The sequence below is a fragment of the Pempheris klunzingeri genome, chromosome 20 (assembly GCF_042242105.1).
Source record: "Pempheris klunzingeri isolate RE-2024b chromosome 20, fPemKlu1.hap1, whole genome shotgun sequence".
NCBI lineage: Eukaryota > Metazoa > Chordata > Actinopteri > Acropomatiformes > Pempheridae > Pempheris > Pempheris klunzingeri.
Window position 1 is genome coordinate 12,112,447 of NC_092031.1, and position 259,582 is coordinate 12,372,028.

Genomic DNA, 259,582 nt, shown 5'->3' on the forward strand with positions numbered 1-259,582 from the left:
TTTGATCTGTAAAATCAGAGTTCCTCCTTAAGATGATGCTTACAGGCTTGGATTTGTCAGAAGGGTTTATGAATCTAGTTTATGTAATTTTTCTGCAGAAGGATACAGCACATGGACTTGATTTTGAAAAAAAACAAAAAAAAAAACAAAAAAAAAAAACCTCATCAATACAGATACAATGTTAGATAAATATCACACATATACTGACTGCAGGATATAAAAACTATAGAGGTAATCGACTTTCTATAATAATTCTGTGCCAAATGCATCAGAAAGCACTTTCCAAAGGGCAACATTTGCATTATGTGAATAAATAGCCACAAATCACACACGATCAATCAATGTTTAAAAAAAGCATTAAACTAATTAATTTACCATTAGCTGCTGTGAAATTTTAGAGATGACAAAAACTGACTTGGTTAAAAATGGCTTCACTCACAGCAGAATCACTGAAATTTAAGGATGAACTTGACCTCATTTCCACCCTCATGATCCACATCATGGCTTTCTTTTCTGTGGATAAACGAACAGAAATAAAACATTACATTGAGTTTATGTTCAATATGTTTTATTGAAAAGGTCAATCAAGAACCAACATAAAGATTTAAAATTCATCTCTGCTAACGGGGAGTTCATTCCAAAACAAACCTACAGGCAGATATATGATCATCATCACAGCAGTAGAAGGGACATGAGACAGTACAATCTCTGTCAAACCACTTCTCTGAAGAAGGACAATACAATACACAGTCTCCATCATTACTTGGCTCACTGCCCTCTCAGAGTCTGAAGGAACCGTTACTCTGGTCCGACCATCTCCGGACAAGCTGATCCAAACCAAGGACGTGATGGCCCTCTCCATTATTCAGCTGACAGAGATTTCTCTTCAAGAGCAACATTCATCCCACTGGACCACTTATCTGTGAATATTGCAAAACTCACTATAAACATTAAAATGTCTGGAGAAATCAATAAAAATGCACATACTATGTTGCTACTAGTTTTCAAGCTGCTGCTACACTTTCATAATGCTGAGGGACTTAAAATCAAATCAAATCAATCAAATCAAAATGTCAATCAAATCAATCAATCAATCAAATCAAAAGAAAAGAAACTGATTTTAAAAAGTAAGGTTTAATTAAAGCAGCAGAGGCTGAGATGTCCTTAACCTCAGTCCCTACTGTGGGTCAAACTCCAAAAATTCCTACAATTCCCGTATTGCTCCTCGATATCACCTTTATTAGAACTTCCCTGCCTGGTAAACGCCAACATATTCCAATCTCCATGCTTCCAGTTTGTAGTATGCAGACTTTCTGATAACTTCAGGGTTGGTGCTCTTGTGCGACATCTAGTGGTTCTGGATCTGGTGTGTAGAACCATTTCAAGAACAGCTTTTCTATGGAACCATCTGGAACGGCCTCCCACGCAGTGGATGGGATGGCCCCAAACATGGCCGAGCTACAGCTAGTAGTTATCTTAGCTCAGCTGGAGCAGTGATCCTGGGGTGTCTCTGCTGGCTGCTTAGCAACCTCATGGTGACGAGTCTCTAGGAAGTCACTGCTCTCACATAATCCCCTGTAAAGTGAACTTTAAAGGTGCTGAAAGGCAAATTTTGTGACCTTTGGACAGAGACAGGTTTGCTGTTTACTCCTTTTTCCTTTCTTTCTGCAAAGCTAATCCTCTAACTCTCATCAAGAGGACTGAGGGCATCACTCATGCTTGTTCCTGACTGGAGGTAATTGAGGAGCCGTCTTAATTACCCTCCAGACAGACAAAGGGAAGTGTCGTTTCACAGGGTGTCCCGAGACATTTCCCAACATCCCTCATACCTTCCACAAAGATGAGAGGAATTGGGTAAACTGTCCCAATAAGAGAATTCAGCTAATCCATGGCTGGTGTGAGTTTCTCCCACAGACCATAGCTGGGACAGCACCCCGATCTCTCTCTGACTAATCCAGACCTCTGCTGCCATCATGGTCATCACGGTCAGTGGAGCTCCTCTGCAGCAACGCTGGGCCTCGTCCCATGTCTTCGCCACGTTTACCAGGTAATACTCTGAATAAATGTGTGAACACGAAGTGGCCCAAGCTGCAGAGGGACACCTCCCGAGACATCAAACAAGGCAGGTACCAGCATTATTATAACTGTGTGTTTTGCATTTGTCATGATTATTTCATCATTTTATATATCATCTATATATGTTCATTCTATATTAATATCCACATTATTCCTCTTACCTGAGATAAAATGTCCTTCAAGTCTTCTCTCTCCCTCAATATACACATTGTGTTCTGGGGACAGTTCTGTCAAAGTCACATTTACGGAGTCATATTTATAAGTGGTGGATTTCGTAATCGGCTTTTAGATATCTGTCTTCATGTTTTAACAGTTTTGTAGTTCATTCAAAAGAAAATAAATTTTCCTGGGAAATACCACACGGTCAGCTGTTATTTACTGCCCGCTTGAAAAAGAAGAACAACAGTTAAGTCGGTTTTCTCCCTTGAATTGCAGTTCAAGGTTCAGTTTTGGTGCCAACACCAAGTGCACCAGTGGTGTGACAGGACGTCTCTGCGTCACCTTTGTGTCCTGGCAGAAATTCTCCTGTTTTTCCTTTTCCTTCGTTCTCTTTTGTCTCTATTTATCTTCTGCCACCTGTCTTTGTGTCTCTGGTTTGTGCTGTGAGATCAGCAACAAACCCTTCGCTCATTACTCGGCCTGTCAGACTTCAGCTTATGCTCCCAAAAGCCGCCAATAATCCACATACAGCCCCCCCCCCCCAAACACACACACACACACACACACACACATTTTAGACCAAGTCACCTTTCTGTCACCCCACTGGACTCCTTTATATAAAGCTCTGTCTCCCTTCTACTTGTTACTCTCCTGGTTGTCATCATCAGTTTACATCCTTCTCTGTTGCTGTTCAGGTATGTGCTCTCACTTTTCCTCTACACCTAAAACAAGGCGTTTCTTCTTGCTGTCATATTGTGACATCTACATCCACGTTGAAGCAGTAGTTTCTGCCATCAAAGCAGTTTGGGCTTTCCTTTCTTCTGGCAAAGTCCTCTATCATTCTTTATTTGATTCCTCGTGAATGTGGACTGTGTCTTTAAATTGCATTATTGTTAGATGAACTTCAAGGCTGTGAAACACAAATTTGTTTAAAATGGCTACAATCAAAATGTCGAATGAAAACAATGGATCATATGACTGCGTGCACAGTGAGGAACCCGTGGAGATTTATGACCAAATCTACAGTTCTCTGACAAATCTTTTCAGCATCTCTCAGCACACTGTTGTGATTTTTTTTTTTTTTTTTTTTTTTTTTCTAGCAAGAAACACCTTCTAAAAACACACCAGCAACACAACTCCAAATGTATTATGTTGTCTGCTGGATGTGTAAATGGCAGCTGCTTGGTAACAAGTTCACCATATTAACTCAAAATGTGCCAATAAGTCAGTGCTGTGTTCTTTCTTTATTAATAGGTGTCAGTCACAGTATTTCCACTAAATTACAATCAAACTGGTGATCCAAACCTAACAGCGTTTGACACTGGTGGGTCAGTCGGAGTTAATAAAGGTGTGTTATATCTCTGTAATCGATGCTCCCTCATGACAAGCTATTCTCGGTGCCCTTGGTCTCTCTGTCTGTCAGTGACTCCGTTGGTCACTTTGGCCAGAAACATTCAACAGTGAAGCGATGTGATGAATTCCTCTCCCAATCCCTCATCTGCCTTTTGACTGTGTGCCCATGTTTACTCAGATTCAAATGCTCATGCTCTGAGATCTTGGCTAAAACCGTGAAGGGATCTGAGAGACTTGGGGCCGGAAGGGTGGGAGGGTGGGGGGGGGATCAGTGCTTGATCTGCCACATTAATACACTCAAAGACAGGCCGTCTGGGAGGGCTTCCAGTTATTTGAGATTTGGTCTATTGCTGGTGTGTTTACCCGGAAACTCATTTTTCTGTTTGGTCAGTTTTGGCTTTGTATTTTCGTACTCTGTAGAATTACAACATTTTATCTCCTGTAACAAGTGATGCTGAAATATGCATTTAAACTGCTGAAGTATTAGGGAGGAGTGCTACAATATTTATGGGGCTTCATGCATATGTACAAATCCCATCAGTTCAGTGAGACTGTGACTAGATCAAATGATAACAGAGGACTTGGCTGGTGTTAATAGCAGCCAGCCGAACAGCCTAATCTCTCCGTCCCACATTCTCTCTAGTAAATCAAATTAAAGAAGAAGGATTGGCCAGCTGATACCTCTGTCTTATCATGGGTAACAGGACACTGCTCTAGCCGATGGCCCCTCTGGCCTCTTCTATTCCTAGATCATTAGCTACAAATGACCCTCCCCTTAACCTTTTTTCTTTTAACATAAGCCCTGACCTGCGTTCAGCGTTCAATGCATCTGTATTGGCCATCTCACAAGTCATGAAATTTGTTCACCATTTTATTTTTTGACATCAGGAGAGAGGAGCTTTCATGACAGTTGAGGATCAGCCACATAGACAAATAATGGAATGAGACTCAAGTCTGAGAATTCAAAGTTATATATGAGGATGGTCATATCTAATTTAGTCACTGCTGATTTTATTAGTGTGCAGTTATGTTTAGACTATAGACTGTATATAAAGATGGACTCCGCTTCCTCCCACTTTACAAAAAGGAAGCCAAAATATCCCGGATATTTGCTGCCATCTTGTGCCGGTGCAACATTTAGTCTTCGCAGTAGTGACGGGGTGTTGGAGCCGTGGTATCGATGTCCCGCTGATACACCCACCTGCATCAGTCACAAAACAACTCCTTTGTCGTTTTAAAACAATCACGATTGGTGAACGACCCGAAATGACAGAAATCATCTTTGGAAAACATTTGACATGTAGTTTTCCTTTTCCTTTTTTTTTTGGGCCCTGTCCCATCTGCTAACACGGACAGGACGGCCTTTATGATCTATGCTATAAATAGAGATGAGCCATTAAGTCCTGCAAACTCCTCAGTGTATTCAGTGGAGTGAAGTTTTGTGTCATTTCTTATGAATGAAGCTTTTCATTTTTAAGTGAAAAACTAGATTATTCATTCTTTCAAAAGTTACATGGTGTCACTTTAAATTTAATCAAAAAAAGAAACAAATCTGGCATCAGGACTGCACTCGCTGCTGTTAAAATCTTGCTAATTATATAAATTTGCAGAATCTATTATTGGACAAACCCATGTCGTTGGCGAACGACCATTGGGACCATTTAAGAAGTTTTCTGTTTGATGTAAGACATTTGTTTTGTGTTTCTTTCCTTCAGTGCCACCATGTCTGATTTAGAGGATCATGGGTGAGTCAATTCACTCTTTAAACTTTCCTACATTCATAAAACACGAGCTTCTGTTTTACGGCATGTCTGATGGATTATGTATTTTCTGATGAATTTTCATTTTGTTTTATTTAGAGGCCATCACGAGGGTGAGGACTGACATTTACTAATTAGTAGGATTAGATTTAATAATTCAGTAAAGCAGGAGTTTTCTCATCCTTTATCTCAACTGCTCTGTCACTCTTTCCCCAGAAGAAGATGAGGAGCAGTGTGAGGGAGGTGAGACTGAACTATGTTGATGAATTGAACTTTTCTTAGAAATAACACATTCAGATAGAAGCTATACCGGCAATCAGTGGAAGAGTCTCCACACGAGAACTAATGTAATCCAAGTCCATCATCATTAGCATGTTCACACAGGGGGAAGTTAAAGTTAACTTGTAGCTGAGCCCATTAACAGCTCTTTATCTTTTGTAGGGCAGTACACACATCAGTTATGAACAGTGGCCATGAACTAAGGGTGTTGTGATGTATTAAAACTTCAGATTTGCTTCATGATTCTTTGCCTATTACACTTAAACTTGGATTAATTGTCACTGGTGTGTTAAAAAAAATGAGCTGTTCCACTTTTTCATTGCTGCTCTGGCTGCCATGTTGAAGAAGAACGCCCCAAATACAAGTAAGACTACATAGTAATACTCAACATCAAAAAATATTGGCAGATCTGACCTCTAAATGCACTGCAAAGATGTAAAAATATTCTGACCAGTGAAAAAAAAACGTGTTGATTTTCCTTCGCTGTATTTTACAGGCCACTGGTCACACAGCTCGCTGCTCCTAAAATCCCTGAGGGGGAAAGGGTCGACTTTGATGTGCGTTCCCGCAAAATTGTTTTTAATTAGACGATAACAGCAGCAAAACAGAATAAAATAATCTTGATGTGTGTGTGTCCACTGGCCCCCGTTAGGATATCCATAGGAAAAGGATGGAGAAGGACCTTCTGGAGCTGCAGACTCTGATTGATGTCCACTTTGAGCAGAGGAAGAAAGAGGAAGAGGAGCTGATTGGGCTCAAAGACAGGATTGTAATGTCTTTCCTGTGCTGTTTTCATTACTGTTTGTCCATTTTATTTTGGACTGAGGGAGAGATTTGCCAGGATACTCTGACTATCCAGGATAACGGTGATTAAAGGGCCACGTGCAAACGTATAGCTGACGTGGCTTTTCTGTTGTAGGAGAGTCGCCGGGCAGAAAGAGCTGAGCAGCAGCGTGTGAGGGCTGAAAAAGAGCGGGACCGACAGACACGGATTGCGGTAGTTAATGTGTAACATTGTATTACATGCTGTTTCATCCATGCATGTCAATAGTTATCAGTAATAATCTGGATTCATATTTAGACCCTACAAACTATAAAAGAGTAATTTAAGTACTGCAGTAATCAGCTGAAGATGGCTTCCTCAGGAGGAGAGACAGAGGAAAGAGGAAGAAGAGGCAAAGAAGAGGGCAGAAGATGAGGCCAAGAAGAAGAAAGTTCTCTCCAACATGGGGGCTCACTTTGGAGGGTTCCTAGCCAAGGTCAGAATAACACATTTGCAGGCAGGTGTGTCACTGTACACGGCTAGTGAGTGTGGGGGGCATATAATTTTTCGTGACCTCTGAAAGAACTGCTCTACACGCTAGTCAGAGATCACATGCGTCTGGTCCTCCTGGAAAGTGAGTCGTGTTTGTTTCCTGCAGGTAGAGCAGAGGCGAGGTAAAAGGCAAACTGCAAGGGAAATCAAGAAGAAGACTCTTTCAGAGAGACGCAAACCACTGGCTATTGAGAACCTGAGAGAGGACAGCCTGAGGTGAGTTTAAGGTCTGATGCATTTTGATTTTAGATCAGCATGATTACATTTTAAACCAGCTCCATTATAGGAAGGCCAGCTGGGTAAGCCTGGGGCATGCCATCTAAAGCTCCTGTAAAAAAGTTTTTTTAAAAAGTAGCTGGTGACCTTTTATTAAGATTGTAGAGGGTAAATACTTCTTTCCTCTCAAGATGTTCATCTGTTGTGTTTTAGAGAGAGAGCCAAGGAGATGTGGGAATGGATCTACCAGCTGGAGTCAGAGAAATTTGACCTGACTGAGAAGATGAGGAGGCAGAAGTATGAGGTGAGTCATTTCACTGAGAACATACAAAACTTGTATTTTAAAAAAAACACGTGACGTCAGAATCTGTGAATTGTTTGTTTGTTTGTTTTTCAGATCAATGTCCTCCTGAACAGAATCCAACATGCACAGAAATTGTGAGTCAATCTGCTCATTTGAATCTCCAATGACACAACTCCCACATGCCAAAAAAGAAAAAGTAGAATATTGTATAAAAAGCTGCTTTGCATCCTCTATGCAAACATACCACTGACAGGTGGAAACAGTCACATGTACACAGGAAATGCCAGCACGGCTTTTTAAACACTCCCCCCCCCGCACAGGATGCACTCTATATCTAAGATATGTTCCTATCAACAATTGGTCACACTTTCTGTGAACTACGCCTGTCCATGATCCACTTTACATTGTTTCTTTTCTTGTCTCAATGCAGCAAAAAGGTACATGGTAAGGGGAAGGTTGGAGGACGCTGGAAGTGAACTCCCCCCAGGAAGCGCTAAGGAACAAGATTGCGGCAATTTTGCAGTGTTCATCACTTCAGCTAAGAGAGACATAATATATTTTTGTGTGTCATTTATTGAAATACAGCCACTTGCAATTTCATCTGTATTATTAAAATGAACGTACACATAAAATGGGCATTTTCTATAAGTGTTGATCAAATTGGAAATTAAATCTGATTGTTATTCTTGAAAATTACTTAATGGACAAACTGTTACTACAAACAAAAACTAATTGCTGCCTGAGGCCACTCACAGTTGCTGCTCACCTCCTTATGGTGAACTTCCTTATGAAGGAAAAATAAACTGCATAAGATGCACAGAAGAAAATGTCTGTGCTGTGAAGCTACATCACCTTGACTACCAATCTGTCGTCTATTGTGAGGGTGAAGCTGCTGACGATGGGAGCTCTGCTGAAAGGAACCATCTTTACTTCCTCTGTGATATGAAAACAGCATGGACGTCATCACTCTTCCGCACAAACCACGGCTCGAACTCAGCCTCGAGAGCCATGCTCGCCACTTTCTTTGCGAAGCCTGTTTCCTGCTCTTTGTTCAGATCCAAAATGTACCTGACATGAACGATGACAAGCAACTTCAATGCAAAGACCACAGTTACAGTTATTAGCTGTGTATCAGTGAGCTTAAATATGGCACGTACACAAAAGCAAATACTCTGCACTTGTGAATTACATGGCATAGTGACTGTACTCTTGGTGACTGTACTGTCACCATGGTAACAAGCCCTGCAAGCCCTGTTACTATAAAAACCCTCACTTGGCCAACTCCACGACAAGCACAGCGTCTGGTGCAGCAATCTGTCTCATCGCCGGGCCCAAATGGTGCGCGCAGCTTTACAGTATTGACAGAGAGGGAAACAACAACACAGAAATGAATCATGGTCTGCAGACGAGGTGAAGGGATCCTATTTAAGGTTCATACTGTATTTATGAGAATATCAGTAATTTATTCAGTATAATTAGAGAAAAATAGCTCCTACCTAGCAGAGAGGTAGATGCTGTTGAAGAAGTGGGAGTACTTCTGTTTTTCTGGCAGTTTTTTAAGTGAGTCCATTGGCAGGAAGGTCACAGAGATCCCATTCAGATGCATCAAATCTGAAGAGGATTTCAGAAAATTCACAGCCTAAAACATCACATTTCAGTAACTGTTTTCTGCGTGCTGAACATCACAACAGGCCACAGAGGATCCAGTTAACCAGCTCTTGTCATTGCGGGAGCTGCTAATTTTGCTCTCACCTGCGCAGCACTGACAATCGGTTGAAGCCTCTGGCTGGCTAGAGTTAACAGGTATTTACCATAAATGGTGACAGATTTTTGGTCAGACTGTGGGGGTGGCTCCTCTGCGTCTGTGTGTGACAGAGAAGTAGTGGGGCAGCCCCGTCTGCTGGACAGGGACTGGAACAATGCCTGTACAGTTGCATAGGAGATATCCTGGGCTGTCTGGCGGTGTGAGGAAAGGAAGGGAGGACAAAAAAAACAGACAATTAAACTTAATCGTTTAATTATTATTTAACATATGCTCTTACTATTTCATTCTACCTTGATGTGTTGCCCATTCTGTGTCTTCAGCAGGCTCTTGTCATCTGTTTCAATGCCAAAGGAGAGGTAAGGGCTAGAAACAATGTCTCCCCAGTAGCCTCTGACAGCCACTTTGTTCTCTCTCTGTCCAGACACACACTAAGTTAGGTTCCTTCATGTTGTTTTATTGCAGCACTGTCTAGAAATACAGACACATACCTGACTGAACACTCTTGAGGAGAGCAAACTTGGATTGGTTATTTGGTAGATGCCTTCCCTCATTTCAAACGCCAAACCCCGCTCCCTCCATCGCACATATTGCTGTTTGTTGATGACATGACACTGCAGATACAGTACAGACAGAGCGTCCATCCTTCAGTGCAACATACAAGCCCCCAAATTTCTGTCCTTCTGTCCTGAAAAATAATTTCATAGGCAAATTTGGGAAGCATGTATTAATTGACAAATATTCAAATACCCCTTTCTCGTGCAGTTTCATTGTAAGGTCCCAATCAAAGCAGCCCCCCTTAGAGTTGTAGCGCGTTCCAAGGTGCTGCCTGACCCGATAATCCCAGGTTTTGGACATTAAGATCGGAGCAGAACACCCTGATGAAGGAGATGAAGACTGAGGCTGCATCCACAGCTTGAATATCCTGGCCAGCTCATCTCGCTCCTTGAACTGCAGAAATATAAAAATATGAGTATGAAACCTTTAGACTTTAAACTGAATTTGTGGAACACTCGCATCTTTGTCCACTATGTACAGTATCCTGAGTGTGGTCCCATTTGGTGTTAAAGGAACACACATGGTTTTACCTTGAGAAGAGTTGTGTTCAGACAGGGGTGTGCGGCCGTCTCCAGTGTTTCAGTAACAGCCAGAGAGAGCTGTGACGCTGCACGTTTCAGTGTCTCCTCAGTCTGACTACGGATTTCACTGTTCCCAAACACCTCCAGGAAAACCTCTGTCTTCTCTGAAAATGAAAGAAATACATGGCAAAATAACTTAAACATTTAGGACACATCTTGCTTTGTTAATAATTATAAAGTAATCAACTTCACAAAATCCCACCCACCATTATTTCCCATGCTTTCCTGGGGTGTCAGTGCCAGGTAGAGGAGCAGCAGCTGTCTAGCCACCTCCTCCATGCTGTTTTCTATCACCCACACCTACAGTAGAGCAGAGAAAAGACGTTTGCAGCTCACAGTATAACAAACCACTTTGTTCTCAGGGGTAACATGACCGTTTAAGAGACCCAGGCTCACGTGGAGGCTTCCTACGTCCTGCAAACCAGCAATGGTCTTCAAGATATGCCGTGGATCTCCACTGCCAACCAGTAAAACATTGGCCTCCCCTTCAGGTCTCACAGGGCCTAGGCACAGAGACAGAAAGTAGTTCCAACACACCATACTTCTAGAGCAGGGTACCAAAACTCTGTGCCATAGCACTGAGCAGTAGTAACCCATTCTTAATTCATTTTAGACTGTAGTGTACAACTGTTTCTGAGGATGTTAATAGGTCCCAAAATAAGGCATTGAAAAAAAGCTAGTGCTTAGTTAGTTAGTAGCTACTGTTTCAGCATTAGTTTCAAAAACATTTCAAAGGATATCATCTGTGCTATTTAAATGGGATGGACAAAATTAAAATAAACAGTAAAGTACAAATACCTCAAACTTGCACCACAGTAGAGCACCTGAGCAAAATGTACTTAGTTACTTTCCATCACTGCATTAAAGCATGCACGTGGATCCCCCCCCCCCCGCTCGTGCACCTGAGGCTCTCACCCATACTGAGCAGGTCGCGCGCAGGACTGAAGCCCCACCAAGTGATGCAGCCCGCGCCCTCCGACACCCGTCCGGCACTCATCCTGTAAAGGGACCGGAGGAGAGAAAAGAGAGGCCTCTCTGTGACTGAGAGCGGGTCACATCATGACTCAGCCTGAGGAGGTGATCCGCTCACCTGAGCTAGCTTTGCTTTGCTTAGCTTAGCATAGCACGACCGCTAGCTAACGGCTAGCTAACTAATGGTGCTTTGTCAAAAGTACATCTAGCTAATTACAGTTAGCTCATCAATGAAGCTGTCACAAACCAAAATAAGGTGATGAAACCTGTCACAAGCTGCGACCGGATACTATCAACTGAAGCAAAATAGATGTGAAAAGCTCACCTGACAGACTGAATTAAGTTTGCAGGTCGCCGTCTGAACAGAAAGTTTGGGTTCGGTTGCTATGCGACCGTTTCTGTGTGGCGTAGACAGGCGCCGTCTAGCGGTGATGTATCTGATACCATCATCCTCTCTCTTTAGATTATCATGGTGAAGTGTGGGAGGGCGACTGTGATGTCCATAATTATCTTATCTCTAATGGCATTATATAGTCATTTCTACCACTGCTACTGTATTTATTGTTTCTATTTAATGGCTTCTCACAGTTAGAACAACAACTAATACTAACTTAAATAACCCACTGAAGTTAATTTGAAAAAGAAAGAGAGGCTTTGATGGGAAATGGTCTGTTGTGGTTTTAATTGCATTTGAAAAGATCCAAAGCATTACATCAGAGATACTTTGGGACTCTGTTGCACCACAGCACTAGAAAAAGAGCAAAAAGGCCCAGTAGACGTACCATGAGCTGTAGAAGCTGAAATCCTTCCTTTATGCTTTTACATTTCACTAGGCCCATGCTTGTACACAGAAGATGCACATTGACAGAGAAGTGTTTTCCATGTATACAAGTACAGAGTCATGTTGGTCACAGTATAAGGTAACTTGGGGAAGTTTTTAAGGTTTTAATAACAACAAAATATCAAAAATTGTCCGTAAATCACACATACTTATGCACACATGCACACACGAATTAAAATATATTAAAAGACACAAGATGGAATACAGAACATGCACATTGAGACAACATCAGGATCAACAGTATGTTGCACATCAGCTGTATTTGATGCTCAATCAGGGTGCGGCACTAACGAGGTTTTGCTTTGACGGCTGCATCGACTTCTTCCTCTGGCAGGAGAGTGTGCCACTGGGCTACCGGACGTCTGGGATTGGCAAGCATATCTGACCAGTGGCGCAGGCCCACTCCTGTAGCTCCATAACCCACAAAGGTCTTTCCAATGGGGTCATTGCTTCCAAGTTTATCATAGTCAAATACTGTGATGACGACCTGCACTTTCTGAAAGAAAAAAGAGAGATGTGTTAGGGAATCATTCCCCACATCGACACTTAGTAATATGTTCCATTTCAAATTGATAATTGATATGAAGACACAGCCTACCTGTATCTGCTCAAAGGGAACATCGAAGCTGAAACTCTCGTTAAAGTAAGGATTGAGCGTGTTCTTCTTTACTGTCGTCTTTTTCTTCTTAATCCGTTTCCCATTTTGCTGCAGAACAATCTTCACATACGGGTCTAGTGGAAGAGAAAGAAATGGTGAGAGTGTTCTTGTTGAAGTAGCCAATTATTAAAGGGAGTTACGCAAACATCTGACGGAATGATAGTTAGAGGCAGCAGGCTAAGTTACCTGATAAGCCACCAACATCCATTTTCTTCAGATTCTTTGCCTCCATGATGTTCACTGTCAGTTTTCCAGCAGTGGGAACATACCGTAAAGAAATGCAAATATCGCCCAGTTTTTCTTGCTGAAAACAAAATATTTTTGATTAGTCTCACATCCCATCAACTTCAAATGAAGTCATCTTTTATAAAACTGCAGAGTATCATTATTTGTTATTATTATATATTTTGAATATTGTTTTCCAGCACAGTTATTTTTTCCCCAAATTTACATTGAGTGACAGAAGGTTGAATGAAAACACAACATAACATACCTCCTCCTTCTCACCACTCTCCACGTCTCTCCATTGTTGCATTGGCTGGCCCAAATCAACACTGTTCATGGGAATCTTTATCTCCCCAATCATATCATGCTTGGAAAATCGATCAAAGTCAAAAACTTGCAGCACCAAAGTTTTTCCGCCCAACTCTGCATATGGTATCTAGACACAGAGGTGGTTACACAATTGAGATGTCAAATAGCTGGAGGCAGACAGTTTAGTTTACGTGTAACAAAATGTACGAATCAAGACAGTAACAAAGAACATATAATGACAGGAGACACTTAAAACATACTGCATTGTTGTTTTTTGGGGAGGGATACCTTGACAGACGCCATTCAGGGAATGAAAGACTAAAGACGAGGGGAAGTAGAGACACAGGCCAAACGTCTGCCTCTTAAACAGTGACATGTCATCAACAAGCTGGAGCACCAACACAAGCTGCGACAGAGACATAAAGACAAGAGAAAGAACAAACAGACAAAACACAGACAACATCAACCAACCACGAAGGTACAATGTCAGGCACGCGGTACCTTGAAGATGAAGGTCTCGTTGAAAACGGGGCATAAATTCTTGCGCTGAACTTTGGTCTCATACTTCTTCTTTTTGTCTGGCAATAAAAACACTTTGACATAGGGGTCCGAGGTTCCCCCCATGTCCATAGCAGCAAGGTCCTGAGCCTGAAGGATACCCACTATGAGCTTCAGAGGGAGGAGAACAAGCATCAGCGTGACCAGCGGTAGGAAAAAGTTTAAATCCATTTCCCTATGTTCTAATCATTAATGGGAATGTCTTTGACGAAAGTCATTATGATTTTGTTCTCACAGAGGACCTACCTGAGAATCTGTGAAGTTGTAGTCCAACGAGTACTCCAGCTTACCCAACTTTTCCTGTTCTTTCTCCTCTTCCTCCCCTTCCTTCTTCACCTCCCCCTCCTACAAGATAAAAACGTCACTGCTTTGGATATTCATTGGGAGGCTCTAAATCAGGTAAGATTAGGACATTATCCAATAATAATAGATTCATAGTAAAATTATTGGAAATCACACACCTTCTCTCCAGCCTCTCCTTCGCCCTCCTTTTCCTTTCTGCGCCGACCTGCCTTCCTCTCCCTCACTTTCTTCGGCTTTTTCTTTTTCCCAAAGCATTTTTTGAAAACACAGAAGATGCAGCATGCCACCAAAACCAGGACCACCACAACAATGGCTCCCACTGCCCACGTGGGAACTGCAAAATAAAAAGAGGTGAATTCACTCATCAGTATTCACCCCATGTCCTTCATATTGACTATGATAATATATGTGTGGAAAAATCTCACCCTCCAAACAACAACAATAACCCCAAAAAACAAAGACAAAACATGTGAGTCTCAATACTTTAACTATTTCCTCTAAATTATACCCTCTCTATGGAAGGATTTGTAAAAACTTGTCAGTCTTTTTTACTTTCATATGTCAGCTTGGAAACAGAACCAAGAGCATAATATCACATGAATTAAATAGTATACCATTGAAATAACCTGTGGTGCTTCTTACAACAATGGATTGGAGGGTTCTTCTGAGCGAATCTAGTTTTAACTACATTTTTAAGTTCTCCTTTATCTGTGGGCGGTTTGCTGACCACACGTCTTCTCAACAACACCCTCCTCCACAATCTGATAATAACACACTCCCGGCTGGGAGTGGCCCTGTATAACCACAGTCCCCAGCAGTGCAGATCATCATTAAGTGCTTTACTCAGAAGACTTTAGAGGTAGTTGTTGACCCAGAAAACAGGCTCAGAAAACATGTCCAATATATCAGAAACTCTCAGTCAGTGGCTTTGTGGAGGAACTTTCCCTTCATAACTATAATAAGTTGAATTTTTAAGATTTTCTGTTCATTAAAGGCTGCTTACTTCAGGGCAGAGGTTGATTTTCTCTTTCAAATAATAACCAAATGTATACAGTTTATTGCAACAAGTAAATTAAGTTATGTGTTTCTTTTGGACATCTTCTTGCAAGTTCTAAAAGTGACTTACTTGGCAGATGACCAAGTTCATTCATGAACTTCTCCTTCATGTGGTTGTAGTCGTGGCTGGGGTGATGCTCGGTATGGGAGTGCTCATGGTGTTCAGTATGGGAGTGCTCGTGATGAACTGGCTCCGTTGCTTCCTCAGGCTCTGGTTCAGACTGCTCCGCAGCCCTCCGGGCCCGGACCTCGGCACTGGTCAGCCTCATGTCAGCTGTCAAAGCAGCAGAATCAGAGCAGTTATTCACGTGTTGTCGCCTTGTTATGTTATCTGTCACGCTGGCCCCAACATTGACAGATAACACTACTTCATATGTACGCTGTGTAATCCCCAAGTCCAATGCGTCGCAGTTCAGTTCAGGAGCACAGGACATCTCTATGCCAGATGCTCAACATGGCTGACCCTAATCCCTCTGTTACTCTTGTTCTCTGTCATCTCCCCCGCCCTGTAACCCACGATTTCACTCCCTTGTTTTTCCCCATCGCCATTTTTCTCTCGTCATCGTCTCTACATGTAACTGGATTAAATTCTGGCACTACAATATTAATCCAAAATCCCAGATCCTAAAAGCTTAGATAAATAGGGGTTGGTCTCCTCTCCCTATTTTCCCCCCTTGGAGAGTTTTCTACAATGATGATTGTTCATTAAAGCAATTCAAAGGAAGTTCAGTGGACTATGGCCATGATTGAGGGGAAATCCTCCTCCTTTACCTTGTAGTTTTCATGAATATTTATCCCCGTACTACTTACAATGAGAACAAAAAATATTTGAATTTTTTAGAACATAACGTACATGAAAAGTATTTCTTTTTTCTAGCTGCAGCTCCTTTTTTTAGAAGATGATGCTGAATGAAATGAAAACATTATTGGCATGTGTTCACATTTATTCTGTTCAGGTAACTTATCAGCTGTTAAATAGGATGTGATGATTTTGTTCGGACTCACAGCAAACCAAAATCATTCACATCAAAAGAACCAGTCAAGAGGTTAACTAGTCCTTTAAGTGGGTATGTCCAAAACCAAATGGGATATTATCATTAGCGTAGCGCTCTTGCACTTATTCATAACAAAAATGTTTGAAATCTTATGCATATTTATCTTACCTGTTGATATGTTCCTTTAAATTCCTCTATATTGAAAGAGCTTTTGGAGCAACTTTTAGTCCAAATTGTGTTTCTCGTTGCTTCCCCTTTGGCCTGTTGGAGCCCTCACACACCCATCGTCTCTCCTGTGTGCTGCTGACTCTGTCTGGCATGGTCCCTGAAACCCTTTCCCTCAAAGCTAAAGCCAAATCACTAGAGCATTGTGGTTTAATCCCCCCCTACCCCTCCTCCCCTCCCGATATTATAGAAGACTGTCAACACATCTGTTGCTCTACATCTCTGAGTGAAGATGCATAAAGAGCAACAGCAACATCTTCTCATATTACTTCTCCACTGTGGAAATATTCGCATGTTCAACAATTTAAGGCTTCTCCTTGTTGAGTTGGAAAAGTGTTCATTAGACTGATGAGACATGGCAGAGGTGGCTGTGTTCATCCATTAGACTGAAGAGATTGTAGCGCATCCTGCTCTTCAATAATCCCCTTTGGCGTAGCTGTCCTCGCAGTCAATCATCAATCTACCAGCAACTTTATCTCAGAGTGGATATTCCATCCTCCCCATCCCCTGGCTTACCATTTTACTGTACAAAACTCATATCCGTATTTAGAGCTCTGATGAACCATAATCCCCAGCCGTGCTCCCACGTGTTTGCGCTGCTACATCTGGAGATCTCTGAGGCTCCGATCCAACGTGCAATAACCTCCTTTAATAGTTAACTTACTAAAGTACAGAGGAAACAAAACTTACACAACAACAAAAACTGAATATTGTGAGCTTCATAGCATTTATTACAGGACTGTTGTACTTGGTTGCATTATATTCCCCCTGTGGTGTTTGGTGTCTTGTCAGCACATGGCTTTTGCATTCGGCACCATAAGCTAATTAACAGGATTTCTTTTTACCCTATGATGACACTTCTTTAGATTTTAAGTACACAAAGCAACACTAGGGATCAGTTTAATTATACCCTTACAGTGTTTTGTTCACACTCTTGCATCATCCTATTCAGTCATGATATTTTCCTCTTGGTCAGAGAACTGAGAACAGGACATATGCCTGGCTGCTCCGTTGACACACTTATGCAATTGAATCTCATCATTGCTGAAACATGTAATCCACTAAGAAGCACCACAGATTGTCTGGTAGCCTAATGTTAAACATTAAGCTCCCACCCAACAGTGAGTAAGCAAAGTCCCCCTGTTATCTTTACACTGTTGTATAGGTGCAGACATGTCATTAGGAAGAACACAGAAAGTCTGTTTATGACAGGTCAGATGACTTTGTGTCTGAATGGCTTACATGGTTGTAAGAAAAGACTAACAGAAACAATATGGAAGTGTAATCTGACTTTATTCAATTAAGTGGCAATGATATTCCAAATCTTAAACTCTTTAAATAATTTTGACTCAAAATAGTATGCGTTTTACAAAATATTTGACTCAATGGAATGCATGAAACATGATACGACTGACTCGAAATGAACAATTGCATAATTTTAACGGCTTAGGAAAATGGTAGCTTTAAGCACCATGAGGACATTATTTTTCCACTGTGGTTCACAAGAAAAATTGAGGTATTTTCTGTTTTTTGCCTAGAACTTCTCTTGTGCCATTGGTATAAGAATGAAGTAATAAACTGTGTAAACTGTGTTTTATAGTTTTCTTAACGGAGAAGGATGCATAGTGTGAGGGATTGTTGCCCTCTTGACTTTTTGCATCATTTGAAATGTGGAGCTTATGTCACTGTACTGCTATGACCTTTTACAGAGTGTGTTTATCAAAGAGGTATTCTCCCATGGGTCCGTGTGTCTCAGTCGCGGTGATGCGGGTCAGGCTGCCGACATAGTCGCCCAGCTTCTTGATGGTGTCGTGGCTGTCGATGAGGAAGTGCTGCTCGAGGAAGTCGCACAGCTACAAAATAAGGATGACAGAAGATAGCGAGTAAGGTAACTTTGGACACAGTTAAACTTTACTAGAATAAACGATGTGCAGCATTGTAGCTGTATTTTTCATACTCACTAAACATTAGCCTTTAACAAACATTTTCATTCAACAATTGACTTAGATCAAGTGACAGTCATGTGTAACAGTGCCAGACTTACGTGAGGGTCAATGTGGAGGCCAGCTCTGCGGTGCACATCAAGGACACATGTGTTCAGGGACTTCTGGTAGTCCAGGGAAAAGGACATTGCATCCAGACCACCTCTCCAATCCTCTCTGCTGGGTTTCTGAAACAGAAAATTGATATTTGGATAAAGATGTGTACCAAGAAAGAATGAAAGAAAGAAATGCACCAATCTTAAAAAAAACAACAACCACACATTGACTCTTACAGCAATAGTCTGAAGCAAAATCCGGCCCCCTCTCATGTTCTGATATTCCAGCAGCTTCTCAGCCTGTTCCCTCTCTTTCACCGAGCGCTCCAGGAAAAAACTGGAGAATTTTGGCAAGGCAATATCATCCCTGTCAAAATACATCCCCTAGAGAGATGAGAGAAACACGGTATTATAGGGATTACAGTGCAGACACATGCTAAGAAAGCAGAATCCCAACAAAGAGGGCAATAAGTGAATGCAAAAACAGGATTTATGTACTTTGCATAACAAATAATGTACAAATACAGGGAATATACTGCTGTGGATTCACTTTACTAGTACAGAAGTCATACCAGAGAAAGGTAAGTGTAGGAAGCATTGAGCTTGAGGTTGATCAGCTTGTTGACGTCTGCTTCGGTCTCCGCATGGAGGTTTTGCTTTACCACAGACTGCATTTCTACAAGACAGAAAAATACCATTAGTGTAAAACCAACAACAGCTTAGATAAAGCGAATACTTAACTTCAGACAGATAGGTCTCCCGTTCCTAACCTTTCCTTTCTCAGTCAGACAGCTAAGTTGGCTAACAAACGCTTTGCTCGCTCGCCCTCTGAGTTCAGCACCTCAGCTTTTATGCAACCGATGATTATCAGCTTCAGTAAAACATCAGCCAGACTGCGGTCATGTGTTGGGGAGTGAGTCGAGTTCAAGTGGGTTGTAACCTTTCTGCTCAGGTGTGTAGGAGCTTATGCTAGCGTTAGCATGTTTGTTTGCTGTTATGATACTAGTTAGTCTTAACAAGCTATCGCTAGCCGAACCTGCATGCTGTTTAGCTAACGCTAGCATCAAGTAAACATTGATTAACTTCATAGACAGATATGTAAACTACGTCTGACTGTGACTAAAGCTTAGTCAATATTAGCCTGACATCGCCAGCATTGCTCTTGTCGCTCACCTTGTCTGTGAAAGTCACACTACTCCACTTCGCCAGTGCTCTAGCTGGCTTTATCTTCTTGTTTACACACGACGTAACGGCGACTTCCTCTCGGCTAACGTTAGCTAGTTAGCATTAGCCCCCTTATGTGTTCATAGTCTCTGTGCACCTCTGCTGCCACCGCTTGTGTCGGAGACGCGCAACATATTCCAGACAATGCGACAGCGTGCAGCCAATATACACTACTCACAAAAGGTTAGGGATATTCGGCTTTCAGGTGAAATTTCAGGATGAACCACCACCAATACATTTCCTGGTTCAGTTAGAACTGGTATTTAACAGTCCTCCTCATCATGCTGTTCACATTCTGACATCATGAGACCAAGACGACACCTAACAGTTGATCAGCAGCACCTCAACACTGGAGGCTTCAAACAGGTCCTCAGACAGAAGTCACAGAGTGTCATCAGGAGGTTGTAACAGTGATACAGAGACTGGAAGAGTCACAGAAAGGAGAGGAGTGGACGTCCTTTGGCCACATCCCAATTTTACGTTTACCCTCGTTTACCCTCCACTGTTGTTAGATTTTCTTTCAATAAATTGTTTAAGATGAAGAAATCACCATTGCATGCTTCTACTCAAATGCCCTACTTTCATGATATAATATCACTGTAGCATTAACTTTTTACATTTTCCATAAATTTCACCTGAAAGTCGAATATCCCTAACTTTTTGTGAACCCTGTATTAGATTTTCAACCAAATCTAAAAAAAAATGCGTACTGTAAAAAGCCCAGGACTGATTATTGTTTTAATCGTTTCAAAATGACCATAGTACTCAGCCATAATACTGTGGCTGACTGACACTTTTCTGAAACCATCACATGAACAAAGGGGTGCACAGTGATGAGTCAGAACTGAAATGAAAAGTGTGAGGAGATGGTAAGCACACCAACATACATGGGGATGTGAGTCATTACAACAGCATCTGTCCAAGAGCAGAATAATTGTACATGAATGTGTCTAGTGGTATACAGATACACTTAGCGCGCCTTATTAAGTCATAGTTTTAATAAACTGGAGAACAAGTTGTACTTCAACTAACCACTGAATTGTATGAGTTTGGCCTTATACCCTTCAAAATCAAAAAAATCACCAGAATTGTATATTTCTATGACATTTGTTCAGTATTTGCACACATTTATACTGTATTTGGAAGACATAGTTTTTTGTAACAAAGGTTATTACAACAAAGTAATTAGAATGATTAAGTTTGTTCTATGCAGCTGTAAAATTTCAATCCATGAATAGTTGATTCTATGGGGTGTATTTATGATACTAGCAAAGTCGGGTCGGACCTGCAGGTTTTGAATATTAATTGCTGTTCAAAATTGTTTTGCCAACCAACACTGTAACAGGCGTTAATGCAAACTTGATGAATTTTAAGGTTTGTATGTGGTATGACTCAAAAACACAAACACCTTGTTAAATATAAGTTTCATTTGTTAATCATTTTAGAGTTCAGGTCAAATTATCATGCAGACAGGGGCCAAGAATCATAAAATACAGTAAATTTGCATGAATGATGAATGAATTTGTTTTTGGAAATGAGCTCTTGTAATGCTCAATATCCAATACAAAAACTGATTATAGTTTTTATGGTTAAGGCTGATGTCCTGCAATATTTACTGATGAGCAAAACTGTCATAACTCATAATGGTTAACTTCCTCTTCTCCCCAGTGGAAAACTTTGGACAATGTTTTCTTTGACATAACAGCATTATATTGAGCTCTGCACCAAGATATGTGTCCCATAAACACTGTAATGACTTCATGTTCTGTTAAAAATGTGCGGGTGGTGTTTTCTTCTCGCAGTTCCTTATAGATCTCAACCACAAAGAAGCTATAAATATTACTGCCACCTGGGACAGTGCAAAGAAACCAAAAGCAAATCTACTGTTCTGTGAAATCAGCCAAACTGAACAGACCAGACAGTGATTTTAGCAAAGAAATCATTGAAATAATCATATTAGAATAGCAAAAAACATACACATCATCAAGATGCCTAGGTAGGCACAATCATTCAGCTGTTAGTGACAAACATGCCAAAGATACAAAGCAATTGCTACTAATAAATATGTAAAGCTGGCACACTTTGACCGTTAATAAGGAAGTAGCAGGCGGGCCAAAGGTCCCCGGTTATACAAGACCAAAAAGGAGAAGCAGCTTCTTACTTAGTCACTTGCCAATATGAGTGGGGGCCAGAAGTTACTGAAGGAGGACGTGGTTAAGAATTAAAAGTCAACACCGCTGGAATCAAGTTAACATTGGACTGCGTCATTCCAGGCACGAAGAAATTTTTTTGCTGACCTTAAGTGTTGTTGTTTTTGTCAACACACCAGAAGCAGTACTCAAAATAGAAACTTAGTTTGTCCTGAGACATCAAAAGAATTTGACAACTTCACAGTATGTGTGTAGCCTCATAAACCGTTACAATGATGAAGCCTTTATCTTTCAAAATTACCTCAGACCACTTGCTACTATGTGTCTGCCTGAGTCTTCTTTGGGTAAGTGTTTTTTTTTTGTACTTTTCCACTTTGACAATGATCAGATAGTGTACCTTTATTCAAAAGGTTACCCTTAACAAAAGGAAACGGTAGTGTCAAAACCACAGTGAAAGGTACAAAGGTTAGACGGTTGAATACATTGTCTGAAGTAACCGTATGTACAATATGACAAATATGAATATTCTTTCTCGGCAGCAGCAATGTATTCTCACTCACTTCCTCAGAAGAACAGAAGGCATGAATGAGGAAATAACTAATATAAAGCATAAAGGGACCTGTACGACCAACATTTCTAATTGTTTATTTTACTTTTGCAGATTTTTTAGAAGCACATTTTAGGTGTGGCGCTGGTTGTAGATTAAGAGGAAAAAAATGCAAAAATGTTTGCAGGCCACATTTTGCATTTCAAGATGTTTCCATAAGGTTCTTGCACAACATTATCATATTTTAATCTCAAAAATGCTGGATATGTCTTGTACCTGTAAGATAAAATAATATATATATATAAAAAACTAGAGTGGAACATCTCTGCACTAGTCTTTTTTTTCCAAGTCCCTGTTATGATGCTGTTCACAGTATGTAAGATACAATATTAGATTAAATTAGATTAAACTTTATTGTCATTGCACAGACTACGTGTACTGACACAATGAAATGCAATCTAGCATCCAGCCAGAAGTGCACAGAAAACAGTCAAGTGCAGAGTATGTACATAAGTGTAGTGGTAGTATATAAATAAAGGTATTGCAGTATGAACAGTTATAACAGTAAAACAGTGTGTAATGCAGTAGATGAATATGAACATGTGCAGCAGCAGCATCTCAGTAAATATAAGATATATAGTGCAGGTGCAAGTACAAGTGATGCTAATGGAAAGAAGTTATATACAGAGAGAATACAGCTGGAGGTATATATGGATAAGGTAAATACACTATGACCAAGAAGTGAACACAATAGACAGTGGTAAAGATATGAATAAACTATATGTTAGGTGAAGTACAGTATGACCAGTAGTGTTAAATATATGGGTATGTCAGCATATGTAGTGCAAATGTCATATAAATGAATACATATATAAATATAGATGCAAGATAATAGCAGCTCGGGACACTCAGAATAGAACAGAGTAGTTCCTTAAATTACTTTGTCACAGCAGCAGTACAGACAGACACCCCACAGACAACAAACAGCCACCACAAGACAACCAACACTTAAGGCACAAGGACAATAGTAAAAAAGGAAACAATATATGAAAATATAAAATATGCAAAATATGTACAATCTAAAATAGAATAATATAACATATTCTAGTATACAATATAAAAATAAAAAGAAATAGAAATATCTTGTGCAAATAAAATAAAAAGAAATATCTTGTGCAATGAACAATGTACTCCGAGATGGCATTGGACCTCTCTCAACCATGTAGATAGTCAGGTCAACCCTTTTTTTGTACAGGATGAAATTAGATTTTGATAATTGTTGGGATGAGGTTGTTCTCTCTATGCCCCAGTGTTTTCTGTTCCGTTTTTAGGGTGCCACTGACTCCAGCACATCAACACCATACACAACGCTGACAGCAACAGTGACAAATACAACAGAAGCAACCACTTCGCTGATGACCTCACTTCCAACAAAACGACGTAAGTATGAGTTGCTGTTCTTTGTCTGTGGTTGATGACATGTCTGCATTTCCTATTGTGGTTAAAGTCTCGCACTCAACTCTTCATTTCTTTTAAGAAACTATAAAGAGCACAACATTTTATCAGGGATATTCTATAATTCTTTTAAATAAAATTTTATGACAGTTCCTTGTATCTTTTTGCATCCTAGCTCCTCCTAATGCAGAAGAGTTCAAATCAGTTGGACGAATTGAGACCAGTATAACTCTGCAGTGGAAAAAAGTGGATGACATCCTCAACTATACACTTGTGTTCAATGAAAATGAGATAAACATCACTGCATCAGAAGACGATGAACAAGTGAAACACACAATCTCAGAGCTCACAAGTGGGACCAGATACCATTTAACTCTCTTCACTGTGTCTGAAGATGTCAGAAGTAGTGGAGTAAAGTACACTGCAGTCACTGGTAAGAGAATTTCCCTCTCATATAGCCATATGAAAAAGCCACACAGAGCTGTAGATGATTGAAAGAGATGTGAAAATATCTGATTTAAAGTGTCTGACATCGTACAATTTTAAAATCAAATTTTGTTAGAGTTTCTTCACCATGTACTTTTACTTCCTAGCTCCTCCTAATGCAGAAGGGTTCAAATCAGTTGCACAAAATGAGACCAGTATAACTCTGCAGTGGAAAAAAGTGGATGGTTTCCTCAACTATACACTTGTGTTCAATGAAACTGAGATGAACATCACTGCATCAGAAGACAATGAACAAGTGAAACACACAATCTCAGAGCTCACAAGTGGGACCAGATACCATTTAACTCTCTTCACTCTGTTTGAAAATATCAGAAGTAGTGGAGTAAAGTACACTGCAGTCACTGGTAAGAGAATTTCCCTCTCATATAGCCATATGAAAAAGCCACACAGAGCTGTAGATGATTGAAAGAGATGTAAAAGTATCTGATTTAAAGTGTCTGACATTGTGCAATTTTAAAATCAAATTTTGTTAGAGTTTCTTCACCATGTACTTTTACTTCCTAGCTCCTCCTAATGCAGAAGGGTTCAAATCAGTTGGACGAAATGAGACCAGTATAACTCTGCAGTGGAAAAAAGTGGATGGTTTCCTCAACTATACACTTGTGTTCAATGAAACTGAGATAAACATCACTGCATCAGAAGACGATGAACAAGTGAAACACACAATCTCAGAGCTCACAAGTGGGACCAGATACCATTTAACTCTCTTCACTGTGTCTGAAGATGTCAGAAGTAGTGGAGTAAAGTACACTGCAGTCACTGGTAAGAGAATTTCCCTCTCATATAGCCATATGAAAAAGCCACACAGAGCTGTAGATGATTGAAAGAGATGTAAAAGTATCAGATTTAAAGTGTCTGACATTGTGCAATTTTAAAATCAAATTTTGTTAGAGTTTCTTCACCATGTACTTTTACTTCCTAGCTCCTCGTAACGCAGAGGAGATAGAAACAGTTGCACAAAATGAGACCAGTATAACTCTGCAGTGGAAAAAAGTGGATGACATCCTCAACTATACACTTGTGGTCAGTGGAAATGAGATAAACATCACTGCATCAGAAGACAATGAACAAGTGAAACACACAATCTCAGAGCTCACAAGTGGGACCAGATACCATTTAACTCTCTTCACTCTGTTTGAAAATATCAGAAGTAGTGGAGTAAAGTACACTGCAGTCACTGGTAAGAGAATTTCCCTCTCATATAGCCATATGAAAAAGCCACACAGAGCTGTAGATGATTGAAAGAGATGTGAAAGTATCCGATTTAAAGTGTCTGACATCGTGCCATTTTAAATCAAATTTTGTTAGAGTTTCTTCACCATGTACTTTTACTTCCTAGCTCCTCCTAATGCAGAAGGGTTCAAATCAGTTGGACGAAATGAGACCAGTATAACTCTGCAGTGGAAAAAAGTGGATGGTTTCCTCAACTATACACTTGTGTTCAATGAAACTGAGATAAACATCACTGCATCAGAAGACGATGAACAAGTGAAACACACAATCTCAGAGCTCACAAGTGGGACCAGATACCATTTAACTCTCTTCACTGTGTCTGAAGATGTCAGAAGTAGTGGAGTAAAGTACACTGCAGTCACTGGTAAGAGAATTTCCCTCTCATATAGCCATATGAAAAAGCCACACAGAGCTGTAGATGATTGAAAGAGATGTAAAAGTATCTGATTTAAAGTGTCTGACATTGTGCAATTTAAAAAATTAAAATCAAATTTTGTTAGAGTTTCTTCACCATGTACTTTTACTTCCTAGCTCCTCGTAACACAGAGGAGATAGAAACAGTTGCACAAAATGAGACCAGTATAACTCTGCAGTGGAAAAAAGTGGATGACATCCTCAACTATACACTTGTGGTCAGTGGAAATGAGATAAACATCACTGCATCAGAAGACAATGAACAAGTGAAACACACAATCTCAGAGCTCACAAGTGGGACCAGATACCATTTAACTCTTTTCACTCTGTTTGAAAAAGTCAGAAGTAGTGGAGTAAAATACACTGCAGTCACTGGTAAGAGAATTTCCCTCTCATATAGCCATATGAAAAAGCCACACAGAGCTGTAGATGATTGAAAGAGATGTAAAAGTATCTGATTTAAAGTGTCTGACATCGTGCCATTTTAAATCACATTTTGTTAGAGTTTCTTCACCATGTACTTTTACTTCCTAGCTCCTCCTAATGCAGAAGGGTTCAAATCAGTTGCACAAAATGAGACCAGTATAACTCTGCAGTGGAAAAAAGTGGATGGTTTCCTCAACTATACACTTGTGTTCAATGAAACTGAGATAAACATCACTGCATCAGAAGACAATGAACAAGTGAAACACACAATCTCAGAGCTCACAAGTGGGACCAGATACCATTTAACTCTTTTCACTCTGTTTGAAAAAGTCAGAAGTAGTGGAGTAAAGTACACTGCAGTCACTGGTAAGAGAATTTCCCTCTCATATAGCCATATGAAAAAGCCACACAGAGCTGTAGATGATTGAAAGAGATGTAAAAATATCTGATTTAAAGTGTCTGACATTGTGCAATTTTAAAATCAAATTTTGTTAGAGTTTCTTCACCATGTACTTTTACTTCCTAGCTCCTCGTAACGCAGAGGAGATAGAAACAGTTGCACAAAATGAGACCAGTATAACTCTGCAGTGGAAAAAAGTGGATGACATTCTCAAGTATACACTTGTGGTCAGTGGAAATGAGATAAACATCACTGCATCAGAGGTGCTAGAAAACGTGACTGACACAATCTTGGGACTCACAAGTGGGACTAAATATGATTTCCGTCTCTTCACTCTGTTTGAAAATGTCAGAAGTAGTGGAGTAAAGTACACTGCAGTCACTGGTAAGAGAATTTCCCTCTCATATAGCCATATGAAAAAGCCACACAGAGCTGTAGATGATTGAAAGAGATGTAAAAGTATCCGATTTAAAGTGTCTGACATCGTACAATTTAAAAAATTAAAATCAAATTTTGTTAGAGTTTCTTCACCATGTACTTTTACTTCCTAGCTCCTCGTAACACAGAGGAGATAGAAACAGTTGCACAAAATGAGACCAGTATAACTCTGCAGTGGAAAAAAGTGGATGACATCCTCAACTATACACTTGTGGTCAGTGGAAATGAGATAAACATCACTGCATCAGAAGACAATGAACAAGTGAAACACACAATCTCAGAGCTCACAAGTGGGACCAGATACCATTTAACTCTTTTCACTCTGTTTGAAAAAGTCAGAAGTAGTGGAGTAAAGTACACTGCAGTCACTGGTAAGAGAATTTCCCTCTCATATAGCCATATGAAAAAGCCACACAGAGCTGTAGATGATTGAAAGAGATGTAAAAGTATCCGATTTAAAGTGTCTGACATTGTGCAATTTTAAAATCAAATTTTGTTAGAGTTTCTTCACCATGTACTTTTACTTCCTAGCTCCTCGTAACGCAGAGGAGATAGAAACAGTTGCACAAAATGAGACCAGTATAACTCTGCAGTGGAAAAAAGTGGATGACATTCTCAAGTATACACTTGTGGTCAGTGGAAATGAGATAAACATCACTGCATCAGAGGTGCTAGAAAACGTGACTGACACAATCTTGGGACTCACAAGTGGGACTAAATATGATTTCCGTCTCTTCACTCTGTTTGAAAATGTCAGAAGTAGTGGAGTAAAGTACACTGCAGTCACTGGTAAGAGAATTTCCCTCTCATATAGCCATATGAAAAAGCCACACAGAGCTGTAGATGATTGAAAGAGATGTAAAAGTATCCGATTTAAAGTGTCTGACATCGTACAATTTAAAAAATTAAAATCAAATTTTGTTAGAGTTTCTTCACCATGTACTTTTACTTCCTAGCTCCTCGTAACACAGAGGAGATAGAAACAGTTGCACAAAATGAGACCAGTATAACTCTGCAGTGGAAAAAAGTGGATGACATCCTCAACTATACACTTGTGGTCAGTGGAAATGAGATAAACATCACTGCATCAGAAGACAATGAACAAGTGAAACACACAATCTCAGAGCTCACAAGTGGGACCAGATACCATTTAACTCTTTTCACTCTGTTTGAAAAAGTCAGAAGTAGTGGAGTAAAGTACACTGCAGTCACTGGTAAGAGAATTTCCCTCTCATATAGCCATATGAAAAAGCCACACAGAGCTGTAGATGATTGAAAGAGATGTAAAAGTATCCGATTTAAAGTGTCTGACATTGTGCAATTTTAAAATCAAATTTTGTTAGAGTTTCTTCACCATGTACTTTTACTTCCTAGCTCCTCGTAACGCAGAGGAGATAGAAACAGTTGCACAAAATGAGACCAGTATAACTCTGCAGTGGAAAAAAGTGGATGACATTCTCAAGTATACACTTGTGGTCAGTGGAAATGAGATAAACATCACTGCATCAGAGGTGCTAGAAAACGTGACTGACACAATCTTGGGACTCACAAGTGGGACTAAATATGATTTCCGTCTCTTCACTCTGTTTGAAAATGTCAGAAGTAGTGGAGTAAAGTACACTGCAGTCACTGGTAAGAGAATTTCCCTCTCATATAGCCATATGAAAAAGCCACACAGAGCTGTAGATGATTGAAAGAGATGTAAAAGTATCCGATTTAAAGTGTCTGACATCGTACAATTTAAAAAATTAAAATCAAATTTTGTTAGAGTTTCTTCACCATGTACTTTTACTTCCTAGCTCCTCGTAACACAGAGGAGATAGAAACAGTTGCACAAAATGAGACCAGTATAACTCTGCAGTGGAAAAAAGTGGATGACATCCTCAACTATACACTTGTGGTCAGTGGAAATGAGATAAACATCACTGCATCAGAAGACAATGAACAAGTGAAACACACAATCTCAGAGCTCACAAGTGGGACCAGATACCATTTAACTCTTTTCACTCTGTTTGAAAAAGTCAGAAGTAGTGGAGTAAAGTACACTGCAGTCACTGGTAAGAGAATTTCCCTCTCATATAGCCATATGAAAAAGCCACACAGAGCTGTAGATGATTGAAAGAGATGTAAAAGTATCCGATTTAAAGTGTCTGACATTGTGCAATTTTAAAATCAAATTTTGTTAGAGTTTCTTCACCATGTACTTTTACTTCCTAGCTCCTCGTAACGCAGAGGAGATAGAAACAGTTGCACAAAATGAGACCAGTATAACTCTGCAGTGGAAAAAAGTGGATGACATTCTCAAGTATACACTTGTGGTCAGTGGAAATGAGATAAACATCACTGCATCAGAGGTGCTAGAAAACGTGACTGACACAATCTTGGGACTCACAAGTGGGACTAAATATGATTTCCGTCTCTTCACTCTGTTTGAAAATGTCAGAAGTAGTGGAGTAAAGTACACTGCAGTCACTGGTAAGAGAATTTCCCTCTCATATAGCCATATGAAAAAGCCACACAGAGCTGTAGATGATTGAAAGAGATGTAAAAGTATCCGATTTAAAGTGTCTGACATCGTACAATTTAAAAAATTAAAATCAAATTTTGTTAGAGTTTCTTCACCATGTACTTTTACTTCCTAGCTCCTCGTAACACAGAGGAGATAGAAACAGTTGCACAAAATGAGACCAGTATAACTCTGCAGTGGAAAAAAGTGGATGACATCCTCAACTATACACTTGTGGTCAGTGGAAATGAGATAAACATCACTGCATCAGAAGACAATGAACAAGTGAAACACACAATCTCAGAGCTCACAAGTGGGACCAGATACCATTTAACTCTTTTCACTCTGTTTGAAAATGTCAGAAGTAGTGGAGTAAAGTACACTGCAGTCACTGGTAAGAGAATTTCCCTCTCATATAGCCATATGAAAAAGCCACACAGAGCTGTAGATGATTGAAAGAGATGTAAAAGTATCCGATTTAAAGTGTCTGACATCGTGCAATTTAAAAAATTAAAATCAAATTTTGTTAGAGTTTCTTCACCATGTACTTTTACTTCCTAGCTCCTCCTAATGCAGAGGAGATAGAAACAGTTGCACAAAATGAGACCAGTATAACTCTGCAGTGGAAAAAAGTGGATGACATCCTCAAGTATACACTTGTGGTCAGTGGAAATGAGATAAACATCACTGCATCCAAGGCGCCAGAAAATGTGACTTACACAATCTTGGGACTCACAAGTGGGACTAAATATGATTTCCATCTCTTCACTCTGTTTGAAAATGTCAGAAGCAGTGGAGTAAAATACACTGCAGTCACTGGTAAGATGTTTTCCTCTTGATATAGGCCTACAACAGGAGCCAGACCAGAGCTCTGTAACAATATCTAGTTTAAAGTTTCTGAGTAACAGAGGGGTGTTACTCTCTTAGTATTTTTGACTGCGACTGGAAACATAATGGAATTGAATGCAACATGATTATTGGAAAAACATCTCAAAACACAAGATTTACTCAGACAAATCCTGCCATTTTTTGAAAAACAAAATTTGTGACAGACCCATCTTTGTGTTTCTTTTATTTCCTAGCTCCTCGTAACACAGAGGAAATGGAAACAGTTGCACAAAATGAGACCAGTATAACTCTGCAGTGGAAAAAAGTGGATGACATCCTCAAGTATACACTTGTGGTCAGTGGAAATGAGATAAACATCACTGCATCCAAGGCGCCAGAAAATGTGACTTACACAATCTTGGGACTCACAAGTGGGACTAAATATGATTTCCATCTCTTCACTCTGTTTGAAAATGTCAGAAGCAGTGGAGTAAAATACACTGCAGTCACTGGTAAGATGTTTTCCTCTTGATATAGGCCTACAACAGGAGCCAGACCAGAGCTCTGTAACAATATCTAGTTTAAAGTTTCTGAGTAACAGAGGGGTGTTACTCTCTTAGTATTTTTGACTGTGACTGGAAACATAATGGAATTGAATGCAACATGATTATTGGAAAAATATCTCAAAACACAAGATTTACTCAGACAAATCCTGCCATTTTTTGAAAAACAAAATTTGTGACAGACCCATCTTTGTGTTTCTTTTATTTCCTAGCTCCTCGTAACACAGAGGAAATGGAAACAGTTGCACAAAATGAGACCAGTATAACTCTGCAGTGGAAAAAAGTGAATGACATCCTCAAGTATACACTTGTGGTCAGTGGAAATGAGATAAACATCACTGCATCCAAGGCGCCAGAAAATGTGACTTACACAATCTTGGGACTCACAAGTGGGACTAAATATGATTTCCGTCTCTTCACTCTGTTTGAAAATGTCAGAAGCAGTGGAGTAAAATACACTGCAGTCACTGGTAAGATGTTTTCCTCTTGATATAGGCCATATTTTGAAAATCAAATTTTGTGACAGTTCCTTCATTGTATTTCTGTACATCCTAGCTCCTTGTGACTCAGAAGAGATAGAACGTTTTGGACAAAATAAGACCAGTAACATGAAAAATGTTAAGACTATGACTGTGTTGACAAACTGGAAACAGTATCATTTTAATGTGGAACAAGGTTGCATGTAGTTCAGTAGCTCAACCTATACCCTACGAATTTTAATGGCAATCCCAATAAGGAATGCATTGTATAAAGAAACAATAATTACTCCAAGGTCCCTTTGAGGTTGCTCTCAAAATCATTCAACCCTCATTGCAAATTAGGTGTATTGACAAAATTTACAAAGTTTCAGCTGTGTTCAATGAACAACTCAAACAAGAACAATTGGAAGAGCTCAACGCAATTAATATTACAGGTGGTCCATGAGGAATGGGCTATGGTTCCTCAGGAATACTGTCAGAACCTAGTGTCTGGCTATGCATCATGTTTGCAGAAGGTCATAACCGCAAAAGAGTGCTCTACTGAGTATTAAGATGCTTGTCAAGAAGAGGTTGAATAATTTTGAAACTGCAGTCGTCATTAAAAGTGGTATTTTATGTTGAACGCGGAGAAACCATCTGTAATATTAGTTGTGTATTACTATTCAAATTGTAATTGTATGACTTGTTCATTGAACACAACTGAAACTTTGTAAATGTTACCAATACACTTAATTTGTAATTGCACTTGGAGTGCAACTGCAGCTTTCTGCATGGGCAAAATATAATGTCACTCTCATCACTCTGTTTGAAAAAGTCAATCTGGATTAAAATTTAACACTATAACTGGTACATGATATTGTAGTATACACTTGAAGCCAGTATTTTGCTTTTGATATTCAAATCATACACAAATTGATGTATTTAATAGTCCCACCCATGGAACTTCCAACAAACATAGAGTTTAGGGGACTAATTTCTATTTACATACCTTTTCATAATTGACCTTTTCATCTGTTGCACAAGAGTTTGCAACAGATAAATCAGACCTTAGTAATACTGAGGCAATAAAACAATGGTAAATCAATGCTAAAAACTAGAAGGCCTAATTAGACTGTCTCTACAATATGTCATAATATATGGAATATTACTCACACATCATCTTCAAGTCAGATTAAATGTTTTGAAATACATACAGTATTTTTAAATCTCGAAAAGGGTTTATTGTAAGTTTCTTATCAGATTTGAAATTCATTCTCATATTTCTTCACTTTGATAAAAAAAAAGGTATGTGTGTGTGATTTAAGGTGCAAATCCTTCATTTGGTGATGAGTTTGGGTTTTTTTTGTTCATCAGTTCCCCCAATGGTGACTTTGGTCAATGTGACTGAACGCTTTGTGACCAGCATAACCCTGGCGTGGAATGTGGATGTGTCTAAAAACTGGAAGTACCTTCTGCGAATGAATGGGGAAAGTGTTATTCACCCAGACATTTCCACAAATGTTGTGTCATATTCATTCACATCTCTCAAGCCTGGAACAGAGTATCGATTCAGCGTTATCACCATTTTTTCTGGACTCAACAGCACCGTTTATGAAGACTTCACAGTAACAGGTATGTCCAGGCCTTCTCTCTGACAAACTCCTGTTTCTGTAAAACTTGAGTTAGATTTTCTGATTGAATTATGTGCTAATCTTAACAAATAAACGGTTCTTGTAATTATTTTCTCTTTCATTTCAGCCATAGACTGTGCCAGTGCAAGCTGGCATGTAACTAACTCATCAATCCAAGGAATGATTGAAGGCTTGTTCACGTATGCAACAGCCAATAATACATCACAATCTCTTGTCACCCCTGGAGGTAGCAATGTGTCATTTACTGGCCTTTGCCCTGGCGAAACCTATGAGGTGTCTCTTGTTTATGAAAAAGATCTCAAACGCTTCAACCAGTGTAGCCACAACCTGACAATCGGTAAGTACACATCTGATCTTCATAAACTGAATATTTGGCTTTATTTCCAACGGAATTATGGACGGAAGGTGTCCTGTGGATTCATGTAGGCCTTTTTTGATGTTCTTAAAGCCAAACAATTAATCCGAAGGTGAAACTCAAGACCATGCTGCAGCAAGATGTTTTATTCACATATGTATGACAGTGCTACTTGAAATGGTTCTATATGATTGTATGGGCTGAGTGGCGTCTATGAAGTGCAATTTTTTTCCGACCAACCATCAAAATTACAAAATATTAAATGTACTCAAAATATAAAACCAAAATAAGCAACAATTTCTCACTTTGGTAAAGCTGGAGTCATTTTAGCATTTTTGTTACTGAGCCGCAATTATCATTACAGTTTTTTACATTTTTTTCAATCTTTTGTATGAATGATTGTTTTAACACAGCACATCATCTTTTATTAGTGTGTTATGTTGGTCTTTTTCTATTTGATGGAAAAAGACATAATTTTTTGCAGTGGACTGTAGATTTTAAAATTATAGGTAATTTTATATTATTTAGCTCCCAAATTATAAATAAATATTCACAAATGATATAGTTACACTGTGGAATGTGTTGTTGTTTGTGATTGTTCTTTAAAGGCATCTTTCCACTTGTTTTACTCAGTTCCTCCAAATTTAAAAGCTGACTGTGAGTACTGGGCAGCTGGCTATTCGATCTTTATTGTCTGGAATAAACCGCATGGTGTGTGGACTGCAGTGGAAGTGAACGTGACTGGGAAAACTTACAAAGTGGATGGATTTGGGGAACAGAATATCAAAATAGCTGGATTCCTACCTGCCAAAACATATAAGGTGTCTATAGCTTCACTGTCCGGGGATGTAAGGAGTCATGAACCATATGTTTTTCCATGTCGTACCGATCCAAGGGGTGAGTACAATTGCTTTATAGAAATACCACTTTGAGTGTGTTTCTTGATGTAAATGTTTTTCAATATATTATCACTTTTTAATGTTTGCATCAGTTATGTGACTAGTCAGTTGTTTGGTTTTGGCTCTTTGAATGTCACATGTTTCCTTATATACAAAATTCATCCTAATGGGAAAATAAAGACTTGTGAGTGTGATTGTATTGCAAATGGGAACTACTACAAATCCTTTAATCCAGATTTGACTCCCTGTAGGAGTCATTGCAGGGTCAGTACTTGCTGTGCTGCTTTTTGGAGTCCTGGTCTTGGTGGCTGTCTTCATTTTGTTGAAAAGACCAGATATTATAAGGTTGGTGCTCAGTTAGATTATCTCCCTTAAATGTACTCAATCAGACTCGGCCAGTGAACCTCTTTGCTTCTTTTCCACTGCAGAAAAAAGCCATTCATTGGTGGTTCCAAATTATCTAATAAAAAGTGCAAGTAAGTACTGTATGTTTCATCATCGCTTCATAACGTGAACACCACCGTCAGTCCCTTACACTGTTGAGGTAATTAGTAGGGCAACCACATATAATGTGGTGAGATATTAAAGATCTAATGTAATACTTATGTACATCAATTATCATACATATACAATGTGACATGACATGTTGTTTTCCCAGAGCTATTTCTGTGGCAAAGTTTCCAGACCATTTCTACCAATTAAGTGTGGACGAGAACAGAGGTTTCAGCCAGGAATATGAGGTGGATATAAAAGCAAACTGCATTTTGTCCTTCCTATTTTGTGTCTCCCTATTTTTGTACTCGACTGTAAAAATGTACCTTTGTTTTCCGTTGACCCTTGTCTGAGTCTCGTGCAATGTCATCTGCCAACTGTCATGCAGGGCCTCATTCCTGTTGGCACGGAGCAGACACGAAAGGAGGCTCTTCTACCTGAGAACAAACCCAGAAATCGTTTCAACAACGTCCTGCCATGTAAGCCTGCTCTCTGACTGCTGGACCTCGCTCTCGTGGGCAATACGGGCTTGTGAAATAGTCCCGATTTAGATACTCTTGTTGTGTATTAAAGTTAAACCAGCTTGTGTTCTCTCATCCTAGATGACTGGTGTCGGGTGAAGCTAACTACACCAGATCCCAACGTGACCCCCGATTACATTAATGCCAGTTACATGCCGGTGGGTATTACTTTATAACTGATTACTAATTATCTAGTAAAGCTCTTTCTGTAATTATTGCTCATCATACAGTGACCTTGCAAAAATCTTGTCTCAAACTGGCAAAAAAATCATTTAGTAAGAAAGGACAGAAGTAAATGGCTCCTAAAACACTTCAAGCTATTCATGCTGACTAATTTCACGAGCATAAAACTGTATTTTATTTCATACTGCACAATGCAGGACATCTTAATAAAAGGAAATAATTTCCTTCGGGATTAATAAAGTTGATCTTATCTTGACAACTGCTTCTCAGGGCTACAACAGCAACAGGGAGTATATTGCCACTCAGGGTCCGCTGCCCGTCACAGTAAATGATTTCTGGAGGATGATCTGGGAACAAAGAGTGAGAGGCATCGTCATGGTAACCAACTGCACTGAGGGAGGACGGGTGAGTCCTCAGGAAGATTTGACAATCTTTTATTGACGAATTTTAAAGGAAGTGCAAACTTGAAATTTTGTGAGCTGCTGTAAATCATTTACTTTCATAGTTGATGTGTTTTCTTTGGTCCATTGCTCAGGAATTTAAACTAGATTTATGTGTGTTTCCTTCTTCTAGACTAAGTGTGAACGATACTGGCCTGCAGACAGAAAACCTTGCTTTTATGGAGAGCTGTGTGTCACCATCAGATCTGAACAGCATGAGCCAAACTGGACACTAAGGGAATTTAGGATGAAAAATGTACGAATCGTCTCTAAATTTCATGATGTGGTGAAATAAGTTGCATATTAATACATCTTCAATTTTTTTTAAATTTTGACACATTTGCTTTTAACGATAGTGACGCTCAACTTCTCCAAGTATCGTTGCCAACAACTGAACTGGTTCAAGACATAGACCTGCAGTATTTGATTGTCTCTATGTGAATCTTCTTCACAGAGGAACACCTCAGAGGAGCGCAGAGTGAAACATTTTCATTTCACGGCTTGGCCTGACCATGGAGTCCCACAGGGCACAGAGGTCCTGATCCAGTTCAGAAGACTGGTGAGACAGCACATAAACAGCGAAGGGGCTGGAGCATCAACTGTGGTTCACTGCAGGTACGGAATGACCTGGAGCCTGGAGTGTAGGCTTTACCATTTGTCAGGCACTTCTATATGAAAACCACTTTATGGTAACATAAAATTGGATTAAAGCCCACTTATTTAAGTATCCTATAATATATATGGACATACATTTAACATGAAACACCAGATTTTAAACCTTTGAAACCATCAGGGCTAACTGACGACGGCCATCATACCTGGACTCAGACTGCTCACCTTTTGCTCTGTATCTCTCTCACAGTGCTGGAGTGGGGAGGACAGGCACGATCATTGCTCTGGATGTGCTGCTTCAGCAGCTGGAGAGAGAAGGGGCAGTGGACATCAACGGATTTGTGCACAAGATGAGACTGAGTCGACCGTACATGGTGCAGACAGAGGTAAAGCTGATCAAATTATTTAGCTACGGGCTGAGCTGCTATTTCCTCAGTTAGGCACCAAATGAAGTTTGGGATTCTTTTGATTTTTAGACCCAGCCGGTGATACAATACAAGCACTGGTTCTATAGCATATGTACGCTATGCTTAGATTTCCACTGTCTCATTTAAATTTCTCTGGTCTGCCTGAATTTTTACCAAACAAAGACGCATTTAAACAGATCCTGTCATTACTATTATTTATGGCACATATATTTGCCTCAGGGTTCCAGGAATCTTTCAAAATGATTTCACTCACATTCTGACATACAGTATGCTCAGTGCACCTTTGTGTTCTTTGTGGCAATGATTGATAACAAATCCAAGCGGGCTGGCCAACATTATTAGGAAACTCTGAGGCTCGTAAACATCTCCAGTATGCAGGGTTAATCCCTTTCTGTATTAGTACTGTGTACAAGGAAATATCAGCCAGAATGCAGTGTGTACATAAGAACCCTGAACCTAATTCTGCTTTTCAAATGACCACCAACTTTGCTTTTTTTCCAGTCCCAGTATGTGTTTCTGCACCAATGCATCATGGACTCTCTGCAGTCAAACGGGACTGAAGAGAACATTTATGAGAATGCAGATATGATTTATGTCAACGCCACTGCACTCAGAGAGCTCAGTTAAACTAAACATGATTGTCTTTTACACACTTATTGAAAAACAAATTCAAACGCCTACATGCTACATTTTCTTATAAACTGTAAATAAAAAGAACAAAACATTTAACTCATATATTTACTATATATCCATAGCACACTTCAGATTTTATTTAAATGTAAAGTTTTTGTTTCTCATCTGTAAAATGTTAATTATTATTATTAGTACTAATTATTACTATTGTTATTAGTATCATTAACATGTGAGAGAATACCACGTTAGATGACCAAAGAATGTTTAATGCTTCAAAACAATAAACATGAGTAGAAAAAAATTATTTTGTACAAGAAATAAAATATTTTTTTATTAAGAAAAAAATACCTGAATGTGTTTTTATAAAAGAGATGACCCCCTACGCCCCCACCCAATGCCGTCATATTTACATGCTGGTGTCACACTGACACAGAGCAGCAACTTGCATATAAATCAGTGCATTATAAGCTGGGTTTTGCTTCCACTGTTAATGTGCCAGTTTGTCAATGATCCTCTTTGCTTCCCAGAGCAACACACAACACACCCACTCTGCTCACACATCCTCCTCTGTGACGCCTTCACTCGGTGGGTCCTGGCTACTGGAGACAACAGAGAAGCAACCGTCAATGAGTTCCTGTCTGGCTTTTAGGGCCTCAGAGTTGATCTCTGCTGGCATTGACTGCTGCTTGCCTGGATGCAGGGGCTCAATTTTACCAGCTACAGGTGGCGGAGGGACGGAGAACTTCTTAGCAATGTTGTGCAGGACGCTGCACGCCTTGATGATGTTCGACTTTTTGTCCAAAGAGCCCTCTTGTGCAAAGCCAAGCTGCATGAGACACCTGAAACGCCTCTTTAAGGAGCCGAGCGTTGTCCGCATGACGTTGTGGATCTTTGTGTGGGCCTCGTTGAAGTGAGTCTCTTTGTCATTTGCAGGTTTGGACACAGGAGTCAAGACGTGTTTGCTTAAGTGGTAGCCTTTCCCACCTTTGACAAAAACACAAGGGAAAAAAACACAGGGAAATGGAATCAATACAGCAGGGAAACAAGACCATTTAAATCCTCAAGATTGTAATGCAATTCGCTTTGATAATGCAGATGCAAATATGAAAAACAAAATGCTGGTGAGAGTATTAGTGTTGTATGACGCAGTGTGACTCCCAGAATGACTGACTTGGAAGCAGCAGTTTGACTAAACAATTTTAACTTAAGATTTTGACCACATTTCTGGGTCTTCCTCAGCAAATGGAGTTTGCTCAGATGTCATGGTGATTCCATGGCAACAGAGCTGGAGACAACTGTCAAGGTGATTCCATGGTAACTGAGCAGACTCAGTGTGCGGAGGAGGACTTTTACATACGACTGAAAGTCCTGGAAAAGCTAGAAAGTGAACCTTGAGTAATATGATTATGAATTATTAGAAATATTATCATTTTAGACAAATACACTCTTCATAAAGCCGTATGGTACCAACCAAAATTCTTTTGTGATGAGATGCTTTTTTTCTACCGTGTTTATAACATTTAGAAACAGGTAAAGTATTAGGTCGTTTGTGTGTGTCTGTGTGTGTCACTTCACACAATATGAATTAAGTTTTGACATCCAAACAGGAGGTGACCATTCTTCTTTATGCATATGATTAAATAGGTCTCACCTGATATACACTACTGTCTTAGTGTACATCACTATATCTTACCAATGATCCAATACGGTCCGTGCAGGTCCTCCTCCATTTCCCTCCCTTTGAATGAGGATTCCCACATCTCCTGCTCAAACGTGCTGCCCACGCAGCATTTCTCAACACTCAGTATGTTGCCGTCGCAGTCGCATATGATCTGGATCACCACCGACGTGTAACCCAGGGTGTTGACAAAGGACCTGAAGGCGTCCCTCTCGTAGGGAGAAGCTCTGATCTTGAAGTGAGCCGGAGCCAGGACGCCCAGCACGTTGGGGATCCCGCAGAATTTCTCTATCTTGTGGGCGACACTGACTTTGGCTTCCCGGAATAGTGGGAAGGAGATGAACTGATCTGACATCCCCGCGATGACCCCGGAGACCATGCTGATGATGGCGGGGTAGTCCAGGTAGTAGGTCAGGCTCAGCCCGGCTCTCTGCAGGATGGCGGCGGAGGACACCCCGTGTGCGTAATAGTTGAGGGCCAGCATGACCATGGCGTCCACGGACAGCTCGGGATTCTTCGGGGCGGCTTTCTTCATCCGGATGCGGACGGCGTCTACGATGAAAGCGATGCAGGGTCTGCTGAGGTGGAAAACCTGGAACAAAGTCTCATCGTCGAACTCGTCAAAACAGCTGGGAGCCTCGCTGTCCGCTCCGCCATGTCCGAGCAGCTCCTCCTGCACCGCCAGCCACACCGGCAGGGCGAAGGCCATCTGTTCCCTGCACTTAGATTAAACACAACAAAGACTGCTGGGTGAATGAGGGAACAATAACAGCAACTTAGACTGCAGTCTGTGGTCAACAATCATGGAGCCACAGGCTTTTTCTCTTGTACCCAGTTGGTAAAGTTGTTCTCTATCGCCACCCAGTGGGCAGGAATACCAACCACGAGATAATAAATAAGCACATAGAAAATAATTCCTTTAACAACGTGTTTATGAATTAAACAAAGTAATTTCAGTAGAAGCTACTTTGGGAGACTATAATTCATAATGCAAATAAGCCAAAATCCCACTGCTGGAGACAGGTTTAATATAATTTAATTTAATAATTCAAACATGTTTTTTGGCATGAATGCCTCAACAGATTGTGATGCCACATGTTGATTTTCATCAATGCCTTTTCTTCTTCTTCTTCTTCCACCTCCCGTGTATTGTTAAGGCTTTATCCTATTGTCCCACTGATCTTTCCCACTTAATTCAAAAAAATATTATAACAGCAGCTCCCTCCTGACTAGTGGTTTGTTAATCAAAAGCTATGAAGAAGTGCTGAATTCCCCTCTCTGTAAAAACTACATGATATTCTTAAAATGTGATAACCAAACGTTATTTAGAAATAGAGGAAACAGAATCAACACTATAATAATAACAAATATAACATACATTAATCTTTATACTTCATAGCCTGAATTGTAGCTCTGTGTTGCAGGTCTAGTTGTGATTTACACCAATCAGACAGATGTATTTTACTATAAATCTTCAAACAGGAACTAAACTGCTCAAGAATCTGTGATTTGTTGCAACTTCACCTCTAAATTTCTAGCAATGGACCCCGAGGTTAGTGCATAAATATATCATGGCTTCTTTGTTTCATATGACAATAATGTTATCAAAAATGTAATTAAAACACAAAAACACAAATATATATATAAAAGTATGTAATTTATTCAACATAATCATATGCTGCCTTTTTCATCCAGTGTACAAGTTGCTATGACAATAGATGTATTTGTTCATATTATGTTACATCACAATCAGTATATTAGTGTTATCAACACACACACACACACACACACACACACACACACACACACACACACACACACACACACACACACACACACACACACACACACACACACACACACACACACACACACACACACACACAGCTCATCATTTTGTCCAATTTAGATCCCTGAAGCATCACAAAAAGTCAGTTCATTCAGCGCATCCTCGCCCCAAGTTGCATTGTTTCTGGATAAATAAATAAAGCACAATCCTTCTTTTATAAATAAGCGGTAAGCAGGGACATGGAAATAAACCCCCAGCAGCTTCTCTTCCACTCTGCCTACTCTACTCAACTGTTTGCTACTGCCTGGGCGACAGATAGAACATTTTGTTGACTTCACTAATGGAAACATCTTTCAGTCTGGGTATTCCCCCCTTGCGGCAGCCTTTTATCCTCTGGCCCTGAGCGTACACATCTGTGACAGAAAGGAAACATTCAGTAAGTCATAAGTCCTCTTCTGGTGCGAGTTGCTGCATAGCGGGGTGGGATGTGGTGGTAGTATTAATATCAATGGTCATTGCAGTATAAAAGTAACAGAATATCGAAAAATAATGTTGTCATACAGGTGCATTGTTACCTCACTAGCAGGTCAGAGTTGGTACATTGAAACGTCCTCACCTGTGATGTTGTCCACAGAGTCCAGTGGAGCTGTGTTGTTCATGTTTACTCCGAACAGGAACACCACAAAGATCGTTAACACAACCAGCAGGTAGATTGGCACAGCGAGTGCCCAGTATCTACACAAGGTAAAATGTTAACAGGTCATTCACTTCTACTGTGGCACATGTATTTCCCACGGCACATGATTTCATTTTACAGTCCAGTGAGGGAACTTGTTATCGCATAACTACTATCTGATCATAATTGTCTACCTACTTTTGAGGCCAGTAAGTGAGCCCTATTGAGTGAAGCCACTCCTCTGGTATAAATGCCCACAGGCAGTACAGAACTGTGGAGAGAAGAACGGAGAGTAGATGTCACGTTAGATAACAGGGTTTTCTTTTGTTTGAACACCTATTCACACCATTAAGGCTTGAACTTTACTTGCAGACAGACTCTTACGTACACACTCTGCCAGTGTTTCTGCATGTATTTACAGTCACCATAACCTGACAGTGAGTGCGACTCATCTGCTTTGTCCTTTTTGAAAACTTAAAGACAGAGAAAACACACAAATATAAATGGGTTGGTTGTGGAACTGAATTGTCCTTCTGGGACTAATAAAGTATTCTGAATCTAAAACCAATTTCATAGACACACAATGGTAACAAAAATGTATTTGTTGACGTCATTTTTTTCCCCCCCAGTATTTTTGTACACCTAAACATTTTTCACCACATTAACTACATGATTGTTTTGCAGCTTTTAACCATTTTTACCTATATAAAAAAAAAAAAGACATTATCTTGTTTGCATGATATCTCCTGCTCTACGTGTTCGACAAATGATTATGGGTTTAGTATGTAGCTGTGTAGGGACATATATTGTAAATCTGATGGAACATTTTACTCCAGAAAAGAGGTAAGTGTTGTTGAACAACCTTCTGACTTACTTATATATTACAGAAAAACTGATGCTTAGCTCTGTGACTTGAGGCACAAAGTGGGGCTCTGATCAGGTGTTGCCTTGTCTCATATTTAAGATTATATAATTAGCCTGGTTGTAATTAGATCTGGTGCTACTCATTTCGCTTATTGTCTCTACTAAATGATCAATTTTGAAAATACATGTATAATATTCTAATATTGGCAGAGTGAAATGACCATATTGGACTTACAGAAGCCAAACTGTGAGCCGAGGAACAGAACAAACCCATAAATGGCTCTCTCAGGCAGAGGGGAGGGAGAGTTTTCCACCATCATCTGAAACCACAACAAAAAAGGTATAATTATTCTTTGAACACAATTCAAAGAATAAATAAAGCAGAATGTTACAGAAGTTAGCTCGAGCTAAATACGTAGAAGTCTGGTTTATCTATCCTACTGAGGACATCTAGCTTTATTTATCCGGTATTTTCCTCTCACCGTATTTAACCTGAGCTTTCTTTGTCTACCAAGATGCGTCGCGACGTATTTTTATCCAAAGAGTTAGAAAAGAAAACGCGTTGATCAAAATTTCGATTAAAACCTTGGCTGTTTCTTTCCTCCGACACATAAAAGCTGTCAAACATCGTTCGTCCGTTGACTTGCCTGTATTTTATCCCATATTAAATCGATCCGATGTGAAACATTTACCAAGCAAAAGGATTCCGCATTTGGAGTAGGACGCAAAACACACACCAGAACATATTTTAACGTATCAATACATTATCTAAACTGAAGCTAATATGAGTTGAAAAAAAGATACAGTTGTTGTTGATTTATTTTTCCAAGATAACTAGCTAATTGGACGCGCTAATATTGTGTTTTCTGAAGCGGCTCACGTTTTCGCCGGACACATTTGGTTGCTGCACATCTCGGAAATACACATTTCAGCATGGCTTTGGAGCACCTGAAGTGTAAGAACGAGCAGTTTTGTTCCCGTTAAAGAAAATATCCGCACAGTCGCTGTCCGTCGGTGTGGCCTCACGGTAAACGTACTTGGGGGAAACACTTCCTGGTGAGACGCTACTGACCGGGACGTTTTTAATTGTTACCTGGTAACCAAGAGACGGAGCAGCGTGGCTGAGGAGGGTCAACAGACTGCAAGGACCGAGAAATATGTCACAGAAAGTGGCCATAATGTCAAAGGAGAAGGCAAAGAAGACACAGCGACCCACACCGACAGGGACAAACAACACAAAGAAAAAGAGGCATTGGGTAAAAGAGAAGTTTAGAAAGAAAAGGCCTCCACCAAAGGAAAAAGCCAAACCTCAGCAAACGTTAACATCACCTCCACAGGATGCCCAGCAGTTCTCTGCTAACTGGAAGACATTACAAGAGGTTTGTCTTTAAAAGAGAGTTTACATGTCACATCCATAGATTGTATCTGTGACACGTCAGCACACTCCTGAAGATTATTCACCACTTTGTTAAACTTTTCACAGATGATGAAGGTCAGCCAACCGGAGAAGAAGCAGCCGGTGACACCAAAACATCAGAATGGGCCTCTGCACAAAAAGGAGGCTAAAGAAAGTTTTAGTAAAAATATTTCCAAGATCAATGCCCGTCCCGGGCAGATGGATTCTGGGAAACAAGTGAAGCACAAACCAGATCCTAAAATTGTCGTCCCAGAAGATTCGCAGGTCAACTTAGAGGCTCCAGAGACAAAACAGTCTGCTGCTCCAAAAAGGAAAAAGGATGGTGGAAAGTCACACAGCCAGCAACCAGCCAAGAAACAGAAGCCAGCGGTTGAAGAGACGAAACCTACAGAGTAAGCGTACAGCACTAACTCTCACTAATATTTAGGTGAGCTGCGTCTTCTAACGTCTTTTTGTTCTTTGCTGCTGCAGAGACGACCTCTGGTTTGATGACGTAGACCCTGACGACATCGAGGCGACCGTGGGAGCGGAGGCAGCAGAGATCATGAGGAAGAAGCAGGGCATTCATAAGAGCGTGGACGTAGAGAGCGCCCTGGTCAAGGAGAAAGCCTTTGAGGGGTGAGTGACGGCACAGTCCGTGTCCTTTTTACAGCCCCACAAATGTGCTTCAAGAGAGCTCATGTCATACTGGTCAAAGTGCAGTGACAGGTTAGAAACACTCACAAGTTAAATCGATTAGAATGCAATCATCCAAACATCTTAATTAATTAAATTGTTCGTCACCATAAATGTTCGTCTATCAGATGTGAACAGTTTAGTCGTGAACTGATAAATCTGATCTAACCTGAATGCATCATGCAACATAAAGAACCGCACTGCTTTTTTCCTCATATTTTTTTTAGTGTTTTACAAACAATGCACATTGTGACAAATAGTTTCACTTTTGGGAAATTAGCTTACTTGCTGTCTTGCAGATTGGTACCGCTCATATCTACAATTTCCCTGGTGTATCATACTGGCTTAGATTTTTGATTATCGCGTCTCTACGCTTCAGACGGCCATCGGTTTCCATTCCTTTTGTAACGGTAGATGAAAATGACCTCGCAGTGACAGAACACTTTGCATTCGAGAGCGAGGACTGTTTCAAAAAGCCCTTTTGGAGTTGTGTTCAAGTGCTGATTCTCCTACATCTGAGACTTGCATACCAGTTTACTAAAAACCTTTTTTTTGCCACAATAAAGCTACGAAATGGCAATTGTCTTTTTCATAATAAATCTATTTGCTTTAGTTTGTGTTTCTCTTTCTGAACGGAGTTTTTGGATCCAGATTTGAATGAATGAATCAATGCGAAACCATAAAGTCTAAAACACCACAGCGTGCTGTGGGAAACAACGTCAGTAAAGATAAATGGGCCATGTGTTTAGTGTGAGATGATGATGATATTACAGCTTCTCTTTAAAGATGATACAACTAATCCAGTTAAAGTGACAGACATGAAGAAAAAAATGCAACAACATGCATTGTTGTTGCATGTTGACATAGCAGTGACGCCTGTCCCGTCTTATCACCCTGTTTGCCGCTCGCCAACTGTTAGCCTCACCAGAGCTGTGGCCATCGATTGCGAGATGGTGGGAGTCGGGGCCGATGGAGAGGACAGCATCTTGGCTCGTGTGTCCCTCGTGAACCAGTTTGGGAAATGCATCTATGACAAATATGTGAAACCCACAGAGAAGGTGACGGACTACAGAACAGCTGTCAGTGGTATCCGACCAGAGGATATCAAAAATGGTGAGTCATCAAAGTAGCTGTAATGAACAATAAACTATACTGATATGCTGTTTCAAAATAATCTCATACCATAATTAATCCTCCATGTTTGGCTCACTGCAGGAGAGAATGTATGGACTGTGCAGAGGGAGGTTGCTGAGATCCTGAAAGGCAGAATAGTGGTTGGACATGCCATACACAATGACTTAAAGGTAGCTGTGTTGTAATATCTGAGAGAGAACTAAAATTATTTTCTGAGAAATTGTAAGCAACTAATCCTAAACTCCTGTTTCAGATTTTACTTTTGGATCATCCAAAAAAGAAAATCCGGGACACTCAGAAGTACAAACCTTTTAGGAAAATTGCCAAGGTACATATACTATTTTAAAAATGACAAACAATGTGCTTGTGGATCCTAGAGAGCCACAGACCCACTTCTCAGAGTCACTGTTTTATTGAATGTGATTATTTTCACTTTTTTATTTTATTATTTTTTAAGAGTGGTCGACCTGCGCTGAGAGTCCTCTGCAGAGAAATACTCAACGTAAAGGTCCAACAGGGTGAACATTCATCCGTAAGTCATCAACACAACCCTCACTTACTGTTTTCCCCCGTGGTGCTGTAATGCCATTTTTAGCTGTATTATCAAAAAAATTCAACTTTTTCTAGTGTAAAATGTCAATTTTAGCAATTAGGACCTGCTGCTTGCAACCTATTTCAATAAGTATGTTTTATATTTACCTTTATTGGTTTGTTCTATCACTTTTTGGGAGTCTGTAGTGATATCTGGTCTGGAACTACAGATGGAAACTACCCTTTTAGCTAAATTTGGCTGTGTTCATTAATATGCGCTGTCCCCATTAAATAAGACATTTTAGACTGATGTCCCCATTTCACCTCTGCTGTTTGTCAGGTCCAAGATGCACAGGCCACCATGAGGCTCTACACACTGGTGAAAAAACAGTGGGAGGCAGAGATTAAAGCCAGTCGCGAGAACAAAGACTCAGACAAGAAGAGTGAGAGGAAGCCCAGGCTTCCCAAGAACAAGAAACTCAAGGGAAAATGATTTCAAAACTGTGAGAGGACAAACTGTTTCTTGATCAGAGCAGATCTGACGGAAATGATCAGTTTGGGGTTGTTTTTGGAGACCAAAACCACAGGAAGGCTTTTGAAAAACAACAGATGTTGAGTTTATGTAAGACCCACTACAACCACCCCTCAAACTGTGGGAAATCAAACTATCAATAACAATGAGGAATGAAATGTCCATAAAAAAACGTTTTTAACAGATGGTGATTTTGGCAGCCTCACTGGACACTCTGGGAAAGTCAAAGACTTGGATTGTTCTTACTAACTTGCCCCGACACAAAGAGTGCCTGAGCGTCTCTGGCCGTGACACACAGTGATTAAAACATCTGGCAGAGTGGGAGTCTGACACTGATCTTGATCCTTTCAGCCATTTTCAGCCAATATTTCTGAACATCATTTCCCAATATTTTGTTCCCAGCAGTCGGAGGCAGGTGCTCAGGCCATGGCCCATGGCCCAACCAATTTCCTGGACTTAGTGCTCTTGAGAACTTAAAATCACTTCACTTGCAGGAAAGGCACATTGTTTTTGTATTATGGTTACAGAAGTTGTTGGTTTCAATGTCTGGGCCGTCACGGTTTGTCATGAGATTCCTGGTTGCCTTAAAAACTGTATTTTTTGAAATGTATGAATAAAACCTGAGAGAAACTCTTTCTATGTATCTATATTGCAGTTATAGTTTATAGAACCACACTGGTGATCTTTTGGGCGTGGAATATCCAAAATCTGCTTTTTGGATTCTTATGATCACGTTTTCTGTAATCTGCTGCTCTCTTATGACCTAACAGCCACACACAAGATGCTTGGAAACATGGTGACAGTCTTATCTTGTATCTTCTCTGTCACAGTGACGCTGGTTTACGACGGCGTAGTTTGATGGACTATTTACTGCCTCATTGACAGCCAAGGTTTGTCCATAGTTGGAGCACTCAAGTGTTCTGTACTGCCACCTCTCCGGTCGCACCTTAAAAATCACCCCAGTGATGGAGTGAGGGGTTTAGGCTCCTCGCATGCTGTACCCACAGCGTGTCAGTGTGATTTGCTGCCTATGTTTGATGGAGAATGTGCCCTTCTCATAGAAATGAAACCTTGCTCGGAGGAGTCTCCGGCCTCCAAATTATCTTCTTAAGTTATGGAGGTCGATCAGCTGCTGACAAACACACAAGGACAGGTGCCAGTAGTCTTGGAGAGGTTATATGGTTGGTCTCCAAAACAAGCACGCCATGCTCCGCTTCTTTGAATACACTTCTCATATCACTGTAAAGCATCTTAACAAAGAATCCAACAGCCGGGTTTTAATTATTATTTTAATCAAATTGAGCATTATCTTATATAATCTCTTTCATGCCCGAATGCCTGAATAATGTGGTTTTAATTTGTTTTTTTTTTTTTTGTTTCAGTCATGGTGATGAAGTAAGAGATTTAGGCTCCTTGTGTGCCAGCAGAGTGTCTATGTGATTTGCTGGCCAGATGCTGATGCACAGTGTGCCCTGCTTTGCTGAAATGAAGCCAGGCTCTGAATTATGCTCTATGTGGAGCTCGATCAGACGCTGTGAAAGCCTCCGGTAAGTGTAAAACACAACAGCTTACCCCCGTGTAAATTTGAATTCTGGAATTGACCTGTTCGCTCATGCAAGACTTGTAGAGCAAGAAAATAGCAGAAATGATCTTCTTTATGTAAGGCTAATAACTGTTAAACTTTGTAATGTCTCCCCCTAGTGGCTTAATATTTAAAGACCATATAGAACATATGTAGGTATATGAGATAAGATGATGAACATCTCAGCTTCGGCACTGACAAGCAGCTTGGTTCTTCATATATCAGATCATTATTTCCTGACTGGGATTATCTGGAAATTAGAGTCCATTAGATTAATAAGAATCCCGGGCTGATTATGAGGACGTTGGGCTTCACCTGTCTTTGTATCTAGGCCACTTTGTCTGGATCTTAACATGGACGAACAAGTTAGAGAGACTGGGGGCCTGTTACGATAATAAATAATGAAAGCTAATAGCAGCAATTTCAGGGGGGAGGCTTAAGAAGAGACTCGCTCATCATACATTTCAGGCAGGGTTTATGAGAAGTAGCTACAGATTAGATGTCCGTGTGATGGATTGCATTGCTGCAGATTTGCTAAAGATCTGTTGAGTTGGAATGGTCGAATAGTCTTTGTAAAATTAGCTATCTGAAGTTCACGCCGCACTGGAAACAGCTCAGATTTAACCTCACGGAAAATTACAGCGAACTCAGTTTGGCCGAGGCATTTGCCAGAGACGCCCTGTGAGGACACATCTTTTCATTGGTTTAGTCTAAACAACATCTTTCTTCCAATAGATTGTTTATATGTATTGTTCAGTGGTCTGATGTAGCTGAGTACCTTTAGCGAAGCTTAAAGTTGAGGTGCTTTGCTCGAGTCTTTTCTTTTCATGCCACTTTACATTTCTTCTTCTTCTTCCACCACATTTCAGAGGGAAATATTGTACTTTCTACTTGAGCTTTAGTTATGAAGAGCTTACAAACTTAACCTCAGTCAGCTACAATGGTAAAATCCTGTTTTAACATTAATGCAGGAGTAATGTAATGAACATGGTATCTCATGTTCCATGTAACCATCATATCCTGAATATAATAGTACAGCAGGCACAGGGGAACTTTTTGCTTCACTTAACTGAAGTAACATTTTCAGTCAAGGACTTGTTCTTGTAACAAAGTATTTTAGTGGTGTTAGTACTCTTAACACCATAAAAAAACGCTACCTGTATTTGTACCTGAATGATACGTCCACTGTTATTGTTGTGCTCAACAAAACATGGACAGCAAAACAGAAATAACTTCCCACAATTTGTGAAATTGTACAATTCAAATGCAAGTGCCTCACATTCAAAGTTCCCAGCTGTCAAAGGCCAAAGGCTGATATGTTTGTTTGTCCACACTCTGTTTATACGAGTTGGATTGTTGAAGTGTCCCGGATATGTGTGACGGTGTGGCGTGTAAACACCATATCCATGTTTGTGAACATTCTCTGTTGGTCCAGGACAATAAGCCCAATTGTTGGTGGTGAAGAATCAATTCACAACTACATACAGACGATCATATATGCAGCATGTAATGACCAGGTTTCTCATCATCATCATATCCTGAATAAGAGCAAAACCTGGATAAGACTTAAAACCTAGATGCTATTATGCACTGAAACGTACTAGGATCGACTAAATCACACATGTATATCAAATTCAATACAGTTCAAAAGCTCCACAGACTGCAGCCTCCCAAAATAACCTTTAAGTTCAACCAAAGCCTTTTTTAAAACAGTTTCAACAAAAACTAAATATTCTCACTTTTTTCACAACTTTAGGATACATCAAGGGCTTCTGTATTAGATTGCAGCAGTTTCAGCTCAGTAAACTGACAAATGAATGAATCATTAGAGTTTTTTCTCTATAAACAAAATATCTAAAAGCTAGAAAGAATGCACTCTTAATGCTCTCAAAATTAAGTTACAAACCAAAATTAGAGACTAAGCATTATTTATCTACAACTCATACAGTATTTATGAGTATTTGGTTCAACATTTGCTATAGTAACTAATTTTGAGAGGATGTCTGGGTCAGTGTTAAGAATGACTCAAAATGAGTCCTTACTGTGAAAGCATAGACTATGTAAACTATATGGAAGGTTCCAAAGTTTATCAGTACTAAACTTTTGAATCAGTAAAGTTTCTTTAATTTACTATAGCCTTTATAAAAGAGAGTAACATTGTGCAACATCAGAAACTACTTATTTACAGTTCAAAAGGCAAAACAGTTTGAGATGAGACACCTGTTGCCAAAATGGGGTCATTTCAACATTTTACTCCCACTATTTCCAGGAAATCTGGATAAAATACACAATAATAACACACACAAAGCCGTGACCTTTTAGAAAAACCTTTGAGAAAACTTTAATCAAAAACATGTTAAGACACGATTTCCAACAACTTATACAGAGAGAGCCAGACAGGGTAACGATCCTCATCCATCCTCTTGCTGCCTGTTTGGCTCCACGTTGTGACGGCTCACAGGCGAGCTGAACACAACAGAACACACCTACTCAGTTAAATATTGATGGCAAATCTCTTTTTTTTTGCTTAAATGAGCCCAAAACATTATCCCCTCGATATATATCAAAACTGAAGACCACCCCAAAATCCTACACTAAGGCTGTTGCTAACATGGCACTTAAACCACAATTCAAGTGTAGCTTGAATTGTGATTAGTGGCTGTGTAGCTGTTTTTGGTTTGTTTCTTCATTTACACATATTGGAAAGAACATTTAAAAGATAGAAATCATACATTATGTATGATCTCCAAGTGAATGTGAAGGAGAATTGCCTAAAACCCCCCAGGGGCTTTCAAGTGGCATATTACAGGAAATAATTACAGCAACAAAGAACACACAGTTTGAATGTATCTATAAATAGGTTTGGACCAAAAACAAAATAAGACTTTTTAAAGACTTTTTAGAGACATATTTTAGGATGGTACTTGACAAGAATGCTCATGTGATATGGCTTAGAGTTTATTTCCATCTCCAAAGCGATCAGAGTCAATATTGATATTATTTATTTTCTGTGTGTTCCTGTGTGTTTTAAACATGCAGCATATGAGCAGCAGCTTTGCAAAGTTTGATTTGTGTGTCCTGTATAGTTCTCATACCAAAACCAATTTTATCTCCCCCCCGCAACTGCCTTACACTGAACATGAAATATGTTACAGACCTGATGATCACCCTGGGTTTCCTCTCTGAAGTGACATTTTTCATTTCTGCACTGGAGAAGGACCAAATCACTGGACAGTGTTTTTTCGATTAGTGATGGACAGCATCAATATAGATTATTGAACCGGCAGTTTCTCATTGTCAATCAGCCTTTGCATCTTCAAGGCCAGCAATCCTTTCTGTTCACCCTACGGTACAGTCCCCGTCTGGACAAATATCTGTGTACATGTTAGATGCACTGCACATACAGTATATATAGGCTGTTTGCTCTTCCTGGCAACCCTTTGTTGTTTGTGTGGTACATACATTCTGCTTTCCGCTTACATTCACTGCAAGTAATGGTGAAGACTGAGGACGTGATCACAGATCTGCCTTTTTTCCCCTCTGTCCGTGCTCGAGAATCTTCTCGTGACCACACAATGACTCCTCAGGTCTGCTGCTCTCTACTTCCTTATGCATGAGCTGCACTATGCTGCCGCCAAGAGACCGACTGTGGATGTGTCTGTGCCGACTAGTGCTCTAACGCTCTAAAGCTGGTCACTCTTAGGCATTCAGTATTTATGCAGGTTGATGAAGAAACACTGTCAGCTACTTTCCGTGTGTGACTGCCTGCTTATCTTTTCTGGTCTGCTGACGCGGAGGGCGAGCACACTTTTAGGGGCGCCACAGAGAAGGCTGCCTTGTAGAGAGGTGATGCACAGTCTTGTTGTCGTTTGACATTGTTGGTCTTAACTAAACAAGCAAATGCAATGTGTTCATTTAATTCTTGGCTGATACTAATAGCTAACTCTAAGTCAGAGTGGTTTTTAGTCACGCTAGTCTTGATCTGTTGGTTAGTTGTTCCTCCACTTTCCCCCAGACTGAAATATTTCCATGGAATTGAAAGCCAGCAAACTGTGTGTTGACATTGAGGTTCCCCAGAGGATGAAACCACAATAACTTGGATGATTTCCTGACTTTTCCTCTAGCGCCACCAGCAGGTTGACTTTTTTTTTTTTGGTTCAGATTGAAATGTCTTGAAAGCTATTGGATGGATTGCCTTGAAGTTGCCCCCTGAATTCAAGACCCTGAGATAGTAACATTGTCTTCACATCTAGTGGCGTTATTAAATTGACATTTTAATTTGCCCAATAGTTTGTTTGTTGTAGTTAGTTATGACCAAATACCCCATCAGCCTTTGCAGAAACTTGTGTTTAGTGCTAAATAGGAAACGTTAGCATGCTAAACTGAGATGATGACCCTGGTAAATATTAGCTGCTAAACAGAGCACTGTCAGTGAAGGCACATTAGCATACTGATGCAGGACTAGCTGCAGGCTGCTCTTGTTGTTTTATTACCTTTAACAGGCTGTATGCGAAATGCTATGAATGCTGTGAAAACACTTTGCTGGAAGGGCTCTGGCTGCTGATTTCGCAGCTTGAATTCTTGAGTTCAACACCTCCATAAATCTTGTGTTTGACCGATCCCAGGCGGTGCTACAGGGGTTTTGGGGGGGGGCGTAATAAATGAATGAGGAGTTATACATCGTCTCCTGAGGGTGCAGCAAACAGCTCTAAACCTCACACTTAGGTCTTAGTTAGTAGAGTATTAGTTTGGAGCCACAGGTGTGACTTGTTTCTTAAATACTAGACACCAGGTAAATGTAGTTCATGTTCAGAGTGACTTACAATGAACAGGCACTGACTGAGCGCCTACCAGCTGATACAACCTCTAAATGTTAGATAATATGTTCATATGTTTTTCTCCATTTTGACCACATTAATGTCCGATTGTTGCTTGTATCTGCAACATCATTTTCTTACTAATGCTAATTCTGAATGCACTTAACAAAAACATCTCACTGTCACTCATCCCTTTTATGTTTGCACTTTGCTCTCACAAGAACATTTTGTGGTCTAAAGAAAGCGCCACAGCCACCAACACCTACCTAAGAGCCTTTTGCCCTTTTACTACTGTTGTAATTTTCATGAGACGATTTTCAATGAGTTTCCTGTCGATAAGTGCATCAGCAACATTGCTGGTCATTGTACTTCCACTAGAACTTGGCTCAGACCGATAGGCGTCCTGCAGAAACAGTGCCTGCGGTGCTCAAAGTCAAAGAGGTTTCGTGGTCAAGAAAATGCAGCCGAATAATCTCGTTATGCCATTTTGTCTGTTTTGGCCTTCCACACTTGGATCTCTGAAATAACCTTGTAATACTGTCCCTGCATCTGACATGTTTCAAAAAGCAAGACAGACAAATCACTTAACGTTTGCTGAGAACAGAGTGAGCGCCCTCACAGCTCCGACAACTTCATCAGGCTACCTCACAGTGTCCTCTCCTCTTATTAACACTATTCTTGTTATCATTGACCATAATACTCCTGACTGTCGTGTAACCCACCTGCTCCTCTGCTACCACATGACTTGCTGATGTCAGCCAAGCCAGAGTCAAGGCTGGGAACCTGTAGACAAAATGGTGTTTGTGCGTCCATCCAGCAGAGTGAGCATGTGTGGGCAATGTAGGCTAAGTGGGGAGGGGGGGTGGGGGGAGAAAGGGGATAAAGAACCAATTAAACAGATGGCAATATATCAACACAATCTTCCCCTCTTCTAGCCAAGGCGCGTGTATTTTCACAGCAGATGTATTTATGAAGTTCAGCAGCCATATGAGAAATTAGCCTCAGTGCTCACCGGGGTCCTCCCACCCCTCTGTCTTCTTCTCTCATCCGCCCACATGTATCGTCTGAGGAAAAAAAAATAGTGCAGAAGGTGACGCTCCTCCAAAGGAACAGAGAGAGGCACAGAGAGGGAAAGGCAAAGAGAGAGTGTCTACAGGCTGCATCTCCATTGAAACATTTGGAAAGGGGAGACAGAGGAGGAGCTGAATGGTAGCTACACCCTGCGCCTGGAAGCGTAGAGACACTGTAACAAAGGCTGGCTATTATTTTTGGCAATAACAAAGAGGTGGGAGAGGGGATCTGAAATCGAGGGGAATATAGATAAAAGCCAGTTTTCAGTGGGACTTCTGCTTCATTTCATCCGAAAGACTCATCCCTTGCCATCATCAGCATGACCATAAGCTATAAGTAACATTCGGCAATAACGGTGTCAAAGCGAGATTTCCAGCAACAGACGCGCGCAATCCTATTTTTATTTATTATAATCGGGGGGCAAAAAAAAAGATCAACTGAATGCCTGCGAGAAACTGGATACTCTCTGAAATCATAAGAAAGAGCGATCTAACAAAGAAAACTACATTGTGATTGATCTTTAAGCTTGATGTGCGTGTTTCTGCACGCACTCGAAACGAACCTGAACCAAAAGCAAGTGAGTATTAACCGTGTCTGTGTTTATGTCTGTATTTTGGTGGCTTTATTCTGCGTTTATCCGTCTAATAACAGAACATTTATTGGCAAGCTCTTAACAGCACAACAAAAAAAAACAAAAACGAGAAATACAGCGTCTGGTCTACATTCAACAAGTATCGTTTTATCCACAATTAACTGCGATTTTCTCCTGTAGCCTGTTTGATCGATATCTGGAGAAATCAGAATGTGTCAGGATTGTTCAAATTGGAACCATAAACCTCCTCGCTGTGTTTTTATTATTATTATTCCCAGCTGCTACAATGAAAAAGGAACTGTACTTTTACACAGTCCGATTTTATTTATCCACTGATATGACGCCTATTAAAAAAAAAAAATTAAATAATCATTTTATAAATCCTAACATTCCTCATTGCACAAATGGTGGGTGTTTCCCCATCTACACCACTAGATCAGAGCAGTTTCATGCCTCTGAGGGGATGTGTGTGTGTGTGTGTGTGTGTGTGTGTGTGTGTGTGTGTGTGTGTGTGTGCATTCCTCTCTGCATCATTTTGTCTCTGTCTGCCTGAGCAACTGTTTCCATGTGTGTACTGCTTTGTGCATTTGTGTGCATGCATTTGTTTTACCTGCATGTGCCTTCAATGTGTGTGTGTGTGTGTATGTGTGTGTGTTTGTGTTTGTGCGGTGGTGTGGCAGCACTGGGTTAGTGTCAAGGCCTGAAATGGAGGTTTGATAAAGGAACCATAGGAGGAGGGTGAGAGGGCTGGCACACAAACACACACATACACACACACACACACACACACACACACACACACATACACACACGAGAGAGGGAGAGGAGAAGAAGGTGTGAGGAAGAGATGGAGGTAGAGGTGGAGGAGGGGGGCGCTGGAGCAGAACCAGAGGAAGGACATAGCGTCACTGAGATCTCATCCAGGAAGTCTATGGGGGCAGTTAATGTCTAGACGTGGTCTTCTTCCCATACGGCCCCCGTCACCACATCACCTATGCTCTGTCAACTTGCTCCATCCGCATTCCGCTGCATTACACACAAAGTCTCCAGTTTCATAACGCCTGTTCTTCCTTCACTTTCCAGTGCATGCTTCGCTTTTTCTGCCAACTGGCTCCAGCGTGCTCTTCCTCTCTAATGGGAACTCTGACTCTCTTCCTCCATTTGCTCTCTCCCTGCCCCCCCCCCCACCCTCCACCCCCATCCTCAATCCTGCATTATAAATCTACAAGCCGATGCTATTTTTAGATTGAGGGTAACCCAGAAAACACCCCTTCGATTTTAGCAAAAAAAGAAAAAAAAAAAAAAAAAAGAACACCTCCCCACTAGAGACAGTGGCATGCTGTCAGTGGATGTAATTGGTGGAGTAGTGATGGGGCTCAAAAAGGAGGACACTGCTGTTTAAGTAACAGGGGGAATAAATCTATTTTGAGGTCGTGATTGAATTACGCATCTGTCGTGTCCTAGGTTTGCGTGTGTTCTTGCCCTGACCCTTCCGCTCTCCTTGGCCGTGATGGTTTCTCTCTCATCTCACGTCTTTGCACCGGCTTCACAGAACTTTCCCTCCATCCTTTCACTAATTTATGACCTGATGAAGCTGATTCGCCCCCTTAAAACCTGTGTGTTTCAAATCCTCGACCTTGAGCCTCACCTTTCGTCATCTCCGGCCTCCTTAGTCTTCCTATCCCCTCACTTTATTTCTCCACATTAAAACCCAACTTCTCTATGCGCTCCCTGCCTGTTCAGAGGCTAATCTGTGACTTCCCTACCCCTCCTCTGTGTCTAATCGCTGGCTAGTTCACAGATCAGGAGTCCGCGCAGTAATACTTCTTCCCTCGTCCCATTTGTCTGTCTGGCCTCGTGCACCACATCATTGCACCACTGGATCATAATGGTCCTAATCATGCAGGAAGGGCAGCGTCATTAATTAGGAGCAGACAGGTTTAAATGACCTAAGAGAGAGTCAGGTGGTGTAGGGGTTAAAGCTATTTGTTCCTGATGCAAATTCTCTAAGAACCAGATTTTAAAGCTGGATACTGAGGGATATTAGCTCAGATTTATCCAGGTCCAAAAATAGAGCTCCTTCCCGACATGACACCCTATCCCATGCCTTTTTTTTCCTGCTGTTTCAGGATTTTTCTGACCTCTCCCACACCAATCATTGCTCCTCGAAGGGAGCTTCAGTACCTCTTCTTCCATCACTCCCTTCACTCCACATCCTTCTGTCACAAGTGAAGTCTCACCCAGTGGGCACATCTATCCAAAAAATCTCAACATTTATCCTCCTGTGGGCAGGAAGGATTTTAGTCATGGACACTGGCTGAGCTTTCAGAGCTCTATTACAGGCTTCATTTCTGCTAGTCTATTCCTGAAAATGGCCTTATGTATTAATCATCCAGCCAGCTAAAAGGAGAGAACCAGGAGCGCATGATTCTCTCTATCTCTCATGGAAAAAAAAAAAAAAGGAGGCTGGACGGGATGTTGGCAAGTGAGCAGCAGCTTCTGGGGGGGGTGGGGGGGGTGTGACTGACCAATATGCACAAGGCTCAAGACCCCTGAGGGGGTGTTGGTGCTGCAATATGTGATGTGTGGATTGGTCAGCCCCTGGAGATCTCCACGCTAGTGTTGCTGAGTAGAGGAGCTGCCTCTGGTAGATCGGCCATTTCCTCTCCGCTTGCTTAATTGATTGGCTATTTAATTCATGTTATGGGAACTGGCCGCTGGTAAGCTTTATTATGATGAGAAATGCCTTGTGTTTTTTCTCCTCTGTATACATTAGCTGCCTCAGAGCTGCTGGGCCATTGTGTGGCCTCGTTCTATGTTTTTCTCTTCACGCACCCTGTTTATTCTTTCCCTCCATCCATTCATGAGATTCGTGTAATTTCCTCTCCCACCTCTCACCGCCATCCTAACCCATGCATACACTTTACCTGGCTTCCTCTTTCCTGGCAGAGTCAGAGTTACACCAGGAGGTGCGATGACAATTCGAAGGGGGGAGAGGACACTGTGTGGTGTGACACCGCACTAAAAGGGGAGGTGACCGCAGTGCTTTCACCGCGCTGCAGTGTCTCGCTTTCTCCTGTTGGGGTCTCCTCAGCACTGGGGAGTGTGTTACAGAGGAGAGGAGGGGGGAGAGAAGGAAGAGAAGAGGGGGAGAGGAATGAGGAAAGGAGGGAGGGAGGGAGGTGATATGGGTGGAACAGCGTGAAGCCTTGTGGTTACATCCTTTGATGAGGTAGCGGGTGGGAAAAAAATGGCTGCGCACCAGAAACACATACGTAATTCGTGCTCTCTCTCTCTCTCACACACACACACACACACACACACACACACACACACACACACACACACACACTCACAAACATACATTACACACTTGCCTGCAAAGCCCTCCTTTTCCCCACTGGTACATTTGCCACTTAGCTCAACTGTATGTCTGTTTTACATCCCTACACTTGTTTTCCTTCCTCTCCTCCTCTTTCTGAATCACTACACTGTTTCCATCCCTCTGATTAGTATTGCAGACCATTTCTGATCCCCCCTCCTACACCTTTGCTGCCATTCAGGTGCTATCCTGAGCCACTGCAAAGGCTTTTTCTGTCCTCTCTCTCTCTCTCTCTCTCTCTCTCTCTCTGTCTCTCTCTCTCCTCCCCCACCTTTTTTTTTTCTCCCCACTTTCATTTTCCCCAAGATTGCTCATTCTCTTCGCCCTCCTCTGCCTCACCCCCCCATCCCCTTACTCTTTTTGTCCTTTTCTCTCCATCTCCGGCTCATCTCACTCCCTCTGTCCCCCCCCCTCTCCCCCTCTGTGATTGGTAAAGGTTTTTGCTTTTTCCTGCCAACTGCTATGTCTGTTCCGCATAGTCAGCACTCCTCCAAATTTCTCCCCTGCCTTCTCTCCCTCTTTCTCTCTGGTGTGCGCTCTCCTCCCCTCCCCCCGGTTACTGCTGCTGGTACCTCACAGTCAATGCATCCCATAATCCTGTGCTCCCTCCCCCTCTTGCTGCAGTGTTTCTGCTAATATATATTAGCGTCAGCGCAGGCTTCGTGCGTGAGCTGTGTGCACGCTCTTCCTCTCTCTCAGCCCCATTCTCTATATCTATCAGTCCACTGCAGAAATGATCTCTCCCCAAACGTTCATGACGATTAAGCCTCATTTCGCCCTCAGAGTGGTTTCCTTAGCCTGTTTGTTGCAGCCAGGTGAGCGTGTGTATGCGTCTTCCTCCTCCCTCCTTCCCCTATTCCCTCCCTCTCGCTTTCGTTCCCCTTGTGTGTGTGCAGTGGTGAGGCTGTAGTAGCAGGGTGGCGCAGGACATGGTGGCCAAGGCAGGAAATGCTGCAGGAGAGAGAGAGAGAGAGAGAAAGAGACAGAGAGAGAGGTGGTGGTGGAGATTGTTTCTCCTCTCTGCTCCTCTGCCTTCCCTCCTCCTCCGACTTCCCACTCAGTTTTTAGCCCCTTCCTCATGCAGCCCCCCTTTCTGCCCCCCTTCCCACCTTTGTGCTTTTTTAAAAGATCTCCACTGGATCTCAACTTCTTCCTCCATTTTACACCCGACGCTCACCTTCTGTAGCCTCACCCCCCCCTCCTCCATACCTCTCTTCCTCATGCATCCCCCCTCTTCTCTCTGCTGTTTTTTTGGTTAAGCACTACTGTCAGTGATTAAAGTGCTGAGGCTGGCTCTTGAAGAGATGCGCTTACCTCCCTCGTTTTAAGCTGAAACGCTCAAACTGCGGACATTCTCCTGAACTGCAACTAGAAATCATTAAACTCACACACTCTGAAGTCATTAAGATCACTAAGCTGCTCTTGTTTTCTGACTACCCTCACTCCACCCTCAAATTTTTAAAAATTTCATCAGCTCTGAGGAAAGGTGACAAGAACCTAACAGCACCATATCCCAATTAACATCCCAATTTGTTTTAATGCATAAAAGAACACTTGAGTAATTTTTTCAAATCAATAAGCTCACTGCACATGACTCAGGGGGAACAAAAAGGCATTTAACCACAGTTACAGACTTGTGGCTGTCTGTGTATAAAATATTCAGCAGCTCACCAATAAGCTACAGCTGCCTACGAAGTAGAAGTAAAGGGCACGAAGACAAAGTGAAGCTGAAAAAAAAAAAAGTCATCTAAGGGATAAAAGTTTCACAGTGAGATCACAGAAGCTGCCTCTGGAAAGTTTGGCATCCAGTTGGAGGGAGTTTGTCCCAGAGAGAGGAAGAGTGAGAGAGAGCGTCGCTGTCCATGGTGTTGAAATGTAATCCATCCCGCAACACAAGTGGTCCCTGCTGGAGAGCACCACAGGACAAAGCTGACTATGGACAGAGATCTTTTTACATTCTCCCTACCTAACCTCACCTCCAAACTGAGTCTTTTAGAGTTATTACTTCCTAACTAGATTAAATTAGTCATGATTTCAGGTATTTAACTCTGTGATTTCACTTAGTTTTTAGTAGACTAAACAACTTTAACATGATGCAGTGCAACTGATTTGATGCTGCTGCAGCGAACACTGCAAAGACTAGTGGAGAAAAAAAGTATAAATGTGCAGCATTTAACACATACAGTTTCTTGATTTTTCTGATCTGTGCACATAATACGCATCTATTTTCAACTGTGCACGCTACTGAATATCTGTGCCTTAATGTTTCCAAACTCTGACTGCACACCCATGCAAAGCCTTGGTCCTCTTACCTGAGTGCTGTTAAGTCTTTTTCCACGATCCTCAAAAATGACCAAAAAAGAGATCATTTCATACCAAAAAAGTCAACATAAAATCTGGAAAAAAAAACCCAAAGAAACCTAAGAGTCAATTTAGGATCTGAGGAGAAAGGAGAGACAGCAAACTTTTCCATGAACAAAAAGTTGTTTCTTCAGATAGAAAGTGCAGTGAAATAATCAAAACAACACAGTGAACGCTAGGAACAAGTAGGAAAGAGAAACTGCAGTGTCCTGCATGCCAGAAAGCAAGAATGTGAGGGGAAAGAGGAGGAGTGAGTTGACCCAAAGTGAAGGAAGCTTACTTTGGGAGGAGGGGGGGAGGCGTTGAGAAGAATGGGATGGGAGGATGGGTGAAGCAAAAGAGGGGAGAAATGGAAGGAAAGAGTAAAATGCAGTGAGGTGGAGGGGCAGAAAGAGCAGAAGTGAAGGGAAAGAATGAGAGAGAGAGAGAGAAGGGGGGCACTGGATAGGAATAAGACCGTGCTGTGAGAGGAGGAAGAGGAGGATGAAGAAATGAAGCCTTGATTCTCCTCCTTCAATGAAATGTGACTCCTTTATGCGGAATACGAGAGCGAGCGAGAAGGAGAAAGTGAGGGCGAGAGAAAGAGAGAGAGAGAGAGAGAGAGTGTAGTAGGAGGGAGAGGGGGAGGGCCAGTGAGAGCTCACAGGCGAGGAGGAGGGGGGGAGGACGAGAGTGGTGCATTTCTTTGAATAGAGAAAAAGGTTAACAACATAGATGCGGTGCATGTATGGGCTTTTTGCTGTGAACGCGTGTCTTTTCTGAAGCACCGTGAGCCCCCCCCCTGGATGGAGAGGCAGCTCCCGGCGAGCAATCTGACCTCTCTGGGAGAACGAGAGAGACAAAGAGAGAGAGAGGGAGAGGGAGAGAGAGAGAGAGAGAGCAAGTAACTGGCTTTTTACTGCAGCAGAATTCATTCACTTTTATAGTGCACTCTCCTTTTCGATGCTCGTCCTCCTCCCCCCCTTCTGTACACTCTCTTTTCAGCCCCCTTCTCCCATTAATAGGAGGATGGGGGGCGATATTACATAGCTGTTCACTGTAACTGCCTCCAGTGAGTGTGCTGCATTCACTTCTCTCTCTTTTCTCCCCCCCCCCCCCCCCCCCCCTCACATCTCCCTGTTTTCCTCCCCATCTCCTGGTCTTTGTTTTCCTGATTCTGCTCTCCTTTTTTCAACCCTTCCTTTAAAAGTCAGATTTATGGACTCCCCCAATCTACACCCCCTCCCCTCCCCTCCCCTCCTCCTCTCTCACCCTCTACCTCCCCCTCCCCCCCCCCCCCCCCCCCGTCTCTACATGCCTTCACACAGACACACAGTGCATGGGAGAAGTGGCAGGAAGCATTGGCATAATTGTGCATCGCATGAAGCTCGGTGCGGTCGGAGGGGGCTGCAGCAGTGTGTGTAACACGCACGCAGGCTGATTGAGGAGATCTAACATTAGTACGGACACCGCACTCTCGGGAGGCAATTAACACACACGCACACACGATGCTGCGCCACCTTACGTCAAAGAGGCAGTGTGGAGGAAGGGGAAAACAGAGGCAGGGAGATGGATCCCCAGTTTTTCCTCCCTTTCTGCCACTCTTTCCCTCCTCACACACTCTTTGCAAGGCAAAGAGCTGGGTCGTTGCAGGTGGGGAGGGATGGGTTTGCAGCATGCTGCAAGTCTAGTGCCCTAATTAGGGTGAGGATTTTAATGAACACCGACTCGAGTGTCAGCCAGATCAATTTAGAGATTGTTAGCTTGAGGAGGGCATACAGTGATGGTGGGAATAATGGTTCAGCGGAGGGAATAAGGGATGGGATCACATCAGCGGAGCTTCAGGCTGGAGCATCGCCTCATCGCTGTGGTGTCACCAATCAGCCTGCGAGGATGCTGACTCATGAATGTGCTCAAATCCACCTGTTTTCCAATGTTGCACTCATAAGTTGAGCATCCTTTAGTTTTTGCGCCAGGATGCTGTGTTAAAAACAACTTTGCCACCCCCTCCCTCCCCCCCTCCCGTCACCCACTGCACCTGCACAAGGTCATTTTGTGTCCTTCCATCAGCTGATTATCAAGTGGATAATTGCACATACAGCTGGCACTGGCGTGTGGTTCTTAAATTGTATTGCAATGTTGATAATCCACATCTATGTCTCCCTTCTGCTAAAATTTCTGCCCTTTTTCTCTCCCCGCAGACTCCTCAGACTCCTCCCTCCTCCTCCCTTCGGTTTCTCTCATCCTCTCCCTCCCCCCCGGTCCTCTATGCTCAGTTCGGTGTGTGTATCCTCTTTCAAAGGGCGCAAGGGTGGGAACAAGTCGTCCAACAAAGCATGTTACAGCGCAGACATGACTTGTCCGTCGGAAAGCGAGAAAATCGTGATAAACTGCGGGGGGGTGCGGCATGAGACCTACCGGAGCACCCTAAAAACGTTGCCCGGTACCCGCTTGTCGTGGCTCACCGAGCCGGACGCGTTCAGCAACTTCGACTACGACCCCAAATTAGACGAGTTCTTCTTCGACCGCCACCCGTCAGTGTTTTCCTTCATCCTCAACTATTACCGCACTGGGAAGTTGCACTGTCCCAACGATGTGTGCGGTCCCCTGTTCGAGGAGGAGCTGGCCTTCTGGGGCATCGATGAGACGGACGTGGAGGCGTGTTGCTGGATGAATTACCGGCAGCACCGGGATGCGGAGGAGGCGCTGGACAGCTTCGAGACTCCAGAACCGGACGCGCCGGACGACGACCCGGCGCTGGGCGGTGCGGATGGGGACTTGAAAAGACTGTGCATGCAGGAGGACGCGAGGAAAGCTGGCTGGTGGAAAACCTGGCAGCCCAAAATATGGGCACTGTTTGAAGACCCGTACTCCTCCAAATATGCCCGGGTGAGTTCCCCATGTCTCTCCTGGAGGGACCAACTTGTTCCTGTGCTGTTGCATATTAAGCCCCATGATGTATTAGAGCACTGCTTAAGTCATGACAAGTTTGTAAAACTTTGTTTTTAAATGTTCTGTCCACATTATCATTGCTGATAAACCAGCCCCTCATAATTAACTGCAGGCCACTGACTGATGCTATGTGTGCCATCCCGGACAGTACAGCTTGTATTAAGTAGCAGGATATGGATTTACTGATAGTGAATAATTAATGCTGATAGCATAGGGAAATGGAAAATGGTATGGCAGCGATATCTATTGGTAGATGGGCACTAGTTGATATAACAACCAAGGTTTTTGTCGAGCACATCACCTCCATGTCTTGTACTTGATATATTACACATTTCAAACGAGCTGGATTCACACTGAATGCCGCTTTTATTGCCATCATAATTCCTATCGTCGTATTCTGCTACTTTAACAGGTTTAATACACATCTGCCTCCAAACGCAGCATCCGCTGCGCTTCCTGCATCCAAACGCCTTCATTAGGTCGTATTTGACCGTTTACGATGCACATCAATGCGCCGTATTTCATGTTAGTCTTATTTATTGTTGCACCGCACTGAGGAGCTCACACGACGCAGAATCGTCAGTGTTGAGGTGCATGTCTTCTCCCACATTTGCCCTTGGTAATTCTACAGCCAGCTGGCATGTTTTTTTAACCAGTCCCTTCAGTCCCAGTTGATTGCTACATGGCTTTTACGCACGGGCTTTATTGCTGTTACGCATACCCTGCTCTATGTTGGAATACCCATTATTGTTCTCAAATGTAAATAGTTGGCGATTTAGCCCTTAAAAGCAAACGTTTGATGGCATTTGATCATACAGGTGCACGAGTAACAAGTACTCCTGACTGTGTTTTTGATCCGTGGCACATGAAAACAGTTATAGTGGGCTTGTGGTTCTTTTTTCTCAGACCCTCCAGTTACAGAGGCATCCAGCTGCTTGATCACAGCTGCTTTGATTTGTGCAGTTTTTTTTTATATCCAGTGACACAGTTTGATCATCTTTGTCTTGCACCTTGTGTGTGCTTTTGTTAGAACAATTTTTCTGTGATGAGGGTGTGTGAGGACCCGCACACACTGTGAATGCATGCATCCTGTAGGTGCACATGCAAACCCAGACAGTCAGCAGACACCTGCAGTGGCCAATTCATGCCATCACACCGAAAATATCTGAATGTCTGTGAAAAAAGACCAAAAAAATGTAATCATAAATCACTGCACACTCAGCAATATATACTGTATCTTCAATCACAGATAAAGACAATAGCTGCACACACATGCGCTTATCCGCTTTTCCCAAACACACACACACACACACACACACACACACCTCTTCTGGCTGCCGGTATAGATCTACAGCTTCAGTTCCCTCCAAAGGAAGAGCAAAGTGTCGGCTGTGACGGACAGATAGTCTGGTTTAGGCCACCTGATCCGCCTCTCTGGACTTGGGATCAGGCAGGAAGTGCTTCTCTAAGTGTCACTCTCACCCCAATCAAATTGATTTCTTACTCTCCCACTCCTCTCTACCCCTCTACTCCATGCACCAAATCAGCTCATGCTAGGGTAGCTCTGTGCAGAATGTCCAAAATGTTGCACGAGAGAGAGAGAGAGAGAGAGAGAGAGAGAGAGAGAGAGAGAGAGAGAGAGAGAGAGAGAGAGACATCTTCAGGATTTGGATTTTCCTATCACATCGTAGATTTGAGAAGAGCAAGGCAACAAACAAGGTGCTTCAAATGTATGTAAACAGAACAGATTTGGTGCTGAATTATCACACAGCAAGAAGAGACGGCATTTGCAGCATTTCCGAACCCTGAATTTGAGCTACTGTACCTGCTGCCGAGCTGCTAGAATGCTGTATATTATGTAATGTACAGTTTTACACCACATCCACTGTGCTGTGTTACAGTGACCAAGATCTCATGAATCATACAAAAACTAACGTTGACTGAGCGTAATGGTTGCAGATGGTGGTGCTTGTGATGCCACATTGGGGTTATGCAGAGTACAGGGCAGGTAGTTGGTGGGATTCGTTTCAGTGGCTGCACAACACCAGCTCTATTTGTGGGTGAACGCAGCCCCATTTCTCCCTGTAGGTCTAATATGCCAGCGCTATACGTCAAACAGCGTTGTGACCCAGATCACTCGTTATTTCCATCCTCGCTTTTTCTAAAAGTATCCTGTCCGACATGGCAGAACCTTTTGGTCCTGAGAGATGCAAATTATATGTGGGGAGAAAAGACAGAGAGATGGAGAGAGGATAGGGCAGGACAAAAAAATGAGGTGCTGATGTGGAAATACAATGAGACAGATGAGAGAGAGACAGAGGGGAGGAAGAGGGAGACGAGAGGAAATAAAGGGAGACAGGAGGAGAGGCATTACTCTAATGATTTAAGGGGGTTTTGTTTGCAAGGCTGTGATGTAACGCATCAGCAATCAATGTTTTGATCAGAGCGTTCGACACACACGCAGGGCTTTTTTTTTTTTTCCTTCTTTTTTTTTAAATTCCCCTCATTTGCCCATGATCGTGTGAGGCTCGCTCGTGGATCTACCGTAGTGGCACACACATGTACAAACACACACATGCTGGTGTCTGTGCTGGATTTTCTGCTGCAGTAGACACGGGAGAGAGGAGGGGGGAGCACTGGAGGAAGAGAAAAGAGGTGGAGGGGGGTGAGAGGGATAGACGGAGTGAGGGAAATGGAGAAGGGGTGAGATAGTGGAGAGAAATAGAGGGAAAAGGGACTGAAGGGGAGCCTGAGAGGGAGACGGAGAGGAGGAAGAGGGGTTTTTAGATAAACAGGGAGGAGGTGACAAGCACAGAGAGAAAGACATTGCATGATGGGGGTGGGGACTCTTCTCTTTGCATCTTCGATTATCTGTGAAGGTTTGAGCCATCCAATCTTTCTACCCTGGCCCTCCTGCCTGCCTATTGATTGATAATCAATTGATTATCTTCTCTTTTAGTTTTTAAAGCCATTCTCTCCGTCTCTATCACCTCTTAAATTCTGAGAATGCATACAGACACTCTGGCTTATTCTCCTTATTATGTCCTCCTTATGGACGCCTATGTTTCTGTTTGATGAGGTGTTATACAATACGATTTGCATCTGATTTCTTTATTGATCTGTGCCCGGCTGACATAGCTCTTGCAGCACAGCTAAGGCGACATGGAGCTGTTGTATCGTGTTTGACAGATTTCGATCCTGGCCTTTTTTATCCCCTTTGTCAAAGTTTTTTCCTAATTTACTGTTTTAAACTCTAATCAGCCTCATCATCATCATCATCATCATTAAATCATTGTGATTAAATAGCGAGTATTGATGAACTGCAGTTATTGTCTTCATACTGAACGTGAGGTAATCTTATTTGATGTAATCGTTTGTCACGCGTGTACGGTTAAACTAAGATGAACAATATATTGTTTGAGGGTCATAGTTGCTGAATGGATCTTTCGGAAATATGACATGGTACAATTACTGAAAGAGATATTGGTGTTTCCAATGTAGTTGAATTTGTCAGGATTAAGTTACACACACACACACACACATAAAAAAAAGCTTTATTGTAGATGAAAAGTACAGATAAAGGAGATTAAGCTGAATAAATGTGACATGCTGTACATTAATGCTGTGTAGACTCTCACATAATTAAATATAGAAGTACAATTTTCTAGAAACTGCTTTTTTCTTTTAAAAGAAGTACTTTGCATACTGGAAAATGACTATCTGGATGCTGTCCTATGATATGGTCCCACTGTCCCACAGATTTAGCTGTGTTTTGGTCACTTCCAGTTTCGTACCAGAAGGGCACAGTTGTCTTTGTCAGCAATCTCCTGACAAAGCGCCATTTGTAGCTCAGCATGTACAAGATGCCCCTTTGCCCCCTCCAAATCGGACTTTGTGTGCCGGTATTTGATTCGTTTCTGGGGAGCAGCACTGTATCCGGAGCCCCCCTCTCCCTGAAGGTCATGTTTTGTGCTTCATTGTTTGCCGTTCTTTTCCACAGTGTTTGGTGCTGGAGCGCACAGTGCTGTCATAAACACAAATATGACCCGTCACTGCGCCGGATGGCCTCAGAACAGGTTGTCTCCAAGTAGAAAATAGAAAAAAGATGTATTGATAGGTGTTAGTGTATATATAGATATAGTGTTGGGTGGCAAATAAGATCGCCTAGGGCAGGGTTTGGGTGACATTACCATTTTTTTGGGGACATTGCACCGTATTTTTAGAGGAGAAGACCTTGTGACCGGGAAGATTAGTTTTTTGTGGGTTTGGAGACACAAAAATAGGTTTTTACTTAAAACTTTTGTGTCAGTAAGGTCTTTATTACATTTTTAACAAAGCATGTTGTCCTCTTTTGATTTCAACCAACATCAGACACTCATTTTTATTATATACTAGGTCATGTCTAATTTTAAAAAGTCTTGTGAGATTTTTTGCACTAGTTTTGTTTGCCCCAGAGCTGCGTAGTTCTACGTACAGTGCCTCCCAGCTTAATGTGTGCAGCTTAATGGGAACTGTGGTGAAAGTGACCATGAATTGATTGTGAAGGTTTGAGCCAACCACAGCAAACCCTGGAGTCTACCATGCCTTATTCCTACATTATTTGGCCTGTATACCCAGCATGCTCCAGGGAGAGTTAACATCACAGCTACCACTATTACCTGCATCTTAAATAAGGTGCATCTCACTCCAAAACTGCAACAAAGACATTCTTCTCCATTGTGTGCGAACCAAGGTCATTATAGTTAACAACTATACAACTAAACTAAAAGATAAAACTTGGTTAATTAATTAACTGTCAGGTATTTGTTATATATGCATATTTGTAAAAAAAACAAAAAAAACTTTATTGTACGTGAAAAGTTCAGATAAAGAAGGCTAAGCTGAATAAATGAGACATACTGTACATTAACGCAGTGTAGATTCCCACATAAATAGTAATATGGATGTAGAATTTACAAAAAAAACTTACAAAAAGAAATGTTGGAAAAACTGAAACAATATTGTATACTTACAAAAAAAACAAAAATAAAAAAAAAATATACAGGAAAATTTTTTGTCAATTTGGTCAAATTTGTCAATAAAACAAGCATGAGGAGGCGTCGGTGCAAATGTCTATTGAGACTGGGAGTCATCTGCCTTCACAAAGTGTTCAGTTTGTTATGTAAATGTACCATTTCTGATCTTATTAAATCTTGCCCCTGACAAATACCCCCCATGTTATAATAATAATCTGAAAATAGTACCGACAATAATAAAAGTTTAAGTCAAACTAAACATTTTTAAACAATAAAAGCTAAACTGAAACAAGCAAACCCACTCTGGAAATTGAACTGAAAACAAAAATTAAAAATGAAATAGAAATATAAACTTATGAAAAATACAAACTCCGGTATGAACATCTTGTTTTTTGAGTCCCGGTGTCAGCGATGATGTGACATGGAGATCAGTTCTCACTACTTTCATGATGCTCTTTTGTGAACTGAAAGGTCTTAAGTGCGTTGAATTAAACTTTTACTTTCAAGAGTGGTGTTTGGTATTCGTTCGTGCCAAGTTGTTTCCATTCAAACCCAACCCCGCTGTAAGGCCTATTTCCCACTTCCATTCTTGTTCCTCTCCCCGTGGGCTGCATCCGAAAATAGCAAAGAGAGGGAAAGGAGGCCTGAATTTCATTCGCTGGTGGCAAATCTTTTCCTCCATTACTGGTGAGGGGATGAGACTATGTACTCGTCTGACCATTCAGCACATAAGCAACACTTTGAAAAGTCTGAAAATAGCTGAAGCACCAAACCTGTCTTGACAGAGAAAAGAAAGATGGAGGGAAATATTCTTACTTGCTTACCAAGTTTATTAAGGTAAACCATTTTCCTCAAGCAGTAGCTGCTGGCAGGGGCGTGATAATTAGTCAACCTGCCTTTACTGTGACTGCAATTGGCAAATGTATCGCGTTCTGTTTCAATTTTCCCTGACAGGGTTTTTTACCGCAGGCCTTCTCATGCTGTGTTTGCATCCTCGGAAGTCACAGTCTGTCTGTTTGCTGCCTTGTAACCTGAGCGCTGTCTGTTGGCAATACTTTGCTCAATAGATGCTTGATGTCCCATAACAAGGGCAGAGACATGATCTCTGTGTTAAATATGTACGAAGCACTTTAACAGGGAAAACAGCAGAGTTTGATTTGCACTTTTCAGTAGCATTACTCCTAAACTATATTTATTTATTGTCTTTCTAGGTGAAAGGGGAACTATGCATATTTCCTTCCATGCTGAGAAATAAATGACAGAAATAATAGAACTTTTATGTCTGCACAGTAAAGATGTAGCTACATCCGGCAGCCATTAGCCAGTCAGCTTAGAACGAGGAGTGGAAACAGGGGGATGGCTAGCTTGACTCTGTAAAATAGACATATGTGTAAAAATGAGAATTCACCATTTTACTGTTTTCACTGTTAAGTTTTCTGTCTTTGCCGGGACTAGTAACTTCCTGGAGTTTCGTGGTTGCCTAGCAACTGCTTGGAGACGAGGAATATTTAGGCACATAACCCACCGTAAAACAGCGAATTCTCATTTTTTTCATTGCAAATTAAACAAAAGAGATATAAGGTGTTAATTAGTGAGTTAGAGGAGCCTTTTTTACCTTTAGGCAGAGCTAAACTAGCTGTTTCCATTCAAACTAAGTTAACTGGCTGCCGGCTCCAGCTACATATTTACTGCACAGACATGAGAGTGGTATCGATCTTCTCATCTAACTCTTGGCAAGAAAGCAAATAAGCGTATTTTTTTTAAAATGTCAGCCCATTGCTTTAACCACATTACATTCCAGACAGAAGCATTTAACATGTTTTGTGATTATGTTGCAAAAAGTGCTTCCCCCTCACTTCAAATACCTTTCTTCTCCTCTTTATGTCCTCCTTAGCCATCTTCCTCCTCCTCCTCTGCCTTGGTCCATTTAACCATGCTGGTTAAGTGCTGAATCGATGCTCCGCACCACTGTACAGAGAGTCACTTAGATGGAGCTTGTGGTAAACCCTGGACGTTTTGCTCTTATGCTCCGGGATCGAAATGATTCAGGACACTGGCATGGTTGAGAGCTGACACAGTGCCAGAGCCGATTACAATGGTGGGAGTCTGAATTCTCTAAATGGGGCAAATCTTGTCAAATCACATGAGAGAGCAGTGTATTGTGTACTATAGTCACACAGCCAGCGACACGCATAAGCACATGTATATGTAAACAAACAAGTACACAGTGTGCAAATACCGACAGAGTAAAAAAGTGTTGTAATTGCGTGCAGAATCAAATGTCTTTTCATCAAGATAGTCAATTATTCATAAGCAATATCCTGCACATACTGTAACTAAAGAAAGACTTAACATGGTATAGAAACACATTTACCCACTTACACTGCAACATGCGTCTTACATTTGACCCCCTCAAACACCTGGCTGGGCATAAATCATTCTCAGCGCTCTCACCTTTACACATTGGCCCGTACGCTGTAAGTGTAGCTGCCCATAAACCATTCTGCTGAGCATTCATACTTACAGCACACAGATAAATCACCTCATTTGACACGCCTCCGCATGTAGCCGTGCTGGTCACTCTCCCACATGTGAATGTCCCTAATACATGTGTGTAACCGAGGCATGGACCGACAAACTGAATGTTAATTAGCTGACAGATGATGCCGCAAACAAGCTTTTGGATCATCAGTCACGAGTTACTGAATATTTTCATTATTTGTTACATTTATATGTGTTTATCATGCCAAAGTTGACTCTGTCAGACAGCTTGTTTTATCTGACCAATAGTCGAAAAACTCCATATGAAATAATATCAAACAGTGAAAAATAGAAAATCAACACATTTGAGATGTAAGACCAAGAACATTATCGGTGTTGTTGCTTGATAAATTGCTTAGATTATTAATTAACTATCAAAGTTCTTGCTTGTTTACTAATCATTTAATTGACTAATTGTTGGTACTGATAATGTTACAATCACACAGTTAAATGATGGTGTTATGACAGCTAAAGCAAAGCTAAAATCTTAATTTGTGAGGACACTCACAATTAAGATCTCAGTCTCGGGGATGTTGGGCATTTATGTTTGAAAAATTAATCAAAAATGATAGAAAACTGACAATAATGTCCATCACAATTCCCCAGAACTCAAGGTAATGTCTTATTTGGCCTGACCAACAGGCTAAAACCCAAAGAGATTCACTTTAGGGGACTAAGAAAACCAGCAAATACTTGCAATTGAGCTGAAAACAGTTACATTTTGGTACATCTGCTGAAGGACTGAGTTAAAGGAGTAATTGATTATCAAGTACTGTATGTTGCTGGTTTATACGTTTACTGGGCAAATCACACTGCAAAACTAGCCTGCTGATACTCACTGTGTTGGTGTTAACACGTCCGTGTAACAATTTCCTGATTGCCTATGTGTGGTTAGCCACGTGTCAATACCCTACGGCACTTAAACAGTCAAACTGTATCCCTGCTCATTCCCTTGGAAAGTGACATTGGAGAGCGTCACTGGGACAAGTCCTGTGTGACCATCTGTTTCCTTGTGATTGTCCCTCCTGTCCAAGTGGCAGCGGAGTGGAGGCAGAGCAAGTGACTACGTTAAATGGAAACGTGATCTAGAGAGCTGAGTAGCTGTCCGATTGGGGAGTGGATTTGGAGAGAAATGTCCTGTGGAGGTTTGCTGAGATAAGGACATTCTCCAACTCCATGAGCAGCTTGACATGGAGAGGTTGACAGTTTGATACATGTAGTGCTCTTGTTTACCAAAATGTCCTTTGTGCATGCTCCATGACGATTCATTTTCTCTTTTATGATGGAGCCATGAGGTAGATTACGGACGGTTACTGAAGCACAGAGGGACAAAAAGAGAGGAAGAAAGGACGAAGGGGGTTTGGAAAAGAAGAAGAGGAGGAGGAGGCACAAAGGCAATTGGTCATCAGAGCTATTAGAACAGGGAAAGCTTTGCCAAACTGTCTCCCAACAATGCAAGCAGGACAGGAGGGGATGGATGGAGTAAAGGGTGAGGATTGTTTGAGAAAGAAGGGGTCTGCATTGGGAAGGACAAACACACATAACATGCTTCAGTAATCTGAACTGAATACAGAGCAGCTGAGAGGGAACTGACACATGTAGAGTTCACTCACCTCCACACAGTATTTGTTTGTCTTCAGAACAGTCACAGGACTGCAGTGGGAATCAAATGGAGGGGACCTGAACACTGCAGAGCAGGTACGACACTGTGACGTGTCTACTGGAGAGCAGCCTGTGTGTGTGTGTGTGTGTGTGTGTGTGTGTGTGTGTGTGTGTGTGTGTGTGTGCACACAGGAGAGCTTACAGATTCAAATGAGGCGTGTCAAGGAGTTGAGTCATTCAGGGAATGTCTGAAACAGAAGTCTTTGTTGTGATTGAAATTTTACCAGGATCTCTTCCAAGAGCACTAACCTCAGAGAGTCATTGTTTCTCGCACTCAGAAAATAAAATATACGCAAGAATTACCCAGAGCAGAAGCTAATTATATCTCTAAGTTCAGCACCACCTCTCTGCAACCTCAATCGCTCCTCCTCCTTCACCTCCTGTTTGATGAGCCTGATGCATGCGTGTGTGACTCGCACAGCATGCAGCCTATTTTTGCACATATGCAGTCATACAACGCATCCGACTAGCCCATTACATCCCTCCTCCCTCCTCCCTCCCCGTCCCAGCTTCTACTTCTATCAGTCCCACCCTTTTCCACGCCTCACCTCTCCTGCCCTTCATTATCCCGCAGTGTCCTGCATTGGGTGCTGGTTGACCCCTAGCAGGGGCTCACAATCTTCTGCTTTAAATTCCTGTATGGGCTCCGACAACAATGTCCTCCATCCATGTCCTCCATCCATGTCAATTGCATTTCCCTTGAGGCAAGACAAGGCTTCAGTTCCTCAGGGACAGAAAGAGGGGAAGAAAGGGTCACAAGGATTTGATATCTCCTGTGATATTTCCGCCTATTGTCAGTCTGTTATTATCAGCTGTCACAGATCCCCTCTTTGAATTAAGCTGAGGGGCCACGAGATCAGTGCACCTTTAAATCTAGACTATTTTGCAACGATAGAACCACAACAATTAAAATCTCTGTCATGTTATTGTAGCACAAAGGGGTGGTTGCCAAGGTTTCTGTTGCATTAAAATGGCCACTCAATCAATATCCATTGTTTAGGTTATTTATCAAGTCAATTCTAAACATTAGTTAAAAACAACTCAAATTTGAACTTTTAGCAGCTTTTCATTATTTTACAGAATTGTAAATTGAATATCCTTCAACCTACAACAACAGATTTTATTGGCAACGTGTGTGGCAGAAACAAGCAGTAAACAGAAGACTAATTTGCCCATTTACACACAGAGCGACATTAGCTTTTATTTGTAGTTTGCACTCCTTGTAACTATGTTTTTGGTCTCCACCAGCTCCTGAGGGAAATATCTATCTCTTTACTCTTAAATGTTCCACTATGTTCACTAGCCAGTGACAAACCTTCATTTGGTGCTCAGCAGGTAACATGCAGCTGGTTTATCAGCGCGCTTTTTGCTGAAAACAACTGAGAATGATACTGATGAGAGCAGCAACAGTGAACGAAAACAGTAAAACTGCGGGACGTAAAACCAAAACGATGAAACGAGAGCCACTAAAATGCTGCTTTGAGCTGAAGAGAACAAAGCTGAAGAAAACAAAGGAGCCAGGTAATAATTCTCTGTGGGTTCATCACTAAAGCGAACCTCTTTCACATATAAGTGGTCATGTGATCCACTGTTGGTTATAGCAGCTTTAAATTCAATAACTTATGGTCATTGGTCATCATTACTTTTTTTTTTAAAGTAAAGTTAATGGAAGTCATAGATAGATAATTGCAGCCCTAAATCGCCGTTCAGTCAGTTGTTTTCTTTGTTGTATTAACTGCATTTAGAGCATTTAATCCATTGAACACTGTATATTAACATTCTTAGACACGTTTCATGGACCATACCTGCTTAAGTTAAACTCCCAAGGAAGTCTTGAGTTTAAGGGTCATAAACGGCTAAAAGCCACTAAAGTAATTCATAATTTAACATGTAGAAAAAAATGTAACACTGCAAGATTACATAAAATACATCTTTTCTGTATTGCTCTCTCTCTCTCTCTCTCTCTGCCTTTCCACTCAGTTTTTCTGCTTGTCCATTTCACATGCAACGTCCCTAAAGGGAACTCTCTCTCTTTTGACATTTTAGTTGTTCCCTTTGTCTTGTTCAAGAGTGTTTGACTATTTCTTGTTTTTTTTTTTGGTTTTTTTTTTGCAATCTCAGCCTAAAGTAGCAAAACCTTCAATTACTCTTCAGTGTTTCTCAGAATCTAACGGCAATGATGACAACAGTGATAATGATGGTATAAGTGAAGGCTATTCCTGTAACCCACCCAAGGTTATACTCACACTGCACGCTAAGTGGCTACTTTGGAAGTCTTTGAATGATGGCCACAGTCATTCACCTAAGATAATAGATTAATCACCCGATGCCAGACTGAGCCATTGCTCGGGTTGCCCTTCAGGAGAACGTTATGTATTTCACATCATTTAACTGTCCATTCTTTATGCCTCATTCATGCTCAGATTTCAGATCATCCTTCAATGTCTTCTTATCAATGCTGACTCTGCAGCAGTGGTCGCCCATTTGCTTTGCCCTCTGGGAAAGACTCCACACCCTCAGTCTTACCGGGCGCTGTTCATCATACTAATGCTGATCAAACATCCCCATCAGTCTACCTGGAACAAAAGCACTGCCAATAAAATTCCTTTATTTGTCTTTGTACCTCTGTCAAGGTCACTCACCCTTGACCTTAGGAATGTTAATGTTTCATTGAGCGATCAGCAGCCAGACTGAATGATCACGATCTTGCTCCTCTACATTCAGTCCTTTACGCCAGCTATAGGAGCAGTATTTGGCTTAGTCCTGTCCTTGGTGCCTGAAAGCAGAGGCTAACGCAGTGGTTGTCATGGTGACAGAGAGCCAGGCAGGGCTGTGGTAATACTGTAATGATAAAGCTCTTCTGGATGGTGCCGCAGTAAACACAGCGCCACTAGGGTCCCGTTAAGGAAGAGCACAGCGCACCGCTGTGCATGCAAAAATGCCTGCAGGGCTAATATCAGCTCCGACAATCTCTCCTTGGTTATATCACTTACATTCATGCTCTCCCAACACCTCCTCCTTTCTCCTCCTCTACCTCTTTGTTGCACTCTCACTCTCCGATGCCCCGTTCTCCCCCCTTGATTGGTGAGATTCACGTCATTGTCTTCTCTCCTCCGCTCATCTTTTCATCTCCCATCCCTCATTCCTTCACACTCTCTTCTTCATTCATCCATCGAAACACAATCGATGCTCTCTATCATCAACCTCCTTTCACAGTTTCTCTCTCTCTCTCTAAAAAAGCTCTTTTTCATTTTCTCCTCTCTATCTTTGACTCCCGCTCTTTTAAATTTATGTTGATGATCTTTCCAAACCTAATTTCAGAGTCTAGAGAGTGAGGGAGACTATTGGTCCTTGAAGGTCATTTGGCTGCAGGTGTCACACACGGTAGTTTTACTGTAGGGAATTCAATGCATTAAGCTTCACACCAATATTACAGTGTGCCTCTGAATCGTATATTCAGAGCGTTAACATGGCTGTTCACACCAGAACACACACTCACTCACTCACACACATACCTTCATGTTGCAGTGAGGAGAGGAGATGGAGGGAGAGAACAGAGACAAAGTGCCTGAGGAGATAAATAAGTTTGAAATGACAGATTGCTCCTCCTCCTTTTATCATCTTCCTCCACCTCTTTCTTTCTCTCCGTCTGTCCGCTCATCCCTCTCCATCACCTCAATGCAGTGCTCATGTAGCTACCACTATCTGCGACCAGTGAGGGCACACACACACACACACACACACACACACACACACACCTCTCGTGCCCATAGGCTGTTTGTCTCTCACACATTGTGAGTCATGTCCACACATGCACATACACACTTTTGCCAGGCACTTACCCTGACATATGTATACATGAACACACACAGTCTCATCCACCCCTGCGTGCTACATGCAGGCTTGATGAACATCTTTAAGCACACTTTATAATGTTCAAGCAGCTTCTCTATCACTCGTCACACACAACAGATCTCTGCTTGACATGCTGCTGCATATTTAAACAGGGGTGGCCGCTGTGATGGATTGATCAGTATTGATTTGATGTTCAGATCTACAGTGTAATCCACTGTGCTCTGCCATCCTGAAATACTGTATCGTTTAATTACTGAGACCATGAATGAACCATTGTTTCATCAGCAGCAATACTGTATTGTGGCTTTTAACTATAGCACGGTCAAATTAATTACAGTGCAATAAGTTAAAGCTGCACTTAGCATGTTAATGTTAAGTGCAACCCAGTGTTCATTTGAGCGCTTCACAGACCTGCGTGTATTTCCTTTGCTGAACAGCTGTCACTGATGAGTTTCTCTGTGCGGAGTGTTTCCTCGCTGTCGTTTAGGAACAAGTTTTGTCTTTTAGTCTCAGGTGTTGAGATTGAAATACAGATGTGTCATTTCCTGTGTGTATAAGATTTCCCACCCGACACCAAAGTTTAATTAACATAAGTCTCCGGTGCCTTTGCAATATTCATACTGTAACGGCAAGACAAGAAGTGGTTTGGGTGTGGGAGTATGTCAGGAATGTCTTGATAGTCCTAGGCTGATTGTTTGGAAATTAGTCTGTGTTTATTTTATGTAATTTTCAAAAATGATATAATGATCTGGATAAAATCTCAACACTTTATCCCTGTTGAACCCTTGTATTAGCTGATTTGTGTTTTATCAATTTTCCCATGGTTCTATTACCATGAGCCTGTCTTGGTTGCAAGATCACCTCTTATCTTACAGAATGAAAAAAAACAACGATACCTTTGTGGAAGAGTTTGAACTGTTCAGAAAGCATTTGTCAGTACTACGCTACATTTGGATAAACATGAACATGAGCTGACATGCATTTAAAGTGTCAGCTCAGTCTAAACAAAACCGTTTTTTGGCAGGTTTTTTTCAGTGCACTAACTATTCAGCAGACAAATTTAACAAAACTTTATTTTTTAAAGTCAGATTAACATGAAGACCTTCACTTTCAAGCTCATTACATCACCTCCAACCTCCTCTGTGTTGAAACCTCACATCAGCATTCAGTTTTATTAGGTGCATTTTGCCTAATGATGCTTTGAGTCAAATTCATTCATTCTGATGTTCTGATGTGAGAGGATTCAAAAATGTTCTCACATGTAGAAAAAATAAACACAGAACTGCCACTGTCCCTTTGGTTTGCATGAAGTCGCTTTCATGGCTCAGGCCTGTCATTAGCTATTAGCCTTCAATCTCCTGATAGTGTTCCCTCTTTTTCTTTTCTTCTCGCTCACTTACGCTCATCATTTCTTTTGTGCTTTCTGTCCTCTTCCTTGTCTTTTTGCATGACACAGTCACATCCCCTTGAGATCATCAGAGTGATGAGGTAACTCGGCGAATCTTAACAAAACGTAGCTCAGGATTCTTTTCTCAGTCACTATTTTTCTCACTATTTTGGCATTCGGCCCTCATCTTTCCTCACTTTTATCATGCTCTGTCCTTTCCTCTGGATTGCTTCAACTTTTCCCTTTGTGCTCCTCTACGCATGGATCCACATCGTCTGGTCTCCCTCCCACCTGTCCACCCCCTCCTATGTCTCCACCTGTGTAGCCTACATAGAAGATATGATGTTACTGCAGTTGTGTATGTCTGTGTGTGTGTGTGTCTAAAAGCACAACAGTATGGAAAAACTAACTTTGAGGACAGATCTTATGCTTGTAATCATCCTCAACATTTGAGCCTCCTTACTTTCTACCAGTGCCAGTGCCACTTATCTCCTCAGTCTAACCATTATTACTTTACTTACATCATTTATGTCATCGTAAGAACAGTAACATAAAAAATAAGTGCATAACACTTCAGGGCAAAACTCTCCTCATTGCCCCAATTTGTCCATGTGAAGGCTTTCTGGTGCTCAGCCAATGAGGGAGCATCCTGGGCTGGTCCCGCAGGTGCTATCCTGCTTCCCTGGGACAGGGGCTGGTGTAGGGGTAGAGGTAGGAGAGTGACTGAGAACCTCAGTTTGTGTGCGTGTGTGTGTGTGTTTTCACGATACAGAGAGGGAGAGCACTGCAGCAATCTGAGAAAGTAGGTCAGACACCGACTAGCGAGAAACATAGCAGAGGAGAACAGAGGTAGGAAAAGAGATTGAGAGGGAGAGGGAGAAGAAAAAAGGTAGGAGAGAGTGGGGAGTTGCTTTGGTGGTGGGGGGGTGAGGAAGGCAGGAGATAAAAAAACAGAAAACCTTCAAACAAGTCTGATCATCTAAATTGTCAAACTATTTGGGATACCAAGTGATAATCCTTAAAAATATCTGATGCAAAATATGTCTTTTCCACTGCAAAACAGCAAAACCTTCTAACATAATCATCAATGTTTATTTAACAACCTGAAACTACAGATTGGATATCGACTTATACCACATTCCTGACTTTCCTGGAAGGTCACTTCTTTGGCTAAATGCTTGTCAGCTAATCTCTTCAATAAATACAGTGGCTCAGAGTCTTGAGTCCTCTGCTTAGTCTGTTTGTGTCATGAAGGCACTTAGAGAAAATGTGTGTAAACTCTCATCCAATTTCCTATTCAAAAAAAAAAAAAAAGTGGCGAGAGAGCAGTGAGACCTTTCAGAAAAAATAACCAAAACTGGTTCCCTCCATTTGCTTAGTTATAAGGATGCCTCTTATAAGTATGTTGCTCTTGATATTACATAAGTGCATAATGTCGAAAAATACACGTTGACACACACAATACACTGAGGGCACTCAGGCTTCTTATATATATGGGCTCCACTCAAGTATGAATTACCTTCCTCTTTTGCTCTTCAGGCCATGTCAGTGTTTTATTATTTATTTGATAAAGCACAAAGTATACTGCATCTATAAATACACTGCAGGGCTTGTAGGAATGGGCTGCAACAGGGAAAGACTGTGCAGCAGCCAGGCACACACTGGTGTTATCACGCCACTGTAATTGATTCAGTGACAACTGAATGGGCTACAGTAGAATAATAAGCTTGGGTACATATAGACAGTAAGATCACACAGATGCCCAGTACTAAGAAAATTGCCTTTGAGTGATGAAAAAGCAAGTAAACCCAAAAAATAAATTCTCTGAGAAAACAACAGAGATGCCTGTGGTGGAGCACTGTTATAACTTAGCTTATTTTTCGCTCTAGGTCCAGGAAATTTCTCCTCGCGGACAGAGTTTTACACGCAAACATGGCGCTATAAGACATAATGTAATGTAGAGACAGGGCCACTCGTATTAAGGGTGGTAATATAACACTACCACAATGTGGCCAGGGTTAAAGGCAAATATCAATAGAAACATTTTAATTTGAAACGGGAACTTTGATATTATACAATTACAAATATTTTTCATGCAAACCTCAAGTTCACTTCAAGGACAAAACACGTTTTTGACATAGAATTGTTGATGTCGTCTTGTAACAGCAGGGAAACTTACATTTGTGAAATTAAAAGATTGGGTAACTGAAAACTAGGAGACAAATAGACATTTTGTGTTTGTGCAGTTAATCCAAATACAGCTGAAATTGTATCCATAAAAGACAAAAAAATTCCAGGCAGCAGGTATGATTATGTCTAATCTGAACAGACAACTCAAGCAGGCTAAATTAGGTGATAATGAGGTGATAGGTGATGCTACCTGAAGCTTTCTTGGACCATCAATCAAGTGAAGCAGCAGGAGGTTTTTCTGTGGGCTGCTGTCGTAGAGTCTGCCAGTAAAAGGATGTTGTGAACACGGTAGCGTTCTAAATATTAAAAACAAAACAAAATACCTTACATAAGTCAGCTGTTTGTTTGCAGGACCTGACATCACACTCTGCATCTGTAAAGACATGCATGTTTGCTGGAAAACTGCCTTTCACTTTTACAGCTACACCAAACTCATGCGTTGACTCTTAGAACACAGTGCTCTCTTACAGAGCACCACAAATAAGTCAGTATTTTTCTTTTTCTGTCTAAGATATAGGATTGCATTAAAACATTATAATTTTCTTACTCGCTTTCCTCCGTATGTTGTGGAGATCAGTGTTTTAAAGGGGTCCTCCCAGACTCAAAAATCTATGCCAGAACTCTAAGGTTTTGGCTCAGACCATTTTCTTTGGGTCACATCTCTGGCAGTTACGACTTAAAGTGCTTTACATATCTGAACCCACTACTGTTTGTGACCTGATAATTCATATTTGTTATAAATTAATACGTTTCAAATCCAGTCTTAGAATATTGTAAATGTAAAGCAAAATGTAGTTTCAAACAAAATATAATAATATAATAAATAGTCTTCCAAAATCAAAATAAATTGAACTGTTAATTATTTGATCAATTCATAATCACTGTAAGATTTCCTGATTGCATGATATGACATGAGACTGACAGCAGATCTATTTTTATGGCTTCATTGTTCATCACAGTCATTTATGACTGTCACATATAATTTCATCAGGCCTAATGAGTCTGATTATCCCTCGACTTTGGTCACAACGAGTCAAAGTGTGCCAAGGTCCTTTTCAGGATTTGATTAACTTAAACATTTCAGATATGGGTAAAAAAAAATCCATGGGTTCATTTCTGAATTAGTCCAACATTTTGGACGTGAAGAGCTGTTATTGTAGTTCATTGCTGATGACCGTTGACCAGTGAAAAGTAGTGAGAAGTAGTTTTCTGTACATAACAGTGTTTAGCACTTGTGCATGTGCTTTTTTGCACATACACCAGTTGTTTTTCTCTGCTGTTGGCTTGAGGTTTCAAACTCCACCAATGCTATTGTTTTTTTTTCATGCTTTTCTATGTTCTTGTTGCCTTGCTGAATTTTATTGATTTGCAACTGACACTCTCTCCTTCCCTTTCTGTCTTTTTCTCTGTTTGCTGGTTTCTTTCTCTCTTCTAGTATGTGGCATTTGGCTCCCTATTCTTCATCCTCATCTCCATCTCCACTTTCTGTATGGAGACGCATGAGGCCTTCAACACCATCAAAAACAGGACAGAGATCGTCGCGGTGGGCAACTTGACCCATGAGGAGATTGTGTACGAGGTGGTGACTGACAGCTGGTTGACATACGTGGAGGGCGTGTGCGTCATTTGGTTCACCATTGAGGTCCTGTTACGAGTCACCTTCTGCCCAGACAAGTTGGAATTCTTCAAAAGCACCCTCAACATCATCGACTTTGTCGCCATCCTGCCCTTCTATCTGGAGGTGGGCCTGAGTGGTCTGTCCTCCAAAGCTGCCAAGGATGTCCTGGGGTTCCTCCGTGTTGTCCGATTCGTCCGTATCCTCCGAATCTTCAAGCTGACCCGCCACTTTGTGGGTCTCCGTGTCCTCGGCCACACCCTTCGTGCCAGCACCAATGAATTCCTCCTGCTCATCATCTTCTTAGCCCTTGGTGTCCTCATCTTTGCCACTATGATCTACTATGCTGAGCGAATCGGTGCCGACCCAGACGACCCAACAGCCAGCGCCCACACCAACTTCAAGAACATTCCCATTGGATTTTGGTGGGCTGTTGTGACCATGACCACGCTGGGCTATGGAGATATGTACCCGGAGACGTGGTCAGGGATGCTGGTGGGTGCGCTGTGTGCCTTGGCTGGTGTGCTGACCATTGCTATGCCTGTACCTGTAATTGTCAACAACTTCGGCATGTACTACTCTCTGGCCATGGCCAAGCAAAAGCTGCCCAAAAAGAAGAACAAACATATTCCACGAGCACCACAACCAGGTTCCCCCAACTACTGCAAGCCAGATGCCCTGGCTATGGCTACTGCATCACCGCAAAGGCTCTTGGGAAATGTCCTAGGTGGAGTGATGGGGTCTGGGGGCATAGGGGGTGACTGTCCTCTCGCCCAAGAAGAAATTATAGAGATAAACAGAGGTGAGAGATTTGTTTTTTTCCTGTACTTTGAGAATAAATGTTCTACATCTGGAGAGTATGGAGAAGATATATAATTAACAGTTTTACAATCAAAGTAAATTAACCAAGTAAATGTGACCAGCATGCTAACAGTTTACTAATGGCAGTTTTAGGAAGGTACAGTAATCTTTTCAGAGGTCTGTGAGAGGATTAATGTGCCAAAGTGTTAAGAGAAAGAAGTGGGTGTACTATCAAGAAGTGATGCATAGTTGATTCTGGATCCACCCTGGAGAAATCACTGGCCCATCAGAACTCATGTGTAATTTATGATCAACTGGTAGGTCCACAGTTGCCTTAAGGCACCCATCTGTCAGTGAAAAACAAACACCATGGAAGGAAAATGAACTCAATTATCTATTAAAACAGCTTAATGCATTTCAATTTTGGCTGACTTCACATATTTTCCCTCTGGCATTAACGGTAAAATCAGGAGTAGAGGTAATTTGGCTCATTGTCTGCTCTTTACATGCTGCAGCACCAGGCACCAGTCACATGCAACAATAATGCACCTTTAATGCATTACTTTACTGCCTTAGTCATCAGTGAGCCAGAAAATATTGGTTTCATCAGTGCTTTTACTACATCCCGTCTGCTTGGCTCTCTTCCAGTCTAAAGAGGTTTCTCGTAGGTTGTGTGAGGAGATCTTTTAGCAGGAAGTTGTATTAGTCAAAGTTTTGACAACTGGCTCCGAGACTGCCGTGCAGTATCATCACCACATGCTGCAACACAACACAGAACAACGCACTCACTTATTAGCACATTTTAACATAATGCCTCAGTGAGCGTGTGGGTGACCACTACAACAGTCACTCTCAATCATTAATGAATATTAGTTGCAGCTCGACATGTTAGACAGTTTTACATGGTAGTCCTGGGTACCTTTTCTAATGAATTACACTGTGATTGATGACAGTTTGCAGATCATTTAATCCACATATTGACAACTTATTTCAGCACCAGCCTGTGGCATTTATCATTAAGTATATAGTGATCTCATGGTATTGTGTTTAATTATTTTGCAGCATCATCATTCATTAATCAATCAAACAATAATCCTATGTGTTGTTGAGCTCTGGTGGCTGTTAACTGATCTCAAAATGCCAATCTACAATAGAAAATCTATTGCCTCATTTACTCATATTGAAAATGCTTTCAGACCTAGTGCATATTACTTGTTTTTATTGATCAGGAAGACACACAAGATGCTCTTCTCTGTGGTTTTCACATAATCCTTCTGCATGTGGCTTTGCCCTCCCCCTTTCCCTCCAGATTCCAAGCAGAACGGTGATGCAGCCTCAGCCGCCCTGGCTAACGAGGACTGCCCCACCATCGACCAGGTGCTCAGCCCAGACGAGAGGAGCCCTATTGGGCGAGGGCCTACCCGGGAACGCTACCAGCAGGACCGCGCCTGCTTCCTGCTCAACACTAGGGAATTTCGTGCCACAGATGGGAATGTGCGGAAAGGTACGTTTCACACCAGGAGACGGATACATGCACATCTTACGTAAACAGATCCACACAGCAAAATGCCAGGCATAACACACTGTAAACATATTTTTTTACATACAGTATGTCCAGTGTGCAGCCAATGCAGATAAGCACACATATTTTACTCCATGTTTATAATATCAGATCCAAACACTTAGGAAAGGTGGGTTGGATGAGAGAGCACACATGAACCTGACTTTGGGGGCCTCAGCTAGAGATTGAAGGCTCCAATCACAGCTAGCAAAACACACACACATAAACAGCTTAAACAGTTACGACACATGCACATACACTTAGCTCTTCTGCTCTGCTCTGTTTGTTTCCACCTCTTCACATTCATGTTCTCTGTGTTTCCATCACCGCTTGGTATCATATTTTATTTCTTCTGTCAGACAAGATTTTCTGTCCCTCTACTGCTCTCCTTTTTTCTTTCTCTTTGTCTTCGTCTTCCATCTTTCCATGGTATCTGTGAATTTTGTCCCATAACGTCACATTCATTCATGCTCATAAACGATTTCTGTCTTTCTCTGTCTTCTGGGCTCAGACAGTGGACCATGCATTAATTTACTTCTCGTCACTTCTGTTTCTCCCTCTCTGTTTCTCTCTCTCTTGCCTTGCATCGTCCTTTTTATTTTGCCCTTCCCCCCACCTCCCCCTTCCCTCCTTCCTTCTCCATTATGATTTTCCCTCCCTAACCTGCTGCATTTTCCCTTCTGGTCCCCTCCCTTCTCTGCCCCATCTTAAAACCCATGCACTAATTTTTCCCTTTCTTTTCCTTTGTGCAACACCATAACCCCCCTTTTATTTTTACCCCATGTGCATTATATTCATGCTCATGAAAACCTGACACCTTGATTCATTTACTGCTGCAATCCAACCACCACCACTGCCGCCAACCTGCACCAAAACACTCCCTTACACTCCCTCCAAACTTTCAACACCCCTTGTTGACAACAAACTAGAGGCAGCAGCCCTGGCACCCAGCCCAGACTCCCCTCTGACTGAGGATTGGTATAAGATGGAAGGGTCTCTGTTACAGCAGGACCTCAATGCAAACTCCACCTCCTCCTGGATCAAACCATAGACCAGAGGTAACACTGACTAAGGTTTAAAATAAATGAGCCCACAACTCAACCTACTTTTGACTTAAAACATACAGAAATTTTGATCTGGCTCTCCATGGCGTAGCATGTTTTGCAGTTGCACAAACTAAGCTTCACATATACAGCACTGACTTTAACACAGCTGCACACACACTATGCATGACTTCAGATCACAGATACACCACCATTTCCACAGCGCTGTGTCTACATGTTCAATGGAGTTGGTAATGTCACCCATGAAGAGTCTTCTCTGTGCCTTAAAGTGTGAAAAGTGTGCTGTCAAGTTTTAGGGATTACATGAAGAGATGCAAACAGTTGAGCCAAGGTTAGGTAGTGCTTAAATCTGAATATTAAGGTTTGGGTAGCAGATGTCATTTTTTCGGCTCATCGTCTGATTTGTGAGGTATTTTATCTGATTAACCTAACATCAGCCCAATATCTTACCTGCAAACAAATTTGCTTCATTGTAAGTTTGTGAACTCAGCGATAATCTAAATAAACAATGTACAAAATGTAAAGAAATTAGGAAAGAGAATGGGATTGGTCTGTGGCATAGACCCATGATAAGTATTGTGCACAAATATGTGCATACTTTTGTGTATGTGTCTGTGTGAGAGCTTAAAACTTGCATAAACTCACCAGTGCAAGAGCGCGTCCTTGTGGGCGCGCACATGTGCAAATACATCCGGCAGTTCAACTGAAAATAATACAGTTGTCGTGTCCTGTGTCAATAACTAATAAAAGATACACTGAAGAAGATTGAACGGGAACAGCGGCTCACGTTGTTGTCTGATGTGCCTCTGTGTTGTTGTTGTCTCTCTCTTCAGGTTGTGTCATATCACGCGTGTGTATGTGGGCTTTTTCATTCTTACATGTTATACACTGTGTCTCTGTCCTCTCAATGCCGTCTGAGTGTTGTGTTCGTGGTGTCGTGTGTGGCTTAATTTTGTTTTTCCCTTCTACTGTGTTTATTTGTGTTACTCCCTACCCCACGGACCTCCGCCTTGGCAAACAAAAGCACACACTGCAATTTAGAAAGGTTTTGCCTTACACTATTTTTACAGTTGTATATATATATATATATATATGTGTGTGTAGATAGATAGATATAGATTTAGCAATAGATGTAGATATATGTACATGTATATCATATTTTTGTAAAATCAATTGGGCAGACTCTCCAGCTTCACACATTTGTGACACTGCGTGCAGTGTTGTGCAATGATCAACTTTCCAAGGCCCAAGGTCACTGGGGTCAGCGGAACCATCCAGGTCAAGGGATAGTACCTCTCGAAACATGCCACGCTGAAAACAAGCAAACATTATAAACTCTTGTCGTGCAATGTCTTAACCAAAGCCAGTTATCACGATACTCATTTACAAAATACTGTGTTGTGAGCGTGTAATGGATCTGAAATACTAATCCCTAGACCATGTATCTGTGCTTTCAGTGCCTAGTGTAGTCCAAAGTTCAGGACCTTTTGTATTTGCACTGTGGAGACCTGGATAGAAGCCAAAAGGATCATAGGCTGCACTGGGTGACTGAAACACTGAAACACTTACTGACCAGACAGACAGACAGACAGACAGACAGACAGACAGACAGACAGACAGACAGACAGACAGACAGAAAAATGCTATGACAGATTTGATTGAAAAGTGGCTACATGCTGTCAAAGGTAAGCAAGCCTTGAGCTGTCCAAGCCCTTCACTTAGAGGTCCCTGATATTGCTTCAGTTTTAGTAGTTCTCATGTATAAACTGCAATTTAAGTGCAACAAAAATCCCTCTTTAAAGCAAATCTGGAGTCCATTGAAGAAAACAAGTGCTGGAGTTACTAGAATGACGTTTTAGGGTTTGGACTTCTTACAGGAAATCTGTACAGTGTAATTTATACATTTAGGTCTATATTAATATGTTTAGCCCTCTGGAAAATAGATTGTACTTACAGTACAGCACCACAGAAATTTGATCTGTTTCTTGCCATCTCTGGAACCTGATTCTCTAGCATTTAATAACAAGGTCGTGTGTATACAGCCCTGTTATACACATGCGACCTGTCCAGGGTGTAGCACACCAGTAAATAGATGGCTGCCTAGAAAGTTGTATATGCAGCTGTTCAACATCATTGATCTGTGATTTAGAGCAAGACAAATCAAGACAATGGGAAAAATAGTCCAGTGAGTTCATGGTTTCTGCTGATAACAAACGTTCTCCTTCTTGTTTTTAAAGAGGGATTCTCATGCTGTCTAAAACTCATTCTTGTGTGCTTCACTTGTGATTTATTTCGTCGATAAACGCATAAGATGTCTTTGCCAACTTATTTTATTAGCTTTTCAGTTTCCTCTCTTTGATTGTTGGTCATTTAACCTCCTACGCACCCAATGCGATATGCATGTCTCACTAAGGTCAAACGGTCAATCACCCCTTTGATTGCCCACTCCCAATCACCCCTCTAGACCTTCCTCAAGGATCTCGTTTGTTTCTGTCTCTCTTTCTCTCTCTCTCTCTCTCTCCCTCTCCACTCTCTCTCTCTCCTTTCAGTTCCTCACTGTATGTGTCCGAGTTGTTTTTTTATTTTTTTGTTTTGTGGGTTTTTGTGCTTATTCATGCCGTGTTTCTAACATGGTGTGTACATCTTCTATTAAGTATTTTTGTGTCGTGTTATGTCGTGATTTCGTAGAGATTTGTGTCCACGTGTTGTTGTTTGAATGCTTTATCTTTTCAATGTGCATAGGGTTAAGTTATATTTATTTTGATGTTGTCTGTGGTTATGATCTTGTTTTTTTTTCTTGATGTCTTTGAGTTTTGTACAACTGTGTTGTGTTGTTTGATGTTTTGACCACCCCTATGTTCTTCCTGTGTTCTCCTTTGAGTTTCACCATCACCTATCTGTCTTCTGTGAATTGGAATGGTAACGAAAATTGCCAACAAAACGGTGGAATTAAGTAACATAAAAATGGCACAAATCTCACTGGTTCAGGACATTATCAAGGATTTATTTGGCAAAAAAGCTCATTATTCATTACCAAAGTCAACCAAATCAATACTATATATTTCTAATGCATTCCTCACCCAAGAATAGGGATTATATTTTTGGTTGAATCGCTCGTAAACCGACAGAAGTTCTGTATTGCAGTTTAATAAAATTTGGAGTTTTAGAAAATCTTTTTATAAACAAGTTGTTCTTCATCCACATTTCACCCCACCCATATTCACCCTGTTGTTTACTATTCATACTTATGATATTAATAGGGAATGATTGCTGGTGGAATTTACAGAAAAGTTTACAGGCCACCACAACACATCTGCTGTTTCTACCAATTAGCCATGGTCAATTTTCATGTGACTCAGTATAACAGGTTACAACCAAATAAAACATACTTACTCTAAATTTAACCTCTAAAAGCGTTTGTGTATAAAATAATTTCTGTGAAAACGTGTTTTTTTCGTGGTAACACTTGTCAGTGTCCTCCTGCTTGTCATTGTACTTCTGTAGTCATACACAGTATTTAAAACTTGTTCTACGTTGTCCTGCATGTTCTAATGTGTGAAACAATACCACTGTGTTTCTTAATATGTCACCTCATCCCAACACTCTGCAAATATTCGTTTGTCTGAGCCAGATTTTTACCTTACAAAAGAAATAATAAGTTACATGTATATATATATATATATATGTATGTACATATTATAAATATTTATGTAGATGTATGAGAAGTGTATATATGAAATATTAAACAGATTTGAGCTTTAATGATAACAGCTGATGCATTTAGGTCTGTATGACCTACATACAGCCTACAAGAGGATGCAGGATACAGTTGCGTGTCATCTAGTCTCCCCAAAAGACATCCCAGGTACTGTATGTACTGTATGGACACATTGTGGCTTCAGTGATGGTCATGAAAAGATCAATACATCTAATTATGGGTAACAGGAAATCATGCCATCTTAAACAGGCGATTGATCCATGTAAGAATGATCCAGTATGTGGCCACACCAAGAATAGCATCCAAACAGTCAGCAAATCCTGTGTATCCACAGCAAGCACACACTGATTATTTCTGTGAGGTCGTCAAGTAGTTCCCTGCCTTTTACACTCATGCACACGTGCAAGAATGATCAGTTCAACCTGTATGATTTTATGCGATCATTTCCCTGGTAAAAACAGTCTGGTTAGAATATTTGCAGCTTTTCCTCTCTCTGTTCCTTTGTGTCCTCCCTCTCCATCACCTTCTCCCTCTGTGATTAACATTCATTCTCCATCCCATCCCCAGGCCGCCACTGCAGTGCAAGTGTAACTAAAGACTGACTGTAGGTAGGTACAGACTCCCTCCATAGTGTAAATTAAGTGTGACTTTGGGCAGGAATTATGTCATCAATGGATACGATGACAGCCAGACTCACCATTTCCCCTGACAGACAATCCCTGAGCACAAAATCCCAGTTGATGTTGTTGTAAATACACTACTTAGCACAGTGAGGAGGAGGCCAGCAGACCGTGACAGACTGCAGTGGCTGAGACATGATTAACTTTATAATCATTTCTACTGTAATTTATGAAACCTTTCCTTGTCTTGAGTTTTACCAAGCGATACTTTCATACATCAGCAAAAGAAGACCGATGTACCCATGAGCTTTTGGTTGCAAACCAGCCAGCCAAACTGGTCATTTACATATATCTGAAAATCATCAGAGTCACGTTACCGCCCTGTCTACATGTTTTCTCATCAGTTTCACCTTCATCCAATCAACAGATGAGAACTATTTTTTTCTCTTATCCATATTTAAATCATATCACACTTGACAAGTGTTTTAAATCCTCTCATTTCAGACTAAAAAGAGTCAAATAAAGGACATTTATTTAAAGCAGCAGAGCCGATTTTAAAGTTCGAATTAAATACTGCAAATGTGACCACCCGTACTTTTAGTTGAGTCTTAATTTGGTTGAAGATCGTAACGTATGTGGGATATAGTTTTCGTAGCCTTTTTATCACATGAGTGGTGTGTATTCTATATCCTCTCATTCAGTTTCTCTCCCCTCTGCATGCTGATTTTTGCTCAGCACCAAGAGTAGATATAAAAGCAACTTCTCAGTAGAATCAAAACCTTTTGTTGTAACTTCATATACGGGCTATGCATATACTTCATACACTGTTATTTTTATGAACTCCCATACTTCCCATACTATGCATACTTCAAATCTGTAGGGCATTTGTACTTGTTTATCAAAGGTTTATATATTTATATTAACCTAATACAACTTGTAGCATAGTATTAGAAAAAAAGTCTAAAAACTCTCAGATGGGCTGTTGGGGCATTAATGAACTCTTGAATGGAAGTGTTATATTAATCATTATCATTTTGATTTGCACAATTAATAAAAATGAATTTAGATAAAGTTATCCTTAAGATTTCAGTCCTGGTTGATTTGGTGACACCCGTGGTTGATGAGAAGTTGAGGGTGTCACAGCTTGTTGCTGTAATGCTGAATATGACCGTTGTTTTGTTTCGTAGACGCGTTTTTGATGAATGATCGCAGTTAATGCTAATGTTTCTAGCATGAACCTGCAGCAGTAGGGTGCTCAGTTTGCATTAGAGCAGATTAGCACTGGCACAGTGTCTGAGAGCGAACAGTAAGAGAGGTTGATAGAAATGAGGTAAAATTTAGCTGGATTACAGGCATATATAATTTCCTGAGAATCCCTTGTGCATGTAAAGGCAGCACGAATGGCAGAGTCCGTCACTAACAATGAACCCTACAATACAGAAAGGAAATTACTGAATGTAAATACATTCAATGACCGCTGAAAAGAAATACAGACCATTAATAGTATCAAAACAGTGTCTGATTTCATGAAAATCTTAAGGATTTTAACTTTAACTAGCAATTCAGCTTGGTCAGGTGAAGGTCTGATTCAGCAAACATCACAAATATGGCTGCCATTTGATGCAATCTGACAGTTTGTCATTTGGGTGGTATGAACAAAATACCTTTGGAACTGACCTTGACAAGGAAGCAGCAACACAGATTGGCCAGACAGCCTCTCAGAAATCTCTGTGACATGCAGCAGAAGAAAGCCAGTGAAGATGCATCATCAATATTTTACTGAGTTGCCATCCGACTAATGTGCCTGAGCGAGTCAGAATAAAAAAAGGACTTTTATTTATGGTTGGCTTAAATGGTGCGTAATCCTGAGTGGTGGAGTTTCACCGTATTTTTCCATTTCAGCAGGAAGGCACAAAGGGCGTCATACTGTAGCAATGGGTGTTCTTTATTGTCTGACTGTGGCTTTGTGATGGCTGGAGTTTGACAAAAATAAACACTATAATTTGGTAATTTTGTCACAAACTCTGTTAGCGTTACACTTTCGCTTCATTACCTTAAAATTAATTCCAGCAGATGTAAATTAGTATATAAATTCCTAATAAAACTGTAAAACTCCACCCATTATTGGTCAGTTAGCCATTGTTAGGGCAGATTAAATGCCTCCTACCAATGGTGTGTTTCACTTCACCTGATGCAACAACACTCCGTCAGCACAGCACTACCTTCTCTGTGGCTGCTTCCTACAGGGGGAATTCAACGTCTGCATGCTGTGTTACACACTAAAAATACAGCGGGAAAGGACACAGAGGCTAATGTGTTATTTCTTAGATAAATCAGTTCCTGTAAACACACATTCAAAGGTGCATGTGCGACACATTATACCTCAAAATCACTTGCACAAGTGGACTTTGTCAGTAAATCCTGCTTTCTTACCGTGTGTCATTTCCCACTGTAAACAAATTGTGAACTGATCTCCATTACAGGATGCGATTATCGGGGAATAGGAAGTGTTTTTAAAATGTTGATTGAGGACATTTTTGAGTTGGCCATATGAAGTTCACAGGAACCAAAAGCAAATATTAAATGGGCTGCTTATGAACGGTAATGGGAGGCAATTTATTTATTCTACATAGCGTCATTAGTAGTATATTTCCAAGATTTTTCACCTAAAACTTCATGTGGTCAACTCCTACACTGTATCAGTGATATCTGAGTTTTTGCTCCTGTGTTAAATTGTGTTAGTTATTTTGGCCATATGTTGTCTAAAACACCTGACATTGCACATTTCGCATCGCAAGATAAAATGTTGGGTGCTTTATTCAAGGGGCCTACTATAGGTGTTAAATTTCTTAACATTTAAGAATCTTTTGCTTTTCTGCTTTGAAAAAAAAAGACATATCATAACTCGCATTTTCTTGTTTTGTCTTGTCTGTCTTGTCTGTGTCTGTCCTCGTCTGTCCTTTCTGTCTTTATGATTTGATAACATTTTCAATTTCTTATCCGTATTGTATTCTCTTCATTTTCTTGTTTTGTTTTTCTTCTTATAACATCTTAAACCTCATGTTCATGTTTCAATACTATGCAACTTTCATAACAAACCACCTGAATATGGAAAAAAAAAATTGTCATAACATGTCCAAACATTTCAATTATGATTTTTTTTTTGTTTTCTTTAATTTGCATATGATATGAAAAAAATTACACGTATAATCAAATTAATCGTTGATTAAAATTATTTTCTTAAAGCAACGGGCTATGAGAAATCTCGCAGTCTAAATAACATATCGGGAATGGCTGGGTCATCACTGCGGCTTGCTCCTATCACTAGCCCACCTTTTGAAACCTATGAGGCCCCAGGACCACTGCGCCGCTGTCGTTCCCCCATCCCCTCCATTTTGTAGCAGAAAGGATGTTCGTGATAAGAGATGCAGTGGATTAGCCGTGGACTGAAAGCACTGAAGCCTCCATTTGGATTGTACAGCGTGCAAAAACAATAGCAATAACATAAAATGAACTTGAATGTAGAAAGAATGACCTCTTGTCTTGTGAATCTAATGGTTGACGACGCATGCATCAGGCTAGCTGATGAGGTCAAATACAAATTTTAGCTTTAAAGTCACACTCTTATTTTAAATAATTATAATAAGTGTAAAAAGATTTGGATTGGTTAGTGAATAAAAAAAGTATCAGAGATTAAAAAACGTAATCAAACATGTGCACAGTTACATTTTAAAAGTTAGAATTAAGTAGATGGACATCCATTTTTAAGTGTTCTGGACCAAACAAACCTGAGCTCACATCACTGTCCTGAGAAATGACCATGAAACTAGATATTTCAGTTCATTTAGCCAAAGACAAAAATACATTTATAGATTATATTGATGTTGAATAGGTTTCTACTCTCTGTCTTTTGTGAATATTGATGTATGTACAGTGTTGACATCATTTTGGTAATTCTCTCTTTAAAAAACAAGTGTGGCTTCCAAGAGCCTCAGTGTTAACACTTGATTTTGTAACTTACCATTAAGACATCATGCAACACTTTATGTTGATAGTTTACACTGCAAAGCAAAGAGATGTCAAAAGTAAAAAAAAAACAAAAACCTTAGCTTAAATGAAAATAATACGAGTATTACACCGTAACAGCTATCTCAAATGCTCCTCCGAACATGAAAATTGCAGTTTTTTTTAATTACATTGCTATTAGGATCCCATATATGATATTGTTACCTTACAGTGTACAGTTAAAGGTCTATTCAGTCACTGTCTTTGGCAGGCATGTTATAAAACACATTTCTATGTATTTATCATTATCGTCTTACATGCAATTATAACAATCATATTCCATTACAATATGTAGGACGAGGGCAATATGAGTGACTGGAGGGAGCCAGGCTAGCGCTAGCTTGTTACTTGCTATTGGCCTTAACTAATAGATCTCACCGTTGGCTGTGGGTTTGATGAAAAGTAATTTAATGCTGAGGAACTTCAGCATCCAGAGTCTTTACAGCCAGCTGATGACACTACTACTTGCTTTTTGTTTGTTTCTGACAAGATAGCTTGCTAATATGCAATGCTGGTTGCTAGCAGCACCAGATGACCTAATGTAATAATACATAGACCTTATTAACAGGTGCAGTAGAGATATAGCATGTTTTCAGCGCTTGAAACAGGGAAATTATATCCTTGGTTGTTAACATTTTGAAGGCAGCTGAAGACCTTGCAAGCTACATGATAACTGTGTTTTGTTTCTCCCGCAGCCTAAGCAGCATAATTTAGCAGTCAAATCCTCAGTTAACAATTTCAATTTGAAAAGTTAATCAGTACAATTATGTAAAATAAATATGTACTTGTAGGCCTACATTTTTTCAAAAAAATCTAAATGCAATGTATTTAAAAAACTATTTAAAAGTAATTAATGATACAATAAACTAAGTACAACAAATGTACCTATGAAGTCAGATATGAACACATAACTAATTATATAGTTACAAGCACTTTACTAACAGTTAATTTACTAACCTTTAAATCTCGCATGTTAGCAGAAGACACAGAACGTATTACAATGAATGAATAGATTGAACATTTGAGACCACCCCATCAAACACGTCTCTAACAAAGGATGTCTTCTAGATTTCCGCTTTGCTTCTTCTTCACTTTTGATGTGTTTTCCATTACTGTCTTGTTTTTGGTTTAAATGTTTGTCTAAAACAGTTAAAAAAAAAAAGAGGTACAAATTAAAACTACCGAATGCAATCAGTTTATCTTAATAAGTGAAATTAAACATAATCTAAATTTGTAGCTTTTATTTTTGAGGTCTTTCCTCAGATTGTCATCCTCACATGAAAATAGATTTTAAAAGTAGAGGAGAAAAAAGAAAAGATTTATTCACATATGCAATAAACATGCAATATTATTTTAATGCTGGAAAACATGCTGTGCACATACATATGTAAATATGCAGATCTATTTTTAATCTTTAAAATGCACAGACTTGGTAGGTGGTCTACTTATTATGTTTGATTTAACTGTTCCAGAAATGTACAAACGTATCATGATGACATGAGCCATTTGTCTTGTTTTATTTCAAAACAATATGGTCTTACTGGTCCTTTAGACTTCTGTGATGTTGTGGCTGCCATTTTTAATTGTTTTTGTAATAGTTTTATATTTTCTTTACTTGTACTGGTGACGTGTATTTCATTGTAAGGAATGCCTTTTCTGTACCACTGATTGTTTAAAAGACCATTTGTCAAAAAGAGATACAATGTTGTATTTAACTGTACTTAAGTTCATTAACAAACAGAAATGTAGTAAGGCTTAAATCACCAGGACAAAAAAAACTGAAAGTGCTTTAGAACCAACACTTTTTTGCAGGTGTAAAGCGAGAATATCTCCATACTTGTTTAAAAAATGTCAGGTCCTGATATTCTTACTGTCATAATCTATGGTCCTGATTGCCATTTTCACAAAAAATCGATGTGCTTCCAGACCCCTAACCTTTGAGAACTTAGATATGCAGTATTATGATTGAAGATGAAAGCTATGACATCACTTGAATGTTTGCTTGAATCTGTTGTCGACTGAAGTTTGAGAGGTTTGTAAAAGTTGAAATGTCTCATTTAGAATAGATCTTACTATACAATCACTGCTAGAAGTAATGCTCGACTGACTTTGTCTGATACGGGTTTTTGAAGGGCATCTCACACATTTTCAGACTGAAGTTGCTAATAGTTGTGCTTATACTCAGTATTGTCACATTTCACCATTATGATGTCAAAAAAGTACAATGATTTCGTGTTGTCTGAAAATGTTTGAAACAGCATGCAGAGCTTTGTTTCTCCAGTGAATCCAAGCGTTTTTTGACAGCAGCTCCACAATGTATAATGTCAACCTGAACTTAGGGAAGGTAGGAAACTCTGGGATAGAACCTTTTTAAATTGATTTAACTCGCAGAAAAATGTCTTGTGAACATGCAATGAGGAAAGTGTACAACAACATATACTGATTGGCGTGGGCTCAACCCTCAAAGCTAATCCGAATTCACATCAGCAAATCTGAATATTTCTCTGTAATCTTTGAGAGCATCACTTCTCAGCGCACAAAAACCTCATTAAACCTTTTAAGCGCACATGCATACTGTATAATCCTAAAGTGACGCCACAATGTGGGTGTCACAAATTGCGCAGATACTTTGAATTATACTGGTATGCCACTTTATTTGGAATGTACATTTTCTGGTGCAGTCAAGGAAAATGTCCATCCATCCTATATATCTGCGGTGGAATGTTTTCTTTAATGCTACAATTGACTGACGGGGGATGAGAGAAATAGCATAATCTCACCTTTCCACCACTTTAATTTTAACATTTATGATTACAAAAGTACTGTATTTTTTCATATTTGCTTTGTATTGTACCAACATTGAGCTGAAGAATGTCGTATGTGTGGTTCTGTTGAGTTTATCACATAGTTGTGGCCAATGCAAAATCACTTAGGAAATTCTAATGTAAACATTGTTTAAGTAAACAAAACAGGCAGATGTTGTAAGTGCCTCTATGAGGCCCCTGTAGGCTCTGATGTCAATTTAGGAGTTCATGCAAGCTAGCTAGATTTAACTAGCTAAACCTTCGAAGCAGTGCTTAATAGGACAGTGGTTATTATGAATATGTACATATCTGTATCTACACATGTGAATACATTAAAGTCATATGAAATTAATATATATCTATGTATACTTTTTGAGTGTGGGGCAGGAAGTTTCTGGTTCTAAGAGAGCTGAATTATTTAATATGAATGTCTTCAGACTGGTTAAACACAACCTGACTTTCTGCTTATATATGCATGCATATTAAGTCTGCATCTCAACAACATAGTTTGTTGTTCATTGTTGGGCTGTACCATTTTCATTAAATGGTACAGCCCAACGATCTCTGAGTGCATTCTCGGTTTTGTGCCGGTTGCTTGGACAAGAACTGTTCCTACATGCGACTGAATATAAATGACTTGCAGAGACAGTTTGAATATAATAGCCTATATTTCGGTTTAGTAAGAATTACTGAATGCTGTTGTTTAGTAAGTACAGTATTTGAAATTGTGCGAGGAAGGATAGAAAAATGCCTGATCATCTTTGAATTTTGCAGTGAGAAGATCGACTTCTGGACCACTGCTTTATTTGGCACCAGGAACCAGATGTATAAATAATGTTCACACTAAGCGAATACATCGGCCACCTTCCCCACAAAAACAGATACTTAGATCCATCTTGTCAAAGTGCTGAAAAAATAGTTGTACCTCACTTATCGAGCTGAGCCAAGAGTGATCTAGCAATATGACAGAGAGCAATAATGTCAAAGAGACAATCTCAAAGAGATTCACTTGAAGAGGCATAATTTTGCCTCTGCATATAATGGTACTTTAAATGTACACTATTTTAATACAATTACAAAGTCTTAATGTGCTTCCATAGTGGGCTAGATTAACAGGTGCTGACTAGACCCTAACATTTACCATACAACTGGTCTTTAGACAATATGAACTGTGTCTTGCTAACTGCAGCTATAAAGAGGAAATTGACAGAGGAAGAGGGTGAAAGAAGAGCAGACACGAAGAGCTAATGCGGCTGCAATAAAGGATAATGTTTGTATTGGGTTGATGTTTGCTGGTTAGACCATAACAGGAGTGTTTAATCTCCCCGTTAATAATGCATGATGCCAGCACATGACAGGACTTGTTTGCCATAACTGTAGACACAGAATAAGAGATGCTTCAACCTACTGTTGTTGACAAACATTTTCTTGAATCTGCACCTGTGTTTGCATGATGCATAGCTTAAGTTTGGGGGTTAAGCCTCCTGACGTAGTGTGTAATACCACTAACTGCTTCACCAAGTGCAATAACCGTTCTTTTAAATGTGAAACGTCCATGAATAGCATTGAGTATGTTTGTATGTGTCCATCTGTCAAAAATGTGTTTTTTCCATGAAGTGTACATATCATTCAAATAGAAATGTTTGCACACATCTACACATGCACTCACACACACTCTCTCACACACACACACACACACACATATGAGTGAATAACTGGTCATCATCTCCCTATGACCTAATCTTGTTCCCTTTGAAATGCTCTGAATTCACTGCTGTAAAGATGTTGGCCATATTTGTTGAGATTTGGTGGAGTGGAGAGCCTGGTGCTGGTCATTTGGCTGGCAGCTTGTTTCATTCAATCTATCGTTTGTTTTTCTAATATTCTGTCAGTCACCAGTTATATTGTCACCATTTCTTGATTTTGTTATCCAAGAATAACTTGTGCCAGCTCTCTGTCTGTAGGTTGGCGATAGACTGTTTTTGTAGCTGTACTAGAGTTGTCATTGCGGCTTAAATTTGTGCACTTTATTCTGACATGCACAGTTAACCAGCAGTTTACAGGTAATGGTAATCCCTGATTACTTCCCTATTGTATGTAATCTTAGTAATACTATGAAAATGTGTAATGGAAATTAATGCAATTGGCAAATTCTAAATATGAGAAAAAGGTTGGTTTGTATTAGTGGAGCACTTCTATAAACCAATCGAAATACAAGTGTTTACTTGTAATGTTATAAGTTAAGTTTCTCTGAACATGATTTCTTACAAAATATGTTTATTCTCTGTGAACTTAATGGCTTTCTGTTCTTGTCTTCACAGTGTTAAGTTTCTAGCATTCGCCTTCTCTCTAATGAGGAGTCAGTAAGCGGTAAACACAAATTTGCGACGGGAGCCACGTAAGCGACAGGTGTGACACGGATGGACAGTTTAAAGGAGATCTTTGGGGTGACAAGAGAGAGGCCAGAGGTTAATCATGAATTAAAAAATCATACGGTCTGCTCCTCACGTTGTTACCAAAGCAGCCTCTTGGAACTCCGACCACATTTTTGACTACCGTCTGACCGACTTTTTTTCCCCTTTTTTTCGGCAAACTGACTGAGCATTGCACTGACACACTTTGGGAGAGAAAAGGACTCCTGATTACACATTCCAAATGACATATCTCTGACAACACTATACTTGCCATCTTGTATGATGACCAACTCAGTACCATCTACAGTGCTGAACAACTGAGCAACTTAACGAGTTTCCGAAAAAAAACAAAAAACACTTGTCTTCACAAAGGACTGAATGAACAATGTAGCATCTCTGCTAACATATTGTAGCATTTGTTGGCTGGGAAATAACTTGACTTGATCCATCAACAGTTCGAAGAGAGAGAATTTTATGCATTCAAGGGATCTTTTAGATGTCATTTTCCTCTTGTGTGAAGTGAAGAAAAAAAAGTCTAAAGAGAGAGAGAGTACATGAGAGACAAAGGATTGGTCTTTCTCATTAAAAAAAACTTGAAATTCCACAATAAGATGCACTAAATACAACCAGTGCATATGAAACCAGTCACAAATGCTCAGCACTAACTCCCATACTATAGTCCCTCATTCAAGTTTGGCACTTGTATAGCATGTTTGCCACTGAACCTATGTCTTCCATTCACTTCACAAGTACTGAGATCATCAAAAACAGCACTAACTATGAAGAAATGAACAAATGAAGCACATGTAGCATCAGCTCAAACAGGCCATGTATAGCATTTACCGTACATTTAGACTCACATGAAACATACCCCGTAAGAAAATGGTGGAAAAAGACTTATCTTTATCTCTCATGTACTGATATGGACGTGCCCGGAAATCGATGTGGGATAACAAAGGTCCTGTAGCATGCACTTGCTGAATGACCTTCTGTAATGTACAGTAGATTAGGAGAACTGTTCCATTTAAGATGCGGTTTGTACTCACCATCATACTGCCCATTGCCTCCGGTTGGTACATTCCTCTAAAAGAACTTAGTCCTTTAACTGCCTCTAGCATCCCATTCCTATACGAATAGTACAAGTATTTTTCCCATGTCTGAGTGGCACACTGCTCAGTCCTGCGGAGCAAAATGACTGACTAAAAGGATACAAAACAAAAAGTCCTAGAGACAATTGTCAGTCTTTCTTCACTATCGAAGGGTATTGGCTTTGCTAAATTACAATGAAAAGGACATTCCTACCCTAAGGACACTTTTTACGTCACATAAAACTATCCATTAGCTGGAAATTTTATGTTATGATTTTGAAAGGGACCAATCAGATAAACATTCCCCCTTACACAAAGGCCGACACTGCCAGTAAGGCACAAGAATTCCCAGTTGAATACTGCCCCATCTCTCTCTTGTCCCTCTTGCTGCCAACGGCTGCTTCACAGGCAAGTCGATGTCAAGATAAGGATGGCCCAACAGGGGAGCCCTTAGGCAAAGGGGAAAATGAGAAGAAATGGACCAAGAGTAGAGCAAATGTGGAAGTGTACAAAGAGAACAAATCTATATTTTGATAAACAAACCAATTATCCACGGCTTCGGAGGAGGTTTCTGTGCAGAAAAGGTCCAGAATGGAGAAAGAAAAAAAAAAAAAAAATCAGATGCAAATGTTAATAGAAAATTCGGCATCATGAAATGGAGTCAAAGTCCTGGAAAAAGATGGGAAGTGAATATTTCGTCACGGGGGACGGGCAAAGTTGTTTTCCCCACAAACACTGGGAATGCGTTTTTCTGGAAGACAATGAGCGATGACAGACTCTTGCCTATAAAGACACGGGGATGACAAAGGATGGACGCTGAGATAAACAAACGAAAAAAAAGATAATGCATTTTTGTAACTTTGTTTACCAGCATGACTTCTTTGCATGACTGTCTTTTCTGCAAGCCCTTAGTTGAAGACAAGGGTGCTAGAGATACAAAAAAGTATATATAAAATGAATTAAAAAAATGTTATATGCAATTAATGTTTTAAAAAAAAGATTATAATGAAAGAGAAGAGCTATATTTTGTTTTGAAACGTAAAAAAAAAAATGTGAATATTGAAACATGTATGTTTGCAAAATACACCCTGAACTATGTTTTGTTTGATGAAATCTCTCTGCTACTACTGCCCTACATTTCTCATTCCAGTGTTTTTGATCGCTGCCATAGTTTTACTTTGTTATGCATCGAGCAGTATATTTTCTACACTTTCAATCAACAGCAATCATTCAAGACTTTGCCAAACCATAGCATTTGCGCAAAGGATGTTTGTCTCAAATCACAAAGTCTATGTTTCCCTCCTTGAATCATTTGCACAACTACCGTAGCAGCAGCAGCAGCAGTTCTAAAACAACAGCTCTTCATACCACAACTGCTTGATTAGTACTCATAGTTTGCTTTTTTTCTTTGGCAATAATACAAGAGTTGTCACATGATTGTAGCAGGGCCAACGGAGAACCTCGAGAGCATCTTCAACGCCTCAGTGTTAAAGAGATTTGTAAAGGCCTTGGGTGTCCCATGGCAGGATTTTGCTGGGATAGGCAGTTCTGTTCCACTAGTCCTAGGTAGAGAAGTGAGAGTACAAGTGCAGGTTATCCAATAAAGACCAATAACAGTCTATGAAATACACTATGTTGGTGAACAATCAAGAGAGATTTCAGGTTTGCATGGAACCAACTGCCATTCCAAAGTTTGTGTGTGGTTTAAAGGACTCAGGTGTGTCGATGGTGTGTGTGGGTGTAGGTGTTTTGCTATTTTCTTTCTAGCATAATAAATTCTAGTATATAGACAACGATAATGTGAACACCTCACAGTGATGTGTAAAAAACGCATGCATTATGACTTGATAATCTCTCAAGGGGGAACGGAGTCTTGACATATCCCCTTAGCCTCCTATCATTGTTTGTCATGAATCCAGTCTTGATAACTATGAACACTGTGCCGTGTCGTAGAGCAGAAACGTCTTCCTCCGAGAGGCAACTGAAAACTACTCACACTCGCAGTGTCAGCATGAGTGTGTAGAGGTAGCTCGTCTTCGTTTTTTTTTTTTTTTTTTCGTTTTTGTAGATGGTCAGGTCTTTGCATCCGTCATTGCCCATGGAGTTACAGTATCCAGCTGGCTAGTTGGCAGCTCATTACAGCACACAAACACAGTCATGTGAGCACCAATCAAAGAGACCCAGAGCTTCCAAAATGATGTCAGTGGAGTATTTTAAGTGTTGCGCGAGAGAAAGGATGATGGATACCAGTGTCCACCGAGGGGGGGGGGATGATGATTGAAAAAAAAAGAAAAAAAAGAAATACAAACCCATCTCATTGTTGAGTGCCCTCCAAGCACCTCAACCTTGGTTTGGTATAACAAGTGAGTTTCAGGCCCTGCTGGTCCAGGGCTCAGCTCAGGCAGCTGAATGGTCCCCTGTCCATTCCTAGTTCATTGCAGTTGGAGGTTCTCAGAATATATGAGATTCAATGGTGTGATTTTAGACTACATAGACTAATCACGGTTTTACAGGTTATAGAACTTCTATTTGCAAAAATGGTCCGTGGGATTTTGTTTTGGTCCCTTATCTTTTTAAAGCTCCCGATTTCAGTGCCCGTTTTAGAAAGGCATTAAGCAACTATGGCTTTGGTCACAAAGATGTTTATGAATATTTCAGAGGTAAAGTTCTAGCAATGGTGTGCACACTTGCAAAAACTTTGTGCTTCACCCAGCTGTCTGTGTTTTCATGGCCAAGTTCTGTCTGTTCCTTTCCTTGTTTTTTTTCGCTGTTAAGTTTGCCATTTCTCCATTCTCTACATTGTGACTGCTTTGCCAAAACCAGGCTGAAAAAAGATGTCTTTCCTTTTCTATTGCATAATACTGCCATTTGATTTAGTCATGTTGACCAGAATGAGTTACAATGTTGAGAGTGCTAAGTCTGTTTTATTTTCTAAAGTTTGCAATCATTGCAAGATGTTAAAGACTTCCTGTGTAACACTCACATAACCAAAAGAACAAAAATGCTTTACATGGTAAGTAGGTGCCACTGTTAAACTAACGGCTACTATGTGTTGTGACAATATAATGACACGTCCTCTCCACGAGTTTGGAAGCTGTTATGTGGTCCGTGGATGACGCATCCTCTATGATATCCTATTATTTTCCTTTATGTGCCTGTTTCTGTTGAATATGTTTTTTGTTTTTTTCTTTAATTGAGGACACTGTATGCAATCTGCACCACGAATGCCACTGATCGACACTTACTGTATGCTCCCAGAGACACAGATGTTCTGTCATCAGTTCAGATGATTGCAACCACATGTGTAGTGGCTTTATGGCTTTCCATAGAGTGACTTAGCAATCACACTAACCTAAATATATTTTATTTTACAAAGCGATAAGACCAGAGTTGTTTTAGAGGAAATGTTATCATACTGAATAGATTTTTCTAATATCTTTAATATCTTATTTTAATCAGAAATAACGCGACTAACACCACAAAAGTCATACCGATATACACACATCTAATATTACAGACTGACATCATATATTCACTTAAGCATTCCAAAGATAAGAGATGTTTGTTCATTTGACATGCCATCAAACTGTATAAAACAGACTTAGGTACTAGTCCATTGTACTGCGGTCTTAGTAGGAGAGTGAATGGGTGGAGGAGGTGGTCACTGGAGTATCTGGTTGTGACTTATGCCGGATTTTATTTTTGAAATGTTGGAACACAAAGAACAACTCATCAAGAACTGTATAAAGTATATTTCAATGGAATGTTCATGATCTATCTTTTTATATTTTGAAGAAAAAATAGAAACATATCAATAAAGTGTCATAATTGAACATATTTCTACTATTGAGACTTAAAATGTATGAATGTCAATGCGACCTAATGTGAACCAATCTCCATAGCAGCTTGAATGAATAACTGACTTAACAGTCATGAGATGCTTTTTCAGAGACATTAAAATTGCTTAACATCATTGAAATGAACTTAAAATAAATGAAAAAGTGACATCAACGGTGTGGCGGTTTGTTTAAGACTTCTTGCGGATGAAACGTGCATACTGACTTGTACGATAACATGCTGTACTGACTGTCACAGCTAACACTGTTCATCGGCCTGTCAGGAACAGGATTCCACAATACGGTGATTGATATAATCTGGCTTGAAGTGAGGACACAATGAAAACCCAAAGTCTTCTAAGAAACTGAAGGATGACACATTCAATTTATGGCTGGAAGTTTAAGGACATGGTGTATTTTGACGCCAGCATTTCCAAGAAGGTCCAACTGTCGAGTCCGCTTTTTATCCAGAGACTGTCGCATGAGGCCATTTTGAGCCTCTAAAACACAGACTTGTCCTGTAATGATAATCTATAATTTTGAGGTCAGCTGTGACAGTGTCATGATATTTGAGAACGATGTGCTAATGGAAGAGCTGTTTCCCTTGCTCAATATCAGATAACAGTAACTTTAACTTCTAATATCCGTGAAACCGGACACAAACATGTCTTGAGTCTTGAGCATCTGTAATATTTCTTAACTGATACAGAATAATTCTGTCCTTGGACCCAATAACAGAGATTGATCGACTAGAATTACAGCCAATCTGACAATTTTATCGACATAAGCTCTGTCATTTATGGCCAGGGGAAAAGTTTTTTTTTAAATGAGGGCAATTTATGTAGTTAAACCCTACATAATACCTTCTTAATGGCACAACATTACAAAAACCCTCAGCACTGTAATTAAAAATGCTTATATTCACAATGAGGAACCATAAACTGGTGTAAAGACCATATGGCAAGAAATAGTAATGGGGTCTGATGAGTCATCTGTTTTGGATACCCACGGTCTGTTTCAAACTGTTCAACATGTAATGAATCTGTGGTGGTGTGTGCGGCACCGTCATGGGAGCCACAAGATCTCACGATTGCTCTGCATAGCTGCGTGTGCAAGCTAAAAAATTTAAAGCCATTTGACAGAGCCAGAAGCACCTGCGTCTCTCTGGCAGCAATCCCTTATCCAAGATGTACAAACACAAATATTTCTGCATGTTCATGGGCCACATTTTCTGGTTGATTTCCACATCCTTTAAACTAAAGAAAATACATAAATGGTCATCAGACTTATAGTAAGCAGTCAGAGTTTTAATGTTTGAAGACATGATATATGATCAAATAGGATCCTAATGTAGCAGACCAGTGAGCAGTGTATTTTTTCTGTTACTGAGAGGAGCTAGGAGGAAATGTCGGCAGGGGCCTCTCAGGTTTTCCTGCTTTGTGCCAAAACATCACCTCCCTCTGGTGGTAACACACAGTAGTGCCTGCTTTGGTCAGTATGGACTTGACATTGACATCTATTTCCTGTTCATTGTTTTAATCATGAACTCAAAACTTTTTTAAAAATTTGATGAGCCAGCCTTTAATTAAAACAAAAAAAAAACATCAACATGTTAAATTTCTATTATTTTTGCTATTTTCATCAGTATTTGAGGAAAGTATTATGCAATGTGACAAAATCCCAGAGACATTACTCAAAAACAATGAAAAACCAAACATTTTGATTTCTTTGGCCAAGTGCAAATTTTAGCGTTTTTGCACCAGTTATAGTATCGTTAGCTATTATTTTCATAGTATCTTACTAGACTATTTTTAATAAACTGAGGTAAATTTATTTTCATATATCGTCGTTTTGCAGCAGATAACTTTGTCACTGTACATGGTAACACGCTCTTAGCGTACAAGATCAGCACCCGCCAGTCCCATGATTTGGATGTGATGGTTGAAGGTAGGCAGACAAGGGTCCAGTTTTCTTTAAACTTGAATCATCATCATATGAAGTGAAAATGTGGCAAAGCCAAATTAAATAATGAATTATAATAATAAAAAGAGCCCATTTACCCAGTAATAAGTTCATATAATTTCAGCCGGTGGTTTCCTACAAAACTACCCTGGAGGCAGAAATAAGCCCTTATTTTGTACTTCTTAACAACAGCTTCTACTACATGAACAGAGCTTGTCCTTCTATTTCCTGCCTCATCTTCTGTTACTCTGGGTAATTGTGACCCCATTTCTTACTGTTTTCAGATTTTTTTTTACAAACCAAACAACTAATCGAATAATGGGAGAATACCTATACCAAATTAAAAATGTTCTCCACCATAACTATCTACACAGTGAGATCCTGCTTATGCATTGCTTACAATGCTTTTAATTCACTCATGTAAGTTTTCCTGATCATACAAGCTTGGAGTGCAGGACTTTCACATATAAATGTACGACTGTTGCATTCAAGCTGTGACCAAACACGTTCACACAGTGCTGATAAAGCCTCTGTCCATCAAGTCAATCTCTATACACCAGGAAATGGATGGCTATGCTGAATGTTGATAATAATTTAGCCTCCTGCTAACCGTAGCCAAAGGCTCACGGCTGTGTCCAATTCCAGTTCATGTTTATGTAGCTAGCCAACATTTGAGCCTTGAATCACAATAAATCATCTCAAAGGGCTAAACAGGTGCACAAGTTTGCAAAGAATAGGGGATGGTTATTCTCATATTACCACTATATGATGACATTGAGATTAAAGCATGTCTGTGCTTCTCTACTAGGAGGGACTTAGGCTTTTTTCTTGTCTTTTCCAGACAAATGCCTGCACCAGCATTAAATGGAATTATTGTCGTATATGTAATTACATATTTGCTGCTTATCAGGAAAAGTTATATGGTTTTTTTTGACTATCGCAAGAATTCCACTATTTTTGTTTTTTCTAAATAATACACCTTTAACTCTAATATTTCTGAGTTTATGAAAAACAGTGAGGGACCTCTGTCAGTCAGAGTGCCACGCTTGTTAGAAAGGGTAACACCGTGCAGTGCCAGGCAGAGGTGACATTTGATAGGGAGGTTGAAGGTTGTCTTGCCCCATCGCTAAAATGGAGGGAAAGGACAGGGAGGGGTTAGAAGGGCCAAGCAGAGATTGAATTTCAACAGGACAGCATTCCCAAAAAATTTCAAGACCGACAACGTGAGGCAGCAAGGGACAGGACAAGATCGTGGATGTTCCCTGAGCAACTGGAAGCAGAGTTTGTGTACAACCCAGTCGGAGAGTTAAACTGGACTGCTAGTGGACTGAAGGTAGACAGCCAAACAAGGACGTTGTGTATGTGACAGACAAGCATGATGACAGAGAGAAAGACAAACAACCTGATGAGCCACAGGAGACAAACAATGTGATTTTTCATCCTGTCAGCAGCTGTTTTACACTTAGTGAGTAAATGCTTTCATCTCACTTACCGGGTACCAAGACACTGCTTGTTGTTTGTCCCTTTTTTTTTATCATCTTTTTTAAAAACGCTTTGGATGAATGTGTACTGCATGTTTAACTGTAATCAAATCAGAGATGGAAATTGTTTGCTCTAGTATCTCCCCTTCAGCTAGTGGCTTCTAGCGCCACCTCTAATGCTTATCAACTGAAAACCAAAAACTATCACTCAGGGGTTTGCTTTTAAGTCCAGTTGTTCTGCAAATCCTCAGGAGATTGGTTTGTTGCGTTCCCTGGCCTGGCACACACACACGGATGGACAGCAGTGACCCACAGGACGACGAAAGAGGAGGCAGGAGGAAAGAGAGCGATGGAGAGAATGACAAGCAGCTGAAGAACCAGCTCAACTGTGAGGAGAAGGGAGAGAAGGAGATCAAAGGGAACGAAAAAGAGAAGAAGAGAGAGAGTCGGCGTTCTGGGTCTCTGTGGAGGAGTGGATGGGCGCTGAGTGAAAGACTGGCCATAAATGTCTCAGGGATGCGTTATGAAACTCAGCTACGCACCTTAGCTCAATTCCCTGACTCCTTGCTTGGTGACCCCAGGCGGAGGTCACGGTACTTTGACCCACTCCGAAATGAGCTCTTCCTGGACCGCAATCGGGCCTGCTTCGACGCCATTCTGTATTTTTATCAGTCAGGCGGGAGGCTTCGGAGGCCTGCGAACATACCCCTGGACATCTTTATGGATGAGCTGATGTTCTATCAGCTGGGAGAGGACATCATGAACCGCTTCAAGGAGGACGAAGGTTTCCCAAAAGAGGAGGAGAGGCCGCTGCCAGCCAACGACATCCAGAGAAGACTCTGGATGCTGTTTGAGCACCCTGAGTCCTCATCAGGTGCGCGAATCATAGCCATCATCAGTGTTATGGTCATTGTGGTGTCCATCCTCATCTTCTGCCTGGAGACACTGCCCGACTTCAGGAATGAGAAAGAGTCACGTGAGGTAGGAAATGTGTAGAGTTGCATTGTATATGTCCAGACTTCCTGAGAGGTAGGTGGACGACATTATGAGGACGAAAGGTGTTATCCACCTTTAAAGCATTTACTCTTTAGGGCATTTGTGTGGGTATCAGCAGGTAGTAGGTGAAACGTAAAGGGATTAACATGAGAGTATATATTGTTGGTAGTCATTTTTACATTTACTTTTTTATATCATGGTTTTGTGTTCAATAACACATCAAATAAATCCACAAGGGTCTGAGGTCTTGAATAGGATGTGTGAGGCTGTCTGGCTCAAAAAGACACCTGATATCAGGGGAAGCAGGTGTTTACGTAAATACACACTTGGTAAGTACTACAGTGTGTTAAGAGGAAAAATACTGACACGGGAACAGCTATTTGCCAATATGTCTGGAAGCAGACCAGACAGAGAGAGAGAGAGAGAAAGAGACTCCACCAAGCTTATGGTGTGATTATTTTAGTCGGCTGTTAAATTTGATACACTTGGATTCAGGAAGTGCTAAAGGGTAAAGGGAGTAACGGGTGGGGCTTGGAAGACAAATAAAAGGACAGAGAGGAAAGACAGGGTCAGGAGGCAGTAAGGTGTGCTAACAAAAGGTCACACAGGTGACAGGACACATCGGCTACGGTGAGCCAAAGTCTTCTGGTGGCCGAGAGCAGGACACTAAAAGGTCTCGCAGGATGAGAGGCATACGTTGGGTCATGTTAACACATTCCTCCAAGACTGCTGTGCTAGGCCAGGCTGCCTTTGCACGAGGTAGCTGCCAGGAAACTACTGTAACTTACTCCAGTCCAAGTCAGCGGCAGACCCACTGAACTGCATTGCCAATGTTGCATGGTTAAAGAGGCCAGGGTGATGTGATAGCGACGAAGGTGGAGATGGATGAGCAGCATTTCAGCAAGACGCTCTCATGTTTCTCTGCGGAGATCTCACGGGGTTAAATATAGTCTTAGGAGAGCCCTTGGAGCAGATCAACACATAGATCTCCACCTTTAGTAATAAACACTGTCACTGACCTGCTACTGAAAGTCAAAAGGAATACTATAGGTTTATTTAAACTACCCTGAAACTAAATATATTACTCATAGCCTATTACAGCATACTGAACTGATCCCTTCATATCCGTGTCATCCGTTTTCACACTTTTAACTTGATGTTAAGTGTAAGATGCTTTAAACGGCCACCATCAAATGCTTGAATGTAATGCTAACTGACACGAAAGATGGAAAGACAGGTGGACTGAAAAGGAGATAGGTGCAGCTATGACTGAAATGTAAAGCCGCAGATGTCAAACGCTTTTATGATGCTGTCACAAGTGAGAACCAATGAGATGGTGGATTTATTGAAACACCATGAAAGCAGTATCCCAGTGGCAGTTTGTAAAATAGCGTAAAATAATATACAGTTATAGCCCCACATTTAAAGGAACAGTTAGACATTTGGGGAAATAAGTTTATTCACTTTGTTGCATAGACTTAAACAAGAAGATAGATATCACTCTCATGCCTGTACAGTTAATATGTTGCTGGATCCATTAGCTGGTTAGCTTAGCTTAGCATTAAGACTGGTAAGAGGGGGAACAGCTCTGTGCTAAGCTCACTAGCTAAAACGTTATATCTGTTTTTATTGGTTTTTTTATAAATCTGTACAAAAACTTAAGTCTGTTCACTGTTGCATGGAGGACTATTTTTAGGCAAGAGATATTGTTTTTAGACCTCAGTTCTTGTTAATGTGGTTTTTACCCTTTTGGTATTTACTCAGATTAAAGAAAGAATATAATGTGTTGGTGAGTTTTAGAGGTGTGGATTTTGTTACTTTTGGACAGAGCCAGACATGCTGTTTCCCTCTGCCTCCTGTCTTTGTGCTAAGCTAAGCTAACCGGCTGCTAGTTTTAACTTCATATTTATCGCGCAGACTTGAAAATGGTATCAATCTTCTCATCCAACTCTTGGCAAGAAAACGTTCCCAAGATGTTAAACAAATGTCCCAAACTGAAGAACTATCTGCAATATTATAGTTACAATTGTGAATTTCATCCTTTAAATGTTCCAATCATTCTCTGTGACACTAAGGCTATACTTGACAAGTTTTACATCTGTCCTGTCTGTTCTGTGTCCTTTGCTTCAGGAATATTTTTACAAGTACCACTCCCAGGCCAAGAACGTATCTGAGAACATGCCTCCTCCATCGAATGTTTTCCATGACCCCTTCTTCATGGTGGAGACCATCTGTATATGCTGGTTCTCCTTCGAGCTCTTAATGCGCTTCACTTGCTCTCCCAGCAAGATGCACTTCTTCAAGGATGTCATGAACATCATCGATTTCAGTGCCATTCTGCCCTATTTTGTCACTCTGGGAACAGAACTAGCCAAGGACAATGATGCCTCTCCAGCCACATCCTTGGCCATCATCAGAGTCATCAGGTTAGTGAGGGTGTTCAGGATCTTCAAGTTGTCCCGTCACTCTAAGGGCCTCCAGATCCTTGGCCAGACACTGAGGGCCAGCATGCGCGAGCTGGGCCTGCTTATCTTCTTCCTGTTTATTGGCGTCATCCTCTTCTCCAGCGCCATCTACTTCGCTGAGGCTGACCATACCAACACAGCCTTTATCAGCATACCACACGCCTTCTGGTGGGCGGTTGTCACCATGACCACAGTGGGCTATGGTGATATGTACCCAGAGACAGTGTGGGGTAAGCTGGTGGGCTCAATGTGCGCCATCGCCGGCGTGCTCACTATCTCTCTGCCAGTGCCCGTCATAGTGTCCAACTTTAGCTACTTCTACCATCGGGAGAATGAATGTGAGGATCGAACAGAGTACACCCATGTCCAGACAAGTCTGTGGGGGGACGAGGAGCCAGAGGAGGAGGAAATAGAAGAGGGGGATAGGGATCCAGAGGGAGATTATTATGCTATTGAAGGCATCTGCAACCCTCTGAATGGGACCCTGCTGGGTGGACTGTGTACAGAGCAGAGCACCGAGTTCAGAGGAGGAAACATGTATCTGAGCGAGCCACTGGTTACTCAAGTGTAGCGACGATGAACGCTATTTTGTACCATTTGACAAAGACACAAATGGAAAAAATTATGAAGTGGATGAAACAGCAGAATGAAACACAGTGAGTTTGTAAGTCTACAGGACCTGAAGACATAAATTAGAAAAAAGAAATTGGCCAAGATAAACTCCCTATCATGTTAAGCTAAACCATATACCAACAAATATAGCACTTATGTGCTAGCTACATACTTTATATTGCCTTTCCTTTGTCATGCAAAGGTATTTGTTACAGCACTAGCCAGCCAAATGTCACTGAAAGGCAACTTTTGTATAATATAGCTTTAAAAAAGCAAGAAAACGACAGTGTTTTATATTCTCAGGGTCATGATTTAAGTATAATATGAGCTATTATTTATTAATGCTATCAGCTCATGTTTGAGATGAAAATGACTTTCTGAATGTCTGTTCTGTGCCTTAAAAAACTAAAATGTCTTAGAACTGTCACTTTGTGGCTTAACGTTTGAAGTGGAAGCAGATAGATTATTGGCAATATAGATGTCAAGTCTCATCAAAACTCAACCAAACACCAGCAGAGCCGTCACTGCGGACAGACTGAGGTCTGTTGTAAACCAACCCCACATTCTCAACATTCTTCTGTTTGTAATGTGCAAAGTTCACATTTGTGTAGTTTTGGCTTATGTGACCTGGCGCGACCGACATGACCTTTATCATGCTGTAACACAACACTGTGGCATTACTTGATGACGCAGTGTCACCCATTTGTGTTAAACTGGAAGGTTTTGATTGCTATGGCAAAAATTCTTTATTTACCTGCTTACTTATGCATTCGGTGTTTTTAATAAAGATTATATTTTATTAATTTTCTTAAAAGAGGCAGTGTTGTTTATGCTTGCCTGTTGTATTGTGTTATTACTTTGAGAAAAGATTTCAACTTACACTGGTGCCACTTGAAAAAAATAACATTTGCCTGTTAAATATAGCAGTGTTATTTTAGATTATGAATTAGAACAAACTAGAGAAACACAGATATACTTAATCCTTCACTGCTTAGGCTACTGCATCTCAAAGCACAACAGAAGTTTGCCAGATCATATCTGTGTTTCACTTTTGTGTGGCTGTGACTGACCTTTTCCACAGCTACTAAGCTGTTACAATAGCGTCCAATAACATTGCTCTCAATTTCACTGGAACATTTTCCAAGAAAGCCCAGTGATGACCCATGGAAGGTATGTGTCCTAATGTAACATAGCCATGTGTAAAGTCATGTGATTATTATTGTTTGAGTTTGTTTGAATGTGAAAGCTGGTCCCTCTAAGCCCATTGTCGAATAGTCACAATGCAGGAAAGCGAAACCAAAACTAACAATTTGTATACTTGTGTGCATATGGAGTTATCTATGAAGAGGCAAGTATCAGTGGATACAGTAACTACACGTACTGGTTATTTTATGTCAAAAAGTTCATACAAGAACAATGTTCAAGACAGAAATATCTACAGCTCTCTTCAACCCTCCTTTTTCATTGCCAGTAGGAGAGACCCCAGTCAACTCCAGTTTAAAGACTTAAAGACCAAGCTTTCAAGTCAATTTTCTGTATATCAAATCAAAAATCGCAAATTTGCGAGTACTGTAGCCCCACGTGGCTATAATAACTTATATACTTGTTATATACTTGTTATATACTAAAAACTTGTTATGGCAGCTGTTCAGAGCTGTAGAATTGGTAGAATGTTCTATGAATAGTTTTGGAAAATGCCTTTGGTTGAATACATATATATTATACTGTGTATATCCTGTATAACAGCTGAGAAACTTAATTTTATCTTGGCTCAACCAAAGGCTTAAATGTTATATAATCACCAGAGCCCAAAAACAAAGTGGTGTAATATAAAGCATGCCCTACTTTTCATTATTACTCATTTGTCCACTAGAGAGCGCTCTTGCTCTCAACACTCAGCCCATTTCCTCACTCCTCCTCCATTAAAGCTGTTCTCTGCAGTCAGAGTGAGTTCTTCTTGTTTGGTAAATGGATTCTTCCCAGTTTGCTTAATTGTTGCGTGACATAGCTTTATCATTGCATCACTTAGACAAACAAAACTGAAGTTTATATCACGTTTATTTTCATTTGGAACTCCCGTCTAGTCTGATAAACACACACGTGTTACAAACAAAAGCTTATTGGACTTTACAATCACTTTTAGAGAAACTCCCAAAGTTTCACATATAAAAATCAACCTGATGTTGCAACATGGGACATTTCTTGCTCTTACAAAAAACATACCATAAAATCTCAGAAACTAGTCAAGATTATTCAGTCTTTAAATAACCATCAGACGCACACCAAACACACAATAAATGAATAAGTTAACAATATTACCCACATAGCAACATGTTGAAAGCTAAAATAACCAGATACTCATCTCATGACTTAATCAAGTCTGCAGGTTGTCCTCAGTCAATACAAAAATATATTTTTGGAAGGACAGACACAGGACATACACAGTTATAGATCTCTTTACGTGTCCATTGAGAACTGAGGACTGACCATGGCATTTAAACCCATTCCAAGAGGATCATCAGAGTCTACATTGAAATACCTCTGATTGTTTGGTGGTTGTTCAGACACACTCTCCACCACCAGAGTATTCCTAAGTGGCAGGAATCGAGTAAAGGGGACTGTGTGTCGGTCTGGGGAATGTTTTGATGCCAGAGACACAGGAAATCCATGGTGCGAGGAAAGGAAACGGGTGTATCCATCTGCCAGCAGCAGTTCTCTGAAGGTGCAGTCAGCCTCTGTGTAGTGTCTCTGGAAGAGACAACAGATGTAGGCTGTCAGTGAAGGACAGGAAGGACTTTACATTAAAGTTGTATTTGTTTACTGCTTACCTGCCCACTCAAATGGCCTCCACTGTCCATACAAAGAAACATAGATGATGACTGTCCTCTGATGACTGTATAGCCTGATTTAACAGATTTCAGCTCCAACACACCTGGAAGCACAGAAACATAAATATACATGTCTTCTTCATAGGTGTTACATTAATGTTTAGGAAATATCCTAAATGGGACCCACATATGTTGTTATACTCACTGTAAAGGGTCTGAACATCACTTCCCGACACTCTCCCATCCTGGGTCATCTGCAGATACATCCCTCTTCTGTGATTATCTGCAAAATTAGAAAAGAAGAATTCAAAGTGTTTCAGATCAGCATATCTCACCAGTATTCCCATATTTGCATTAAATGTATTACTAAATTACAATAATGAAAAGTATCATGAAATACCTGTGTAGAGATGCCGCTCTCTGACTTGACTATTAAAGGATAAAAGTGGGTTGGAGTCAGCGAGATAAAACGACAGAGAGAAAGGAAGTGGGATGAAAAAGAGAAAACAAGACAGGTAAGAGAAAGAGTTGTGTGGAAACAAAAACATTTGGGAAAAAAAGATAAAGGGATGCCTGGAAAGAAAATAGATAAGGAATAAATAAAAAATAAATAGCCTAATAATATAACAAAATAAATAGGAAATATATCGCTCTGTACAAGCAACTTCTTTTCAATGAAATTCTAAACAAGAGCAAGTTTTGTGCCCTTATAAAGGACCTGGGAGAAGGAGGTCCTACTTCATGAGAAAAATGTATGAGTCAGACATTTCTAAATAATTAAACTGTGATTTAATGCTGAGAGGAGGATCTGTGTTCAAATACTATGTATGGGCTTCTTCCGTGTCAGTTACAGGAAGCGTTTCTCATGAAATGCCATGAGTTCAGGTGGGATGAAAGTCTTCTGAGCCTTTTAGCACATAAAAAACATGTATACATTGATTTTATATTGTCTGCTGTTTCTATTATTTACCCTCTTTTAGCAAGTTATTCAACATTATTAAAGGACCTCTGAATAATAGTTATATCAACAGCATATTGTGTAGTAGACGTGACTTCGTTCTCATCCTATATAACAATACTTTCAAATCAAATACACCTTTTGTTTGCTTGGAATAATCAAGATAATGTCAATACTCCTCCTATTACTGAATTTAAATGCTTTAGTACAATGAGATCCCTCATTTTGACCTGTGAATTGTTCACACTGACAAACATCTGTGGTTATGCTTTGTCACGCTTGGACAACGCAGCTTACAGTAACTCAGAGTGATTTTCCGGGCTTCCTCTTCGAAAATATACACATTTCCCTACTGCAAGAAGATGTAACACACACATGTCTCTCTACGTCATCTGCTGTATTGTAACAAACAATTACAAGTGGGTTTTACGGTGTTTATCTTAGTCTGACATGTGTGTGTTTGAGAGAAAGAGGGAAACAGTGGGTGAAACTGATTTACAAGCAGAAGACAAGTGTTTATGTGACTGCAGCTGTGCAGTCACCGGAGAGGGCCGCACGTCAGCTCATAAACTCACAAGTTAAGAAACTTGGTGCATTACCACGAAACTTTACTTACATTTTCGTTTCCCCACTCACTTGTCAATCATAACAGTCTGAAAGCTGCATTAAGATGTGATAAAGTCTGCTTTTCTGAAGATCAATCAAATTATTCACGGCACTGTGAGGAGCATTTAAATATTTGGGGGAAAAACATTTAATCTTCATTAAGCCCCCCAAAGCTGTTATCAAGCTCACATCAGGTATTATGGTGCCATTTTTATGTTTGGATCATCTGTGACACTTTAATTGTGTGTTTGATAATGAGGCTTGCTCAGGCATGTTCCTGGTGTAGGAAGTGAAGTATAAACAGAAAGGCAATAAAAATCATCAATTCAATTCTAGCTGATGAATAAAAATGGGACAGTTTTAAAGCTCAGCCAGGAGATGGCGCTATCCTGTTTAAGCTTCTGGCCTCCATGAGCACGTTTTCACAGGAAGTCCCAGCGCTGCCACCATCACGTGTACGTGTGTGTATAATGTACAAGCTACTTGGGAGAAGACTTCATTTTACACTTCATTAAAGACTGATTATTAAGGGGACTGTTGGGCCTCTTTAGTGCATCTCATCTATTCACTGTGACTCTATACATTGATGGTGTGTATGTGAATGTGTGTGATTAAGTCTGATTATATTAAAAATCGCTGTTAAAAAAGAATCTTGACTGCAAAATAACAACCGGAGAAGAAATAAAACAATGGATTTTGAAAATCCTTTAATTCCCCACCTGTTCAGGATACAAACACTTATACTCTTTGCTATGTCTAAACAGCACTAGGGCTTCCTCTTCCAGTTTTGGCTCGCCTCCAGTTCAATGCTGTCCAATTCACCCTTGACTGAGCAAAAACACACAGTATGTATTTATCTATTGTAGGAGAAGTCAGATTCATTGCCATTTGTCTATATACAAAAGGGCTATAATGTCCTTTTAATGTCTGTTTCTGATGTTAACATAAAGATGTGATTACTTTATGAGAGTAAAATGTAGAATTATACTTTAACTGTGATGTCAAAGGTAAAAACAAATATTTACACCCTCCCTGCAGGTTAACCCTTATTTCACCTCACCTTTCCATGCTATGTGGATATTTTGCAGGCCACAATTAAGCCCCAGACTGCAGAATTGAACTGTAATGTTGAATTGGACGGTTCAAGGATAAGTTAATCACACTCTGAGAGCTCCATCACAGCCACTTACCTGTGACCTTCTTCTCGACAGAGCGAGGGGAAACTGCAAATAACTCCTTCAGTAGCATTTTACAGGTATGTTTTTTAATTACAGCTTTTACAATCATTATCATTATTGTTATCATATTATATTCAATTATCATCACTACTCTCAAATAAATCATAACACAATTTGTTTTTTTTTCTTCAAAATGTACACATACAAGTAGCATATCTTAAATGTCCATAATTTAAAACATATTTCCTTTTTCAACCTAAAATGAAATTACAGTCAGTCTTAAAACTAAGTATGAAATGAACGTACAGTTTAATACACACACATACATACTGTACATACATACATACATACATACAATAGCAGTTATCATAAAAAAATGAGAAAAATAAAATACACACATTTTACAAAGTCCTGACCCAAGCTTTCACATCATTAGATGATTGATATCATGACGTTCACTCTAAAATGGTTGATTTTGGCATGCATATTAACACAAATGCTTAAATCTTTTTTTTCCCAGTTTGAACAGGATTTTGTCATAAAGCACTGTCCTATTCACATTTGTGCATCTCATGTCTGTTATGGCTTAAGAACATACATTTCATTTCCCCTGTGTACACTGACATAATCCCTTTGAACCTCCCTGTCCCCAAACTCTACTGTGTTGTGGTGTCACTAGGCAGAGTATGTTCTATTATCGGTCTAAATCATAGTAAGATCACCCGCAAAGGTGCGTGTTGGGTTATTGTTTTCTCCATCTGAACAGGAACGCAGTCTCCAATTTAAAAACTAGAAATTTGTTATGTCAATATTGCCATCTCACACTCAAAAACAGAAGATGTGTTCACAATAGGCGATGGTCACTTTCTACAGGCCACTTTCTACAGAATCAAACAGCATCATGCCACAACTATGGATGAGGATGGAGAGAGAGAGCGAGGGAGAGAGAGAGAGAGAGAGAGAGGGAGAGAGAGGGAGAGAAACATGGATAAACAGACATCACTCATTCACTATTTTATCATCTTTTCAGAAATCATTCACTCAGTGTCTTTGATTCTTCGAGACATCTGGCTCGAATGTTGTTGGTCATCTTCTTAGTGTCCATTTTGGATTTTGATCCTCAGTTTTTTTTTTTCTTCAAAAATGTGTTTTTTCCTTGGGTAAGGATGGAAGTGGGGCTCTACAAAATGGAATAAAACACACTTAAGGCACCGTAACACATCCTGCTGAGATTAGACGTTTGATTTGGTGTTCACACGAGCTATTTTTAGCCGCTGATCGGCAGAGAGGGTGCTTTTCTCACCTGGTGTGCTTATCTTTTAGCAGGAATATGTTCTCACGGACCCCGACTCTCCTCTTGGACCAGAGTTTACTGACAGAGAAAAGAAGGTAATTAGTAAGTATAACAAAATATGGAACTGTGAGATGAACACACCTAAATCTTTATAGTTGTTCAAATTAAAAAAAATGTGTTTTCTGTTGTCATTCTAATGAAGCAAATACTGGATTCGAAAAGGCACTAAAACATTTCAAAGTTGAATCAAAACCACTGAACTGTGGTTTTATATATTTAAGCATTTTACCATTAATGTTAAAGGAATAGTTTGACTTTATGGGAAATATGCTTTTTTGTCATTGACAAGATCAATTGTTGTAAATACAGTACGATGCTAGAGCCAGAGAACAGTTAGCTTAGCTTAGCACAAAGACTGGAATTAGGGGTAGACAGCAAGCCTGGCTCTGTCCAAACATGACAAAATCCCCCTGCTGTCAACTCCTCTGAGCATGTGAAATGAGCTATTGAGCTAAAAATTGACTGGTCGTTTATATCTGACTGACATGTTGAGACTGCCTGTAAAGCTAAACTGTGTACCTGAAAGCACCACTTAACATGTTTTTCACTTGAATTTCATCAGTTTGTTGTAAGAGGAAAAAAAAGCTGTGGGTGTGAGAATTCACGGCACTTCCTGTTTTCCTCTCCTATCTAAAAGAGCACTCAGGCCTCTCAGTGGGGTTAAAGTGACACATAAACATAACATAGCTGAAAAACATAAGAGAAAGTCTCTGTCACAGACACAATTTTTAAATCTCTAACTGCTGGATTTACAACCACGTCTTAAATCAAACCATTATGGCAGCCTTGAAGGAAGGATGGGAAGGACGTAATCTGAAAAATGGTTATTGGTGGAATAAACGCACAATTTGTAGCTGATAAGCCCTTATGGTCTGTTAACAAGCACTAGAATGACCACTGATCTGCACACAAGACAGCAATGAGTGACTATCTGGTCTGGTGTTGCCTTGAGGAAAATTGTTTCCCATTCAATTTTTGTCCTTTTTTATAGTAGATCTCCATCCTACATCTCAACAACAACAACACTATTGACCTCGGAGACCCTTCAAAGCCAATCAAATGGCTGCTAAATGTACAATGACCACCTTTGTCACTTTTTATGTTGTAATTCTTTTGCCGATCTTCCATCACACTATTTTCACTTGTGAGAAGTGCTAATTCAAGCATGTTAGTCTTAGTTTGTTAGTGAACAGGAAAGAACCGCTATGTCTTTCTCTTCCTGTGCCTGATCCAGGCTTTTGTTCTGCCGCTGTGAGCTGCATCTTCTCACCTTCACTCTGGACTTTTCTCAGGGTGACAGAGGGGGTCGAGATGGCGGAGGCACGAAAGTTGGCAGGTAATGTTTCTGAGGAGTCGGCGGTCATACCGCGGAGGTCCTTCTCCCGGAACATTTTCCTCCATGATGGTGACCGTGTAAATGTTTTAGTGCCGTCCTGCAGAGACAATGTAGTAACAATAGTAATTTAAAAAAACAGCGTTCACAGTCGAGGCTATTTCAGAGTCGTATTCATTATACATTAGTGTGGTAAGAGTGGTATTTGACAAAGCTGGGTTTGTTTTGACAATATACCACAGTTGCACAGTTTGTAGTCCAAGAAGCTGTAACTAAGCAATTAGCAGTGGTGTAAACACAGCTGAACTGCTTTGGCGTGCCAATAATTTGCCAGCAGTGGTACATGTGCTCATGCCATGAGGGCTGTCTTTACAAGAAGGAAATTTCAGTCTATTATTTTACCACTGAAAAGAAATTATTATGTCACATATTTAAGAAAGGGCAAAAACTGAAAAGTTTGGATCAAAGGCCCTATTGTCAAGTAAAATAGTCTTGGTCACAATGGTTACAATCAACACACTCTCCCGCCTCCTGGCAGGAGTGATTATCTTGATTGATTTTCTACAGACAGTTTGTCGTACCTCATCCGGCCTCCTCTCTGTTCCCATGGAGATGAGAGCATTGTACTCCTTGTCTAGGAGCTGCCTCGCCTGCAAACGATACACAAACCGAGTTTTAAGATCATAATTAAGATAATGTAAGAGTTAAAGATTAGGATTATCTTGGCATTAGGCAGACAGAAGGCGAGGCGGTGAGAATTTCTCACCACACTTGAGAGATAAGCGCTGTAAAGAGGTGTTTTTCTACATTCAGTGACAATAAAGGTGGTGCACTGTGCGATACCTGTGTGTTCTGATTGGGTATCTGAAGGAGGAGGGCCAGGTCTGTGTAGTCAAAGGTGTCATCTAGCGCCAGGAGGGCCCCGTGCACCCCGCTCTCTAATAGGTTGTCAGCAAACTCTTTTAGACCGATAGACTGCACCCAACACATGACTCGTTCATTGGACCACACCATTACATCTGTGGATGAGGACGCAGAAAGGCAGGTCAATAATAAGCGTATGCTCTGATATCAGAGAAAATCTGGCTGTTAACCAGATGCCTCACCTTGGTTCTGGTGTTGACTCTCATCCCTCCTCCTCTCCAGCTCCTTCCTGTCATAGTTCAAGCGCTTCAAGCACATGATACCGTAGTGAAGGCTTACTCTGTAAGTGAGAGGGACAGATTGCTCTAATTCATCAAAGATGACAAATATTTACATCCAAGAAGATGGCGCAAAGAAGAATGTGGATAAATGTCACATATAACACATAAATTTTTCTTTCTGACCTGTGGAAACTGTCCACCATCTTCAGCTGGCCCCTCAGTTCTTTCTTGGTGAGGTGATCGAGCATACGGGCGTCCACCAGTGACTCCATGAAGTAGGAGCGGTACTGAGGCAGACCCAGGCTGGGTAGCCATTCGTTTCCCACCCACTCATGGTTCATGTCCCCATAGGCCAGGATCTGAAGGACAGTGGGAGCGATGGAGGTAAACAGAGTGAAAGAACACAAATCAGGTATGAATGTGCATCAAAAACAACACATAGTATAAAACAAATCTTCTAACATCTAGGATTATGATTCTGAATTTGAAACACAATATATGCATACCTACATAGCAAACTGCATGTTAACTTCAACTGAATAGTAGCATTCAAATGTTAATTGTTAATTAATTAATCATCTGCACCTTTCTTATAAATAAAAATCGAATAGTTTTGTATGTACTTTGGTGCCCTGTGATATGGCAGACAAGGATATAGAGAGAGGAAGAGCATGTAGAGGGTGTGATGTCTAATACTGTGGCACAGCAGGACAGATAAGATGCTCAAAAGATAGATATGATAATTATATAATATATATATATATATATATAATTATATAAGACTATTTATCAACTATTTATCATTCATAATGCTTTGCAGATTAGTTATGAGCCGTTAAGAGAAAAACTAACTTTTGGGTTGGCAGGTGGGTCCTCCTTTAATTCATCAGGAAGACCTCAGCCTCAAATGGGCCGTGACCGCTTACCCACTTTAAAAAGGCTACAGGGCATCTTATTAAGTTTCTACCCTCAACTACTTATGTTACAGTCAATTTCATGGATTCTTGATGAATTACAATGCTGGCTATAATGACAAAGTAAGTGATATACTGTAGGATGATTTTCTACAACCTGGCAACTTAAAAGATGCTATAAAGCATTAGCAAATGATTTAGTGACCACTAATACACATGAAAAAAAGGCACAATTTATATGAGGAACAATGTACTTCAAGCTGTCAGTTAGTGTTAGTGAGTGTAAGGAAATAATACATTATGTAACCATGCTAGCTGGCACATCACATATGAGGATGTGTTTGCATATTGATGCATGATGCAATAAGTTTGGTTGGTGATCTAAGTGAGCTTGTGTGTACTGAATGTCACATTACACCGCAATATGTGCCAATCACCTGTGTGCTGCCAGAAACTCACCTGGTCCCAGCTGAACTCCTTCTGCTCCTTGTGGTCCAGGCAGAGCAGAAGAGATCAAAGAGAAAAGGGACAGAGAGTTGCAAAGAGAGGGAAAGATCACCAGGGGGAGTGTGTTTGTGCATGTGTGCGTGTGTTATAGTGAATCAGTGTCAGGACAGAATGGAGAAGAAGAGAGGGAAGGCAAGAGGAGGAAAAGTTTTGTTAGTGAGTGAGAAATTAGTTGGAAAAACACCACATCAAAACAGATTTTGGGGGAATAGTAAGGGAAAGGTGTAGCCAAACATGCCTAATCAGAGACAAAGAAAAGGAAAAAAGCTTATCAGTGTGAGGCCTTTGGTCATACTGCTAAGAATGAAGAGGCCAAAACATTAAAACATTACATTACATAACATTAAAATTCTCCTCAGATTTGATATGAAATGTGATGTTCTTACTGGCTTGGTGGCAGCAGTGAGAGACTCCATCTCTGCATGTGTCATCCAAATATTACTGGTCGACTGTAATGACAGTAAACAAATGTGACATCAGTGAGTGTATGACGTGTGTATGTCCCAGCTGTCTGCGCGCATGATTTGTTTGCTGACATTACATCACACTTTTTACTGAGCCTTACAGAGCGAGTGCTGGCAGGTGCAGATGGACTGGTGAGGGAGACCATTTCCTGGATGGCCAGGCGGAGTTTGAGCCTGTGTAGAGGGTTGCTGATGCCAATCTCCCTCTGGATCTCCGTGTCTGACAGATTAGCCATTATGGCGCCGCTCTTCACGTTGGCACGACACGCTGCCACGTACCATGCCGGCATCCCTACCCACAGCTGGATAAACAGAAAGCTGATGTGAACGGATGTGAACGCGAAACACTTGCAATGATGATAGGTGGTGAGTGCCACTTTTGTATTTGCAGTATATAGTCTTAGCCCTAACTTTAACCTGACTCCATTCACTAAAATTAACCCCAGCTCCTTACATTTACCCAGGCGAAGACGCTGAATATCTATATAAACCCATTAAGGAAACATTATATTAGACTATCAGCTGAACTCTCCTGATCTTGCCATTTAACAGGACAGAGTGTTTTGACGTACCTCAAGCCAAGTAACAACAGTCGGGCCATCCCAGGAGGCGAAAGGCAGACCCTGACGACAGGCCTCCTCTAAAAGATCGTGCCTGGCAAGTAGAGTTGAAAACGGAGAGTTTGACAGAGATTAATTTCTACACATCTCACCTCACCACTGTCTCTTTTTATAAATAGAAAATCACGTTGATCTTAATACGTTAAACACACAACATGACATTTGTGCCTTGCCACACTACAAGGCCATATATATTTTGTAAATGAATGGCACCACAGGAATCAAGGCCCCAGGCCAGGCCTGGTTAGTGCCATGCTCTGCCAATGACACCTGACTGTGCCATTTTCTAACTAACACCGTAGCCTCTGTGAATAACATCAGAAGTGGGTGGAAAGATGATTGATCTCACTTCTTTTTACTGCGGCGGTCTTTTTCTACTGTTCCAGTCCCCAATTTAGTCAGGCCTAGCGGATCAGCTGACCCCAGGTCATCAGAAGGTGTGGAGGCTGGAAAGGTCAAAGGTTAAAAATAATAATTACGTTATGAATCCACCTCACTGTTGATAATTATCTTACTTTAAGCAGATACATTTGACAACATAACGGCATTGTGAATGAGAAGTTTCCAATCTGCTCACGCACCCAGTGACGCAGATTCTCGCCCAGGTGCACCGATCCTCCCTTTTTCCTTCTTGCCAAAGAGACGACCAATGGACGACTTAATGCTTTTCTTTTTGCTGGCTTTGTGGAGGGAATCCTGGCTAGCAGTGGTGACACCATCAGCAGAGAGACTAGAAGGACAGAGAAAGGAAAAACAGGAAGAACACTGAAATCAATATAGACACTGAGATACTGACACCTGTGGGCTAGTTTGTTAGTCAAACTATTTATGAATAAACCTTCGTGAGAGTACCTGCGAAATTCCCGGTGGTCATCGAGGCCTGCCCCGGGGTGAGTGTGTGTCATTCTGTCCAATCGTAGGGCTCGAGGAACAGGAGGCGGGGTGGAGTCAATCAGGGCAAGTGCTCTGCATTCTTCACCATCTTTGCTATTCTGCACGTGGAGAGAGTGGGGTGAATTTAAACAGGATCCTCCTCGTCTGAAGCACATTTGTGGCTTGTATCACAGCTTTGCTACTGCACCTGTCTGTCAGTCTCCCTTGCAGGGGAATGTGGCAGGCGGGGGGTGGAATGCCCAGAACTGGGTGGTGAGGGAGACGCCAACGTGGAGGAGGTGATGGAGGGTGTCATGTATCCCCTCCCGATACTGTCCCGTCCTCCCAGCGAAGAGGGCGGAAGAGGCGAGGCATCCAGGGCCACGCTGCTGACCCGGCTCTCAATCTCCTCTGCCCTCAGCTCTGTGCTCTCCTTTTCCTCCTGAATCAGCCTGAGAGGAGAGGAAAGAGGGAAAGAGGAGGAAATAATGTTTTTAAATATTGGGCTTTACTATCTTTATAGCAGAAAGCCTTTTGAAAGTAGGCTCAAATATTGGTTGGTAGTGTCATAAAATGTCTAACACTATAATAGACATAAGCTCACTTAATCTCCTTGTTGATGGCCTCCAGTTGCTCCTGCAGCATGATGGCCAAAGTCTGTACGTCTGTCTGTCCGCTGGGAGAGAGCAGTTCCGATCCAAACAGAGTCTCCCTGTCATCCTCGTCGTCGGAGCAGCCTCCTTCCACACCACCCTCAAACCCCACACCCAGCATGTTGCCGCTCTCCCACTCTGCATACTGCCAAGAGAGAAAAATGGTGCGAAAGATGCAGGAGAATATTATCCTACAAACAAATGACATCAACATTATCACCATCATTATCTCAGTGTAAGATAACCACCTTGTTACTGTCGTCTCTAGGGCCGCCCCACCGGCCACGGTGCGCCCGCCTGACCACCACCCCGCTAGAGGAGCTGCTGTAGCCGGATGGGAGCGAGCCTCCACCCTGGGGGTACCGCAGCTCTGAGGCGCTCCCTGGAAGAGATCTTCGGAAAAGGGTGGAGGGAAGTGAGCTCACGCTGCCCGCCCTATGGTGAGATTCAGAATCGATTAGTTATGCCACAGTACTTGAAAATTCCAAAGTCCCCATTTTCTGGGTGTAAAATTACAACAGACAGGTTTCTCTGGTAAAACAAACACTTTTAAAAGATTTGTATACATTATTTGCATATTCGTCAGCTAGAACAACACCCTCTGGGTACAGAATAAATAATTACTTTTTAAAATAGATTTTAGTGGAGTACATAATGACTAAACAGGAGAGTAAACAAAGATTTGTGCTCAGGAGGGGCAGTGTATATATAGTATCCCTTGGGAGACTTTGTTTTTATTTGGGCATTCATAAAATGCAGAATCTATTGTATAAATAAATACCCTCAAAGATTCATTGTATCTAACCTGGAATAAGAAGACCCAGGCCTGCCTCTCAGCTGATCCAGCTCAAGTTGGATTCGCTCCAGCTCAGCAAGGAGCTGCTCCTAAAGCACAGAAGAGAAAAGACAGTCATTTGGTTTTATTCAAGGGAAAATTAGCACTGTTAGTTAAACATGTCGCCTCTTTTTTGTTGGGAAAGGTGGAAGCCTTGACAACCAGTAAAATGTCGACATCATTAGCAAAAAGTACAGATGAGAAGGTTCACAAAAACTTTTTCTCTTTAAAAAAAAAAAAAGTTTGATTGCCTCTCTCTTCTTCACCACACAGAACATGAGAATAAAATGCTAACAAAACCGAAATGGTAAATACCTTATTAGCTATAAGATCATCTTGGATTTTCTTCATATTGGACAGTTCCTCTGAAAGAGCGTTCTAGCAGAGCAGAAGAATGAAGACAATTTTTTTTTACCCATTCTTATTTTTCATTATATCACAAAATATTCTACGCCACTATATAGTCTCTTTGTTACCTTCTCCTCCAGTGCAGCCATCCTCTCTTTGAGATGGAGCTGCAGTCTCTCATTGGACTCAGACAGAAGTTTGTCCACTGTATCTGAGAGGCGTTTATTGTGTTCGTCATTCATCTTCTCCCTCTGCCTTGCCTGAAATAAACCAGAAGAGTGGTACTCTTTTGATTGTCCTTAAAATAGGAGATGTTGGCAAGTAGAGAAAAAAAATGATGTTACCCTCTGGAGCTCTTGGTTCTTCTCCTCGAGTTGAGCTTCCATTTGTCGTAGTCGCTCCTCAAAGTTTCCATGGCGCTCCTCCGCCTAAATTAGAGAAAACAAGAATATTTCAAGTTGCTCCAACAAGCCTTTTATCTGTTGGTGAATAGACTGAAAATAGATCCGAATAAAAGCTTGAAGATTTTTATTCAAAAAAGGCATGAGTATGTTTATCTAATCGATGAATGAAGACTGTGACAGTATATATACAGTGTTACAGTATCTATAAAATAAGCCCAACCTTTAAATGGAACAGCACTGAAATCTGAGTGGCGCAGTGATCAGTCAGGTACAGTATGTGACTGTCCCTGACTCAAAGTACCTTGTTGAGAGCAGCAACCCTTTGGGCAAGCTGGGCCTCGATCTCAGGCAGCGTCTCTGCCCTCTGTAGGGTCTGCTGGAGCTTCTGCTTGGCTTCATCCAGACGTTCCTGTAGCTGTCTGTTCTTCTCTTCACTCTGAAAACATAAAGCATAAGGACTGAGACTGCAGATGAGTTCAAAAACGAGTCTTGCATCTAATAGGATTGTTGAATATAATAGCACTCACATACCAGATTCATCAAACATAGCGTGCGCTGACAGTTTAGTTATGACAGTGGATAGTGGATTATTTGAGTTTACCTGTCTGTGCAGTGATTCCTTGCTGGCCAATTCGTTTTCCAGCTTGTCTTTGATATCGTGGAGAGAAGTCGCCTCCCTCTGGGCGCTGAGGTACCTGCATTCAACACCAAGCCAACATCGAATTAATGGAGCTGCAGTTCTCTTCTAACATGACATGATATACCTGGTTATATGCAAGGACATACTTTCCACTGGGGATGGAGGGGGACATGTCCCTCTCACTTTTCAAAATCCTATTTTTGCCCCCCTGACTTTTACAGTCTCAGTTTGATTCATTCACTGAACATACCACTAAAACAAATGGGACAAACTCATTAAAATGTTAAAATGCTCATCTGAGCTGGCTTCAGTTATGACTGTGTGCTCACAGTGTTTAAGCCTCACAAGCACCATTGTGTGATTTGTGGACTGTTGTACCAGACTGGAAGTTGCCCTGTCCTCTTGTTAGAGTTCAGGGCTGAAAACTAATTCAGCTGTTTTTACTTACAGATAACCCTCCTAAAAATACACTAGAGCGGATCAGCAATCAAAGAGACAGAAGTGATACAGTATTCGTTGATTTCAAAGGTTCATTGTTGACATAAGGAGAAAATTGCATAATTTAAATGTTTTTTTTACATTTAAAAAGGACAAGGCTGTAATATTTTTAATCTGTTAACAAAAAATAAACATGTGACCTCAGTTAAAGGTTTAGTTGTTAGCAGTAAAGTATACTGACTCTTAAACACCTTAAAGGGTACAATTTTCTCTACTGTACATTTGAATAGAGGTGTAGGGCATCCAGTTACATTCAAGCTTTCAAACAAACTGTGCCCAGAAAGCATTTTACTTTTTGCATACATCCTTAATTAGAATCTAATGCAAAGGTTATTATGTAAAACGACTTTGGACTGTATAAATAGGTGTGGGGACACCTTTTTAACACATTGCCAGCCAACAGGTGAAACATATGGTCCTTCTGCTATGTGCTATGTTCATTATGGCTGATGTATGAAATTCTGGCTCCAAAAAAAGTGTGAGTCCTCACTGAAACTAACAATAGATTCTTCAAACACAGCAAAGGTTACCTGCGTTCTAGTGTTGTAATCCTTTCCTCCATATCCTCCCTTTGGCAGAGGGCCTATAGGAGGAAAAATGTATGATGAAACAAGATGATATGCAGTTTGGACATTCATGGTATAATAAGATGACTGTTCTTATTACACATTTAATGGCCAGGTAAGAGATGCATTAAACATTGTAGTGTGTGGCTGACCTATATAAGTAGTACATTTTAATACTGTAGATGTCTACAAACAATTTCTTCTACATTTATTTTAGACTCCTATATCTGCCTATCCTCATAACTATAATATATTTCTTAATTTTCTTTGCATATTAGTACTTCTCCAACATATGTCCATTGTGTTCAAATATACAGTTGGAGCCCTGGGAACTGGGGGAGCTCAGGGTCTTGGCCAGGAAGAGACAGATTGGCCCTACAGACCTCTTTCACTTCCCTTTGGAGCTTCTGATTGGCCTCCTCTGACTTCGTCACCTCCCTCCTGGCGGCCGCAAGCTGTTCCTCTATTTCCCCAACCTAACGTGACACCATAAAGGGACACCAAACACAGAATGACACAGACTGAACCTACATGAGTCAATGTTAACTGCCACAGCACCAGGTCAAAATAGACACAACAGTGATCCATTACAAAAGTCTGCCTGGTCAGTCTAAGACTCTTAAAGTCCAACACAATAAACTAGAGACAGAATATGTCTCTTTTTACTGTCCAGTCTTCTCTTTTATCCCTTCATCTTCTCATTGCGTAGTCGGGATGTTGTAGAGTAAAACATTTTGTCAGTTACTTATCTTCACCTAAATACTGACTCATCATACAAGATGGATGGTGCTACACATAGTACATCTGTGATTCAATCCAAATTGTGTCTTATTATGTACTACAGGTTATAATCATGGCTTTTTCGTAGCAGCTGCAATAGTCAAACTGGCCACAAGAGGGAAGAGGAAGACCAGTAGATGTACTGTACATAAATCCCCTCCTTCCTGGGATATACTGTTTGAAATACTTGAGGATTTTTTCTTAGCTCTGCTTAATGGAGTATAATAAAAGTTTGCTTTCATTATATAAACCAAATTACAACATAAAACAGAAACACCAATACCTAAGTGCACCTTTATTTCTATACTTGTGGGGACCCTTATTGACTATATTCCAGTCCCCGGTGCTAACAAACCCCAGCCTTAAAGAAATAGCTTGACATTTTGGTAGATGTGTTTATTTGTTTTTTTGCCAAGACTTGTATGAGAAGATCAATACCATTGTCACGTCTGTACAGTAAATATGAAGCTACAGCCAGCAGCCAGTTAGTGTGGCTTAGCATGAGGCCTGGAGTCAGGGAGAAACAGCTTGCCAGACTCTGTGCAAAAGTCAACAACTGTATGTTGTGGAAGTATATTTACCAAAATGTCAAACTATTCCCTTAACAATCAGCACCTACCTCAGGACTGACTTAAGCCGTGTGCTCAACCTCAACCACACAGTTATTTTAACCTTAAAAAGGCACTTTGTCATTTTCTGCAATTTTCTCCCGCAAAAATTATGGCAAATCTAGAGAGGGTTTGTGAAGTTGTGAAAATGGTCTCAGGATAAAATGATTTCAAACACAGCATTTATGGAAGTGATGATGTTAAAGACCACTAGTTCTGTCAACAGGTTGACAGGTACGACACACATGCACACCGTTTTTTAAAGAAAGCCTCCAACCAGAGAAAATGCATTGTTGTTAGTGTTTCATTGCACTCCATCCCACAGATGGATATAATAATTATATATCAACTGCAACATTTCAGCTTCGATTCACATTTAACCACAATGCCACATGCTAACACTGAAATATCCCCTTGGAGAAATGAAGATGTCCTCACTTTGCAAAAGTGTCCTCCCTCTGAGGTCATTGGTCCTCATCATGACAGATATATAAAAACACACACTCACCTGCCGGCACATGAGGGCAAGCCTCTCCCTCAGCTGGGACAGTTCAGCTCTCTGTCGCTCTATCTCCCCTTCTCGTTGTCTTTCAAGCTCGCTATCCTCCAAGCCAGAGGAGGGACCATTGGGTAGCCGCTGGAATGATGACAATAAAGAAAGAAATGAGGGTGACAAAGACAAATGACCAGTTAGAATCAGTTGAGGTTGTAGCTGAAATTAGTGACATGTGGATGAGGTATGACTTGGGGTTAAAATCACACTGACACACCATGATACCCAGACATCTACTTTTCTACTTCTCACATACACAAATACAACTGGAACCAACATGCATAAAACCCTCCCTTACATCTTTCCCGCCGTCCACCCCTTGTTGACGTCTTTTAATTTGGTCTCTTAAAGAGATTACCTAGAAAAAGGGAGACAAAATAATAATGGGCAAACAGATGATACAAATGAATGTTCTTTCTTCACACCAAGCACCTAAGCATCCTGACGACAGACACATTGGACTTTACCTCTTGAGAAGACGCTGCCAGTTGATCTTCTAACATGGACACCCTCTCTAGGGCCACACGGAGCCTCTCTCGAACCTGGGGGGTAGAAGTGATATCAGTTGGCTGACCATTATGATGTTTATGAATTACGATTAAACCCGCATTTGTATTGCTAAGCCTTTTTTACCCTCCTAACGTCACTACATCTTCTTGACCTTCCTGATAAGGCGTAGGAGGCTGCTTTGCCATTCAGTTGATCCTATGCCAGCATTTTGGGTCTGATCATCTTGATAAGACAATCATTGAGGCCAACAGGATTTATTGACCAGGGCAGGTGTTCATCAGACTTTTAGGAACGCTCTGAAATGCTGACCTAACAATTCTTCAGGCACAATGAAAGCATATTTTTTACTCCTACTTGGAGCAAAGTGTAGGAGGAACATTTTAGAGTAGCACATGATCACTTGCATGCTCAGAGCAGCAATAGCAAATGAGATGCAGGGATTTACCCTTCATCTGCATCTTTCTTAATCTTTGAAAATATTTCTTGTATACAATTTTAAGCGGTTTAACATCTATTGAATGTGCATTTTCTTGTTGGAGCAAATATATCACTTCACCATAACCAATAATTCATATATTCAAGACAAAACATGTGCTAAGAGGTGCATGTCCACGTCTGCACTGTAGCCATTTAGGATTCTATAAGGCTACTTATACTGTTTTTAAAGCAATAGAAATTTAATTAATAGCTTTAATTAGTAGTCTACAATAACTGACCCCACTTAGGGGCAGTTGAAACCAGCTTAAACACAATGCAGACATACCGAGTCACCTTTTAAGGTAATGTCGATGTTAGCAAACAGCCTATTTACACATTCAGCAGACACAGACCACAATTTTTGCTATCTATTTCTGAACACCTGATGAATTTGATGAAAGACCAGTATTCTTTCACTTCCTCCTGAGGGAAAAACCTGTCTCTTTAGCTGCTGAATGCTCCATTATGTGCACCAGCTAGCCACTAACTTTGTCTACTATGCCCTTTGGTGATGATAGGTTTGCTAGGTAGCTGCTGGGTTTGCGTTCTGCGACCAAATAATCCTGATGAGAGCAGTGAGAGTGAACCGAAACAAGTTGAGGGCCTGAAAACCAGAACAATGGGCTGAGAGATGCTATAACACTCTGTAGAGTTGAGGGAATTGCAGATTTGGGTGATAATTGTCTGTGGATTTATCACCACGTGTGACCCCTTTCACATACAAGCACTCATAGGATCTGTAATGTAAATATATTGATCATAGCCATTCATGTGTGAGTAGGAAGTGACAGTGAAGGATTTTTACTTTGATCTTGGAAATTTCACTTTCAACTGAAAGTTTCAACCTGATCTACAATGCAGTTTGACCCACCTTCTCATCCAGGGCCTTGTGGTGCTCAAACAGAGACTTGAGGGCCTTGAGGACTTCCACCTCACTGGAGACCCCTGCCGGGGATTGGGCTTGTCTTTTTACCACCGTCATCCTCAGACTGCGCTCATGGCGAGACACTAGACACTCCAGGTGTTCCAGCAACAACTACAGGGGTGAGTTGGATGAAGAGGGCGGAGATGCAGAGGTGGCAGGAGAATGCAAAGAGGTGAACGGACAGAGATAAAAAATAAAAGGTAGTTTGAGGGACGCAGACACGGGGGACAAGGGAGTAAGAGACAATAAACAAGAAAACAACAAGAGAGAGTAAGGTAGCAGAAGGGACAGAGAAAGGAAAGAGAAAGCTCAGAGAGGATGCAGAGGAGTGAAGGATTTTAAGAGTGACAATGTGATGAAATTCAGTGGTGAGAGGAACATTGCGGAGCAGAAAGAGACCAGGAACGAATGGGAGAGAGATAAGGAGATAAGGAGGAAAAAAAAAACCAGTCACGAAGTGAATGTGGAGGAGAAAGAGGAAGAGAAGGAGAAAAACTGAAACAGTGTCACACACCCACACAACCACAATGGGTGAGGAAGATAACACAGAGGCTGTTACAGCGCTAATAAGCAAAATGGCCGCTAAACATCTTACACGTGTGTTGTTTCTCTCCGCCTTGAGCTCAGCAATCTCCTCCTCCCTCTCCAGAAGCTGCTCCCGGCAAACGTTCAGCTCTTTAGTCAACACAGCAAACTCCTGTGGAACACACAAGCTGCGTTGAGGGGCACAGAAAACAAACTGTTTAAATATATGGCTTTAATAGCCTAAGTGGTCTCTGCTTAGCCGCTTGAGCTGCGATGAAAGCTTAAAGGAGCAAATAATAATTCAGGCCAGACATAGCCACATATAGTGGCGCTGAAAATTAAACTGGCTGCTCTCAGCATATACACATATGGGCTAAATGGACACATTGCACTACAAATATACACGACAAAAGCCCTCTATGTGAAACACCTGAGACCAGGGATGCAGGAAGATGTGCATGACGTAAACCTACATAATAATCATGTAAATCACTGACACAGTTTCCACCACCACTCTCTCTTGCTCATCCTCCTCTGTGAACTCGAATTCATGGATGGATTACATCACACTGTTACACAATAGCTCTGCACTGGAATGCACAAGAGAGACCCCAAAAACACAGCATCGATATGTCATTTACGCCGCTGGGAATACATTTGCAACTCCTGCGTAACGGAGATTGCGTCTTCCATTTTCATAAGCAAAAGAATCATCACTGCTAGATGGTCAGTGATTTCTTAATGCCTCCATAAAACACCAGCAAAGCCTTCAGCCTAGAGGCTGTTTATAAGGACGATAATGATGTTTAGATGTTTAGAGTCAGGATTACCTGCTTTATGATTCAAAAACTGTTGAAAGTAGACACATAAAACTGGTCTGTGTTTGCATGGATGAGGGAAAGCGAGAGAGACACCCAGATCTATACAGATGGTGACACAGTGGGTCCATTGGCTCTTGGCCTTATAGGATTCTTTCTTGTTTGGATAGGGGTCAGCTTCTCAGTTGGCTCCTCTTGTCCGCATATAGTTTCTTTTCTATTTCATCTCCCTCTAGCGCTACAGACACTGGCCTCCATTCATTTTAAAACATTTGCAGTCCAGAACTATGATGCACAAGGAAACTGAGAATATAAGCAGGAAATACAAATTTGAAAATGCTTTTGACCGCCGTGGTAGCTGCAAATTGGTAATGATTTACAGGTTCTGCACACGGTATCATAAACACCTATACATTCATATTCAGTTCGCTAATGAAGCCCTTAAACAAAATCATAGTTTATAGTGTTCAATTGTTGCAATAGCAGCAGAGAATATTTAGGGCTGCAGCTAATGATTATTTTCACTATTGATTAATGACTCTTAAATAACGATGAACTATTTTGGCTATAAAATGTCAGAAATTAGTCAGATGCCCATGTCAGTTTCTTAAATCCTGAGGGGACATCTTCAAATCACTTGTTTTATTGGACCAAAAGCCCCAAAACACAAAGATGTTGAGTTCACACAGGACAAAGAAATGCAGCAAATCCTTATAATCTAGCAGCTAGAACAAACGGATATGTGGCAATGTTCCTTAAAAAAATACTTATCAATTATCAACTAATTATCAAAATAGTTGATTTTTTCTTTTGTCAATCTATTCAACCAACTGTTTCATCTCTAGAGGGTTGTTGAGGGCTATGATGTTGTATTCACTTCATGTAAATTTGAATGACAATAAGAAAAACAACCAAACAACATGTGGAAATATTATGTGTTGTCAGAGGAACAATGAGAGTAGCTCTGGTGACTCAGTGTGCTCCATGTTCACTGCAAGTCTGAAGTGCTCTAGTTACTTTTCTGTCTCTTTTCACATTTAAACATCAAAATTAGATCTGAACACTTGTTAAAAATATCTTTCTGACTGTCCTTCAAAAAACTTGAAATAAGGACAATGACTTCATGTCTTGATATTGAATAATAATACAGAATTGTCTAGCCAGAGCTGGTATTTGTCTAAGAGCACAACATCACAGAACACAACATGCAGTATACATACTCTAATCACAATAGACACATTCAGATCTTGGAACTTGTCCCAGTAAAAAAAAAGAGACAGCTGTTATAGAAGTGTTGTAAATGTATGATAAAATCTTCAAATTCCAATGATTATCAATCCACCATTTCAGCCAGTAAACTAAAGAGAATTACTAAAAAATCAAGTTCTCAATTAAGTTAAGCTGAAGTCATAAAAAACATTAGCTTCCAGCGTCATTAATCATCCACTAACAACATGGTCAACAAACATAATGAAACCTGATTACACAATAAGAGGAAAATTGCGGATGCAACTTCGACTGAAGAGCCAGAAGATGAGGGGAACATAAACCCTCTGCATTAGTATGAACAACATTAGTGAGGAAAACTCTGAAGACGCAGTGGGGGAAGTATTTAACATCTACTTTCTAGCTGCGTCTCTCTCTGCATGAACTGTCACTGCAAAGGCTTACTGTCTCATGAGCTCCCTTCACAATGACAGACACTCAGAGAAACACACTCATACAGAACTAGTCACTGATAGCACAGAGGAGGATAAACAATGTTACCTCACATGCAGGAGTGTTCAACTTAACACACATGCTCAGTCACAAACACATACTTTACTTCCAAACTGACTCTCCTCCAGAAGTGTATGCAGTGATTGTAAACACACACATACACACAGTTGTACCTGTGGCAGAGCAATAGATAGCTGTCTCTGAAGTGACTCCTTTTCGTGGCCGAGCTCGCGGAGGCGGAGCTGAGCCGTGCCCAGGCTGTCCTGCGTCTCCCTCAGGTTCTCCAGCAGCCTCTCCCTCTCCGTCAGCATGTTGACCATTAATGACTCCAGGTTCCCTGTGCTGCCTCCTTCGTCTCCTCCGCCTCTGGGCTCCCTCCCACTGAAGCCTCCTCCCCCCATCGCACCCCCGGGGCCTCCGACTCCTGCCCCGGCAGGTGAGGAGGGGCCCCCTCCAGTGCCGCTTCGCCCATCCTCAGAAATGGTGGGCATCACCTCGCACATCATCATGAGACCGTGGTGTGTGTGTGTGACAAGTTAATAAGAAAACTGAACAGCAGATTGTGCGTGCAAATTGTCTTCGTGCCTATGTGTTTTTTATTAGCTTATAGCCTACTAAAAGTTTGATGTACAAAATATAAATCTTTACATCTTCATTTTTTCAAAAATATCATTCCTTTGGTCTGCATATCTTTCTCTGTTTATTGCCTTTTTTCTCCAGCACTCACTTCTGTGAGTCTTTTCTCACTTGTCTTCCTTCACAACCTGCATGGTAAATGATCCGAATGCTTATATGTTTCCTGTCTTATGCAAGAGAAAGAAGTACCTACGGGAAAGCCGATCTGTGGGTGGCTAGGATTGGCGGAGGGGGAAGAAGGGAAGGGGTTATGGGGAAGGAAGGGATAAAGCAGGGCTCCTAAATTGAGTCCACGGAGCAGAGCTCCTCACAGCACCGGGGGTAAGAGCTGAAAAAGAGAGCAAGCAGTGCATTAGATCCCCCTCAATAAACGTCACTGTGCTTATAACAAACGAGTATGGACACTGCAAGAGTGAGCTGGTTTGAAACAACAACACAGGCTAATGTGAATCAATGGAAATGTGACAGTTATGTCTGATGGTTTGCAAACAGCAGTTTTGACAAAATAAAGAATATGTCAACTTAGTATATGATAATATGATGATAATAACATTGCATCGATAAAATTATCAAATATTGGATCTCTGTTTATAGATCCACTGTGAAGCTAACATATAAGGTTACTGTGTATGAAATAAAAGATGCATATGAATCATGCGACTTGAAAATGTCTTAAGAAGAAAAATTAAGCTATTACTGTTAGATCGGTGATAAATCAAATAATACAGCATGCTGCTTGAAATGATCTGTTTTAAAAGAATAATTTGACATTTAAGGGAATTCTGTTCTGTTCACTTTCTTGCTGAGAGTTAGACAAGAAGATCGATAACTGACTCTCTCGTTACTTACCAGCACCTCTAACCACTCACAAATTAATCTTATCTTATTTATTCAATCCGTAATAAAATGTAAAGGCTATGTGGTCTGGACTATTTCCTGTCTGGAAGCAGTAACCCTCTGATGTCTCTCCACGGATTAATTTTACAGATTAAACAAACAGTTTTAAAATGTTGCCCCCCCGTTGCCAGTCTTTGTGCTAGGCTAAGCTAATTTACTACTAACTGTAGTCATATATTTAATTGACAGACATGAGAGTGTTACCAATCTTCTCCAAGCAAGAAAGTGAATAAGCTTGTTTCCCAAAATGACAAACTATAAGTTTGCGGTATCGGTCTCTATGATCTTGATGAGATTAGTATGATTGCAGTACTGATGAAAGTGCTCTAATGCTAATCTTAATAATCTAAGCAAGTTCAATTTGTTCTCATTCTCAGTTTAAAAAAAAAAAAAAAAAAGTATGTGATTGTGATTCAAATATGTAATCTCAATCTGAAAAGTTTCCGTAAATAGGTTTTGTTGTACATTGTCTGTATATCTTATAAACCTTTCTAACCACATAAGGCCTTTGGCTCACGTTGCAAACTGTGGGCCAAAATGGTATGGATTCAGGCAATCAGCATTATTAAGGCGCCCTGTGTCCCTCTCTTCTTTTCTCCCATATTCTTCACTGTCTAGTCTATAATACTCAGGGGCTCGCACTGGCCTTTATACTTTTAAGTGGTTTGGACTGATTTAGTGCCCCATGCGGGTGAGACTGGGCAGTGCAATAAAGAATTGCTTTGTCCAACCAAAATTATCCATTTTGTGAATCAAACATATTTAGCACACAGGCCTCAGCACCAGTGACAACAAGCCTTGCCAGTTTTCTCATTATTATTATATGGACGTCCAGGACAAAAGATGGGGACTGCTAGCTGGTAATTGGAGGCCTGATACAGCTCAGAATTAGCTCCTCATGCTGGGGAGCTGGCCACAGTACTTGGCAACTTTACTCTATGTCCCACTAAAAAACAACTTCCTTCCTTCCTCGCTCTGCTGATGGATAATCACTGATGCAAAGCTGAATTGGCATTGACTGCATTCCCTTAAAATACAGTTTAAGGGTTCAAAATGTAATCAGGCAAGAAATGTTTCCCTTTCTGCCACTCTGATGGCGGCACATACGTTAACAGGCTGCGTACTTAAACAAAGCAGTAAACCTGCCATCATCAAATATCAGAGGTGTGCTTTTAACCCATGTGGCATGAAATGAGTGATAACCTGCTTCAGAGTGGCAAACCACCTTTAGGTGTGAAAAGCTCACATGGAAGACGGCTGACTAAATAAGATTTGGAGGTGTTAGACTATTTAAAAAAAAGAGGCAAAATGTATAGTGGAGGTTAAAAATCTATCTAGGTGTCAAATGTTTGGAAATATACCATGAAACTTGTCGGGGTTTTAGATTATCACAAGTCACAATGGTGCTAATTATGATGGCTTTCGAAAGCATTTACCTCCAAAAAGACATTCATCAAGATTTATTGCTTTTAAAAGGAAAAAATACATTCATGCAGGGACACACTTGACAATGACACCACTGGTCCACTCATGTGTGAAGGTATCAATTATATTCCTCTTAGAAAAATACCTCTTGTGGACAAAAAGCTACAGCTTCTGATTCCAACTTCGTGATCCAAACTACCCAAAATATCCTCCTGAAATTCATTTGAGTTGGTACAGGACCTTGAAACACCTAAAAAAAAACCCTCAGCTCTTCATTAGCTCAGCATGGGCAGCAGAAAGCAGGGTAATGTAATTACTGCAGACTATTGTATTATTCTAACAATCACTGCACAGCTCACAGGAACAGTTCAGTGTGCTCCCACTGTTTCATATGGTGAGTCTGAGGTGGAAAAAACAAAGGAATTTATAGCTGGAATCCTGATTCAGTACAGGCAAAACATCACTGTGCAGCCTGCAGTTTTGACTGAAGATTCAGCTGTGAGGTCACTGGGCTTCAGGACCTGTGTTTATGAGAGAGGAAGACAACTAGAAAACGAGAGCACTACATGTCGTCTGGTGCATTAAAGTGACACTGTGGACTACACTTCATGAGACCGTCTCTTTGAATAGTTGCCATTCTTGCTGCCGTAGAAATGAGAGCGTGGGGACTGGCAGAGAGGCAGCTTGAAAACAATGAGCTGGTGACAACATTTTTCTGTAATGTGGAGCTACAGTGCAGCCACATTATCAAATAGCTGCATTAGATTCATTGGTGTAATAGGGGAGCTCACGTCACAGTGTCACCAATCGATCAGTGTGTGTGTTTGTGTGTGTGTGTGCACATGTGGGTGTTTTCATATTATGATTGCCCAAATCATCATCATCACCATTACCATCATCATCACACACAGTCTAACTGGATCCTGCTTGTAGCTCTGGAGTGGACAGACTGGCTTTACAGTATCTGGTTGCTACATGAACAATTAGGACAACCCCCCCCCAACAATTAGGTTGTGTATCATGTTACTAAATATTCCCTGTCTTCGAAAAATGGGCAAAGGGAAATGCCATAGCCTTGAGTGTGTGCTTGTGTGTGTCTGTGGGAGAGAGAGAGAGAGGGGGGTGGGGGAGCAGCAAAAACAGCTCCCCTCCACCAGACACTGGGGCGGGGAGGGGGGTTTGCAGGCTCCCACAGCCGCCGACAATTAGAGCTAAAGAAGGAGGCGATCGCTTTTTACATCCAGTCAAATCGCCTTCCCGGAGCAAAGGATGCATGCATGTCAGATGCATCCTTGACATTTCAATGAGAAAACATATACGTAGCGACTAATAATGAACCACCCCCCATCCCCATCCCCACCCCCAAACACCATGAAACAGTACCCCCTCCCTGGCCGAGAAACGCATCATTGGAATCGATAAGTGATAGTCGGCAGCGGATGAGAGCACCGGGATCCGAACTAACACGCTTTTATTTGCGCTGGCATCCACACTGCGCATCGGGCTACCGGGGAAATGACGAGGCTCTCCAGATGACAGCTCGACTAGTCTGTGGCTGCTGCCTCCATTTCTTGAATGTATGGAGAAAAGACCGTTGGATGGCACGGGCGCGCACCAGCACGCACGGATCTACATTCTTATAGTAAAAAAGCTTAGGAGCTGTGCAGTGGAGTGGTCTCTAAATTGGCCATCCGTGTGTTAAAACGGCCATTAAAGCGAGCAGGAGGAGGGTAAATCTCCTCTTTGGAGATCCTGCTCGACTGAGACTGTGGAAAGCATCACGTCAGGAGGATGGCCCAAAAATGCACATCGTACATTTTCAGTAAAGGGCCTGCTGCTCCAGACATTATAGAATTATAGTCAACCCCATAGGCCCAGTGACAGCAGTGAGGCGAACTGGGAGGTTTGACTACAAAGCTCCCAACAGCGAGGGGCTTAGTTACAGTCATGATTAATTACAAGCAACACATTGTAGGCCAATATACAGTGGCATCTTATGATCTTATGAGGACTCTCTCTCTCTCTCTCTCTCTCTCTCTCTCTCTCTCTCTTTCTTCAAGTAGCTATCACCTCACCTAACTGTATGCACACGGGAGCGAGCAAGCGCGCCCTAAATAAATCGTGCTGTGCGCTGCCAACACACCTGTCAATGCCTGACACTGACATAGGCACCGACCGTTGCATAGTCTATCTAATATAAGCCTATTTGCCTCTATTCAAATAGTAATCCCCCTCCCTCCCCTTCCACACACACACACACACACACACACAAACCACACAGAGACACATGCACAGATATACCCCCCCCCCCCCAATCCTTGACAACACAATGTTGGGTTCTCGTTATCACACACATGCACAAACACACACGCCTTAATCGTTAAATGAGCGCATGCATATGTCTCCTCTGCGTCTTCCGATGGATGTAATTTTCCCTCTCAGTGGAAATTGGGTTGCGATGGGGCGGCGTGAAGTTGCATCCTTACCACAGTCATCGCGGGGAGCCTGTAGTGTCCATGTTTGATGTTAAATATTCCTTAGGTCCATGTCCGCGGATGGTGCTTCGGCGTCTGCGCCCCTCATCCGAAACCAGAGCGAAGCTTCCTTTATGTGAAAGATTATTTTCTGCCTCTCTTTTCCACATGTAAACGGCGAGGAGGGGGACGCGGAGAGAGACGATACGCCACCTTACCACAGACTCCCCCTCTGTCGGATTGGAAGGTAATGGGTCTTAAAGAAACATTCTCTCAACATTCTCCGCATCTCTGTGATTTACGTGCGCGCCACGCATCTCGCGCGCACTCGCAGGCCAATCAAACACCTGATTAATTATAGAGCGTGTATGTATATCAGAGACCGGTGCAAACTAACTGATGGGCATTTTACTCGCAACCAGCCCGCATTATCATTTTATTTTTTATCTGCAGCTTGAGCCAAAATTCACTCATTTGATAGAAGTGCAGAATATAAGATGAACAACATGCATATACATTATTTTGTACATTATGAAGCAGTGCTATAACTGTGTGTGTGTGTGTGAGGGGATGCTCTGCAGGATCAACTTCAGACCAAGAGAATAAGCTCATGAGGGTATTGCTAATAATATCCAATATTCTGATCCAACCACCTAAAAATAAAACTTTCTTTGCCACAATATTATGGAAGTAGTTCCCATAATTTGCAGTCATTCGCCTATTTAAAGAATCACATTCCCACAGTTCTGCTGCAGGCATTCAGTGTATTTCAGATGTAAACACTGTATGTTAAAAAACAAACAAACAAGAAGTGTTCAGTCTGGTATATTAAGCTGAATGTGGTAGGAAAAGCAAGCTTATGATATTCAATTATGGCAGGAATATATTTAAATGTAGTGTTGTTACGTCTAATTGCCAACTTGTAGCTTTTCAGTACATTTGTGGAGTCGGCCATATGGATCTGTTGTGATTCTAACTACATCCACACAATGTGAATTCACCACCCCAGACATAAAATGTAGTCCCATAAGGACTGTTATTAATATGCATGTTGATATTCATATCACATTTGTAAACAGATAAGCTGCTCTCTGTCTCTCTCTCTGTTTGTGTATGTGCATATATGTGTGTGTGTTTGTGTGTGTGTAGCCCAGTAAACATAAGGTGGTGCTGTCTTTAAGAGAGAGAGCCTGGGAAGGGGTGATGTAATGTGTTCTCAGACAATGATGTCATCGACTGAGACACGGCAAGGATTTAAAGTGACAAAGGCATTTTCAGTAGCTCCATGTAATTCTGCATCAGGGCTTGTCAGAGAGCAGCACCCAAGCACCTGGGGGACCTTCATTGAGGAAGAAAAGAAAAAGGATGCATGAAATGAGAACAAAACATAAACGTGATATCTTGTGCATGTAAATCAGGTGCAGGAGTCTGGGTGTTTATATCAGACGCACAGCATGTTTATTAATCAGGATGTTTAGGATACAAAACACATTTTGTTACAGTGGCAGAAACAGGGTTATGTTGCCATCCACAAGCAGCCATCATGTATAATTTCTGTCTTATGTTAGATGCATATTTAGAGAGGAATGAACGTGTTAACCTCAAACACTGGGTTGTACAGTATTTAACTGCATCTATACAGGTATTTGGTGTTTACTATCAACTGCAAGAACAACACTTTATTTGCACACATTGTTTTTGTTTTTGTCATGAAGTATTCTTAAGACTTTCTGTTTTATCTGCATCCACATCAAGTCACGTATTATTAATAATGGAAATTCAAGTTTACAAAAAATTAGGATTATTTCTCATATTGTATGTTCCCATTTTACCATTTCTTATCCAAAGTTAGGTCCAGATTCCTTCAGTCAGTTTAAGTTCTCCTCCTCAGGCATTTTCCTTTACCATAGATCACTCGACTGTGTTCTTGTCCTTCATAAGAACTTCACTGCTCATTTAAGCTCCTTAAGCCATCACTGTTCTCGCCTCTACAAACTTGTCCTTAATACTGTAACTCGTGCCTTCCCAAAAGAAGCACTCCGAATCACACGTCCGTCCTCAAACAAAGAGCTGGATGGAGGGATGGAGTGGCTGTCACCTCGTCCTCGGACTGTCTCTTTGCTCTCCTCACTTGAACCACTAAATTTCTTCGGCTCTTCAGATCTCTCTTGGTCCACCTTCATGTCCTCTGATTCTTTCGCCCCACTGTGTTCTCCTCTCGTCTTTGCGTCCTCACCCAGGGCCTGATCAGAAGCAGTCTCCTGAACAGGCGCTCCGTGGGTAGTTTCTCTTACTTTCAACTGGCTTTCTTGCCTTGAGGTGTCTTCTCGTTCTTTCTGAGGGATCTCTGCATGAACACATGGCTGTTCTGCTGGACTGGCTGAGGTATTTGATGCTGTTTTGTCCTGGGGTTCCAGTGTTGGATCCTGGACTTTGTTATCAATTGAGAGACTATTTTCATTGACATCTGATGGCAAATGAAGACTGGAGTTCTTGCTTTCCTCATCAGATGTTCTCCCAGCATTGTGGGTCGCTTCATCCAACCCAGATTCACTGATCAGCAGTTCTTCCTCCTCTGACCTGGATGTCGTTTGGGCATAATTTTTAGTTATATCTGTGTCTGAAATACTGATATCACATGCAATCTTATAGAAGAGTGAATGGTTCTCTTTCATTTTCTCTAAGCTTTCAGTGACTGTGGATGACATCTCATTGGAATTGGTCACATCATCAGAGCATAGTGGTTGGTTCTCCGTGTCTGATATCTCTTCACTGCACAATGAGTCTATGCCAGGGATCTGCAGAGGTATGAAGCCCTGCCACTGGTTGGTGGAGAGGAACCACTTGGCTCTCAGATCGGAAGATGGAAAATCACTTTCATCATCATCAGCATCAGCAGCAGGTTCTTCAAGCTTTTGCTCCTCTCCATCCTTGCAACTTGTAAATCCCTGGCCTCCATCTTTCTGGTAGACTGTCATAGATGAGATATGATAGGGTGAAGCTGGACGTTTGATTTTAGTTTTGGCAACCCTGGCTCTTCCACTGTGATCTTGTGTTCTGTTCCCAAATTTGCCTTGACTTTTGGATTTTTTCCCGTGTCTGTCTCGTTCATCTTCATCCTGAGATGTTCCACTGGAAAGGTGAAGTTCTGCAGGACTTCTGATGTTGTTATCGCCACGGCTTCCGTGGCCATCATAAGATTCATGGTCTGAAAACGGGAACAGAGCAGAAAAAAAATGTGCATGAGTAGAGTGTCAGCAGCAGATACTTCTATTCATAAAGCTGAATTTAATAGTTAATGGCCAATACTTAATTTATTGACTTTGTGTTGGGAATATGTACCTGATTTCATCCTTTGTTTTCTCACTGTGTCAAGGGGCACTGGATGAACTTCTTGCGTGTGTGTAGCCCTCTCTCTGACTGTGCTGATAGATAGATAGATAGATAGATAGATAGATAGATAGATAGATAGATAGGTAGGTAGATAGATAGAGCAAATTAGTGGAGACCTTCATATACATACTACATATGTACATAAATTTATATATGAACTTGACAAAAAATATCCCACCTTCTTATGACTCTCTCCCGTATTCGTTCCACGCGTCGAAGTTTGGCCTCTCGCTGCTCAGGGGTCAGACAGAGGTCAGGGTCCGTGACGGGAGTCAGGGGGGCAGAGGGCCGTTCCTCCGCCTGTTCAAGCAGTTTCACGTTAGGATGCACACCACAATGGCCTTATCTTACACAATGATATGTGGCAAATGATGTGAAGAAAATAACATTACTGAGACCCCAGGTCCTTTTTAACAGCTTAAAACCTTGTTTTATTAACTACATACTTAATGGCTTTTTCCTAAATTTACAAGAATATGCTTACAGACTTTCAACTGATGACATGTGTCAGACGTCTGCTACGGAAAATGTCACATTGCATCTGTTTGGGTTCTTTGAGGCCACAGCAGTAAAACATGGATAAACACGCAGACTGTCACCTGCTCTACTGTAAGTTGTGAATGGTGCTGACAATACTTTTCACACAGTATCACTGTCTCAAAACCCAAATAAGTCAAATTTCTGTCGTTGGTTCAATTGAAGCCTAAGAAGGAATCAAAGGCCAAACATATTGTAAGTAATCACTGTGTTGAGTAACACACTGTACATTTGCTCATCTACAATTGGCAAAAAATAAACATAAAATTTCATGTTATGGCATCATCTTTCTGAATATGCTGCATGTACTTTAATCATATGAGTCTTCATTTCTTTTCATTTTATTTCATTCTTCCTTACCCCGACGTCCAAGCTCACACTTCCATTTCCTAAGCCTGCTTGGTCCCGACCTTGGCCCCTTGAGGTCTCTGTGGGCTCAGGTCTGCTCCCCTCTGACTGTGACCCCTTCTTGGTGGACCTCAGTAGTCCCTGGTGCTGCTGCCTGTTTGTCTTTTTAACGGGCTGATCCTGGTGCGTCTGTGTTGAGGACTGGTTTAGTTCAGGACTCTCTGGCAACATACGCCTGGGTGGCTTGTTTAAAAATTTTTTCTGCTCAGCCAATCGTTGCTGCATCTCAGGTGGGATCTGCTCAGGCAGTGGAGTGTCAAGCTCAGGTGGGGGATCCTCAACAGAAACCCTTCTGGCCACGAGAGAGGACGGCAGCACAGCTGTAACAACTCGTGTCACCCTCAAAGGAAAGGGGGCCTGAGGAAAAGATAGAGTGATAAATCTAAATTGGTAAATAATATAACAAAGTGATTCAGTTAGTTAGAACCAATTAATGTGGTGTCAGACCTCCTCTCTTGTCTCTGAACTTTGACTCTGGGTTTGGGCACCAGGAGCAGATATTGGGGGTTTCTTCCTATTTATCAACCTCTCCTGATTCCTCTTCATCCGCTCAATCTGCTCCTCTTCACTCATCTTCATCTTCTAGAAAAGATATAGGCTGCTTAGGATATGAGGCATTTGTGAACCCTGCACCTCAGCAATATGCACGTAGAAAAAATAAAGCAAGAACTAGAATCCACGACATGCATATCGGATACACTACGAACATCAAGATGATCATTACGGCAGTGTGTCTGCATCTGTTTGTGCAGAGGTGCATTCGTGCATGAGTGTATGTATGGCTGCTTGCATGTGCACGTTTGCATATACAGTATGCATGAATGTGTGTGAGCCTGAGAGAAAGGGAGGGGGGTTGAGTGGCACAAGTGACAAGACAGTGCTGCTGCACTGAGACACGAGCCTCTGCCTCCCCCTCTCGCCCACCACAGGCACTGCAACATGCCCTAATTGCAAAGGAAGATGAGAGAATCAAAGAATTGGAATTTGGCTGTGATTGCAATGAGGAAAAATCAGCTTTGACTGCTTCTATATTTGGAGCGTTTTTGGATGACATTGTGTGCATCCAGATATAGTTAACCAGCAAATAGGAGATCATGAAGAATCAAACCTTGGTTGATTGGTTCGTTGTATCTGGTGGGATCCACTTTGAACCAGACTGAGATTCTAAAGGTGAAATGAAAATAGAGGAAAGAGGAGGAGAAGGGTGGGAGGAGATAGTGACAGGGAGAAAGAGATACAGGAAATATGAGGGTGGTGGAAAACAAAGCCGGTGGGTACTGAAAAAATGATTGAGCCTTTTGCATAAAACACCTATTGAAGCTGTTTAATATTAGCTGTGTCAGAAAATATTATCTGCAGGCCATTGTATTAATATCACTCTTCCCATGGATTCTATTTGTATCAAGTATATCTGTGCCAACCGAATGCGTCTTTCTGTGCTTTCACATTAAGGAGGTCAGGCTGGCTGTTTCCTCTCCTCTGTACAGGATCAACAGTGTGGCTGTAGATTCCCTGAAACAAAGCAGAGGCAACATGTTTTTAAAAAATGTCAAACTTGATAATGTTTTTCTTTGATGATGTCAATACTTCACACCTCATACGGTGACTCTGTCCAGCCATGACCCTGATCTCTGCTCTGGTGGCTTTCCTGTAGATTGTGGGGTAATGGTGGGCGAATTGGAGGCTCCTGTTCCACGTCCTGCAGGGGTTCATTGTCACAAAGGATGTGATTAAAACTGTGAAGTCACGATTTTTCATACCAGATTGAATAAGACACTGCACGTCTCAAGGTATTTTAAAGACGTCGTGTCAATCCTGGTCACGACGCAACGCAACTGGTCATCCCAGCAGTCAAAAACAGTTTTATCTACAGTATTAGAGTCAGTGTTAATTGGATGAAGGCAACTCGTTTGTAAATCTTGCTGTTCAGTTGACATCATGACAAACTCCAAAGAGTTTTCATCACAAATTCATTAGCAGTAATTAGATCTCTATGTTGTAGAAATTAAAGTACCGCACAGCTTGTCCAGAATCTATCACATTTTGTGAATAAAAAGCCTAATGCTATGGCCACGCTCTAAGAAAACACCTGTAGAACTCAAAGATCGTGATAGCAGATGCCAGCAGATGGTTTTAACCTTTGCCTCGAGTGGACAATAATTGTTTGTTCATAAGCAGAGAGCAAACGCCAGGGGTGACTGGAACAATGGACAGGAGACGTACCATTGGCAGTCCACTCTGGAGCCTCTCTGTGGGAGAGCCAGGAGATCCAGGATGTGGAGCTGCCGGCTGGAACACTGAGGGGGAGACAGAAAAGGTCACGGTGCTGACACTGTTCATCTATTGTCGGGTTTCATGTGCATAATGGAGATGAACCTGGCAACTTCATGCATTGGCGGCCTCAAATGGAAGCGAGAAGCAATTTCTCATGAGTTTAAAATGTGTACGATGGGACATCAGTACACATTTCTTATTGGCTGAGGTGATGAAAAGATTCAGACTAGTTCACCCATAAGCTATGATTCATTCATTCCTTTGTGCAAAGAGGATTTTTGCTTTTTGAAATTTGAAACTGAGAGGCTCCTCTGCATTGAAGCCTTGAGCATTAGGCTGATAGGATGGCTGTATTTTCAGATATATTATTGTCCCGTTTAGCTAACTCCATCCATGAATTCTTGATCCATCCATCCATTCATCCATGAATATATTTAAAATATTCACAGATAAAGGATGAGACAAAACTGCTATAATCAGCTCTAAACAGACCAACTGTTAACACTCTACGGGTATAATTATACAGTATAAACCTCTACATGAACCACACACTAAACATTACGGTGAAGGAGAGCTGAAGCTTACTGTGGTGCCTCTGTAGTCCCAGCAGGAAGCGGAAGTGATCCCTGTTGATCCTTAGTCCAGCCATGATGTCCTCCATCATCCAGAGCTCCCTCTGGGCCTGAGACTGATCCTGACAAAAAGAAACAAAGGAGCATCTTCAGACATGAGCCTAAATGATTTAGACAAAGATGTTTGGGTGAGATAGATAAGTTTTGCAGCAGATGGAGTGCATATATAGTAACCTAGCTTAATATGCTAATGAAAAAGTAGGCAATTTGTATTCTATAAATACCTGTGGCAATCCAAAGTTACAGATGTGCTGAAGGTGTGAACGGATAACTGACAGTTCGCTCTCCATTCTCTCATACTGACTCCACACCCTCTCCATTTCCTGAATAAAAAGATTAGAAGATTTTTTAATAATAATAACATAGATAATGAATATAAAAATAAGTGCTGTTTGATGATTAATGGCATAAAAATAAACTACTTATGTAGAGTGTATAACGCACCAATGATACATCGCACATTCTGGCCCGGATTGTCACCAGCTCTTCCTGGAGCAAAGCCTTCTGGGTCAGTACTTCTTCCTGGGCCCTGGGCCCCTGGTTTTTCCACTCCTCCAGCTGCAGTCTGGACACCTCTAACGCACAGTGGACGCTGTCCTGCAACAGGGAAAAAAGCTTTTATTATTTTTATTCTAAGTCAGTTACAATAAAACAGTTAGAATACACTGTCTACTATTGCTATTAACCACCCAAATAGACAAAATACAGTACTAGAAAATAAATATTTTAGTGTGCTTTCATGGATGCAACTAAAACGATTCACATGTAAATTTTTTGAGCTGGAGCTTAACTCTCAATGTGTTTGGTTAGTTTGAACAAACTATTGAATTACCAATTTATCCAATATATAGCCTCATATTTGTAGTCTTATGGGTTAATTACTGACCTTATCCATTTGTAGCTGGGCCAGCTCAACAGACAGAGACTGTAGCAGCTTGTCACACCCACACAACCTCGTCAACACAGCCTGAGGAGGGAAAATCAAAATGAAGCCGATGCCTAGTCAGAGACAAATGTCTGATGAGACGATAAACAACAGCACTGTACTCTGGTAGGTGAAAACTCACATCTGCATCACTTTCAAGAGGTGGGTTTTCCCTCGGGTCAGGCTTCGGTGCCTGAAATGCATCAAGGTTATCATTTTGTTAAACAGTAATATTTTGAAACATTGTTTTTTGGATTTCACCTCTTCCTGAAACCCAACAGATTTTTATCAATATGTGACTGTTAAGACATCATGTTTTAATATTTTTTATGAAATCCTATGTGCTCACTACTGTTAGTACATATTTGGGGCATTTGGTGTAGATTAATGCTTGTAAACTTCAGTGTTAATGCTTAAATGTAAAGCTCCAACGCTCTGGGTGAGACAAGCAGAGGCAACAGTCATGTACTATGAGTTTGATCATGAATTTGTCAGAAAATGATCCCGAATACGTTTTCATCAGACAATTGCAATCTGGCAAACTGCTGCTTCACATAACACACATTTCATTTAGCATCATGGCAGAAGTCATCACAATTAGACAAAACACATATAACTACAATTTAACACAACAAATATTTATTAGTCACAAGCAAAAACTGACACAATGCGCATTGACAATATAGTACAGTGACATGGACATAAAACAGACATACACATACCAGTGCAGGACTATGTCATGTCCATTGACAGTCCATTTGTTAAAAATCTGCACTGTTAGAGACAACACACAACACAAGCAACATTTCTGAGGTGACAAACGTATACTAACAACACAACAAAAGAACACAGTTTTAAAGTCGTACCACACAAGACAACATGAGAACACAGAGCGCAGCGGAGCGGGCTGTACCAGAGCGGGCGGTAGCACACAAACAGATAAATTGCTGCGGTGATGGTGATGATGGTGGTGGTGGTGGTGGTGTGGGAGTTGTGGAGCATGTGCGGCTCTCGATGAGGGGGGCAAAGGGGGCAGTAAGTCTGCATTTGCCCCTGTAGAGTAGCTCTGGAGGAGGAGACAGCATGCATACGAAAAGAGAACACATTGCATTATACACACTGTATTACTGTGCAGGATAAGTCAAATCCATCTTAACAGATGAATAATCAATAATTCTGTTTTAACTTTGCACATTAAGTGTGATGTGCTTCACACTAGTCTGGATATTCTGATGTATTGTTCATACTTCAATCACCTTTCCTAAAGGTCTTCTCCCACTCGGGATATGATGGACAGAACCATATGTAGGCGTAGGCTGTAAACAATGAAAGACAATGAATGTTAAAGGGGTTCTCCAGCGATCAAGTGCTGTACTCCCATTTGGGGGACACAATCACAGAAATTGGAGCAGCAGAAATATTCTGACTTTGAGTCTCTAGTATGGATCAAGCTTTGAGAATAATAACCCTTGATGACACCAGCTTCCTCTGCACATAAAGAAGTAGAATCAGACTCTTTCATGTTATATGTAAAATTGTTGGAATGTCCCTTTAAAACAAAGCAAATTCAGCCGAAACACTCAAATTTCCTCGCTTAAGTAGATGGAAAAGTAGTGCTTCTAATAAACCTATTACACAGTATATAATGACATGTTTATTTCAAATAAAATAGTGCTGACCTTGCTCAGGTTTTGCCACCTTTCTGTGACTGGAGTGTTTGGAGTGGATTTGAACTCCAGCTTAGGTGAGGCAGGTGTGTAGTACAGGGTCTGTGGCACCATGAGCGGGTCATCGTGGGGTCGAATGTCGACCCTTCCCACTGGTGTGTGAGGTCGCGATCCCAGCTGACCTCTTGAGGTCAAAGAACCTGTTCCCATGATTTCTGGTGTGTTTTGGCCGGGGAAAGAATCTTCCTCTTGGTTTGGACCACAAAGTCTTTGTCTGTGAAAGTCAGGAGGGCTGGGAGATCTGTTTGAAGGGCTGCGAAAACATCAGAGAAAACAGAGCAGATTGCCTAACGTGGGGCCTTTCATAGATGATATTCCTTTTAAGTAAACCACCGAGATTTAAATATGTGCCTTTCGCACACAGAGAGGACTTGACAACCTGCTGCTTCTGTGATGCACACTACGCCTCCCCCTGTGCTCTGAGTGCGACGTCCCCATCCTCCCACCACTGAGCCGACTCGGTTCGCTCAGAGTCCTACTGACATGCTTGTGTCTTTGGGAGGGGCCATCTCCATCAGAAGGGGGTCTAGGGAAGTCCACTGATTCACTGCTGCCACCTATCTGTGTGAAATCCTGATAACTTGAGCAACGCCTGAAAAGATCAGAGATGCAGAGATGAGGCTCATGTTTGACATTTCCATCTCTTGTCCGTTGTAAATAGTGCTGTACCTGTTCAGGGAGCTGTCTGACTCCATTAGAGCAGACTGACTGAGGGCTCGGACCCAGCCCAACATATCCTCCTGAGTATCAGCACTGAAGAAATAAGAGCGCATTCCCTGATGCACCACCTAGTTTTACAAACATCATTCACAATGTTACACTGTTATTATTCCCCTGGATCCCCAGTCCTTGATTTGTTGAACAGTACATATGGTGAATACAGTATATTGATTATTGAGTATCCAAATGATGATACCTTGAAGGTGAACTTTCTGTTCTTGCATTCTCGCGGTGTGCAGAACAGGATTTTGTAGCTCGGGAGTGGGATGCTGCCCAGCACAGATTCTTCTCTACTGTCTGGCAGGGGACAGAGAGTTAGGGAACAAAAAGAAGAAATGCTTAGTGGTACAATCAGAACACATGAAAAACTTTCATCCAGACAAAGTGCTGGGATACAAGCTGTGTACCTTTATAGTAAAATAGACAGTAGTTGGAGAGGACAAACCAGCGTCTCTTCCATAGCTTCAAACCGGAGCTATCCTGCAGAAGGAGGATTCATTAGATCTTTGCTTTACTCAGTCACACATTCTTCTACATGCAATGGTGGGGTTGTTAAGTAGGTCATGTTTGGAAAAATTACTTTCTTGTTGAGCCATCCTCTGATGACCACAGCACAGTTGGGGTCCCTCTTGGCAGCCTGACATCTTTTCCCAAATGCTTGCACCTTTCCATCGTTTTCCTGTTGCCCGAAGAGAGAATAGCACATTTATATTCATAAACAGTGTCATGATAAGTGGACATAATGATGAAAATGCAAACCTTTATGACAGGAAAGTAGGAGATGGTGGCCACGCTGGATGCTTGGCTTACTCTGTCGTGGTCATCCATTCTGCAGTGGAAACAGAAATATTATCATATATAAGATGATTATCACAGATTTTTGCAGTGTTTGTACCCAAATTTAAGTCTACTCTAAACTTTCAACAGGGTGTTTCACAGTTGTGTTTATAGTTAAGAAAGTATTCATCCAATTCATTCAACGTCACAATGGCTTAATAACAGAATAGTAATGGATTTTTGAAAAAAAAAAAGCACAATCGAGTCAAGAAATCCCATAATAAAAAGATCCACACTTGTACACAGTCTCTGAGCAGACACTTCCCTATACTGAAACTCTGCTTACACATTTAATTTAACTGGTTGCAACTGGTAGTGACACTCAGACGCTGGGTCTTACCAATACAGTCTGAACCAGAGTCTCTCTCTGAAGAAACAGTCAGTCACTCCCACGAACAGCATCCCCGTAACCTCCGAGCACACATATGCCACATTCCAGTATAGTTGAGATTTTTTTCCAAGTCAACTGTTCATCCTCTCAGAGACTTGGCGTTGTGCTCTCCCACTTACAGCAAAACTCTCCCACAATTCTATTCTGGGCCATAACAGGCCAGTGCGCATCCCCACCATGAAACTGACAGGTGACAGCTGCGTCGCCGTGGTAGCAGGGAGGGGCCCAGGACTGTGTGAAAACCAATCTGGCAGCAGGGTCGGGCTGGTATGACAGACTGAGAGTGATTTGGAATGTGTCCCAAACTGCAGAACTGCAGCATGGACTGCTGAGGACCGAAAACCAAAATACATTAGAGTGAAGCAGGGGAAGTAAAGTGGCATGTTGAAGACAAATGTGTAGGGAGGGGAGACCTGCCCTGTGTGACCGGTTTGTGTTTTTCTGTAGTGTCATGCTGTCTCTTCAGGCATGTGACCGCTAGGTTCAATCAGCACATTTGGTTATGTTCCTCAGGTCACATGGCAGCATGTTTCTTACAACTGCATCTTCACACAACCCAGTAATTATATAACATACTCATTTGTTGTTTATTTACATTGCAATTTATTCCACACAGATGCTAGGCCAGTTTTCTTGTTCTTGTTTTGTGTTCTTCCGTCTTAAATTGCTTATAAAGCTGTATGAAGTATCATATTCCCTAATGAATTACAGCAACCATCAGTTCCTTACATCTATCTATATCTACATCTATCTATCTACATCTATTTATATCTATATCTATATCTATCTATATGTGTATATACTACTGACTACTATAACTACTTTATCTATTTATAGTTTATACATGTATGTATATGTATGTATATATGTGAGTGGGGTCCAAAAATCTGAGAACAACCTCTAATATTTTCACATAAACCTGGAAATAATCAGAAAGCTTCAGTGACACTCAGTGACCAACTTTATTCCTCTGTACAAAAGGTGAAGTAGACCAACGAATGGGGTACAACTCAAGGAAATCTGTGCTTTTGTACAAAGGAGTTAACTTGGTCAATGACATAATTTTGCCTCAACGTGATTGCTAGAAGTAGTGCAGAATATATCTTCTTCACTTTACATGTCACAACATCTTTTAAATGTTTCTGAATCCTCAAGCTTTAGGATTATTTCCACATTTACTTATAAATGCCAGAGATTATGCATGGACTGCTGAGGACTGGAAACTAAAATACAGGAGAGTGGAGCAGATGAAATAAACTGGCATGTTGAAGGTAAATGTGTAGTTGTGTGTGTGTTTGGTCTTGTTTAATAACGTAATCACTTCATTTCCACACTCACTTGATTACTGAAAACAATTCTTATTTCGATTTAAAAACGGACTCTGAGCTTCTTTAATTTTCACCTGCTGTAGCTTCATTTCACATCTTCACCGCACAGTCGTTGTTGACCTTCATGAAAAAGCAGTACAGATGAACTTGGGGATAAAAATTCATGAGAAACATCTCACACTGAGCCACCACAAGCACTCGTGGGTGACCCAGAGGTTCGACATGGTTTGTCTGCCGCAAACTGTGTCAGCATCAACCACAGTCCTCCACAAGTGAGACATGGAGTAAATGAGAAAAAAACAATCAAGTCTTTGTGAGAGAGGAGAGGAGAGACTAACAACCTCATAGCCGCTGGGGGTTACGTGGGTGTTGTGAAATATTTGGAAAATCTCCTTCTTAATCAGCGGGGGTCACTTGCTCGGGGAGGAGAAGACTTAAAATGCTAAAGAGGGATGGAGGGGAGGACAAATGGTGGGTTTGTGTACCACACAGAGTGCGCTTTGTGGTGCCCAAGGACTCTGGAGCATCATGTGAAGTTGGACACAGAGCATGTTGAATACATCGGCCCGCAAAATATCCTCCCTCTCCGTGAACAAAAACATTTGCATGTCTCCTACATTCTCATGCCTTTTAATGTCAGCAAAATTATCACTATACTTTTGACCTTGATAAGTAAAGTGGTGACGTCAGACACAATTAATTGTTTCACTGGCTGAGAAGATTGCCTTATGAGGACACTGCATTATTGTACAATCATGTTTCATATGGCTTTAGACAGTCGGGGTAGGCTATAGGAGGCATGAAAGTTGCAGGGTAAATACAGCTGGGATGTCACAGCTTGGCAAAGCTGAGAAAAAAAACCCTGGCGGGCCTGTAATAGTTCAGCTGCAGTCAATACATCACTTTGCTGCTTTATCATACAGGTAACCTTACAGAACGGCACTCTTTTTGTTCAATATATAACAAACTAGAATATTTCTGTAAACTTATCAAATGAATGGAAATACAGGATTAATAAAGTGCTACTGAAATACACCCACACTCATGTCTCTCTGTGTGGTTTTTAAGTGTTTAAATGCTGCTCAGAATTACATGAGACATGAATCATAATAAATGCCATATTGCTGTACCTGACTAATTGTGCCCGCCTGCTGACTGCTTCAAGCTCCATCACTTGGCACTCTTCCTCACAGCATCTCCTCAGGCTTGGCTGCCCTCCTCCTGGCCACCACAAGCTCCTGTAGCCCAAACAGTCACAGAGCTCTCCTGCTACTCTCCGCTCTCGTCCTCGTGTACGTGTGAATCTCCCTCTCTGTTTCTCACCCCTTTATCTCCGTTCGGACTTGTAGCTGCAGTGTTCGTCCGGTGATCTACCTACGCTGGCTGTTGACACTCGGTCTGCTTTTCTGTCCTCTAACAGTGCACTCTCTGTGAGCCCCTTCTTTCTTCCTCCCCCCCTTCCTCTTCTTCTTCTTCTTTTTCTTCTTCAATGTCCCTCCCTCTCACCATGCCCTTGACAGCCTCTCTGTCATTTGCTGAGTGTGGGTTTGTGACATAGGAATTTACAAAAAAACAGCTGTTCTCCTATTCTTCGTCACTGCCCCTTGCATGATTTGAATTTCACTTCTAAGGTATTTGGATCTAGATTCATGGCGATTAAAGATTTGGATGCCATGACATTTAATAAAGGCCCAACCATTCAGAGTATGTAGAGTTCGCTGTCACATCTGAGTACAAAGGCTTAAAGCTTTTGCTTCACATAGAAACTAATGAATACAATTTGTAGAATACAGCAAATAATCTAACCAAGGTGCTCAGAGCTGTAATAGATCAATTTGACTGAACATATTCACTGAATTTATCATTTGTTAATGGAAAAAGTGCATATTTCACAAAAAAAAGATCATATATATCTATTAAAAGTTTAAAAAGTATTAACTAAATTAAAGAATATTTGACACACCATTTAGAATGAACTACATGAATAAAATAGTCAAAGATATCTCAGACATAATCTCAGTGTTTTATAATTAATCAGTCTAGACGTTAAAGGTTTCCACAATTAGGCAAAAGCATTTTCCCAGATGGCGGGCTCTTGTTTAGGTTTTCCGCTGCACTGAGTCAGCGTCTTGTGGAGTTCTTCTTCAAATATTCTCAAGATAGAAACTGAAGTACCTCTAACACACTCGACTTGCCTGCTGCACACAAGGAAAACTGGTGCTTCGCTAATCCTGCTGTAAGAAAACAGGGGTGAAATGCTTTAAGGTGAGAAGAGTGGGAGCATTTCTTCTCATGAATAATATCAAAAAACCCAGACAGAAAGAGAAGCATTCAAAGGAAAAATGAGAGCTGATGCTCAGCGGCGGGCCACCACAGATGCCTCAGGAGAGCTGGTATTATTGCTGTACAAGAGGAAGATATCAAAGGCATTTTAAGAGTTATGATAAGAACAAGGAGATAGGAGAAAAGTCATGTCTAAAATTACTCTCACAGGAAAGCATCCTAGAGGCCTGGCTGGTAGGTGGTGCCATATTTAAATGTATGAATAAAGTGCTGAAAGATGCCCCATGCTGCGTCTAGAAACGCTATTGTTCAAAATCCTGCAACCTCAAGCACGGCGTAAAACACTCAATCCGTTGCTCAACACTAAAATAGTAATCATGCCATCTTATAATTAGTATCTCACATGTCCAGGCCATTTGGTTTGGGCCCGAGAGGTCGTGACCTCAGATGCCCAAGATGTCCAGTTCTCACAGGGGACGAATCAGTCTGCCTCCAGATATTTACGACCCCTCCTTTTTAGGATGCTACACAATCAGGCCTGTTGACAGACAGCTGCGTGGCTACTTATCCTCTCCTGTTACACACTGAACAACCTGTGGGGCGCTCTCATTCAGGAAACAGACACAATGGTTTCAGCGCTCATGGGAGATGGTGTTCTTGATAAAAGACAGTGAGATTAGGATTGCGAAATAAATAATCATATGAATGAATTAAGTGAAACCTTTAAATGAACCAACAAATTCAACCAATAAATACTTTAATAGATTGTTAAAAAACTGGCTTGCCACCTATTTAGTCGCAGAGTTGGTAACTCTGATTTAACCAGCTGGCTCCTCTCAGCTGTGTCTGTTTTCAAATGTAAGATTTTGACGTTAGAAGTGTCACTTGACAAAATTTCACCGTCATTAATATGATTATTCAGAATTTTAAAACGTCTCAATTATCTCTTTGATGATGAACAATTTGATATTTTCTACACAACACATTGTGTGTTCAGGCACTTTCCAATTTTCATTTATATTTTACTCCTCTGTGTGTTGCAGAGTTCATGAATGATAAATGTCTGTATCATATTTAAATGGATACAAGCTATGAAATTTTTTCAATTATTTTAATATAGATATGACTAATGAGTGGGATTAATCAATATTTCAATTTTATTGATTGATCGCACTGGAAATTGACACCCTGGTCTGTCTTTATTACAATATGCTGTAATAATGTCAGTAAATGAGTAAATGAGTCAGTAAAATCCAGTTCAACATGCAGACGGTCCACACTGAGTATCACTTGTTTTGCCTTTTGTTGTGCACAAACAACAACAATCCAGCAGGTGGAGCTGTTTAACAATTTTATATATCGCAAATAGTTTCTACTGATAGTTTTACAGAAAATATTTGAATCATCAGATAACATATATTAAATTTGGCTAAAAAGGAAAAACAAAAAGCTCTATGATGTTGCAGGCCAATTGTGGGGTAGAATATGTGTACAGAGGCCAGTTCCACATGTGTGGCTTGTAACGCATCACTTTGAACAGAAGATGAGGCTGTTGTTTTCACCAATGAAGAATGCCCAATTGACCAAAAGTGGTTGTTCACAGGTCACAGCCAGAAATATACATTTTCAGTGTTCAAAGATGTGTTCAGATCCTTAATTTAACCAAACTAAAGATACCCCATTTCACAATTATGTGGTGGTATTTGAGGAAAATGGACCCAGAATATAGTGCCAGATACTGCAAATGGAGTAATGATGACAAAACAGATCTAAAAATTGTGATTACACAACAGTGGAACTTGTCGTAGCTGTTAAATTCATTGACAAGCGCAAGTACAAGTGATGTTTGTTGTTTAAAACTCCTGCCAATTTGTTGGGGTTATCACGTAACAAGCCCATATTTTGAATAATGATGATAAAGGATAAACATTCAAGTCAATTCGATCATAAAGAATTCAACCGCTCCTACAGTATACAGTGTATGAGCAAAGCTGAGGATGCTTTGCTGTTGGATATAAAGGCCCAGTAAAAGCCAAATTACCTGTTGTATCTTGCATTTTACACACTTGTACCATTACACATAGATACATTTAGACAGCTTTCACTATAAATGTGGTTCTCTCCATTCGTCCAAACAGTATTAAACTACACTGTTGAGACAGAACAGAAAACCATTAACAAACCTTGACCCAGAATCAAAGTGCCATGTGCTGTATGGACTACAGAAGCACCACATGACATGATGGTATCTTTAGTTATGTGCATAACAGACAACAGGCACAGTGAAGGTGAATGAAAATGGTGCATGTGTATATGTGTGTGTGTGTGTGTGTGTGTGTGTGTGTGTTTTGTCCTGACACACACACAAGCAGGGGAGAGAGGAGGCAGAGAACAACATGTAACTGATGCTCCCACCAGGCCATCGCAGACATGGTTGACAGGTTGAACGTGGGCCAAAAACTACATGACAGTAAATCTACCGGGACCAATAGTGTCAAAATAAATGAGTGCTGCATATCATCGATAGGCTGGTGTTGGACCAGGTGGGAATAGTACCATGGGAGCACATTGAGTAGATGTAAGTCAGAGCCAGCTACTGAATGCTTTTCATTGAGCTGCTGCACATGTGATCACACGAAGCTCATTAATTCTGGAAGACAACAGAGAAAAAATGTTTTAAATCTTTAATGCTGTAAATAAATTAGACATATGACACTTTAAACTTTGATTTGAAGATTCTATTCACTTATAATCAGAGTGTTTGTTTGTGTGCAAAGTGTTGCGCATAGCAACATGAAATGTGGGACACCCCCGCCCCCAACCTATGTGTCATGCTATATGTGTCACTTATATAGCATATACCATGCTCAGCACATGAGCCTAGAGTTACCACTCACTCACACGCCTAGCATAAACTCATCCAGATACATCCCATCCAGATACAAATATATAGGGCGCTGGCGCTCTGGGTGTGATTATTCTTGGATCCCAGGCTCCACTTGTGTTTTCTTCAGTCCACGATGGATGTTTGTACCTGTCACATAGGTTTCACTGTTAAGCCCACCGACTGTAAATACTCACTTATGCACATCACAGTAAACACTGCATAAATCATACTTTGGTGTCTTTGGTCACAGCTGTGCTTCAGGAGTTATATATGTACGGTTATGTAACAAGATATTTGTTTATTTTAACATGAGTGAAACACATCTTTGTTATTTATTTTTCTTAAATTTATGAAGTGCATTCTGTTTATGAGGAGTGACAACTTCTATCTTCTGTGTAAAAACATTTATCAAGTATCCCCCTGGGACTTTGCATCCAAAGGAACTGTTACACATGAGATTAAACAATCTGTCATTACATTAACCTTCAAATAAGATTTAATGCAAATAAAAATAGATGTTTTACAAAATATTTACACTTTGAGTACATTGCTCATGAATTTGGAGGATTTTACTTGTCATAAAAAAATGAGAAAGTACAAATAAAGTTCAAATAATGATTCTGAGCATCATTAGAAAGACAGCATATATTTATTGTTACACCTGCAATAACTGATTGTTTTGGCCACTTAGAGAAAGCAAAAAGTTATGAGCACAACATTGACATATCATCTCTTTTCAAGTTGATATGAAGAACTTGATAGCAACAGCTGCTTCTCTATACATCATTCAGCAGTTACAGAGCAACCTTATCATTCATCTGGAGTCGTGTTTCTCGACACCTGATGAGTGTAAGTCCAATATTCTCTTTTAGCTCTATTTTTGGTCTCTACCAACCCCTGAGGCAGATAGAGCCAAATGTTTATCTGGCTCTGTAGCTGCTCAATGCTCCACTAATTTCTCGTCTCTAACTGTCTGTGTAGCATTTGGTGCTTAGCAGGGAGTGTGCAGTGGGTTTTTGGAGCTTTTAGGCTGAAAACAGCTACCTGCTACGGCCGATATTGTTGCCATGAGAACTATGAGGGTGAACCAAAACAGTCTGGCCGGGCAGCTAAACACTGAATCACTTTAAAGATAAAACAGGGAGCTGCAGATTCAGCTGATAATTCTCCACCCATTTCACATTCTCTTTTGATCATTTGTTACTGTAAAAATATAGATTTTAGCCAATATTAAATCTAATGTGGATTATTTTGAACCAAATCTGCTCCCAGTAGACCAAAGACCAAGAAAAAGGAACAAGTGCAATATTTCATATATATTTATATTTTCCCCCATGTGCAATAGCCTTTCTATCACCTCATTCTTTCATTCTTTCACCATACATTATTTTTTGTATATACTGTACATGTAAACATATATATATTTTATATTTTTTATTCCCTTTCTTTGTATGTGTGAACTGTATCTTGTATGTGTGAATCAGAACTGCTGCTGACTTGAAATTTCCCCATTGTGGGATAAATAAAGGAATATCTTATCTTATCTTATCTTATCTTATGGAAGAGTGTCAGTGCTGAAGGTTGATATGACTTCATACACATTTGTATGTCAGACATGACCTGCATTGTACAGTATGTAAGAGGAATGATGGCAGTTAAAGTCAATGAAATACTGGCATGACTCTTGCGTGTAGGCTTGGCGCTTGTTAAATGAGCTTGCGTGATGCATTGGGCCTCCAGGAGTGTGAATGTTCTGTTTGTCAGTGTGCCCCACTTTTAGTTCCTGTGGAGCTCAAGCTTTAGGTGTGAAGGTGGCTGGAGTTGAGGCCCACCTGTCAAATAGGAAAGTGATCTTAAGGCTGGAGCCTCTCACATATCAAAGTGAGCCCCTTTAACCCGGAGGGGGAGATTCTCAGTGCTTCTTCTTTACTCGGCTGAATCCAAATCCAGACGGGATCGATGCTGTGAGCTCTGTGTGTGTGAGAGGGTATCATAAGCACACACAAAGGCCTTCACCCATAAGAGAATGATCACAGACAGAAAAATGAGAAGCTGTAAATGGGGTCATGGGGCTAAATACATTTTCACTGGTCGTCTGTTGAGAATTTGATATTCAGCGGATTTTGTTGCCTTTCTTTAAGGCAAAATTAGAGTTTTATAATGTCACCAAAATACTTAAATTACAAACATGACAAGGGAGAAGAATATTTTAATTTAAAAGTAATTGTATTAAGCATGCATAGATATATAGATATACATTCTTTATTTCAGATTCCATAAAGTCACTCATCATTCATAAATATCATCATCAGTACATAAATATCTAATCTGATACTATAGAACCAGACATAGAATACCCAATAAAGGACAAACAGACAAAAAAGTATGTAAAAATTGGAAAAATATTTTTCAGAAAAACAAAAGTCTAAGAACAATAAATGGTTTTCTTTTAACAACTTCCACAAACAGAGCAGAACTGATGCGTTTTTGATTAACTGTGATTTAAAATCATTTTAGGTATAAATAAGAATCACAGGAATATGTGAATAATATGTTCACCACAGTATTAAGTGTCAAAACCTGACTGTAGCATCATCAATTTTCATCATCATTTTTTATATTTTATATCAGATGTGTACATTTTATTTTATTTTTATATTTTACTCTATATATTTATTGTGGCTTAAAACCGGTACCTGAGAGCAAATTTCGTACCACCCCATGTGTAGATGTGTGTTGGTATGACAAATAAAGTTCCTTGAATCCTTGAATCCTTGAATCAATACAGATCTGATCAGTTTTCAGCTTTAGTAATTCATGCTGGTCTCTTTAGTATTGTACATGAGGATTCGATTCCCATCCAGAAACCTGGAAGAATCTGTTTCTCAATCGTAGTCTTCACTTTATGCAGCAGCTTAACCTCCCTCTCTGCCCCTTCGCCAGTTACAACATAAAAGCTTATAATTCCTGCTGGCTGGTCGATGTAAACTCCGATTGTGGAGCAGTATGGGACATCGCTTATGTCTTTGTTTACACCATTGAACCAGATCTGGTAACGCATTCCTGCCCAACACAGACCCCAGGACTCCTCATTTTCTCCGAGCCCACTCGGCCCAGAACTTGCCCTCCTTCCTGCTCCTTCATAAGCGGCTCCAATTACCACCCACCCTGAGTACTCCACCTCCCAGTAAGCCCTCGCGTTCCAAATAACCTCTTTGCACACCACCTTTGAAGAGATAAAAAAGGAAGAAAAGTGAAAAAAAAACAGCCTTTGTTTCTTTACCATATAGTCTGAAGCTGTTTTGTGTTATTTTCTGACTTACCTGTGGAGAGTATTCATATCTCTCTGGTCGATCCAGGACAGGACAAACCTCCTTAGTTCTACGACACACCTTAGACCCGCTGTCTGATATCCACAGCATCTTGTTGGCAGTCTTATCATCCAAAGACAAATTCATCCAGTCTACGGGAGAGAATCGCGCAATAGTTGTTTTTTCTAATAAATCCAAGAAAATATCGCTAAACATTAAATTAATTGAGGAAAAAACAAAACTTGCTCATACACTTCATGAGCTCAGCTCTGCTTGTTGGCTCTGGGATGTTCGGCACATAAATGGAAACTTTTTCTGCAAGGAGAAGAAATTGGCTTAAATACAAGCTCATGCTCACCACATAAAGAGCATGAATAGGCTGATCAAGTCCATTACCTGCATTGGTCTTCTCACTCTTGTTGGATTTCATTTTCTTCCCTAGAAAAAGGTCAAAGGTCAAAGGCCAAAGGTTAAACTGCGAGGAGGTGAAGAGCCGAGTCGTGTTTCACACAAATGCATGACACAACCAATGCTGTCACGAAACACGATACTGGATGAGGAATTTTAGCATTATGATGAAAGAAAATGGTTATTCATAAAATTTTAAGACCAATTTTGAGGGAGACTAAAAACTGTAAAGAAATGACATATGACAATGACATGTCTATTTTTATTATTCCAAACATTTCCAATATTGTACATTTATGAAGGGTCTGACAAAAGTAATCACACACACTGTTCATCAGCTTCCAGGCAGTGTCTTATTCTGAAAAGCATCATGTTCCACACATCAGTATCCCTCCAGTGGAAGATTCAGCTTCTTTGTACTTGAGATTTTCATTCCATATTTTTTATACTATAGATCTATTGTGGAAAATAGTCAAACCAAATTCTATTAGTGTCTTAAATGACACACAGCTCAAATGTATATGTGGGTGTTTTTGAGGATGACACCCATCACTTGCTTAATGAGGGATTTTTTGGTGTCCATGTAGGCAGACTCACATTGACTTAACAAATCCCAAAATACAATGTCTGACACAACGGTAACAGCAGGCAGAGGCAACAATGTTAAATACTTTTTTGGAAAACAAACAGAGGAGCTTGTTTTGTATAAAATGCATCTGCCTGTAACTGTCTCAGCAGAAACACAATTTACTCATTTCAGCACATGCTTATACATAACATGTTTGTTGCAATGCAAATGTATTCATTTTTGAAGTATGTTTTTACATTGTACTAAGCTTGTTTTACCTGGTTTGTTGGTCCCTGAGAGGATAATTGCAGAATTGGGTCTGGCCGGCATCTTGAAGCTGTACGTTTTAATAATCCACACCCAGAGGCTTCAAAATGCTTTGATTCATCCAAAGCAAAGGTGCTAAGTCTTGGTCCTCCACTTGACTTTTATACCCTCTCTAAAGATGTGCTAGGGGGGCTTGAAGAGTGTCAGAAAGAGGTGTTGAGGTCAGTGGAGCGCTGTCACAGCAGGGGATCAAGGGGGTGCATGCACTTGACTTTGACATATGGATATAAGTGAGGCTAAAACAGGCATTTGACACCCCTGAAACTTTAGGAGAGTGTCCAGAAAAGCAAGAAGATTGTTGAAGCCCCACGTTAAGGAAATGATACACTACAGTCAGTCAAACATGTGTTCGCTACACTATTATCACTGTTCTGATATAGGACATTCATTCAGTGCATGTTTGGCACGACTTTTTGCATTTTGTGATTCTCTTATGTTACAATCTGGATGAACAAACCAGGACAAGATGTGTCTTACTCAGTGTTTTATCATTTATTTAAACTTTTGCATATTTACATTCTTAACAAACAACAATAAAGGAGGAATAAAAATACATAACATATTGGTATAAACCTTGAGTGGTCCGGTGGTTCCAGGAAAGTCCAAAAGAGTGGAAGATCAAAGATGAATCTCAACTGAACCGCTACCTGATTGCCCTTTGCTCCCTTTATTAAAATGTAGCCACCTATGTACCACTTTGAATGTGCTTTCATTTTTAATTAGGATCTAATGTGCATAGGATTTACGCAAGCTTGTATTGAATGTCATGACTGTGTTGCTGTTGTCCAGCTGTTTTGTGCTTCAAGCTGCCATAATGGTAGCTGTATTTGAAGAGATGGTTTCACTCCGCTCTCAGAGTTCAGCTCATGATGACTGACTTACAATTATTATAACGTTGATTCAGTCCTTTATTCCTCTTTCTTTACCATCGTACAATGTGACTGTGGCCCCACCCAGAAACCTGGTATCATTTTCTCCTTAAAGGAGCTCTTAATCCTATACAGAAGTTTAACCTCCTTTCCTCCTGTGCTCTCCCCTCCCTCCTTCACCTCCTCCACAGCATAGAAATTAAGGGTACCAGCGGGCTGGTCAAGGTATACACCAATTGAGGAGCACTTAGGAATATCCATGATCTCTATGCTCTGGCTGTTGTGCCAGGCATGATAGCAGGAACCGCTCCAGCCAAAACCCCAGGACTGCTCGTTCTCTCCCAGGCCACAGGATCCATCACTGTTCCTCCTCCCCGCTTGCTCATACGCCACCCCAACCACGATCCATCCTGAGAACTCCACTTCCCAGTATCCTCGGAAGCCCAGGATGCCTTCTTTGCATAGAACCTTTGGGAATGTGGATGAGAATGACAGCATAATTTAGAGGTAATCTAACATAACCTGTGATTTATTGTAGCTGCCACTGCAGAGAATTTAAAGCACCATCGCTTTCTCCAGCTTGCAATGCCAAACCAGTTGGCTCAGGATTTAAATAAACACAGGGGACAGCCCTCTGGTTCATAATACTGTTGCCGGTGTTTTACAGTCACAAACTATGGCATGGTGGTGACAAGTTCAGGGCACGCTCATCTTGAACATGGTAAATCAAAAGAGATACTGTAATTTCAGGCCAAAAGAGTCTAATTACGTCCTCATACTGTACCTGTGGAGCGTACTCATATCGCTCTGGTCGATCCAAGACGGGACAGGTGATATCATCAGCCATACGGGCCACCTTAGCACCTTCTTCTGTGATCCACAGTATCTTATTGGCAGTCTTGTCATCCAGGGAGAGGTTGAACCAGTCTGAAAAAAAAGGAGAAGAAAAGATGAGTTAATAAAAACAAAAAACATGTTGGGACCAAAATTGTAAAAGAACAAATAGAGTAGTAAGAGTCTTACGTTTGATGAGATCTGCTCTGCATTCTGGTTCAGGGATATTTGCCTCATAGGCTGGGATCTTCTCTGAGGAGACAATCACAAAACTCGCAGATCAGATTTTTATCAGTATTTACAAAACATTTAAAAAGCTTTTGATAAAGTGAACATTTTAAAAAGCCCATAATAAAGTGACAGTCTTACCTGTGGGTGTGTTTCCAGCTTTGGAGTTTTTTGCTACAAAAAATAAACAAAAAAAATAGTTTGTTACCAGAACAAACTATGCTAAAGCAATACTTTAACATAGGCTTTGCATCATTGCAAAGTAGATAGTACATGCAACTAATTTGCCAGTTAAAGGCTGGGGCTGAGGTCAGAGAGGATAGCAGCGCAGTACATTCTAGTTATTGTAGGTTTTCCACCTTTTCGTCTTTTCTGGTCGTGTAGAACCAATTTCAAAAATATTTGTGCCTTTCTGCTGCACCGACATCTTTCCAGCGGTGAAATACTTCTTCAGAATCAACATACTTAACTGTTACATAGATATTATAGGCAACAGTATGTGTCAGGTGTGTCTCAGCAGATGATGATGTGAGCCACTGCAAAACGGCGTATACTTGGAAAACCATCTGCCTCTGTCAGGTCATCACATCAGCAACCGCATGCCTTCTGGAGCCAGTGGTTGATTCATGCCAGACAGGGTTGGAATGATCAAGACACTTTGCATGCTGTGGGGGTGGCCTCGGTCACACCAGAGCGCAGAATGAAGCTTGGAGCAGTTTGTCACACAAGAAGTGGGACATGATCTCCTCCCTCAGGTCAGATAAGTTGGGGGTGAAGATCTGTTTACTTACTTTGTTTACTGATGTAAATAACATCAAGGAAAGTCATCCAAAAAGGGAAATCGTATCTTAAATCGATCGAATCAAAAATTGCTTACAGCTTATGTGACGATTATGAATTGTAACAGCTCTCTTTAATGAAAGAAGCTCTTGGAGATGGAAAATAATAGTCGGCTGGCATTTAGATTCCAAATGAAGCTTGATTACGGGCAGAAGTATTGTGTCATAACTTTCCTTGAATTAATAATTGATAAATGTGGTTACATAACAGGCTTAGCCTTGATGCCAATTACGAAACTAATTCTTTGGTGTCATGTGTAAGTGTGGCAGTCTCCAAGCTTTTAGTGATGGACGGAGATCAAGAGGAGGAGACACTTAATCCGCTCAGCTTTAAGATGTCAACATCGACTAACATAAGTAATGTGTTTTATTTATAACAGCACACAACATTATTCCAAAAAAGGAACTATATACTCAGAACATTAACTAAAAAAAAAAAATAGCAGAATGTGTGAATTTGAAGAAAATCAAACATAGCACAACATTGCAGGTTTCGTTTAGTACTATGAGAGTTCAAGGTGAGGCTGCACTAGTACATGTACATCTGCTTGTCATCATTATCCACAGTTTTCAAACCTAACGGTTATTTTTATGCATTGCAGTATGCGTGTCATGTCTAAATGAGCTGATATTTATCCTCTGTTGACTGGAGGCTGCAAGAGACCACACGAGAATGTTAGGTCACCTGTCCTGATATAGCACAAGGTGATGAAAATACGTGCTTTGTCTGGCCTCATTACAACCTGACACCATACAAAACATTTAGGCTCAAAATTACCCTGAACCCCACTATAGCGATCTGTAAGTGGCTTGTTAACAAAGTTGTGACAGGATTCGAATTAATGATTTTGTTTGTGGGTGATCAACTCTTAACTGCATCTGTTTATTTAAGTCAAATTTAAGTGTTTGAGGATGTGCATTTGTAATACTACAATGTTCTGTTTCATTATACAGAGGATGTTATATTCATTCATACAATCATTAAGTAGCTATCAATTATACTGGAAAATCATTTTAAGCAAGAGCAACTTCTGTTTTCCTTTTTGCTATGATAACGCAGGCTGGCATCAGTGAGTTCAGGCTTGATTATAATAAATACCCCAGCTACAATCTTGCTGAATGTCACCCATTTTCAAGACTGGTATTATACTGCTCATACAGCATGTTTAATACATACGGCGTGTTAAATCTTTTTTAATGCAGATGATGTTGACACTAGCGGACCCTTGCTCCCAGGCAATAAAACCATTATACGCCCCTCATAACTACAAGCATGAAATCAGCCCGTGAAATATTGCGCTTTTCACACACACATAAACTCTAGTGACACATTCACTCAGGATCTGCCTAAGAGGATAATAAAAAAAAAGCCTCACTGTGGCAGACACAGCCTGAGTTATTAAATCAGTACATTAAAAGCATTACTGATAATGATTTCTGTATTAGATGTGCCAACTAATATATGCTGCAATATTGTTTAAAGACAGAGAAGCAGATGAGCTTTGAAGTACTCTCGAAAATTTAGATGGATGTTTTAAACAATTATTCTATATTGTGTTAAATGCAGAAAATAAAGTTCACCTTTATCTGACTTCCGTGTGTCAGAAAGGATTCTGGTGGCGGTGGGCATCTTGATACAGGCTGATTAAGGTGCTGCAGTGAGGTTGTCTCAGCGTGATGTCACTGGTCTCTCAGAGTGTGATGAGTCTCTGTTGGATCCACTGTGTGACAGCTTAACGCCACTCTTATATACCTTTAATGCAGGACAGAGGTGAAGGAATCAGCGCCAGTGGCGTGGACATAAACATGTGATAAACTTGCCAATAGGAAGGGGGGCAGGCAAGAGGCTTGTAATCGGAGCTGTGTATTTATGTTTTTCCTTAAAAAGGTTAGATGGATGCTAGATGTCTGTAGAGCACCCCCCAGTGCCAAGTAAACCCCGCCCCGCCCACCCCTCACATCACTACCAGTGATCTTGCCACATTGCACAGTGACAGCATTGATGCATTGATGGCGGATGGGGTGATTGGTGTATGCAAACACACACACACACATGCACGCACACACACACACACACACACACACACACACACACACTATGTGAGGTCCAACAGGTGCAGATGTATAACATATTGTACAGTTAAAGTATGAATGTGTATGAATGAATGTGTACGTACACAATTTAAACATGTAACAAGTCAACATACACTCTATATTAGTGGATGTGTCAATACTTCTTTTGCAGCATTAAGACTTATATAGTTCTCCTTTCATAAATGTTAAATGCGGGAAAAAACAATCAGAAATAATCAGAATCTATTTATTCCTCAAAATGTCTATAAGGTCTAATTATTTTTGTCAAGCTATAACTGATACAGCTGTATATACTGTAATATGTATATGTATATGCATATGCTGTAAATACCCTAAGATTAGCTCAAGCACATATGAAGTTTTGTTATATTTTAGGTTTAACTTTTCTTGATACTTATTGTATTGTGAGTTAATCAAGAAGTTTTTTCCACATAAACATGAAACAAAACATTTGAAATCATTATTTAATAAAATGATCACAATCAAGTACAATCTTTCTACATATATACAATTTATAGAATATATTAACTTAATTTGCAGTTTTTAAATTAGTTTCACAATAAAACAAACATCTATAGAACAGTACATATTTGCACACACACACAAAATAGTCAAATCATTTAAATTTATTGAAGAAATAGCAAAGTATAAACAGGACACTGACATCATGATAGTATAGGCATTAATAATTCAATTAAATATATCCTATTAAATAACAACTGATTGTCCTACATTTAAATGTAGGGTAAGCATCAAGCAAAATCCACATGCATTCAGTTTATATAAACACAGCCCAGTCTAACCTAAATACCCAGACAACTGCGAGTCACTTGACTGGGGGTTCCTCGGTTCATCATACCAGCCTTAGCTACGCTCATGACCTGCATTATCACATCAACCATTTACCACAAACGCCCTAATGCACACAGCCTGGGTTAAAAGAAAAAGCATGTCGCTGGTCGTAAACCCTTTCTTGTGGTACGCTCTCCCCTGTGGGCTGCGTGCCTGAGGTGTTTATGGATCCGGCACCCTGCCAAACCTCTAGTCAAGGCTGTCATGTACTTCTTGTGTTCCTGCCTGCCCAAGCAGACAACTGACTGGGTCACTGATTGTAGTGCAACCGACATATTAAACAGTGCATACCAGAGCTGGAACCATCCTACGCTGCCCAATGGGATTTATTTGAAGTATTTTGAAGTAGAGCGGGACATGGGGTTTGCATGTGTACTTATCTGAGTTCTTGCAATTCTCCTCTCATAGGACGACCAGAAACCAGAGGCACTGCGCTTTAAAAACTCTGTTGACAGATAAGTAACGTCTGCCAAAAGGTAGAGCTGTGAAACTGTTCAGTGGCTGCTCTGGATGGTCAAGGTCATGACTCAAGTTTTAAGCATTTCAGAGAGTCTGAATGTGTGAACAGCTTAATGGGTGGGATGATCTGTGACTAATGTGAAATTACACACTCTACCAATGTACTTCTGCTAAAATCAATATAAACCTGAAATACAATTCTTAAATGTGAGAAAAATGACATCTCTCATGTTATAATGGTGATGTACTGATGGGTGGCTCATGGTATGATAGAAGCATTTCCTTTGGTGTCTAAACGCGGACATTAAAGATTCAAAATCTACCTCAAGAAATGTGGATACCATATGTATTACCTATACTATTACTTATATTTATGTCTTTATCTTGAAGTGCTCTTCACCAGGTTTCTCTCCTCTTCATCACCATTTCAAAGTGCCATAAAGTTCTGTTTACCAGTCTGTTGAAACTGCTTTGTTCTGTACAGGGTGATCGCATTCCTGTGGGTAGGAAGGTATCAATTTCCAAGATGTGTGTTTGATTACAAAGCAACGACAGGATAAATTGATTGAATAAGCAAATTCAGGACTACTAAGATAAATCTGGGTCAGCGGGTCAGGTGTTGACACTGACGTGCATGTCTTGGTTTGGCAGGCTCTGTGGTACGCCCATTAGTGAGCTCATTATCTCTACATACCTTGCCAAAATTTGTCTTAGGGACTCCCAGGGGCGCCCCAAAACCTTTAATACCCCCTTTCCTGGGGGGATATAAAGAAGCCGTTTGCGACAGACGTCAACATTTCGGAAGCCTCAACACTGCAAGAAGCGATAAATATGCCAACCAGCACCCCCAATAAGAGAATCATGCCTGCAACCGGCAGACTTGGTGAGTAAACTCCCTTTCGGGTCCTCAGCAGTGCCTTATAATGTAGAATACTACAGTTTCATCAGCATGGAGTACAATAAGTGCCACAGAAAGTTTATCAGGATTTTTTTATTGAGTCAGAATGCATACTACTTTTTAAATTTTAGTATTAGTTTAGTTTTTTTTAGAGATTAGAGCAGAGAGGTTTACTTTTACAGTTTGAGCAGTTGTCAAACTAAAGGACTGACTATGTTTTTCTGAGCAGATTTTATATATTGTTAGAATGAAATGTTCTTATATTGTAACCAAAGTATCTGATAAATACAGACCAGTTGCTTTTTTATATCTGCAGGGACAAAATCAAAAAAAGATGCAGTTTCTCCAACAGGTAAGACTTTTAAGTAAATGGAAAATATATTACTCACTGTTTTAAGGAGATAACTGTTAGCTGTTAAAAGGTTTGTTGGAACTTATCTTTAACACATCACCTCAGCTTTTGCCTGCTACTGTATCATCTTGTTATCATCTCATAATCATCTACCCACAACACTCGTCACTCAGAAAATATTCCACACTACGATCCCACGATCCCCGAGCCCACATGCAGAGCTGATCTACTGAAATGTAAGAACAAGCCTTTAAATTTGTTCACATTATTCTGCCAAACTTTGCTACTCACTCTCATAATAGAGTTTTTTTGTTGATCGTCATGGCTCAAATCTTCCACATCCCACAGACTGGATCAACCTTTCCCTGGATGACAAGACAGCCAACAAGATGCTGTGGATCACAGAGGGGGGATCAAAGGTGTCACGCATGACTGATGATGTCACCTGTCCCGTCCTGGACAGAGTAGAGAGATATGAGCATGTCCCCCAGGTAGATTTTTAACAACAAATCCAGATCTAAAACACGTTTTCTCATCCTCAACTAATGTCATCCTCTTGATTTCTCTGAAAGGTTCTCTGCAAAGAAGGCATCCTGGGCTTCCGAGCTTACTGGGAAGTGAAGTATTCTGGATGGGTAGTCGTCGGAGTCGCCTACGAAGGGGCAGGGAGGAGGGGAAGCGATGGACCCTGTGGACTGGGAGAGAATGAACAGTCCTGGGGCCTTGGGTGGGGTGGATCCCACTACCAGGTGTGGTTCAATGGCATTAATACGGAAATCTGGGATATTCCTCAGTGCACCACCATCGGGATTTATCTTGACCATCCAGCTGGTGTCATCAACTTTTATGCAGTTGAAGAAGAGAAGGAGGGAGAGGGAGAGGGAGAGGGAGGCAGAAGGGATATCAGACTGCTGCAGCAGATTAAGAGCTCCTTCAAGGGGAGGATGTTGGCAGGTTTCTGGGTAGGACAAAAATCATCCTGTCTCTTGGTTAAAAAAGAGGAGTAGAGAAAAGTGTGTGTGTTTTCCATTTCCATTTTCTTACATTTCCATTTCAACCCAATTTACAATCCATGTTTAAAACTGGGAGCTAAGATAGTGAAAAATGCATAGGACTATTCAAAATCAATATCTTTGTATTTAAAAATGCACATTTATCAACAAGCTGCTATTTGTTTGTGTTCGTGTATCTTTACTGTGTTCATTTTGAATGTAAAATATTGTTTAGTGATGTGTGTATATATATATATATATATATATATATATATATATATATATATATATACACATACACACACACACACACACACACTTTTATAATATGATTTTGTGTTGCCTTATGTCTTGAAATGATAGAAAATTAAATGTATAGTTGCTCAGTGTCATGTTGTTTTGAATCAGACTACTGTATAACTTTGTTTGTAACTGACATAATCAATGTTTAATGTGAAATTGATTTAATTTACAAAGCACTTATCAGAATAAACCTGTGTACTCAATGGAACCTCATTGCAAGAAATTTTATTCTCACTGAACTTTTGCACATACAGATGCACATGCAAAAGTCTAGAGTAACCTCAGCATCTGCAAACCCTTTAGCTTTAGCTGGTGCTGAGAGCAATTGCAGCATCCCAAATACATCAAAGACCCACCACCTGAGAGAATATTTATACTATATCTGCAACTGTATTTAAGAGAATAAAAGAAATGCAAGCTTTCTAATGATCAACAGCCTGTCAAGTTTTTATGCTAATTCTTTTAAAGAGAGGACAAAGTAGATGTTTTTTCTTTTCTTTTTTTGGGGGGGGAGCTGCCTTGCTTTGCGTAATCCTCAGGCGGTAAGTCATGATTTATAAATATAAGCTTACAGCAAAGGAACATTAATCCATCAATGTCATGTGAGGCATTCAAACTGCACTGTACCATACCTTCAGCTGCTCTGGATCTTTCATTCTTCACCTTCCCCTGTTAACACTGTGCAGGGGAGCCAGAGGATTAGACTGGTGACATGAAAGCAGATCCTGGGAAGCAATAAACAAGATCACATGTGTGCACACAAATAGGGCCAATGAGGGTGAATGGATGGAGGGGAGTTGGTGAAATATAAAACAGAAGATGGAGGATTAAACACAATGCTAAATTCAGAATTCAGAGTCAGTTTTTCATCATGTTGTAAGTGAAGTGATCAGTAAAGACAATTTTCCACATCCTGGGGACACAGATGAACTACTGTAGCCTATACAAGGGACTGGAAGTAAATGATAACACACACAGGATATTATAGATTTTAGATATGATAGTGTTCTCAGGCACAACATACACTGAGTCTTCATACTGTAAGTTACAACTTGTCACAGTGGCAACCTGAATGTCCCTCTGAAAGCTGACATCCAGCACAAACACTCAAATAAGCCACTTCTCTGGCCGTTTTGCTGCCCTCTGGCTGAGATGTGGTCAAACTCAGCCTCTGGATAAGGACATCGTTGTCTTTGTCTCCCCCCACAGGCTCTTATCTTCGTAACAACAAATTGTGGCAACAGCTCTGGACCCCCCTGTACATGGGCGCCTAATTATAGTTCAAAGTGGGGGTGCATGATTAGTGATCAGGAAGGAATTTTCATTTAATTAACACCTGAAAATGCAATTTCCTACAACACAATCCATCAATAATGACCAATAAAGCTGCTCTTTCAGTATGAAGCTTAATTAATATTGTACCATAAAACATTAGTGTTTCATTGTGTTCTGTGCTAGTTTCAGCAGTGAGCGGCTGATTAAATGTTGTGTATGTTATGCATATATTTTGTAGTTTGCGGAGACAAATTGCAAAGCTACTTAACTAATTTTTCGATTAAAAACCAAATTATAGCAAATAATGTAAATAAATACTATACAATACCGCAGATTACTATACCATGCCATAGATGCCACACAATACCATACATTACCATAGAATACCGTAAAATATCACACATTACCATAGAAAACGTACCATACCATAGAATGCCATACAATGCCACTCATTAAATAATAAAAGTCATAAAGTCAGAGAGACAGTGAAGTCAGTGAGTGAGCTGAGGTAGAGTATAAAAAAAAGGCACTATTGCACATTGTCCAGAGGGGCGTCTGGAAACAAAGAGAGAGAGAGAGAGTGGGTGAGTCATGAGCCACTGCTCTCAACTGAGGTGTTGTACATTCTGATGGCTCTGCATGGGGACAAAGGATCCTCTGTACCGCTCAGTCTTCAGAGGAGCCGTCCACTGCGGCTGCTCCTCTGTCTGGTGACATTGTCCATGGTGGTCTGCTGCTTACTCTGTGTGTGTCTCTCCACCACCATCCCCAGTGAATCCAGACTCCTGCCCAGCACTGAGCAGCCTTATTAACCAGCTAGTCCAGCCGCCTGGTGTTCTCAGCTCTCATGTTACCTCCCCAGTCACCATACTATGTTACAATACTGTACCATAGTACATACCATACCATAGAATACCACAGAATACCACAGATGACCGTAGAATACAGTACCATACCATAGACTACCGTGGAAATCTGTACCATACCATAAAGTACCATAGAATACCGGACCATACCGTAGAATACTATAGACTACTGTAGAGCTATAGAATACTATACATTACCATAAATTACCATAGAATACCATACCATACCATACAATACCGTACCATACCATAGAATACCAGGCCATACAGTAGGATATAAAAGATTACCGTATAATACCGTAACATACCCTAGAGTGCCATAGATTACCACAGAATATGATGCCATACTATAAAATACCATAGATTACCATAGAATGCCATACCTTACTATATATTACGGTAGAATACTGTACCATACCATGCATTACCATACAATACCGCACCATATTGTGGAATTACCACACCATATTCTATGGTTAATTTGGTCTCACTCAGTGATCGTAGCTGTCAGGCTGTCTGGACTCAAGTCCAATTGAATCATTTCTCATTGATTGTGTCTACTGAGGTTTCTTCTTCGGTGGTGGAGTGGCTACTAAAATTTGTGGTGGCTTTAAATGCGGTCAAGTTTACTGTGTTAACCATTAGAGTCCATCTGAACACTGCTCTCTTGTGGTATTCATGACTTGGAACTTTTCGGAAAGCCCCAAGTTATAATGTGTTGTTGACGGAGGCCATTTAAGTTTATTAATTATTCAGTGGATGGTAAGTTCATATATTGTAATTTTAGTTGTGTAGACATTTTATTAGTGATTTCATGTCTGAGGAAAATGTTGATATTCCCAACGGCCTCACATTTCCTGATTTAACATTATGTTACCTGCTTGTTAGTGAGCTAAATTGTTTGCCTCGTGGCCTCTGTGATCTCACAAGCTGACAAGTGCCATTTGAAGGCATCCTTATTCCTCAGTGGTGGAGTGGAGCAACTCAGCTCTACTTGGCAAAGCATACTCGTGTATTATTACTTAACTACAGGGCAGTTAAGCTGGCATTATTTGATGGAGTAGTAAACTAAAAGTTTCATTATATAGGTATCTATGCATGTGACTGTTTTCCAGGTATTAGTTAGACCCATAGCTACCCACTCCACTGCTTTACAGTAGGCCTTGGGAGCAGGCTGTGATATTCTTATTGTTGGGTCCAACCTACAGCCTAACAATAGCTATTGTGTATCAGCAAAATAGATACAGCGTTATATATTAAAATTCACTCACATTTTGGGTCCATTTGTCCTCAGAATTAAACATTTTGCTTGTGTCATCTCTGCTTCTCTAAAAATATAAATAATTAATTACTTAATTTCAAATTAAGTCATTTCAACTTAAGTATTTAACGCATTCCTATAAAATGAAACTAGTTTACTATTCCAGCGAGTAATGCTAGCTAAACTAATCCATACATAGTTAAGCAATATTACACGAGAGGGCATGCTTTACTCTTATGGTCGAGACTGAGGTACTTGAGTTGCCACCACCAAAGAAGAAACCTCCGTAGACACACATTGATCGGTGTCAATGAATGCACGTGTCATTTGATCCACAAATGCTGTTTCAGCAGTTCAAACACCAATTTTACATTTTAAGTTTAAGTTTAAAACAATGCATCATATTCTATAAGATCATCATATGTTTGTAGTGATGCATCTTGTGAGAACCAATTTTCAGCTTTGTGTAAAGTAGTCCCTCACAGATTTCTGCATTGCCGTCTCCTACTGGCCTGGAACCACCACTGCCACCATTTGTAGAGTAGTCTGGCCAAAAAGGTCAAGGAAGGTGGTAGGCAGGCAGACTCAGCAGACTTCTTGAGTGCAAAAGAGGTGATTTTATTTTACAGTGCTCCATGAAGTTAGATTTAAATTATAAAACAATACAAAAATGTACAAAAAAACATAATTTCAAAACTAAACTGTAGCTACTCAAAAAAAGAACTATTATACTGTGGCAGCACAGCCGTCACATCTCTGTCAACCCATCCTCTCCCCATGGCATCCAAGTACCTACTGTTTATATAGGGCGTTCAATTCCCACCTTGGCTCGCTTCAGCTCTACCATTTGGTAACAAGGTAACATAGTCTGTACCATGAATGCAACAAATCTGAAAATAAAAATCACAGCACACACTACAAACTTCTAGACATTTCTTACCCATTTCCCCACAAGCTAAACAAGCAAAAACAACAATTTATGCATTTTAATACCAACAAACATTTGTCAAAAGGGGAAAAAAAAACCCTCCACTTGGTCTGACCCAATGATGTAATGCTGACATCACCAACACCATAAATTGGGGAAGTGCTGGGCCGGCCTCCTTTCCAAACACTACTCCTGCATGGTGAGCCAGAACAAACAAAGGTAAGTATAAACAAAGGAACGAACAATTGAACCATGTTTTACCTGCAACTTAATAAAGGATAACTGAACTAAATGACTGTCTTTTACTTTAATCTTTCATGCACTAGATGTCAACTGTAACCTAATGACATAAACAAACCCTGGATAGTAAGTGCCTTAATGCTACACCGGCCTGGTTAAATTAAAGAAAAACACACAGAGGGAAAACAAGTGGTGAGCAGAAATGAGTACTCACCCACTTTGTCACACTTTGTTACAATGCATTTTTCAGGGTTTTAAAATAGTCTATTTAGGTTAGAAGTAGGAGAATTTACTCAACCCATTAATGAACAAGTAAGCCTTCATGCATTACATAAGGTGAGTTAGCTATAGCGTCTTTCTTCGTGTGTCTCTTGCTCGTGGTTCCTTTGCTGATGGTTAAATGTCTCTCCATGCTGGCTGTGGGTCTGTGGGTTGATAATGCACTAGATGTACTGTGTAAAGTATGTATACTTTGGTTGTATAACATTAAACATTTAGAATTAATTTCAAATGAATTTGAAGTATTTAACACATTCCATGCTGGCTGTGGGTCTCTGTATTGCTAGTGATATTATTTGGGTTATATTGTGTATTGTGACTTGTTTGTCTGGACATTAAAGTTGCTGTGATGTTGCTGCTGCAGTTTAAATGGAGTCAATCTATCACTGGCTGTAATAATAATAATAATACATTTTATTTATAGGCGCCTTTCAAGGCACTCAAGGACACCGTACAACACACTGTACTGTGCACTGTATGTGTAATACAAACTTTGGTTATATAACACTCTTAAAAAATAGATTTTTTATTTTTTTAAACTTTCTGGGGTCTGGTAGAGCCATATCATGGGCACTACTTGAAGTCATGTTTTAATTCAAATTCATTTTGACAAAGCAAAACAAGTCAAAAAACAGACCCACATATTAAATACTTTCTTGATGCATGAAAAGTGTCAGTGTAATGTTTTAATGAAGTGATGCTTTGCCTGTTCCTGTCTGAATTGTAGTGTAGATATAGATAGATAGGTAGGTAGATCAGAGAGAAAGAGAGAGACCTGACACTTAGTTGATTAGTGTTGTGCGTTTCTATCTACTTAAACTATCTACTCTAGTTAAAAACGCAGTCAAAATATAAAGTTGTGTGTGTATAAATAATTATTTTAATGAGGACATTAACCTCAGCAGAGGCATGAAGTAAAATAAGATTCGTCCTCAGTTAATTAGATGGAACTTTTTCTTATGCCCACAAGATGGCGCCATGGTGTCACACAATAACTGAGAATGAGTACCACAGCTAGAAAATATGCTTTTTCTTTTTTTTAAATTTGAATTATTTGAACTGTGTGTGTAAATTATGGGAACTTTCATACAATTTTATTCATTATTACATTCACTTGTTCATAAGAAGAAAATAGATAGAAAATTAAGTCTAATTTGAAATCATTTCAGCACTTATAATCCAGAGGACTGTGGAAAATATTGGGGAAAGCAGTAGAAAATCTGATTAAAATGTTATTAAATGTAGAGGGAATCTCCCTTTAGTCATGGCAAGATGTTTATTATATGAATACTTGGAATTTGAACATAAAACCATTATAGCTCACTAATGCTAGCTTAAATGTTGCGCCGTAAGGGAAATAGGGTTTGCAGAGAGCATTTATAAATCACACTATAAACAAATAATACAAACAATAAAACCAGACTTAAAGCACAGAAAAAAACTTAATATGTTAGCACTATAATACACATATTGCCCACCTATATACCAATATTGCCCACCAGACAGCACAATAATTGGTCAGGCTTTAATGTAAAGTACAAAGGTGCTGAATTTCATGTTTAAATTAAGCCGTCTAATTGTAGAAGGAATAAATAAGAGACTGGTCCCTCTGCTCTGAAGATCATCCAGAGTGAAAGAGCAGCCAAAGTATATCGGTTCCTCTGTAAGTCAAAAAAGATGTTAAACTGTCAGCACCTGACGCTCATGCATTTCAGATAGCCTTACTGGGGTTACTCACAAAGCTGCCATCATCAACTGCAACACAGAAATATTAATAATATAATATATATAATATAATATAATATAATAATATTATATTATTAAACATGCTGCATATCCTTGTAAATTGTCTCTGTGACTGTCTCTGTGCCTCTGAAGTTTGCTATCAGTAAAAGTCCCCAGATATTTACAGTTGCCCTCCAATTCAATTCCCCTATCAGATTGTTCAGAGGGTTTGGAAGCAGGCTGTAAACTTTTAAAATGTATTGCACTATGACACAAAGTCACCAACAGCACACAAAGTCTCCTCCTGGAAGATGCTCAGAAATGCCAGAATCATCTACAAAGTTGATAAAATGCCTGCCAAAGTATTTGTTGTGGCAGTCATGAATATGGATAGTAGGATCACTCTTATAGGAGTGGGGGAATATACACAACCCAAGGCAGAGACAGCAGATAAAAAGAGGCACCAGAATCTGTCACTTAAAATGTTGGTAATAAATCCTACAGTGTTTAGATCAACCTTGTGTAAAAGGGAAAAATTTATGATTAAAAAGTAAAGAAAACTCAGGGACTAGAGAGAAGTAATGTAAGTGAGCATCCCCAGGCTGCTAATTCAGTATGTATACTGTACTTCTGCCACCGTCTTCTGGGTTTAATCAGTTTTTCAGTTAAACGCTAAAGGCCTGAATTGGACATTTCAGCAATTCTTTTGAAAATACTAAATCAGCTAGGATCCTTTCCACGCAAAGCAAATTTTCTTTTAAATTCAATTTAAATTTGTACTTGCAAACTCTCCATTAAACTGTATCCTCCCAGATTCTGGACTAATCATTGACTAATCACATTACACACACAAGATGCTGACTGGGGAAGGGTTATTTTCATGTTGCCAATGAATTTTAATCTCATCACTATCTAAAATATTTTTGAGAAGTTAAACTGCTCAAAGTGATCTCTGAGAAACTTAATATACGTGCTGCCCTCCCCCATCTGTCTCTTTTTCTTTGCCAACACACAGTCATGCACATATCACACAGCATGTGTACGTGCACGCACTCACACACACGCACACACACACACATTACCATGCTCCTTATTTGTCATTTATGTGGTTACTGTTCACCACTTCACTGCCCTGTCGCTATCACTGTACAAATGCACTTTATGTTAGCTTGTTAGGGAATAGTACATTTTAGGAAAAATAAACTTCTTATTTGAGAATGAGAGGCTGAACGCCGCTATCATGCTTGTACACCAAACATGATGTTGGAGCCAGCAGGTGATTAGCTTAGCTTAGCATGAAGACAGGGAGCCTTGCCAAGCTCGCCTGCCTGACAGTACCTGACGGTGCCTCTGAAGCTCTAAAGCTAAGCTGATTTTGGGAGTGGCTTTTAATGATGGAGATAGACAGGTTAGCCGTTTCCCCCTTGCTGTCAGTCTTCCCCTCCTCGCTCTAGCTTCATACACAGACATGGCAGGGTATCAAAAGCCATAGTTCGTCTACACCTATCTACCTATTTACTGTTGGTAAGTTTCATCTGCAATAATTCATCATAAGCTGTTAGCTGTTACTAGTGGCTGTAATGATCAAATAAATGTAGTGGAGTAAAAAATATTTCCATCTGAAATTTAGTGAACAATTATGAAGCTGTATAAAATGGAAATACTCAATTAAGGTAACCTTTAAAATATATAAGCACAGTACCAAGGAGTAAATACACGTAGTTATATTTCATATATAACCTCAGCATAACAGGTACAGTCATATTTAGGGATAGCCTGAGGGTGTGAAGTAATTAAGTCAACAGCCTGTGTGTCACGTTATGAGCAGTGGCCTCAAAGCTCCACCCACCCTCTCCCTCATGTCACTCTTGCTCTTTTTTTGCTCTTCATCACTGTTCTTTTAAATTCCGTCCACTTCAGCTATAGATACATCCATCTGGGGGTCCCTGTAGACCGACATGCCTGCCCCTTTCCCAGATTTGCACTTTGATCCCAGCAGCAGGGGGCATGTCTCCACCGTGGCTCTGACCGTTGACGTTTGCATGTTTCTGATAAATGACAGAACAGATGACGACAGGTAATGAAGACGTGGCAACGCCTTGAATCTTCACCACGAGATGCCAGGAAACAGGAGGCAGACTCCACTGCATAGGGTATAAAAGCACACTGTTACTGGCTTTCTATGTACAGTAAGTCTTGCTTTCGACTGTCTTAGTGCTACAGATTCTAGGAAATTACTGCTCCCAAAAAACATGACCCCCTATGAAACAGTGAATTGCTATTGTTGCAGTTTGTCTTTTATATGGATTACACACAAGATATAAATGGGTTGTTTTGTAGGCTTTGGACAGAGTCCAAAAAAACTTTTTTGGTTTCAATGGCTTTAATGGCTGCAAATGATATGCAATGTTTATCTAAATCTACCAAATGTCTGATCAGATTATTCATTTCAATCTTGAGTGTCAAGCAACAGACAGTATACTGAATAAACCTCCTAATACTTAGTCGTCCATGTTCACATTTTCCGGGATTTACTTCTACAGCCAGTTTAGCACATTCGGTGTCGTATCAAGTGAAGACTACATACCGACGCCACAAAAATAATTTGCAAATACTCGTTGATCCTGCTCTTAATGCGGGTTATAAGAGGTGGCGATTGCAAGATTTGTTTGACATCACGAGGCGCCAGATAAAGTGTCAAAAAACGGGTCAGTCATCGGCCATCACAGTGTATTCTGTATTTCTCCAGTGAACACTAGAGCTCAACAGGTTTAGTCAGTCCATTAATCTCATCATAAATGTGCAAGATCCCTTTCACCACCACCTCACCCTCTTGTCTCTCCACCTTATCACGCTCTCACTGTGATTGCCTCTCTTTCTGAACTCCTTAAGGGTGTCGTCAGTCTCTTCTGTGCTCCTCGCTCACTGGAGGGTGTGGATGACTGGAGTGCCAGGAGAGCTTTGAATAACAGAGAGGAGAGAAATAAAAGGAATAAGCACCACAAGCCCTCAGTCTTCCAGCAGCAAAGAGAAGACACAGGAATAACCATGCCTGAGTCAGTCCCTGCAGGTATGCACATACTTTTTGTGAAAGTGTAATTGATTGTAATTAGTCTGGAAACTGGGTTTCAGTGGCAATGTTGATAATTGAATTTGGGTTGTTTGGTTTGATTGGAGGCATATTTGGTTGCAATAGTTAGATAATACTTTATTAATTTAATTTTGTCAGATTTTCTGCTGACAATTGTTATTTTTTTGGTATATACCTAAGGTCAATTAATCATATAATGTACTTAAATTCTGCACAGTGTGTGATTATTTATCTATTTGGTTTTATAGAGGAGATTACATGTGACTGGGGAAGAGCATGATGCCTGATGTCGTGTCATAACATACAAACAAATGACAAAATGTAATTGAGATCAGATGAAAGTAGATTAGTTTAATGTTCAGTCTGTGTGTCATGGGGTTTGGGGGGTGGGAGTGGGGGTCACCTTTTTTGGTCTATATGTCACAGAGTTTTGCAGCCCAACTGAGGAAAACAAGACATTCAAATGACCTACATGCTCACTGCAACTGAAGTAAAGTAGAGTGATGTAGATACCGTTTCACACAGTTCCTCCTCATTAGGAAGCAGAAGTAATAAACAGCGAAACATAAGCTAGAATAGACAGAACAAAATGCCATAATGTAAAATTACATCAGAACAAATGCCCATTGCTCAATATAACAAGTCAAAATGTTGATAACAAAATGACGATGAACCAAAACTGACCAAACACTCACAATTAGGATCTAAAAACCTCCAAAAGGGTTTATTGCTGATAAGGATTTGCTCCTGATGGCATTTAAATTACAGTTGTTAAGCAGATTCAGCATCTTTTAAAGACAAACACTTTTGCTCTTTGCCTGCTTGTTGTTATCGCTCCATAAAGAATATTTGGAAAAGCCATAAATAATCACATTGCCAGCTGCTATGACATCATCTTGGTCAGCCAAGACTGCGCCATCTTGTTGACTAAAGTGGAAAGCTTCCTGAAACAGTTGTGGTTAAGTAGCCACAGCAGGTTCATATAGTAGATAGCTATATGTGGACTGTGTCTGTGCTGTGTGGGGGGCCAGCTTATGTTTCATGCTACTGTAACTGACTTGCTTCATGTGCTTCATAGTAGTTAAAATGAGAATATTGTAAACAGTGGACACAGTTGTAATTTGTTTTACAGTGCCACAGTGAAATCAAATAATTCACATTTTATTGTTGCTGAATTACCACTTGGTTTTTGGTACTCTTTAGTATTGTGAGGTTTATATTAACCCTTATATTAACCCTATTCTCATAGAAACATGCAAATTTAAAGAGGTATTTGGCCTCATTGGGTGAATACTAGTTTCTCATAAATAGGCCCAGTTGTCTGTTGTCCTTCATCTTTGTGAAACCATCCACTTGACACTTTGTGTCTCTAAATCAAGACCTGACAGAAACTTAAGATTAGAGAGTGTCATAGTGGATGAGTCTGTTAGTGGAGCTGAGTTTTACACGCCAAGACTGTAGAAAGAGTATTGAGCCTTTCGACCCGCTTCATCTAATGTCCACACTGCCCAGTGCTGTGACAGTGAATGCATTGGGCTTTGCAGGTTTTGTTAGCACATTGGTCCTGATTCTACTTTGGACTATTTGATTCTATTTCTCTGCATCTGCCCCCGTGCTATTCTTTTTTATACTGATCTAAACTAGGCCCTTTTTATTTTTATCCCAGGCACTACTTTATTCACCATATACAGTCACAGAATTTATCAGTGTAATATGGATACGATTCCACTTTGCTTACTGTATGTCTGCACCAACCACTGCTCTGTCATTCCAAGCCAAAGTCAATGGCAAGGCTTCCAATATGAGCATCAGATAACCTGTGATTTATAACTCTACTTAGTGTTTCTTGGAAATATTTGATGTGATATTGAGGTAGATTCATTGAAACAGCTCAATGACTTTTTGACCCTCACTACAATGCTACGAAACAAAAGTGTGCATTTTTTAGCTTACAGTGTAACACCACTTAACTTCCCCACAATTTGAATTACTTTATTTCTGTATTTACACACGAGATGAGTTGAAACGTTCTCTGTGCTGCTTCACTGCTTAGCCAGCTCACAGCTAAAAATACATCGCAATATAATAATAACCCCTGACCTTTTCCACTTTTTTTTTTATTCCTCCGAAGTTCATAGAGTTTCACACACCGAGCGTATCAGGTTTTGCCGTAACCCTTTTGCAGTCCCAGCTGAGATAAATCATTATGTAATCTGTCACTTTCATCCTGAAAGTTCCCTCATGGTCAGCAGGCCTGATGCTCCCTCCTGAATGTGAATGTAGCTCCAGTGGAGTCAATCATGGTTGGACATGATGACATGATTCATGCTTGAAAATCCTTTCATCGTAGTGACCTGATGAGACATCATGAGGGCAAGTTGAACCAAAACTGCTCTGTGAAGTTTCTCTAACACTGTTTTTATTCTCCTCTCACTGAATGATTATCTTCTTTCAGTGAATGATGAAATGATCAATCTTCTAAAAGATAGTGATAAAAATCACTCATAAAGGCACATTTTGAGCTCCAAAATGTATATGTATATATATATATATATATATATATATATATATATATATATATATATATATATATATATATATATATATATATATATAATGTTTGAATAATGGTGGTTGAGAAACATAACAATAAAAAACTGGGACTGGGCCTTTTAATGATAAACATAATAGCCACATAGAAAACATAAACTTATTTAAAACAGTCTCTTTATTTTACAAGCTGCACTAAATATGAGACTTGTCTGGACTCTAAGTGAATAAGATCACATTGATTTTTAATGCAAATAGTTTTGTTTATGATTGAATCGTTCTTTTGGATACTGTCTCATATGGTCACATTACATTAGTGCTGTATAACTTTCTGTCCATGAAATATAGCCCACAGTGTCTTTATTCAAAACTGAGACAATAATGCACATGAATATAATCGTTTAATTCATTAATCCAAGGACATTTCATCAATTTATGTCAGTGAGTAGCCATCCATCCAGTCAACTGTCATCACTAAAAAGCAATTATTCACTTCAAAATAAGACAGGTTGTTGTCATGTAAATTGAGATTTCAGACCTGTTTGTAAATCATTCTTAGCATTTGGGGTAAGCAGGGTAGATATCTGATATCTGCTTTTTGAAAGGTTGATTGGTTAAACCCTCTGGCACTGTCACTGTTGTCTTGTATGGTACAAAGTAGATAGATGACATTTATGGACATGTTTGCTTGAAGTAGATCCAAACCAACATGAATTAAATCATGTGTTGCTGAGATATCGTTGGATTTAGTCGCATGCATGCTGCCAGAGATCCTCAGAGGTTCAACAGGGCCAGGACACCTAATGTCTTTCCTTATGTCTGGGTCATTACACACACTGTAACTCAAGCTGTCAGTGGTAAGCATGGAGAGTAAACTAACAGTGAGGTGAAGACCTGCAGTACCTCAACTGAACAGGAAAACCCCTTAAAGACAGAGAAACTACAAACACCATAATCATTCATAACTCACTGTGCTTGGAGAAGCAACCTAAAGGTAACTAAAGGTCAGGACAAAGCTGCACAGTATGTAGTACTGCAGAAAACAGCCAAGAAAATAACAGAAAGAGGTCTTGCCAGAAAAAATGCCACCTAGCAAGCATATCTACTAATTATATATTTTCTACAACAACTCTGACAATTTTACCAATGTATGAACCCGTCGACAGTCTCTGAGGGGAACATTTAAACTGTGAGCAACATCTGTTCAGAAGTTCATTACCCCGCTTTATCACAAACTTGTTGAAGATTATCAAGATGATCACCCCAAGTGGATTAACGTAGCAGATGCTGATGCAGATTTGTGCTCAATGCAGATGTTCAATCCTCTCACATGTTGTAAGAAGATTTTACACCAAAGTCTGACAGTGTGCAGCGTGTACCATTTGCAGATGTTCTCTTTTTGAGCTGACAAAGAACAAGTTTTTGTCACTCTTTGGCTTTTGTTAGAGCTCAGAGACAAGACAAATGGGGTGAAGGTAGTTTTACACAAATGCAGTTGTGGTCTTAAACACAGTGCTGATAAGATAGCCCCCTTTTGCATGAGGATGCAGGTCAGTCAGGTCTACTGCTTTATGTGAGAGGATAAAGACATTAAATACATTAGGAGCACTTTGACAGAGAAGACAAAGTAATTATGATAATTTTTCCAGATGAATATAATGTCATTTCCCCTATTTTAGCGAGAGGTTTATGAGAAGCTCTGAGTGAACAGTAGACCAGAGAGGTCAAGTTGGTCTTACTATTCAAGGAAACTGTGTTCAACTCAAGAGAACGTGGCATGAGTTCGGGGAGGTCATAAGACACCGTCCCTGGCCTTTACCAGCTAGCCCGCCGCAGTGACCCCCAGAGAGACACTTGAGGAGTTGGGTATACAATCTGCCTCTATTTCAGTTGAGAATTTCCTTTTACCAGATTTAGGCCTCAACAATTACACCCACAGCCCTCCACACTCAAAACAACAGTCTGTCAGCCTCTGAAGCTCCACCAAAAGAACATGTCTCGCAAATCACTAAAGAAAGATGGTGTGGTACATTTCATTAGTATCACTTTCAAAGGTATGTGCCAGGGGTTGCGCAGCTTATTAGAAATTTCAAAGGTGGCCATTTCATAGGATGTATCCTCTTACCTGCTATGTATTATTTTAGATTTATAGTCCAGGATTACTAGCTTCACCATTAAATCTGATATATGGAAAAGATTCCTGAAATAAAATTCCTATATAAATCCATCAGTTATAGACAAACACACAGTTAAATATCATAACTACGGTGTAATGTAAGGAGAAGATATGGTTCAAGATCCCCCATCATTCAAAATCATTTGAAACACCACAAATTACAGTAAGCAGATAAGTAGTATTGTCAAATATGTTGGTAATAAGTCTTGTTTTGTACAAATACAGTATGTGATGCATGTTTCTGATCATCCTCTCTTTCTGTTTCTGTTTCTCAGCTAAACCGGAGGGGGAGGGGGGTAAGTCAGCTGCTCCACAACATATTCTTACTGACCTTTTGTGAGCCTTACAATATCACACAGTTACTCGATTATAGGATCTCACATTGTCACTTTTGCTCACAAATCGTGTCAACTGCCTATGTCAAGCAAACACTGGCTCTGACAGTACTGAGGGTTTGTAACCAGCATGTGCCACTTCATCATTTATATCATTTGTTTTATCGTCAGGATGGCATCTTTATTTTATTTGTGTATGCCAGCATATTATGTGCATGTTCTATATTTTTACCTCCAGGAATTTCCATTGACAGGCCTGTTATACTTTACATTATCAGATTACTGAAGCTGTGCACTCGCCTGTCTTCAAATTATGGAACGACACAGATGGCGCAATGACATAAATGCTTTGGTTTTCACAAGCCATATTTGCATGTGGTCAAGTGACACAGGTCTGGAGGTTATGTGCTGCACAGTAATGACATGCATTTGCTCAGCTGTTGTAGTGCGTCAAATACATGTTTTCCTAAGGGGCTACCGTGGTATTACTTTTCATTCACAATGTCTAACAAAAATCCACCAATTTTAGCCCCACAGGAGCCAGCTGAGGAGGGTGAGGAACAATGATTTCCTTTTTCTTTTCTTTCTCTTTTTTTTTGTGATTTTGAGTGATTCAGTGCATATACATGGTGTTAATATGTGACATGGAGTGGGTTTGAGTTGAACTGAGTGCTGAAAAATGCATTTGAACTAATCAGCCAGGGTAATTATCTGAATAATACCGAACAAGTGGTTTTGCACTAGATAATAAGTTGGGCAATTACTCAGTCAGGATGATAGGCCTATAAGTCAATCACATCATATGAGACAACGCGAAGCTGCTGAAGGGGGATAATACAATTATTATGCCACTTTGATTCAGCGTGGTTACATTTATTAGCTAGCCTACAGCATGCGTCATGTGTGTTTGCTGAAACTACATTGGTGCGTGGTAACAGATTTTATTGTGGTGTACTGTAATAATGTGGTGTCAGATATCAGTAATGTCATGCACTCTACGCATGTACATGATCTACTGTGTATTATAGCATCATGTGAATCCACTTCTTTCTGTTTTGACGTGTGTTCGTGACCAGCCTAATGGGAATTAATGATCTTGTCGGACATTTGGAAAACAGAGAAATGATCCACATGTATGAAGCAGACAAGACTGTCAACTGTGTGGGTTTTCATGTTCACTGGGTGGCTGCAACTGGATGCATTTTCCACATCTGTGAACTCTGTTTCTCACAGTAACCTTTGAGTTACATTTCACTGCAGGCATGTGAAGTATGAGCAAATATCTGCAAGTTTACATGTTTTGTTTGCAGATATTTTGTCCTTGCGATTTTTCAGAATTTAATGCTGCCCCGGTCACATCATCTCTTTGTTTTCAATCACTTAACCATGGTTTTTATTTACCTAGCTAACCTGCAGCCAGAAAATGAGGGTAGGCATCTCTTATTTTCAGGGGATAATACACACTTCCTATCAACTTTCTCCTCAGCTTCCACATTTATGACTACATATAGTGAATAATTACAGTCTATATTGGGACTCTAGCTAATTTTCATTCGTTTTCCTTAGATCCATTCCCAGCAGATGGAGGTAAGGCAGAATCCTGTTCAATGAGTGTTCTGGTTTAATACATCTGACTATATTATCCTCCTAATGTATTCACGTATGAGTGCATACGTGTGCCACACTGTGTGAAAATGACAGTATCTGCATGACTCTTATTCTATTTTCAAAGATCTATCAGGTTGGTCTCAGATGACCTGCATAATGTTTCATTATGTATTTTTGTACGTGCCAAAAATACATGAATTAGCATGCAAAATGAATGTCTTTTAGGAAAAATATTAATATATAATGCTAGTGGATAAGCCAATGACTGCTAATGTTGCCATGACATGGATAACAGGATTATACATTTCACACTGAATGCCATATGTTGATTTTCGTCACTTGACTTATATATACATATACTGTATAGTATATGTTATGTGTGAAATTACTGTTGTATTTACAGTATACAAGCATATACTGTATTTTTAGTTCTGGTTTCTGTGATTTCTATGTATATTTTTATTTGATCTATTTTGCTATGTATTTATTTTTGCATGCAGTAATACTAAACATGTCAAAGGGAAAGAAAACTCAACTTGTGAATGCGAGGTGAATTGGATTTTGGTGGATTTGAATGAAATGCGATGTTGCGTGCTGCTTCTGTTTTACGTTTGTTTATCGGTCTCTGTTGCAATTGTATGTCATATCTTGTTCCACAACAAGCCTTTGCTTCCTAGCTGCTTTTTAAGTTTGCTTCCTTGTCTGCAGCAGATTCAGAAGCCGATGGGGATGGTAAGAAAAGAGCAATATTTATATTGTGGCCCAAAAGTATGGTTTGAGTGATTATAGCATTACGTTGTGTATAATTTTTGGTATTATGTGCTAATCAAGATGTCACATAATATATTAAGTGTTAAGAAAGACCCAAATCTATTTGGTTTTTTGAAATTATTTTGACTACTTCAATTTGGACTGAAATTACAGGAGGAAAAAAGCTTTAGTGCTCAAATAATAACACTTTTTTAAAATTGGCTGGTTCCCACAGTTGTATGTAAGCCTTCTTCGTGTGTTGCAAAAACACTTTGCTCTGTAGCGAGCTACTCACTATTACCAAAGACAAAGTAACACCCATAACAGTGGTCTGCCAGTTCATCAGGCTGCTGACAAATTGTATCATTTAAAAAAATCTTTCTCTGCTGTGGTCATCTGTGGCCACAGAGCTGCTAGTGAGATCCAAAATGTAAGACAAGCATGCAGCGTGGCTCTGCTCGCTTCAATGCTCAAATCTTACAGATCCCATGAAAATCCCTGCTGAAAATCCACTCAGAGCCTACACATCCTGCAACTTGGATTTATCTACCCTCAGAATAAGCCACACCTCAGGCCTACAAGTCACAAGATCCTTGTCTGTGTTGGAGAGAAAACAAAGAGCTGACTGAAATGGTCCCATTGCATTTTAGTGCATGATTCTATCCTTGTCCCGTTCACCTGTTGGGCCGTCTACAGCTGGTATCTGTTGATACTGGCAGACACCTCATTGGAAAATTATGCTGGTTATGTTCTTTGAGCAATTCAGAATTTGTTTCTCCATGTGAAGAGTGCTGCCCATCCCATCTGTGACCTATGATACCAGCTCTCTTTTGCCCCTGTCCCTCTGGCAATTTAAACAATGAGAATGGAAACACAGCTGTGGTTCATGTGTAACAGTCACTGAGAACAATGGCAGCTGTTGCTGCTAATGTCATCTGATGTGATGACACTTTTATAGTAACATTGTGCCGTACTGGGAAACTGCAAGGAGAGCTCAAGCAGTGAAGTCATCCAAGATAGCACAGTCAGCACATAAATGCCTCCAAAATGGATGTTGGGTCATCTCATCCTTTATCTGTGGTTAAAAGGCCGGCAGAAGGTCTCCTAACTAAACTATGGTAGTGCATCATAGCCTTGCAGTGCGATTCATATGTCAACTCTCTGAAAGATATTGGGGTTGTACCATAACTTTTACAGGTGAAATTCGAGAGCTGTTATTCACATTTGAAAGCTGTCGCTGTCTGCCGTAGTCTTTCAAGGCCACGGCACCCACAGCGGTGTGCTTGGACGTCTGCTCTATTTGGACTGAGTAGGAGTAGATTAGATGGAGAAGGGTTGCGGAAGTGGCAAGACTTCAGGGATCTGAAGGCTGCCTATTCCTTGTGGCGTCCTTCAAATGTATGTGAAATGTCCTTTGCCTGCTGTGCCTGAGGGAGAACACTGACATTAACAGTCTTTTCCGTTTCCCACTTGGACACTAGTTGACGTTTAACCTGAGGCTGTAGTGGTAACTGAGAAGCTCGTAATCTTCTGTGCAGTTCTTATTATCACATGTTGAGTGGTCTGTAGCGTTCCTCAGCTCTGTTAGGCCTCTGAACCACATCACCTGGTAGGCCAGGAGGCCAAATCTCCCATTATGGGTTCTACCTTTTTAGGCTCTTGGGCCAGGGTGGTAAGACTTGGGTGATGGGCTGTGGAGTATGTGAGGGTGAGGTGGGCAGCCACAGACCCCTCCAAAGGTGGCATGGCTGCTTTGTGTCCTCACAACAAGGTTTCTATCTTGGGGAGGTTGGCTACAGAGATGAAACTTTGCCCTGAAATATAGCCTGCTGAGTGAAGAGTGAGAGTTGAGCAGCCAGAGTGAGATCGTTAAATGTTAAGTTTAGTTCCTGCCCTCAATGTCATCCCCATAAATTCCTTGAGGATCATGTCTTGCGATGCAGTTCCTTCCTTGTCTGTTTATCTCCTCTTAGCATTTATGACTGCACGCCTCATCATCTTGTTTACCTGTCATTAATCCTCATCACTGAATGTGGGGCAGATGTACCAGATGGAGCTCAGTATGAGCTGTGACACAGAAAGAAAGAAAGGACAGACAGGCACAGTGGCAGAGCATGACCACGGGGAAAACTTAAGCATGGAATGAAGAGAAATAGGCAATAGGAGAACCTTGTGGTTGTGTCTACCACAGTGGGAGCACCATGTCTCTTGAGCATCCACCACGTCCTGTAAATTGGAAATTGGAACTTGTTGAAGTGCTTTGATTCAATATTTTAGCTTGATGGTAGCATGCCAAGTTACAGTAGGCTTAATGTAAAGACAACAGCTGAGTAAAGTTCAGGAAACCTGAGGAGATGTGCTTTTAGTCAGCCTTGTTTAGATGATAGGCCATCTGAATCTAATTTTAGAAGTGGGAACAGGCTTATACATAGACTAATCTGCAGTTTACCTTAGTTTATGCTTTTTCCATTAGCACTATGGGACAGGAAAGAGGTCTGAAGCATGGAGAAGAGAATGAGTTCAAGAGAAAGTAAAACATGATTTGCTTTATCAGTGAGCTCTGAGCTTGGAAAAGAAGCTATAGGGATAAAAAATAAAGCTGTTGCACAAAATGAAAAACCATTCTTGACCTGATGGAAATCCAGCCATTGTCTCCTGGGGCGTGAATGGAGTTTGTGGATTTAAAGTTGCTGCACAAGAGCTACTTTTGGGATATGATTTTGGTAGCAAAGAATTATTCATACGCTGTGTAGGAGGACATTTTTATTTTGTGCACAGTAGCCGTAGATTTTGGTTTGATTTTTCACTTCTATTTCATTTCATTTGTTTGATCCCCAATCCTGCCTCCAGAGTGGGAATGACACCACAATGAGTTTGCCATCAGTGTGTCTATTAGAGAGGAAATTCTGTGTGGGAAGTGCTTATCATACCAATGCTGTTTAAAGCCATAACCATGGGGGTAACAGAGTAGTGTGTGGGGGGGGATTATCATCACTTGGCCAACCACAGACTGGTTTGGGGCACTTGCACCAGTATTGCCAATGAATGTTAGAGGAAACTTGTTGCCAATATCTCTTTCTTTTGAGCGTCATGAGAGCAAAGAGTACAGTTTGCACAGACTTGTATTAGTCTTAGAGTATCTTGAAAGGGAAATGCAATTACATATTATTATATTCATAACACATAAATGCTCTAAAAAAGGCTCAACAAAATGTCTTACAATAGTGGTTTATGTAGGCAGCCTGAGGTGCACATGCTCTGTATGGGGTGACGTAATTTCCTCTTTTGTGAGCCTTGTAAGATGAGTCCAAAAGAAGTAATCAAAAAAATTTCAATATATCCCAAGTTTGGTGATAAGAAGTGCAGTAATCAACTTTCTGTGTTGATTGATAACAGTCATGATCTTACCTCCACGTGTAAAATTGTGATTGCATTTCACTGTGTGATGTGTTATGATTCTACAAAATAATCGTTCTGTAATTGTTGTTCACCTGCCTTGTTTTACCACACGAGTTTACACTGACTTATGGCACAGTATAACGGCAAATAGTTATACTTCCATATGTTAAAGGTGTTGGGATGTTTGTTTTTCCCAGCTGAGACAAACCCTGCACAGGAGGGTAAGGGCAAGCTGAGGGTACAGTGTGGGACTGTGACTATCTACTGCACGCAAATGTCATGCTATGAAATGCAGATGTATGCATCCTATGTGTTATGTCTGTCATGCACAATGAAGATGTGATATATCTGTGCTGCTGGCTGTATATGGTTGATTAATCAGTTACAGAGATTTGTCAGGGGAAAGTATAAACTGAGAGGTAATTTAGTAAACAAAACGGGGCTTTGCACTATATGGAATCACTTCTGTGTTAATGGTGTGTATGCATTGTTTACTTGTTTGCAACTTGAAGGCTACATCTTTGATATGGGTAGAAAGTGTTTATGTAGAGATGCCAACAGGTGCACTTTATGAAGCTATAAGCTATAAATGAAGCTTTATACTTAAACGCAGAGTTCATTAACACATTCTGGCCCATTTAATTTGTAATTATACTTTGCTGTAGTGATTATGTATCACTGGAACTTTTGCTTGCCTGAATACATTAAGCATCCACGTTGTCCTTGTATGTGTTTTGGCTGAGGACATGGAGTGTTGTACTGGTCAGACGGCTTTGTATGCTTTTGTTGCATCACCACCATATCTGTTCAGTGCAGTGGTCTCATTTGCTGAAATTATTTTGCTTCGGTACATACAGGATGGTAAAAACTCAAAAACAGAGTTGTGTAAAAGTATTTTGGACCATTTTTTTTAATGTGAACAAGTTACAAATTAAAATAAAAACAGGTGACTCAGATTTTATCTGTTTTGAGTGGGGAAGACAACCCTCATCACCGCTCTACTTTCAATGTGTAAGAGCAAACAACATACAGCACAGTAATGATAGCACAAGTTGTCCATTACTTTTATGCATTTTTTGTTTTTTTGAACCTTTGTGAAACCACAAAACAAGAGCACGAATGTGTAACTTGTCAGTAATAACAATTCAATAAATTAGTGTATTAGAAGGGTGTCAGAGGAAGTTTAGAAATAATTATTAAAAACTGCAAAGATACAAATGGTTTTTATACACGGGTCTGATGTAGCTTTAGCAAAATGCTAATTTGTGATTTTATTGATCATCTGGTAATGATAACTTACAGCTAGAGCTAAGCAAGTAAATGCAACATTTGTTTTTTTACGTCATTCTGTTGTACATATCTGCAGAAAGTGGCTGCTTGTCATACTCCTTCTGTCTTTTAGTACTTTTAGACAAATGCTGCTGATTCATAATTGAGTGACTGTTTTGTTTCATATATTGTACATAATGTTAATGTGTGAGCGTTTCACTGTGGATGTGCTTGCACTTTGGTTAGGCTATCCAAATGGAACAGTAAGTAACAGTAACTCATGTCCTGTCGCATCTTATCAGATCCTGGGTCCACTGAGCTCACTGGGCTCTTCGTTGAGAGGCCACCAGATAATGTAGTCGCTGTTGCAGGTCAGAAACACAAATGGTTGGATGAATAAGTATCATGTAATCTGATTACACAGGGATATATGACTTAATTGTTGTTTGTGAATGGCAGGAACGGATATCACTCTTATAGCCAAGGTGGACTCGACCACCCTGACAAGAAAACCCACCTTAAAATGGCTGAAGGGCAAGTGGCTGGACCTTGGCAGCAAGGCTGGGAAACATTTGCAGTTCAAAGAAACTTATGACAGAAATACTAAGGTGTGTCTTAGTGACCTCCATTTTCTGCACTGCGTAATCTGATCCTGTTCCTCCTCAAATAACTAAGAAGTAATCAAGTAAAATTTTCTCCCTAAGGTCTATACATATGAAATGAAGATCATCAAAGTGGTCCCTGGAGATGCTGGGGGCTACAGGTGTGAGGTGACAGCAAAAGACAAGTGTGACAGCACCACCTTTGAGGTCTCCATTGAGTGTGAGTTAAAACGGACTCCGGCGCGCTAAGACCGCCACAGATTCCATACGTGCTGATGTTTCGATCCGATCCAAGCCCAATGTGCATTCTCTGCAACTTCTCTTGTTACAGCTGCACAGCAGGAGGAGCAGGCGGATATTTTGTCTGCCTTCAAGAGAGCGTAAGTGCATGAGGGTTTGCATTTCAGCCTGTGTCAGTATCCTACGCGGGCATGCGTGAATACACAAGAGGGAAAATGCATGCATAGACTATTTATAATTTTCCAGTGTGTGCGAATGTATCTTTGAGCATGATTGGTATATGACAGTATAATCACATAATGTTGATGAGCCGTGTCAGAAGATGTGCCTGATCTTGTATTTAGCATGTCTGTTTCCATACACACAGGGACGCTGGAGAGGATGAGGGAGATCTGGATTTCAGTGCTCTGCTGAAAGCCACTAAGAAGTGAGAAGCTGAGAGTTATTTAGTTTGAAAAAGGATCAGGCTCACAGTATGATTGTTTAAAGAAATAAGAATAATAATAATAATAACCTCACCAGTCCCAGTTTTATACATATCCCTTTTTCTTGACTGACAGGAAAAAGAAACCTCAAAAAGAGGAACCACCCATAGACGTGTGGGAATTGCTTAAGAGTGCCCATCCGAGCGAGTACGAGAAAATCGCCTTTGAGTATGGCATTACTGACTTGAGGGGCATGCTGAAACGTCTGAAAAAGATGAAGGCTGAGCCCAAGCATAGCGAGGGTAAGTCGGGTCAAGCAAGAGGTAACGGAAGGGGAAAAAGCAAATGAGGGAAATGAAATAAGAGGTGGGATTTTACCTCAGCGAGGGTTGGCGGGGAATGACAAGCAGGGGAGAGAAGTACTGGCACGCTGGAGCGGTTCACTCTTATCCCTTTCTGTTCGCAAACATAGCTTTCCTGAAGAAGCTTGAATCTTGCTACTCGGTGGAAAAGGGCAAGAAGATTGTCCTGAAGTGTGAAGTGGTTGACCCTAATGTGCCGGTCAAATGGTTGAAGAATGGCCAGGAGATCAAACCCTCAGCCAAGTACATGCTTAAAAGCACACGCACACACACACACACACACCAGTTAGTAGTTCACACACTGTTTTCACCGCCATTTATCACCATGCTAAGCTACACGCAAGACATTTGTTTAATTGGACAGCAACATTAGGCTGTATTTTATTTATCACAAAGGTTAGATGGACTTGATGGGCAGAGTATTAAATATATCAAGCTAAAATTAGCTGCACCACAAAGTCATACTAGATGCTGCCATCAACACGTTTTATTTTTAGGTGGTCATAAGGAGCCTCCCAGAGGGACAAGCAACTCACCCTGCCAAGACATCTTATGTCTCATGTAAACCAGTAACCCCCAGGACAAAATCCTCTTGTTTCTGAGTTTAAATGTGAGAAAAATCTATGGCACTGGTGAAAACTACAATGCATAAATAAACTGGGCCTTCAAGACAAAAACCCAATCTCTCAAAATAATTGGCAACATCACCTCAAGTTTTCTTGATTATTTTACAATTTTGATTTTTAAATCTGCAATAAAAACATGTCAACAGCTTGATAGAGGACTCTTTCAGCACTCTGTTTGACCTTTAATCCGTCACTTTTCAAGGTATGTCATGGAGGCAAACGGGAATGTGAGAACACTCACCATCAATAAGGCCACACTGGCTGATGATGCGGCGTATGAGTGTGTGGTTGGCGAGGACAAATGCTTCACAGAGGTGTTTGTTAAAGGTGCAGCGTCTTTTTGTTTATCAGCAGTAAATAAATAGAATTAATGTAAATTTACATTATGACATTGAGTTTCCGCTCAGTGTATGAAATTTAACATACCTCTCTGCACCCCCAGAGCCCCCTGTGACCATCACCAAGCTGATGGATGACTATCATGTGGTTGTTGGAGAGAGAGTGGAGTTTGAGATTGAGGTGTCGGAGGAGGGCGCCCACGTCATGTGGTCAGTATATCAGTAAATTAGCAATATAGGTCCAATCAAGCATGGCTGAGACGCAAAGCAGAAATGTGCAACAGTTTCATGTATTATAAATGTAGAGAGTCTGTTGTTATGTCGTTATCATATGAAAATGTATCAGAAAATTACTTGGAGGTCATAATTTGATGACAAGCAGCCTACACTCACCAGCATCACCCTTTATCCTGCAGCTGCTTTTAGTAACTGATCATCTCATATAGATGTATTACAGATACATACAGATATATTAGACCTGTTGGAGTCTTGATGTTGCAGAAGCACAATTATATCATTTTCTCTTATGGTGATGTCGTCCACAGTGTATGCTCACATCAACCACCACTCTAAAATGCTCTGGTATATGGTTCCTGAATGACATGTAGCCAACTGCCATATTGGGTGATAGCTTTTTTTAATGTGAAACTTTAATTAAACTTACTGACTCACTATTCAAACTTAGTATAAACTAAGTGTAAATAAAGATTTAAAGAACAAATAAATTAATATCGGCAGTAATCAATACAGTGCAAAGTGAGAGATGAAAATGTAAAATTGTAATGTAAGATTTAAAGGTGTGTGTTTGATTTTACGTAAAAAAAAAACAAAAAACTGTGTCCTTTACACGGCACACCACGGCACAGCCCATTCATATTTTCCAGAGCATTTTTAGCAGGCACTGAATGATGGAAATATACAGTATGTACTGTAAATTTATATCAGACATCAGACTTGCTATTACTATTTTATATTAAAGTTTTAGCAGTGACATGTTTCAAAGAGAGCTCATTTTATATTAATTTCCAGGTTCTTTGAGGATACAGAGCTTCACAAGGACAAGGATTCTTCAAAGTACCGCTTCAAGAAGGACGGAAAGAAGCACACGCTCATTATCCAGGAGGCTACACTGGAAGACATTGGAATGTACCACGCTTGGACAAATGGGGGCCATACCAAAGGAGAGGTGGAGGTGGAAGGTACCACTCGAAAAATGTATTATTTTCTAATTCAGTTTTAATCTAATTTTCAAATGATTGTGGGTTTTTCTAAAAAAAAAAAAAAAAAAAAACATTTGAAACTAAAAGTATTATTATTAATTTGTTTGGTAAAAATAAGATGCTAATCAAAGATGTTACATGGCTGTACAGACTTTATTGCGTATATATTTACCACATTCAGTCTGGCTTTTCTGTCATTTAAATGTAGGCTGCTCAGAGCCGAGGATGCAGCTGAATTTAACTACTGGCCCGAGGGCTTAACGCCTTTCTTTACAAACAAACTAACAACTCATGGCAGTGGGTGTCAAGATGTTGCCATCATGAACCTTATCCTCCCTCTTCCCTTACCTTCACACACTGTCTCTCCTGCCTAAACTATTCTCTCCTGTGGTTTGCAATGTCTTACTCAGAAAAAGAACTGGAGGTGTTGCAGGACATTGCTGATCTGACAGTCAAGGCATCAGACCAGGCTTTGTTCAAATGTGAGGTGTCTGATGACAAAGTCACAGGAAAGTGGTACAAAGATGGAGTGGAGGTCCTGCCAAGCGAACGCATCAAAATGACTCACGTCGGGAGGTACAGACATGTGAATTGATTCGAAAACATTTGTAGTCTATTTGTCATAACTGAGTAACACAGTCTGTGTGTGTCTAAATATTTCTTTTAATTCACACAAAAGATGGTCTCATTTCATTATATATTCTGTGTCTGCTTGTTTAAGGTTTCATCGGCTTTTTATTGATGATGTGAAGCCAGAGGATGCTGGAGACTACACATTTGTTCCTGATGGATACGCTCTGTCACTTTCTGCCAAACTCAACTTCTTGGGTGAGAAAGACAGAATGATTACAAAGCGGCTGTTGTGGATGCATTAATCACCAGCAGCCTGCATAATATTGTCAATTCTGTTCTTTCTCTCAAAACAGAAATTAAGATTGACTATGTGCCGAGACAAGGTAGGTACTCTTCAATTACCTCAGCTAACAAATAATTCAAACCTCTTTTCAGTCCTCATGTCCCGAACCTGCTTCCACACACTCTCTCTCTTTGTATGTTGTGCTGTTATGTCAATCAGATCCTCCCAAGATCCACCTGGACACCACTGGAAACATGGTCTCCCAAAACACCATCATTGTGGTGGCAGGCAATAAGCTCCGCCTGGATGTGGAGATCACAGGAGAACCAGCACCCACTGTTGTTTGGTCAAAGGGAGACCAAGTAAGGATGTGACGAGTGAAGGATCACTATACAGCATATCATAAGTTAATTTTGGATTGCATAACTTGTCACAGTTATCGGAGAGTCGTCCAGAAAACTACTGCTGTTCAGTTGAGATTTGACCCCACAGAGGTCCCCCAGGTAGTTAAAGGCCTTTGGGTTCAAGGAAAGACTATCCCTGTTTTTGAAGCAGGGTAAGTCTTTGCCCTGGTGGAACAGCTCCATGCTTCTTTTTTTTGCCTCAGTGTCACGTCAGTGTAGAGCTTTAGTCGTGGACACTGGAAAGCCCAAGTGCTGCCAAAGTCTCCCTCCGGTTAGCTCAAATGACCAATGAATGCCCCTCTGATTGGTCCGAATACCTCTGTGAATGCCCCTGAAGCCTCTCTGGTTAGCCAGAGTGATACTCTGGGGTAGCTTAAGGGAGAAATTGAACCCCACTTCTAACATTGCAGGTGATAGAGGTGGCACTTTGTAATTCTAAATCCTCAAAGTCAGAGTTTGTGCACAGCTCTCGCTAAAGACAGCTGTAGTATGTGCATTTTAGTCACATGTAATGCCACACTAATTTTGTGTTTGTCACCCACTGACCCATTTAGTAAGGTCTTCTTGACCCAGATTTTGTTTCCTCAAGATAAAATTTTGGATCGCATCTACTTTACAATTATTTACTAACTTCTTGTGCAAATTACCCTTCATGGTGTTTAGACACTGCAATTTCCTGCTTTTTAGCCAATTTCAAATGCTGAAGGGCGTGTAAGGGTGGAGACAAAGAAAGACCTGAGCTGCTTCGTCATAGAGGGGGCAGAGAGGGAGGATGAGGGCAACTACACCATCTGTGTCACCAACCCTGCTGGAGAGGACAAGGCCGTGCTGTTTATTAAGATTGTGGGTAAGTGAAGATCTGAGTATGATGTCAGCAGGTGTGTAGATAGCATGATTGTAGCTGATCTGCCAGAATGTGATTTATAATTCACTAGTTTTCGCATATTCATCTACTGTATTTTTTAAAAGTTTTTGGATGTATGTTAAAACCAACTGTAATCTCATTTCAGATGTGCCCGACCCCCCTGAGCATGTCAAGTGCACATCAGTGGGAGAGGACTGTGCCACCATCATTTGGGACCCTCCCAAATTTGACGGCGGTGCACCACTAAAAGGTAAAGAATGAGTTTTGTCTTAACATTCTTATATTTGATTTTAGTTTTTAACGTTTTTGTGTGTGTTGTTTTAAATCATTATTCTGCCCATGCTTATGTTTCCTCTGGTTTTCCTCCATCAGGTTATCTCATGGAGAGGAAGAAGAAAGGCTCGACCAGATGGACAAAGCTCAACTTTGATGTTTATGACTCGACCACGTATGAGGCCAAGAGGATGATTGAGGGTATTCTGTATGAGATGAGGGTGTTTGCTATCAACAGCATTGGCATGTCTCAGCCAAGTCCCACCTCCAAACCCTTCATGCCTATTGGTGCGTGCCACAGCCATCTTAACTCTGTCTTTCTCCCTTTTCCCTCCATTTGTGCATCACTCATATTGAGTCAGTCCAGTGATTCTCTTGAGCCTCTCTGTCACTCTCAGCCCCGACGAGCGAGCCAACGCGTCTGTCAGTGCATGATGTGACCGACAGCACATGCACCCTGAAGTGGCTTGCCCCAGAGAAGATCGGAGCTGGGGGCCTGGATGGCTACGTTATTGAATACTGCAAGGAAGGAGGTGATAAGAACAAACATCTTGTTAACAATGTAATATCTTCTATCTAATTCAATATTCTCAAATCAAATTTAACAGCAGGAGTGAATCATTTTTAAAATTGACAGAAGTCATAGCGCCAGTAGGAGAACTGATGTCTAAAACAGATGTAGTACTATCACAATGAATATATGTAATGAAAAAACAAAATCACTACAAGTAACTCGATTCAAATCCCACTCACACATTTGGGTTTACTACATGTAATTCTTTTATTTCAGACACTGAGTGGGTGGTGGCAAACACAGAACTTTGTGAAAGGCAAGGATTTGTGGTACGTGGCCTCCCAGTGGGAGAGAAGATCAATTTTAGGGTGGTGGCTGTAAACATCGCTGGACGCAGTCCTCCTGCTACACTGGCACAGCCCGTCACCATCCGTGAGATCATGGGTGAGTCAGGCAGTTTAGTTGTGAACAGACGTGAGTCCAAGATGACTTGTAAACATATTTTAGGGATTATAAATCATATTCAGTCATAGCATTTCAGCATTTTTATCTGACTTTTTTAAACATATAGATGCTTAATGCTATCATAATATACATTTAATAAGATGTCCTCTCCCCTTGTAGAATATCCAAAGATCCGCCTCCCTCGTGAACTGAGAACAAAGTACATCAGGAAAGTAGGAGAAAAGATTAACCTGACCATCCCCTTCCAGGTTAGAAACAACCCTCTGCTGAAGTTTTCAATCTGTTCCATATTTTGCATAAAAGGCTGTGTTAATGGGCACTAAACTGTAAAATATAACAATAAATACTGCAGGGAAAAACAAGGTTGGGGGGAGCATCTCTTGCAAGAGTGTATCATTATGTTTTGACTCAGTTGTGAAATGTCTTAAGTTTAAATCAGTGAGCTGGAAGAACATTTGAGGATTTGGGGGCATTTTGATGCACTATAACAAATATATAAGCATTATATCTGTAACATACTCCGACAGTTTTACACATCTAATCGTGTTTGAAGGTAAGACCTTCAAACACGATTAGATGTGTAAAACTACGGGAGTACTTCCGCTTATTTGGAGAAAAGTTGTACAAAGCCTTTTGTGGCTCCAGGGTGAGCTGCATTGAGTAAAAAAAAAAGATATCTATGGTTCTGCCGCGTCAATTTTGTTATCTTTTTAAATTGTCCATCATCAGTTCGACAATACTATAGGAGTGCTATGTTAAATCAGTGGAGTATTCATCATAGACGCTCCCTTTTCCGTGACTCACTTTAGTAAGAAACATTCTGACAGCTCTAAAGAACAGGACGTTTTCCTGTTCCTGTTAATGATCAGTAGTTTATAGAATACACGATGATTATGTTTCTATTTAGGATTGTCAGCAAATGTTTTATTTTGTGCCATCAGTCATTTTGGAGGAGTAAATGTCAGCTCTTTCCAAACATGTATTGGGATCAAATCCCTTTCATCCTGAACAATGCATAATCTTTGTGTCTCACAGGGTAAGCCCCGTCCTGTCGCAACCTGGTACAAGGATGGTCAACCCATTGACCCCAAGATGGTCAATGTCCGTAATTCAAATGTGGACAGCATCCTGTTCATCCGCTCAGCAGAGAGAGAGCACTCTGGAACATATGAGCTGGTGCTAAAGATCGAGAACATGGAGGACAGGGCCACCATTAACATCAGGATTGTTGGTAAGGCTGCCCGGGTCTCTGCTACTGGGAACATCCCGTTCTACTCGAGCTGTAATGATGTTATCTTATCTGTCAGTGTCTGCATCCATCCAGAGTATTTCACTGTGAAGTATTAATTTAGGAAACTATTCATTTGAAGACAGACACATCTTGCACCTTGAAATGTATCATAGTTTAATAAATGAAATGTACTTAACATCTGACACTGATATTTCATCCGTTCAGAAAAGCCTGGACCTCCTGTTAACGTGAAGGTGACAGATGTCTGGGGCTTCAATGCAGCACTGGAGTGGGAGCCCCCCAAGGATGACGGCAACTGCGAGATTACTGGATACACCATTCAGAAGGCAGATATGAAGACTAGGGTGAGAGTGGAAGAGGAGGCAGTGTTTCAAACCTAGCTTACAGGACCCCCACCCCCCACTTGGCTTAGTCTATATGTGTAATTTGCCGTCTTTGTTTTTAATGTAAGGTACCGTTTTTTCTCTCTCCAGGAATGGTACACTGTTTACGAGCACAACAGACGGACAAACTGCACAGCTTCAGATCTGATCATGGGCAACGAATACACGTTCCGTATCTTCAGCGAAAACCTCTGCGGCCTGAGCGAAGAGGCGCGCCAAAGCAAGAACACGGCTGTCATTGCCAAGACAGGTGTGACAGTGTGTGCGAGTGTATCTGTGCAGTACAGTATGAGTGTGTGAGTGTGTGTTTGAGAATTGCGTTTTACACTATCGTAGGAGATGTCAAGTAAAATATGCCACATTTCTGCTCTGATTTATGGGGGCTGACCAAGTTTGCCTGCCCTCCCGCCGTTCTCCACAGGCCTGGAGCTCAAATCAACCCCATACAAGGAGAAGGACGTGGCCTGTGTGCCCAAGTTTACTCAGCCCCTGGTTGACAGATCTGTAGTGGCCGGTTACAGCACTGCCATCAGCTGCGCCGTCAAAGGCTTCCCCAGGGTAAACATGCATGTTAAAGTAGCCTGTGGAGTGTGATTCACTGGAGGAGGCTGACAGTGCTGGTTGTCATGAGGGAATGAAAGTCTGAAGTTGGCTGTAAGAGGCGCTTGTATGCAGATCTTCCAACAGTAGCCTTTCTTATCAAAGGTCATGTTGATTAGGACAAAACATTGCATAAAAGGAAATTTACTTTGTCCAATACAGGAATTAGATTTGCTCATCTGATTATTTGTTAATTTGCCTGTTCTACATCATAGCCCAAAATTATCTGGATGAAGAACAAGATGATCATCGGTGAGGATCCCAAGTACTTGATGCAGAACAACCAGGGAGTGCTGACCCTCAACATTCGCAAGCCAAGCACATTTGACGGAGGCAAATACTCCTGCATGGCCGTCAATGAGCTGGGCAAGGACGAAGTGGAGTGCAAGCTAGAAATCCGGGGTAAGAAGGAAGTAAATGGGTGGGATGCAAGGGTAGGAGAGAGGTGGAGGGATTATGTTTTGTGGAATACAGATGATTAGTAGGTGATTGGTTCTGATTATGTGATGCACTCTCAAAGCTGAGAGCTGACTGTGTTTACAATGACAGCTGCGCAGAATTTAATTGTTTGATTGCGGATATGAAAAAGGCACCTGGATTCTTACCAAGAACAATACTTGTCACTACATTGTGGCTTACTTGGACAGAACCTAACACTCATCATCTGCTCTGTTATCCCACAGTTGCCACAGACCCGGACAAGAAGTGAGAAACCAAACAGCAAAGAATGTGAAATGATATGAACCAAACAGTGAATGAACAGTGAATGTCAGTTTGTAGAGTACACACTGTCGAGACTGAATCAATAAAATGTAGTCATGCCTGCCATAAATGATTGTGTGTTTTGAATATATTTTATTTCTCTGTTAAAATACTTTTCATAAGCTTTATATACACGCTGTATATTCGTTTAGACTAGCAAAAGATTCCACACACACCCAATCAGGATCTGATATATTAAAATACACGGCACATTATTTTTAGAACTGTTGCCACTGCTGAGAAGCACCTTTCTGTGTTTTGGCATGCGTAAATGGTCGCCTGTACTACACCTCCCTGGAGTAGTGTGTTCTCCTTCTGTGGATCGCCACTCCTATGCTGAACAACAGCGCCACTGCCAGGAGACCCACAGCCACTGCGAGAGCTGTTACAACACCTGTGGGAGACGACAATCCTGTTTAGGTACATGGTACATTAGGTAATGTGGAGCATTTGGAGGATTTCCAAAAGGCTTGGTATTTTTAAATCAGACAGTCTGTGCAGAAAATCCCCACGCTGGTACCCAAAGTGAATACAGGAATAAACATATTGCCATGAAACCTTGACGATGCCAAATAAGTGCTGAAATGGGAACAGATGTAAGTCAGTGCAAGCATAAGAATATAAAAAAAAAAAATACTAATTCACCTGTGCTTGACCATCTGTTCCTAAACCCACACTCAGCTTCCCAGTCGTCTGCCATCACCTCCCGCACCAGCTCAGTGAACATGGACAAAGGGCATGGGTTCAATCCATTGCATCCTGGCACAGGATTGGGGTAGGGGTCGCGCCAGGAGTCGTTGCGGTAATACAGCTCCAGAGAATAGGAACTGGGGATTTATTAGGATCAACACAATGAGATGACACACAGTTGTGGTAAGTGTTATGTAAATGGCTTTTGTATCATGTGCTAATTTGGCCATTGCAGTCCTGGAGGGCTGCCAGGTTTCCATCGAACTGAGAAGGAAAACAGAAATGTGCTCGGTTTGGTGTGGTTACACAGTGGACTGCAATTACTGAAAATATGGTCTGTTTTGGCCATGTGACCTAGATATTGCAATTAAATATGCAAAGAGCAGAGCGCGTGAAGCAATGTTGGCCAGACGTCATTACCCATCATACTCCTGGTAGAACTCAAAGAGTTGACAGGCAGCGTAAGGAGGAAGAAGGCCGTTGTACACGTCCAGAGCCGCCTGGAGGGTGATGAGTGTGGAGTCATGCTGAAATGAGAAACAATCATCACAGCAATAATATACAAGGAGGTGAGTAGACGTGAAACAGCGGTTTGTACAATAGATAATGTGCCCAAATGTTGAACTTACGGCTGAGTACATAATGAATTTGAGAGTGCTCCCTTGCTCTACACCCCTGGAGAAATTCCTCAGGATGGCGTTTAGTAGGACCCCTGTTAAATTAACACATCAGTGTCAGCCATACAAATGAAATTTTCCCAGGCACCTACACAATCCGTTTGACCTTATTGAGCATCTTGTCTTAGTGTTGTAATCATCTTTGTCCCATTTGCTCATATGGGCTAATATGCTTCTGGGAAACCCGACCCAGCACTTTACACTGTCTGAGGCATAAACAAAGCCTTGGCCAGCAGTCACAACAGTAGATCCACCAGCTTTTTCACCCTAATTACATTTTTCTCAGAACAGTGCTTTAAATTAATTGCCTCTAATGTGAATCCTCACCTCCCGAGAGCCTGGCCTTTTCTTTTCGCTTGTGACTGAGGATGCTGTACATGACCTCAAATGATGCTACTCTCTTCAGGGTGTCCAGAACATCTTGGGTGGCCCAGCGTGGGAGAGTCAAGTTATGGATTCTCTGCACAAGAAAATAACATTCATTACCCTGCATCACGCTAATAATCACATTACACAACACATGATTCGCAACAAAAGGGGTTTAAATGGCTGTATTTCATCCTTTCTATTATCCCGGCTATTTTTAGCACCAGTCTGAAGATAACAGATGCTCATTTTGCAAGTGTGAATGCGCGTATTCAACCTGGCCTAGAATCCACCCATCTCATAATGCTTCAATTATCATTTCAAATTGTTGTCCTATTCATGTCTTACTGTATGCACAAAAATGATTTGTCTTTGCTTCTGCCCCCTCCCAATGTCTTTGCGGATTTGTTGAAGAAAACTGATCCCTTCTCCCTTCTTTACTTTCTGTTTGACTCTCACTGCTCTGCAGCTGGTGCTTTTATATCAGTAACTGAAGCATTTGTAAACTGCAAAATACAGATAATGTGCTTATGCGTGTGTCTATGAGCTTGCTGGGAAATATGAAGAATACCTGACAGGTAAGAGTGTCGTAGACCCTCCATATTTTTTTGCCAACCAATTTGGAGATGGGGTAGCCAGTGTGGTTGGAAAGTCCCCCAATGAAGTGCTGCAAAGTGAAGAAAAGAGTTGGAACATTGCATTCAACCAGTGGTGGAAGAAATATTCACATCATTTAGTCATGTAAAGGTATCACTACAAACATCCAAAACTAGTGTGCATTCAAAATCCTACTCGAGTAAAAGCACAGATGAATCATCAGCTAATTTAACCTAAAATAAAAGAAAAAAAAGGAAACTGTCCCTTGTGACTGCTACATTGTTAAAAATCACTTTGTTAGATACCAACGCAACAATGCACTCATAGCATTTTACTGTTAAACTACTCTTTGTACAGTTCAGTAGATTTGCCCAGTGGTTCCCAACCTGCGGGTTACGACCCTTCAAAGGATCCCAACAGAAAAATCTGGGAGGTCGTGAAATGATTAATTAATTAAAAAAATATGTATTTATTTATTTATTTGTCTGTTTGTCTGTCTATAATATTTAGGCATTTGGCAGCCCCTGTGGACAAAAGTAGTAGCGTTTTCCAGAATGAAGACTGCTTTTGAGCACCTCAGAGACCCCCCAAAAAATAAAAAAGTAAAGTATGGGGCTTGGATTGAAAGCAGCAGACCTTGAGAAAACCATCCAGCCAAACTAGCTGGACCAAGTGCCACAGCGGGCGGGCGACGGCCCCAGGAGGAGAGAAAAGAGCTGGAATAAGAGCTAAGCTAACCCAGCCTGGATCTAAGGGTGCTCCTGGGTAATGCCCAGCCAGACCAGCCGGAACAAGTGCCACAGCAGGCAGTGCAACAGCCCCAGGAGGACAGGAAAGAGAGCCAGGATAAGTCGGGGTGAATCATTTTGTTGGAATCGCACCCAATGGCAGGCAGTTAGAATTACAAAATAGAAACAGCCAATACAACCAATCCTCTCTCTGATGGTCTTGTTTGGTTATGTAGGTCATAACCAGTTAAATACTCTCATTGTAGGTTTAAGTCCTTTAAATCAAACCCTGGGAGAAGTTTAGTTCTCCGGTGATGTTGCAAACAACTCATAGACACCTGAAATATGACAAGAGCCCCAAACTAAACTCTGTAGGTCATGAGCCAAAAAAGATGGAAACTTCTGGTATAATCTTAAATAATGCACTGCATTTTATAATCTTGTGATATATTTTTGTCCATCACGCCTGTCATGTTTTCCCACTGAAATGTTGTGGAGAATGAGTGTAAGTACTTCAGCATAGTACTTAAGTACAGTAGGTAGTAGTTACTCCCCTTCATATTCTCAGTGGTCATGTTTAAACGTAACATCCAAATGTCTATTTTTATTTTTCAGTTGTTTTGGCAGATGCAGTGTTAAAAATAACAACTCCTCCTTGTTCAAAGTATTTAAGATTCAGAATAGCAGACATTACTTGGTAAATTTTGTGGATTTCTACTGTTTATTGATTCAGTAACTGCAGTAAATTCAACCACTGGTTTGACAACACAGTGAAAAATGGCACCATTTTGGTTCTTGTATCCAACTTGCAGGTGCTGTGCCTCCAGCAGAGGGTGTTAAAATTCAATACAGGAGGCCCTGTCCTGATCTCAAACACCACCTTAATAGGCAGCACATGGGACTCAGTTTAATTAAAACATTTTCATTGTAATTCTTAATCTAATTCAATCCAACCGTTAATTAGCATCTCTGAGAAAGTGAGAGAAATTGCACTGTGCAGCTTTTTCTAGGCACTGGAGTCACCGTGCCTGAGAAAATCACTGAGAGGACATGATGTCTACAGCATAACTAACACGTCCACTGGAGGTGCTGATAACGTTGGCACCAGCAACTGTGAAGTATATATTTCACTCTGCACAAAAATGTGCATTTCACAGTGTTTGTTAATTTACAAATAAAGGCATGGATAAGTAGAAAAGAAGCATTATTCACAGCAATTTTGATTATATAATTCTGATGATAAAAAAAAAAACAACAAAAGAAAACAGCAGAGCTACAAACAAGTTTTTACTAATTATCAGGCACATGACTCATGGAAAAGTAATGTTTAACACAAACTGTGTTCAGATTATTGAGCAGATGCTGAGGATGAGTTACAGTAAAGTGTATTTAGAGGTCTTCTTCTGTGGTGTGTCTCACCTGGTGGGCCCTGAGGAACCTCTGGTAGGGCTCACTTTCAAAGGTCTCCGTCATCAGCGCTCTGAACCTTGGACAGTCTTTGCCTGGAGACTTCAGCAGCTTGAGAAATCGAAAACAACAGCACAACATCAGTGGAAATAATGCACATCTACTGCAGGTACTGCAAGTCTTCTGGGCACAATTATATGTTCATTTCACACTTTAAAACAGTTGGGATTTTCAGCACGCAGGGTTCACAGCTGAGGTGAACACAGACAGCAGCATGGAGCCACAGAGAGAGGCTCAAATTAACTTGTACAAGTTTCTATTCAGCTGTGTTTGGCTGCTGAGTGAAAGGAAATATTTATGTGGCTCTGCAGCCCACCTTGTCCTGGGCCCTGGGGATGGTGTGCACTGGAATAGGCCGCCACGGTAACTGGGGCATGATGGGAGGCGGGCGTCTGGTTGGGGGGAACATCCCAGCAAGGCAAGCCTGGGCACTCATCAGAGTGCGGTCGTAGTCAGTGCTCCTCACATATAACTGTAGGAAAGCATGGAGGATACATGGTGTTGCAATATGTACATATGATTGCAGGCCTGTCACTGAAACACCACTGTCTAATGTGTTCCTCCAAATGGGACACTCAGGCTTAGTTTGCTTTTTATAGAAATTGGAAAACTGAGAGAACTGCATTTGCATTTGCAAAGTGGAAATGCACATTCTTCTGTTTCTATTCCCATTTAATAAAGATGCAAAATAAATGCACCCAGCAAAGCGGCAGTGTATCATGAGTGAGCTGTATTTATCCCAAGTCAACTGAGGTATTTCCTTAACATGAAAAGGAGGGGAGTCAGAAGAGATCCAAATGGATGAGAGAGGGAGGGGGGAAAAGATCCTTCTTACCGTGATCTCTTCTGACATCAGCCTTCGCTCGGCTATATCTCTCTGTCACCCTGTGTCAGGTTTTTGCAGACAGTAAATCACGCTGATAAGGTTGGATGTTCCTGTGATGCCGAGAATGCTTCTTTTTTTTCCCCCCACTTTTGTCAAATTAAAACAGACATGGCAGCACAGGGAAAGGTACGGTACAAGTTGACAGAGACTTGGCCGACAAATCACCAATGACAGGTACTGAGAAGAGTTGTTATTTTTGAGGTAATTGCGTGTTATTTAAGAGACGGAGAAAGGGACTGACTGCAAGGATGGGGAGACAGAGGGGAGGGGTAGGAGTGAAACAGAGAAGAAAGAGAGAGAGAGAGAGATAGGAAGACACTGTAAAAAACGCTCAGGCAGGACAAGAAAGCGGAAATCATATTTTCATAATGACAGTATGCCGAGCATGGAGCCCTGAGGCACACTGAACCAACATGCATGCTGTCAACTGTACTGTACATGGAGCCCAGGGGCTACATTACCTCACATGTTAGAGCACATTAGGTGGTGATGGCAGTGATATCACCAATATAAGTCATGCTCATTAAGTTAGTGCATGTTGTTACGACACTTACACATGAGCTTAATTTCGCATGTTGGAGCGAGGGCACGCGTGACAACAGCACTAGGTGAGACTGAGGCTCACGGGGGACATGACCTAACCAAGGCCAGGGAAAAAAAAACACTCAAATTCACACACACGTTCTTAGATGCAGATACAGAAATGCTCCTACCTCCTTGATGTTGTAGTCTTCACTGAGAAAGTGTCCATAACGCCTCCTTAGGAACCTGCCCAGCTCAAACTGTTGTTTCATGCCCAGCTGAAAAGGGAAAAATGCCAGCACTGTTCATTTCTGTCGAATCTGACCTTTTCCTGAGGATTTGGCAGATTTCATGTCAAATTCAACATGTTTACATAAAATGGTAAATTTCACCCTTCTACAGTACCTCCTAAAGCCAGAAATGATATGTATTGTAATAATATATATAAACTGGCTAATTTTCTGAGAGCAAAACAATGTCACAGGAATTTGATTAAGTCTACAACGTGCTTTTCTTCCATCTCACGGCTTTATCAGCTTTATTTATTTGTTTATTAGGAACTGGCTTTATTTTTTAGAGGTCTTAAGTGAAATATACTATTATTTTTGACACCACATCTCAAGCTCCAGTCCAGGTCTATATGGAGATGGAAAAGGAATTTAGGATTACACTACTGTCCTCATTCTGACTCTGTTAAGTGCCCTTCTGTAAGTGAATCTCTTGTCAAATTTTATATGAAGTTGTAATTCATTTTTACATTTTTTTTTAGCTTATGGACTAGTCAGCTCCAGTGCTGCGGCCCTGAGGTGCAAGACAACACAACATCAGACAAAACAACAACGAAGCAGAAATGTCACATTTTGTTGCATTTTATATTTTGTTATTCCGTTTTGTCTAATTTTACATCCTCATGCTCTGCACGACCCTGTACAGGATAAGTGGGTGCATCATACAGCATACACCATATACTCCATAAAAGCACTTTATATGTGGTTGTTTTGTTTGCAAAATCCTGCTTGGCAAAATATAATGATGACATAACCCACACGCAGATGAGAGGTATATATTATATTTCATTTTATCACACATATTCTGTACAATTTTTCATGTTTTAGATTCTTATTTTCACTTTTTCCTTTTTCATATTGTAATCATTTACAGTATTGTTGGACAGAACCTGAGAATTCAGAATTTGTAATTGTTGTGCACATAACAAATAAAGAGCTTGTAAACTTAGAGTAGAGTAATACACATTACCTCAGTCAGCTGTCCAAAGCCCTGGGCCCACATTTCCTCCCCATGAGGATCCCTGGGATACGACTCAATAGGCGATCGATCGCCATGTCGGAACACCTTAAAAGTCATAACAGATTATGTCACCTGGAGACGCCATACTGCTGTGCAAGCCATTACACTGTGTACTTAAGGGAAAAATCCACCCTGAGACAGAAGTCAGAAATAGAAACCTGTGATCTTGGACAGTTTAGTCTGGATTTGCAACACAGAGGAGTCATTTCGATGACGCCATCAAGGCACAAATGCTTGAGCTGCTCCGTTAGTATTATTAACCTGAAGTCTGACTTTCTGAGCAGTGGCATGACACACAGGTTGACTAAACTGGATTATAGACACATGTGATTCACTGCGGTAAAATGTCAAGAAAAAGCAAACGACAAAGTCAAGTCAACAAAGTCTGGGTTTGCTTTTAGAGATAATTCGTTTTCCAATTCTCACTCATCTTTTTTGATCCAAACCAGCTTCCTAAAAATGAACACAAACTAGATAGTAATAAGCCTAACCTTACTTTAGCCAAAATGGTGACTAATACGAATATTGTACACTGCCAATGTAACAGACAACATATTGTTATATTCTGTGGGTCATTTGCAAGTGAAAACACTAGAGAAATACACAGTTATGGTGTCAAGTTAAAGATTACCAAAATTCTTGTCACATGATGGGGAAAACATTTGCGATTTTCACTTAAATTCATCTTTTTCATTCTATCACTGAACTGTGGGATAAAAGGAAGATATGCAAAGAGGTTTATGAACAAAGCAGTGGTGTCTGGGAGAGATATGCTTGACACTGTTGGAGTTTAGGCTTTAAGTAATCCTTTGTGACATAAATGTGTAAATATAATAATGCTCACTGAGCAGAAAAATACAGCGTAATCAGCAACAATGTACAGTAATGTCTCCTCTTACGTGGTCTAAAGCGGCTTCCAGATCATGTTGAAATTTTAAGGTTTAACAACTAAATCTTGTTTGTAATGTTGTACAAACATCTTGCCGTCGTTATGCTGTTGTCAGACAGCTTGATATGAAATTGCAGGTCTATGCTCAATTGTCGTCATCGTCACTAATGTACACAGGAAGGCAACAAAGTGGGTGGACTTACAGCTACGACAAACTTCAGCACCCGACACTCAGTCAAGCAGATGCAGCAGAGAAGGAATAAACAGCCGAAACTTCTCTGGAACTTAAGCATCTTTTTGACTTGTTGATGTCTGCGTCCTTCACAGAGTTCCCCAGCTTACATGAGAGAAAAGATGTCAAGAAATTGTAAAAGGTCATTAAGAGCAGAAAATGAGGAATGCTTGTACATTTTAGCTGAGCAAAAGTTGTGGAAAATGTGCCTTTCAGATCAGTCATATACATAAAATATGTATGTTTGCTGGTCTTTTTCAAACACTGGTTTAGTATTTATGTCAACTTGATTTAAACAGTCATTAAGAAAATATGGATTCGCTGTCGTACACATTAAAGATATAAGATAAGATATAGCAGATCATTTATATGAACATATGCACTTACCTCAGTAAACTTGTTCACACATTTTGCGGTTTTGCTTTAACGAGCTACAGACAGCAGACTGTTGTGCATCCCAAATCTTCAGTCATACCCAGATTGGCATGAAGTGCATGTTCCAGTAACGAAGGGATTGCTTTTATAGCCCTCCTACCTGACCTCATGCCTCTCTCTCTATCTCTCTCTCTGTCTCTCTCTCTCTCTCTCTCTTTCTTTCTCTCCCTCTCTCTCTCTATCTTACCCTGGGGATTTCTGGTCCCAATCTACTTCATTGTCGAAGGGAGTCCAAATCACTGTCTCTGCCAATTCCCTGCTGTGCGGTGACAAGACACCCCCATCCCAATGCCACCCCACACCCCTCCCACAGCAGACATATTTGAGTCAGTTTTTAAACTTAACAATACACGTTTGGCCCCTCAATGAGGATAACTCCCCTCTAAAGCCACATTCATATATTTTTAAGGACGCTCTGGCTTTAGAGAGACAGTATGACAAGGACATTGACTAAGTTAAGATACACCCACCTGGCTTCTCAAATTGTACTCTTATGTGCATAAACACACAAATACACACTTACACACTTGCCCAGGGCCACAAACACTCATTATAACTTGCTATGTCATCCGCCGTGGGTTTGGCCCCAAAATTACAGGGCCTGGAGTATTTTCCCTGACTCGACACACATGTAAGTATCTGTTAGTATCAAAGCAGCTTTATGGGATACAATGGGATTAGTGAGTGTGAAGATTTAGAGCTATACTGGGTTGACATCATATTTGATAAGTGTAAGATAGGATCTGTTGTACTAAGTAATACACAGTAGGCTACACTATTTACAGCGGTGGCTTGTCAGTGTAACATAAATGTTCTAATCATGAGATTAAGACTTAATTGATGGAAGATGTCACATTTGGTCACACACATCGCACATCAACACACACAAACAGACTTGAAAATAAGCAGCCTGTCCGCAGAACAAGCAGTGGAAATATTCTCGTTTTTAAGTGACAATACCACAATATATAAAACACACAACATTTTTTAAGTATGTGACCTTCTGTATTTTCTTTATTGTCAACAAAGCCCATGTTTTGTGGGATATAGTGTGGTTCGTCTGTGCCACACGGATCCATCGTCATCCAAAAACTGTTAACCCACACCATTGCAATGGGTGACAAGTTCCTTTATTACAAGAAACACGGGCGCTGTTGTTTATTTTAAATCAATCCCACATACATGTCCTGCAGCAGTAAATTCTTGCTGGTGCACCGAATTTGTAGCTGAAAATACTCCCCCAAAAATGCACAATGTTCTTCTGTTGGAGTAATGTTTGGTAAAAACTACAGGGCACCACATTATCCTATTTAAATAAACACAACATAATAAAACAACAAATTTGTGACCAGTTTTTAAAGATCTTTGTCTTCACTAGAAAGGAGTTTTGACATTGTCATGGGATTTGTTTGCTTTAAAAAGTACAGTACTGTGCAGTATTAACAAAACCAAATTGGACAAATTAAGAGTATTTATTGTGCAACCTGTCTGCTTTTAAAGTGCACTTGTTAGTTGGAACTAGTTTGAAATACTCTCGGCCCACATGGTGAAATGTACTGAGATATAACATAAAGTTGTAATGTATTTGAGTAAATAGTTACTTTCCATAACTGTGCAGATCTCTCTGTGCCCATCTGTTTTACTATTTCTCTGCATGTCACGGCAGTGCGCAGTAATCCTGTCACTGTGTCTCTCTCACACACACACACACACACACGCAAGCACTCACACACCCACATGTGTGGTACTGTAGCTGGTACAGGTTGACTTTGAAAAACACACACCGGTACAAATGGGTCAGTGGTTCCACCTGCACTGATCAACAGAACAACATAGACATACCCAGGGGTCTGAGCGGAAGAAAATAAAAGCGTTTCACCATATGAGGCCAATAGACGCACACATACTGTACACACATACACCAACATATGCACATTTGCTGAGGAAATCGCTACAGTATATACACACTAGTTCATTGAAGGGTCACTAAACACTCAAGTACAGATTCACAACTCTCTTTCTTTCTGTCTCTCTCCCTCTCTCTCATTCTCCCTCTCTCTCACACATGCACACACATACACACAAACATAAAACACAAACACACAAACACAAACATACATACACACACACGCCACCCTTCTTCCTCCCTCTCCCCCAAGTGGCTGTAGTGTTTTTGTCTTTGTTGAAATAATTGCAGTGCTTTTCAAGACCGTTGGCATGGCAACGCAGAGGTTGATGCATGTTGACAGAATCTGTTGCAGGGCGACCGAGAGACTGAAAATGGGAGATAAGAGGTGGGAGGAGAAGCGATGCGTGTGCATGTGTGTGTGTGTGTGTGTGTGTGTGTGTGTGTGTGTGTGTGTGTGTGTGTGTGTGTGTGTGTGAAGGTGATGATGGTGATGGTGGGGTGCGGGTGTGGAGGGGGGCTTTCATGTGCTTCAATCCATATGATGAATGGAGATGAGCAGTATGGGACATTTCAGCCTGATAGAACGAGGCCCGAGATCAGGAATGAACAGTTATGGGTGTATTGTGAGTGGAGGGGAGAGAGAGAGAGGGGGAGAGAGAGGGGGAGAGAGAGGGAGAGAGAGAGGGAGAGAGAGGGAGAGAGGGAGGAAAGCGGGGTGCTATTTTAGTCCAGGCGTTGTCATGGAAACTGCAGCCTCACTACAAATGGAGACATCCAGAACACATGGATCGTCGAACAAATGGCGTGCGTAGGGCCCAGCGTGAAGCTACGCCATGGCTGTGCGACACCGTGCCATCTCAGTCGAACCCACCCCCACCCACACTGGCACCCACCCCTTCAGTCAGATAACAGTGGCGTCTTCTTCATCACAGAGACTGAATATCAATGGGAGGGTAGCTTTTAGGGAGGGGAGAGTGGAGGAGGGGGACAAACGCTTGGAGTCAGGGGCTAAGTGACAGGCAATGGTGTCCATTCAGGCAGTGAGTCACAGCCACTCGCTCTCTGTCTTTTAATTAACAGTCTTTTCCACACTTCCTTCCCTTCCCTTCCTTGGTCTCCTCTCCTCTTGTCTCTTCTTCTGTCTACCCCTTCACTCTCTGTCTGTCTCCCATCCTCTCCCTCTTCCTCTCTGCCTGCCTGTCTCTGTCTCTCTCTCTCTCCCGCGCTCTGAAGGACGGAGGTATTCCCACATTTCTCCGTTGCTATAGCAACACCGCAGCGAGAACAGGAAAGAGAGGACGCAGGCAGGGAGGAGGAGGAGGAGGAGGAGGAGGAGGGGAGGATGGAGACGTGGTGGTGGTGGGCAGGGAGGGAGGGGGAGGGGTGTGGAAGCGGCCTGAGATGAGGGGATGTGTGAACAATGCTAATGCTAACGACGGCAGCAGCAGCAGAGCAGCCGAGCGTTGGTGAATTCCCCTCTCGTCGCATCATGCTGGGCGCAGACTCACATGTCACATCCACATTTGCATAATTGCCATTGGGAATCTATTTGCTCTGTATGTTGCTATGGTCATTGATATCTTCCACAAAATGATACATGAGAACTGTCTCCCCTCCACCATTTGACTCTTCTTCTCTCCCTTTGACATTGACCAACTCTGCAGAGCTTGCATCCAATTTCAGTCGTTTCTTGTGCATCATTTAGGAATAAAAGGAACCCTCACCTGGTGTAGCTGTATAGTAGGCAGACTGGGTCTGAACTGCTGTGTGCTTATCATTTAATCAGCGCAAACCAGTGCAGGCCAAATGACCCACCAGAAAAGAAGATGTGGAAAACACACAGAAGCCAAGGGAAGACCAGAGCTGTTTCATATCGATGTCATCATCCGATTGAATCAGGAAGGAACGCGATCTCATTATCTCTGCATATACATGTAAGGCGTTAGAACAAAGCAGTGTTGCATCAATTTCCCAACATGTAAAGATTTGTAGCAGAGCAGCAAAGCTCATGTGGCCCGCAGAGGAGATGAGCGCCCACATCCTCCTCTTTCCTTAAAACACGTGTTTGACTGGTTGACATGTTGCACAAAACTCAGTAAATCAGTGCAGACTGAAATTAATTTTCCTCCATACATGGAACATAGTTGTATGAATGCTTAAGTTTAGTTGTTCGGTAGCTAGATTAGTCTGCTGCATGTCAACTGTCTCGCTGTCCTCTCCTCTCAATCAATAACTCATCTCTTGACGTCAATATTGCTACCCCCCCATGGGACAAAAATGTCCTTCTTTAGGACAAAAGGAGAATGAGCAAGATGGCAGAAAGCGGGATCTGAGAAATAGAAAGATGAGTTTGTTCTGCCTTCATTTGTCATTGTGTTATCCATGCAAGGAATCTCTGATGCCTATCCTTTTTCTTGTTCAGCGTCCACTGAAATACCCCATGCCCTGAGCAAAGCCAAAACAATGCTGACAGACAGAGTGACAGGGCAGGATTTTTTCAATAATTTTGTCACATATGAGCATATTGTGAAACCACATTTGTAAAGGAAAATATGAGCAAGGGTGATCAAAATAACAACAGAAAATCCACCAATCCATTATTGGCAATGACTTTGCTCTGAAATCAGACCTCACCCTATACTTGCTTAAACAGCAGGTCATTATCAGATGGATCAACTTATTTTAAAATCACACAGAATAAAACTGCAGCTGTAAGAAAGTGTAATAATCTTATTCTTAGATTAAGAATGGAGTTGGTCTTGTTTTTGGTATAAATAGATTATGGCACTGTCTAAGAAAGACCCTTTGACTTCATTCAAGGAAATGTCACTCACCTTGTCTTGATAAGCAACTTTGTCTGTGAATAATTTTTGACTAAATGGGGCATGTCACTGAAACATCCGAACTAGGCTTAACCAGATTGCATGACATTTTTTTATCCTACTTCAAGATTTTATGTGCACTGCCATCCAAATTTGTTTGTTCTAAGCACAAGCATACTCACATCTAGAAAACCTTTGCAAGACCTGAAATTTACAATTAAAGCAGATTATCTATCCGTTGAACATCTTAGTAGTTATGCTTATTAGTTAGATGTCTGTATATGAAGCTACAGCCAGTTAGCTTGCTTTAGCATAAAAACTGAAAACAGGGGAAATAGCTTGTCACCGTCGGAGGGTAACAAAACACACATACCAGCTCTCAATTTAAAAGAAAAATTTCATTTTTTTGTCTATATAAACACAGACATATAAAAGCAACAGGTTGTGGTTTTAAAGCAGGATTGTGTGTCGAACAATTGTCATCGCTGGAGGTTGTAACCGGAGGAGACTCCATCACATCTTGCTTTTACAGTTTGTTTTTTGGATCTATTGAAAAACAATAAAATGTGCTATATAGGTAGGCACATTTTGTTAACTTTGAACAGGGCTGGATTTGCCATTTCCCCTGTTTCAAGTCCTTATGCTAAGCTAAGCTAGCAGGCTGATGGCTGTACTCTGTAGAAAGTGGTATCAATCTCCTCATGTAACTCTCAGAAAGAAAGCAAATAACTATATGTCCCCAATTTATGACCTGTTGCATTAACAATTAGTGCCAGAGATGAATATGAAATTGTTACTGAGCTATCAACAGTGTAACTAAAAGTTGCTACAAGATTCAGGTGCCATAAAAAGCATAAACTGTCACATTAACCAAGGAAAGTTAAAGCATTACCCTGTCGGCAGTTATGGTAAATCAATACTCAAGTAAGTGTAATAATCTAATAACAACATCAGCACCATCAACATCAGTGCTTCAGTGCATCAGTGCTTGAAAAGTGTGTTTGTGTGTGGGAGTGCGTGCACTGGGGAACAATTTGCTACATATCTTCCTCCAGTAATTACACAGGAAGTGTCTCTTCATAATGTATGCTGCAAACAAAATATTCATAGGAAAGTAATTACTTGAAACCTCATCTTCCACCATAAGCCTACAATGAAACGGTGAACGAACTGGTAAAATATTTATAGACAAACTCCTTTCTTTTTTTTTTGTTAACATGGGATATGATTAGAGAGCGTTATATAGTAGCCCATTTTATTTGGATTTCAGCATTTCAGCATCACTTTTGGTTCCGACAAAATACGGCCAATTAGAGTCTGAGAAAAAACATTTTTGTTTTTACGTTTAAAAAAAAAATAGATTAACTTTAAAGGCGAAAATGTAATTTCTTATGTTATATTAACATTTACATGAATAGACACATGAATAAATAAAGAGACAAAAATGTCACACGCCATGTAAAAACCTGACATAGCTCGTCATCAAGCCAACCCTATACATACATTTACAACAGCAACAAAGTCTGCAGCCACTTGAGCTGCATTTTGTGGAAAGACAAAACAAAGAGCTTTTTTTTTTTTCAGGTGGCATGTTTTGTTGGTCAGGTTGAGTGTTTTATCTCCAGAAGCACTGTCTGGGTTACAAGGGCTCCTGAGTGCTTGTGATGTACACAACCTACATATCTACCAATATAGCCTCCCTATGGTATGTCTGTGTATCCTCTCTCTAGATTATTAACCGAGATCTTTGGGTGAGAAAGGAAACAATGTTCCCAAGTCAAAGGATTCTCTGCTTAATGATACTGGGAGAAGAGAGGGAGTCTAAATATAGATTGAAACAAAAGCAAAGTGTGTTCAGTACAGTATGAGAAAGCCCTCTGAGAACAGTAGCATTAGGCTCATAATTCACCAACATACTTCCACATAATAACAGTCAAAAACTGAACCTTTAAACAAAGAGTAGACTTTAAATCAAAAGGCTGCTGGTTTCCTTTTATCCATCTTACAAAAATTAAGTCCAACTGGGTCACTGTCATCTTTTTCTCATTGTTTCCATAATACTTCAGACTCTCAGTCCGTGCTAAGCCTGCTAACGGTTCTGTGTAGTCCATTCTCATATAAACAATCTCTAAATAGGCCACAGAATCTATACTTAGTTTTTTGGGGTTTTTTTTTTTGTTGCTACGACTGCAGCCTACACAGCCGTAGCGAACACACTACGCTCGTGTTTAACACATGTGTTTTCCTCTGCAGCCTTTGTGAAGTGTGAAGAAATAAAAGGCGCTCGTATTTTCATGGTTCCTCGATCAGGAGAGATGCAGCCCACAGACTCTGACACCTTTGCTTCACAGTGGAGTTTATGTTGTGTCAGGTTCCCCATAGACTCTGCAGTCTGTCTGTGGGCCAGGGGAGCTGGGGAATCCCTGGAGAAACACACAGCTGGGAGGTTATTGAATTTGAAGGAAAAAGACAGCATAGGGAAAAGCAGAGGATAGCGCAGGCACAGTTGATTTCTAGAAAAGGACTGCATCATGATTGTGCAAAGGGAGACATCGATGTCCCGCACAGGGAATATGTTATATTTTTCAAATAGAAGTTAGGATTTCCTCTTCTTTCCTCTTCTTTCTTTTTCGTATACTACATAATTTTGAATTTCAGTGGGGGGTTTATGTTGACAAACATGCCTCCTGTGGATATAGTTGCTTTATGCTTCAAAGGTTGAAAATGTCAATTTGAAATTCCACCTTTTCAAATTCAAAATGACCCTACTCCATCATACTATATTCACGCCAAGATCACAGAACGCTTTAAATGTTATTTGCATTCGAGCATTTCTCTTTCATCTTCAGCGCATATTAATGTATTCTTTTCTGCTGCATACACAATCTTTGCTCACTTCATACCCCCCACTTCATATGAGCGTTGCCCTCTCCAACATAGCAAGAAAAAGACAAATTCAAGTCTTCTGTATGCATTCATTATAGGTTAAGACAAGCTGGGAAACAGCAAAAAGCTGCAAAGCACAGATATAAATAATCTGCTTGAAAATTAGCCACCTCAAGGTTCTTCAGAGCATTTGGTTTGATAGCTTTGCTTTGCTTTGGGTTGCAGTCTTCAGTAAAAACTCATAATTTAGCAATAATGTACTATAGCTGTCTTTTCTATAGCTATTTCAGTGTACGGGCCTTTACCATTATGTCCAAGAAGTCTCCTGGGGACTAAGCTCTCTGGAGGCCAGAGTACAAGCCAAGTACAATTACATTCAAGAAATTCAGTTTGCATTGTGCCCCGTAAGACAGTTCAAATACAGTCTCTTTGCTGTAAGGCCCAAACATTTTATCTAAACATATAATTCGAATTCACTGTTGTGGTTCATCGCTGATGCATTTGCTATTGCATGAATCCCTTGAGGTTGTTGTTTCGTAACATGGGTTGGACTTGTACTGCGCAGTGGACATCTGTGATAGTCTATACAGCTTCACCTTTTCTAGGGGCTCAAAATAAGTTTTAAAAATATCTGGAACATGCAGGTAAACTGAGGAACAGAATACAACACAGCGAAGCAAAGGAATCTGGCTCAGTTTTGCCAACTGTTTCAAAATAAGAACTAGAGATATGATATATTGATGAAGCCCCAGTGCCTTGCACACTCTTGGACTAAATAAAAGTTAGTTAGTCCTCATCATCAGGAGAAATCAGCAGCATAAATCCACTATTCAATAAAAAGAACTGGTTTGTTTGTTTTCCTTTTAACCATTTGTCAGATTTGCAATTTCACAACACATGATAATAATAAATAATGACAATGCAGGTTAATGTACAATTACGCTAATGTAATATGATGGACCATTTGATTTATCCAGACAGTCACCATGCTGTAGTGAATACAGCTTGTTGTGCTGAATATGACTGTGTACGTTTACAGCCACCTCTCTTAGTCAATTAGTCACCTACTTTGTAATTAGGATTTCAATCAGCAAAGACTAATAAATCAGTAAGACGATTTTATTCCTAGAAAATTACGAGCCCATCTCTGGCATTAGTTTAGGCATTAGAGTTTGTTTTGCTCTTTAATAAAGTCTGTGAATCAATTTTCATGATTCCAGATAAGAAAGGAACAGAGATCTTTTTTTATGTACTATTTACAACATCTACACGAGTTTGTTTGCTGTTGGCACTTTTTAAATTCCGTATAACCCTAACCCTAGCTGTACATTAGAATTGTGCACATAGCAAGAGTACAAGGGGCCATTGTGTCCAACCTTATTTCGAAAGTGTGCTTCCTGCTTCTTGATTAAAGTGTGAAAAGCAAATAAAATGACGAAACAAAGTACAGTGTAAACACAATTATTGTTCAGATTTTTTTTCTTATTTTGTTTTTATAAAATTTCACTCAATAACTTATTTGAAACATCATCATGTTAAACTTGTTAACTCATTTCTCATTTAGTTAGTTGTGGTGCTCCGTAGGATGAAATCACAACAAAGAATGAAAGTGTTTCTAATAGCAGAACAACTCCTTACAGCCGGCATAAAATTGAAGTCACAGAAATAGCAAACAGTGAAATAATATACCTCTCAGTCATTGTATGACAGTCATTGAAGTGCAAGTACAGCACATGTTGATCTTGCTATAATTGAAGAAATACACTCTTCTGCCACACTGTGTACCTGGATGAATGCGTGAAAAAAAATTACATTTAATGACAATACATAAAGACCCAAACTGATAATATCACATACCGAGATACAACCAACAACTGAAAAAGAAAAACGGAAAAAACAAAACACAAAATGACACTGAGTCATTGTTTTGTATTAAAGAGATCTAAATTTTTCTAGAGCTTAACACTGTTTTCTCTCTCTTTTTAAAAAGCTTTCAAAGCAGACCCAAGTTGTTTTTATATTGTTTTATCAAACAGAACAGCTTACCTTTAAAGGACCAAAAGGTCAGTCCATTTCCTTGTCTTGCAATTTGGTGTCTCAGATATGATAATCCATTTCATTAAGGAGTTTTGCTGCAGACAAACCAAGAAATGTCATCTGGGCTGTAGCATCCATTGTAACGGATGGTGCAGAGGAAACACATGTGCCAGTACTCCATCTGTAGCCAAACTGTGTCAGTTCACCACCATATAATACAGTGAGGTACAGTTGCTCAATATGCACATATGCAGATTCCAGTTTCAAGCTTGCAATGTTGATCAAAAGGGGTCACACGTTTGTTAACATTACTTCTTTAGAATGAGCCTCCTTTTAAATCGTATCAAGTTCTATATGTACAATGGCAGCCACTATACTAAGATGCAACAAAGCTCTTCCACATTTCCTCCAAACGTTAATAATAATGATGATAACTGTGCATGTTGCACGTTGTATGTTGCAAATGTCCAGAGGTATGAAAGGAACATTTCTGTGCCGATTAGGTGAGTCATCATCACAATAAAACACTGCTACAGTAGTATTCAGGTAAGAAGATTTGCTCCACGGTTAACATGCAAGAATGTACCCCCACACACAAGGAGGTATCTTGTATGCTCTTTGAAATCTGATGGCAGTCATCAAATGTAGCACATCAACGGAGTGACCATATGTTGTGTCTTTAGCCTTGATTCATATTCTATTTGTGTCTTTGAGGGGCTACAGTTGAACCATGCCCACTAGATCTGTACGTGGGGTCGCAACACATTTACAGTTGCAAGAAAAAGTATGTGAACCCTTTGGGATTACTTGGATTTCTGCATAAATTGGTCATAAAATATGTTCTGATCTTCATCTAAGTCACATCACTGGACAAACAAAGTCTGCTTAAACTAATACCGCACAAAAAATTATACGTTTTCATGTTTTTATTGAACACAACATGTAAACATTAACAGTGCAGGGTGGAAAAAGTATGTGAACCCCTAGGCTAATGGCTTCTCCAAGAGCTAATTGGAGCGAGGAGTCAGCCAACCTGGAGTCCAATCAATGTGATGAGATTGGATGTGTTGGTTAAAGCTGCCCTGCCCTATAAAAAACACACACCAGTTTTGAGTTTGCTGTTCTCAAGAGGCATTGCCTGATGTGAACCGTGCCTCGCACAAAAGAGCTCTCAGAAGATCTACGATCAAGAATTGTTGACTTGCATGAAGCTGGAAAGGGTTACAAAAGTATCTCTAAAAGCCTTGATGTCCACGTGTCCACAGTAAGACAGACTGTCTACAAATGGAGAAAGTTCAGCACTGTTGCTACTCTCCCTAGGTGTGGTCGTCCTGTAAAGATGACTGTGAGAGCACAGCGCAGAATGCTCAATGAGGTGAAGAAGAATCCTAGAGTGTCAGTTAAAGACTTACAGAAATCTCTGGCACATGCTAACATTATTGTTGACAAATCTACAATAAGTAAAACATTAAACAAGAATGGAGTTCATGGGAGGATACCACGGAGGAAGCCATTGCTGTCCAAAAAAAACATTGCTGCACGTCTGAAGTTTGCAAAAGAGCACCTGGATGTTCCACAGCACTACTGGCAAAATATTCTGTGGACAGATGAAACCAAAATTGAGTTGTTTGGAAGGAACACACAACGCTATGTGTGGAGAAAAAAATGCACAGCACACCAACACCAAAACCTCATCCCAACTGTGGAATATGGTGAAGGGGGCATCATGGTTTGGGGCTGCTTTGCTGCCTCAGGGCCTGGACGGATTGCTGTCATCGACGGAAAAATGAATTCCCAAGTTTATCAAGACATTTTGCAGGAAAACTTAAGACCATCTGTCCGCCAACTGAAGCTCAACAGAGGATGGGTAATGCAACAGGACAACGACCCAAAGCATAGAAGTAAATCAACAACAGAATGGCTTCAACAGAAGAAAATACGCCTTCTGGAGTGGCCCAGTCAGAGTCCTGACCTCAACCCGATTGAGATACTGTGGAATGACTTCAAGAGAGCGATTCACACCAGACATCCCAAGAATATTGCTGAACTGAAACAGTTTTGTACAGAGGAATGGTCCAAAATTCCTCCTGACCGTTGTGCAGGTCTGATCTGCAACTACAGGAAACGTTTGGTTGAGGTTATTGCTGCCAAAGGAGGGTCAACCAGTTATTAAATCCAAAGGTTCACATACTTTTTCCACCCTGCACTGTGGATGTTTACATGTTGTGTTCAATAAAAACATGAAAACTTATAATTTTTTGTGCTGTATCAATTTAAGCAGACTGTGTTTGTCTAGTGATGTGACTTAGATGAAGATCAGAACATATTTTATGACCAATTTATGCAGAAATCCAAGTAATCCCAAAGGGTTCACATACTTTTTCTTGCAACTGTACATTTACTATGGTTTTAAATGAGATTCAAGACCAAAGACACTAACACCTAGCTGAGAAAATACATAGCTGAAATTTAGACAACCTGAGTTATTTGATCAATCAGTATTGTTGGAATAAATTGACATATTTCAAAAGATGGTTTAGATGTGTAGAATTAAACAGGATGAAGGTGGTGCACATTGATGTAGAAATTGTTCCTTTCATGGATTAATTTCTGTCTCAGTGCAATCTTGGTGGGTTTGCTCTGATATCATCACTCATGTTATCATCACCATTATTAGCATTCCTCTGTGTTCCTTTTCTTCCAATAAGTGTGGGCGTGTTGCTGATAAGAAAAACCACCATCATTCACATAAAACAGCTCTTATATATATATATATATGTATGTATATATATATATGTGTATATACACACACACATATATATATATATACACATATATATACATACATATATGCAACAACAAAAACCCAGCAAAATCACATACAGAGCTGTATTACAGTCAAAAACCTTGTTGATATGATTTCGTTGATAATACTATCTCAGGTACATTTAACTGGTCACATGTCCAGTTTGTGCTCAATTGCAACAAACATTTTAGGTTCCTGCTTGATAAGTACAGTCTGTTATCCAAAAACTGTAATTTGTAAAAATATATTTCTTTCCTCAATTCTCTTCCCGTTCCAAACAATTTCCAAACTAGCATGAAAAAATCAAAATAGGAGAAGCATTGTGAGGGCTAATTTCAGACAAAAGTGCCTTTGCTAAGAATTAGATCACCTAGTACTTTTAAAAACACTCATTTTGCAAAACCAGTAGTGTCTGTAGAACATGGGAGAGTGACTAAAAGCCTGTCTGGACATGTTAATAGGGCAGATGGCACCTATCATTACCAGGATGACTAATGGCTGAACCTCAAACCATACATTCAATCCAGGTTTAGCACAGAAGCCTGCATAATGTCTCACTCTTTACTTATGTGGTTGCCATATTGACCAGCAACAACCCAATATATGATTGATTTATTTCACACGTAATGATACATGGCTAGACAACTGTACACATTATATCAAACTAACAAAAATAAAGAAATACATAGTTGAAACGCAAGAAGCGTAAATGGCATTTAACATATGAAAGTTACACTGTAAAAATGTGGATCTTACAATTGTCATACAACCAGACATTATTATTATTAATATACTGTACATTTCCATTCATTCCAATCATCCTTTGACGGATGTTTAATCCCTTCTTGAATGCTGCTGCAGATAGATGTCTAATCATCCTTATGACAGCATTTTATGGCATGATTATTGTAACCATGAGCAAGGAGGTCCTATCAAATTCTTGTCTCAAAGCAAATATCTGGCTACTGATCTGATTCAAATAACACATTGTCAACACTTTTTACCCATACAGGCCTTTGCATTGGATTACCTTTCTGTGTTTGTGGAACATCGTTTGACCATCATTTGATGCTGGCATTTAAGTATCAGAATTGTCAATTCAAATACCATGTAGCTGGCTTTTACAAAATACATAATACACTCTCAGAACACAAAAGTCTGTTATGATTATTACTGAAGCAACAGAAAAAGTTTGTCAAACAGAGATCTGCATTTACTGTTCTACAACCTAAATGGACTTTATGTCACAAAGCCAATTCAAAGATTCACAATGAGTGTTGCAATTGAGCCCTTATGTTTCTGAGAAGTAGCCAAACTTAAAACGTGTATCATAACCAACCTCCATTATCATCGCCCCTGATTATTCACAAAGAAACAAACTATACCAGCTTATACATCCACCCCAAAATATCTCTGCATCGGAGTCTGCAATGATACATATTTAAATGAAAATATATTTATATAATTTGTGGATTTTTCACAGTAGTTTGTACTGCACTGTACCTTTTTGTCCATCTATTTATGCCTACATAATTGTCACCTTGAGGGAGTCTATTGAGTCACTCGAGAGAGAGTGTGGCTTGATTTTGTGTGGAAGAAAAATGTCTCTTGGATTTTGTTCTGTAATATCTCCAATCTTCAGTGTGGTGAGTGCTGTGCATGTCTTTCGTCTCTGCTGGCCAACAACGATTTGGGGACTGATTACTCTGAAAGGCTAGTTTTTCCCTATGAGAACACAGCTTGTAGAAACTGCAAAAAACATTTGCTTTGGCACAGATTTACATTGTAGCAATGTCCATTCCTTGATCTCCATGGCCATGATCGTTACTACAAACACAAGTGGCCCATTGTGGTAATCCTTGGCTCGGTACACTGTCACGGATAAGTCTATGTGTTTGTGTATTGCCGTGTCAGTCTATCCTCTCTCCTGGTGTAATGTCAATGCACTCTAGTGTCTAATCATTCCGCGCATAAACCCAACATCAATCCCCTCTCTGTCTCCGACTCTTGCTCTCTCTCTCTCTTTCTCTATACTCTCGCTTTTGTTTTTAGATCTGAGTCTCTTGGACGTTTTCCTTCGAGTTCCCCTTGAAGAGAAGAGGCTCCATTTGGGGATTCTGGTTTTGGCCCATGAAACCCTTGATCGATCCATGTAAGCCCATGGTAGGCATGGGGAGAGACATCGGCAGCGGTGGGGACATAGAACTGGGGTTGGTGTTGGTGCCATTGCCTGATGAGGTGAGCAAATTAGATGTAGAGATTGGGACTGAGGTACAGGAGATGGGGATATCCTGGAGTTGCTGGTTCTTGTTATTAAGGATTCCTGGTCCCATCCCTTCAGTGCCAATACTAAGGCCCATCACATTGTTGTTGAAATGATGGGTCTTGTAGTAATGATTGAGAGTATCTGTACGGCCAATGTTGGGAAGGTTGACTATTTCTGGATGATGTATCCTTAGGGTTCCCTCTCCACCACCGCCAGAATTCATGGTTGAACCACCTGAGATTCCACTACCGGCCCCGGCTCCGATCTCATCTTCTACATTGACGATTTCAATGGCTCTGGCAGGGCCGTGGTGCTTATGTAGCTGGTGCTGCTTCCGGAGTTTATAGAAGACCACCAACATTACAGCTGCCATAAAGGTAATGGCCACGAAGCAACCAATGATGATCTTAGTTGTTTTCATTACATCATCCAGGCCTGGAATGTTAGTTACATCCATTATCGACACAGTCACTGCATTTTCAGTAGCTCTGTTGGTTCGTGGGGACAGTGAGGAAAGAGAGGTGAGCGAAGGCGATATAGTGATGCCAGGTCGGCCCTCTAACACTCCTCTTTGAACAGTAGGATTAGGGAAATCTATGAAGGTCTCGTTAATATACTGTCTTGCTGAATTCTCCTCATCTCCTCTCACTGTCTCTACTGTTTCCACAGTGACAGTGGTGAAATAGCTGTAGCTGTTGCTGGGGTCTGAAGCAGACACATTGAGCACGGCAGTTGCGGTGGTGTTTCCGGCGGAGTTGGTTACCATGCAAGTGTACTGCCCAGTGTCTTGCACGGTCACATTTGTGAAGTTCAGTGTTCCGTCATGAAGCACTGAGATCCTAACTCGGTACGATCCGTGGGTCATCAGAGTGCCATTTGGAGTGAACCAATTCACGGAGGTCATCGAGGTTCCAGTGCGACATTTGAGCTCAGCAGCCATGCCTTCAGTGACATTGAGGTCAGTGGGAGGCTCAACAATCACTGGGGCATAGCAGGTAAAGTGACTCTGGTCTAGTTCCCCAATATACTTGCCCTTTAGACCTGGCGGTGCGTGGCATCGAGCACAACATGTGGTGTTGCTGGGAACTGTTTCTTTCAACCACCAGCTGAGCCACAGAACATCACAATTGCACACCCAAGGGTTGTGGTTGAGATGTACCCTCTCCAACTGGTGCAAAGGGGTGAAGAGGTCATGGGGCAGGGAATGCAGGGAATTGTGGGAAAGGTTGAGCTCTTCCAAGTTTTTGAGATCATCAAAAGCATTGCGTTCAATTACTGACACTCTGGAGTGCATTAGCCACAGCTTGCGAAGTGATACAAGGCCCTGGAAGGATCCAGGCCTGACGATCCCCAGCTGGTTCCCTGACAGCTCCAACTCCTCTAGTCGTACTAGCGGGGTGAGGTTAGGGATGTCCTTCAAGCCGCACATGCCAAGATTCAAGAAGCGCAAGTTGACCAGACCTTCAAAGGCAGCCTCTGAGATGAAATCCAGCTTCCTGAGTTCCCCTAGATCGAGACGGCGTAAAGAGGGAACACGGTGAAAGGCAAATGCCGGCAGTGTCTCGATGGGGTTGTTTCGCAGCCATAGTTCCCTTAGCTTGCTGAGGTACTCAAAGGCTTGTGACGGCACCACTGTGAGACGGTTGTCAAAAAGCTCCAGTGTATTGAGGTTGGGAAGGCCATTGAATGCTCCCACCTCAATTTGCCGGATGTGGTTCTTGGAGAGCTGGAGGATTTCCAAATGCCGCAGGTGCTTAAATGTGTCAGACTTGATCACCTGATGTGGAAACAAAAACATGGAGGCATGTTGTAGCAACATCAGAATTACTGCTGTCAAAATATATATATTCAGTCTGAATGTATGGTCTGTTTGTAGATGAAGCCATATTTACCTGAATTGTGTTCTCTTGTAGATTGAGGTATCTTGTGTTTTCTGAAATACTGTCTGGGACTTGATCTAAACTTTTCCTTGTACAGATGACACGGCTCGCCTGATTGGAGCAGGTACAGAGGGTGGGGCAGGGGGGTGCTGCCTCTGTCAGCTGAGGTCCATGGTTGTGAAACCACAACAAAAGCTGGACCAACCAGAGGAGGGGGGAAGGGGTACAGGGGCTGGTCACCATGACAACACGCATGGCAACTGAGTCATGACCCACCCCTATTGCTATGATGTTGATAAGTCACCTCCAAACAGGGGAATTTAAGTGCTTGTCTTGATGTTCATATTGTTTGCTCTTATTCTGTTTTTTCCTCCTTCAAGCACTCACTTTAAAAATTAACGTGAAAAGTGTAATGTAATGTTAAAGACTCTATTTATCATTAATAAGTTCTTATTTTACTTTGCTCATACTTCTGTTACTATCAAGCACCTTGTTCTTTTCAACATGTCATTTTAGGGAACCCTGTATTTTTTGTTCCCATGACAATTATTAGAATAGAAATCAAGTTTGGGGGAGGATTTGCGCTTGAAAGTGTGGTCTCTGTAGTGGCTGTTGCTTCTCACTGCAGGGGAAAGAGAAAAAAGAAGAAAGAGGAAGGAGGTCAAGTAAGTGCACAGTGCAGTAGCTTTAAGACATTAGCCTAGCACATACATGCATGTATTCCCAGGACTGAACTTAAAATCTTAAAATATTACTATATCCTGAGTCCAGAGTGTATGACAAGCTAGGTCAGGCTTTCTTTTCTAAATTGGTGGCTTTCAAATTGTGGCCTGTAGTCTAACTGGTGAGTCAGCTGCCATTTTCTTCATAGGTTTGAACTTAACATCTGGGTCATGGTCTGAAATGGCCACAAATTTCTAAAACTTCAAGCTAGGTCACAAGTGCTGCTGCAGACCCATTGGGATGACAGTCCCATCATCCACTTTATGTTACTGGTAGGCTCCCAGTCAGATACCTACTAATAGAAGTAGAATCTCATACTTGAAAAGTGCACGACTGTTGAATGCAATTACAACTAGCAGTGGGACTCATCTGAACCTAAGGTTAATACAGAGATTCATGCAATCCACCATAAAGCAGCAACAGCAATTTAGCAAATAGGATATGAAGGAATGATTACTGACTCCTCAAAATTTTACTGCAATGCACATGCTGTGTACAATAAGCAACGCATAATCAGACATGATCCCCAACCACTGAAGTTGCTGAACCAAACATGAAATGACAACGAGATTAAGAACAAAGAAAAGAAGATAATGCAAAATACTTCAATGGCTTTTATAATACAAACAAATATTTATTTGTATGTTTTTGGTTTAGTGAGTGTCACATATTTCTTGAAACAGAAATGGCTGCGAGCATCTGCAGACTTACTAAATTTAGAAAAGATTGAGCTGTTTCCCTCACGATGATTAGACCAAAAAGAAAGTGTTCATTGTTTTCTCAAGCATGTTGGGCTTGACACTATGACTCTAGTAGTCACAAGCCTTGTCTGCTGAAAACAATAAGATCTTTGTTACTTGTCATTTATATGATCACTGTGTTATCACAACAATATCTTACATAACATACAGATCTTATATGAGATATATTACTTCTTGGATACAATTTCCAAATATTATTTTCTCTAATAAATAGGTTATTTTCTAAAAGGTTCTATGGCAGTCCTTAGCATCTCTTCTCCTATGCAGCGACGATGCATGCGCTCCTAGAAACACGGTTGCTGTGGCAACCTGCTCACTCACCATCTTGTGTTTTTACTGTCCAGTGCCCTATTCCACATTACTGTGTTTAGCTGAGCTTGATGAACATTTGCTGTTCAAACCAGATCAGCAGCACCTTTGTGGTCTAAATCAACTTATACTTGACATGAAGCTTAAGGTTTATTCCCTTCACATCATTTGACGTTACACTAGATACAAATCAGCAAACCTTTACTCGGTAGATGCCTTTATCCCGAGGACCAAATGATGAATGTTGAAAAGTTAGTTTTGTATATCAAACTACACGTTCGCATATGTGCAGGGAGGCCTGAGAAAGCACACAGTTGAACCTTGGCCTTCAATATCACAACAGAGGGAACAAATTCGCCATGAATCTTGCCATCTACAAGGTCTGAAGATTAGGTCAACATCAGTGTTTATTAAAAACATAGCTCTGAGAACTCTTAAAGCAGCTATTAAGAAAGCTCATAAGGGAGTGCATGCTAAAAATAGACTTTTTCAGATGCTCTGCACATCCCACAGACTCTCTCTCTCTCTCTCTCTCTCTCTCTCTCTCTCTACCACAGACAGATATTCACACATCCATATCCACAACCATCCGAACTGTAACTGCCACAGAGGAATAACAACACATTATCCATCTCCAATAAGAAAATGTAGATATATGAATAAAAATGCTGAACCAAAAATATTACTGAGTGCAACACGCATCTTTATGGTGTTCTTTACACTGCTATCCTTCCTTGAAGAGTCTCCCTCTCATCCTGTTCCAGCAGGTAATTATGCATTTCAATAATATGACTGAGTTGGAAAGAAAAAAAAATAGCTTCAATGTCGCTCCCAGACGTCAGAGATGTATCTGATCCAGAATGGTGGTCTGATAGTTAGAATGATTAACTCAACGGAAAAATGATTCATGGAAACATCAAAACACATCATTAATATTCAGCTGGTCAAAGAATTGATCACAACCGTGCTCTCAAAACAGAGTTTGCTTTTCATGCAGTATTTCATACAACTTCACGGTGTACACTGTTAGGGTGGTGCTTTGCCTTTTTTTTCTTTTCTTTTCTTCTTCTTCTTTTGGATGGGGCTGTTTTAAAAATATTAACAGGTGAATGTGATTTCAAGTAGAGCCTTCCCTGATTTCTCCCACCACTGCAATAATTCTTAATATGTGCAAGAATAGAGGTAATGGAGAAGTAATTTTTCTGCAAATGTAAATGATTGGACCAAAAATTGCTTCTTTTTTTAACTCCTTTTTCCTTCATTTCATCATTACAGGAAAGAATCATTTCCCATCGGACACCTTTGGAAGCTGTCAACAATAAGTCACCAATTGGATCTTCTTTTCTTTCTCAAAATATTGAATACTGAAGAAGTACATTGAAGAAATTGAGTTATATTTTGTCTTTGCATGAAGTGGCAAAAGTCAGTAAGGAGAGACAGAAAAAAACAATCTGTGTAAACACCACACAGGGTAAAATTATATTAAGGGAGAGACCTTGAAGGCAGGAGCCTGTTGCCTTGACCTCCCATCTTCAAGTTCTCCACCACATGAGAGTACAGGAGCAACAGCCTCGCCAATGACAGTCATGATTTTTTTTTTTCCAGAGTATTACACCTTGACTCATCTGAGGGCCAATTCTCTCTCCAATGGCCTTCATCCACATCTTTGTGCAAAATGTGTTTTCTCTGGGTTCATGCCATGATTGAGACGTCGACTGTATTGTATTTTTTTCTAACCAATTTCACTCACAGGTACTCCTCTGTCTTGATCTTAGCCGTTTTTCCATGTCAAGAGCAGATTGCAACCATGTAGATATTGATTGTTCGATCAGGCCTGAGAAAGCGCTCAGTCGTGAAAAGACAAATTAGCTGCAAGCTGCTGACCAATTGCTACAAACCAATCACATCATCGTAAGCGCCTGATTGTATCAATGCCCTGCTCTCCACAACAGAGTCATTAAGGTTTATGAAGGGGCAAAAATCGTGGTGTTGTTTTCAATAAACACCGAGGCTTTGGGCTGTTTCCTGTATGCCTACACAAGGCCCAATTAGACCTCATGTATTTACAGATGGTCTAGATGAACACAAAGCGACACAGGTGCAGCAGGGCCAACATCATCTGCTGTAACTATGACAACACTAGATTGATTCAGGACGTGGGAATCAGGGTAGGATGGGACGCATTTCACCAGTATAGTAACAACCAGCGCTTTTAGAGATAGAGAAATTGCAAATATGCCATATTTATGCAAAATATTTCCTCAACTTGATGAATAACAATTATATTTTCCGATTTCATTCATGTCAACTCGTTGGGGGAAAAAAGCCACAAAAAAAAAAAAAAAAAAGACATAACCTGTCTATTTCTCCTGCAGTCGCAACCCCTAATCTGCAATCTCTCCTCATCATATAGCCTCTAGCATAATATCTCCTACAATTCAACAGAATGGCCTTATTCATCTATGCAGCTGCGCTCACTACGGCGCACCTTCTCGGGAACGCAATTGAAATTCTGAATAGGCCTAATTCTGCACATGCTGCATTACAAAATGGCTTGCATCCATTCTCTCATCAGGGTAATGACAACATGACTGCACCCAAAAAAAAAAAAAAATCCATGTAGGCTGAGTCATTTTTGGAAAACAATATGTGTGAACATGTGAAACACACAGGCTTACATAAGGAGCCGTGTTATTTTAACACATTTGCAAGGACTACCACAGCTTCTTTTTTTTCCCGAGTGACATCGACATTGACTGTATCTTTTTCTGATATTAATTATTCACTTAAATTATTATGCATCCGTACAACCTTTGCACGTTTCATTACTTGATATTTGTCACCCGGTGAGTGATTTCGGCATCAATGCAGATTAGGTAACAAATGCAATAATTACGCCGGCCATTTCAGTCCCTTCTACCTGTACAACCAATATACACGTACCTTAATGTTTCGGCGGCTGCGGCGTAAGGTCGATGTTTTCTCTCCCCTCGTCCCTTCTCCCGATCGTCAGTTTTCCAGCCTCGCTATCTATCTCTCCTTTTCTCTTCCCTAAATTGATTCGCTTGTTTCCACGGCTGAGAGCTGGCTCTTGTTCTTGTAGGCTATTCCGCAGCGCCAACGCAACGCGGGGGGCTACAGCGATGGCAGGTTAAAGCTGAACACAATCCACACACACACGGGGGGGAAAAACAGATCAGATTAAGGGTCGTTGGAGAAAATGATGTTAGTATTATTACATTGAGGACCGAGGTCTGGGGCGAGTGCATCCATGCGCCTTATCATCCTTGGAGAGGAACGCAGGCAGCAAACGCGACGGCGCCCGGTGGGCAGAGCATTTTGCGTCCAGCATAAGCAGCTCTTTACGCACATTCCGTATGTTTCAGTCTGAATCCCACTAAGACAGCATTAGAAGAATAGATGAGGGGCCAACTACTTCTGGATGCACCTTGCTGCGTTCTTTAGATGATTTAAACGCATACATGAATGGTTGAATGTTGGAAGGTTCTTTACAATCCATTGCGTTTGCTACAGGCTGCAAGTTTAGTTTCAGATGCCCTTTGCAACATAAGCCCCATGCATGTAATGAGAATGTAGTCATATTTATTAATGTGACTCAGCAGCACTGGATGACAAGCAGGATAAAATGAGTCTGTGTTTCTCCCAATTCTGTGAAATTTCACTCAGTTTCAACATTTCTCGCCATGTAATAGACACCCACTGTTGAATCAATAGGCCAAAACATCTGCAGTAAGAAACATTTCCGCTCCATTGAGTCTTAAAGACTTCTGTAGGCTACTAATGTCCATATTCATAATAAATGTGCAGTGCTAGCACATGCGCTTTAGTAATGGCCACCTAAGATTAAATCTAGTAAACTAATGAGGTCTGTTTTCTGCAGTCTTTGCATATGAGTATTTTTCCAAAGCAGTTCTAAGCGGTGGATTTAAAGCTGGATATAAGGAAGCCACCACCACTATTACCTGCTATCAGCATCCAGACTTGGAGAACAAACACCCTGCGGCCCTGTGAGGTTTCCACACTATAACACAAAAAACCTTCAGATAGTTCTGAGCCCTGAAAATGTGCGTATCAAGTATTTTGTGAGCTGATTCTAGAGTTCAGAAGGCTACCTGCAGACTGCAGCGTGTTTTAATTAGTAAATTGAAAAGAATGCCCACAAGTTATTAGCCAATAAAGAAAGGTTTAGTCATTAAAGAGATGCCAGTCTTTCTCTCTAAGTGGCCTCCTCATATTGATCTTTGTCATGCGTATGTCCGCGTGTCAAATGCTTTACCTCCTATCGTCATTATCTCCTTCACAAGGTGGGCAGCCTTTATTTCAGTTCAGAATGTGTGCAGAGGAAGAGATTCGCCCCTTGTAGCTTTGTAGCCACTACACCAAAGACTAGCTTGTAGGTAAAAATAAATCTCTGTACATCTTTGCTCTGTCTCAGCTCACACTAAAGGTCAAAGGACAGAGAAGGCCAGTTATGCTTCAGAAAGACCCCCAAGATATATACTCTCTCTCCTCCTCTCCATCTCTCTCGCCCCTTCCCTTCCCTTCCTCACCCTCTCCCTCGCTCCTCCCCCTCCCTTTCTGTGAATGCCGTAGTGAGCATTGTTCACGACCACTAGCTTTTGCTGAAAGCTGCACAGCAATGAGGTCTCTGTGCCTTTTGCCTCTCTCTTCCTCTACCCTCCCCCTCCTCTGCCTCTCTCTCTCCCCCTCTCTCTCTCCCCCCCACCCACCTCTCTCTCCTTCCCTCTCTTTCTCCCTCTATCTCGCTCCCTCTATTAAATTTCCAGTCACACAGTGGTGCAGAGGATATTCCTCCTTTCCCTCTTTCTCCCTCTTCCCTCATTCCCTATCACTCATGCTGAAATCTTAGCCCACATCCAGTCTCTCGCCTGACCCTGGCTGCCTTTCAGTCTTTTTCTGCCACTCTCGTCGTCTCCTCTCTCTGTTCATCTTTTTCGCCTTCCAACCCCCGCGCCATTTAAAATGATTCCACGCCGCCCATGCCAAACCCACCCTGTGCCTCTGCTCTCCTTCCTTCCCCCTCTTTCCACTCTATGTCCTCACTGTGTCATTGCACATTGAATCTGATATCCCCCTTATGCATGTATGGTAGGCTTGTGTGTGTATGTGTGTTTTGCGCAGGCACCCTTGAGCGAGTGTGTGTGTGTCTGTGGGGGCGATGGAGTGAAGGGAGGGAGAGGGACATGCATTTGTGCACAGTAAATGAACAAACACTCATCGCTGTATTGCTTGTGTCATCAGTACAGGAAGGCTCTTGGAGTAGAAATACAGCGGAGAGAGCTAATCCCACTATCTAGAGGACGAGTGCATGGCATTTCCAATACAACACAAACCCCATAAACTCTTAATGCTGTGTTAGGAGCCACGGGGGAGGAGAAGGGGAGGGCGATGAGGATTTGGCAGCAACATGCTAGTGCCAAGACATATGTGGCATGCTGATAGCACTAGAGAGGTGCAGCTCACACTGTGAAGAAGCTTTGGAGGGGTGCTGATACACATCCATCACTTCCATCGTTTTCGGGATACTAGCTACAGGCCTCACCACTCTGGAAGTGGGTGGTTGAGTAATTGCACACAGTTCAAAGCAAAGATTAAGAATGTGGATAATTTTTCTAGCGTTGATGTTAGATTCGGGTGACGAGCATTAGTGATCTGTTTAATGGCCCTGAGCGTCCAATTGGGATTGTGAACAAAGTGACATTTTTGATGGTTATTTTTAGAAATGTTACAGAAAAAAGTTGGATTGGTGCTCATTGCCATCTGTGCAAGAGAAGAAGAGAGATACAAGGGAGAGTTTCGAGTTATTCATGGTGACATCCCTGTGTGTGTATGTGTGTGCGCGTGTTAGAGAGACAGAGAGGGAGAGAAAATAGAGAGAAAAATCCTAGTGTCACAGTATCTTAGCAACTGCCTCCATCTCCTTGGAGACAAGAACTGACATCATTTCCTGTCTGTGAGAACTCACTTTTGGTTTGTACACACTGTGTTTTTGCGTATGTGTGTGAGGGCATGTGTGTGTATGTGTGTCATGTTGTTTGTGTGCTGGCGTGTGTCCACGTTCATATGCAGATGTGGGCCTGCAGTATGTGCACCGATGCAAACAGGATGTATTCTAATGTTTCAGTCAGGGTGTGTTCAAGAATGTCACTCTATTCAAAGTCACCAAAAATTCAGAAAAATGTTTTTCTGTGGTAAAAAAATATTCTGCCATGGATTTCTACTTAAAATGACTTTTAAAAGATTCAAAGATTATTGTTTGTTCCTTTTATCATTTCATAAGATTCTAAATAGAGCTCTGAAATTGTCAAATCAAGACCGATACTGATATAACTTTCAGTTCCAAATGATTATTTCTGAAAGACATTTCTAACAGCTTAAAGTTAAGTCTATAAACATTGCAAGTACCTTCTAAAACAAGCTTCGTTGTACACTTAAAGTCACTAATGCAGAATATCTCTTTGTTTTCCATCCATTTCTTTCACAGCCAAGATTCAGAATTTTCAACATTAAGTTTGTCAGTGATAGAGTGTCTGGAGAGGCTGCTGTGTTCATGGAGGCCTACCAAGCAGCCTCTGTGTTTTAATGCAGACAAAAACGTCAGCTTCAACTGCCATCTTGTGAGCAGTGGAGTGAAGTGCAATCAGAAATAAATTCTCTCTCAGCCTTTTCAGTCACTGTTATTTTATGTTACATACAATACAATTTATCATGAATAACCATCTGATACTTCTTTGAATCATATTCCGTAAACTTGGCAAAGCAGAAAATGAATATCTCCAGGCTGGTGATGAACTATGTTAAAGAGCATTCTTTGTTTCACAAGTGATAATGGGGGAATTAAATCATATCGCCAGCATCTTTCGGCCACTCAGCCTCCAGGAGAAAGGTTTGAACTTGCCAGTGGGAATAAGATATAAAGTTATGTTGCATTCGTAGCCTACTGCTGATTTCAACTTCATATCAGAATGACATTCTGTAGGTAACTATGAATTATTTGTAGTATTTCTTACTCCTCCTACTGAATAAAGAAAATGAATAAGATATTCTGCCATTAGAAAAAGAAATGTAGGAGTTGGAAATTAAACAGCACTGATAATGTTAATGGTATTCTGCAGCAACCAAAGAGTGCAAAGCTAAAGTGTAGTACCTTGGATATCCGAGTAGCTGAAATTGCAATCTTGAAAACGAAACAGAGATAATGTGGAGCATGGCGAAAGTGCAGGCAAATGACTTGCATGGCAAATTAAAAGAAACGGTTTGGAGAGCAATCCACATGATTATTGGCCCTGATGGAAAAATTACAATAGACCCCGTGACCATAAATGCAACTTTCAGATCTTTTTATCAAAAGGATTATCAGTCCGAGAATATTAGTTCCACAGAGACCATACACTCATTTTTAATAATATCCCTCCTTATGATAACAGAATCAGACAAAACAGATTTACACCTTTCTTAGTTGGAGCTGAGGGTTTGCCTATTGAGTTTAACAAGTGCTTTCTAACAACAATTTTGAGTCCATTTAAGAAGATGACTGAGTCAGCTCTTTTCTAAAACAAATTACCTGAGTCCCTTATGCTGATCATCATCATATTCTTAAGAAGGAAAGATAAAGATCTGTTACTGTGTGGCCTGTGTCACTTTTCAGTGTTAATTATAAAATAATTGCTAAGGTGCTTGTACAGCAACTAGATACAGTAATACAGGGCCTAGTACTACCAGACCAGATGGACTTCATGGGAGGTAGAATAGAAAAACTTCTGCATAAAACATTTTGCAACGTTATTTCGCACACACATAATGGCAACTCTCCTTTGGTGGTAAATGTAATAGATGCTGAAAAGGTTTGACAGAGTTAAAGGAAGCTTCCTGGTGGAGTCATTTCAATTTGGCAAAGTATTCACATCATTCTTCAAACTGCTTTATCAGTCCCCGAAAGCATCTGTAAAAAACCAATGGTCAGATTTTTGCCAAAGATGAGGCGCACAACAGGGTTGTGCCCCGTCTCCTTACCTGTTGATAGAGCCTCTCACAATCAAGAGCAGGTCACAGAACAGGATGTTAGGAATAAGTATTGGACCAGCAGGTCATCTTGCATCATTGCATGCAAATGACATTTTATTTTATCTATCAAAGCTAGAACAATCACGACTAGCTCATAATAATTGAATTATTAAACAAATATGGATCTGGTTTGAAATCTCAGTTGGGGAAAACTAAAGTAATGCCTATTTCTGCCTATTAAGTCATGAGAATGTACTGTATCTCCTACTTGAGTCAGGTGGGCTTGGTCTATCTAATATGAAACTATACTACTGGGCAGCACAGTTAAGACTGCTGAAGCAATGGTTCAGAAATCCTGTGAGGGGGCTAGTATAGAAAACAATAATGTATTACCTTTGGACTTAAATTATGCCCTTCACTGCTGAATGAAAAATCTCAGAAAAAAAAACCAAGAAACCCAATTATACTTCACTCTGTGAGTGTATGGGGCTGTGCTCATACATTTGTGAACTGGAATAAGCCTTGATCACCCTACTCTCCTATATGGAAGAATTCAGCAGTGCCTTCTACATTTAGTGATAATGTTTTCTAACAATGGGCAGGCATTGCAACTTTTGCTAGCTTGTACGACAAAGGATTACTTATCTCGTATTAACAGATGCAGGAAAAATATGATGTATCGAGCTCACATTTTAATTTAGTTTTGCAATTAAGTAGTTGATCATACCGATGATACTGTTTTCTACAAAGAGAAAATGGGAAGTTGATCTTGATGAATAATCTGACCCATACAATTCAAGGCACAAGCTCTTACAATTCAACTGATTAGACTGCGCAGAGAAGATAGAACACTCCAGCCAAATTGAATGCTGTGTATCCAGAAATGTCTTTTCTGTGTTGGAGGTGCAACACAGATGTGGTGGATAAAAAGAGGCCTTATTGCATTATGCTACTGTCTTGTTGTAAACGTTCTCCTTTTTGGGAGAATATATATTCTGTTAATGGATCAAGCTTGGAACCTAATCTTATACCCACATGGTAACTTAAATGTTGATGCTTGCTACCAAAGGAAATTCTATAATCTTACGTTTATTGCTGCAAACAAACATTTTGCTGTTGGCTGGAAGACCCCAACACACACACACACACACACTGTCTCAGTGGAAGGCAGAGATGTCTTGATGTCATGTCTTGATGACTTGATTATCAGTATCACAAAATAAAAGGAAAGCTGGACATTCTTAACAAAATATGGAAACCTCATGTAACATTTATCAATAACTTAAATAATTGTGAATAAGGTTATCTGCTATATGTAGTGAAAGTTGGTCTTTCGCAAAGCTTGAAATGGATCTAAATGGATCTTTTGTGATTGCTTTTGTGGCTTCATATGCATTTACTGTTTATTTAACTTTTTCTATGGTCAAATTGTATCTTATATTTTTTTCTTGTTTTTTTAGTTCTGTTTTCAAACCTATTATTATTCATTTATTTTTCAAATCATTTTCATCTGTAGCTGCATCCCTAGCTGTTTGTCCTGTTTGTCTTGCTCTGCTTGTCCAAGGGTTAACCCACTTCTACATTTCTGCAGATGCAGGGGAGGGCTGTAATGTACTGCTGTGTTGCACAGTGTATTGTGTCTTTTGCACAGTCCAAAAAAGCAGAGACTAAGGTTTATTGAATGCTAAAGTTTGTTATAAAAATGTGAGCAACTAAATTCATAACAAACCTTATCGTGAAACAGCATTACACATGAAAGTTGGGTTTCTTTTGACAAAGAGTGCTACTACAACATAAGTATTTACTGACATTCGAAAGCTGCTCTCACATTGAAACAGAGCTGGCTCCAAATACATCTGAAGGTAATGATTTTGTTTTGCAGATGCTTTGGGCAGGAACAACCAAAAACACAGATAGATTGATGACACTATTAAGGTTTGGGCATCTTGTTTTTACCAAGTACAGAAACAGAACACCTCAGCCCTACACCCTAAAGAAATTAAACTAAAACACCTCATTATCAAAGACCAGCTTTAAGAGTAACAATATGTTCCACAGGAAAAACAGTTCTACAGTTAGTTTACAGCAGAGAACTCAAAGATAGCCGGTGGCTCCATACAGGCAGAGGCTTAATGTTACAGTAGTATATTCTAGTGACCACAGCATATCATTATCTCACAGTTTATGCCAGGACCACTTAGTATCATGGCCAAGAGGTCAGACAGTACAGACCTTGTCAAAAATCTGGGTCAATACATGAAAGAATACAGGGCTTTAACCTTGTACTAGAAAATTACTATTCCAGGCTCATATCAACAAAGTCAGCAACACAAAGAGTCAGGCCATCATACAGATCAGCATCTGATTTACAAGATATCCCAGGGGAATCAGTGTCCAACACTTTGCCAAGCTGATGCTTCAGCAGAATTTGCACACTTCAGCAAAGCATTCTTATTCAAGCACACAGCTTCATCATTAAAGTGCGCTCAATCAAATAGAAGAGCAGAGGGGAAGTTCAGGAAGCAAAGAGGCTGCTGCAAAAGCCAAAGGCGGACCACAACGACATACAGTGTTAACATTGTCGGTGTGGACATGTTGGCTTTTAACTGAAAGCATCTCTGTGCACAAGTCCAGCCCCATAGCACCGCTTATAGATCCATGTATCCATGTACTTTTCCATTGAAAGAAAAACAGTATATGCTTTGATAGCAGCTTTTTCTGCGTATTACATGTGTAGGACACAAAGACTATATAGTGTTTCACAGTGACCGGCAGAGGAAGAGTCAGATGAATGATAACAGGATCAATGTAACTGCAGGGGCTTGGACTCTGAGGCTCCACCTCCGTTTCTTATGGGCCACTCTGCAAAAGTGCAGGGCATCTTGGTGACATTTTCAGTGAGAGGGTGCTACTGTAAAGTGAACCGCTAGCCAAGAAATGAGACCAGATTAAAACAGGCCAAAGTGAGTGTATATGCATGAGATTTTATTCTGAAATTTGCAAGGTTACATTTACTGTCACACTACATCCTGCTAAGTGTATGCATTCATTTAAAAATTAAACAGCGAATGACATCCCATGAGGCAGAAAGACTGTTTCGCATTGGCATAACAACAGAGCGGCACACAGTTGTGCGACCATCATGACAATGAAAAGAAGATAAATAATGAGCAATCACATTGCACTGCAATCACCATGCATCAATGCCACAGTTGAAAGTACAGTTTAAAGCAGGCAGGCAAGGTTAACAGGAAAGTCTGGACTGGCTTCTCCTCGTTCTCTTCAGTCCAACAAAGGGCGTCTGCCGATATTCATTTTTGATCTCCCAGCTTCTTAATTAATTTGATTTAGTTGCTTGTTTGTTAAAGAATGGGAACTTTTGCAGCCCCAGCTGCAAAAAAGAAAAGAAAGTGAAAGAGTCAGACTCTAGAATAAATGGTGTTTATATCATTCTCAACCTAAAAAATGGGAAAATTGGAAAATGCACAGAATTATTTTTGATGAACTACAACATAGCAATAGAAGCAATAAATGTATAACATATGTTTTGTGGTTGCAGTCGCTATCACACATTTTTTAGTGCAAATAAATGCATACTCTGATTGTTCTTATTAACATGATCAAGTGATAATTAAATTTTTTTTCTGTATATTTTTCATGTACAGAAAAACACATCTCTCCCCTCTCTGTCCGACTCAGATACTAATGGATAATGAAGTTAGCAGCTTCTTCACCAGGTTCTCTTCATCTCTGAGACGCTTCGCCAATATGGACTTGTGTTTTACTGCGTTCATTACCAGCCTCTCTTTTAGACTCTCTGTTTGATAAATCTGTGTTCCTTTTTTGGAAGGTTGCTTTGCAATGAAGACAGTTGTTTCCAATTCTGGAATAACAACTTTTTCTGCAGGAATCCACGCCATTGAATCAGACTTTCACCAGCATCTGAAGGGACATGCACGTGCGTCTGCATTGTAAAACAGCCAATAGAAACGCTGTCTCTCTGAGAGGCCCTGTGATTGGCCAAAGTCTCCCGTCATGGAATCGATTTTCTAAGGCCTGAGAACAGAGCCAAGAGGAGGTGCACAAGTCCAGTTCTAGTTCTCTAAGACCACGTGAGTTACAATATGCTGAAAGCTTATTATGGATTTCTTTCCCAGTAAAAATAAAAAGAAACCCCGAAATCACGTTTCATGGAGTGCTACAACTTACCATACACCAATATAATACTACACCATATTAAAAGGATGCTTTATTTGTTGTGTGATTACCTTTTCACGGACCATCTCAACTGCCTTGTTATTGCGAGAGCAACAAAGAAATCCCATTGTTTCATGGAACAAACAGTCCACAAGGAGTATGACTCGTTCGTTTTCCACCCTGCGGTTTGGTACGGTGTGGTCTTTGTCAAAAGTGTGATGCATCATCACCAGAATGATTTTGTCATATCCTAATTCTTTGAAACAGACAGTGAGCACAGATCATACTTTAGCAGTGAAAAGACAAAACATGGTGGAACTTTTTTATGTGCATTTGGGTTCTTGCATGTTTACCTGTGGCGGAGGATAACGCCGAGTTCATGTCACTTTCATAACGACTGGCAACGGCACAGAAGACAATAATCACGTCGCTCTTGTCGGCTGTCTCCACAACCTTGGCACCTCTCTTGGTGAGTTTTCCAAGAAATTTCTCATGAGACTTCAAAGTGTTTCCGACTACATGTGTGTAGATGTTTTTCATTTTTCCTGAAAAAAAAAAAAAAAAAATCAAATCAAAACACATACTAAACATATTTTTATCCACTCAATACATTTGATGACTTGATGTCTTGCAAACACAGTTTTGAATTGATGTCTTGTTTCTGACCAATCACAGTATGCTGTATGTGTGATTGGTGTCGACAGCTCTATTCCCCTCTAATCTCGAATTTGGATTTCTGCTAATTTAATAGCAGTGTAGTCATAAGTGGTCTAACAGGTAATCTGGACCTCTCTGGGCTCTAATTACCCCAAATACAATTTATATACTATGCAGCATAACATGCTTTACATTTCTTTGTGTGGGAATGGCTTTTTGTTTCTTCATACAGAGCTCACTTCCTTATCTGGTGTCAGAGGAAGGCTTTCTGGTATGTGTTTTGTTACCTAGAACGCACACACACCCAGTTCTCACAATACATGAAAGCAAAAATTACTGTTATTATTATTATTGCAGTTTTAGCATTCAGCTTATCTTCAGTGATTAGAGTATGTGTAATGGCATTTAATATTTCGAGTCAGCTTACTGTTTGGGTGGTGAGATTGTTGCAGCTCCTTGATCCACCAGCTTCTGATATGTACAGGAAATCCAAGGTTTTGGCCGTGGAAACTTTCACTTTCACTTCAGAAAATGACGCATCTGAAAATGACGCACTGCCACGATCTGACCAGCAGGTGTCAGTACTGCGACATTATTGGACACGCAGGACTGACAGGGATGAAGACGCTGTGGTGGGCCCACATGGGAGCCCTGCATGTTTAACAGATGACATCTAAAAAAAAACACTGTTGAAATTTTTGGTATTCTGTCAAAACCACCACCAGTTAATAAATCAATTCTTAATGTGTACATACATGATGTTTCCTGACACTCATCTCTACCATGTACTGAATCTGAAGACACAAAACTCATGTATGTTAGAGGTTGTGGAACTTACCAGATCATCACAAACATATTCTACTTATAGCAGCTCTTTACCTCTGAGATTGTTACAAGAACTACAAAGTCAGTGTTTTTTCATCGTCAGAGGAGCAGCTTCTGTTACTAAATGTGCTGGTTTATCGTTTCCAGCATTAGCATATCTATTCATACTGTCAGCTTCTGGACTACCAGACTACCTAACTGCCCGAGGTCAGGAATAAATCATTCATTGGAGTGATGTCTTTGAAGCTATGTTCATATTTTACTCTGACATATGAGCATCACTGTGATTGCACATGTGTCACTAAACAAAACAGTTCAGTGAGTGCACTGTTTTATGAGGGGTGTAAACTGTATCCGTGGGGGCGATCCTTCATCCACGTGTGATGTAAAGTTGTCCGGATCATCTGTATCTGCTCTCAGCGTCTGATCAGAGTCCTCCCCACGCTTCAATTACATCTGAAAAATGAGCTTTGCTGCTGATGGAGTGGTCAGTGGGCAAACTACAGCCTTCATTCAATGATCTCTAGAAGACAGCCAATAATATTAAGAAAAAACGCAATCAGCTTCCACAGACACATGATTTGTTTTTGTTTCCCATTAAACTTATATCATTTCCTGTCATATCAGGAGTCCCACCCCTGGGTCCAACCTTCTTTCTATAAATACTGAATAGTTAATCTCAACATAAAGCCGACCATCTTTGTTCTCTTTACAGTTTAACAGTTGCCTCATTTTAATTCTCTTCTCCAGAGGATTTCTGTCGTTTCCTCGATGAGCTTTTTCTCTGTATAAAATCATTCTTCAGACACAGTACATCTGTCTGAAAAGAATGATACTCTTTTCTGTGATAACATAAATAAAGACATGTGTTCTGTAAATTAAACTATGGGTAAACAGATATTAGGCATCAGCAAAAAAAAAAAAAAAGAAAAACAACGAGAAAAAAATGCAAGCAGCAGAAACAAGCCGCACACTCAGCAGAGGTGATTATAACATTTAATCACTGAGCCCTATCGCCAAGCTTTGCAGGCTTCTCACCCTGAGGTTTGATTTACCCGCCCTCGTCCTGAGGAAAAATCTCATTCACTAGACGGATTGCTGAGCAGGCCTCTCCGACCAGCCCCTATAAATCATTCTTTAATCAGAGGCCTCTGAGATTGGGCGCAGACACCCGCGGGAGCACCACTGTGACACCTCAGCTCCTCCCCGTGTGTCTCTGCAGTCCTGGGAGTTTTTACCCTCTTCTGTTTCCTCCTCGGGCTTGTCTGCATTTGTATCAGTCATCAGGAAACTAAGAGGGATGACCGGCCCTGCACACTCTGCTCACACCAACACCCCAACACTTCCTCTGCTTGGAGGGGAGTGATGCCAAACAAGATTACTGGGCTCTGGGTCAGCAGGCAACTGCTCCCGGGCCCCAGAACACTTGGGCCGCTAACAGTTGCATCCTTACAGGGTGTCAACTGGTTTGTGGTAATTTAAGTGAAAAGTGTCAGGGACTGTGCATCAGTAAAGCTCGATATCAGCTGACATGACGCGGAGGGTCCTTCTTTATCACCTGGTCCTGAGACCCTGCTTTAAGTTGCATGACCTTTATCATTTCAGCTGATGCTGTGCTTGTATGTTGTGGGCGATATTCAGATTTACTGCACAAGTGCACACAGAGTGGGCTAATAGGGCTTCAGCAGCAAATTGTTCACATTTGGACACACTTGTCTTAAGTCATGAGGGGGAATCGAGTGAGTTAGTTAAGCGATTATGAAATAGAGAACAAGCACAGCTACATAAAAATGTTTTGCTGCAGTTTAAAGTTCTATAGATGAGTAAAGAAGACATGTTGACGTTACGTATTAGGGCTGTAACTAATAAGCATTTCTATTATCATACATTTGATTAATCCGATGATTATTTCAATTAAGTGATTTCTTTTGGGCGATGAAACATCAGAAAATATGGTTTGTCACACCATTTGTCAATATACCACATATTAGATATCCAGTTTACCTTTATCACACAGGACTACTCTTGTACTTCTTGAACTTGGAAACAACAGTTGTGAAGCCAATCTCAGCACAGGGTCCTTTAATATAACTATTCTGGAGCTTTCGATCATTGCACATAATCTTCATCAGCAGGAGTTTGCCTGAATCATAGATGTTCAAATTTATTTACTTAAATAAATATTTAAGGACAAAAAATACATTTCTTTTTTTGATAATGTATGAACACCTTCAAATAACTTAATAAATAATAAATAAATGATAAATAAGTTCCACATACAGAAATCAAACCTGAGGTCACATAAAAAGGAAGCTGGTGTTGATTAGGATGAAATAAGCTCAAACACTGGATAACCCAGGTTCCTCTGGAGGGGGGGGTAGGTCAGTTAGTTTAGTTAGTTAATTAGTTAGTTAGTTAGTATTAAATTAAATTTATGAATGTGTTTCATCCTGAAGTTTTGGTATCACACATGCTGCTTGAGTCTGAATCAGTCTGTGGACGACATTTCGACACTTTAGTTCATCATTCATTCATCTTTGCCACCCACATGCAAACTCATTCAGATTCTACAGGCAACTGAATCTCATCTTGCTGGGAAAATATACATAAATGAAAGATTACATGTTCACCACGCTGCCTATATGTTGTGCCTAAGAGGAACCAGGCTGAGAGATGTTTAAGGTCAGACGCGTGAGAGGAGAGAGCTGAATACTTTTTTTTTTTTCCCCCAGATGCTCTGACGTCACCGTGTTGAAAGATTTTTCTGTCGCTCAGCCGGGTTGGAGCTGTCAGAGAGCGCGCTCCCCCTGCTTCCCACTTGTGCGTGATGACCATGGAGGCGTCCAGGAGTTTCACGGGAGGCTGTCGTTTCCAAACTCCGTGCGCAGCCACGGATGCCTTTTCACTGGATGAACTGAGGTGATGGGACGCAGGTGGATTGTGCTGACGTGCTCCAAGTGATGGAAGTGCTGACTATCTACTGACAAGACGCAGAAGTTGTTTTGTTTTTCCGCTTTGGAGACACTGGACACTAAACAATCAGAGAGGAAAAAGCGCAAAATCAAAATTAGAAAATCATGCACTGTTCATATCCATGGAGAGATGGCATGCGTGCTCCTCTTCAGTCGACTTCTCCCCTTCTCGCACCGGCTCACCAGAACATCCGTTTGCTTATTTTCCCTTTTCCTGTCATATTTGTGCTACTGTGCACTATTCCCAGCCGACACCGTCATGCAAAAGTCAGGTGATCCGACGCAAAGCTGCCAGCGCGTCCGGGCTGATGGAGTCAAAAGGCGCATTCAGAAATCCCTGTCGTGCGTTTTGCCGTCGGATGCGAGACGGAGCATCGTCGAGGCACCTCGGCCGAACACCGACCAAAGACCTCCTTCGACTCCCCACATAATCAGGAACGACACGCCCAGCCCTCCCATGGGCAATTTAAAGTTTGGAAATAAGAAGTTACCAAATGCTATCATAGTTGGTGTGAAAAAAGGAGGGACCAGAGCTGTTCTGGAGTTCATCCGGATCCATCCTGACGTGCGAGCGGCTGGCACCGAGACACACTTCTTTGACAGGAACTATGATAGAGGTCTGGAGTGGTACAGGTAAGAGCATCTCTCACCTGCACAGGTGCATCTCTATCTGCCCTGGTGGCCATGTAATCTGATTTTTAAATGGATATCCTGCAAGTGACACCAAAAATTATGCTTGCGCTGATGAGATTGCCTACAGTTAAAACTGAATGAGCTGTTTGGCTCCTCTGTAAGAGGGATGCGTAATGAGCAGCTTTAATTAGTGAAAATGTGGCAATTTCATTTGGCTGACCCCTCAAAGACTCCTGGGAGTCTCCGGACATTTAAGGCTGGTGGTCAGCTGTGCTTGTATCAAACTTAAAAGGCTTAAACTTATTTTCTACAGCCCAACTGAATAATGATGATAGGACATCATGACAAATATGCTGTGCACTAAGCAATGTGACCAGATGATGACAATATTTGACCAATACAGATGTTTAATTTAATCTCCAAATGTTGACAATTGGTATTTAAATGGTGCTCAGGGTCGTTGCTGTTTTTCATATGTTGCTATGGTTTGTTTTTTTCCACTTTCTTTTTTAAATGTCCTTATAGGCTTTGCTGTTCCTCTGGGTTTTCCCTGACTAGACACTTATTTAAATTCTGGAGTGATGGAATTGTATCTCTAAAAGAGTAAAAAAGAAATAATCAAAAGCTGAGATAAATGGCGGCCTCAAGCTCCTGAAAATTAAAACCACTTTTCACATTAAATCAGCTGCTTACTGTCCAAACTGCGGTTTTGTGTTCATCCCCCTCCTTCCTCTCAGTGCCCGTCTGTGTACATTAGGTTTTGAGATGAGTAAACATGCTGGATGTGGTTTCTGCACTCTCTCGGCTCATTTCACGTCCTTATTGCAAGAAACTTTGGAGGCCTGAGCTCTGTTTACATGGGCAGAACAGTGGCCCTCTTTTTTCCATGTACTGTGGAGCAATTCATCAGACCTCTCATAAAATCCAACCTCTCGAGGCAAACAGTGTAAACTGCAGGGTGTGTGCATGTTGCATCTGGTGCCTCTGAGCTGTGGTCTGTTTGTATTTGGTGATTAAACTAACATCTCAAAATCAGTGTTAAAGTAAATGATTTCGTTTTTGTTAAAATGCTACAAGATGCACTTTTATCTAAGCACAACTGTCTAAGAGATGTTCTATACATATACAGTATTTATACGCACTGTAAACATTCACATCATTATTTAAACTCCTTTATTACAGATGTAGAAATGTGTGAAATGTTGTGCACAAACATACAACCAATCACACACAGATCAGTTTCCAAATACATTCCATGTTAATGATTGGCTGTCAGGTAGCCTGCAGGAGGGATGTGTATCAGTGGTATTATAAAATAATTATAGACTGAAAGTTCCTCCACTAATTGGCGCGCTGCAGGACTGTCGGCAGCTGAAGCCCTTTTATCTCAGAGATGTGTCTCAGAAATGCGAAGCAGGCGCGAGCTCTCGCCTGTTACCGTAGTTTGATTGTCACCTGTCAAAACTGACAAGAAAAAGGTCAAACGCCAACTAACTGGCTTTTGAGGATTGATCTGAAAACAAACACTTGCTTCTCTTGTAAACACTCATCAGTAAAGGCCAAACTATTGTTCTGAACGGGCCATAGTCTCATATGCACTGGAGTTTGCTGTGTGCATGTTAGCGTCTTATCATATTAATATCTAAACAAAAGAATCATTAAAATGGAGGAGTGAGAAAGATCCTTGGAGTTGACAAACCAAGCATGGAAGCATCAGATGGTGATTTGACTGGGGAAAACTAATGAGAAGAAAAAAAAGGCTAAAGGCTGCAGTGCAGAACCAAGCGGGCCTGGGATAAAAGTTTCCAACAGGTTTCTTAAGGTATAAAAAATGCAAACGGCAAGGATGTAAGTACAGAATATTCACCTGGAGCCTTATAAATGGGCTTTGATGCTACAGTGTTCATTTCAATTGTCCTGTAGCACAGTGTAATTTAGCAAGTGTACACGCTGGTTTAGACATGACGCGTCAGTCACTTGTATTTGTCAGTCAAGTCAAGGAAATTGTAATGGGTATTTGTAAAAGTTTTCTGATGCTTTATAGATCAAATGAGGAACCATTAATCAAGAAAATAATCACCATTAATTGATTATGAAAATGATCATTAATTGCAGCCCTATTTCCAGGCTCCTTTCAAAGTCCCAAAGCCATACCTGTCCCAATCACTTCTTTCAAAGACTACAATGGCCTAGTTTGAAGACCCAGAAGTAACACAGTCGCTCTGCTACATGTGTTCTGTTTGCATTCGTGATGATTTATTACTCTTGAACCATGCAGGGCCGATGCACAGGAGAGCTGTCTGCAAGACAGGTCTCTTGCGACAACAGACTACTATGACTTTGCGTCACTGCTCCCACTATCATTTACATCAAGAAACAAGCTGCACGGCCAAACTGGAGCTTCTCGCTTAGGATGGTTTTCTGCCTTTGAAACTCACTTGTGTAATCCTGCCCTAAATAGACATCTAGTACACGTTTTCTTTTTGAAAGAGTGGATGCAAGGACTTTATGTCCTCTGTGTCTCAATCAGTTAGGTTTTGTGGTGATTTAGGCAATTCAGAACAGAGGAGAAGATTTAGAAAAAAAATAAAGTAATGTGAACGTAAATGAAAAACCTTTATCTTACTGAAACTTCTACTTTGTGTTTTCATCTTTTATTCAGAGGTTTAATGCCAAGGACTCTGGAGAGCCAAATCACGATGGAGAAGACACCAAGCTACTTTGTGACAAAAGAGACGCCACACCGGATCTCTGCCATGTCCCGAGATACTAAACTCATTGTGGTGGTGCGTGACCCCGTCACTCGCGCAATATCAGATTACACTCAGACTTTATCCAAAACTCCGGACCTGCCGAGCTTCCAGGAGCTGGCCTTCAGAAACCAGAGCCTTGGCATTGTGGACACGTCCTGGAACGCTATTCGGATCGGCCTGTATGTTCTGCACCTCGAAAATTGGCTTCGCTACTTCCCTCTGGCTCAGATCCACTTCGTGAGTGGAGAGCGTCTTATCACAGACCCAGCAGGAGAGTTGGCTCGAGTGCAAGACTTCCTTGGGTTAAAGCGCATTGTAACAGACAAACATTTCTATTTCAACCGCACCAAGGGCTTCCCTTGCCTTAAGAAGCCAGAGAGCAGCGGCTCCCCCCGCTGCCTGGGCAAGTCCAAGGGCAGAACTCATGTGCAGATAGACAGAGATGCTATTGAGCAACTGCGAGACTTCTATAGACCCTACAATGTCAAGTTTTATGAAATGGTGGGTCATGATTTCAAGTGGGAGTAGAGGTATCTTTAAATGGTGCAAGAAAGATGTAAGTATTCCCCCGAATGTTCTTTCAAGTGTGGTTTGCCTAAGCAATATGCTGTGGCCAAGGCGGATAGCTAACTATCAGCAATCCACTCACGATTTCTGAGTGAAATGGCAAAAGCAGTAATATTCTTTAAACTGACATCAGTGGACAGAGTAAACTCTATGATGACATTGCTTTTGCACTTGTAATGATCAGTTACCAGCGAGCATCAGCATCCCGTTTGTTGCTAGGTATAGCCATCATCTCGGCTTCAGGAGCACACGATCACATTCTGTTCCTTTTACTGTGTGTTATTGCTGACTAGATCCCCCATTTGCTGACTGGTTAAGAAAAAAAAAAGGAAATTCCAGGGCATGGGATTAGTTCCTCTAAAAACCTGCTTTACTAATCAAGGCAGGGCTTGAAAGCAAGACCTTGGAAAATGTCAGTGGAGTCTTCAGGGAGAGTAGAATTAAGCTGCAGCACCGTGGTGGTAAATCTGAAATGTAAAGCCATAACACAAGTATGAACCACCTAATATCACTTACTGTTGGTCTCATCAGTTTCTATACAGGGAGAAAGATTTTATTTCTTATTCTCTCCAGCATGAATCGGATAAGTTAGTATATGCTGTAACATGCAGCACTTCACTCTGTCCTCTGTGCTTTATTTGAAAAAATCCATGTTTATATTTTTCCTACAAGAGTATCTAATCACTGCCTTACCCGCAATGCTTGTCCATGAACTTCATTAAATGAAACAGAAGCACAAATACATTCATGAATTTATTAATTCTTTCTCATCTGAAACCTTGCCCTTTGTAAATTGCATTTCACAATAATGGTTGTTGAACCGCTATTTTTTTTAATCCCCTCCTACTCCCTGCCTTTGCTTGATTTTTTTTAAAAACCACAGATCAAACAACGGTCCCTTAAACTGAAAAGTTGCGACATTATTGAAATTTAAACCTGTTAAAAATCTGTCGATCCTGCATCATTCCACCCTTTTCACATCTAGTAAGTAAAGGAGTGGTTTTCAACAGATAAGACCGTTTACAGTTTTTACATTTGTCTCCCATGTTGCTAGTGAAAACACATCCTTTGAGGTTTACTGCATTATGTAAGGTTTGTTGTGTGCCTCGGCAGTGGTAGGTGGACGAGTGGGTGTAGGTGTGAGGAATTTCAATCACTTTTCAAAGACAAAGCAGGGAACACCTAGTCGTGGCAGGTTATCAAATAGATTCTAGGACTGCATGTAACATGATTGCAATGAAAAGTTTGGCTTTGGCTACATGGCATGAATACTAAAGGCTGCCTGTCTAAGCTTGAGCCAAAATGACGCAGTACTGTAAAAAAAAAAAAAAAAAACACATTTGTGAGGGACTAAATTGCACTGTATGTATTTTTTTTAATTATTGATTTCAGGTTATAGTAGTATTAATAAATAAGATGCCAGGATAAATGGGGTTTTGACATTAATCAGAATTTATATTTTCAAAATTCCAATATGATTACAAACAGTTTCAGAAACTCTACTTTCAGAAAAGACCATGTAAAATGTATTTAAAGGTCCCATAGACAACACTCAGAACACTAATTTAGTAGTGAACAGCTATTTGCTGTGTAAAGATATAATGGAGTGATGGCATCCAGAGCAGAGAAGTCACACCCCCTCTGTGTGTGTGCTTCTCTGTCTGTGATTTGGTAGCCGGTCCGGCCCCATGTGCACGGTAATACATACATACATATATACATATATATACATATGAGGGTTTAAAACATTCAGCTGAAGCCCCTTCGCCGTGTCCCCTTCTCCCTTGCCCCCAAGATTGGCGGCTGCTGGAATAGGATCAAAATAGTAAAATCAATATTCCAACCAACAAAACAATACCTACTATGTTCGTCCTCTTGCTTGCCTGGTTAACTTACCTCATCACTTTACACTTTAGACTTTAGCACATTTGTTTTGGTTTTGACATGCTGGTGCCACCACCAGTGGCTCTGAATCTCATGTGTAGAACCTTTAAATATGGACCAAATATTCATTATTATGTATACAGTTTTTAAATTTATGCTAAAATACTTTGCGAACAATGACGTAGTTTTGGGAGCTGAACATATTTGTATGCATTCACTCACAAACAAACTTGCTCAAGGTTTATTGGACAGCATACTTTATACTGAATATTGCAGGGAGCTATTCATAAATTCAACACTATGCAGGGTGAATAATAAGGTGCTCCCTTTCTCTCCTCTATTTCACTGTAATTACAGTGTAGTTACGGAGTATGTGGGCTGTAATGGGATGCCTGCACCCTGTAAGAATTCGATATGTACTGGGTTATCAAAAGTACTTTCAAATATAGAGTAATTTAATTCTAGACCCCTGATAAGCACAAATTCATCACCTCCGTATGCCCTGTACTTATTCCTCCATACCTATACTAGTAAATATTTAATTTGGAACCCTGAATGTATAAATTATTCACACTGTAACTTGTGTGCTGTCATCTGTCACAAATGTTCTTTACAATTCCAAAATAAAATCATGAAGCTCATCACACATTTAAGTAAGCAATAATTCTGTCAATATCATAAATGTAAGAGTAAGGAGTCATGGACACAGACCGTACATTATAGACTGTGAAGGTTCACTGAAATACAGGAATACTGAACATCAGAGACTTACTCAGCATTTTAATGTCCATCTTTCAATATCACCATTAGACGTTAGAACGTTGAACTCTGAGAGTCTGTTTCCTTAACTAATAATACTCATTAATAATGATTCCACTTCCAGTGAAATGTAGGACATGTTAGTCCTCTCTGTTATCTACATACCTCAGAAGTCTAGTACTTTTATCTGTTTGAATGAGACTTCATCTGAGACCCTACTGAAATGTGCATGTTACAGAGTATCCTTTGAAGATTTCTTGGTGTCTGACAAAGAAATACAGAAAGTTGAGCTCAAGAATCCTAAAACCTGCTCTTATTTTTACTCAGCTATATGTTCAGGCTCTCATTCTCCTTATTCTTTGCCTCTTTGGCACGCGGTCATAAAAGATGTTCCGCTCTCTGCGACCCTCTCTCAGCACAGACGTCTGCCTTTATTTTTTTTCCTCTCTCCTCACAGCTTCTGTTTCACTCAATGTCCCCTTCCCTTTCCTAACATTCATTAAACTCGTGTGACCTCCAGGTAGGGGCGTAGACGGTGTGGCTGCACCACCTCTGATGCCCTTCTTGTCATCATGTCGGCCAGCAGCTCATTTCTGTGGCTCACTGAGCACACACAGGTGAGCGTCTATCCAGTCGTCACTGTGAGCGGCAAATCTCTATATGGTACACATGGGTCCTAATTAGGCCTGAGGGCTGGAGAGGAGCAATCCCCTAGAACAAGCATCAGCCAGAGTCTGATTAGACTCTGCTAGTGAACGGCTCTCCAGAGATTGCTTGCAGGTCAAAACTCTCTCTCTCTCTCTTTCTCCCTCTCTCTCGCACACACACACACAGCTTCAGCTTTCTTTTCAAATATGAATCCCCTCAGGAACCAGCCCATGCAAATCATGAAATCCCTCACATTTCAGAGCCCTATGATGTGACCTATTTGCACTCCAGCTAATGAGGTGATTGTTAAGCTTAATGAGCATTTGTAAAAACTGATGCTGAAACTCTTGTTGTTATGAAATATTAGGACTAAATGAACCACTTCAAACAAATCCCTATGCAAGGTTATGTCTAATGTGTTGGATATTTGGAATACATTTTTAATCCAAACATTTTTCCTATCATTCCCATCATTTCATCCCTACAGAGCAGCCAGGTAATTATTTAATGCTAAAAAAAAATACCTGAAGCAGCTGGAGGGTTCGGTTGATACATTTGTGAGCACTAGTTATTGCAGAGACTAGTAATGAGACTTCAAGAACAAGAGCAGACACATCTTTTTATCTATCACACTCCACGGAGAGTTTTAGAAAGAAGCTTAGGGTCCTCTTCATCATATTTTTAACATTGTTATCTGATATTGATTAACGCTTAAAGCAGCAATATTGTTTTAACCAAAAATCAAAACAGAAAAGGCCTACTTTTCTCTAAAGAAGAAAGAACTAAATGATATCCAGCACAGTGGGCGAAAGCAGACTTTAAGTGTTTAAATGTCACAGTGATGTTCATGCCGTAATGTAGTTCATTTACAAGATCCCGGTTGGTTAATGCAGCTTCAAACATTCACTCTTATGGATTTTTAATGAGCTTAGAAATAAAATAGAAGCAGTGGCAACAGATTATTTCAAAAGGAATCCTTCCCTGAAACTTTAATATTGCAGTCATTTTATAATTGTTAACAATGCTACAACAATTTTAATGCATGCCTACAGGAAAATGCATTTTACATGCATGCTCCATTTAAGTTGCACCAAATTAAAGTAGCACGCATCCACCCAGCGTTGTTCGCCCTTTGCTCAGGATGTTCACATGAGATAGAATGAGGCTCCCTGGTATCCAAGTGAGACAGCAGCTGACACTGCAGCAGCAGGGATTCAGCAGTGTACCTCGTTCAGTCCTAATGCTTCAGAATAGTTTAACTTCTGCAGCCGACAGGATGTCCCAGTGGTCGAAATCACCAGTGGCTCTGCAGCCAAATTAAAATGAAGTGCTGACAACTGTGGCACCGTCTCAAGTATGTAATGATACATGTTCTCCAACTATTTGCAGACCAGTGTTAGAACTGCAGTCTGTAGGGGTGACACTTAATAAGCGCGTGCATGTGATGTGCTCTATTAAGCGTATGGAGGAAACCAGGGAAGTGAGGAGGTGAGATGTAATTCTAAATGTCGGCCAAGTTACCATGTTATATTTTGACAAAACGTTGTCACTTTGTCACCGATGGCCGGTGACAAACACAGCAAAGCTTTGCTTTTCATCTGCATTCAGATTTTTGCATGCTACAAATCAGCAGCCACCTGCCCGCCCCTCCGTCTCCAACAGAGAGCGAGAGGAAGATGGCGAGGATGTGAGATTTTGTTGGGCGCGTGCCCTTTCAAGATTTAGATCTGTGAAAGTTCCTCCAAATTAGAAACAGTTGTTCAGTGCCATCTCCTTGTTGTTGTATCCGTTTGTCAGGCAGGCGAGAGTCTGTTTTCTGTGGAGGAGCTAAAGTGAGGTAGAAAGCTGATTAGATTGGAGGAGTAGTCAGACCTCAGCATCTCTCTCACCAGGAGATGTGTTCTAATTAGAGTGCGTGCCTCATGTCTCACTGAGGAGAATAACAAGCCTCATCCCAAGGCTGCCTCCAGATGAACCTCACATCCGCAGCAAACCAAAACACATCTGATGTATCAGCAACCCCCGGACTCCAGACCACACCTGAGTCGACATGCGATGCATTAGGATTTTGATGGGGGTTGACATCATGTGGCAGCGCTCTCCAATCAGGAAGCCTTGCAGTGCTGGAGCAACAATGAGCAAAGCCAGGTAGAGTTGTTCTCCCTCGTGTCTTCACGCCACAATAATTAGCAAAATGTAAATTACATCAGTAGGGCAGCCATGTCTGTGCAGCAATTTTACGACTGAGAAAGGTTTGTTTTTATTTTTCAACATGTGGAGCAGTCTGACCCAGGAGCAAACTGAACCTGGATGATGTTTTGGAGGCTGCGATTATGGGATTCAGGAAGTAAAGATGAGGCTGATGCATAAGGCTGCTCCAATGTGTGGAGCTATTTCAAATTACAGAAGACAGTCTTGGTTCGTTGTGCAAAATGCCTTGACACAACTTAGAAACACAAAATAAGGATAAGACCAATTGTCATGTCTGAGTATGAGATGGCAGATTTTCAAATTTCCTGCAAACCAATATATTAAATAAACAACATATATTAAAGTAACATTTGATATTGATAGGTCTGCATTCATTAATGTTCCAATATCTTAATTGACTGACTGAAAATGGCATGTCCATTGACCTACTGAGCTTCATTGACTATTGATATATTAGTCAGTCATAGTTTAACTATTATCAAAGCATTATAAGATCATCTTTACTATTAGAAGTAATCCTGCAGTGCTTTCCTTTGCTTAAATTAAAATGAAAGCACTCTATCAGACAATAAATTCTTTGTTGTGCCCATAAACATCAATGCGCACATGCAAAGACACACACACACACTCACAGAGTGGTGGATGGTCCAACCTCCCCGGGCGGTTTGTCTCAGATTGGATGTCAGATGCTAGAGACAGCTGCACTCATCACAGCTTTTATGAATACATTACCTTTTATGTTCATCCAAACACTGATTTATCTTCCTCAGAAAATCAAAGAAGACAGACATTCACTCACCAGTCCCCTGGAAAATTGGAACTTTTAGAAACGGTGCTGTGTGTAAGACAAATATCTGCAGCCAAAATAACTGCAAATCCTTCAGTTGGGTGGTAATTTAAACCTCGTCTTTGACAGAGTGCGTGTGCAGATGTTTGTGCCCGCATTTTTTTTTTTTTTTTTTTTTGAGCAGAGATGGCTTATGAAATATCAAAGTGTGTTATTCGCCTCCATGAAACTCCACAACATCAAAGACTTTCCCCCTCTCCCACAAGAACCCAAGAAACCTAGAGTTTTTTACCCGTGCAGCCTCGCCTGTCTTGCATCTGAGCATTGCTCAAAAGGCAAAAGCCTCTAATGATACAAGATACTAGATGGAGAGACTGCTGCCAACAAAATGGGGAAAAAAAAAAACATTTTGGGTGATGATTGACATTCCTGCATCTTTTTATTATTCCTGTGATGTTCGTCCAGACACACTGATGCCAGAAACTGTGGCCTCACACTTTGGCTGATGCAGCAATCTGGTGATATGTGTCTCTCTGCCTGCCAACCACCTGGCTGGAAGAAGCATAATCAACCTCTCAGTCAATCACTCCTCGCACAGCCAATGGTGTAGGATGAGTGTCAGAGGAAGCGAGGCAGACATGCGCTGGCTGTATGTCCAACTTTGACACTTCACACCTTGCTCTCTACCATCCTGATGAGTCCTCCGTGTTGGCAAGGCCTCGGGATTCCAGCTACACACTACTGTGCGTTATGCAGAAGAAATGAATGTGCAGCATGTGGGAGGAATATGGCTGCTGGGTCTCACATTTTACAGGTTACGGTTTCAACTACATCCTCCATCTTAAGCAGAAACAGCACTTAGTTGCCTAAAATGTCAGTGAATGAATTAATCAAAGCTGTTTGAAGAAAATTACACAGCAGCACATCATCTCATAATCAGAGCTGCTAAGTGGTAGGTCTACAATGCCTGGCAGAGGGATGGTGGAGATTTTATCCTGTATGATGATTTTATTGCATAAAAAAGCCTTTTGTGATCACAAATGACTCCTGAAAGGCACCATGAGGAGTAA

General features: G+C 40.7%; 20 protein-coding genes and 1 long non-coding RNA gene across 30 annotated transcripts; 8 read left to right on the forward strand and 13 right to left on the reverse strand.

Annotated features, from left to right (window-relative positions):
* The first annotated feature begins 5,569 nt into the window (after positions 1 to 5,569).
* Positions 5,570 to 8,200, forward strand: LOC139219399 (troponin T, slow skeletal muscle-like). Its single transcript, XM_070851223.1, has 10 exons — positions 5,570 to 5,591; positions 5,973 to 5,991; positions 6,124 to 6,184; positions 6,280 to 6,396; positions 6,547 to 6,624; positions 6,773 to 6,886; positions 7,049 to 7,158; positions 7,372 to 7,462; positions 7,556 to 7,596; positions 7,893 to 8,200. The coding sequence occupies exons 4-10, from the start codon at positions 6,298 to 6,300 to the stop codon at positions 7,936 to 7,938; spliced, it is 579 nt and encodes a 192-aa protein (XP_070707324.1). The 5' UTR covers positions 5,570 to 5,591; positions 5,973 to 5,991; positions 6,124 to 6,184; positions 6,280 to 6,297; the 3' UTR covers positions 7,939 to 8,200.
* Positions 8,201 to 8,388: 188 nt separating this feature from the next.
* On the reverse strand, positions 8,389 to 11,360 carry LOC139220357 (dynein axonemal assembly factor 3-like). Its single transcript, XM_070852436.1, has 11 exons — positions 11,279 to 11,360; positions 10,760 to 10,866; positions 10,570 to 10,663; positions 10,313 to 10,467; positions 9,975 to 10,175; positions 9,716 to 9,838; positions 9,518 to 9,640; positions 9,274 to 9,418; positions 8,959 to 9,073; positions 8,736 to 8,810; positions 8,389 to 8,530 (listed from the first exon to the last, which is right to left on the reverse strand). The coding sequence occupies exons 1-11, from the start codon at positions 11,358 to 11,360 to the stop codon at positions 8,389 to 8,391; spliced, it is 1,362 nt and encodes a 453-aa protein (XP_070708537.1).
* A 1,085-nt stretch (positions 11,361 to 12,445) lies between these two features.
* LOC139219398 (synaptotagmin-A-like) lies at positions 12,446 to 15,554 on the reverse strand. The gene is made up of 9 exons (XM_070851222.1): positions 15,474 to 15,554; positions 15,326 to 15,437; positions 14,388 to 14,563; positions 14,173 to 14,262; positions 13,870 to 14,037; positions 13,328 to 13,495; positions 13,021 to 13,138; positions 12,775 to 12,908; positions 12,446 to 12,672 (listed from the first exon to the last, which is right to left on the reverse strand). The coding sequence occupies exons 1-9, from the start codon at positions 15,552 to 15,554 to the stop codon at positions 12,463 to 12,465; spliced, it is 1,257 nt and encodes a 418-aa protein (XP_070707323.1). The 3' UTR covers positions 12,446 to 12,462.
* Positions 15,555 to 17,209: 1,655 nt separating this feature from the next.
* On the reverse strand, positions 17,210 to 19,838 carry LOC139220307 (ferritin, middle subunit). 2 transcript variants are annotated; one of them, XM_070852384.1, is made up of 5 exons: positions 19,717 to 19,838; positions 19,116 to 19,219; positions 18,781 to 18,927; positions 18,550 to 18,675; positions 17,210 to 18,358 (listed from the first exon to the last, which is right to left on the reverse strand). In XM_070852384.1, the coding sequence occupies exons 2-5, from the start codon at positions 19,215 to 19,217 to the stop codon at positions 18,209 to 18,211; spliced, it is 525 nt and encodes a 174-aa protein (XP_070708485.1). In that variant the 5' UTR covers positions 19,218 to 19,219; positions 19,717 to 19,838; the 3' UTR covers positions 17,210 to 18,208. The 2 variants fall into 2 exon arrangements, with proteins under 2 accessions (XP_070708485.1, XP_070708487.1); XM_070852386.1 differs by lacking the exon at positions 19,717 to 19,838 and adding an exon at positions 19,314 to 19,406.
* Positions 19,839 to 21,953: 2,115 nt separating this feature from the next.
* On the forward strand, positions 21,954 to 38,223 carry LOC139219411 (receptor-type tyrosine-protein phosphatase eta-like). The gene is made up of 32 exons (XM_070851241.1): positions 21,954 to 22,261; positions 23,796 to 23,904; positions 24,095 to 24,352; positions 24,513 to 24,770; positions 24,931 to 25,188; positions 25,349 to 25,606; positions 25,766 to 26,023; positions 26,191 to 26,448; positions 26,608 to 26,865; positions 27,026 to 27,283; positions 27,451 to 27,708; positions 27,869 to 28,126; positions 28,294 to 28,551; positions 28,712 to 28,969; positions 29,137 to 29,394; positions 29,555 to 29,812; positions 29,980 to 30,237; positions 30,926 to 31,183; positions 31,447 to 31,704; positions 33,067 to 33,324; positions 33,451 to 33,681; positions 34,333 to 34,596; positions 34,850 to 34,943; positions 35,027 to 35,074; positions 35,257 to 35,338; positions 35,479 to 35,569; positions 35,693 to 35,769; positions 36,065 to 36,199; positions 36,368 to 36,490; positions 36,689 to 36,849; positions 37,097 to 37,232; positions 37,776 to 38,223. Exons 1-32 carry the CDS (start codon positions 22,190 to 22,192, stop codon positions 37,899 to 37,901), a joined length of 6,393 nt encoding a protein of 2,130 aa, XP_070707342.1. The 5' UTR covers positions 21,954 to 22,189; the 3' UTR covers positions 37,902 to 38,223.
* LOC139219412 (putative nuclease HARBI1) lies at positions 38,165 to 40,481 on the reverse strand. Its single transcript, XM_070851242.1, has 2 exons — positions 39,601 to 40,481; positions 38,165 to 38,891 (listed from the first exon to the last, which is right to left on the reverse strand). The coding sequence occupies exons 1-2, from the start codon at positions 40,292 to 40,294 to the stop codon at positions 38,461 to 38,463; spliced, it is 1,125 nt and encodes a 374-aa protein (XP_070707343.1). The 5' UTR covers positions 40,295 to 40,481; the 3' UTR covers positions 38,165 to 38,460.
* Positions 40,482 to 41,363: 882 nt separating this feature from the next.
* Positions 41,364 to 43,538, reverse strand: pigp (phosphatidylinositol glycan anchor biosynthesis, class P). The gene is made up of 5 exons (XM_070852154.1): positions 43,397 to 43,538; positions 43,150 to 43,234; positions 42,249 to 42,321; positions 41,991 to 42,109; positions 41,364 to 41,787 (listed from the first exon to the last, which is right to left on the reverse strand). Exons 2-5 carry the CDS (start codon positions 43,232 to 43,234, stop codon positions 41,672 to 41,674), a joined length of 393 nt encoding a protein of 130 aa, XP_070708255.1. The 5' UTR covers positions 43,397 to 43,538; the 3' UTR covers positions 41,364 to 41,671.
* Positions 43,539 to 43,842: 304 nt separating this feature from the next.
* rexo4 (REX4 homolog, 3'-5' exonuclease) lies at positions 43,843 to 47,836 on the forward strand. The gene is made up of 8 exons (XM_070851826.1): positions 43,843 to 44,293; positions 44,398 to 44,723; positions 44,803 to 44,949; positions 45,926 to 46,119; positions 46,222 to 46,310; positions 46,394 to 46,468; positions 46,598 to 46,672; positions 47,012 to 47,836. Exons 1-8 carry the CDS (start codon positions 44,072 to 44,074, stop codon positions 47,162 to 47,164), a joined length of 1,281 nt encoding a protein of 426 aa, XP_070707927.1. The 5' UTR covers positions 43,843 to 44,071; the 3' UTR covers positions 47,165 to 47,836.
* A 7,333-nt stretch (positions 47,837 to 55,169) lies between these two features.
* On the forward strand, positions 55,170 to 99,990 carry LOC139219655 (voltage-gated potassium channel KCNC1-like). The gene is made up of 5 exons (XM_070851588.1): positions 55,170 to 55,250; positions 63,189 to 63,876; positions 82,025 to 83,006; positions 84,315 to 84,509; positions 99,159 to 99,990. The coding sequence occupies exons 2-5, from the start codon at positions 63,256 to 63,258 to the stop codon at positions 99,170 to 99,172; spliced, it is 1,812 nt and encodes a 603-aa protein (XP_070707689.1). The 5' UTR covers positions 55,170 to 55,250; positions 63,189 to 63,255; the 3' UTR covers positions 99,173 to 99,990.
* A 7,374-nt stretch (positions 99,991 to 107,364) lies between these two features.
* On the forward strand, positions 107,365 to 112,499 carry LOC139219533 (potassium voltage-gated channel subfamily A member 7-like). Of its 2 annotated transcripts, none has more exons than XM_070851426.1 (3): positions 107,365 to 107,470; positions 107,870 to 108,599; positions 110,745 to 112,499. In XM_070851426.1, exons 2-3 carry the CDS (start codon positions 107,913 to 107,915, stop codon positions 111,648 to 111,650), a joined length of 1,593 nt encoding a protein of 530 aa, XP_070707527.1. In that variant the 5' UTR covers positions 107,365 to 107,470; positions 107,870 to 107,912; the 3' UTR covers positions 111,651 to 112,499. The 2 variants fall into 2 exon arrangements, with proteins under 2 accessions (XP_070707527.1, XP_070707526.1); XM_070851425.1 differs by having other exon boundaries at positions 107,382 to 107,602.
* Positions 112,500 to 113,933: 1,434 nt separating this feature from the next.
* On the reverse strand, positions 113,934 to 115,174 carry fgf21 (fibroblast growth factor 21). Its single transcript, XM_070852321.1, has 4 exons — positions 114,920 to 115,174; positions 114,725 to 114,802; positions 114,520 to 114,623; positions 113,934 to 114,439 (listed from the first exon to the last, which is right to left on the reverse strand). Exons 1-4 carry the CDS (start codon positions 115,065 to 115,067, stop codon positions 114,149 to 114,151), a joined length of 621 nt encoding a protein of 206 aa, XP_070708422.1. The 5' UTR covers positions 115,068 to 115,174; the 3' UTR covers positions 113,934 to 114,148.
* A 3,213-nt stretch (positions 115,175 to 118,387) lies between these two features.
* LOC139219510 (liprin-alpha-3-like) lies at positions 118,388 to 135,839 on the reverse strand. Its single transcript, XM_070851396.1, has 31 exons — positions 135,504 to 135,839; positions 132,864 to 132,965; positions 132,215 to 132,379; positions 130,824 to 130,898; positions 130,655 to 130,714; positions 130,312 to 130,440; positions 128,799 to 128,891; positions 128,380 to 128,432; positions 127,313 to 127,406; positions 127,013 to 127,147; positions 126,652 to 126,735; positions 126,436 to 126,567; positions 126,275 to 126,337; positions 125,930 to 126,009; positions 125,373 to 125,559; positions 125,076 to 125,269; positions 124,680 to 124,923; positions 124,451 to 124,590; positions 124,180 to 124,328; positions 123,948 to 124,044; positions 123,551 to 123,632; positions 123,080 to 123,280; positions 122,901 to 122,963; positions 122,467 to 122,493; positions 121,277 to 121,452; positions 121,055 to 121,152; positions 120,792 to 120,967; positions 120,530 to 120,598; positions 119,886 to 120,048; positions 118,565 to 118,633; positions 118,388 to 118,441 (listed from the first exon to the last, which is right to left on the reverse strand). Exons 1-30 carry the CDS (start codon positions 135,837 to 135,839, stop codon positions 118,581 to 118,583), a joined length of 3,720 nt encoding a protein of 1,239 aa, XP_070707497.1. The 3' UTR covers positions 118,388 to 118,441; positions 118,565 to 118,580.
* A 6,371-nt stretch (positions 135,840 to 142,210) lies between these two features.
* plekha4 (pleckstrin homology domain containing A4) lies at positions 142,211 to 155,296 on the reverse strand. 5 transcript variants are annotated; one of them, XM_070852500.1, is made up of 24 exons: positions 155,065 to 155,296; positions 152,138 to 152,207; positions 151,959 to 152,057; positions 151,786 to 151,858; positions 151,575 to 151,675; positions 151,328 to 151,446; positions 151,038 to 151,250; positions 150,611 to 150,911; positions 150,188 to 150,247; positions 149,845 to 149,997; positions 149,074 to 149,124; positions 148,893 to 148,973; positions 148,451 to 148,603; positions 148,231 to 148,329; positions 147,960 to 148,068; positions 147,324 to 147,397; positions 146,695 to 146,799; positions 146,522 to 146,612; positions 146,209 to 146,264; positions 145,548 to 145,682; positions 145,053 to 145,457; positions 144,334 to 144,455; positions 144,105 to 144,187; positions 142,211 to 143,970 (listed from the first exon to the last, which is right to left on the reverse strand). In XM_070852500.1, the coding sequence occupies exons 1-24, from the start codon at positions 155,103 to 155,105 to the stop codon at positions 142,751 to 142,753; spliced, it is 4,014 nt and encodes a 1,337-aa protein (XP_070708601.1). In that variant the 5' UTR covers positions 155,106 to 155,296; the 3' UTR covers positions 142,211 to 142,750. The 5 variants fall into 5 exon arrangements, with proteins under 5 accessions (XP_070708601.1, XP_070708600.1, XP_070708602.1 ...); XM_070852499.1 differs by having other exon boundaries at positions 150,179 to 150,247; XM_070852501.1 differs by lacking the exon at positions 155,065 to 155,296 and adding an exon at positions 152,556 to 152,633 and having other exon boundaries at positions 150,179 to 150,247.
* A 6,623-nt stretch (positions 155,297 to 161,919) lies between these two features.
* Positions 161,920 to 163,721, reverse strand: LOC139220193 (tripartite motif-containing protein 16-like protein). Its single transcript, XM_070852261.1, has 5 exons — positions 163,670 to 163,721; positions 162,812 to 162,853; positions 162,668 to 162,730; positions 162,428 to 162,567; positions 161,920 to 162,330 (listed from the first exon to the last, which is right to left on the reverse strand). Exons 1-5 carry the CDS (start codon positions 163,719 to 163,721, stop codon positions 161,920 to 161,922), a joined length of 708 nt encoding a protein of 235 aa, XP_070708362.1.
* A 905-nt stretch (positions 163,722 to 164,626) lies between these two features.
* Positions 164,627 to 166,076, reverse strand: LOC139220194 (stonustoxin subunit beta-like). The gene is made up of 4 exons (XM_070852262.1): positions 166,009 to 166,076; positions 165,611 to 165,693; positions 165,372 to 165,514; positions 164,627 to 165,055 (listed from the first exon to the last, which is right to left on the reverse strand). Exons 1-4 carry the CDS (start codon positions 166,074 to 166,076, stop codon positions 164,627 to 164,629), a joined length of 723 nt encoding a protein of 240 aa, XP_070708363.1.
* Positions 166,077 to 170,724: 4,648 nt separating this feature from the next.
* LOC139220195 (stonustoxin subunit beta-like) lies at positions 170,725 to 172,150 on the forward strand. The gene is made up of 4 exons (XM_070852263.1): positions 170,725 to 170,776; positions 171,317 to 171,379; positions 171,492 to 171,634; positions 171,716 to 172,150. Exons 1-4 carry the CDS (start codon positions 170,725 to 170,727, stop codon positions 172,148 to 172,150), a joined length of 693 nt encoding a protein of 230 aa, XP_070708364.1.
* A 9,713-nt stretch (positions 172,151 to 181,863) lies between these two features.
* mybpc2b (myosin binding protein Cb) lies at positions 181,864 to 204,447 on the forward strand. Of its 4 annotated transcripts, XM_070851976.1 has the most exons (31): positions 181,864 to 182,082; positions 187,105 to 187,125; positions 188,731 to 188,751; positions 189,484 to 189,504; positions 193,119 to 193,142; positions 194,493 to 194,561; positions 194,650 to 194,798; positions 194,895 to 195,012; positions 195,124 to 195,172; positions 195,400 to 195,459; positions 195,593 to 195,759; positions 195,930 to 196,062; positions 196,648 to 196,772; positions 196,888 to 196,993; positions 197,813 to 197,982; positions 198,414 to 198,579; positions 198,725 to 198,831; positions 198,930 to 198,959; positions 199,079 to 199,221; positions 199,951 to 200,110; positions 200,274 to 200,378; positions 200,501 to 200,689; positions 200,800 to 200,934; positions 201,192 to 201,359; positions 201,540 to 201,628; positions 202,416 to 202,611; positions 202,837 to 202,976; positions 203,106 to 203,265; positions 203,437 to 203,573; positions 203,831 to 204,017; positions 204,299 to 204,447. In XM_070851976.1, the coding sequence occupies exons 1-31, from the start codon at positions 182,061 to 182,063 to the stop codon at positions 204,322 to 204,324; spliced, it is 3,393 nt and encodes a 1,130-aa protein (XP_070708077.1). In that variant the 5' UTR covers positions 181,864 to 182,060; the 3' UTR covers positions 204,325 to 204,447. The 4 variants fall into 4 exon arrangements, with proteins under 4 accessions (XP_070708077.1, XP_070708078.1, XP_070708079.1 ...); XM_070851977.1 differs by lacking the exon at positions 189,484 to 189,504; XM_070851978.1 differs by lacking the exons at positions 189,484 to 189,504; positions 193,119 to 193,142.
* A 152-nt stretch (positions 204,448 to 204,599) lies between these two features.
* On the reverse strand, positions 204,600 to 212,800 carry LOC139220196 (testicular acid phosphatase homolog). Its single transcript, XM_070852264.1, has 11 exons — positions 212,711 to 212,800; positions 211,568 to 211,663; positions 210,502 to 210,588; positions 209,219 to 209,374; positions 208,855 to 208,953; positions 206,682 to 206,777; positions 206,072 to 206,204; positions 205,697 to 205,779; positions 205,488 to 205,594; positions 205,023 to 205,204; positions 204,600 to 204,771 (listed from the first exon to the last, which is right to left on the reverse strand). The coding sequence occupies exons 1-11, from the start codon at positions 212,798 to 212,800 to the stop codon at positions 204,662 to 204,664; spliced, it is 1,239 nt and encodes a 412-aa protein (XP_070708365.1). The 3' UTR covers positions 204,600 to 204,661.
* A 13,854-nt stretch (positions 212,801 to 226,654) lies between these two features.
* Positions 226,655 to 230,035, reverse strand: lrrc4bb (leucine rich repeat containing 4Bb). The gene is made up of 2 exons (XM_070851942.1): positions 229,793 to 230,035; positions 226,655 to 229,677 (listed from the first exon to the last, which is right to left on the reverse strand). Exons 1-2 carry the CDS (start codon positions 230,033 to 230,035, stop codon positions 227,683 to 227,685), a joined length of 2,238 nt encoding a protein of 745 aa, XP_070708043.1. The 3' UTR covers positions 226,655 to 227,682.
* A 12,561-nt stretch (positions 230,036 to 242,596) lies between these two features.
* On the reverse strand, positions 242,597 to 244,978 carry LOC139219706 (uncharacterized). The gene is made up of 4 exons (XR_011585735.1): positions 244,901 to 244,978; positions 244,170 to 244,361; positions 243,888 to 244,072; positions 242,597 to 243,010 (listed from the first exon to the last, which is right to left on the reverse strand). It is a non-coding gene; the product is annotated as an uncharacterized lncRNA (long non-coding RNA).
* Positions 244,979 to 248,400: 3,422 nt separating this feature from the next.
* LOC139219704 (heparan sulfate glucosamine 3-O-sulfotransferase 2-like) lies at positions 248,401 to 252,184 on the forward strand. The gene is made up of 2 exons (XM_070851639.1): positions 248,401 to 248,903; positions 251,566 to 252,184. Exons 1-2 carry the CDS (start codon positions 248,401 to 248,403, stop codon positions 252,182 to 252,184), a joined length of 1,122 nt encoding a protein of 373 aa, XP_070707740.1.
* Positions 252,185 to 259,582: the final 7,398 nt, after the last annotated feature.

Excerpts from the sequence above, each read along its gene's own strand:
- LOC139220194 (XM_070852262.1), bottom strand. The coding sequence starts at position 166,076 with ATGTCGGTGCAGCAGAAAGGCACAAATATTTTTGAAATTGGTTCTACA. Across the intron at positions 165,694-166,008 it reads CGACCAGAAAAGACGAAAAG|TTTTGTGATTGTCTCCTCAG; the intron begins GTGGAAAACCTA and ends CTGATCTGCGAG. Across the intron at positions 165,515-165,610 it reads CAGAGCAGATCTCATCAAAC|ACTGGTTCAACCTCTCCCTG; the intron begins GTAAGACTCTTA and ends CTTTTTTTTCAG.
- LOC139219655 (XM_070851588.1), top strand. The coding sequence starts at position 63,256 with ATGCTCAGTTCGGTGTGTGTATCCTCTTTCAAAGGGCGCAAGGGTGGG. Across the intron at positions 63,877-82,024 it reads ACTCCTCCAAATATGCCCGG|TATGTGGCATTTGGCTCCCT; the intron begins GTGAGTTCCCCA and ends TCTCTCTTCTAG. Across the intron at positions 83,007-84,314 it reads AATTATAGAGATAAACAGAG|ATTCCAAGCAGAACGGTGAT; the intron begins GTGAGAGATTTG and ends CTTTCCCTCCAG.
- LOC139219510 (XM_070851396.1), bottom strand. The coding sequence starts at position 135,839 with ATGATGATGTGCGAGGTGATGCCCACCATTTCTGAGGATGGGCGAAGC. Across the intron at positions 130,899-132,214 it reads ACAAGGCCCTGGATGAGAAG|GTTCGAGAGAGGCTCCGTGT; the intron begins GTGGGTCAAACT and ends TCTACCCCCCAG. Across the intron at positions 122,494-122,900 it reads TCACTGCTGCCACCAAGCCA|GAGCAGAAGGAGTTCAGCTG; the intron begins GTAAGAACATCA and ends CTGGACCACAAG.
- plekha4 (XM_070852499.1), bottom strand. The coding sequence starts at position 155,105 with ATGGAGCTTGAAGCAGTCAGCAGGCGGGCACAATTAGTCAG. Across the intron at positions 152,058-152,137 it reads CCTACTTTCCTGTCATAAAG|GAAAACGATGGAAAGGTGCA; the intron begins GTTTGCATTTTC and ends TTCGGGCAACAG. Across the intron at positions 151,251-151,327 it reads TCAGACAGCTCCCTGAACAG|GCGTTGCTCAAGTTATCAGG; the intron begins GTACAGCACTAT and ends TGATCTTTTCAG.
- LOC139219411 (XM_070851241.1), top strand. The coding sequence starts at position 22,190 with ATGATGAAGCCTTTATCTTTCAAAATTACCTCAGACCACTTGCTACTA. Across the intron at positions 22,262-23,795 it reads TCTGCCTGAGTCTTCTTTGG|GGTGCCACTGACTCCAGCAC; the intron begins GTAAGTGTTTTT and ends TTCCGTTTTTAG. Across the intron at positions 35,339-35,478 it reads GTTTCAGCCAGGAATATGAG|GGCCTCATTCCTGTTGGCAC; the intron begins GTGGATATAAAA and ends ACTGTCATGCAG.
- LOC139219398 (XM_070851222.1), bottom strand. The coding sequence starts at position 15,554 with ATGAGGCTGACCAGTGCCGAGGTCCGGGCCCGGAGGGCTGCGGAGCAG. Across the intron at positions 14,564-15,325 it reads TTTAGAACTTGCAAGAAGAT|TTCCCACGTGGGCAGTGGGA; the intron begins GTCCAAAAGAAA and ends TTTATTTTGCAG. Across the intron at positions 14,263-14,387 it reads AAGGAGAGGCTGGAGAGAAG|GTGAAGAAGGAAGGGGAGGA; the intron begins GTGTGTGATTTC and ends TAGGAGGGGGAG.
- LOC139220196 (XM_070852264.1), bottom strand. The coding sequence starts at position 212,800 with ATGCTTAAGTTCCAGAGAAGTTTCGGCTGTTTATTCCTTCTCTGCTGC. Across the intron at positions 211,664-212,710 it reads TGCTGAAGTTTGTCGTAGCT|GTGTTCCGACATGGCGATCG; the intron begins GTAAGTCCACCC and ends ATGACTTTTAAG. Across the intron at positions 205,205-205,487 it reads TTCTACCAGGAGTATGATGG|TTCCTATTCTCTGGAGCTGT; the intron begins GTAATGACGTCT and ends ATAAATCCCCAG.
- LOC139219412 (XM_070851242.1), bottom strand. The coding sequence starts at position 40,294 with ATGGCCTTCGCCCTGCCGGTGTGGCTGGCGGTGCAGGAGGAGCTGCTC. Across the intron at positions 38,892-39,600 it reads CGGACCGTATTGGATCATTG|GTGGGAAAGGCTACCACTTA; the intron begins GTAAGATATAGT and ends TTTTTGTCAAAG.
- LOC139219399 (XM_070851223.1), top strand. The coding sequence starts at position 6,298 with ATGGAGAAGGACCTTCTGGAGCTGCAGACTCTGATTGATGTCCACTTT. Across the intron at positions 7,159-7,371 it reads CTGAGAGAGGACAGCCTGAG|AGAGAGAGCCAAGGAGATGT; the intron begins GTGAGTTTAAGG and ends GTTGTGTTTTAG. Across the intron at positions 7,597-7,892 it reads ATCCAACATGCACAGAAATT|CAAAAAGGTACATGGTAAGG; the intron begins GTGAGTCAATCT and ends GTCTCAATGCAG.
- rexo4 (XM_070851826.1), top strand. The coding sequence starts at position 44,072 with ATGTCACAGAAAGTGGCCATAATGTCAAAGGAGAAGGCAAAGAAGACA. Across the intron at positions 46,120-46,221 it reads ACCAGAGGATATCAAAAATG|GAGAGAATGTATGGACTGTG; the intron begins GTGAGTCATCAA and ends GGCTCACTGCAG. Across the intron at positions 46,311-46,393 it reads CCATACACAATGACTTAAAG|ATTTTACTTTTGGATCATCC; the intron begins GTAGCTGTGTTG and ends CTCCTGTTTCAG.
- LOC139220357 (XM_070852436.1), bottom strand. The coding sequence starts at position 11,360 with ATGAGTGCCGGACGGGTGTCGGAGGGCGCGGGCTGCATCACTTGGTGG. Across the intron at positions 10,664-10,759 it reads AGGACGTAGGAAGCCTCCAC|GTGTGGGTGATAGAAAACAG; the intron begins GTGAGCCTGGGT and ends GCTCTACTGTAG. Across the intron at positions 9,074-9,273 it reads AAAATCTGTCACCATTTATG|ATTTGATGCATCTGAATGGG; the intron begins GTAAATACCTGT and ends AATCCTCTTCAG.
- LOC139220307 (XM_070852384.1), bottom strand. The coding sequence starts at position 19,217 with ATGCAGTCTGTGGTAAAGCAAAACCTCCATGCGGAGACCGAAGCAGAC. Across the intron at positions 18,928-19,115 it reads CCTACACTTACCTTTCTCTG|GGGATGTATTTTGACAGGGA; the intron begins GTATGACTTCTG and ends TCATCTCTCTAG. Across the intron at positions 18,359-18,549 it reads GCCTCCACATTGACCCTCAC|CTGTGCGACTTCCTCGAGCA; the intron begins GTAAGTCTGGCA and ends CTTATTTTGTAG.
- LOC139220193 (XM_070852261.1), bottom strand. The coding sequence starts at position 163,721 with ATGCCGGCCAGACCCAATTCTGCAATTATCCTCTCAGGGACCAACAAA. Across the intron at positions 162,568-162,667 it reads CAGAGCTGAGCTCATGAAGT|ACTGGATGAATTTGTCTTTG; the intron begins GTATGAGCAAGT and ends TCTCTCCCGTAG. Across the intron at positions 162,331-162,427 it reads GATATGAATACTCTCCACAG|GTGGTGTGCAAAGAGGTTAT; the intron begins GTAAGTCAGAAA and ends ATCTCTTCAAAG.
- LOC139220195 (XM_070852263.1), top strand. The coding sequence starts at position 170,725 with ATGCCAACCAGCACCCCCAATAAGAGAATCATGCCTGCAACCGGCAGA. Across the intron at positions 171,380-171,491 it reads CAGAGCTGATCTACTGAAAT|ACTGGATCAACCTTTCCCTG; the intron begins GTAAGAACAAGC and ends CACATCCCACAG. Across the intron at positions 171,635-171,715 it reads GATATGAGCATGTCCCCCAG|GTTCTCTGCAAAGAAGGCAT; the intron begins GTAGATTTTTAA and ends TTTCTCTGAAAG.
- fgf21 (XM_070852321.1), bottom strand. The coding sequence starts at position 115,067 with ATGTTTTTGTTTCCACACAACTCTTTCTCTTACCTGTCTTGTTTTCTC. Across the intron at positions 114,803-114,919 it reads AGAGCGGCATCTCTACACAG|ATAATCACAGAAGAGGGATG; the intron begins GTATTTCATGAT and ends CTAATTTTGCAG. Across the intron at positions 114,624-114,724 it reads TGATGTTCAGACCCTTTACA|GTGTGTTGGAGCTGAAATCT; the intron begins GTGAGTATAACA and ends CTGTGCTTCCAG.
- pigp (XM_070852154.1), bottom strand. The coding sequence starts at position 43,234 with ATGATGGTGGAAAACTCTCCCTCCCCTCTGCCTGAGAGAGCCATTTAT. Across the intron at positions 42,322-43,149 it reads CGGCTCACAGTTTGGCTTCT|TTCTGTACTGCCTGTGGGCA; the intron begins GTAAGTCCAATA and ends TTCTCTCCACAG. Across the intron at positions 41,788-41,990 it reads CTCTGTGGACAACATCACAG|ATGTGTACGCTCAGGGCCAG; the intron begins GTGAGGACGTTT and ends TTTCTGTCACAG.
- LOC139219704 (XM_070851639.1), top strand. The coding sequence starts at position 248,401 with ATGGCATGCGTGCTCCTCTTCAGTCGACTTCTCCCCTTCTCGCACCGG. Across the intron at positions 248,904-251,565 it reads AGAGGTCTGGAGTGGTACAG|AGGTTTAATGCCAAGGACTC; the intron begins GTAAGAGCATCT and ends TCTTTTATTCAG.
- mybpc2b (XM_070851976.1), top strand. The coding sequence starts at position 182,061 with ATGCCTGAGTCAGTCCCTGCAG. Across the intron at positions 198,960-199,078 it reads TGACTATGTGCCGAGACAAG|ATCCTCCCAAGATCCACCTG; the intron begins GTAGGTACTCTT and ends TATGTCAATCAG. Across the intron at positions 199,222-199,950 it reads TTTGGTCAAAGGGAGACCAA|CCAATTTCAAATGCTGAAGG; the intron begins GTAAGGATGTGA and ends CCTGCTTTTTAG.
- LOC139219533 (XM_070851426.1), top strand. The coding sequence starts at position 107,913 with ATGGACAGCAGTGACCCACAGGACGACGAAAGAGGAGGCAGGAGGAAA. Across the intron at positions 108,600-110,744 it reads ATGAGAAAGAGTCACGTGAG|GAATATTTTTACAAGTACCA; the intron begins GTAGGAAATGTG and ends CCTTTGCTTCAG.
- lrrc4bb (XM_070851942.1), bottom strand. The coding sequence starts at position 230,035 with ATGCGTGTTGTCATGGTGACCAGCCCCTGTACCCCTTCCCCCCTCCTC. Across the intron at positions 229,678-229,792 it reads TACAAGAGAACACAATTCAG|GTGATCAAGTCTGACACATT; the intron begins GTAAATATGGCT and ends TTTCCACATCAG.